Consider the following 201,870-nt stretch of genomic DNA (forward strand, 5'->3'; position numbering starts at 1 on the left):
TCCAAGGAGTTTCGATACCTATGTCAGGCATATGATCTAACCTGGCATGACTTACAGGTCATTTTGTCCTCCTCCCTTAACCCAGAGGAAAGAGAGCGTATTCTTGCAGCCGCCAAGCAACATGCAGATCAATGGCATTTAACTGACGCCACTGTCCCGTTAGGAGAGATGGCTGTCCCGTCCATAGAACCAGATTGGGATTACCAACCACAGCAGCCCGGCCGCCATAGGAGAGACATTATGGTTCAATGTCTCTTGGCCGGTATGCAGGCAGCCTCTAACAAAGTGGTCAATTTTGATAAACTAAAGGAAATCATCCAGCACCCAGATGAGAATCCGGCTTCCTTCCTAAATCGCCTTACAGAGGCACTAGCCCAATTTACTCGGCTAGACCCCACCTCCCCAGCCGGAGCAGCTGTCCTAGCCTCCTATTTTATCTCCCAGTCAGCCTCAGATATTCGAAAAAAGCTAAAAAAGGTTGAAGATGGGCCTCAAACCCCCATACAGGACTTAGTAAAATTGGCCTTTAAAGTTTTTAACTCCAGAGAAGAAGCAGCTGAGGCCGCAGAGCTAGACAAGGAGAAAAAAAGGGCTATGCTTCAGGCGCAAGCTCTAGTGGCTGCCCTCCAACCAGCATTGCCCATTCTGACGGCAGGGAAGACACAGGGCAAGTCTCCCAAGGGCTCCTGCTATAAATGCGGAGACCCAGGACACTGGGCAAACCAGTGTCCCCAGGCCAAGCCGGCCACTCCATCTCATCCATGCCTTAAGTGTGGCACAACTGGGCATTAGGCAACACAGTGTCCAAATCCTCGCCTGCCTACCACGCCGTGCCCAACTTGCCAACAGGAAGGACATTGGAAGTCTGATTGCCCCGCCAGCAGGGCAGGCATTGCGCCTCAACGTGGTGCCTCTCCTCAAAGGCCGGAAGGCTCCTTCCAGCTCCTACACCTGGACGACGACTGACGGTGCCCACACTTGGAGACCCCTGTCACCCTCTCCGAGCCTAGGGTAACTCTTCAGGTAGCGGGTAAGCCAATTTCTTTTCTCATCAATACGGAGGCTACCTATTCTGTTTTGTCAACCTATGGAGGTCCTAGCCAGCCATCCACTATCTCAGTAGTTAGGGTAGACGGTAAACCGTCTAACCCTCGCCAGACCCCAATGTTAAATTACTGCCTGGACTATGCATGCTTTGCCCACTCTTTCCTCATCATGCCCTCTTGTCCCACCCCCTCTTGGGATGAAACATCTTAACCTAACTCAAAACATCTATTCCCCTTCCCTTATCTCCAGGTGGCCAGGTTCTACTCAAGGATCAACACCCTCCTCAAATTTTCCCGCTTCCTCACTATTCTTCATCTTAACTTAACTGACTTTTCCCTCATAAACCCCATAGACACCCTCCTTCCCGACCCACCTCCCAACCAGTAGGTTTCCCAACTTTTTACTCTCATAGAAGACCTAGCTTGGCAGGGTGCCCTTTGTGATTTCGGCAATGTTGAACTTACCCTCTACACCTTTGTCATCATTATTATGGTTCACTCTAATTCCTCTAGTTACTCCTACTAATCCTAACTTTGTATGGAGATTCTAAACCTGGTCTACAGACAACCAGATACACTCAGTCATGCAGGGCACTGCAGATTGTCCCCCCCCACACCCAGGGTTGTCACTCTGCCCTCTCCCTAAATAAAATGTGGACTCATTAGGCCAGGATGAAGGACAGATACAGGGAAGGAGAGGCTATAACCAGAAGGCAGTAGAAAGCCCAGACCTCCCCAAGGGCCTCTGCTGCACTCAGTCCCTGTTGAGTCAGAGATAGGGAGAAGCCAGGAAGCCAGGAGGTAGGGGAGTTGGTGAGGGGAGCAGCCTTGGTGAGCGGGAGGTGGAGAGACGGAGACGGAAATGGAGATGGAGACAAAGAGAAAAACAGAGAGAGAGAGAGAGAGACAGAGGTGGAGAGAGACAAAGACAGAGATGGGGAGAGACAGAGATGGAGAGAGACAGAGAGAGAGACAGAGGTAAAGAGAGACAAAGACAGAGATGGGGAGAGACAGAGATGAGGAGAGACAGAGATGAAGAGAGACAGAGAGAGACAGAGATTCCTTTTTGCTACTCTACGCCAAACTCTTCACGGTGTAATTGCACATAAGCTCCCAGCAGGACCCAGACGGCCCCTGTTGGAGGCTACTTTTGGTGTAACCAAACTCTATCTAAAACTCTTAACCATACCTCCATCACCCAGTCCCTTTGCATTCCGGTATCTTTAGTGCCTAGCTTAACCCTATATAGCGAAGAAGAATTGTCTGAACTAGCTTCCCAGCTCAGCTCCAGCAATAACATCCAAAAGCGGGCTGTTTTTCTTCCCTTAATTATCGGAGTTTCCCTAACTTCAACAATTTAACTCCCCCTTAACCCCCGGACCACCGGTATGGCTACCGCCTGTAGTACAGCAGATGCTTCCATTCCTAATTCCCATACTAATCCTCTGCCTTATGTTATGTCTTGCTCCCATTCTAATAAAATTTTTCCGAGCCAAGGTCCAAGAGATCACCCGAGTCACCTTCAACCAAATGCTCCTGCATCCCTACACCCAACTGCCAACTTCAGACCCTAACTATGCCCCTTAACAGCAGGAAGCAGCCAGACAGACCACGGCGCCCTAAATTCTTTTTTTTTTTTTTTTTTTTGAGGCGGAGTCTCGCTCTGTTGCCCAGGCTGGAGTGCAGTGGCGTGATCTCAGCTCACTGCAAGCTCCGCCTCCCGGGTTCCTGCCATTCTCCTGCCTCAGCCTCCCGAGTAGCTGGGACTACAGGCGCCGCCACCACGCCCGGCTAATTTTTTTTTTGTATTTTTAGTGGAGACGGGGTTTCATTGTGTTAGCCAGGATGGTCTCGATCTTCTGACCTCGTGATCCGCCCGTCTCGGCCTCCCAAAGTGCTGGGATTACAGGCTTGAGCCACCGCGCCCGGCCAATTCTTATAATCAATAAGAGGTTGGACTGTTTGGGTGAAGGAAAAGGGACAAGATGGAGGAAGGTGAACAAGATGGAGCAGTCCCTGTTGTTTCTGGGTTCTTCATCACAGATTTTCCCACGCCCGGGAAAAGAACCAAATCAACTGAGCATGCGCAGAATGACGTCAAGCCGGGGACACCGAAATTCAAGAAGCCACTCCTACACACACGCCCCAAACTCCTCCCCTTCCAGCTCCCAGGCATAAAAGTCCACCGCTGGCAGGAGGCGGCGTGACTTCTTTGGCCCCCGCATTCGTGGACCGGAGAACATCACCCGAGAGTGCCGGCGCGTGACTTCCCTGGCCCCCCCACACCTGAGGACCAGAGAACCTCGTCCGAGAGTGTATGCATATTTGCAATAAAAGACTGACATTTTCTTATGTACTTTGGCCTCATGTTTAATTACTTAGCTCTCCTAAATTAAATTAAGTTAAATTAAATTGAAACAAAACAATTATTAAGCTGTTATTTTCCCAAAATTGTTCTATAAATCCAATACAATAAGCCTTTGTTGTAGACATTTATATGGAAATAACAAAAGTAATCTTGGTGGTGAGGGGCAGACAAAGTTGGAGGACCATACTACCTGATTTTAAAATTTATTCTGAAGCTACCATTGTGAAGACTGAATGGGGCTGGGCACAGTGGCTCACACCTATAATCTCAGCACTTTGGGAGGCCAAAGCAAGCAGATCACTTGAGACCAGGAGTTCGAGACCAGCCTGGCCAACATGGTGTAATCCCATCTCTACTAAAAATACAAAAATTAGCTGGGCGTGGTGGCATGTGCCTGTAATCCCAGCTACTTGGGAGGCTGAGGTATGAGAATCATTTGAACCCAGGAGGTGGAGGTTGCAGTGAGCCAAGATTGCACTAATGCACTACAGCCTGGGTGACAGAACACGACTCTCTGTCACACACACACAAAAAAAGACTGAATAGTACTAGTCTAAGGATAGGCAAATAGGTTAATGGGATGGAAATAGCCCCATAAGAATATGGTCAATTGTCGGTTGGGCACGGTGGCTCAAGCCTGTAATCTCAGCACTTTGGGAGGCAGAGGCGGGTGGATCACCTGAGGTCAGGAGTTCAAGACCAGCCTGACTAACATGGCGAAACCCCGTCTCTACTAAAAATACAACAATAATTAGCCAGGTGTAGTGGTGGGCACCTGTAATCCCAGCTACATGGGAGGCTGAGGCAGGACAATCACTTGAACCCCAGAGGCGGAGGTTGCAGTGAGCCAATATCACGCCATTGCACTCCAACCTGGGCAACAGAGCGAGACTCTGTCTCAAAAAAAAAAAAAAAAAAAATGTGATCAATTGCCAGCATCCCCTTTTGGATTGTAAGATTTATATCTGTGTATTTGCCTGGCTTTCAGCTGCACCCCCAGAGCCTAGAACAGAGCTGATTACTTAGTGAGTGTATTGTAACTGACTAATCAGAGCCTAGTACACAGTAGGTGCTCAATAAATATTCATTGAATAAATGCATTTTAAGAAATGGGATGGGCATAACAATCTGGTCCTCTATTTATTTTTGAGAATGAGTCTCACTCTGCCCCAGGCTGATGTGCAGTGGTGCAATCTTGGCTCGCTGCAACCTCTGCCTCCCACATTCAAGCAATTCTCCTGCCTCAATCTCCCAAGTAGCTGGGATTATAGGCACCCGCTACCACGCCCAGCTAATTTTTGTATTTTTAGTAGAGACAGGGGTTTCACCATGTTGGTCAGGCTGGTCTCAAACTCCTGACCTCAAGTGATCCACCCACTTTGGCCTCCAAAGTGCTGGGATTACAGGCATCAGCCACTGCACCCAGCCCAAACTGTATGCTTTTAGACATGCTAATTCTGGAGGATGAGAGATCACCCTACCTTACTGTATTCCCACTTCTCCTAGTTCCCATTGCTGGAGTCCTCTCTTTCCTTTCCTTTAACCATCCAGAAAATCAGCACTACTGGCTTCCTGATCTGCATTGTCCCCAACCCCGCGACTACTGTGGACCCTCCAAAATTCAGAAAGCAGATCATGCTAGGGGCTCTAGAGGTTCTCCTCCAGCAGATCCAAGATGGAGGAAGAATGAGAGGCTGGGCTGGAATTTCCCCCTTAGAAGGGTGACCAATTGCACAGGTTTCCCAGATGCGGGGGTTTCCTGGGCCATAGACTATGAGTTTTTAAACTAGGACGGTCCCAAGGAAACCAGGGATTACACCACACCTCCTGGGAATCCTCCAGTCTCTTTGATCAGAAAGGGATGGACTATACCTTTCCCATGGTGGGGACTGCCAACCCTAGGGTCAGCAGTCTTTTTGTAATGATTGGTTTAAATGTCCAGAGCAAAGTGCTCCATGTCCTCACCTCCAAAACAGGGTCTAAAGCTTAGGAAGCGCGCTAGGTAAATTGTTGGATGACGAGTGTGCTTAGGAGCAGAGGAAAGGGCCCTACCCTCTGGGACCCCCTGAATCCAAGGTGGGCTGTTTTCTACAGCTCCAACCTCTCCTTCCTGCACATTTTGCACCTCTCCCAAGCAGGGAAATGCCTTTCTTGCTCCATCCAGCCCCATCATATCCCTGCCCACCCTGCATGTTCTATCAAGTACCAGCATGTTTCTGCAGTCAATATTTATATACATTTTAATTATTTATATAAAAGCATTACATTTTTAAAAAGCTTCAATACAGAATGTTAGTAAGGGAGAAGTCAAAGCCCCACCCCACCTCATCCCGCGCTGCCCTCTTAAAAAACTTCATTTTTACCTTTTCTGCTTTTAGCTATGGTAGTTTATACCACAAATCCGATTGATATGCCTATACCTCAATTTCTTGATTTATCCTCTTGAATTAACATTGACTCTTCTCGTGAAGAAAGACCTTTGTTCATTTACTTTATGCTCATCTCCCAATCCTTTCTACGTTGTGTTTTAGTGTTAGTTTATTCTTCCATTGATTGATAATTGCTTAAAATCTTTATTTCCATTCCTATGAACTTTAGATAGTATTAGTCTTTTTTTTTTTTTTTTTTTTTTGTAATGGTGATGAGGTCTCAGCATATTGCCCAGGCTGGTCTCGAACTCCTGGGCTCAACTGATCCTCCTGCCTTGACCTCCCAAAGTACTGGGATTAAGGCTTGAGCCAGCATTCCTAGCCAAGATAGTATCTCTTGATTTATACTTGTAAAATGAGAAAGTTAGCATCTGTGCAGTGTTTGATCTCTCCTCCTCTACTTCAGCCTTCTGACACTGATAGTTATACTCTTATATTGCCAAGAGTTATAATATTTACATATATTCTGTAACTATAATTAAGTCTTCCATGCTTTATCTAGAGAGTTATTCTGCTCATTGAAATCCAATAAATAGCATTTTCAATATTATAATTAGAAACAAATTCTTTTTTTTTTTTTTTTTTGAGACGGAGTCTTGCTCTGCCGCCCAGGCTGGAGTGCAGTGGCCGGATCTCAGCTCACTGCAAGCTCCGCCTCCCGGGTTTACGCCATTCTCCTGCCTCAGCCTCCCCAGTAGCTGGGACTACAGGCGCCCGCCACCTCGCCCAGCTAGTTTTTTGTATTTTTTAGTAGAGACGGGGTTTCACCGTGTCAGCCAGGATGGTCTCGATCTCCTGACCTCGTGATCCGCCCGCCTCGGCCTCCCAAAGTGCTGGGATTACAGGCTTGAGCCACCGCGCCCAGCCATTAGAAACAAATTCTAATTTGATATTATATTGGATTCATTAAACAAGAAAGAACTGCTAATAAAGGGATCAATTAGACAACATGAAAGAGTCCTGGGAAATAAAAAACATGATTGTCCAGATTAAAAATACAATTAGGCCGGGCGCGGTGGCTCAAGCCTGTAATCCCAGCACTTTGGGAGGCCGAGATGGGCGGATCACAAGGTCAGGAGGTCAAGACCATCCTGGCTAACACGGTGAAACCCCGTCTCTACTAAAAAATACAAAAAACTAGCCAGGCAAGGTGGCGGGCACCTGTAGTCCCAGCTACTCGGGAGGCTGAGGCAGGAGAATGACGTAAACCCGGGAGGCGGAGCTTGCAGTGAGCTGAGATCTAGCCACTGCACTCCAGCCTGGGCCACAGAGCGAGACTCCGTCTCAAAAAAAAAAAAAAAAAAAAAAAAAAAAATACAATTAAAAAGTCTAGAGGCTAGTGACAGAAAATAAGGAAGTACCGAAAAAAAAAAGAACCTGAAAGAGCTCTCAACAGCCAAAATCGGAACAGTATGAGCAACAAAATAAATAATGTCATATTGGATTGTAACCCAAAGTATAAAATAAATAAACATGAGTCCGTAGTGATCTAAATAAATGGTTGAATAAATAAATACATGGTAGGAAAGGACAGATCTTCCTTACAGAAGAATACCAAATAATATATAGATATACTCTCCCCTTCAGATGGAGTTGAATTGGCCCTCCTGTCTTGAATGTGTGCTGGACTTAGTGACTCACTTCCAAAGAACAGTGTATGGATAGGAAAAAAATAGTAACTTTAAAGTGGAGAAATCTGGCAAACACTGCTTTAATCAAGTGATCAAGGTTATGTCACCTGCTGATATCATGTGATGAGTCAGACACTCCACCGTTGTGATATTCTCCCCCAAAATACCTAACTCCAGCCTAATCATGAGAAAAATTCCAAATTGAGGAATATTCTGCAGAATACCTGACCAGCCCTCTTAAAACTGTGAAAGTGATTTTAAAAACAAGGAAAGACTGAGAAATTGTCACAGAGGAGACGAAGGAGACATGAGGACTAAATGCGGTGGGAAATACTGGAGTGGGTCCTGGAACAGAAAAGGACATTAGCAGGAAAACTGGTGAAAATCTGGAGTTTCATTAATAGTAATATATGAATGTTAACTTCTTAGTTTTGATGGACCACAGTAATGTAACTCCAGGGACCCTGGTGGACTGAACAAAGGAGGATGAACGCGGGAATAAAAACAAAGACCACGGGCCAGGCGCGGTGGCTCAAGCCTGTAATCCCAGCACTTTGGGAGGCCGAGATGGGCAGATCACGGGGTCAGGAGATCGAGACCATCCTGGCTAACACGGTGAAACCCCGTCTCTACTAAAAAATACAAAAAACTAGCCGGGCGAGGTGGCAGGCGTCTGTAGTCCCAGCTACTCCGGAGGCTGAGGCAGGAGAATGGCGTAAACCCGGGAGGCGGAGCTTGCAGTGAGCTGTGATCCAGCCACTGCACTCCAGCCTGGGCGACAGAGCGAGACTCCGTCTCAAAAAAAAAAAAAAAAAAAGACCAAAGAGTGTATTTGGAAGAAGGGGTTAGGGGCTCCTTGCTTCTGGTGAACAAGGGCCCTGAGCTTCTAGAGCTGTTCATATTTATTAAGTAAAGGAGAAAAGGAGAAGGGGGTGCTTGTTGGTCAGCTGCTTGACTTAGTGCACAGCCTACATGACTGCATTCTTTGAACAGTAGGCTCCAGATGTCCCCATAGATAACCTCAAGGAGCATGGCACCAGGGAGTGACTGCCTTCAGCATACCTTCTGGTGGCAGGTGCGCATGTGAGTTTGCCCACATTCTGTATTCATGATAAACAGTTTGCTGTTTGATCATACAGACTCCAGTGGAATGCTGAGTTGGTCACAACCCTCAGGCTTTCGGCTCCCATCAATGTAAGATGCTCACATTAGAAGAAAGTGGGTGAGGCCGGGCGCGGTGGCTCATGCCTGTAATCCCAGCACTTTGGGAGGCTGAGGTGGGCGGATCATGAGGTCAGGAGATCGAGACCATTGTGAAACCCTGTCTCTACTAAAAATACAAAAAATTAGCCGGGCGCGGTGGCAGGCGCCTGTAGTCCCACCTGCTCGGGAGGCTGAGGCAGGAGAATGGTGTGAACCCGGGAGGCAGAGCTTGCAGTGAGCTGAGATCCGGCCACTGCACTCCAGCCTGGGCGACAGAGCCAGACTCTGTCTCAAAAAAAAAAAAAAAAGAAAAAGAAAAAAAAAGAAGAAGAAAGTGGGTGAAGGGTATATGGGAACTTTGTATATTATCTTTGCAACTTTTCTATAAACCTTTTTTTTTTTTTTTTTTGAGACAGAGCCTCACTCTATCACCCAGGCTAGAGTACAGTGGTGCAATCTCAGCTCACTGCAGCCTCTGCCTCCTGAGTAGCTGGGACAACAGGCACCTGCCACCACTCCCAGCTAATTTTTGTATTTTTAGTAGAGATGGGGTTTCACCATGTTGGCCAGGCTAGCTTCAAACTCCTAACCTCAAGTGATCCACCTGCTTTGGCCTCCCAAAGTGCTGGGATTACAAGCATGAGCCACTGCACCCAGCCTTCTACAAATCTAAAATTATTCCAAAATTAAAAATTTACTTAAAAAAGTGGCCGGGTACAGTGGTTCATACCTGTAATCCCAACACTTTGGGAGGCTGAGACAGACGGATCACCTGAGGTCAGGAGTTTGAGACCTGGGCCAACATGGAGAAACCCCATCTCTCCACTAAAAATACAAAAACTAGCTGGATGTAGTGGCGCATGCCTGTAATCCCAACTACTCAGGAGGCTGAGGTAGGAGGGAATTGTTTGAACCTGAGTGGTGGGTCGGGGCGGGGGGCAGGTTGCAGTGAGTCAAGATCACACCACTGCACTCCAGCCTGGGGCAACGGAACAAGGCTCTGACTCAAAAAACAAACAAACAAATGAAAAGTCATATAGTTCTCCAAAAATATAGAGACAAAAAACAATTTTTTATTTTACCTTTTTTTTTTTTTTTTAAGACAAGGTCTCACTCTGTTGCCCAGGCTGGAGGGCAGTGGCACTATCATGGCAGCCTTGACCACCTAGGCTCATATGATCTTTCCACCTCAGCCTCCCAAGTAGCTGGGACTACAGGTGCATGCCACCATACCTGGCTAATTTTTTACCTTTTATAGAGACAGGTTCTCACTATGTTGTCCAGGCTGGTCTTGAACTCCTGGGCTCAAGTAATCCCCTTGCCTCAGCCTCCCAAAGTGCTGGAATTACAAGTGTGAGCCACCCTGCCCAGACACAATTTTTTTTAATAGGGAGAAAAAAATCAAGTCATAAAGCGTCAGTTCAGGAGGTCTGATATCTGTTTAAGGAGAATTCCAGAGAGAAAAAAGAAAAAAGAGCCAGGCATGGTGGCTCATCCCTGTAATCCCAGCACTTTAGGAGGCCAAGGCAGGCGGATCATGAGGTCAGGAGTTCAAGACCAGCCTGACCAACATGGTGAAACCCCGTCTCTACTAAAAATACAACAATTAGCTGGGCATGGTGGCGCATGCCTGTAATCCCAACTACTCAGGAGGCTGAGGCAGGAGAATCGCTTTAACCTGGGAGGCAGGGGTTGCAGTGAGCCGAGATCACGCCATTGCACTCCAGTGACAGAGCGAGACTCCGTCTCAAAAAAAAAAAAAAAAAGAAAAAGAAAATAGAGGTAAGAAAATAATCAGAGAAATACTAGAAGAAAATTTCCCAGAGCAGTAACAACAACAAAATAAGTCTTTATTTTATTTTATTTTATTTTTATTTATTTATTTTTTTTTTTTGAGACAGAGTCTCGCTCTGCCGCCCAGGCTGGAGTGCAGTGGCGTGATCTTGGCTCACTGCAAGCTCCGCCTCCCGGGTTCACGCCATTCTCCTGCCTCAGCCTCCCCAGTAGCTGGGACTACAGGCGCCCGCCACCTCGCCCGGCTAGTTTTTTTGTATTTTTTAGTAGAGACGGGGTTTCACTGTGTCAGCCAGGATGGTCTCGATCTCCTGACCTCGTGATCCGCCCGTCTCGGCCTCCCAAAGTGCTGGGATTACAGGCTTGAGCCACCGCGCCCGGCCAAGTCTTTAGATTAAAAGTGTCCATTGAATACTGAGCAGAATCCTAGGGATTCATGAGGTTTCAGAAAGTCCAAGACCTTCTGGAAATTAGAAACAAACAAACATTATCTGTAAGGGAATAAAGATCAAATTAGCACTGGGCTTCACTGAAGCTAGAAGCTATAAAACAATGGTCTGTGTAGTTCTAAGGGGAAATGGTTTTGAACAGTTAAGCCACAAAACAAGCTTAGGGGCAAAATTCTGAGAACCAATAAAATTTACCTCCCACATATTCTTTTCTTTTCTTTTTTTTAGACTTGCCCTGTCGCCCAGGCTAGAATGCAGTGCAGCCTTGACCTCCTGGGCTCAACGGATCCTCCCACCTCAGCCTCCCAAGTAGCTGGGACTACAGGTGTATACCACCACACCTGGCTAATATTTGTATTTTTTGTAGAGTTGGGGTTTCTCCATGCTGCCCAGGCTGGTCTTGATCTCCTGAGGCTCAAGTGATCTTCCCATCCCGGCCTCCCAAAGTGTTGGGATTATAGGCGTGAGCCACCATACCACGTGCTTTTGCTGAAAAAATTACTTGAGATTGTAATCCAGAAAAAAACAAAAAATCGGATATAATGTAATGCTTTGATTCTCAATATAGAGTTCCAGAAGCAGCATCTGGGAACATGTTAAAAATGCAAATGTAGGGCCCATCCTGACCTGTTGAGTCAGAAACTCTGGGGTTTGAGGGCAGCAGTCTGTGTCTTTACCAGCCTTCCAAGTGATGTGGTGCACGCTCAAATTTGCAGACTCCAGAGTTGTGGATGGTGCTGTCAGTCCACTCAAATCCCCTTCACCAGGCTGCTGCACCCATTCCCAGCTTCCCATTTTCCCAGTACAAAATGCCCTATCCTGCTTCCCTCCCTCCTCTTCTCCTGAGATCACTCCCTCAGTTGGTCACTGTCACCAAAAACCCTGTCCCGCCGGGCGCGGTGGCTCACGCCTGTAATCCCAGCACTTTAGGAGGCCGAGGCGGGCGGATCACAAGGTCAGGAGATCGAGACCACGGTGAAACCCCGTCTCTACTAAAAATACAAAAAATTAGCCGGGCGTGGTTGTGGGCGCCTGTAGTCCCAGCTACTCGGGAGGCTGAGGCAGGAGAATGGCGTGAACCCGGGAGGCGGAGCTTGCAGTGAGCCGAGATCGCGCCACTGCACTCCAGCCTGGGCGACAGAGCGAGACTCCGTCTCAAAAAAAAAAAAAAAAAAAAAAAACCCTGTCCCAGCCTCTGCTTCCTAGGGGGACTGACCTAAGTCACATAGTAACCAAGAAACAACAGAACTAACTCACATGCACATTGAAAAAGAAGTCCCACAATGATAATTGCCAGGAAGTATTTGGTTTAAATTAGAACATGGAAACAGAAGGCTGTGATAACAATGTCTTTAAAATGTTGTTTTCTTTTCTTTTCTTTTTTTTGAGTTTTGCTCTTGTTGCCCAGGCTGGAGTGCAATGGTGCAATCTCGGCTCACAGCAACCTCCGCCTCCCGGGTTCAAGCCATTCTCCTGCCTCAGCCTCCAGAGTAGCTGGGACTACAGGCATGCACCACCACACCTGGCTAATTTCGTATTTTTAATAGAGACGGGGTTTCTCCGGTCAGGCTGGTCTCGAACTCCGGACCTCAGGTGATTCGCCTGCCTCGGCCTCCCAAAGTGCTGGGATTACAGGCGTGAGCCACCGCACCTGGCAGGTCTTTAAAATGTTTTTAAGAAAAAAGGGTATTTCAGTCCATAGACAGTACAATTAAGAAGCTAGAAGCTCTTAGTCATATGGTAAAGAAAGCACATAATTCTTCTCTCAAAAAGGAATAGGAAAAGTGTCAAGAAACTCCAGGAAAAACACAACATTATACCAGAAAATTGTGATTCAAATATGAAACTGTGGCATGATTTTAAGCAATTGATGATACGTAAAGAAAGAGAATAACTTGATCTGAACATTTGGAATATTTCATTTTTTTAATTGACCTTATTTTATTTTACTTTGAGAAAAATTTCAACATATGCCGAAGTAGAAAAAAATTGCAAAATGAACTTCATGTACCCATCATCACTCAACTTCAATGCTTATCAAGATCAAATCAGTCTCAAATATAAATATCTCATTTTTGTTTCTTTTTACAGTTGGTATGTTTAAATCTGGACCCAAAGTATATTTGTTGCATTTAGTTTATATGTGTCTCTCAAATCTCTCCCAGGCTACAGTGGAATACTCCCATTTGGACAGCCTCAGTTTAGGGACCTGGAATTACATTTCCTTCTCTACTGATCCAAACAGCATCCAAAATCTACAGTGACTGTTTTGTTCCTGCTTGAAGGCCAGATCCCTTGTCTTAATCACTATTGCCTCTTGAAATAACCATTTGGATTGCCTTCAAGTTCAGGCTGCTTCAACCTCTCTCAAATCTTCAGGTTTTTTTAGAATCAAAAGATTATCTCCAGTTTCTTTAGGTCTTAAAGGACTTTTTATTGGGGGTCCAGTCAATATAGAAATTTGGGATCCCCTGTTCCTGCATAAACACTGAGGCAGGTGTCCAGGGTCTAGAAATCTTCTGTATTTTTCTGTTTATCAAACTTTGTTAAGAGCTCCCCTGTTTACACAGGCTAGGGATACTTGAGTGCCAGATGGGATTAAAGATAGTCAAACAGTGCTCTAATTTATATCTGAACCTCTCAGAAAGTTCAGGAAGTTTAGGTTAGGAGCCAAAAGGTGTTTATAGCTACAGCCACAAAAGAGCCTCAGAAACAATCTTCAGCCGGGGACCCCAGGTTTTGCTATAAAGAGACCTTGACCATGAACATGAATGAGGTGGCTGGCTTTGGGCACACACTGCCTCATGGAAGCTCTGCCTCCTGCCCAGCGCTGAGTCCTGGGGTCAGGACTTTACCCCTTTCCTCTCTTTATTGGGGTGGTTCGTTATGAGGGGTGGGGAGCAGGTAGGGTAGATGGGGCTGGAAGCGATGTGAAGGGAGCTTTAGTCTCAGCTGCCCAAGACCTCCTAGCTAGTAAGTTGTCAGGCCAGGATTTGAACCCAGACTGGTCTGGTTTCAGATTTTAACCCCTTCTCCTGCCTCCTCACTGCCATGGAATCTGGAAGACCAGGAGGGAAAAGCCCTAATGCTGACTTAGATATTCACTCATTCAAGGACTCAGAGAGAAACGCCTAGAATCAGAACGGCCAAGTTCCTTGCAGTTAAACAGTTGACTCAGACAAATATCAACAGACACACTCAGATAGATGAAAGCAAAAGTCAACAAACCAGCTAACAAAAACGATCCTTTTGACAGATGAGGAAAAATCAAATAATTACTCAGGTCAACCTCTTCACTCTTGTTATAGATGCTTGGGGAACTTAAACCTTAACCAGCTAATTTTTTGTTGGGGGAGGAAAGGCGGGTAGACATTTGGAATGTTCCAGACACTTTGCTGAAAACTGGGACAGCAAGATGAGAAGACACAGTCCTTGCCCTCAAGGAAACTGTTCCTGGGTGCTTTATTCCTGAGCTCCCTTGACAGCAGGGACAGTTTTTCATCCTGTCTCCATCCTCATTGTCTGCATGGGGCTGGTCTGGCACAAAATTACCACTCACTCTGTGAATGAATTTCACTTTTGAAAATTATCCCATTTTCTCTGACACCTGATAATTCTTCAAGTATTTGGTGATTTTGTAAATTGTTAGACAAGAGGAAACTGGGCCAGGCGCAGCGGCTCACACCTGTAATCCCAGCACATTGGAAGGCCAAGGTTGCAGTGAGCCGAGATCACACCACTGCACTCCAGCCTGGGTGATAAGAGCAAAACTCCACCAAAAAAAAAAAAAAAAGAGGAAACTGTAGTCAAGAAAGGGAATTTAGAGGTGAAATGATGCATGCTGCTTGGTAGATATACTTTTTCTTTGTTGTTGTTGTTGCTGTTGTTTTTGAGACAACGTCTTGCTATGTTGCCCAGGCTGGTCTTGAACGCCTGGGCTCATGTGATCCTCCTGCCTCAGTCTCCCAAAGTCCTGAGATTACAGGTATCAGCCACCGTGCCAGCCAAGACATACTTTTTTCTTTTTTTTTTTTTTTTTTGAGATGGAGTCTGGCTCTGTCACCCAGGCTAGAGTGCAGTGGCATAATCTCAACTTACTACAGCCTCCGCCTCCCAGGTTCAAGTGATTCTCCTGCCTCAGCCTCCTGAGTAGCTGGGACTACGGGTGCACACCACCACGCCTGGCCAATTTTTGTAATTTTAGTAGAGACGGAGTTTCGCCATGTTGGCCAGGCTGGTCTCGAACTCCTGACCTAGGGTGATCCACCCGTCTCAGCCTCCCAAAGTGCTGAGATTCAAGGTGTGAGCCACCACAACTGGCCAAGACATATTTTTTTAATGCCTTCCTGAGTTAAGTAAGGGAAGCAGAGGGAGAAAACAGCCAGGCCTTAGAATGACACCCTGTATCTGCTGAGGAAAAAGCGCTGTGACTTCTGGAATAGGAGATGGGACCATCTGTTGCTTTCAAAGGTCTCTAAGGATCCACAGCCCTGTGGCTGTGAAGGAGACAGAGTTGGAAGTGGCTGTCAAAAGTAAATCTTCAAGCATCCAGGAGTGGGGCCATTCATTCATTCAACTTGTATTTATTTATTTATGTATTTACTTATTTATTATTTTTTGAGACAAAGCCTCGCTCTTGTCCCCCAGGCTGGAGGGCAATGGCTTGCTCTCAGCTCACTGTAACCTCCGCCTCCTGGGTTCAAGTGATTCTCCTGCCTCAGCCTCCTGAGTAGCTGGGATTACAGGCACCTGCCACCATGCCCAGCTAATTTTTTGTATTTTTAGTAGAGACAGGATTTCACCATTTTGGCCAGGCTGGTCTCAAGCTGCTGACCTCGGGTGATCCACAGGCCTCGGCCTCCCGAAGTGCTGGGATGACAGGCATGAGCCACCACGCCCGACGTCAACATGTATTTATTGAGTACCTACTCTGTGCCAGGTCTTTGTTCAAAGGACTAGAGACACAACAACGAGTAAAAGTTTAAGAACCCCTGCCCTCCTATGGAACTTGCATTCTATTCAGGGAGCAGGAAAAAATTAATACATACAATTCTAAATGCTCTTACTCCTTGACCTAGCAACCTCATTTCTGAGGCTTTAACCTAAAGCTTTATCGGCACAGTAAAAATAATACAAGCACAAGGTTATTCATTGCAGTACTGTTTGAAACAGCAAAAGACTGAGCATAGCTTTGAATTTTGAACCACAAAACATACTATCCATTCAAATCAAAAGGAAAGTTTAGAAAATTGTAGTATAGGTTTTGTTGGATGGCAATAAAGTATCATGGAGAAAAATTAAGTAGGGAAGGAGATTCGGTAATGATGAGAGGGGACATTGCTATTTGAAAGTGATTGTTAGGGAAGGCCTAAGTGGAGAAGGCCCGCAAGTGAGTAAATATCTGAAGGAGATGAGGATATACTCGGGCATCCTTCAGGCAGAGGGAACAGCAAGGGCCAAGGCCCTGAGGCCTTTCAATAGCTGAAGAAGAGCAAGGAGGCTAGAGTGAGCTGGAGTGGCCTAGTGGTGGGGAGAGGGGGTCCCAGCATTGTCCCCCAGCTGCTGGAGGCTGAAGGCCTGCAGCTGGGAGACTCATGGCCCAGGGGGACCACCACCACCTCCAGCTCCCCCGCCCACCCCCTAGTGCTGCCTGCAGTGACGGCTTCCTCCTGGAAATTCTCTTCTCCATTGGCCACCTGACACCAATCCTGAGGTCTCCCTCTAGCTGCCTCTTCTCTTCCTTTCTTTCCTTTCTTTCTTTCTTTTTTTTTCTTTTTTGAGACAGGGTCTCACTTTGTAACCCAGACTGGAGCGCAGTAGAACAAACACAGCTCACTGCAGCCTCAACCTTATGGGCTCAAGCGATCCTCTCGCCTCAGCCCCACAAGTAGCTGGGACTACAGGTGCGCAAGTCACCACTCCCGGTTAATTTTTGTATTTTGTAGAGACGAAGTTTCACCATGTTGCGCCAGGCTGGTCTCCTGGGCTCAAGTAATCCTCCAACCTCAGCCTCCCAAAGTGCTGGGACAACAGGCATGTGCCACCCCGCCCCTCTGGCTGCCTCTTCTAAGTCTCCCTCACTGCCCCGAAGCCCCAAGGCTCCCGGTTCTGCCCTTGCCCTCCTCGCTCTCTTGCCGGCTCTTACCATTCCACCCTCCTCCGGGGCTTCTGCCCAGAGTCCACTCCCAAGCCCAGACCCACAGTTCTCCTGGTCCCTGGACATCTGCCCCGGACGTCTCAAGCATCTTGGACTCCACATATGCCCAGAGCTGACCAAAGCACTCGCTGATCACTCCTCTGCCCCCCAGACCAGAAAGGCTCATCCTCTGGACTCCCACCTTGCATGCCTCCCCTCACAGACCGTGCTGATGGTACCCCCTGCCTGCCTCCTCCATCTGCCCTGAGCAGGGTCCGTTTGTTGGCTAAGGCCTCCCCAGCACCCAGCACAGGGTTGTCAAACTGTAGGGGGGCGTGGGGGTGCTAACTGGCATTTAGTGAGAGAAGGGAAGGATGCTACTAAACATCCTGTAGTGCATAGGTTACCCCCTGCCACAGCACATAATTCTCCAGACCAAAATGTCAATGGTGCTAAGGTTGAGAAACCCTGCCCTATAGGTACTAGAGCACCCAGAACTCTCCACTTCATACCCTTGACTCATCTGCCTTCCTACCCCCAAGCCATTGTGGCAAGAGACTCATAGACTTACCACAGATGTTGGCCGGGCACGGTGGCTCATGCCTGTAATCCCAGCACTTTGGGAGGCCAAGTTAGGAGGATCACTTGAGGTCAGGAGTTCGAGACCAGCCTGGCCAACATAATAAAACCCCATCTCAACTAAAAAATACCACAAAAAATTAGTTGGGCATGGTGATGGGTCCTTTCTGGACCAGCTCCTGCAGCCTGGTCCCCATGCCCATGCAGAAGTAGCTGCTGCTGCTGGGCTGATGTTGAGCATGGCAGAGACAGAGTTCTACCTTCTGCTTAGAACTGACACTGGAAAATGGGATCCTGTGGTCATGGGGTCAAGTGTATTCTACGAGATATTGCCAAGTTGCTTTAAAATTAGCTGTACTGGCTGGGCACGGTGGCTCATGCCTGTAATCCCAGAACTTTGGGAGGCCGAGGCCAGTGGGCCACGAGGTCAGGAGTTTAAGACCAGCCTGGCCAATATGGTGAAACCCCATCTCTACTGAAAATACAAAAATTAGCCAGGTGTGGTGGCGAGTGCCTATAGTCCCCACTACTTGGGAGGCTGAGGCAGAAGAATCGCCTGAATTCAGGAGGCAGAGGTTGCACTAAGCCGAGATCACACCACTGCGCTCCAGCCTGGGTGACAGAGCAAGATCCTGTCTCAAAAAAGAAAAAAATTAGCTGTACCATTATACTCTGCCACCAGCAAGGTATGGCAGGACTGACACCAGGCTTTCAAATGCTGGCCAGTCTAACAGGCGAAAAGTAGCATCTTATTGTTTTAATTTGCATTTCCCTTACAGTGGTAGAGATTGAATATCTTTGGAGGTTCATTTTTATTTTATTTTATTATTTTATTTTTGTGAGATGGAGATTTACTCTTGTTGCCCAGGCTGGAGTGCAACAGTGCAATCTTGGCTTACCATATCCTCTGCCTCCCAGGTTCAAGCGATTCTACTGCCTCAGCCTCCCAAGTAGCTGGGATTACAGGCATGTGCCACCACGCTGGGCTAATTTTGTATTTTCAGTAGAGACGGGGTGTCACCATGTTGCCCAGGCTGATCTTGAACTCCTGATCTCAGGTGATCTGCCCGCCTCGGCCTCCCAAAGTGCTGGGATTACAGGCGTGAGCCACCGTGCCTGGCCTTATTTTTTATTTTTTATGTTTTTAAAATTTATTAACTCATATACCTGCACATCATACAACAGTCAAAAAGCATCAGTGAGCCAGGGACAGTGGTTCACGCCTGTAATATCAGCACTCTGGGAGGCTGAGGCAGGAGGATTGCTTGAGCTCAGGAGTTCAAGACCAGCCTGGGCAACATAATAAGATCTCATCTTCACTTTAAAAATTTTTTTAGCCGGGCGCGGTGGCTCACGCCTGTAATCCCAGCACTTTGGGAGGCCAAGACGGGCGGATCACGAGGTCAGGAGATCGAGACCATCCTGGCTAACACGGTGAAACCCCGTCTCTACTAAAAAATACGAAAAACTAGCCAGGCGAGGTGGCGGGCGCCTATAGTCCCAGCTACTCGGGAGGCTGAGGCAGGAGAATGGCGTGAACCCGGGGGGCGGAGCTTGCAGTGAGCTGAGATCCGGCCACTGCACTCCAGCCTGGGCAACAGCGCGAGACTCCGTCTCAAAAAAAAAAAAAAAAAAAAATTTTTTTAAATTAGCCAAATGTGGTAGCACATGCCTGTAGTCCAGCTAATTGGGAGGCTGAGGTGGGAGGATCACTTGAGCCCAGGAGGTCAAGCCTGCAGTGATCTGTGATTGCACCAGTGCACTCTAGCCTGAGCAACAGAGCCAGACCCTGTCTCAAAAAAAAGAAAAAAAAAAGAGCCAGTAAAAAGTAAATCTCCAGGCCGGGCGCGGTGGCTCAAGCCTGTAATCCCAGCACTTTGGGAGGCCGAGGCGGGTGGATCACGAGGTCAGGAGATCGAGACCATCCTGGCGAACACGGTGAAACCCCGTCTCTACTAAAAAAATACAAAAAACTAGCCGGGTGAGTTGGCGGGCACCTGTAATCCCAGTTACTCGGGAGGCTGAGGCAGGAGAATGGCGTAAACCCGGGAGGCGGAGCTTGCAGTGAGCTGAGATCCGGCCACTGCACTCCAGCCTGGGCAACAGCGCGAGACTCCGTCTCAAAAAAAAAAAAAAAAAAAAAGTAAATCTCCTTTTCATAGATCTGAATCCAGCTCCCATTCAAAGACTGTGTCTGAAAGAAGTTTCTGGTGTTTCCTTCCAGAGATATTCAATGCATATATAAGCATTTGGATATACAGACTTCTACTTTTGGTTTTTAAACAAATTGTCGGCCAGGCATGGTGGCTCATGCCTGTAATCCCAGCATTTTGGGAGGCTGAGGCGGGTGGACCACTTGAGTTCAGGAGTTTAAGACCAGCCTGGCCAACATGTTGAAACCCTGTCTCTGTCTCTGCTAAAAATGCAAAAATTAGCCAGACATGGTGGTGGGCGCCTGTAATCCCAGCTACTCAGGAAGCTGAGGCATGAGAATCACTTGAACGTGGGAGGTAGAAGTTACAGTGAGCTGAGATCATGCCACTGCATTCCAGCCTGGGCAACAGAACAAGACTTTTGAGACTCTGTCTCAAAAAATAAAATAAAATAAACAAATTGTAACATTTTCCACACTGTTCTGCACTTTTCTTTTCTTTTTCTTTCTTTCTTTTTTCTTTTTTCTTTTCTTCTTCTTCTTTTTTTTTTTTTTTTTTTTTGAGACGGAGTCTCGCTCTGTCGCCCAGGCTGGAGTGCAGTGGGGCTATCTCGGCTCACTGCAAGCTCCGCCTCCCGGGTTTACGCCATTCTCCTGCCTCAGCCTCCCGAGTAGCTGGGACTACAGGCGCCCGCCACCTCGCCCGGCTAATTTTTTTTTTTTTTTTTGTATTTTTAGTAGAGACGGGGTTTCATTGTGTTAGCCAGGATGGTCTCGATCTTCTGACCTCGTGATCCGCCCGTCTCGGCCTCCCAAAGTGCTGGGATTACAGGCTTGAGCCACCGCGCCCGGCCCTTTTTTTTTTTTTTTTTAATGAGACAGGGTCTTGTTCCATCGTCCAGATTGGAATGCAGTGATCTTGGCTCACTGCAGCCACAACCTCCTGGGTTCAAGCGATCCTCCTACCTCAGCCCCCCAAGTAGCTGGAACTATAGGCACGCACCACCATACCTGGCTAATTTTTTTTTTTTCTTTTTGTAGTTTTTGTAGAGATGGGTTTTCGCCACAGTGCCCAGGCTGGTCTCGAACTCCTGGGCTCATATGATCCTCCTGAAAGTGCTAGCATTACAAGCATGAGCCACTGCACCTGGAGTTTTTTTAAATCTTGGAAAATGGTTTATCCCAATACACATAGAGGTATCTCATTATTGTACATGATTCATAGTATCCCATCTGATGGACACAGTACACTTTTGAACAGTTCCCTAGTGTTGGACATTTTGGTGGCCTCCAATATTTTGCTATAGTGAATACTTTTGTGCATATACAATATCTCTCACCTATAAGAATGTATTTGCAGCATAATTTCCTAGAAGCACTAGAAGCGCAACTGCTGGGTCAAAGGGCAAGCATATTTAAAATGTTTAAGGTTATTACCAAATTGCCTTTCACATCAATTAACTGTTTATGTCATTTTATGATCATACAGAAACTATCTTTTTTTAAATTCAGAGAAAAATATAACACAGTCATTGTCGCTGATAATAAGAAACCAGCATTTATGAAGCATCTACTGTGTGTCAGGAACTTTACACATATTGCCAAAAACACTCAGGACCCCTCTGAGGCACAATGAATTAAGTATTTTGTTCGAGGCACCCACCAAGGAGGTAGCAGAACCAGAAACCAAGCCATGGTCTGTTGGGATCCTCAGCTGGGGCCTGGACTTGCTCCTTGTCATCATGCAGAAGCTGACACCCTAGTATGAGGAACTGGATTCCAGCATAACTCACAGTAATGTCACATGACAGGTGTATGCATGGAGGCCTGAACCAAGAGCTGGAACACAGACCCAGAGTCAAGAACAGGTCAGGTGGCAGTGGGGTGGCTGAAAGAGCTTCACAGAGGCGAGAGCCTTGAAGGTGAGGCCTAAGGGTTCAGGGAACAGATTTTGCCAGTGAAAAGTAGACAAGGCTGCTCAGGGGAGAGGGATCCACAAAGACATAGAGGCCTGAAAGTCAACTAGGGAAAGAAGAGCTGGTGTGCACGGAGCAGTGGTTGGTCTGGGGCTGAGGCTGGAAAGGTGGTGTGCAGGTAGAGGGTGAAGAACCCCTCGCAGGCCACTCTATGGAGTTCGGGCCTTCCAGCGGGAGGCTGCTCATCTGGGAGGCTGGACCGGACACATGGCACGGGGTGGAGCTCAGACTCTGGAGCTAATCTTACCTCCACCTCTTCCTGGCTCTGGGCACTATCTCCTCCTCTGTGAAACAGAGAATCTAATTCATAACGTTGCAGGAATTAAATGTGTTAAAGCACATTTAAAAAATAAAAAACACCGGCCGTGCATAGTGGCTCACGCCTGTAATCCCAGCACTTTGGGAGGCCGAGGCAGGCGGATCACGAGGTCAGGAGATCAAGACCATTCTGGCTAACATGGTGAAACCCCGTCTCTACTAAAAATACCAAAAAAATTAGCCAGGTGTGGTGGTGGGCGCCTGTAGTCCCAGCTACTCAAGAGGCTGAGGCAAAAGAATGGCTTGAACCCGGGAGGCAGAGCTTGCAGTGAGCTGAGATTGCACCACTGCACTCCAGCCTGGGCAAGAGAGCAAGATTTTGTCTCTAAATAAATAAATAAATAAACACCTGACACTTCACAAGCACTCAAGAAGTGGTAGCCATTTATTAGGCAACAATTGAATTGTTTTAAAAAGTTTTTTTAAATGGATGACTTTTTTTTTTTTTTTTTTTTTTTTTTTTTTTTGAGACAGAGTCTCGCTTAGTCGCCCAGACTGGAGTGCAATGGCGCGATCTCGGCTCACTGCAAGATCTGCCTCCCGGGTTCACGCCATTCTCCTGCCTCAGCCTCCCGAGTAGCTGGGACTACAGGCGCCCGCCGCCTCGCCCGGCTAATTTTTTGCATTTTTAGTAGAGACGGGGTTTCACCGTGTTAGCCAGGATGGTCTCGATCAAATGGATGACTTTTTTTTAGATTGTTAAAAAAAAAACCTTAGTTGGCAGAGTATAGGTTTCATTTGGCAGGAGATGACAGGAGGTGATATCATAACGGCCCAGTCCAGGCACCACTGACAAGGGTTTTGATCAGAGTGACCTCAGGCCCATCCCCGGGCAGCACAGCTGCAGAGACAGCTCTCAGTAGTTTACATGTGTTGCCAAGCAATAATTGTTCTAAAGTTTTGAAATGCTGTTACACAAATGAAGATTTTAGAAAGTTAGCATTTATTTAGCTCTTACTATTATAATTAAAGTATCTAATCCTCACACCAACCTTATTGGACAAGTACTGTTATTATCCCCATTTTACAGATGACAAAACTGAGGTCCAAAGAGAGCTTTAGGCCATTTTCCCAAGGCCACACAACACAACTAAGGTCCACACCAGGCTTTTGAGTCCAGAGCTTGTTCTCATCTCTTTTTTTGTTTTTTGTTTTTTGGTTTTTATTAGAGACAAAGTCTCACTCTGTTTCCCAGGCTAGAGTGCAGTGGCACGATCTTGGCTCACTGCAACCTCCTGGGTTCAAGTGATTCTCCTGCCTCAGCCTCCCAAGCAACTGGGATTACAGGCGTACACCACCATGCCTGGCTAATTTTTGTATTTTTAGTAAAGATGGGGTTTCACCATGATGGCCAAGCTGGTCTTGAACTCCTGACCTCAAGTGATCCTCCCGCTTCGGCCTCCCAAAGTGCTGGGATTACAGGCATGAGCCCCTGTGCCAAGTGCTCTCACCTCTTTTTGGATCTGCCTTTCCAGTGGGAAACTGGATCAAGAATCCAGTTGGTGGTGGTGGTGGTGTTGCCGTCCCAACACTGTGGTCTTTGAAGTTGAGCTATCTAAACTCTCCAACCTCCTGAATCCTGAACAGCTCTGTTCTCAGACCAGAGGGGAACAGAGAGACAGGGGTAGCCACAAAAGTTTCCTAATCTGGGGCATGACAGGCTAAGCTGCATTTGTTATTTTATTATATGTTTTAATTTTTTTGAGACAGGGTCTTGCTATGTTGTCCAGGTTGGAGTGCAGTGGTGTGATCACAGCTCACTGTAACCTCAAACTCCTGGGTTCAAGTGATTTCCCTGCCTCAGCCTCCCCAGTAGGTGAGGCCGCAGGTGCTCTCTCTCTCTCTCCATATATATATATATAATTTTTAAAAAACATATAATTTAGAGACAAGGTGTCACCATGTTGCCCAGGCGTGTCTCAAATAATCCCCCCCGCCTCAGCCTCTCAAAATGTTAGGATTACAGGCATGAGCCACCATGCCAGGCCCATGCCTGGCTAATTTTCAAATTGTTTTGTAGAGACAGGGGTCTCACTATGTTGCACAGGCTGGTCTCAAACTGCTAGGCTCAAGTGATATTCTCACCTCAGCCTCTAGAGTAGCTGGGACTACAGACATGAGCCACCATGCCTGGCTGAAGTTTTGTTTTAGAAAGCAGCTCTGAGAGGCCGGGCGCGGTGGCTCAAGCCTGTAATCCCAGCACTTTGGGAGGCCGAGATGGGCGGATCATGAGGTCAGGAGATCAAGACCATCCTGCTAACACGGTGAAACCCCGTCTCTACTAAAAAATAAAAAAAAATTTAAAAAAACTAGCCGGGGCCGGGCGCGGTGGCTCAAGCCTGTAATCCCAGCACTTTGGGAGGCCGAGACGGGCGGATCACGAGGTCAGGAGATCGAGACCATCCTGGCTAGCACGGTGAAACCCCGTCTCTACTAAAAAATACAAAAAACTAGCCGGGCGAGGTGGCGGGCGCCTGTAGTCCCAGCTACTCGGGAGGCTGAGGCAGGAGAATGGCATGAACCCAGAAGGCGGAGCTTGCAGCGAGCTGAGATCCGGCCACTGCACTCCAGCCTGGGCGACAGAGCGAGACTCCGTCTCAAAAAAAAAAAAAAAACAAAAAACAAAAAACTAGCCGGGCGAAGTGGCGGGCGCCTGTAGTCCCAGCTATTCGGGAGGCTGAGGCAGGAGAATGGCGTGAACCCAGAAGGCGGAGCTTGCAGTGAGTTGAGATCTGGCCACTGCACTCCAGCCTGGGCGACAGAGCGAGACTCCATCTCAAAAAAAAAAAAAAAAAAAAAAGAAAGCAGCTCTGATGTAGCAAGGAGGAGGCCTGAGGGGTGAAGAGAGAGACAGCAAGCATCCAGGAAGTGTGTGGGGCAGGTATGGGCTGTCAGGACTGTGGGCAGGGCCAGGAGAAACCCTGAGCCTAGCCATCTCCCAGGGATGCTCTGAAATCCTCCTAAGCCCTTGTGCCGAAGCAGGTACTTACCTGACTAAAATTATCAGTAGCCACAAGTGGCTACTGAGCCCTTGAAATGTGACTAGTCCAAATTGAGAAGGGCAAGAAACAAAAACCATCAGATTTCAAAGACTTAGTATCAAAAAAAGAATGTAAGGTGTCTGTCTGAATGATATTTAGATTAATAGCATGTCAAAATGAGAACATTTTTGAATATATGGGGTTAGATTGAAATAGTATTGCAATTCAAGTCACCTGTTCCATTCATTTTTTTGAGACAGAGTTTTGCTCTTGTTGCCCAGGCTGGAGTGCAATGCACGATCTCAGCTCACTGCAACCTCCACTTCCCGGGTTCAAGTGATTCTCCTGCCTCAGCCTCCCAAGCAGCTGAGACTACAGGTGTCCACCACCACGCCCATCTAATTTTTGTATTTTTAGTAGAGAAGGGGTTTCACCATGTTGGTCAAGCTGGTCTCGAATTCCTGACCTCAGGTGATCCGCCCGCCTCGGCCTCCCAAAGTGCTGGGATTACAGCGTGAGCCACTGTGCCGGGGCCCTGTTTCATTCTTTTTTTCTTTTTATGGTTCTCTTTTTGAAATGGAGTCTCGCTCTGTTGCCCAGGCTGGAGTGCAGTGGTGCGATTTCGGCTCACTGCAACCTCCGCCTCCCGAGTTCAAGTGATTCTCCTGCCTCGACCTCCCAAGTAGCTGGGACTATGGGCGTGCACCACCACGCCTGGTTAATTTTTGTATTTTTAGTAGAGTCGGAGTTTCACTATGTTGCCCCGGCCAGTCTCGAACTCCTGACCTCAAGTGATCCTTCGCCTCGGCCTCCCAAAGTTCTGGGATTACAGGCGTGAGCCACAGGGCCCGGCCTACTTTATTTCATTTATTGATTTTTTTAAGCGGCTACTAGAAAACTTGAAATTACCCATATGGCTCACGTTGGACAGAGCCACACATCCCTCCTGAGAACCTGCCTTCTTTCCCTTTCACAGAAGCTGGGTGCTTAGCGGCGAGGGCTCGGCATCAGAGGCGTCCTCCTGGGGCCAGGCTCTTTCTGGGTTCGCTCCTGCTGCGGAACCACAGCGCGGCTCCTGCAACCCGCCGGCTCCTCTGTGCTCTGCCGCCCCCTAGCGGCGCCTCTTCCAAGCTGCCCTCCCGCTCTTCAGCGACATCCCACCTTGGTTGATGTGACTGGGCTGGCTCCAGCTACTCAGGAAGCTGAGGCAGGAGAGTCGCTTGAACCCGGAAGGCGGAGGTTACAGCTAGCTGAGATCACGCCACTGCACTCCAGCCTGGGCGACAGAGTGAGACGCTGTCTCAAAAATAAATAAATACATAATATAAACAATTGTTTGTAGGTTTGGGGAGTGTTACTTGCCCCTGCATGCATTCTAGGGTCCTAGCTCAGAACCTTTTTGACGAGTAAACAGAGGGGGTGGGAAGAAACTAAATTTCTTTTTTCTTTTTTTTTTTTTTTTGAGCTGGAGTCTCACTCCATTGCCCAGGCTGGAGTGCAGTGGCACAAGCTCAGCTCACTGCAACCTCTGCCTCCCGGGCTCAAGTGATTCTCCTCCTCAGCCTCCTGAGTAGCTGGGATTACAGGTGTATACCACCACACCTAGCTAATTTTGTATTTTTAGTAGAGACAGGGTTTCACCATGTTGGCCAGGTTGGTCTCGAACTTCTGACCTCATGTGACCCGCCCGCCTTGGCCTCCCAAAGTGCTGGGATTACAGGCATGAGCCATCGTGCCCGGCCAGGAAGTAAATTTCAGTGGGTCACTGGGCTGGGAAAACATCCCGCTGGACAGGCTTTTCCTGGAAAATTACCCAGTGAGACCAAACCGAAGTCAACTCTGCCACCCTGGGCAAGGGGAGCGAGTGGGGAAGAGGTCATGGATCAACTCCACAGAGAACTCTGGATTTCCAGGGTGCATGAAGACATTCCCAGGGTTGTGCGGAATGGAAATATAAGTTCGAGAAGGAAATGAAACAATAAAAAATGTTCAACTGTTCAAGAAAAGCTTATTTGTGGCCGGGCGCGGTGGCTCACGCCTGTAATCCCAGCACTTTGGGAGGCTGAGGCGGGCAGATCACGAGGCCAGGAGATCGAGACCATCCTGGCTAACACGGTGAAACTCTGTCTCTACTAAAAAAATACAAAAAATTAGCCGGGCGTGGTGGCGGGCGCCTGTAGTCCCAGCTACATGGGAGGCTGAGGCAGGAGAATGGCGTGAACCCGGGAAGCAGAGTTTGCAGTGAGCCGAGATGCCCCACTGCACTCCAGCCTGGGTGACAGAGCGAGACTCCGTCTCAAAAAAAAAGCTTATTTGTGTATTTTTTAAAGTGGATGATTATGGGTATCAAATCACGGTGACATTTATATTATTCCCTTGGATGCATTTTATTTTATTTATTTTATTTATTTATTTTTTTTCTTTGAGACGGAGTCTCCCTCTGTCGCCCAGGCTGGAGTGCAGTGGCCAGATCTCAGCTCACTGCAAGCTCTGCCTCCGGGGTTTACACCATTCTCCTGCCTCAGCCTCCCCAGTAGCTGGGACTACAGGCGCCCGCCACCTCGCCCGGCTAGTTTTTTTGTATTTTTTAGTAGAGACGGGGTTTCACCGAACCCGGTGGTCTCGATCTCCTGACCTCGTGATCCGCCCGTCTCGGCCGCCCAAAGTGCTGGGATTATAGGCTTGAGCCACCGCGCCCGGCCCCATGGATACATATTAACAAGAGACTAACTGCTTTAAAGTGTCAACATTAGAGTAGTGCTGGAAATGATAGATTTTGCAAGTTTATTTAAACTTACAGTGAAAAGTTCTACTTATGTCAAGGTTCTACATAACTTTTTAAAAATTTATTTATTTATTTTGAGGTGGGGTCTCACTTTGTCACCCAAGCCAGAGTGCAGTGGTGTTATCTTGGCTCACTGCAACCTCCGCCTCTCAGGTTCAAGCGATTCTCCTGCCTCAACTTCCTGAGTAGCTGGAATTACAGGCGCATGCCACCATGCCTGGCTACTTTTTGTATTTTTAGTAGAGATGGGGTTTCGCCATGTTGGCCAGGCTGGTCTGGAACTCCTGACTTCAAGTGATCCATGCACCTTGGCCTCCCAAAGTGCTGGGATTACAGGCATGAGCCACCGCACCCTACCCAAAGTTCTACATGACTTTAAACACACAGAAGAAAAACACATCCTTCAAATTCTTGGAGGGGGAATGTGAGCACACCCTGAATCCCAGGACTCAGGCTGTATACCTGGGAGTGGTTCGTCTGAGTTGTAGGACTGCAGGATCAACATTCCTTAAGGATATACCAGACTCCACAAAGCGTCTGTGCTGGTGTACTTCCCCCCGAGCAGGCTTGGCAAGATCCATTGTTCCACATCCCTGTGAACGGGTAAAAGACGCGCCATCCCGAAATATGCCAGATTGGTATATTGACTATTGCAAGATGAAAACACTGAGAAATTGTAGTTTCTGAAAGGGTGAACTGACCTGTCTCTTGCTACATGCAGCAAGCAATAAAGATTCCTATGGGAGGAGTCCCTTCTCCACACCATAGAGAGAAAATAGCCCTTATCACCGGAGACTGGGAATTAGAGGTCACAATGGACCTGAATAAACATACTTAACAGTAACCCTTATCTTCCACTTGGTTCACACCTCCCCACCACCATGTATCTCCTAAGTGACTTCCCCAGAAAATCTACTGCCCCACAGCCAGATTTTCTTGGTTCTGTCATTTCTTCTCACATGTATCACTCTAAAAAGTATAAAAGTGTCTTGCTTTGGCCACTTCTTCATGCTTCACCCTCTTATGAACATCCCCATGTGCATGTAAAATTAGTGAAATTTGTATACTTTTCTCTTGTTAATCTGCCTGTTGGTGATTTCATTTCTAGATCCAGGGGAAGAGCTCACTAAGAGTTAAAAGAAGGAGTTAGAGGTGATCTCTGGCTCCCTGACACTTCATAAACTTGATGACTGGGTGGGGGTCTGCAGCATTCATGAGGCAAACACATCCATCATCTCTCTGGGGAAGTTCAAACTAAGCAGAGGTTACTTGGAGCCAGGACCTCAGACTCCCAAGTCTGGTGAGTCAGGTTTTAGGGTTTTTGTATGTGTGTGTCTTGCTTTTTGTTTTTTTTTTTCAAGACAGGGTCTTGAAAAACAAACTTGGCTCACTGCATCCTCAAACTCCTGGGCTCAAGCAATCTCCCACCTCAGCCTCCTAAGTAGCTGGGACTACAGGCATGGGCCACAATGCCTGGCTGATTTTTATTGTATTTTTTTTTTTTTTTTTTTTTGAGACGGAGTCTCGCTCTGTCACCCAGGCTGGAGTGCAGTGGCTGGATCTCAGCTCACTGCAAGCTCCGCCTCCCAGGTTTATGCCATTCTCCTGCCTCAGCCTCCCAAGTAGCTGGGACTACAGGCACCCGCCACTTCAACCGGCTAGTTTTTTTTATTTTTTAGTAGAAACGCGGTTTCACCGTGTTAGCCAGGATGGTCTCGATCTCCTGACCTCGTGATCCGCCCGTCTCGGCCTCCCAAAGTGCTGGGATTACAAGCTTGAGCCACCGCACCCGGCCAATTTTTATTATTATTATTTTTTGCAGAGATAGAATCTCACCTATGTTGCCCAGGCTAGTCTTGAACTCCTGGCCTCAAGCTATCCTCCTACCTCGACCTCCCAAAGTTCTGGGATTATAGGTGTGAGCCACCGTGCCTGGCCAAGAGTCAAGGTCTGAACTAGATTAGATGGTTCTAATAGCTTCTCTTTACGAAAGCCCTCAGCACTCACCTCTAAGTTAAAGCTCTCTCTTCCCTGTCATACCTGGCTCCTGTCCCTCCCTGGTCAACTTGGCTGCTTGCCAGTCCTTGGCTCTTCCCCTCCCCACTTGCCTCCAAGCTAACCAGCTGCCTGTTCACACAGCCTTATTCTGCATAGGAAGCTGGGAAATTCCTGTCCTCCAGCTACCTTGGTGGAGTCACACAGTATATTCAGACCTATATGTGTGGATTTCACTAGTCAAATCCTGGGAAGTCAGCCTCCTGCCTGTGGTTTCTGTGAGGCATGCCCACCATCCGCTATGTACTGTTCTACGTGCTCAGGCCTTTGAATGGAGTTTGAATGGGATTACCAATGGTGTCCACTTGGTTGGGGGCCAGGTTTGTAATGGCGGTAGGATGCGGAGAGCAGCAGCCCCAACCCTTTCTGGGAAACAAATTGACCACGTTGCTGTAGTTGGTTGTTATGGCCACCAGAGGGCGCAGTATGCACAGTTTTGGGAGAGCCACTTTGGAAGGGTGGCTTTTTTTTTTTTTTTTTTTTTTTTTTGAGACGGAGTCTCGCTCTGTCGCCCAGACTGGAGTACGGTGGCGCGATCTCGGCTCACTGCAAGCTCCGCCTCCCGGGTTCACGCCATTCTTCTGCCTCAGCCTCCCAAGTAGCTGGGACTACAGGCGCCCACCACCACACCCGGGTACTTTTTTGTATTTTTAGTAGAGACGGGGTTTCGCCATGTTACCCAGGATGGTCTCGATCTCCTGACCTCGTGATCTGCCCGTCTCGGCCTCCCAAAGTGCTGGGATTACAGGCGTGAGCCCTAGGGTGGCATTTTAAATGTAAAATTAAGTGATAGCAAAGACGGAACTGATTATGAAGAAAAAAATGAAAATAAAATTAAACTGGATAAACCTACTGCCTCTGGGTATTCCAACTGTGTTCCCTGTCTTCAACCTGGGCTCAGTAACAGCCCGTCAAGAAGGATTCAGCTGGTCTTTCTTACCTGGCTGACCACTGAAACTGCCCTCCTGCTCCTGGCCCTTATTGGCCCTGGGAAGGCCCTTGATGCAGCTGCCCTTGGGCTCCATCTCTCTAGAACAGATGCTGGTCCCTTGCCCCTGCACAATACCTGATGGGGCTGGGACATCCTTGGCCTTTCTGTTCCAGCAGTCTGATCTCTGGCCAACTGCTTCCCACATTTTTCCTTCAAAGGAGCTTTCTCTGTCCTCTATGTCTTGGTAGTGTGGTCCTTTTGCCTGTAACGAAATAGTGCCTGGTGTGTGTGAGAATGAAAGGCACTGGTGTCTTGTGGTCTTCTGCTAAGAGCTGAGATGTGAACCACGTGTTCGTGTTGGATAGGGCATGTTGAAACTGACTCACTAAACAAAAACACTGAAGATTAATGTAAACCTAAATGCCAAATTGTTTGTCTGCATTAAAAGCAATGGTAATCCATTCCATCCTACAAGAATTTTCCATGTGCTAAGCACTAAGCTAAATGCTTTACAGATACCATTTAATTCAATCATAGAAATTCTATGAAATTAATGATAATTCCTCCACATTATGGATGAAGACTCTTAGACTCAGAAAGGTTAAGTGACTTGCCTGAGATCACAAAGCTTGCAAGTGGCAGTACTGGGGTAGCAAACAGACTGAGTTGGTTTCCAGTTTGCCCACTGTCTGCCTCCCCCTGAGCTGCCCACTCCCTTTCCACCCTCCAGGCACGGCGCCAGCGTCCCTCACCGGCCGGTGGGTGTATTGTGCGCCCCGTTCGTGTGATATTGCAGGTGCACATTGACTCCTCACAGTGGGTATCGACACCTAGGGAGAGATCTGGAAACGTGTGCCCCCGGAGTTTACACTGCCTTACCAGAACAGTGTCATTTTTATTTTCCCGGGTCTTTTTTCTTTTTTTGAAAAGGAGTCTCACTCTGTCGCCCAGACTGGAGTGCAGTGGCGCAATCTCAGCTCTCTGCAACCTCCACCTCCTGGGTTCAAGTGATTGTCCTGTCTCAGCCTCCTGAATAGCATGAGGTTTCGCCATGTTGGCCAGGCTGGTCTCAAACTCTTGACCTCAAGTGATCTGCCTGCCTCGGCCTCCCAAAATGCTGGAATTACAGGCGTGAGTCACCATCTCCAGCCTTTCCTGGGTCATTTTTATTTCCTTCTTTGCTCTTTTCAATATTTTTAAATGAAAGCATTTTATTGCTTAAATCAAAAAACTATTTTCATAACTCAGGGGTGTTCTCTTGCTCCCAAAGTGTTCAACCCATTTACGCTGCCTGGTGTGTCCACTACTCTGGTAAACACCTGAGCCTCTTGTGAACCTCCACTGAACTGGAACTCTGCGACATCTTTTCCAACACCCTGCCTTCCCCAACGCCTTCTCACTGTAATGCCCCTTATGATGCCTATCACACTCATTTATCTGTATCCCCACTCCCAGCTCTGAGCTCCTGGAAGGCAGGAGCAGAGTCAGATTCTTCAGTGACCCTAGGATCTGGCATTGGCACTCGTTCCAAGCAAGAATAGCTAATGCCAATTGAATACACTGCATCCCAGGTGCTTTACTATGTGCTAAGCACTTTGCCTGTATTAATTCATTTACTCTTACAACTATTCCAGGGGGTGAGTTTACTATTATTTTCATCCCATTTTAGAGATGAAGAAACTGATGCAGAGATAACGCACCTGAGGTCGCCTAGCTGGTAACTATAAAAACCCAGAGCAGGAATGCGAGACAGGCTGTCGGGCTCAAACATACGCCACACTGAAGAGGTGATTTGTAATGCTTCGCTAAATGAAAAAACCTAGAGTTTTTCCAAAGTATCATTCAATCTGAAAAGTGTTTTGAATACAGCTGGGAGCAGTGACCACACCTGTAATCACAACTATTTGGGAGGCTGAGGTATGAGGATGGCGTGAGGCTGGGAGTTTGAGAGCAGCCTGGGCAACATAGCAAAACCCTGTCTCCAAAATAAAGAAATAAAATTGGTCATGGGGAGTGTTGAATAGTCCCAAAGGCAGGAATTCAAATCCACATCCCAGCCCACTGTGCAGATCCAGTGGCTACACAGCCAGTTTGTTCAGGAAAACCTGAACAAGGTTAAGTGGTTGCACTCCCTGAGTTCACCTCTCCTCATTTACTAAACCATTTGGACCTCAGTTTATAGAAGAGAAAGAACACGTATATGTGGGCGAGGGGCTGTGGTGCTCTCACTTCCCTGGCTCCAAGGCTCCAGGCCTCCAGGAACAATCCTGGACTTCCCTTAATCTGCCTCTTCCATCCTTATAAAACTAATCTTCTAGGTCAGGGTGGGGTCCCAGAAACTCACCTGACTATGAAACTTAACTGTGAGTTTGCTATCAACTGTCTCTAAAAAAGAAAAAGGAATTGCCACAGTCACTCCAGCCTTCAACAACCACCACCCCGATCAGTCCGCAGCCATCAACATCAAGGCAAGACATTCCACCAGCAAAAAGATTACAACTCACTGAAGTCTCAGATTATCATTAGCATTTTTTATCAATAAAATATTTTTAATTAAGATATGTACATTTTTATTTTAGAAATGCTACTGCGCACTTAATAGACTACAGTTAAGTGTGCAATAGTGCAAATATAACTTTTACATGCACTATAGTATAAATATAACTTTGATATGCACTGGGAAACAAAGCAAATTCAGGTGACTCACTTTGTTGTGATGTGTCTGGAGCCAAACCTGCAACATCTCTGAGATATGCCTGTAATTCTAAATGTCCTAGTAGCAAAAAACAGATGAACTTAATTGTAATAGCATTTTATTTAACCCATTATATCTAAAGTGTTATTGTTTCAACATGTAATCAATATAAAAATATTAATGAGACATTATATTCCTTTTTATATTTCCAAATCTGATGTGTATTTTCCTCTTACAGCACTTTTCCATCCAGACTAGCCAGTTTTAAGTGCTCAAAAGCCCCATGAGGCCAGTGGCTATGGTATAAGATGGTACAAATTTATAGTCTGATTAAGAGACTCTGAGTTTTTTGTTTTGTTTTGTTTTGTTTCCAAGACAGAGTCTTGCTCTGCTGCCCAGGCTGTAGTGCAGTGGCGTGACCTCGGCTCACTGCGACCTCCGCCTCCCAGGTTCAAGCAGTTATCCTGCCTCAGCCTCCTGAGTAGCTGAGATTACAGGTGTGTGCCACCACACCCGGCTAATTTTGTTATTTTTAGTAGAGATGGGGTTTCACCATGTTGGCCAGGCTGGCCTTGAGCTCCTGACTTTTGGTGATCCACCTGCCTCAGCCTCCCAAAGTGCTGGCATTACAGGCATGAGCCACGGCTCCTGGCCCTAAGACTCTGAGTTTTCTATCATAGAACTCGTTGTAGGTGAAAAGAAAAATTAAAAAAAAAAGACTGAGTTTTCAGAGGAAAGGATTATGACATTTTGTGTTGTAGACAAAGACATCCCCATTGTTTCACAAGTGGCCACATTATCAGAAATCCATATATGTTCGTGTTTCCTTACATTTTTTCTTTGTTTTCATTTCACAAGTAACACGTGAATATACTTTTTTTTTCTTTTTTGTGTTTTGAGAGAGTCTCGCTCTGTCACCCAGACTGGAGTGCAGAGGCTCGATCTCGGCTCACTGCAACCTCCGCCTCCCAGGTTCAAGCCATCCTCCCACCTCGGTCTCCCGAGTAGCTGGGACTGCAGACCCACGCGCCCAGCTAATTTTTGTATCTTTTTGTAGAGATGGAGTTTCGCCCAGGCCCGTCTGGAACTCCTGAGTTCAAGCAATCTGCTCACCTCAGCCTCCCCAAGTGCAGGGATTACAGGCGTTAGCCACTGCACCCAGCCAATATATTTTAAGAAAAGTCAAGCCGGTCGGGCGCGGTGGCTCAAGCCTGTAATCCCAGCACTTTGGAAGGCCGAGACGGGCGGATCACGAGGTCTGGAGATAGAGACAATCCTGGCTAACACAGTGAAACCCTGTCTCTACTGAAAATACAAAAAAAAAAAAAAAATAGCCGGGCGTGGTGGCAGGCGCCTGTAGTCCCAGCTACTCGGGAGGCTGAGGCAGGAGAATGGCATGAACCCGGGAGGTAGACCTTGCAGCGAGCCGAGATGGCGCCACTGCACTCCAGCCTAGGCGACAGAGCGAGACTCTGTCTCAGACAAAAAAAAAAAAAAAAGAAAAGAAAATTCAAGCCATAATTGCTCCTTAACCTCCCCTAATACTGCTGCATTCCCCAGAGGTAACCTTAGTTCTCTGTTAGTTGAGTATAAATCCTTCCATTCATTTACATGCATAGATATGTTTTATTATATTTTACATACATATTATAGAGTAATATTGTTCTGCAACTTGCTTTTTTTCACATAGCAGTATCACTTGGTGCTTTTTTCGTGCAAATACATAGATCTATTTCTTTTTTTCTTTTCTTTTCTTTTTTTTAAAGAGTCTTGCTCTGTTGCCCAGGCTGGAGTGCAGTGGCGCCATCTCGGCTCATTGCAAGCTCCGCCTCCAGGCTTCACACCATTCTCCTGCCTCAGCCTCCGGAGTAGCTGGGACTACAGGCGCTCGCCGCCACACCTGGCTATTTTTTTTTTGTATTTTTAGTAGAGATGTGGTTTCACCGTGTTAGCCAGTATGGTCTTGATCTCCTAACCTCGTGATCCGCCCACCTCGGCCTCCCAAAGTGCTGGGATTACAGGCGTGAGCCACTGTAATTTTTCTTTCTTTTTTTTTTTTTTTTTAGTTATTACATAATATTCCACAACCATTTTCCTACTGCAGGGCTTTTTGGCTGTTTATAATTTAGTTTTTCACTATTACTAACAATGTTCTAATAAGCATTCTTGCAATCACCCCATGTACATTGTGTGAGTGTTTTTCTGAAGTAGATAAAAAGAAATATATTTTCTAGGCCAAAGGGAATCTACATCTTCAATTTTAGTGGATACTGCCAAGCTGCCCTCCAAAAAGGAAGAACCAGTTCACACCTCACCTACAGAGTGAGGATGCTTGTTTTAACACACCCTTCCATACACTGAATCTTATTTTTATTTTAAGTAGGGGTATTCAGAAGTGTGAGTCTTTTAAGCAATGATACAAAAGCAGTGAAAAAAGATCTGTTCAAATTTATTTGACAGCATTCTTCTATGAATATGCAGAGACTCAATTTGAGGCCCAGAGTGAGTCACCAATCTATTTTAACCAAATCACTGAGAATCCAATGACATCATTGTGTCTCTCTGGGGGTGTCAGACTCTAAAGTAAGTGACAACTGAATATGGTCGCTATTGCCCTAGAACAGCAATCCCTTAACAGGTGCCATAGTGGAGACCCATTTACCCTCTCTCTGTGAACAGAAGAAGCTCCTCTGTCCTCCCACCTCCCTCTGAGCCACTCTGGAGCAGCAAGGCAGGGACACCCACCCTTATTCCCACAACTTCAGTTCTCTCTCTGTCAAGCTCCTCAAGTGGGATTCAGGTAAGTTTTTCTTCCTCTTTCTTTTCTTTCTTTCTTTCTTTCTTTCTTTTCTTTCTTTCTTTCTTTCTTTCTTTCTTTCTTTCTTTCTTTCTTTCTTTCTTTCTTTCTTTCTTTCTTTCTTTCTTTCTTTCTTCTTTCTTTCTTTCTTTTCTTTCTTTCTTTCTTTCTTTTTCTTTCTTTCTTTCTCTCTCTCTCTCTCTCTTTTTTTTTTCCTGGGACAGTCTCACTCTGTTGCCCAGGTTGGAGTGCAGTGGCACAATCTTGGCTCAGTGCAACCTCTACCTCCTGGGCTCCAGCGAGTCTTGTGCCTCAGCCTCCTGAGTAGCTGGGACTATAGGCCTGCCACCATGCCCAAATAATTTTTGTATTTTTAGTAGAGATGGGGGTCTCACCATGTTGGCCAGGCTGGTCTCAAACTCCTGGCCTCAAGTGATCTGCCTTGGCCTCCCAAAGTGCTGGGATTACAGGCGTGAGCCACCGTGCCTAGCCTTTGGATTCAGGTAAATTCGGGTAAATTCAATGCTTTCTATGAGGTTCTACTGTTTTCAAACTGTTCCCAGAAACTGTGGGCTGTATTCATTTGACCAGGGCAAATCTCACCTTTGGTTTTCAGGAATTTCAGGAAAGTCCTTTGTGACGCTCCAAGGGCCCATGCATGGCCCAAGTGTGGCCACAAAGCCATATGTTTCTCAGACACTCACAGTCCTCTCTTCACAATCCAAGGGACAATTCTGTGACTCTGTGGGCTAAACAGATAGAGTTTTGCTTTCTTTTTGGATACCCAGGGAGAGATTAAGGCACTCTCACTGTCCTTGCTCTTAGTAACAACTCAATGTATTACAACTACTATTGTTTCCACAGCATTGAGTACTATATTGCCTTTTTCTTATAATAGTCTTAGACAGAGGAAGGGCAGTATGATCAAGACAAAGGCTTCCTTCATGGACGTTCTCCTGGGACTGGGGGGTGACACTCAGGCAGGCAGCCTCCTGGCATCCCTGGGGAAGGGCAGCAGATGAGCTACCACATCATCAAGAGGTGGCATTTACCTCAGAGAACTTGCCACTGTCTGATCCTCAGCTTTGAGCCTCCAGAATTTGGTTTTCTGAACATCCCAGATAAGATACAGCATGTGCAGGCAAATTCATATTAGTTCCGTGCTACAAGGAATTATCTAAAAACTAGAATCCATGCATTTATTTGTTTGCTCTTCAAACTTTGACTGACACTGGGCCTGAGCCTGTCCAGATCCAAGCTCTGAATAGAATGAATAAAATAGGTTCAGTCCAGGCTCTTACAGAACCTACAGTCTACTGAGAGAAACACATAGACCATTCCAACCCAGTGAGATGAGTGTTACAGGAGGGGATGCACAGAACACTACTGAAGCAATGAGAGGAGGCACAACCCTGAAGAAGTGGTGTATTTAACATGCGGGCAGCAGGGAAAGGAAAGAGTCAGTATGAAGCGAGATGACCATGAGCAAGGGGGAGAATGATTGCTAGAGCAAGGTCTCAAGGAAACAGAACTAAACTGGGACCAGAACACAATGGGAAGGCTGGCCTTGGGAAGAAAGATGGTCTCTTTCCTAAGCCGGGAAGGAAGGAGGAAAGGATAGCCAGGAATACACAGGATTATAGGATGGGCAGGAGGCAGTTTCTGGCTGTACAATCTATTAGGGGGCCAAGGGGCTAGGAGGGAGGTTGACTTCTGAAAGTGAGGAGGTTCTGGGGTTAAAGCTTTGTCAAATATTATAATAGGGACTGTGGGAGAATGTGAGGCATATGGGAATGAGGAAATAGAAGTGATTCACTGAGAGGGTCTAGGAGCCTGCTGTGATTTTACTCTCATCCCAGCACACAACGGCGGGTGCTCTCCTTCAGCGCCCACATCTCTAGTGAAGACATAGGGAAGTCAGGCAGGTGGATTTACCAGGCTCACGTTTTCAGCAACCTGGCACCACTCTATAGACAGACCAAGGAGCTGGATGAAGAGGCGCATGAAGAGCAGAGAGAGAGAACAGATGGACGGGGAGCGGGGTTGGGGGGGCAGTGGGAAGAAAAACAACCTATTCCTAGGTTCCTCATCTCGGTAAGGGTTGTCGCCAAGCATTCACGACTGAAGTCAGAAACTAGGGCATCTGCTGGGTGCAGTGGTTCATGTCTGTAATCCCAGCACTTTGGGAGGCCGAGGCGGGTGGATCATCCGAGGCCAGGAGTTCGAGACCAGCCTGGCCAACATAGTGAGACCCTGTCTCTACTAAAACCACAAAAATTAGCTAGTGGTGGTGCGTGCCTGTAATCCCACCTACTCGGGAGGTTGAGGCAGGAGAATCGCTTGAACTCAGGAGGCAGAGGTTGCAGTGAGTTGAGATTGCGCCACTGCACTCCAGCCTGGGCGACAGAGGGAAACTTTTTCCTAAAAAAAAAAAAAAAAGATAGATCCACAGCTACCATCTCTTTGGTTCTTTGGTTCGTCCACTTCTCTTTTCTTTTATTTTTTCTTTTCTTTTCTTTTTGATGGAGTCTCACTCTGTCACCCAGGCTGGAGGGCAGTGGTTTTGACCATGGCTTACTGCAATTCCACCTCCCGGGTTCAAGAGATTCTCATGCCTCAGCCTCCCAAGTAGCTGGGATTACAGGCATGCACCACCACACTTGGCTAATTTTTGTATTTTTAGTAGAGATGGGGTTTCACTATGTTGGCCAGGCTGGTCTCAAACTCATGACCTCAGGTGATCCACCCACCTCAGCCTCCCAAAGTGCTGGGATTACAGGCGTGAGCCAACGCACCCAGCCACTTTTTGTCGTCTTCCCTGGTCCTTCTGCTCAGCTCCTGTAGAACTCTGTTAATTCCATGATTATAGGACAGGTCACTTTACAGCAGAGTTGTTTTAGTGCTGGAGTTAAACACTCCAATGGCTTCTAGGACCAGAAAATAACTGAGTGATGCTGCCAGGGAGTGTGGCACATTGGAAAGCCTCTTTTGGTATAACGGGGAAGGAGAGCACTGCCCATGAAGAAATGTGGGTTCACTATTTTGCTAGATATTTCTATATTCTTTTTTTTTTTTTTTTTTGAGATGGAGTTTCGCTCTGTCACCCAGGCTGGAGCGCAGTGGCGCCATCTCACCTCACTGCAAGCTCCGCCTCCTGGGTTCATGCCATTATCCTGCCTCAGCCTCCCGAGTAGCTGGGACTATAGGTGCCCGCCACCACGCCCGGCTAATTTTTTTTTTTTTTTGTATTTTTAGTAGAGACGGGGTTTCATCGAGTTAACCCGGATGGTCTCCATCTCCTGACCTTGTGATCCGCCCACCTCAGCCTCCCAAAGTGCTGGGATTACAGGCGTAAGCCACCGCGCCCGGCGATCTTTCTATATTCTTAAGAAAAACCTGAAATAGTTTTAGAGAGAAATACCCTGACTTTTACGTGAAGAAAACTATTCAAACTTAAAACTGTTATTGAAGTGTTTAGGGGTAAAGTTTACCAATGTCTGCAACTTACTTTGAAATGCCTCAAAAGATATATTGGTGGGTGGCTACAGGGATGAGTAGATACATGATAAAGCAACAGCAAAATATTAGTTGTAGCATCATTCTCAATTCCCCCTCAGCTTGGTGATGCATACATGTACAGTTTTTCCAACTGTTCTGTAAGCTTCATAATAAAATGAACAGACATTTAAATTTTTTTTTTTTAGACTGAGTCTCACTCTGCTGTCCGGGCTGAGTGCAGTGGCACAATCGCGGTTCACTGCAGCCTAGACTTCCTGTACTCAAGCAGTCCTCTCACCTCTGCCTCCAGAGTAGCTGGGACTACAGGCACACACCACCACACCCGGCTAATTTTCTTTTTTCACTTTTTGTAGAGATGAGAGTGTCTCATTCTGTTGCCCAGGTTGGTTTCAAACTTCTGGCCTCAAGCAATCCACTTGCCTTGGCCTCCCAAAGTGCTGGGATTACAAGCCTGAGCCACTGCACCTGGCTAGAATTTTTTTTTAATTGAAAAAGAAGGCCGGGTGCATTGGCTCATGCCTGTAATCCCAGCACTCTGGGAGGGTGAGGCAGGTGGATCACTTGAGGTCAGGAGTTCAAGACCAGCCTGGCCAACGTGGTGAAACTTCATTTCTACTAAAAATACAAAAATTAGCCGGGTTTGGTGGTGTGCACCTGTAATCCCAGCTACTCAGGAGGCCAAGGCAGAAGAATCGCTTGAACCTGGGAGGTGGAGGTTGCAGGGAGCTGAGATCGTACTACTGCGCTCCAGCTTGGGCAACGGGAGAGAAAAGAAAGAAAGGAGAGAAAGAGAGAGAAAGGAGGGAAGGAGGGAAGGAAGGAGGGAAGGAAGGAAGGAAGAGAGGGAGGGTGGGCGGGCACACGAGCCACTCTCTGGGACTTCTGTTACAAATTGTAATGGACTTGATGAAAGTAAGGTGGAGTAAATGAAAACAACATAAAGGGCACAGAACACAGTCCCTAGGACACTTAGTAAATATCAGGTTTTATTATCATTTGGAATGGAGGAAATGGGCACAGACTGGGGACATTCTTTTTTTTTTTTTTTTTTTTTTTTTTTTTGAGACAGAGCCTCACTCTGTCGCCCAGGCTAGAGTGCAGTGGTGGGATCTCCGCCCACTGCAACCTCCACCTCCCGGGTCCAAGCAATCCTCCCACCTCAGCCTCCTGAGTAGCTGGGATTACAGGTGCCTGCCACCACGCCCAGCTACTTTTTCTATTTTTAGTAGAGACGGGGTTTCACCATGTTCGCCAGGCTAGTCTTTAACTCCTGACCTCAAGTAATCCGCCCGCCTTGGCCTCCCAAAGAGGAGTCTTAAATGAATTTCACTGAGGGATTTCAGCAGATTTTCATTACAATATCCACCCTGAAAGTGTAGGGGCCAGAGTTCCACGCTGGTTAAACTCTGTTGCTGTGTGAACTTATACCTGTAATTTCCACCTCTGCACCTCGCATTGCTTGTTTTTAAACTATGAGAATTGAACTCGCGGCCGGGCGCGGTGGCTCAAGCCTGTAATCCCAGCACTTTGGGAGGCCGAGACAAGCGGATCACGAGGTCGAGAAATCGAGACCATCCTGGCTAACACGGTGAAACCCTGTCTCTATTAAAAAATACAAAAAACTAGCCGGGAGAGGTGGCGGGCGCCTGTAGTCCCAGCTACTCCGAAGGCTGAGGCAGGAGAATGGCGTAAACCCGGGAGGCGGAGCTTGCAGTGAGCTGAGATCCGGCCACTGCACTCCAGCCTGGGCGACAGAGCAAGACTCCGTCTCAAAAAAAAAAAAAAAAGAGAATTGAACTCTAAGATCCTCTGAAGTCTAGCAGTCCTGCTGGTCGAACCCCCTTTACTGTTCCTGCCTACACTCTTCCTTCCCTTGACGCCTTCTTTACGTAAAAACTACATTTCCCATGAGCACCCATAGGCGTCCACGTAGCGCAGCCCTCCGCCGTCGCTCGCGCCCTTTATACTCACTTCCGCCCGCCCGCCACTTCTTTTTCTTTCGGCGGAGCGCGGCGGCAAGATGGCCGTGCAAATTTCCAAGAAGAGGAAGGTGAGCCTCTGGGGACTGGGTTCGGGGAACGACTGCGCCGCGAGGGTCAGGGGCTTCTCGGGTGCCACCGCGAGGCCTGCAGCTCCGTGCCCTGCCCTGGGAAGCGGCTTAGGCTTCCTGGCATTCCCACGGGCCGCGGATGGCGGTGGATTGAGTGAGAGGCCCGAGCCAGGCGGGCGCTGTGTGGCCGGGTAAGGGAGAGACAGGTTTTTCTCTGGTTCCGAGTGAAGCGCAGAGAGATGGGGACCAGGCGCCCCTTCTGTCCCGGAGAAGGCGTTTGTGAGCATTTTTTGGTCAATGGAATTAGTAAACGTGGTATTTTGAGGGCGTGTGTCATTTCCCTCATGTCTTATCCCATGGTTTTGGGAAGGGGAGGCAGCAGTGTATACTTGTCTTCTTACTGGTCGAGTCTGGGTACAGTCTGCTGGTCCCACGACCTCAACATGAAGGGTTACTGACGATTGCTTGCTCCGTCTGAGGACCCCGGGAGGAAGCTGCCTCGGATTTAACGCTTTGTTATTCCATGGGAAAGAACTGTGTAAAAATCATTAGCTTTAAAAATAGACAGTTTGTCATTTCGTATACCTACACTTCGATGTTAAAATTAAATCCACAACTCTTGTGAGTTAGGATTTTCCAGCTCTGTTTACAGTTAAAACCACAGGTACCGTAAGGCCAGATAACATGGCTGGGATTCTTTAGACGGTCCAGGTTGTGTCTGCAAGTGAGAGAGCTTATGTTAAGTCCACTATCTATTCTGTTCCTTCACAGTGACAAGTACAGTGTCTTTGCTGTGCTGAGTGAGGTGTAAATAGGCTATTTTAGAGCAGTTTCTTGTTTTGCATGTGGAACTGTTTTAAACCCTTCGATGAAGAGATGATGACGAGTCTGACTTGGGGGTGTTGCCTTCGCCCAGGTTGCCTACTCTGTGCTGCATTCTGTGGCACAGTTTAAAGGGCCCTGGTTGAAGTAACTTCCTAAAGATGACCTAGAGGCATTTGTCTGAGAAGGGTTGCTGCACTCCTGTTGGAACAAGGGTTTGGAACCATTGGTTGGAGGTATTTAGTTTTGGGGAGGGATGCATTGACTAATAAGACACTGGCTCAGGCGAAAGTGAGCCTACACCGATGTCCTAATTTTGAACTTCGCTTTTTTTGGATTAGTTTGTCGCTGATGGCATCTTCAAAGCTGAACTGAATGAGTTTCTTACTCGGGAGCTGGCTGAAGATGGCTACTCTGGAGTTGAGGTGCGAGTTACACCAACCAGGACAGAAATCATTATCTTAGCCACCAGGTAAAACTCACTTGACTGGCCATCACCTATAATTGTTGTAAATGCTAAGTTGGTTTATTCCTTTTTTTGTGTGTGTGAGACAGAGTCTTGCTCTGTCCCGAAGGCTGGAGTGCAGTGGTGAGATCTCTGCTCACTGCAAGCTCCGCCTCCCAGCTTCCTGCCATTCTCCTGCCTCAGCCTCCTGAGTAGCTGGGACTACAGGGGCCAACCACCATGCCCGGCTAATTTTTTGTATTTTTAGTAGATTCGGGGTTTCACTGTGTTAGCCAGGATGGTCTCAATCTCCTGACCTCGGGATCCGCCCACCTCAGCCTCCCAAAGTGCTGGGATTACAGGCATGAGCCACCGCGCCTGGCTGGTTTGTCCTTTGTGAACTTAAGGGGATAGACAGCCAGTGAGTCTGGGCTTAGTGAATGTAATTGCTTCTTAAAAGCTGGATTTTAAGGCCAGGCATAGGATCGCTTGAGCTCAGGAGTTCAAGACCAGCCTGGGCAACATGCGGAAACCCCCTCTCTAAAAAAGATAAGGTTGTGGTGGTGCACACCTGTGGTCCCAGCTATTCCAGAGGCTGAAGCAGGCGATGGCTTGAGCCCAAGAGGTCCAGGCTGCAGTGAGCCATTGGTGTGATCCAGCCTGGGTGACAGAGAGAGACCCTGTCTCAAAAAAAGCTGCATTTTGAAAATTTAACTTTAGTTTTTGTCAATGAAAATTATATGCTTTGTGGCAGAGATTTTGCTACCACATATATATTGCAAGATTTAAAGTTAAATCTAGCATTTGTGAGAGTCATGAATTGTCACTTTTTCCCCGCCCAGAACACAGAATGTTCTTGGTGAGAAGGGCCGGCGGATTCGGGAACTGACTGCTGTAGTTCAGAAGAGGTTTGGCTTTCCAGAGGGCAGTGTAGAGGTGAGTGATTCTGGCGTATGCCAGAGATAATGGCTCTTCAGAATGATAACTTCTAAAAACTGGGAGACTTTGTTCATTACAAATGGACTGATACAACTTTGTTGAAATTCTCTTAATGAATAATGGGCTTAACTTTGTAAGCCTGTTCTGCTAATGGTTGATAGTTAAAGGATTTTACATTCAACTTGGGTATAGAAATGATGCATATGATGGATTGACTGTCCCCATTGGTGTAGTTGGTATGGCCAAAGGAGCCAGGGTGGGAGGGCAAGGAACCTGCACTGTGTGTAGGTGGTAGAAGTGCTTTAGGAATTGAGGGATACTGAAATTATATGCTGTTTGTGATGGTGTTGTGCAGTCTTTTGGCCTCCGTAGGCCACGTTGGAAGAATTATCTTGGGCCACACTACTGGTAGTGCAAAAAATCACGATGTTCAATTTTTGTTGGGCCACAATCAAAGCCATCTCCTGGGCAGCATGCGACCTCTGGGTTGGGCAAGCTTGGTCTAGAAAGTGATGCTTGTGTGACATGCCAAATTTTCAACTTTCAGTTGAAAACAGTGGTGATGGTAACAGGATGTCCCTTCCTTCCTTTAAAGCTTTATGCTGAAAAGGTGGCCACTAGAGGTCTGTGTGCCATTGCCCAGGCAGAGTCTCTGCGTTACAAACTCCTAGGAGGGCTTGCTGTGCGGAGGTAAGTGTCCTGAGACCTAATAATGGTCATGACCTTTTGTGTGTATCAAAATATATGTCTCCTGTTTGTTGATTAGCAGATGAACTGTTATAAAGTGACAGGATCTGCTAGTCTCCCAGGATTATAGTAAGATACTAAACCATGCCCTCACTGAATTGGCAGACTAGCAAGACTATGAAAGCAGCGAGAACCATAAAGGGTGGTCAGTACTGTAATGGAGAAGTGTTCTGGGTGCTTTGGGAGTTCAACACAAATAGAACTGTCCAAGGAGGGGACCAACTCCTGTTGGTCTTCTCGAGGAGGCTTTACAAAGAGCCCTGTCGGGGAGTGCGGTGGGCAATGAAGAATAATTAGGCCTGTTACTGGGTGTGTGTTATGTATCCCTAGATAGAAGTGCCTTAGTACTTGTGGGATACCATGAAACTTCAGTAGGAATCATTTGGATCTACTTAATGTGTTCACTCTTAAAATGGTACTCTGAAGAGATAAGATAGACCTGATGTGAGAGAGCTTAAAATCTAGACACTTAACCTCTGAGTTGCATGCAGATAGTAATGTGAGGGTGTACTGGTAAGATTTCAACAGGAAGTTCTTTGTGCAGTTTGACTGTATGTAAAGGCATTGAAATGCCTTGCCTAGAGGAATGATAGGAAAACTGTGCTGTAGGAAGGTTGACTGGTAGGGATGGGTAGTGTAGACAAGGCCGTAGGTAAGGACCTAGAAAAGACTGCTTACCTGGTTCGAGTGCCCGCTAGGCGCTTAGAACAATGGTTCTCAGAAGATTAGTGCCAGTCCTAGACCCACCAAATAGGAAACTGGATGTGTGACTCAGCAGTCTGTCTTAGTAACCCCTCCACATGCTAGTTGCACCCATTGAAGCAAGTTAATGTACTTCTGAGCCTGGGATCTACTGTCTTCTAAGGTGGACCATCATACCACCTCTTAGTTGTGGAATGTTAAGTAAGATAATGTGAAAGGGCCTGGAGGTGGCTAGCTCTCCAGTTAGTATCTCGCAGAGTGTAAACTACTGAATGAGTTGGGGGGTAGGGCATATTTTAAAATGTTTTATCAGCATTCTAATAGCAAGGTAGCCAGGATCCTAGGTGGGTTAGCTTTCCTAGTGAATGAGACTTCGGAGGTTGCAGAGTATTACAAGGGACCACAAAGTGGGTAATTGGAGTTTAAAAATGTGGTTCTCAATTTTGATTATACGTGAGAATCACCCAGGGAGCATTTTTAAATACATGTGCCTGTACTTTGCCCATTTAATTGGCCTAGAGTAGGGCCTAGACATCAGGGTTTCTTTTGTTTTTTATTTTAGCCTTCCGAGGTGATTCCAGTATGCAGCCAGAGTTGGAAAGTACATGTTTAGGAGCTTGACATACTTGATGAATATTACCCTAAGATTCCGTGTGATAGGTGTGGAAGAGAATTGGTATCATTGGGGCCAGATTCTGGTCAAATTTATTCTCCATTAAAGGAACATTGAATACTAAGTTTTTGTTTTGTTTTTTAAACTTGGTGGAGGTCCTTGATAATAACACAAGTAGATCTCTTCTTTTCTTCTAAAGGGCCTGCTATGGTGTGCTGCGGTTCATCATGGAGAGCGGGGCCAAAGGCTGCGAGGTCGTGGTGTCTGGGAAACTCCGAGGACAGAGGGCTAAATCCATGAAGTTTGTGGATGGCCTGATGATCCACAGCGGAGACCCTGTTAACTACTACGTTGACACTGCTGTGCGCCATGTGTTGCTCAGACAGGGTGAGCAGCTGAGAGTGCTTGTCAAAGGGCATTTGTGGATAGATTTGGTTTTCCACAGACATCTAAAAATTTGGGGGAGTTTATCATGGAAGCAGCTGGGTATGTTCATATTCCTTGGTATATCGATTACCACATTGATCTGTAAGAATCAAATTGCTGAGACCTGTCAGATCCAAGAGTTGGTTTGTCTTTTTTAGCCATCTGTGTACCCTTCAGTGATGACATGATGACGAGTCAGAAAGGTCACCTCCTGCTCTTGGTCCTTGTCAGTACCATGTTCTGTGGTGCTGTGCGTGAGTTCCTTCTGCAGAAGTGTCCTATTCATTGATTGATTTAGAGGCATTTGTCTGAGAAGGGACCAGACCCAGGAGTGCTTGAGTAAACTGCTTGCTCTCTTTGGTGTTGTGTGATGGGGGCCGGTGAGATCCCAGCTGTGTGCTAACAACTGTGGTGTCCTCTAGGTGTGCTGGGCATCAAGGTGAAGATCATGCTGCCCTGGGACCCAACTGGTAAGATTGGCCCTAAGAAGCCCCTGCCTGACCATGTGAGCATCGTGGAACCCAAAGATGAAATACTGCCTACCACTCCCATCTCAGAACAGAAGGGTGGGAAGCCAGAGCCGCCTGCCATGCCCCAGCCAGTCCCCACAGCATAACAGGTATGTCTGCAGGGGCAGGGGCCTCTTGGGGCAGAATAGGGTCCTTCCTAGTCTTTCTGTTAATACTTGTATCCCACATTCTGGTAAGCATTTGGTGAATAAAAATTGCATTTATTTACTTTATGTGGGAGAATACAAGTTGAAACCTGGGGTCTATTTAACCCTCAGTTCCATTGGGACAGGTGTTTGCCTTTATTTTCAGAAGTTCCTGCTTTCACTCGTGTGTATGAAATGAAATAGTTTTCCCTTATCTTCCCTTATTTGCTCAAGATTTTTTTTTTTTTTTTTGAGACATAGTCTTGTTCTGTCACCCAGGCTAAAGTGCAGTGGCACGATATTGGCTCACTGCAACCTCTGCCTCCCGGGTTCAAGCAATTCTCCTGTCTCAGCCTCCCGAGTAGCTGGAATTATAGGCATCTGCCACCAAGCCCAGCTAATTTTTGTATTTTTAGTAGAGACAGGGTTTCACCATGTTGGCCAGGCTGGTCTCGAACTCCTGACCTCAGGTGAACCACTGTGCTCAGCAGCTATGGTCAACACCTGGGGTTTTTTTGTTTATAGGTGTTGTGTCTCTAGGTCCCTTGTATTTTTTTTTTTTTTTTTTTTTTGAGACGGAGTCTCGCTGTGTCGCAGGGGCTGGAGTGCAGTGGCTGGATCTCAGCTCACTGCAAGCTCCGCCTCCCGGGTTTACGCCATTCTCCTGCCTCAGCCTCCCGAGCAGCTGGGACTACAGGTGCCCGCCACCTCGCCCGGCTAATTTTTTGTATTTTTTAGTAGAGACGGGGTTTCACTGTGTTAGCCAGGATGGTCTCGATCTCCTCACCTCGTGATCCGCCCCTCTCGGCCTCCCAAAGTGCTGGAATTACAGGCTTGAGCCACCACGCCCGGCCGCCTTGTATTTTTTTTTATATATAAAAAAGGACAAACCCTTATGTATTTTGTTAATGTTGCTGCAAACCCTCAATGGGAGTGTGTATCCATTTGGTAAATAAGGAACTTAATAACTCTGGTAAAATTTCTTACTTTTGTGCTTTATTTGGTTTCAGGGTCTCCTTGGCAGCTGTATTCTGGAGTCTGGATGTTGCTCTGTAAAGATCTTTAATAAAATCTGGTACAAAGACACAAGGCCTGAATAGACTGTTTAGTATTCAGACTGAGGGGCACGTTGGCCTCTGGAGCATTACATATCTTCTTGGTACCATACTTGAAGTATTTGCAAGGGCCAGAACTGTAAGACCCAAGCAGAGCTAACCAGAGAGAGATCTTTGTGTGATAGTGAAGACTGATAGCAAGCAAGGCAGCACCTTGATTCGTTGTCCTGTAGTTCAGGGTTATAGGTTTAGAAGAGGGCTGTATTTGAGTTTTTCCTATGCATAAGGCGATCCACGTTGCATATAGAAAGTGAACATAAATGGTCATTATATTTTGTGTCATGCTGTGCTCTAAGTATTCTTTACATATGTACTCGTTAATCAACCTCTCTAAAGTGTAAAGGAAATTTGCTTGTGCCACTGAACTTAAGATTCAGAAGTAAATTTGCCTAAGCAGTATAAAGCTATCATTAGAATCCACATTCCTAAGTTGTGTTCTCTTAGGGGATCATGGAACCAGTCATTGGTACTACAGGCCATTATGTTCTAGAGACCTGTAAAGAACATTTAAATTGTCTCTGATTTTATCTGTCAGTATTTTGAAGTATTTTCTGCCAGTATCTGTATTTTACAAGAAATTGGGCACTATTTTCTCAGGCAAAACTAGTGAGGGACAGGTTGGCTTGAAAATCATACAAGACTGATGATAAATCACAGTCTGGTTGATCACAGAGGGGAATTCCAGGGACAGCTATTATAGTCCTGGAAGGCCAAATCCGGTGGCTGCTTCCTGGTGATGCAGCCTGGCGGGTGAGATAACCCTGGCTCCATAGACCGCTTAGCAGATGCTGTGATTATTTGGTTGTCTTCTCAATTAGACTGAGCTGCACATGGTAAGGGCTTAATATTTGAGGTAATTATGTAGGGCGCACACTCACAAGTTATCTGCCCCCTTCCCTTTCTGACTCATAAATGGGTCACCTTAACAATTTAAGTGTACACTTCTATAGTGATATCCCTCTGTCCGAGGGTTTTGCATCTGGATTCAACCAACTTTGGATCAAAAATAATCAAAGGATGGTTGTGTCTACTGAACGTGTAGACTTGTTTTCAAAATATTTTCTTATGTTGTCACTTTCTTGTACACTGCAGTGTAACAGCTGTCTGTAGCATGCACATTAGATATTAAAAGTAATCCAGTGAAGATTTAAAGTCTTAAGGATGTGCCTAGGTTATCTTAGGTGTAAATACTCTACCATTTTGTATAAGGAATTTGAGCATCTGGAGATTTTGGTATTTGAAGGGGGTCATGGAACCAATCATTGGTACTGCAGGAAGACTGCTGTATATTCTTATTCTGCATCAATCTCCAGAACTTCATCTTGCAGATGTGCTGCCCCTCCCTCACCTTGTTGAAAGAGACTTGGATGGTTATACAGATTCCTGTCTTTTTTTTTTTTTGAGGTGGAGTTTTTCTCGTCTACCAGGCTGGAATGCAGTGGTGCTATATCAGCTTACTGCAACCTCTGCCTCCCAGGTTCAAGTGATTCTCCAGCCTCAGCCTCCCGACTAGCTGGGATTACAGGCACCCGTCACCATGTCCAGCTAATTTTTGTATTTTTAGTAGAGATGGGGTTTCCCCATATTGGCCAGACTGGTCTCAACTCACCTCAAGTGAGGCCAAGCACCTCGGCCTTCCAGAGTGCTGGAATTATAGGCATGAGCCACTGCACAGCCAGTTGAACTTATTTGAACATCTGCAAATCATTAAGTACTGGAAACAGGTTAAGACTGTACTGCCCTGTACTTTAGATTAGGTGATCTTTTAAATTCCTCATGAGTTTTCTTGAGTCCACTTGGAAGTTCAGCCGGTAGGAGAAGGTAGTGCTGTTAATTCCCACTAGGTGTTGCTGTTAACAAAGGAAATGTGCAGTAAGAGTAATAGCTTAAGGAGAAAGAAAGAAACATAATGAATTGTGACAGAAAAGTATGTAGATTATTAGCATATAGATTACTGAATTTTTTTTTTTTTTTTTTTTTTTGAGACGGAGTCTCGCTCTGTCACCCAGGCTGGAGTGCAGTGGCCGGATCTCAGCTCACTGCAAGCTCCGCCTCCCGGGTTCACGCCATTCTCCTGCCTCAGCCTCCCGAGTAGCTGGGACTACAGGCGCCTGCCACCTCGCCCGGCTAAGTTTTTGTATTTTTAGTAGAGACGGGGTTTCACTGTGTTACCCAGGATGGTCTCGATCTCCTGACCTCGTGATCCGCCGGTCTCGGCCTCCCAAAGTGCTGGGATTACAGGCTTGAGCCACCGCGCCCGGCCAGATTACTGAATTATTTAGGAGAAAGTGCTGTTAATTACCACTAGGTGGTGCTGTGATAAAGGCAATGTGCAGTAGGAGTAACAGCTTAGAAATAAAAATTGTGACAAAAATATGAAGATTATTAGTGTATAGATTACTGAATTATCAAAGTGAACACCTCTGTGTAACCATTTAAAAATACCAAAATGTGTCTGGCTGTGGTGACTCACACCTGTAATCCCAGCACTTTGGGAGGCCACGGCAGGTGGATCACTTGAGCCCAGAAGTTCCAGGCCAGCCTGGACAACATGGTGAAACCCTGTCTCTATGAAGAGATTTTAAAAATTTGCCAGATATGGAGGCTGAGGTGAGAGGATGGCTTGATCCTGGGAGGTGGAGGTTGGCAGTGAGCCATAATTGTGCCACCACACTCCATCCCTGTCTAAAAAAAAAAAAAAAAGACCCCCAGATTTGCCCCCTTCCTTGTATCTAAGAAGGAGGCCAGGTGCAGTTGCTCATGCCTGTAATCTTTAGGAGGCTGAATGGGAGGGTTTTTTTTTTTTCTTTTTGAGACAGTCTTACTCTGTCACCCAGGCTGGAGTGCAGTGGCACAATCTCGGCTAACTACAGCCTCAGCCTCCCAAGTAGCTGTGATTATAGATGCCCGCCATCATGCCTGGCCAATTTTTGTATTTTTAGTAGAGGCGGGGTTTCACCATGTTGGCCAGGCTGGTCTCGAACTCCTGACCTCAAGTGATCCGCCTCCCAAAGTACTGGGATTACAGGCATGAGCCACTGTACCCAGCCTAGTCTTTTACATCTTTTTCAGAAAATGACATAAGACAAACGTAGAGCTCAGGTGAGCACTTGGTAACTAGAGTATTTGAGACAGGGTCTGGCTCTATTGCCCAGGCTGGAGTGCAGTGGCAGTGGCACAGTTTCACTGCAAACTACCTCCTGAGCTCAAGCCATCCTCCCACTTCAACCTCCCAGGTAGCTGGGACTATAGGCACGTGCCACCACCTCTGGCTAATTTATATTTTTTTTAGTAGAGATGGGGTTTCACCATGTTGCCCAGTCTGGTTTCAAACTCTTGACCTCGAGTGATCTGCCTGCCTTGGCCTCCCAAAGTGCTGGGAATACAGGTATGAGCCTCTGTGCTTGGCATTTACCTTGATTTTTAAAGTAATTGCCTCCCTAGACAGTATAATAAAAAGTACTAGCAAGTATTTTTATTTTATTTTTGAGTCTTGTTCTATCACCCAGGCTGGAGTGCAGCGGCGTGAGCTCAGCTCACTACAAGCTCCGCCTCCCGGTTCACGCCATTCTCCTGCCTCAGACTCCGGAGTAGCTGGGACTACAGGCGCCCGCCACCACGCCTGGCTAATTTTTTTGTATTTTTAGTAAAGACAGAGTTTCACTGTGTTAGCCAGGGTGGTCTCGATATCCTGACCTCGTGATCTGTCTCGGCCTCCTCCAAAGTGCTGGGATTACAGGCGTGAGCCACCGCGCCTGGCCTGTATTTTTAAAACTTAATACGTCTTGGCCGGGCGTGGTGGCTCATGCCTGTAATCCAGGAGTTTGAGACCAGCCTGGCCAACATGGTGAAACCCCATCTCTACTAAAAATATAAAAATTGGCCAGGCGTGGTGGCAGGCATCTGTAATCGCAGCTACTTGTGAGGCTGAGGTTGCAGTGAGCCGAGATTGTGCCACTACACATTATGCTTGAACTCAGGAGGCAGAGGTTGCAGTGAGCCAAGATCCTCCAGCTTGGAGGACAGAGTAAGACTCTCTCAAAAACAAAACAAAACTTGGTATATCTTCTTTTTTTTTTTTTTTTTTTTTTAAGACGGAGTCTCACTCTTGCCTAGGCTGGAGTGCAGTGGTGCGATCTCAGCTTACTGCAACCTCTGCCTCCTGGGTTCAAGCAATTCTCCTGCCTCAGCCACAGGAGTCCTGTTCAGTAGAGGAGTTTAGTGGTTCCCTGAACTTAGCTGCTATTGGAGAAGGTGGGAAGACCTCTGAGGTAATTCTTAAAGGCCTTGTGGCTCTTGGTGAAGCAGTCTGACATTGTCAGTGTCCTGTAGCAACAACCATTCAGCCTTAGGTGGTGCTGAACACAGCCAGAGATCTTAGCTTGTAATCTGTAGATACAAGTAGCAAGTAGTGAAAGTAGATAGAATCCTGCTGCAGTAGTGGTCATGGCCCCACCCTCAGGGCTGCAAAAGGCTTCCAGTTAAATATCCAGGTGAAGCCCATCTACAGCACCCTTGAAGGAAAGGCCAAACAAGGACTCACCTTTTCCTCTGTGCTTTTGTACCTGGCTGTTTTTTTTTTTTTTTTTTTTTTTTTTTTTTTTGAGACGGAGTCTCGCTCTGCCGCCCAGGCTGGAGTGCAGTGGCCGGATCTCAGCTCACTGCAAGCTCCGCCTCCCGGGTTCACGCCATTCTCCTGCCTCAGCCTCCCGAGTAGCTGGGACTACAAGCGCCCGCCACCACGCCTGGCTAGTTTTTTGTATTTTTTAGTAGAGACGGGGTTTCACCGTGTTAGACAGGATGGTCTCGATCTCCTGACCTCGTGATCCGCTTGTCTCGGCCTCCCAAAGTGCTGGGATTACAGGCTTGAGCCACCGCGCCCGGCCGTGTACCTGGCTGTTTACACTGCTTGCACCCTTGTGACTGACTCCAGTAGAACTCAGTTGAAATTTGCCTTTGTGAAGTCTTCCCTGATCTGGCTTTTGCTGTTATGGCCTGATTTATGTCCCCCCAAATTGTGATGTTGAAGCCCTAACCTCCAGCACGACTATTTGGAGATAGGGCCTTTAAGGAGGTATTGTGGCACTGGCTTGGCTCTTGTCATGGACTCTATTGCCTTTCCTGGCTGGACCTCTCTGCAACTCCATCTTTCCTACTTCCACAGTTGGGGCTTGATGAATGAGGAGAGATTTGCTTACTTATAGCTCTCCTGAATGTTCTTCAAGCCAAGGCTATCACTACTTCCCTCTGTTCCTTTCCAGTTGAAAATAGGGTTTGGAAGAAGAGGGCAAGAAGAGGCATTGAACATGCAGATGGGGGTACATACTGCCCTCAGGGACTCCTGCCACCACCCATCACACTGCCAGCTCTCCCATCCTCCACCCCATCAGTGATCCCAAAGTAATTGGATGTTCTCTGCAGGAGACTAGGAGGCTCAGACCAAAGGAGCCAAGGCTGAGGGCCAGGGGTCACAGGAAAGCTCGAGAGTCATTTTCTTTCTGTCAGGGCTTCAGATATAAAATCTGATTACCAGTGAAATAAAGATGACACTAGTCTATGTGTTTTTATTTTTATTTTATTTTTCCTGAGACAGAGTCTCACGCTATTGCCCAGGCTGGAGTGCAGTGGCGTGATCTCAGCTCACTGCAACCTCTGCCTCCCAGGCAAGTGATTCTTGTGCCTCAGCCTCAAGAGGCTGTATGAGGCACACGCCACCATACCCAGTTAGTTTTTGTAATTTTTTGTAGAGATGGGGTTTCACCATGTTAGCCAGGCTGGTCTTGAACTCCTGGCCTCAAGTGATCCGCCCGCCTCAGCCTCCCAGAGTGCTGGGATTACAGGCATGAGCCACCATGCCCATCCTGTTTTTATTTTAACTTGTGAAAATTACATGTGTTCCAAATAATATTTTAAAACAAGTTAGTCTATTCATAAACATGGTAAAAATTCTAGAGTACAGAAAAGAACCCCTCTCCCACTGCTGAGCTCACCCTCTGCAGAGGCGCTCTCCACTGTTTCTTGTATATATTTTTTTGAGACGGAGTCTCCCTCTGTCACCCAGGCAGGAGTGTAGTGGTGTGATCTCAGCTCACCGTAGGCTCCGCCTCCCGGCTTCACACCATTCTGCCTCAGCCTCCTGAGTAGCTGGGACTGCAGGTGCCCGCCACCAGGCCTGGCTAATTTTTTGTATTTTTAGTAGAGATGGGGTTTCACCATATTAGCCAGGATGGTCTCAATCTCCTGACCTTGTGATCTGCCCATCGGCCTTCCAAAGTGCTGTAAAGTGCTGGAATTAACAGGCGTGAGCCACCGCGCCCGGCCTTTCTTGTATATTCTTAAAGAGAGACACTCCATGTATACACAACTGAGTGTGTGTGTATTTTTATCTTTTCCCAGATGCTATTACCTTAAGTATGACAATACTGGCAGCTTAATGCATAATTTGTTCAGAAGCCATTTTAGAAAGAGGCCTGCCCCCTCAGGGTAACCTCATCACAACAGGATTTTAGAGAAGACTGCCACATTGGAGGCAAGAACCCTCTGAGCTGGATGCTGTCCACAGCACGTTAGGTATTGTATCTGCAAGCAAAAGGAGAAACTGGCTAACAAGCAGCACAGAACTTTATTGGAAGGATCTCAGGTAACTCAGAATCTATGAGAAGCCTGGAAAACTCAGCTCTGAAATGAGATCTAGGGAGGCTGACATGAGGGAACACAGCCAAGGTTATGACTGAAAAGCAGTCTGGTCTAGGATGTCATCACCAGACTCTCCCAGTGAATGATTTTTCACCTGTCCCTTTTTCTTTGTGTCACTGTGAGGTTTAAAGTTGTGGGTGAGAGCATCTGATTGGCCAAGCCTGGTGTCTGACCCAGCTGTTGAAAAAGATAGCTTTGGCTTCTACAGTGGAAATGAGGCCCAGCCCAGTGCCTTACTCCATGCACTTCTCCCCCAACTAGGTAAGGTGTTGATGCTTTGTGGCATTGTGAAATTGTCCTTGAAACCCACTGGTAGAAATATGGCTATTGGCAACATGGAGACAAGGGCTGACGCCTTTCATTGACTTCTCATCAAAGGTTACTGTTGGCTAGGCGCGGTGGCTCACGTCTGTAATCCCAGCACTTCAGGAGGCCGAGGTGGGCGGATCACGAGGTCAGGAAATCGAGACCATCCTGGCTGACAGGGTGAAACCCTTTCTCTACTAAAAATACAAAAAATTAGCCGGGTGTGGTGGTGGGCGCCTGTAGTCCCAGCTACTCCAGAGGCTGAAGCAGGAGAATGGCGTGAAGCCAGGAGATGGAGCTTGCAGTGAGCTGAGATGGCCGTCTCAAAAAAAAAAAAAAAAAGGTTACTGTCAGGCTCTGAGGAGTTAGGCTCTAGTCTTGAGGTTTCCTGGCAGCTGGTGACAGACTGGGAGCTGGGAGCTGCTTAACTGATGAGCTTGCCCATCAGTCAAAGAGAACACCTGCTAGTAATGTGAGCTCTTGGGGATAGACCCAAAGGGTGAGCCAGAGTCAGGGATGGAACCACCACCGTTAGCGTAGAGAACCAGGAGAAGCACAATGTATGTGAGAGGACAGTGGATAAAGGGTTTTTTGGGGGTCCACTCCCAGACAGAATCTGGGCTGGCAAGGCTGCTGAAGCCCACAGCGTAATGTGATACTCTGGAGCCTGCTACCTGCATCTGTGACCTCACCCCCAAGGGGAGGTCCAAGAAATTTCAGCCACAGACCCCACCCAGCTCACCACCTCCAGTCAGCCATGCTCCACACTGTTACCTGGGAAATGAAGCAAAGGCTATGAGTATCTCAGTGCTGCTGTGGTGGTGAGGCGAGTGGGAACACCTTCCTCTGCAGTGCTTTTACTAAGGAGACTTGAGATGTGGGGAGAAGCTGAGCATTGCAATCAGAGACCTGGGATCAAATTCTGGCACCAGCACTGATTCATTGAGTGGGTGACCTTGGACCTTTCTGATCCTCAGTTATCTCATAGGGCTGTTGTGGGAATTAAAGGAGATGTAACTATTAATACGTGTTTCTGTGTTTCTTCTCTAGTGTTTATCATCTAGTATATTACCTCTGTTTGGAGACGTTATAACAGCTAAGAGCCCAGCTATGGCGGAGTGTGGTGGCTCACACCAGCACTTTGAGAGGCCTAGGCTGGTGGATCAGTAGAGGCCAGAAGTTCGAAAACAGCCTGGCCAACATGGTGAAACCCCATCTCTACTAAAAATACAAAATTTAGCTGGGCACGGTGGCTCACGCCTGTAATCCAAGCACGTTGGGAGGCCGAGGCAGGTGGATCACGAGGTCAGGAGTTCAAGACCAGCCTGGCCAAGATGGTGAAACCCCATCTCTACTAAAAATACAAAAATTAGCCGGGTGTGGTGGTGGGCGCCTGTAATCCCAGCTACTCGGAAGGCTGAGGCAGGAGAATCTCTTGAACCCGGGAGGCGGAGCTTGTGGTGAGCCGATACTGTGCCACTGCACTCCAGCCTGGGCGACAGAGCGAGACTCCGTCTCAAAAAAAAACAAAAAAAAAGGAAAGCGGAATCTACACCTTGGCCAGCGGTAGCAACTGCAGAACTGCAGGAGACAATCTTTCTAGACAAGGCAGTTGAGGAGGAGGGAGTGCTTGAGGGGGACTGTCCTGGCGTGCACTCCGCACCTCGGGGACGTTATTGAGTGTGGAACGGCTGCTTTTGGAAGACTATTGCCCAGAGGAAAAGATGTTTAGTTTTCACAAGCCAAAGATGTACCGAAGTATAGAGGGCTGCTGTATTTGCAGAGCTAAGTCCTCCAGTTCTCAATTCACTGACAGTAAACACTATGAAAAGGACTTCCAGAGCTGTTTTGGATTGCATGAGACTCGTTCAGGAGACATCTGCAATGCCTGTGTCCTGCTTGTGAAAAGATGGAAGAAGTTGCCAGCAGGATCAAAAAAAAAACTGGAATCATGTGGTAGATGTAAGGGCTGGACCCAGTCTAAAGACTACATTGAAACCAAAGAAAGTGAAAACTCTATCTGGGAACAGGATAAAAAGCAACCAGATCAGTAAACTGCAGAAGGAATTTAAACGTCATAATTCTGATGCTCACAGTACCACCTCAAGTGCCTCCCCAGCTGAATCTCCTTGTTACAGTAACCAGTCAGATGACGGCTCAGATACAGAGATGGCTTCTGGTTCTAATAGAACACCAGTTTTTTCCTTTTTAGATCTCACATACTGGAAAAGACAGAAGATATGTTGTGGGATCATCTATAAAGGCCGTTTTGGGAAAGTCCTCATTGACACACATCTCTTCAAGCCTTGCTGCAGCAATAAGAAAGCAGCTGCCGAGAAGCCAGAGGAGCAGGGGCCAGAGCCCCTGCCCATCTCCACTCAGGAGTGGTGACAGGTTTTTATGTAGAAGGGGAACAAAAAAAAAAAAAAATCTAAATTTTGAAAAGACCACAAAGCAACAAACTGACCCTCTGTTTTGTTTTTGTTTTTTTTTTTTTTTTGAGATGGAGTCTTGCTCTTGTTGCCTAGGCTGGAGTGCAGTGGCGTGATCTTAGCTCACTGCAACTTCCGCCTCCCGGGTTCAAGTGATTCTCCTGCCTCAGCCTCCCAAGTAACTGGGTTTATAGGTGCCCACCACCAGACCCAGCTAATTTTTTAGTTTTTGTAGAGATGGGGTTTCACCACGTTGGCCAGGCTGGTCTCAAATGACCCTCCTAGTTTTAACTTGGATATCTGCTATTCTGCCAAAAGACAATTTCTAGAGTAGTTTTGAATGGGTTGATTTCCCCCAGTCCCACAAACTCTGAAGCCAATGTCTAGCTTACTAAAAAAAGAGTTGTACGTAATATTTAAGATGCTGAGTATTTCATAGGAAAGCTGAATGCTGCTGTAAAGTGCTCTTTAAGTCTTTTTTTTTTTCTTTTAATCCCCTTCTAATGAATGAAACTAGGGGAATTTCAGGGGACAGAGATGGGATTTGTTGTATGATAAACTGTATGTAGTTTTTAGTCTTTCTGTATTGAGAAGCAGTGGTTGGGGCATTTTTTAAGATGGCTGGCTACTCTTGTTTTCCCTCACGATAATACATTTGTCATAACTCAGTAACATGGACTTGCCCCTAGAGGTAGTTGTTGATAATTCTGAAATATTAAGGTCTTGCCAAGCTTCTGATGATTCAAACCTGTACTACTGATTATTAAGCAGGACAGATTGAGCTTTCTGTTGCAAATACCTTGGAGGAGAAAGTAATTTCTAAATATACAGAGGTAACTTGACTATATATGTTGCATCCTGTGCCTCCCTTCATATTAATATTTGATAAATATTTTAATTTATGTAAAACTTCTAAAGCAGAATCAAAAGCTCCTCTTTGGGAAATGGCAGGTCTTTAGGACAGGCGAGACCCCGTATGAATAGTACCAAAGCATTACCGCATGGTAGAGAGCACACTCTATTAAAAATGTTAAGCTATCTGAAAAATAAAATGTGCAAGTCTTCAGGATGGCACAAAACAAAGGTTAATGCTTCTTGGGGCACATTTCTTAGAGGGCTTGTTGAGTGTGTACATATAATTGACTTTTGTTTGTGTTACATGACTTTGATGACCATTGAAAATCTGCACAATTCAGTTTCAGCTCTGGATTACTTCCGTTGACCTTTGTGAAGGTTTTTATCTGTGTAGAATGGGTGTTTGACTTGTTTTAGCCTATTAAGTTTTTATTTTCTTTCACTCTGTATTAAAAGTAAAATTTACTAAAAGAAAAAAAAAAATTTAGCCGGGAGTGGTGTGGTGGCATATGCCTGTAATCCCAGCTACTCGGGAGGCTGAGGCATGAGAATTGCTTGAACCCAGGAGGCAGAGGTTGCAGTGAGTCGAGATCGTGCCACTGTACTCCAGCCTGGGTGACAGAGCGATACTTTGTCAAAAAAAAAAAAGACATCAACACTCATTGTGGAAAATTTGGACAACAAAGGAAAACATGGCTAAGAGAAAAATAAAAAAGAGCCCAGCTCTTCAAGCTGGACAGTTTGGATTCAGCACCAGGTATACAACTTAGCAGTATGGGCCCCAGCACATCAGTTACCTCCCTGTGCCTCCCTTTGGTCATCTGCATGTAGAGTGCTTAACACAATGCCTGACCTATCACAGCAAGTGCCCAATTAGTGCTAGCTGTTACTATTACCACTACTTAAGCATATCCTCTTGGATTTTAATAGCTAAATTCATGATATTGGATTCTCCCCATCCCAACTATATGTACCCTGACCACAGGTGCCATGCTTTCTGCTTCTACTGAAAGGTGGGCATAGCTGGGCAGATAATCATCCCCATTTTACAATGGTGAATTTGGCCTTTTACTGTGTGCCTTGTTCCATTTTCCATCTTGATTATTTCTAATTTTTTTTGTTTGTTTGAGGTGAAGTCTCATTCTGTCACCTAGGCTGGAGTGCAGTGGCATGATCTCGGCTCACTGCAACCTTCGCCTTCTGGGTTCAAGTGATTCTCATGCCTCAGCCTCCCGAGTAGCTGGGATTACAGGTATGCACTAGCACACCTGGCTAATTTTTGTATTTTTAGTAGAGACGGGGTTTCACCATGTTGGCCAGGCTTGTTTTGAACTCCCAACCTCTGGTGATCCGCCCACCTCGGGCTCCCAAAGTGCTGGGATTACAGGCATCCATCTAGTGATTATTTCTGATATCTGATGTTGCTGTGTATAAATGCAGCTGTTGTATTTCAAAGTAGGGCCTGCCAACATGAGACAGGAAAACATTGAAGTATCGTAGAGAGTTAATAGTTTCAACCTCAGAGATTGTTTTTCTTACTGTTCTCCTCAGGGACATTAGAGTTTGATAATGTTTTATCTACCAAACCATTCTCTCTTTTTTTTTTTTTTGTCCTTATAATACCCAGATTGGTATGACTCTCTGTTATTAACCAAAGCTACATTTATAGCGTAAGCATGACCATGGTGAGAAGATAATTGTTATATGCCCTGAGCTTTCTGTAAACATTTAATCTCCTGACATCCCTTATAGTGGACACATTTCATTACTAACTTCATTTTACAAGTTTAACCCATGCAGTACATCTTAGGGGGAGTTGTTGATTTTTCTTAGGCTTTAAGAAATATTGGCAGGGTATGGTGGCTCACATCTGTTATCCCAGCACTTTGGGGGGCCAAAACGGGAGAATCCTTTGAGCTCAGGGGTTCAAGATCAACCTGGGCAACATAGCCAGACTACATCTCTAAAAAAATTTAGGCCGGGCATGGTTGCTCACGCCTGTAATCCCTGTACTTTGGGAGGCTGAGCCAGGCAGATCACGAGGTCAGGAGATTGAGACCATCCTGGCTAACAAGGTGAAACCCTGTCTCTACTAAAAATACAAAAAAAAATAGCTGGGCATGGTGGCGGGCACCTGTAGTCCCAGCTAGTTGGGGGACTGAGGCAGGAGAATGGCGTGAACCCGGGAGGCAGAAGTTACAGTGGGCCGAGATCGCGCCACTGCACTCCAGCCTTGGCGACAGAGCGAGACTCCATCACATACACACACACACAAATTTAAAGACTAGTCAGACTTGGTGGCACATGCCTGTAGTCTCAGCTACTGGGAGGCTGAGGTGGGAGGATCACTTGAGCCTGGGAGGTGAGAAACATTGGCTGGTCTCCTGGCCCCTTCCCAGAGCCACAGCCCCAGGCCCTTGCTTTCTGAGGTGCTGCTTGTCCCAGGGGACTCAACTGCTGATGGTGTGCCCCAGCTGCTGATGGTGTGCCCCAGCTGCAGGATATTGCCACCGGAAAGTACACCTGTAAGGGGATGCTGGGGTCTTGGGAAGGAAGGTGACTGTTAACCTATGGAGATCAGCTTACTGTATGAGCATTGGCCAAAATGACCCTGCTGCCCAGCCTCGGCCCAGATCAAGATCTAGAGGCCAGGAAGGAAGTGGGCCTACCTCCCCACTGTGCCATGCAACTGGTCAGATATAAGAGGTGGAGATACGGGCTCCACCCCTCCAGGACCACCAGCAACCAGGGTGTTTGCAGCCTGGTTTTCCACAAGTCTGCCCCACCCCTAAGGCCACACAGCTGAAGCTTTGGCTCTGCTTTCTTGCTTTCATTCCAGGGATGGGCAGGCTGCCATTGGGCCACCTGCTGCCCCTGGCCCCAGACTCTCTGGGTAGGTGGCCATGTGATCCAGCTGGCAGGACCACCCCACCCATTTCAGTGTCCTAATTCTTACTTTGTTATGCCATTGTGGCAATCTGGTGGTAAATATAACCTTTTGACAGAGTTTTTGAACTGCCTGGAACCCAAGATCCTAAACATTTTTTAACCGTATTTGGGTTATCTTTTATTTTGGTTTTTATCCCCAATGGAGAAAAATCAATATGGAAAAAAGTTATTTTAAAATACACGATGAGTGGCAGCAGTGGTGGTAGGGGAAAAAAAGGTTAAAAAATTTTTTTAAATAAAAAATAAAATACAGGATGAAGTGAATTAAAAGATTTGTTTAATGTACTTCAAGGATAATATTTGTGTCTGCAAAATTTGAGAATAAATTGGTCTCGAATTAAAAAAAAAAATTTAGAATGTCAAGATCCTAACTTCCAATTTGAGAACAAGTAACATGAGTCTGTGGATTGGAATGACTTATGTGATCCCAAACCCTCATTTTCACAAAGAAGTAGATGGAGGCCCAGTAGCTTTGAAATTCAAATGAAGCCATGCCTCTGCTGCCTAGTCCAGTGCTTGTGCTAACTACTCAGCCTGCCCAGGTACAACTGGGTCTCTGTCCACAGAGCAGGGAGTCCACTGTGATGTATGCATCCTGCCCTCACTGGCAGGCCATTGACTACAACTGCAGCCAGCCAATTCTCAACAGCCCTTAGTGTGGTGAGCAGGAGAGCTCGGCGCTTTGAGCCCTCAGTTGCCTGGAGAGAAGGTAGAGCTGGCCTTTAATTAAGGACTTTTTTGCTTTTTAGAGGGAGCTTCCGGGGAAGCATAGCACAGCAATAGGGCCACTTTCCTGCCAGAGGGGGTGGGTGCCAAAGGAGGTGGATCTTTTGCTCACTGGTTTACCCTCAACATACCAGGAAGAATAGTCATCCTGATTCACTGTTTGGTTCAGGTTTTTATCACACAGTATTGTGTGATAAGTAACCACTGTTTGGTGATTACTCTGACTCGGTGTGGTGGCTTATGCCTGTAATTCCAGCACTTTGGGTGGGAGGCCAAGGCGGGTGGATCACCTGAGGTCAGGAGTTCGAGACTAGCCTGACCAACATGGTGAAACCCCATCTCTACTAAAAATACAAAAATTAGCTAGGCATGGTGGTGTGCACCTGTAATCCCAGCTACTAGGGAGGCCGAGGCGGAAGAATCGCTTGAACCCAGGAGGTGGAGGTTATGGTGAGCTGAGATTGCGCCACTGCACTCCAGCCTGGGCAACAGAGTGAGACTCTTTCTCAAAACAAACAAAAAATGAAAATCTAATATATCCATATGGTAATGAATGTTTCCTTTTATTTTGTTTTTATTTTTATTTTTTATTTTTGAGATCGAGTCTCACTCTTTGCCCAGGCTGGAGTACAGTGACACAACCTAGGCTCACTGCAACCTCCACCTCCTAGGTTCAAGCAATTCCTCTGCCTCAGTCTCCCCAGTAGCTGGGACTACAGGCATGCACCACCATGCCCAGCTAATTTCTGTATTTTTAGTAGAGATGAGGTTTTGCCTTGTTAGCCAGGCTAGTCTTGAACTCCTAATCTCAGGTGATGCACCCACCTCGGCCTCCCAAAGTGCTGGGTTTATATTGTTGTTTTATTTTATTTTTTAAATCTTGTTCTTTGGAAGAGCATTAAGAATAGTCATAAAATGACTAGTCTCCATGCTGGGGGAGGCAGCATGGAGAGAGCTGGCTTCAGAGATAGCTGGGCCCAGGTCTGAATCCTGGCTCTGCCGCCACTCTCCAGCCCAATGACTTTAGTCACTTCACCTCACAAGGCTGAGTCTCTGTTTCCTTATTTGTGAGGGGGCAGGTGGGCGGCAATAGTGCCTGCCTTACACTATTACACGATTTGGTGTAGTCAGTGGGAAGCCTTGTTCCAGGCACTGGAGGACACAGGTGAAACTGACACCTTTCCTGCCTCAAGGGCCATCCTATGGGTGTGTCAGGGGAGACTACACAGGTCACATAAAAGACCTGCCATGTGCCTGGTGATAGAGGAGGGCAACTCTGGGGTTGAGGTTATAAGGTGGGCCTGGGCAGACAAAGCAGGAGAAGGTATGTGCACGAAAGCGCACTGGAGGTATAGTCAGCTTGGGGGAAATGGGGCGCCCTGCCTGGCATGTGGAAAGGGTTCAGTCAGCTATGATGCCCATATGTTTGGGAGGAGTGTGCCCTGGATCTGCCCCTATTTTTTCCCTGGGTGGGCCAGTGATACGGTGCCTTCTTTGCTTTGTCCTGAGCATTCCCCTTGGGGTGGGCACAGGCAGACTCAGTGTCCCCACTCCCCTCCCTCTGCTGCCATTATCAGCTGTGTCCAGATGGTCACAGGCTCCCTAATCTGGGATAATCAGTGGGTCAGAGCTCAGCTGGGACCCGGGCCTTTATGCCTGCTGTGATGGGCCGGCCCCAGCTGGAGAGACCCTGTAGACAGGGCCCTGGGGCTTTGGAAGATGGGGTAGGATGTGGGGCTGGCTCTGTGCTGGAGGGAGATGCAAGAAGCAGATGATCGCTCTTCTTCCAAAGGCAATCTGAGTACAAATGAGAGGGAGCCCGCAGCTGGGGCCTGGCCAGCTCCTCCAGGCCTCACAGCGATACGCACAGAGCCTCACAGAATCTGCCTATTGCATCTTTTGTTCCCTTTCTCTCCCTCTCTGAGCTCACCCCTCCCTACCCAGCAGTTTGTTGCTGCCCCTAGAGCCCCAGGCTTATGACATCAGTGGCTTGTGCCCCCATTGACGTTGGACACCTAACAGGTTCAGGTGCAGAGCCAGGGTGACTGACTTCTCAGGGGCCCATGGCTATGATGCCCCCACCCTGGGCCTGCAGTTTGCTGTGAGCCTCCACTCCGTGGTTGTTCAGGGATCCATAACTGTTTTTGTTTTGTTTCAGCCTCTTCCATGAATGTGGGGGGGGCCTGCTTGTCTCCGGCTCCTAGCAGTGAGTGCTGATAATCTCAAATTTAAGGATGGTAACTTCGTCTCGGAGGAGCGTGGGAAAGGATGTGTTTAGGAACAGACACAGGCCTACAGAGTTGTTTGTAACCATCTCTTTCTAAGTGGTGGGAAACAGACATTTTATTATTCTTTAACTGTTTATATATATAGTGTGTTTTTTATGCATGAAATATAGTTTTTTAAAATGCTCACACTACTATTTTGAAAGTAAGTGAGGTAATGTATGTGTCAAAACCTAATACCCAAAGCGATCATAGTAAGAGGTGGGGCCTTTGGGAAGGCATTAAATTGCTTAGGGAATGAGGGTGGAACCCTCATGAATGGGATTAGAGCCTTATAGAAGAGGTCGGAAGGAGCTGCCTGGCCTCCCTCTCACATGTGGAGACTCAGCAAGAAAATATTATTTAGGAAGCAGAGAGCCCTCACCAAACACCAGATCTGCTGGCCACTTGATCTTGCACTTCCCAGCCTTGAGAAGTATGAGAGATAAATTTCTGTTGTCTATAAATCACCCAGTCTAAGGTGTTTTGTGATAATAGCCCAAACAGATATAAAAGTGCTTCATCAAGAGTAAACACAGGGAGCAAATATTGGACATTCCATCTCAGTCAGGGCAGACTGCAGCTGGAACACAGACCCAACAAGGTTTTATTTCTACAAGAAAAGAGACCGTTAAGTGAAGGGCTGTTTGTGTGGAGGTGCCACGAGGGAGCAGAGTGTGCGCCTAAGTTCCGCGTGCCTCTCCGCCTCCTGGCTCAGGCTGTCCAAATCTGAGTCACCTGCCCAAGCTCTGGATGATGGTGACACAGCCGTGGGAGCTGGTGCAGCGCTGCAGGGATGGCTGGGCCTCCACCTGCCCACTGCTGGGGTCAAAGGTGAAGACCTTATCGGTGCTTTCTCCGTGATCATCCCGCCCACCAAGGATGTGGACCTTCCCGTCACACACAGTGACTCCACAGCTTTCCTGAGTGGACAAACAGAAAGACAATTAACTATCAGGTTCAGCCTGGGGCTCCTTCTGTCCCTGCCTGGCCAGGCCAGATAATAGGACCTTGACCCACAGACTGTGAACAGGCAATCTGGATTGTAGAGAGGCAGGAAACTGGATGGATCTGAGTTCCAGCTCTAGCTTGATCCTTATTCAGTGAATGGCCTTAGGCAAGTCGCTTAACCTCTCTGGACCTCAGTTTCCTCATCTGCAAAGGGAGAAGAACCAGAGTGCCTTCTTCACAGGGTTCCCTTAACAGTTAATGGAAGTTAAGCATGTAAAGCATTTTATATAGAGCCTGGAATATGGTAAGCACGCCAATAACAATAATCTCGACTGCCGCCATCTTAGAATCGCAGACTCAGGGAAACCTGAATTCTCACCACTTAAGGTCACCAAAGGTCAGAACTGGCAGAGACCACCAGTCCAACCATACCTGTGTAATCTCTGGAGTTTCAGGGGATGGAGACGAAGGTAGGGGAGGCAAGGAACTGCAGGGGCCAGAGCTTCCAAGACTTGGGCCTCCCTGCTGTGATATCACTAGAGCAGAACTTAGCAACTCCCTTCCCCACCTCTTACCCCATGATTGGTTACTAGCAGTGGCCTTCAGGGCAGGAGAGACCACAGGGTCATTTGGACCAAATCCCCACTCAAAGCTATAGCACTTGGGACTGCACGGTTCTAGACTCTGCCTTAACAGGGCCTAGTTGGCCTGGGCCAGGTGCTGAACCTCTCTAAGGCCAGTCTTCTCATCTGTGAAATGCATGGTTCACTATCACTGTGAGGACAAAGCTAGAGAGCGATGTATAATAAAACCACCTAGCGTGGAGTCACACAAGATTCACAAGCTCCAAGATCCAGAGCCTTAGAAGTGGGTTCCGCTCTCCTGCCTTGAAGCCTCCACTTACCACAGGACTGGGGAGGACAGCTGCCTCCCCCCACACATCTGTGCCTGGATCATAGGTGAAGATTTTGCTCATGAGACCCCCCATGACATAGATGGTGTCCTCAAAGGAGATGGCCTCGAGACACCGCTGTGAGAAGGGTGCTGGTGACCGCAGGCTCCACTGGTCCTCCTTGGGGTCAAAGCACTGCACCTGAGGGGCAAGAGGAGCAGCGGTGATGAAGACTCACTGCCCCATCCCAAATGCCCCACTGCCCACATGCTGCCACCTGTCTCCCTGGGGGCACTCATTCAAAACGATGACACCTGGCCCGAGCAAGCATCTGGGAGGGAGGGGGAGATCCACTGTCCCTGTCCTCAAGGGCTCTTCATCTAGTTATATGTTCTGTCCTCTGCTTCTGGACTTCCTTTGTCAAAAGCCTCCCCATCTTTTAAGGTCCTGCTCAAATGCCACCCCATCCTTAAAGGCTTCCCTGGTGTTCCCCCTCCCCACCCCCCAAAACACACACACAGGAACAGTCTCTCCTTTGATGGAGAACACAGTTGCCTCATGTAAGATTAATCATAGAGCACATCATACCGAGCGAGAAGAGGTACCGTCTGCTTTAGGGTTACAGAGGGTTCTCATAGCAGACCCCCCACAGGGATGTGTTCCTGGCTGCATACACTGTCAACTCACTTTTTCCCTGGTGCTCTCAGGTCATACAATTCCAGCTGAGGTGTCTTGCAGCCCTATTTCTACAGCTGTCCACATGCCCATGGGTGTTTCTGATGCCCTTAACAGTTTCTGTACTTAGCTGCCTGCTCACCTCACTCTCTGTTTCCTCAACTGTTTCCTTGGAGACTCCCACCTTCCACCACAGCAGCCTATAACAAATCAGTGCTGCATGGATGGTGTTAAATGGGGCCTCCTACCATGAGTGCCCATCACTCAGCTCCAGGAGGGTTTGCTGAAAGAATGTGGTCAGGGAATAAGGAAGGGTGGGCACCCAAATTTGGGAAAGAGTCAAGTCCCAGGACCACAGGCTTATGAGGCCATCAGGGGAGGGAAGGAACTGCTATGATAAATATTTTTATTTGCAAAAAGCCTAAATGTCCAACAATAAAAGATGAGTAGACTCTAGTTCATCCACCAAGTGGAATAGTACAGGCATTGAAATGATGGCTGTAAAGTTGCTAATCACGTGGAAAGTGCTTATACCTAAATTAGAATAAAATGCAGGATGCAAAATTCTAACAGTGAGAAAACAGAACTATAAGAAAAACAAAAATCAATTCAGTGGAAGCCTGTAAGGCAATGCACCAAAATATAAATAGCAGCTCTGCCTGGATGGTGGGATTATGGTTTTTTTTTTCTATTTTTCTGTTTTCTAAATTTTCAGTAATGTATTATTTGTGGAATGTAACAAAAGCATTTTAACTATCTTGCCCTCAATTTTTAAACTGTATGAAACTTATGTGGTGCCAGCCCATACATTTGAGTCCCAGTGTGCTGCTGACTCACTGTGACCTTGGGGTCATTTTTATGCTCATTTCCTTCCCTGAAACATGGAGGTGACTGGTCTGGGCTGTTGATGGGATTAAGTGAAGAAATAGACAAGGGCACGGAAACGCCCAGCTCTCCGCCTGGCACACAGTGGTCGCCGCAGCCTTCAACGCCCTCTTGCACCCGAGGCCCACGCCCACCTTGTCCGTGTTGACACCGCCCTGCCTGGCGCCCCCGATCACGAAGAGCTGGCCCGCGCAGGATGCCACCGCCGCTGAGCTCACGGCCTCCGGGAGGGGCGCGGCGGCCGCCCAGGTGTTGGAGAAGGGGTCATAGCGCTCCACGCTGTGCAAGCGCCTCAGGCCGTCGAAACCACCCACTGCGAACAGCTGCAAGTGAGGACATGGGCCGGGGGGCCGGGTGTCAGGGCCTTAGGCCCCTCGGCCTCACCGCTTCAGTTTTACAGTCTTTGAGCTGCAAATTTTCCCTGTCCCCAACCCAGCTTCAAGACCAAACTGACCCCAGAGCCCAGTGCTGCCACCACCTGGGCGGCCTCCACCCAGTTGCTGTACCTCCCTGAGCTGGTTTCCTCTCATTTAGGGGGGATAATGCGACCTGTCTTTAGGATGGGTACTGAATGCGGGTTACAGCTGTAAAACACCTGGCACCAAGCTGATGCTTAATAATAATAGCTAGGCCGGGCGCGGTGGCTCACACCTGTAATCCCAGCACTTTGGGAGGCTGAGGTGGGCGGATCACGGGTCAGGAGATCGAGACCATCCTGGCTAACTCGGTGAAACCCCGTCTCTACCAAAAATACAAGAAAAATTAGCCAGCCTGGTGGCGGGTGCCTGTAGTCCTAGCTACTCTGAAGGCTGAGGCAGAAGAGTGGCATGAACCTGGGAGGCAGAGCTTGCAGTGAGCCAAGATTGCACCACTGCATTCCAGCCTGGGCCACAGAGAGAGACTCCGTCTCAGAAAAAAATTAAAAAAAAAAATAATAATAATAGCTATATAGCTAGTTTTGAGACTTTACCACCCCACTTAATTGATTCTAAGAAGCATTTTTGTTTCTGAATTCGGGATGTAGCTTACGAAGACAGTTGAGAGATTCTTTTTTTTTGATACGGAGTCTCGTCTCCCAGGCTGGAGTGCAGTAGCATGATCTCGGCTCACTGCAAGCTCTGCCTTCTGGGTTCACGCCATTCTCCTGCCTCAGCCTCCTGAGTAGCTGGGACTACAGGCACCTGCCACCACGCCCGGCTAATTTTTTGTAGTTTTAGTACAGACGGGGTTTCACCGTGTTAGCCAGGATGGTCTCGATCTCCTGACCCGTGATCCGCCCACCTCAGCCTCCCAAAGTGCTGGGATTACAGGTGTGAGCCACCGTGCCCGGCCGACAGATTCTTTTAGTCTTGAGTGGCACAATCAAGATTCAAACCTAGATTGTATGGCCCCAGAGCCCACACCCTTGACCATCAGGCTGTTACTATTACAGTAATTGCTATTATTATTAACATCAGCCATTATTATGTTACCTTGGACAAGTCTCTTTTTTGGGGGGCCTCAGACCCCTTCTTACAAAGAGGGTTTTAGATAACCTCCCTCCAGGACATCCATAGATCTGTACCTTGGGTCCCAGGGCAGCCGCTGCAGCTTGTGCCTACCTGCCCCTGCACAACTGCCATCTTGTGCCTCCACCTGCCCTTGTGCAGAGAGGCTACCTTGATCCAGGTGTGCAGATGGGAGCTAAACATCCACACATCATGACTGTTGATGTGGCCTCCTAGGGAGAGAGAAGCAGCTGTTGCCCACAGGCTCTCTTGCTATCCCAAGTACCCGCAAAGAGCTAGAAACTAGGGCCCCCAGATCCAAAGGAAAGGTTAAGGGAAGGCAGCAAGAGGACTTCTTGAGCTGGTGTAAGACTCTGGGCCTGTGACCCAGACAGTGTGCTTTGAATAAGTGGTGAGAATGTCTTGAGTTATGACCCTTGAGGGGAGAAGCCTGACAGATTCAGGAAGAAGTGGCTGGTTTTCACTGGGCACCTTATGGTGGTGCTGGTGGTGTGCCAGGCTCTGTGCTCAGGGAAGCAAAGAGGGGGCCGCTGTATGAAAGGTAAGAGTACAAAGGGTACCCAAGGCAAGCATCTGGAATGTACTAGGGACCCAGGAAAAGCAGAGTCAGCTGCACTAGGAGCCAGGAGGGGTAGAGGGTGACCCAATAACCCTCCCTCCCACCTTCACCCGCACAATTTCATTTCTGATCTCATCCCTCCATGAGGTGTTGGGAATATTACACCCAGTTTACATATAAGAAACTCAGATGAGGCTTAGAGACCAACAATGACCTGCTGAAGACTACATGGCCCAGCACTGGTGCTGCTGGAGGACATGGTATGCCCTATGGGGCCAGGCACTGGGGACGCAGGATGTGGGCTCTCCCTTCCCATGTCTGGCCACCCTGGGGATCTCGGCCGGGGATTCACCTCTCAATGGGAGCCTCTTTGGGGACAACCCTAACTGCACCCTTCAGCCTGAGCCTGTGACCAGAGCCACATCTGTTTGGTAGCCCCCATCTTTGTTTATTCCTAGTGGCACCCAACAGAGGCCCCACATGTTGCTCAGAACCATCAATGGCCTTGGATAAATTGTCCAGTGGTAATCTGTGGCCTGGATGATCTGTGAGGCCTCCCTGGCTTATTCTCCTGCTCCTTACCCTTTGCAGGCACCCATAGTTCTTTACAACGTTAAGGTCAATCCACCTAGCCCCAGACTCAAAGCCTCCGTGATCTGACTCCTGCCTCACCTGTGTTACTCAACCTGCACTTCAGAGCCCTGAGTCCCCAGTGTTCCTTTCTGCATGTCCCTGCCCTTGTGCCTTTGCCTATACTGTTCCCTCCAACTTTCAAGGTCCAACTGAAAAATCATCTCTTCTCTGAACCCTGGCTAGATTCCCTGAGTGGCATTCCAGATCATCTGGGGACTCTGAGAATTCCGATCACATTCTGCCTGGCGGTAAAAGTGAAGTCTGTCTCTCCTCTCCAGGACACTCCAGGGGAGCAAAGACTGTTTTATGCTTCTCTGAGTCTTCAAGGGCCTGAGCCTCAGGGAGGACACAGTTTGTTGCTATCAAACAGATGTGTGTTCCTCCTAGCTTTGCCATTTTTGAGACAATGGGGGAAATTCTGAGCCTCTCTGATCCTTTCTTATCTGTAAAACAGCATTGTAGGGGGATTTAATGATAACGAATGTAAGCTTCTTAGCATAATAATGTTCGGCACATAGTAGGCTAGATGAAGTGATTATTAATACTAATACGAATTGAATTCCCTAGGAAACCTGCTCAGAACAAAAAGTAATCATATGAATTGAAGTTAACATTGCTGAATAACTGGGGGCGGGGGGGGGGGGGTCACACCCGTAGTTAGCTCTGCTCACTTCAGCCAATAACTGTAGGTTATCAGAAAACATCCCACCCCCCTCTCCCAATTGGAGGAAAAAGCAAAGGGGGCGGAACGCGGAGGCTATTAGCCAATCCCGTGTGAGCTCCCGTTGCGGCTCCGCCCTCACCGGAGACGTAGACGTCATTGCGGAGAGCACAGGCGGCGAATTCTGAGCGAGTGTAGCCGGGCAGGCTGGGCAGTGGGGTCCACCGCTGGCTCTCTGGGTGGTAGGCATCGGCGAAGGGCAGCTTCAGGAGACCTTTGCGGTCGCAACCGCCGATGACTACGATCACTTCAGCTAGGTCCATGAATCTGGCGTGCGGATAAGCCCACTGCCTGTTGGGCCGCACCCAAGTTCGGCCCTCTCTTACCCTCTCGTCCCTTTCATGAGCTTTTGCCATCACCCCCGCCCACCCGACCCCCCGGCCCCACTCCCGCTAGACTCTGCCACTTCCAACTTTCCCTGTGGGTATTGGGAAGAGAATCGCTCATTCTTACCGCATTCTGCTGACCTCTAAACTACAGAAAAAAAAAAAACAACAAAATCTTTACAGAGCCCTTGCCCTCACCTAGAAAAATAACCTCGTTTAATCCGTATGGCAATTATATTAGTAGGGATTATTACCGCTTTCACACGGAGGAAACTGAGGCTCACATACCATGGCATGCTCAAAGTCATGCAGCCATTAAGCGTCATGACGAGCTGGAATTCAAGCCCAGGTTTGTCTGTCGCTAACTCATCTTCAACACTCTTTTCTCACCTCCAACCGCTGATTCTGCTGCCTCCCTCCTCCTATGACATCCCCTTATCCCTAATTCCATTAAGCCGGATAACTCGCCCTTTCAGCCAATCATTCTTTCCTCTCATTGACGCCTCAAGCATCTGACCCCACCAGAATTACCATACCCTTTAGCCACCGGTTTTCTAATTCCTTTGGCACATATTTGAGGATCTCTGTCCCAGGCCCTGTGCTTAGTGTTAGAGATAGTGTAGTCTCTGGGGGCATGATTAAGGGCTACTCTGCTCAGAGCCTCTCAGTCTGGCTTTCCAGGGGTGGGGCAGTCCGCTTTCACCCTTTCCCCATGCTCCTGCCTATTTCTATCCCTCATTAGACTGCGAGCTCCCAGAGGGCAAACTGTTTTCAAATCACTTCCACACCCAGGCACCCTGCACAGAACTTGCGTAGAGTAGTAAGTACTCGGAATTACGGTTGCATGGGCGAAAGAAACAGTGTGCGCAGGGGTGGGGTCTCTGCATCTCCCTCACTGGCTTGTTAACTCTTCAAGGGCAGAATTATGGGCACCGAGCCTCTAAAATGTTTAACGAATGTCTGTCTGCATATCATCAAGAGGCAGTACTAAAGGATGATGAAGGAATGAATGGGCGGTGGAAGAAGGTGAGAAGAACGGAGGGCGGGAGGCTAGGGGACGGCGGCCGTACCTCCGCGGCCGGGTCCTCAGCGCACCGGCCTCGCGGCCCAGGATGAAGCAGGCGCGGGCCTCCAGCAGCAGCGGGCGGCACTCGCCGCAGGCCTGCAGCAGCTCGTCCGCCTCCACCTTCTCCAGGAAGTAGGCGGGCGACAGTAGCGGCAGGCGCACGTGCTCCAGCAGGCGTCGCAGCTGCCCGCGGCGGGCCGGCGCGTCGTGGCGCACCCAGCGCATGGCCGCCTCAAACACGGCCTCCTCGCGCGCCACGCCCAGCGCAGGGTCCGCCAGCAGCGCCGCCACCTCGTCGGGCGCCAGCTCCAGGAAGTCGGCGTGGCGCGCCACCTCGGCGAAGGCCTGGCGCAGGACGCGGCCGCAGCGCTCGGCCAGCGGAGCCAGCGAGAAGGCGACGGCCACGCGGCGCAGCGCTAGGCTGTTGGCGGCGCGCAGGCTGCCCTCGAGGAAGCGCACGCAGGCCTCACGCAGGCCCGCCACGCCCAGCCGCTCCGCCAGCGCTAGCACTGCCGCCGCCTCGTCCTCCTCGCGCAGCCGCACGCCCGCTCCGTACACGTAGTCGAGCACCACGGCCAGCGCCGCCGCCGCCCCGGCCGGGCTTGTGCCTGGCGCCTCGGCAGCCACCGGCACCACTGCCGGGCCGCGCTCGGGCCGCCCGGCCGCGAACAAGTTGTGGAAGTAGGCGCTGGCCGCGCTGAGCGCCGCGCGGTGGCATGGAAAGTCGCGGCCGCCGGCGCGCAGCACCACGTCGGTGAGGGTACCGCTCCGCCGGTACGTGTTCAGGGTCTGCAGCACGCGCTGCGCGTGGCACCGGCCCGCGCACCGCGCCTCGCAGCCCGGCTCCGACTCCTCCGGCCCAGTGCCTTGCCGCATCCTGCTGGGGAGAGAACACAAACAGCATCGGGGAAGTCACCTGGCTGCGCCTGGGAGAGGCGACCGCCCTCATCCGTTTATTTCCTCCCTTGACCACTTGTTAAGCGACTGTCCCCTCCGTTCAGGTTCCTTATGGCTACAGTGCCTCAGCCCCGCCTCACCAGCACGACATTCTGCCCTGCCTACCCACTCAGACACTCAGTGCCCCTTTCGGTTCTTCAAACTCGCTGAGCGTTTTCCTATCGATATCTGCAGAAGACAGATGGCACGCTCTCAAATAGGATAATCGGAGGAGGGTCTAATAAAGGAACTATTTTCAACAGCGGAGTCGGCGTTAGGGACTCCGACAGGAGGAGGGCTGTTCCCCGGGCTACTAACAGCAAGGCGCCTTGGCCGCCCCGGGGTCTGAAGCGGGGGAGCAGGGAAGTTACTGGAACCTGGAAATGTATCTGTGTAAGGAGGGTCCCGTGACAGGAGTTGAAGCCCTGGGTCAAGGGACTAAGGCCGCCCCACAGAGACCCAGTGTGTGCGTGTGCAGGAGAGAAGGTACAATAATTCGACTGTCCTCTGCTCAATCCTGCCTGTCTCCTGCCGATCTCCGGTAGGTGCTGAGCACTGACCACACCCTGAGCACTCCCCTGATAGACAGCATCATACACACAGCATTCGCGCAAACAGATTCGACAAGTATTTATTGGGAGCCTTTTCTGTGCCAGGCAGTGAGCAAGACAACCATAGTTTCAGTGTGCCCGGAGGTCACAGTCTGGCGGCGGTGCCATGGGGAGGCACCGGGTGTTAGGGGAGTTCATAGAAGGGGCGCTGGACCCAGGTGGAGGGGAGTCAGGGAGGGCGTCCTTGAGGGGAACCTTCCAGCTGAGAAGGATGGGCGAATTCTCAGAGGGTGAAAGGTTAGAGCCCAGGCTGAGGGAAGCTGGCCCTCTCTCTAGTGAGTTCTCTTGGTGTTCTCCAGGTAGCACCGTCTGGAAGTGGAAAGAACTCTAGGGACAAACTAACCCAGTCCCTGCCACTGGCTCACGGTGTGGCCGGGGGCAAGTCACTCCTCTCACCTGCCGGTCCTGGCCTCAGTTATCTCATCTGAAATGGGATCCCTACCTCACAGGGCTGTGGCTTCATGACTATTACATGGGCTTTATGAAAAGTGCTGGTACACAGTACGAGCTACATGGGTGTTTCCCTGTATTGTTTTTACTCGAGAGGAAGGGAGGACACTGTGTGTGCCAGTTACTTTTATAGACATAATTTAATTTCATCCTCACAACCTGAGAAGTTTCTTTAGCCCACCCCTGCCCCTTTAGTTTGTCATAAGGGAAACAAGCACACACAGGACACCTGCCCTTCAGAGGTTTGCGGCGAGGCTCAGCAGAGGGGTGTTTGTGAAGGCGCTCTGCAGACTGAGGGGCTGGGCCATGCTGGTTATGATTTGGCCATTATGAACACACAGCCTCTGCTTGCACACCTCCAGGGACAGGGAGTTCCCTCCTTTCCATCAGCTTACTCTAGGGGGCTCAGGTCCACCCTCTGCGCCCTGCCTCTCCTTCCATCCTCCTGCTCCCAGCTGCTCTGCTGCTTCTGGAGGTCAGATCCTGCCCAGCGTTAGTCTGGCTTTCATGCCCTGGTCATTCCGGGCCATGGATCCCCTGGTCAGCATCGTGAGAAATGAACTCCCTGGTGGGCAAGAAAGTTAACTACTTTTGCCCAAGTGGAGAGACTGGATCCTGAATCCACCTGGCTCCAGGGTTTGCATGCCACACTTGCCAGGGTGGGGGTGTGTCCCAAGGAGCAGCCAGGAGGTGGAAGGAAGTGAGACCAGTCATCACAGCACGCTGCAACCAGTCTGTCCTCCACTAGCCCACAAAGCAACTACACTCTGAGTTGAAACCCAAGAGGGCCGGTCTCATTAGCATAAGGATGGACTTCTTGCAAAGGTGTCCCACAGCACAAGCAGCTCCCTGGGGGAGAAAGAGTTCCCTCCTAGGAAGTGTGTCAGTACTTTTTCATTTTACTGTCTACTGCACTGGGCGCTCTGGACACACAGTGACATCAGATCCAGCATTCACTCTGGGATCCCCAGTCTGGGGGCCGAAGGACACCCAGTTGGAACACGGAAGGTAAAAATTCCCAGGTAGGGCTCAATGAGTATCCTCCCTTCTCGGCTGAGTCTAGGCACTTCAAGCCATGGGTCATGATGCAGACTGAAGGGCCCAGCCTGTAGAAGCTGACTCGAACATGCCACCATCACTCTTTTTTACACCCACATCCACTTGAAGCCATTACCCAAGCACCTCCTCCGCATCCTCCCCATCTCAGACTTGTGGATACCACACAGCTGGGGCAGCCCTGCAGCCTAAGCCTTGCCCCATGCACCTGGCGCTTACCTGGCCACACCCTCTCCCAAGTGCTCCGCAGCTGCTGCTCTCACAGGTATCACTCCTGTCTGTGCCTGCTGCCCGCACCCCTGGCAGCCCAAGCTCCAATGTTCGTGCTGCTCTGCCAGACCCCCGTTCGCTGTTTGCTCGGGCTCAGCTGCGGGAGGACAAAGGGGCTGGACGCCAGGAGGGAGGGGGAGGGAGAGGAAGGGAGAAGCGAGTGGGGAGGGGATGCTGGGCTTTTGTTCTACTCTTGGACTAGCCCTGGGAGGGAGGGAAAGAAAGAAGGGGCGTAAGAGTGGATTGACTGTGTGCAACTCCAGGGTTTGGATTTGGATTCGTGCATGGGGTTGGGGGTGACCTGGTGCTGGCCTTGTCCCTGATTGAGGACAAGGGTTTGAAGATGTATGGTGCTGGAGTTGGGGTGTGGGAGGGGTGTCATCGTGCAGTTGTGGGCATGTAGGTTCCAGGGTGACTATGCGTGATTGTGGAAGTACATGGAATGCAGTGACTGTGTAGCACTGGGCTGCGTGTGGACATGTGGCTGTGTGACCATGTAGATGCCAATGTGACTAAGCATGTGTGGGGCAGGGGGCACAGTGGCTCTGAGTCTCACTCCCTTGAGCCCAGGGAGAGGCGGGAGCTGACCTCTGCCCCAAGAAGAGGAGCACTTGCCAGACATTCAGTAGCAGGGGCAGGAGGGCCGCTCCTCGAGGCTACTGTGGGGGCCCAGTGGAGCTTCCAATATTTGCATGCCAGAATCTCCTAGACCCCAAGAATTCTATCCAGAAGATTCCTGTTTGGAAGACACACGTCCCTTGGCTCCCAGGAAGCATGGAGTTAATTTGATGCAGGCTGGAGCTGGGGCTCAGCTTCCCCCTTTTCCCTAAGGACACACCCATGACCGGGCAGACTCTCAGAACAAAGAGGGGAGTTACAGGCCTGCTCTGACGCCACCACTGACTCCTGCTCATAGACAGCAGAGGTCCCAAGGATTGGAAGGAAAGGACACCTGTGGTCCCAGGGCTGTACTTTGGCTTTCAGCCCAGGTGCCCCCAGTCCTGGGCATGGGCATGGGCCCTCCTCAGGCAGGTCCAAAGCTCGGAGAAGTCAAAGCCAAACTCCTCACATGGGGAAGAGGCCTCCCTGTGCTGAAGGCCTGTCCCAACACAGCCGGGAGGCTCAGAATGCCTTCGTGTGGCTGTGAGGGCACCTGCCAGTCCCACTCCCAGCCCCACATTGGACCCAGGAGCCCTCCCGCTCTGTGTGTCATTCCTAGCTTACGGGAGACATAACATATGCGCTGGGGTCAGACTCTGGGTGGGATTCTGGCTTGGCCTGTTCTAAGCTGTGTGGCCTTTGGAGGTCACTTTTACCTCTCCAAGACTGTCTCCCCATCCACCATGTGAGGATACTGGCTCCCAGCCACTGGCACCGTGGTGGACCCAGAGAAGGGGAGGCACCATCCTGCCGTTTTCCCATTCATTCCTGAGAATGGTTCCTCCTCAAATCATAGGGTCAGAACTGAAACCTAGACCCAGTGCACTTGTCCCCACCCTCCTGCTGGCAATTCAGAGACAACACACATCAAGATGGCAGCTTTAATCACATTGGCCGAGCCCCTTGGGTTCCCTCTGTGCAGGCCTACTTAGCCACACACCCACCCTGACCATGTCCAGAACACTTTTACCAGGTGGGCCCTGCCCTGTGGCCACTGATGTGGGAACCTGAGGTTAAATCAGTCTGTGGACTCCTGGGTTAGGGGACTCTTCTGCCCTGAGGTCTGCTGGACACTTCGGCATAGGATCCAGTAGCCCTGAGCTCACTCTTCTGGCCATCTCCAGCTGCTCCTGGGGAATGTGGCTCAGGTCTGCTCCTGGGACAGGGGGTTGGTGGTGGCATGAGGTGGACTGGGGAGGAGGACGTGTCTCCACACTGCAGCTGGCTTCCTCCTGGGCCGAACCTCCTTGTGCTTTGAGACTGACAGGAAGAGCAGAGTTGCTTCGGGTAGAGGCCCGGCCCAGGCCCTTGGGGCAGGATAAAAACAGAGAATTCAAGTGCCTCGGGGCACAGATAGGAGGACAGACGGCACAGGTGAGCATCCGCACCCTCCATTGCCACAGGGGGCATGGCATGGCCCATGACCCATCAAAGCTTCCAAGTCAGGATATAGGAGAGGGCCTCAGAAGAGGGGCCCAAGCCCTAGGCCCCGCACCACCCAGAAGGAGCCCCAGGCCTGCAGGGGCATCTGAGAGGCTGGAGTCCTGGTCCAGCTGGGCCTCAGGGGGACACGGGAGTCCCCCTCAAGAGAGGCTGTGGCTGACAAGGGGCTGGAGCCCACAAGGAGGCTGTGGAGCCAGCTTCCAGAGCACTCCGAGTTCAGACACGCTTCCATCAGCTCTCCTAGGCTCCCCTGGCTTCTGTGTCAGGTACAGGTGGATGAGACATGTCTTCAGCTAACGCCCACTCCGCTCTGTGAGGGTCTTGGCGCGGCTGCCACCCCCTCGGGGGCCCACAGGGGTGGCGGTGCTGTTGGCATATGTGTCATAACTGTTGTCTGAACATACGGAGAGCACATCGGAGACCTCTACACCATCGCTGATTTCTGCGGGGCCAGAGGGAGACAGAATGTGAGTCAGGGAGGAGGCAGTCATAAGGATGGGTGACAGATGGGGCGGGAAGGCTGTACCACCCAGCTGGGCACTTGGAGGCTGATGAAACCACTGGGCTCAGGTCGACATTGAGCCTGGCACTCAAGGCCCCTTTGGTATCTGCCGAGCACTCTAGCTTCACCTTCATCTGCTGTCCCCTGGGACTTCACTTTGCAGTCACAGAAAACCACCTGTGTCCCTGAGCTTGGCACCCATGTGTCCACTCTCCTCAGGGCCTTTGCATGTGTTGGCCCCTCTCTTAGGAGTGGCTGCCCCAACACCACCTCCTTTTCCTACCATCTGGCTCAAGTCTTCTCATCTGTCACTCAGCCTCCTGGGAGCCTCATCAGAGCCCTGGGCCGGGTTGGGGCCTCCTCATGGCAACCCCAGCCCCTGCTTCCCTCTGCCCTGGCCACATTCTGTATGGTTGCCCAGGGTGGGTTCTGGGCATCTATGTCCCCAGGGCCTGGTAGAGTGCTGGGCACGGATCTGAGGCTCAAGAAAGCTCTGCTGAGTGGAGTTCGGCCCAATAGAGGGACTCTTCATTCTTGGTGCCCAGGCAAGCAGTGCTCCCTTGCCGCCTCTGCGCACATGCCGTGCCCACCTGGAATGCCCTTCCTTCCCTCAGCTCGCTCGACCCTCAACTTGAAGCCATTACCCAGGCACCTCCTCTGCATCCTCCCCATCTCAGTGTATCAGGCACCCAAAGCATTCCTCACTGCCCAAGCAGCTCTGACCACGCCCTCCCCCACAGCACTGCCATCGCAGGAACTCGACTTTCCATGCCTCTGTTTACGTAGCTGCTGCTTCCATCAGACTGGGAATGTTGACAGGGACTGGCAAAGAGCAATGGTGAGGCCAATATTGTAGGATCCAAGTATGAATCAGGCAAAGGGGGCGGGCCTTCCAAACAGACTCCTCTCCCTACCCCACCCCTGCCCACCAACCATGGCACTGACACCGAGCCATGGTGGATGACAGAGTGGATGACTGTGTGTGGGGGTGTGTGTTTTCACACATGTACTTATGCCTTTGTATGTGTGTGGGTATAATCCCGGTGGGTTTATGTATATCTGTGCCCTTGTCCCTACCCGTATGTGCCGCACGTGAATGTGTGCGCATACACATCTGTTTGCATGTGGGGGTGCAGAAAGCTGGGCCCAGGGCCTGCCTCCACCTGTCTGCAGGGCTGTGTACCTGAGAAAATGAGCTTCTCCTTCATGATGCTGACGTCCCGGCTGGTCCGGCGCACTGCAGCGCTCAGCATGATCTGCTCAGGGTTGTAGCTTCGTATGCCACCCAGGCGCCACCTGCAGAGATGGCCCCGTGGGCATCAGGTCCCTCCTCACTCCTGCCTTGGAGCAGGGACCCTGCCTACTTCCAGAGCCTCTCTGGATGTGGCCTGAGAGACCAGCAGGACTCTTGTCCCACTGTACAAGGGGGAAATAAGCCCAGAGAGAGAGCAGAGTTGGGGCTCAAATCAGAGCCTACTGACTCTCGGCCAGGGCTCCCCGGCCTCCCTTTTACCTCCAGAGCCGTCAGTCAGCAGCCCTGGCCCAGGACTAGAGTTGGTTAGTTCTGTCTCAGGTGTCCCCAGTAATGCACCTGGCTTTCTTTGAATGGGACAGATTTGGGAGCAGGAAGAGCTTAGTAGGCATGACTCTGCTGACCTAAGCTGGGGCACACACCAATCTCAGGGAGTCCAGCTGATGTCTCTTGCAACTCTACCACCATGACCAGGCTAAGCGAAGCTACTGGGGAGACCCCCTGAGAGGGAGGGAAGGAAAGCAGGGGGGTGGGGCCAGGTGGTAGGGGGCTTTGCCCAGAGCTGGTCTGCACAGGTTCCCAAGGCAAGGGGGTTAGAGTGACTTGGAGTGGGGCCAGCTGCTGCTCTGTCCTGACAGTCCTACTGGGGAGGGAGGTCAGAGCATGAATCCCCCTGATGGCTGAGACAGGTGCAAGGTAAAATTACTCAAGAGTGGGCTGGGAGGTGGAGCATGCACAGGGCATACAGGGACCAGGCACTAAGTGGAAAGGACTCATGTTTCTGAGCCCAGCCCAGGCCACTGTCTTCACTATTGTCATTCCTCTGAACTAGCCCCAGTTTCCTGACCTCTGAACTTAGACCTTTCCTGGGATCTAGGCAGAAGGATCACTGAACTCTCACCCCTGTCCCCACCAAGAGGAGTGGGTGATCAGCTTGGGAACAAGAACCCAGCTGTCTCAGGGACTGAACCCTGCTTGGGGGATGGAGGGAGTCAAGACTCCACAAGAAACCAATTGTGAGTTACTAGATGGGGTCAGCGCAGCAGAAGCGGACAGACAGATGGACAGGTGGATGGATGGATGAACAGAGCAGGCAGACAAGGGGAAAGCAGGAGGCGGGGGGTAGCACAGACACCCTGGCGAGGCTGGCTGCCCTATGAATCGTTGAGGGCAGTGAGCAAATCTCTCTCTGTTCATCGCTGTGCCCCAGCACCATCAACGCCTGCCGTGTCCTGGCCACCTGACCTGTACTTGTTGAGCGAATGAATGGAAGAATAAGGTCCGCAGGGAAATGGTATCCTCCCCTGGCCTTGTTCCCCAGGGTCCCTTCCTCCATCAGGCCTCTCCTGATCCCCAGGAGACAATGACACTGCCCTGGCTGTGTCTGAGCAAACCCAGCATGTCTGTGCCAGCGGCTGAATCACCATGGGGCAGCCTCCCTGACACGCTCGGCTCTGCGTGAGAAGGCCCAACTCCTGCTGCAGACACAGCACCAGCACCAGCTGCCGGTATGTGTGGATGCTGGTCAACTGGGCGGACAGAGGAATGACTCAGGGAGTGTCCCATAGCCAGATACAGCGTCTCCTCCTAGAAGCTGGTTGGTGAAGCTGCCTGACCCAGGAGGGGCTAAGGCACTAGACGAAGGGAGACTTGGGTCCCTGAGTCTAGGTCTCATCCTGGAAATTCACGTCAAAACCCAGGACGGTGTCAGGCCAGGGTCTCTTGGCTAGGCACATCCAGAACAGGAAGCTCAGCCACTGTGAGGTCCTCTCGGGGGAACAAGGAAAAGGCTGTGTGTGGGGGGAGCAAAGCAGGGATGGGTGTCACAGATAGAATGTAAAGAAGAGAGAGAAAGAGATGGGAGAGGCAGAGAAAGGTAAACAGGAAGAGTGAACAGCGGGAGAGGCAGAGCCAGGGAGGGAGAAGATGGGAAGAGAGAGGCAGAAACTTGGTAGGGTCTGCCCTGGACAAGTGGTGAAGACCCCAGTGAGTGGGCCAGAGGCAAGGGGATGCCGGTGCCCAGGTAGGGTCCCCTCCTCCAGAGGGAGACACTTTGGTGCACAGAGAGGCCAGGTCAGGAAGCTGTCAAGGAAACACTGGTCCCCACCTGCAGAAACGGCCGTAGGAACAGGGAGCAGAGGGACACACACGGCAGTGGGACGGCAGGAGCAGAAAAGAGGATTGCAGGGGTAAGGGAGGCTTCAGGCAAGGGCGGTGTCTGCGAGGTGACCCAGGCACAGGGTTTGGTGCACGGCGGGTTTTTAGACAGAACTGGAGAAGGGGATGGCAAGAGGGAGAAAGAGGAACAGGAGGAGGAGGAGGAAGACCACACCAGAATTACCTGATCAAGTGATAGCTGTGAGATGCCAGAGTGCAGCAGAGAGAGGGGGAGGGGGAGAGAGGAGGGACATGCGCCGATCAGAGCAGGATGGGACAGAGAGAGAACGTCAGTAAAGAACAAAATCCCAGCCCCTTGGTTCCTGGCTGGGTGGGGGCCCCCGGCTGGCCCTAGACCCTCCCTGGGACCAACCACACCTCCCCACTTCGAGCACACCCCAGCTATCTTGCTGAGGGCTGGTGGGAACCCATGCCCTGGCTAACGGATGAGCAGGCCAGCCTGGAGAGGAACTGAAATTCACCTAAGCCCACACAGCCACTCAAGGCGGAGCTTGGCTCTGCGCTCCCAGCTGCAAGTTCATTCCAGAAGCCACCCAGCCTCTGTCTGAGGCAGGATGGGGCCACCAGGGTCCTTCCTTCTCCCCTGGTCAGGCCCGCTCCTGGCTGAGGGCCCAGGGCTCAGGAGCAGGTTCCCCTGGCTGGGGTAGGGGCTGGGCCTGCTGTAGGGTAGGGATGGCCACGGAAGTGGTCAGATCCTACTCACTTCTGGAGCACGAAGATGCCCACGATGAGGGTGAAGGAGACCAGGTCGGCAGTGACCCACATGAGACAGTACTCGTCCGGGGGCTGTGGACAGACGGCCCGAGGCCAACTTCCAGTCACGGCCAGTCCAGACTGAGGTTCCAGACTGAGGGTCCGTGGACCAGAGGACCCCACATGGCCACTGGCGAAGGGCAAGGGAGGACTCTGAGGGGGTCTGGGGGCTGAAGATTACATTTTGCAGGTGTGGGCTCCGGGCTCTATGGGCCTGGGGGCCGGGACGTGTATGTGTACATGTGTGCACTCTCAGGGTAGGAGGGGATTGTATGGTGCTAAGGACAGAGGGGGCATGTGCTAGGCCTGCAGGGTCTGTGTGTCCAGCGGCCTCAAAGCAGGAGCCAGATACTAAAAGACAGTGACCCTGCTCCTCCCTCCCTCCTGACTCTCATCCCATCGGTCTTGCCCCTTTCCCCAGGCTGCCTTCCCTTCACCCTCCTCTCCCACAGAACCATCCACATCTTAGGTCTGATTCATTGGCACTGCATTCTCTCAGCCATAAGGATACCCTCCATCTGCCTTCTGCATGCTCAGGGAGGTGGCAGTGGAGCCACCACCTATCTGCAGGTGTGCAGTCAACCAGCTAAAATAATGTTTTACTTGCTGTTCTCTGAGCAAATTTTAATGTTTCCTATTCTTTTTTATTTTTATTTTTTGAGACAGGGTCTCACTTTGTCACCCAGGCTGGAGTGATCATAGCTCACTGCAGCCTCGACCTCCTGGGCTCAAGCAATCCTCCCACTGCAGCCTACCAAGTAGCTAGGACTACAGGTGTGTGCCACCATGGCCAGCAAATTATTATTATTATTTTGTAGAGACAGGGTCTCACTATGTTGCCCAGGCTAGTCTTGTACTCCCGGGCTCCAGTCATCATCCTGCCTCTGCTTCCCAAAATGCTGGGATTATAGGCGTGAGCCCCGTGCCCAGTCAATGCTTCCTATTCCGGTCCTGTTGTTATCCTCCAAACCAAAGAAACCCAAGCAGCTCTTTACTTCTCTAGAGCCCTTAGTGATGCTTTTCTCCCTGTGGATCAGGCCCAGGGTCCTCCCAATACCTTAGTGCAGATCCCAGATGCCATGAAATCCTCATGCCTCAAGCCTGCACCCCCACCACAGACTTCCCACCATGCCAGAGACCTCCCAGGGACAGCCCCAAGCACAGAGCTTGCTGAGTGGTCAGGGCAGGCCATAGGCAGCTCCAGCACTGCCCCCCAGGTGCCCTCTGCCCCCCAACTCACCATGATCCAGAGGGGGGAAGGCACCTGGGACAGGGTGTGGGAGTTGTCAGAGGTGACGGATGGGACCCCCGCACACCACAGCAGGGAGAAGAGCCACGGTGCATTGACTGTGTAGAGGTTCACACTCAGGTTCCAGGACGCATAGTCCCTGTGAGGCAGGGGAGAGGCGGGTCAGCATGTGGACTCTGGCAGCTCCGGGCCCAGTGTGAGGGCTGGTAAAGCATGTCCTCTTCACCACTTCACAGCCATGCCCGGGGGACGGAACGTCGGCTCCAGAGGGCCAAGCTTGGGGACAAGCCCGGGTCTGCCTGACATACCCTGTCGTCTTTGAACCATGTGTGCCCGATTCCTCTGTGTGCCCATCCCTCTGCCCAACTGTGTGTGTGTTTTGTGGGGCGGTGGTGGCAGGACTGAGAGAGACTCAGTCCCACCCTCTCCTGGAGGAGCCTGGGTCAGGGCAGGCACCTGAGCTCCTGGCGGGACACCTGAGTGTAGCGCAAGTTCAGCCGTTGGATGTGGCCTCTCCGCAGGCTGGTGACCGCCTCCTTGGAGCCCGATGTCTGCTGGAAGCCGGGAGCCACCTTCCGCACCAGGGGCCTCTGCCTGCTAGGCAGCCACATGACCTGCAGGCAGGAGAGAAGCAGCCTCGGACTTCTCTTCTGCACAATGGGTAAGAGTAGCTACCCCTCCTAGAGCACCCGTGGGGTTGAGAGACGGGACCTGGCAGGCAGTGAAAGCTTAGATGCAGTCATTAGCAGGGCAGGACTCAGTCCCAGCCAAGGCTGCAAAGCGCACTGGGAGCAACTCAGGAAGCTTCCCTTCTGACCCGCTGCTAGTACGGGAGGGAAAACCCAAACAGCCACTACTCTGCACATGGCCACTAGCACTTAGTGTGCTGTCCTAAACTGATGTCAGATTTCTCTGGTCCCAAATTATTACACCACACAACAGGGCAACACTTCACTGAAATAACTTGACAGCCTGGACCTTTATACATTTTAAGGTGTTTTCTTGTTTTCCTCTTGTCCCATGATGACCCTGCCAGGGAAGTAAGGGGTGTGTGATCCCCATTTTACAAACGAGAAAGCTGAAGTCCGGAGTGCAACAGGGAGAGGCTATGCAGCAGCAGGGCTCTAGCCAGGCCAGAGCTCCCGGGAGCAGAGCTGCGCTGCAGGGCCTCACCTGGTGCTGGGGGAAGCCAGAGTGCAGCACGGCCTCCAGAGTCACGTTGAGGAAACTGTTGCGGTACGGGTGCTCCCGGGGCGGGTCACGCAGGTTGAGCAGCAGTGTGGCATTGCCCTTGGCCAGCTCCAGGAGCTCTGCCAGGCTGCAGATGGACTGGTTCTGGGCCTCTCTGTGATCGGAGGGTGACAGGGAGCTGGCTGTCCAGAAGGGGTCAGTCTGGCAGGGATAGGGACACACACATGGCTGCATCATCAGCCCTTTGGGGGCCCCCACATACCCTTCTGGCAACTGAGCGTGGAGACCCCTGGGCTGCCAGAGGCTGCTGGGGTCGGCAGATTGATGGCTGTGGCCATGTGGAGGCTGTAGGAGGCCCCAGCCCTCACCTTTCTTTCCCACACCCTGCTTAGCAAGAGGACGGAGGACAGCTTACTTGGAATCGTGCCCAGACCCACGGCATTTCTCCTTCTAGAGCATTTCAGACCAGAAAGCCAACCCCTCTCTAGAGTTTTACAGAGTTAACAATTCTATTTATTGCTCTCGTCCCTGTCAACCTTTTATAGTAAGGGAAACGGACCCAGAACAAGCAGTGACAACCACGAGATCTGGCAGCAGTGGCAGGAGCCCAGGAGGCCACTAAGCAGCTTGGGTGGAGGTCGGGAAAGCCCTGTGAGTGGGGGTCTCGGAGCTGATGGCCACCCTTGCATCTCACTCCTTGCAGTCCCTGCTGGTGTTTTCCATGCCTAAGATTGGGGTCAGGTGCAGCCAGACCTTCAGGAACCACTGGCCAGCATTGAGTCTCTGCAGGGTGGTCCAGTTGAGCATGGAGGCAGGCCTGCGGGCCAGCTCTGGGAACTCCTCCTCCACGTTGGTGGTGCGCCGCAGGGTGGCGTCGTGCATGAGGAAGGGCACACCGTCCAGGCTGCAGGGAGGGTGGGGCCGTCGAGTCACTGACCCCCCAGATCCCTCACCTGCCCACCAATGATCGTCACCCCACACAGTCCTCCCCATCCAGCACAGGATCCCGGCTGGGCTGCCGCTCTCTGGGCCTCAGTCTCCCCATCTGCACAGGGAAGACAGTGGGCTGGTGGGTGACCCTGAAGGGCCAACGCCTTCTGGCTCTCTGTGAGGGTCAGATGGGGGTGGGGACTGCCAAGGAGGGAGGGCTGGGAAAAAAGCTGGACCTACTCTCTTAGCAGCCTTGGAAGGTAGGTGCTGCCTCATTTAATAATGGAGAAACTGAGGCTAAGAGAGGGAAGTGTCTAGCTCAAGGTCCACAGCCTGTAAGTGGTGGAACCTGGTTTGGAACCAAATCCCTGTGATGCTATGATGGGAACAGTGCAAATGTAGACCTCTTTGGCAAATTCCATCCGACCCCAATCCTTGTCTACTCTACCAGGGTTGCCAATAGCTCATATGGTGCCTTAGTGTGAAAAAGTAAAAGGCACCCGTGCCCTCTGTTCCTCAAGGCATTTTACCACCATCTGCTAGAAAGTTGTGATAAATACACAATTCTATGTCTATACTGGGAACAATGTCCTCATATATGTGATGCCCTTGTTCAGAACACAACCTGTACAACTATATATGACAGTCCTGCCCGTCTTCTCTTCTCAGATAACCTGTTATGAGATTAGTATGGATTCTTCCTGCCATTTATACTAGTATCTACTTATATATGTACAGGGAGAAAGTGTATATGTCACTTTTCTGTGGTCTTTTAAAATGTAACTGGGGTTACAGTGACTGTATCACTCTGCAACTTGCTTTGTTTCCCTCATGAGAGTGTTGGAGCTCTATCATACACAGCCATATAGATCTATTTTTCCCTTCAAGTGGCTCTGTGGCAGGGCTCCTGCTTGCACCAAGAGCATTTGTTCTTTCCTCTATTTTACATCCTGGAGTCTGCAGGAACGGGGTGCCTGCCCTGCTGTGGATAATCTAAGCCCCCCTCCTCCCATCTCAGAGGCTCTGAGACCAGAGGTTCCCCCAGCAGAGACCCAGGTGGATGCTGATGTGTGTGGGAGGGGTTAGAGGAGCTATATCCCCTCCGCTACACCTACCTGATGGTAATGTCAGCCTGGAGCCCATACAACTTCTGCTCGAGGGCCTTCCGGAAGGACATGAGCGTGTGCTCTGGAGCCAGCTGGGGAAGAAGGGGTGGTGAAGGGACAGCCAAGATTCAGCTGATGTACTCTCCCCAGCCAATGGGAAGTCTTCCATGTTAGGAGGCTGGGCAAGGCCTGGTTCTAATTCTGGTTCCTCCACAGAGTAGCTATGTGACCCTGGGCACCCACTCAGCTTCTCTGAAGTTCAGCTTCCTCAACCCGGCTCTGGTTCTAGCCTTGACTCTGCCTTTAGCTATTGTTCTGACTTTGGGTATATTTCTCTGTGGATCTCAGTTTCCCTATGTGCCCTTAGAGATGTGTATTCATGAGGGTCCTTATGCCTAATTAGGACAGTTGGGGCTCTAAGCCTCCCTAATTCCATCTCATCTGAGGACTCTGTCATACCCTTTGCTGCCACTGGGGGTCAGCACCAAATCAAGGATTGGGCTAAGCCCAGGCCCATGAGGGATGGTCCCAGGGAAGAAGGGAGGGAGGACACCCCACCCCCCATCCCCGCCCCTGTCAGTGAAGGGGTGAGGTGGGAAGGATTCCCATGGCTGATCTCAGTCATTCCCACTGAAGACAATCCTATTCCTACCTTCTCTCCCTCTGGCCACGATGTTCCCCAGCCACTCCCCTCTTCTGTGACACAGCCTAGCACTGGGGAGCCAGGGAGTGGTGAGGGCTTTGGAACAGACTGAAAAGGTGCAATTCCACTTCCCAGACACAGAGCCGAGGCATCAGTTTCTTTAGCTATAAAATGGGCTAACACTATCAACCTCATAGGTGAGATAACAAATGTCAGAGACCCTAGTCCAGGACCGGGCACACAGCAGGGTCTCTGTAATGAGTTTCTTTCTTCCCCTGTCCCTGGCACACAGCACTCTTGGAGGACATGTTACCTGTCTCCCAGACCAGTGGGCTGTGTGAGGCACTCCCAGGGGGAGCAGGACTAGAAAGGCATGAAGACAGAGGCACAGACTCAGTGGAATCCCACCCATCTCTAAATATCCTGTGGCCGGGCCTTCCACCAGTGACCACTTGACAGGGGTCCATGCTCCCTGCTGCATGGGCTGGGGCTGCAGAAAGCAGAAGCTTGGGAGGGGTTACGAAGACCCTCAGGGCAGAGGAAGTGTTTGGGAAGGGGAAAATCTCTTTTGGAAGCTTTTAGACACAGTTAAGGTCTCTCTGGCTTAGGTGCTGGCCTCCTGGAGAAAGATGTGGAAACCTGGCCCTCCCTGGCCAGACTCAGGACTCCAGGAAGGCCCCAGAAGCATACATGTTGCTGGGGTGAATTCTTAGTCTCCATCTCAGAGCTTGCACCTGCCTCAGGCCTGTCCAAGTGGGGTTCTGTTGTCAGGAGGCTGTGCATGGGGGTGGGGGGTAGTTACTCAGGTGGGCAGGACACTATGGTTAAGAGACCTGGATTTATAAAACAGCAACTCAAAGTACTATTAAAAAAGAGTCCTAGCTTCAGAGTTAGTGCAATAGAATATTAAAGTACATGTACACCTACGCACAGACGGACAGGCCGCGTCTGCATAGGAACAACACGTCCGGGGCACACAGTCTCCAAGACAGAGATGTTGGCCGGGCACGGTGGCTCAAGCCTGTAATCCCAGCACTTTGGGAGGCCGAGACGGGCAGATCACGAGGTCAGGAGATCGAGACCATCCTGGCTAACACGGTGAAACCCCGTCTCTACTAAAAAAATACAAAAAACTAGCCGGGCGAGGTGGCGGGCACCTGTAGTCCCAGCTACTCGGGAGGCTGAGGCAGGAGAATGGCGGGAACCCGGGAGGCGGAGCTTGCAGTGAGCTGAGACCTGGCCACAGCACTCCAGCCTGGGCGACAGAGCGAGACTCCGTCTCAAAAAAAAAAAAAAAAAAAAAAAAAAAAAAAAAAAAGACAGAGATGTACACTTGGGCCCACCACACACAGACATGTGGACCCAGAGTCAGAGACCCCCAAGGCAATGCACAGGGACACACAGAGAGGACCCTTGCCAGCCCCTCAAAAACTACCTCCAGGGCATGATCACCCAGTTGCAGAATGTGAAAAATCCCACAGGACAAATGACTCAGTTTCTCAGGACAAATAAACAGCCTAAGGGAAAAAAGGGAGGGGGATTTTTTTTTATTTACTTATTTTTGAGACAGAGTTTCACTCTTGTTGCCCAGGCTGGAGTGCAATGGTGCAATCTCAGCTCAGTGCAACCTCTGCTTCCCAGGTTCAAGTGATTCTCCTGTCTCAGTCTCCTAAGTAGCTGGGATTACAGGCATGTGCCACCACACCAGCTAATGTTCTATTTTTAGTAGAGATGGGGTTTTTCCATGTTGGTCAGGCTGGTCTGGAACTCCTGACCTCAGGGGATCTGCCTGCCTTGGCCTCCCAAAGTGCTGGGATTATAGGCATGAGCCACCGAGCCCAGCGGGGGTATTGTTACAGACCAAAAGGCACTCCAGAGACACACCAACCAGATGCATGCTGTGGACCGCATTTGGATCCTGATTTTTAACAACTAAACTGTAAAAAGATATTTTTGAGACAATAAAGGGAAATTGAACATGGATTCTATTTTAGATAATATTAAGGAATCATTATCCTTAATATTGGCTGGGTGTAATAACAGCATTGTGGTTATGTATCTTTCTAAAGTCCTCATGTGTACAGATATATCCTGAAGTGCCTATGGGTAAGACGATGCGATGCCTAAGATTTGCTTTACTACCCCAGAAAAAAAAGTAGCAGACAGATGAAGCAAGAATGGCCAAATGTTGGTAAGTATGGGACTGGATTCATTACATCCTTCTTCATTATGTGAGTTGTTATACGCTTTTCTCCACTTCTACATATATTTGACCTTTTTCTACTAAAGAAAACCATCTTCACTGGGGCCCCCTCACACACCCACCTTCCTGCTTCAGCATACCACTTGTGTCCCCTGGCCGCTGGAGGGAGCCCAGGAGATGGTAATCTGAGTCATGGAGACAGGAGAGGCCGTCATTCTGAGCCCCTCAGAAGAGTTCCCCTGTCCCTGCTGGGAAGGCTGGGCTCCAACTGATCCTCACAATAACCAGCAGCAGGGGCATCCATACCTTTGAGGCATAGAGTGGACTGGTGACCCCCTCCAAGATGCACAGGCAGCATGTGGCCAAACTGGACCTGAGATCCAGATCCCCACTGGCTGCCTCTGGGAGGGGCTGGGGTCAGCACGGGAGTCTGGCTCAGGGGCTGGAGTCTTATTGAGAAAATAACACCCACCACACGCAGGGGGCCAGACTTCCAGAGTGAGTGGCAGCCTGGCAGACCCAGCACCTCCTTCTAAAGCAGTTATGTGAGGCCCCCTTACTACCCTGAGGTCCCACAACAGCCTGAAACACTGGGAAGCCAAGCCCTCAGGAAGTGCCCACACCCCCACCTCCTCAGCAGGGTGGGAGTGGTACTGCCTCTGTTGAGAAGCCCAGGGTTCAAGGCTTTCATGGAGGAAGAGGCCCTGGTCCAGACAGATGGCCCTGCCCAAGGTAACAGCAGTGTCTACCTCTTACTTTCTGTGCGCCACATGCATATCTGGGCACTGCACACAGGCTACCTCCTGCTCCTCATAGTCCCACGGCAGGTGCTCTCTCTAATCCTATGGTACAAGACGAGGGAACCAGGCACAGAGATGGAAACTGTTGGGCCTCCCACAGCTGGTGAGGGGCTGTGCCGGGATGCTAACTCAGGCAGCACGGCTCTGGAGCCTGCCCTCTCACCGAAGCTCTCCTGCAGGGCCATGGGGTGCCCCAGTGGCAGAATGCGGCACTGACTTTGACCCCTTCCTCTCTCTCCAACTCAAGCCGGTTCAGCCATACTCACTGTCACAGTGGGCTCTGAGCTGCCTCCCAGCTCTCCTGGAGGGTTCTCCTGATGCCTGGTGGCAGCCCCCAGGCCCCACACTCAGCATCCGTCTCCTGGGCCTTCCTAACCTGCACCTGGGTCTAGCCTGGGCCTAAAACCCTCCTGCATCTTTGCAGGGCACTTAAGACAAAAGTGAAATCTTTTTAGGAAGACGCCTTCAGGATGCTTCAAGATGTGCTTCCATCCCAGCACTCCCGGCCTTTTTACCAATCCTTCCCATGCACCTCCCCTCAAAAAGCTACAGATGGTTGCTACTGTTACATATATCAATTTCCCAAGAAGGTCTCCCCCATCGCACCCCACCCCATGGGGCTGTTAGGACCCTGAGATGGCACTCACCATGGGGGCCCCACGGTGGCCAATGAGGGCGGGCTTGGGGCCAAGGTCCTTCTTCTCCATGATGCAGGGAGAAGAGATGGTGAGAGGGGCCAGGTAGAGGGCAAACACCACGGTGAAGAAGGTACAGAGAATGGTCACCTGGGAGGCTGCAGGTAAGGGGCCGTTAGTGCTGCCTGGTGAGCCCCGGGCAGGTTGGGGTGCAATGCTGGACCCCTCTACCCCCGGCCTGTCAGGATCCAGGTGCTCTTGGAGGCAGCCTTTATTCTTGCTGGGAAGGTGAACCCCGCCTCTAACTCACACAGATACACATGCATGCAGGCAGAGAGAGACATGGAGGAGGAATACAGTGTGAGGCCGACCGAAGCTGCGACGCTCCATGGACTCTGTGGGCCACTCTGAGGCAGGATCCCCCTCACTGAGTGCAGGGACCCCACCCGATCCCCAGGCCACCCAGGGAAAGCCCAGGTCATGGCAGCGCCAGCTGGTCTTGGCACCTGCAGGGATTGGAGGGGCAGGCCCTTCACAGTTCTACTCACAGGTCCGCTCTGCGCGGGCAAACTGTCCTGCCACAATCCAGGAGAGCACGGTGACTGCTGCCAGGGCCCCCACATGCAGGAATGGCGCTGTGCCCTGCGTGCAGGGAGAGGGAAGGGAGACCAATGACGCCCAGCTCTGCCCAGACCCTGTGTCACCAGCCTCCTACTTCTACCCATGGGCAGGCAACCCTGTCTCCATCTGCCAACTGAGGACACTGGGAGCCTCAGGACCCTGGCATCCTCCCTAGTTCTGACCTGCTCTGTGACTCTGGGCCCCTCCCTGCCCCTCTTTGGGCCTTGGTCTAGAGGAAGGGAAATGACAGAAAGGCTGTTGTTGTGAGGGTCCTGGGGGAGCAGCCACCCAGGCCCCCTCCCCACTCACCTGCAGGGAGATCAGCAGCACCTCCCACTCGTCCTCCCACAGCTGGGCCACGGCCGACATGGCCACCACTGTGGACGCCAGGATGACTACCAGCCCGATCTGGAGGGGGAAGAGACACCAGACAGACTCAGAGTGGGTGGGAGGGTTCCCAGTGTGTCTGAGAGAGGCACCAAAGGGAGAGACAGGGAGAGCAGGAGAGGCCAATGGAGCAGGGCAGAGGGGAGGGAGGAAAGAGACAGGCATGGGCTGCCAGGAAACCAGAGACCGGCAGACAGACATGGCAGGGAGAGACTGAGGCAGGAGGAGGCCGGCAGACCCAATGAGGAAGGGACAGTGAGAAATGAAAGGGAGGATGGGGACAGGAGGAGGAGGGAGCTGTGAGGAGGGAGAACATTCAGTAGGGATACCTCCCTGGGCCTGGCAGATTAGTCCCACCCAAGGCAGATTAGTCACACCCTGCCCAGCCTCCCTGTACTCTCAGCTTGGCACAGCAGAGGAGGAAACCCACTTGCCAAGGCCATGCCCAGGCCTTAGGGGAAGGAGGCTGAGGACCTGGGTCCACTGCAGGAGCCTGGAGTGTAGCCCAGCCTGGCACTCTGGGCTGGGCTCACAGTGGCACTTCAGGCAGGGGTGGGTGGTGAAACACAGCTCCACTTGCCCCATCTCCACGGTCTGCCCTCTCCCAGACTCCCAGCATCCAGGTCCACCGTGATGGGGGCCACCCTCCTTGCAGCCTCCAGAAGAAAGCAAAGCACAGCTCTCATGGAGGATGAGGTGGCACCTCCAAGGGACAGAGATCTCTAGGGACAGGGGAGACCTGAAATCTTCAACCACGCGAAGCTCAGCAGAGGTTTTCGGCTCCTTGGCCCCCAGCCCCTCGCCCCTGGCCGTGGATCTCACTCCACCCACCACCCTCCCCATCCCGAGGCCTGTCTCTCTAAAGCCCAGGTTGTGGCTCTCCTCCAAAGTCTCCCGCAGCTCCCAGTCTCTGCAAGGGTCAAAGCCGCCACCTCCGTCTCCCTGGTTTCTCTAGACTCGTCTCCCACCTCCCTCCAAAGGCCTGTCCTCCCACAGCACTGCCGGCTGCCCTGCCTCCCTGGAGCCATTCTCACTGCTGGCAGGGCCCTCACTCCCTTTCTCCCGAGGCAACTTTTCCCAGAGGCAGTAGCGGCCAAGAACCCTCTGACGCTGAGCAGGGACAGTGGCATTTCTAGACGATGAGCGTGGGGCGGTGGCCAGCATCTCCGCTCCCTGCCCAGGGACCTTCACTCGCTGGCGGGGAAGGCTGAGTCTCGCCTGGGATGAAGTTTCCCTTTGGGGGCTTTTCATTCCAGCCCATCAGCCTGGAAACTGATGGCTGTTCCCCCAAGAGACGCGAGTGAGGCCGAGACAGGTGAGCAGCTGGAGGGGCTGCGACATGCGGGCTCAGGGCTCAGGGCTCAGGGCTCAGGGCTCAGGGCGGGAAGAGGCACAAGCGTGCCTGGGCCTGTGGGGGTGCTTCGCGTGGTCCCCAGGTTGGTTCAGCGGAGGTATGGGTATCCTCATCTCACACACGGGAAGCGAAGTTCGGGGAGCGGAACAGCTGGCTGCGGAGCTTCGAAGGGGCAGAACCAGAAGCGAACACCTTCTGCCCATCTCAGGGGGTGAGGGGGTGTGCGCTTTCTCTGACAGCACGCTGGGCTGTGCAGTCTCAGGGAGGCCCAGCCGCGCCTCCGAACTCCTGAGAACCCCGCCCTCGGCACTCAGGCCCCTCCTCCCGGCTGACCCCGGCGCGCAGCTGCCCCCTTGTGGCCATCGTGGGAGGAGGCCCTACACACAGCGAGTTAAGGGCGGTTTCTGGGAGCGTCTCATCACAATACCTAACTGTTAATGGAAATGACTTGCAATAAAACTGATTCCCCAAACCCTAATACAATTAAAAATGTTATTATCTCTGGGTTCCACAGGTGCTTTGGCGGTAATCATCACGCTCGGCAACATCACTGCATGTTCAGTGTCTGTGGGACTCCCCCTACCTTGCATCATTAAGTCACAGCAATAGCACTGACACCCAACAATGCAACCACCGTCGCTCCTGAAATCTGACTGAGAAGGATGAATCCCACCCTAGAGGCCTAGAGACAGACCACCGTCCTCCTCTGAGAAAGTGGCCTTGAGTTCTCTGTCCTCGTGGGACTATGGCTTGTGATGGCAATGGTGGGAACAGGGGATACAATAGAGTCTTTCATTCACTCGATGAGTCTGGCCAGGGTGCTGGGACCCGAGAGAAGGTGGAATCCTGCCTTGCAGAGGTGCAACGGCTGGCCTCTTAGGGGTATCTGACCTCTGGGATTTGCAGTCCAAATGGCAGACAGTTGGCCCAGGGTTAAGAGCCTCACTTGAGTCACGGTCTTCAGTCAAATCCTGGCTCTGCTACCTATTGGGGATCTTTCCACATCCTCTCCAGGAACCTTTCCAGAGCTGTGAAATAGGGATAGTGAGTACCTACCTGGAAGGCGGTTGGGGAAGATCAATGAGGAAATGCAAGTGAAATGATTAGTACAATGGCTGGTCAGAAGAAAATGCTTACTAAGTATCAGTGGTATCATTTAAAAAAGTAAGCATATCATGGGAAAAGGGTTGTCGTAAGGAGTGAAATGATTGTGATTTTCTGAGTGAAAGGTGCCCGACACATGTGGTCAGCACCCGATAAATGATGGTTACTGCTGTTATGGTGAACACAGTGCCTGGCACACGCAGGAGGCGCTCAGCGAATGTGCCTGCCTTATGCTGCTGCTGGAGGGACAGAGGCTGGACACCAGCAAAAACCATAAAGCTTGGGCCAGTGCATGGAGAGAAGTCTGAATTCACCAGGAGAGATGATGAAGTAGACACAGCAGATGGCAGGTAGAGGCTGATGGAGGCTTGGTAGGAGGCAGAAGCCCCAGCCCCAGCCCAGCTAGTAACTTGCCTTGGGGCCGTGTGGTACCCAGTGCTCCTCTCTGGGGTTCAGGTTGGGTCCCTGACAGACACCTCCTCTGTGCAGGTCCTGGGTTGGGGGCTGTTGCCACTGAGACAGGGGAGTCAGGCGAGGACACAAGAGCGGTGCAGTGTGCTCAGGGCAGGCTGGGGAGGTGTGAGCTGTAACCAAAGCACCTCACAGAGGGTGGTAGGTGGGACAGGAAGCAGGGCATCTCAGTGAAAGGGCCTCCTGTTTACTGTAAAGCTCCCGAGAACCCTTCAGCCTGCTCCCTCACCTCCTGGGTACATCAATTTCTCTTGAACACTCACCTGGGAGAGATTTCTGGGAAACAGGAGATTTTGGCAGACTAGGGAGGAGGAGGCAGGAGATCTGGTCCCCATATGGGCACCAGATCTACTCAGCACCTAGCCTGCTGTGAATGGCTCCCTCTTACCCTGTCCTGAGCATCTCTGTCCTCCCCTCCTCAGGACCCAGGGGAACCAGAGACTCTCAAAATAAAGTTCATGATTAAAACATACTATAAAACTGTGGTCTTTAGAGTGCTGTGACACTGATATAAGACCAGATAGATAAATGAAAATAAGCAAAAAGTTCAGAAACAGATCTGAATACATAAAGAAAATTTAGTATATGATAAAAATAGCATCTCAAATGAGTAAAGGACAAATTCTCAGTAGAGAGAGTTGGGAACATTGGGAAGCCATCTAAAAAGAACAGAGTAAGATCACACTATACCCCAAAATAGCTTCCAAAAAGAGAAAAAATTAAATGTTAAAAACGTGGAAATATATAATTACCAAGTGACACCATAGAGAAATTTTTATAATCTTGGAGTGGGAAAGACCTTTCTGAGTCTGACACAAAACCAAGGAGTTATCAAGAGATGACAGATTCAAGTGTGTAACAATAAAAAAAATATATATCCCCATGGTAAAAACACAATGAACAAAGTCAAAGGATGAATGACAAACTAGGAAGAATTATTTGCAGTTTGTTAGCCAAATGGCTAATTTCCCACATCTATAAAGAGTTCCTGCAAATGAATAAGCAAAAAGCAATGGCAAAAATGGCAAAAGATATGAAGAGACAGTTTTATAGAAAAGAAAACACAAGTTACTCAAACCAAACATGTGAAAAATGCTGAATCTAACTCACCCGAAGGGAAATGCAAATGAAAACTACAGCAAGATACCATTTTTCACCCATCAGGCTGACAAAAGCCAATAAGTCAGCTGATGCTTTATGGGCAAGGGTGTTTTTATAGAACAACCATCCATTGCTAAGAGAGCATGAATCGGTGGCACTTGGCAAGGAGGCCATTTGGCAAGATCAAAATGATGAAAGTACACATTCTTCACCCAGAAATTCCTCTCCCAGGTCACCGCCACATCGTCCTGGCAAAAGACAGAAAGCAGCTAGGATGTTGATCTGGTCTATCAACAGGGAACTGGCTAGATGCCTAGGGAATCAGGGAATATCCAGACCAGGGAGCAGGAGAAAGGGATGGACACCAACAGGGATGCTTTAATGCAGGGAAGAACAAGCTTCAAGAATTCTGTTAAGGTGCAGAACAGAGGGTGGAGTAGGCGACTGTTTGTGTTCAAAGAAAAAAGAAATGCATATGTACATGTGCATGTGCTTACAATCTGTCTGGAAAGATAGTGAGGAGACTTTCTTTGCATACTTTTTTGTGCTTTTTGTATTTTGAATCATGTCGATGTATTACATGGTCAAAAATTAATTAAAACAAAACAAGCAAAAAAGAATAAACTGTCCTTAGAATTTTAGAATCAAATCACAGCATCTTGGAAACAGAATTTCCAGGCCCTGCTGGAACACTCTGAGCTCTGGGGAACTCCCTCCTGGTGGGGCGGGCCTAGCTCTGGGTCAGCTCCACCTGGAAGGACCCTGCTCATGCTGCGATCACACAGAGGGGCAGAGGGCAGAGGAAGGCACCTTGGCAGCTGGCACCAGCATGGACAATGGGATCTGCTTCCCTACATTGATCTGCCAGCTCCAGCTGGCTCAGCGGCTCTATAGGTCTCTCCACTAGAATCAAGCAGGTGTGACCTTACCTGCTGAGAGCCAGGCATGGCCCCAGAAGGTGACCACAGCATGTGCCAGCTGCACCTAGGGTGCCAGCTGGTGCAGTTCTTTCAAATGCCAGCTTTGTGGCCAGGAGAAGAAAGTCCCTCACAGAGGGGACAGTGGAAGCCCAGAGGAGGCCTGTGAGTAGAGTGAGGGGCAGGAGGAAGGTGGAGGGACCAGGGGCTGCTCATGGCTCCTACCACTCTAAGACTTCAGTCTCTGGGGTCTGACTCCCAAGCTCCAGGCCTGTGTAACAAACCAACCTCAGTGCCTTCCTGGATGCTCACAGGCACCTCCCACTCCACACAGCCCAACCCAGGCTCATGCCATCCCCTCTTCCTTTCCTGTTCCACATCCGTCTTCCAGCTAGAAGTGAGCCCCTACCCTTGGAGTCACTCTGGCCCCATCTCATGGGCTCATGGCAGTTTCTGAACATTTCTGCCCTTTCCTAAATGGCAGGCCCACAGGAAGCCAGGCTCTGGGGAAAGGGAGATGATCCAAATGTTCCTGAGAGGGAGGGGCTCTGTCTTGTTAAGCTGGGTACCACTCTGTGCCCACCAGGGCCTCAAGAAGGCCAGGCATCAGAAACACACTTCAGCACTATGCCTGCAACGGACGTAAGGCAGAGAGTTAAGGCTCCAGAATTGTGTGAAGCCTGTCTGCTTTGGGCCCAGCCCTGAGGGGGTTACTGGGAACAGGGAGATGGAGGTTAACTCTGGCCTGCAAGGAGCACCTCGACTGGATGGGTCGGGGTCAGGAGCCAGACGAATACTAAAAACACAAAAACACAGCTCTTCAGACATGTAGCAGTGGGGGCTGCAGGGGCTGAGGAAGTCCCGGGAGAGAAGCCTGTGTATGTAGGAGAGGTACTGAGGAAGGGGTCTGAGAGAGAAAGGGAGGACAAGAGCAAAGTGCTAAACAGGGGAGGGAGGCAGACATGCTGGGAGAGCATGGGATGTCTCATGTAGCAGAAGCTGAGGGTGACTGTCCCATGACGGGTTGGGAGATGAGCAGGGGCCAGATCATGCCAGGTAGAGAAGTTTGGGTCATCCTGGGAGTGGTGAAAAGGCTTTAAGTTGGGGAATGCCATCACCAGATCACAGTTTTCAAAAGAGCTCACCAAAGAAGGAAGAGGCAGGTGAGACCCGAGGCAGGGCCCCCGAGGGTGGGTGCTACGGTATGAGCTGTGGAGCTCTGCTGGTTAATCGCATGACTACGGGACCAGGAACCTGGATCTTCCATGTTTAAACTGGGAACCTTAGGCAAGTTAATTAATCTCTTTGTACTTCAGTTTCCCCAACCACAAAATGGAATGATAGCAGTACCTACATCACAAGGTTGCCGTGAGCGTTAAGTGAGTGAAGACGGGCGAGGTTGTGAGAAACGTGCTTGGCGCATAGTGAGTGCTCAGTATTAGCTATGAGAACAATTCTAACAGTGATCCGGGGAGGGATACGGTGGCCAGGCCCTTCCTCTGCTGCTGCCACCTCCAGCTTCCCCTGCCCTCTCCCCGCCCCAGCTGAGGCGGCCCTTACCTTGTGCAGCCAGTGCAGGTTCATCTGCTGCCCCACGGCAATGTGACATAGTGCCAGGACCTGAGAAGGGGCCCACAGGGTGATTGTCAGACCCGTGTGGGCAGGAAGACTTTGCCACTTTCTCAAACACCCTGCTCCCCACTGCTGCTCTGGGTCTGAGCCTGGGCAGAGGTAGCAAACCTCCCTCCAGGCGATGGGAATGCCCTGCCCTCCCCAGCCCAGCCCAGACTAGCCAGCCTGAGCCTGGCCTCCTCCCAGATGATTCCAGGCCTCTAGGTTCTTCCTTTGTGGGATTCCCCATTAAGAGGTCACTGGGAGCTGCTGTACTTGGACTATGCAACTTCATTCATCAAACATTTTGGGAGTTCCAGTCCCTGGGATTCTGAAACAGACTTGAGCATGTCCCCAAGGAGCCCCCAGTCCAGCATGGAGGATCCACCTGCATCTCAGTGAGTGGAATATTGGGAGCAAGAATCCAAAGCAGAGGCTCCTGTAAGAGGAAGCCTGCAGTGGGCCCTCTCAGCCAGAACAGCTCTCACTGGGTCCAGGGCAAACATTCCAGGAAGGGGCAGCCTAGAGAGATGGGCAAAAGCAAGAGGACTTCCTCCCCTGGGGGACCCAGGCCTCAGAGGTGCAGCAGCCCTAGAGGCCCTGGGCAAAATCTGAATTCATGTGCCATATGTAGCCAACTTCCTACTAGTGGCATGAAATAGCTTCTGATTAGTTGCTATTACAAATTAACATAAAAATAAAAATTTTATACATATCTTTCTGTATTTTTGATTACTTCCTTAGGATAGATTCCTATAAATACAACATTCCTACAATACAACTTTCCCCTTTATACTAGGGTGGCACCCTCCATCAGCCTAGCACAGGCCCAGTCTCCCTTCCCCTGGGAGCAGGGCCACCTGCCCTCCGAAACAGCCCCACGTACCAGGAGGCCAGCAATGTACGCAAAGGCAGCAGCTGTGGTCACAAGGATGGGCACGGGCCAGTCGCTCCAGTAGCCCATGCGGTTGTAGAGGTACCTGCCAGGAGGAGAGGGGGCAGGGGTCAGACCTCCACCAGGCCACTGCCTGGCCCAGGAATCAAGATGGTCTGAGCCTCCACACAGACCACAGGCTGGGCTCAATGACCAGGCCCTGCCCACCCAGCAACGAGACTCAGCATTTGCCTGATGCTGTACCATGCCTGCTCATGGCAGCCAGCCGGGGACCAAGAAATGTAAAGGAGAAAATAATGCCCCATAATCCTATTGGCCAGAAGTAATCATTCCCAAGACTGTGCTGGATCTTCCTCCTGTGGGTTCCCCCGCCCCTGTGCCTATATGTTTGTATAAACAGCAAAGCCAGGACCCCATTGCACAAAGCAACACAGTCAGGAGCACAGGCTTTGAAGTGAGGCACGCAGGCTGGATTCAAACCCCCTGTCTTCTCTGCTTTTCACTGTCTTGCGGGACCTTGTGGAGGACAGGCTTCACTGAGTCTAAGATGCCATCACTTGTGACTGTCATCTCAACTTCAATGTTAAAATGTGAAAATTGGGGGTCTTAGAATTGACCGAATGTAATACTTGACTTCTCTGAGACTTAGTTTCCTCACCTATAGGATGGGGATAAGAAAGTGCCTTTTATGGGGTCTCATGAGGATAAAGTGAGGTGAGACGCATGGTAAGTACTCTAAACTCTCCTGGTTTTTGTTTGTTTGAGACAGGGTCTCTGTCACTGAGGCTGGAATGTAGGGATGTGGACATGGCTCACTGAAGCTTTGACCTCCTGGGCTCAAGCAATCCTCCTACCTCAGCTGGAACCACAGGCACCCACCACCACATCTGGCTAATTTTTTTTTTTTTTTTGTATTTTTTGTTGAGGCAGGGTCTTGCCATGTTGCCCAGGCTGATCTCAAACTCCTGAGCTCAAGTGATCCTCCTACCTCAGCCTCTCAAAGTGCTGGGATTATAGGTGTGAGACACTATGCCTGGCCAACTGTCTTCTCAACACAAGCATTTACTTATGCCAGTAAAAATCCTGAGAAAATGTGATTTTTAAAACAGCCACATGGTTTTCCACTGAATTAATGTACCATATGTAACCAGCTCCCTACTAGTGGCATGAAATACTTTCTAATTCTTCACTATTATAAATTAACATAAAAATGAAATTTTTATACATATCTTTCTGTATTTTTGATTACTTCCTGAGGATAGATTCCTACAGATACAATTATAGGGTCAAAGAGAATGAATTTCTTTTTGAGACAGGGTCTTGCTCTGTTGCCCAGGGTGAACTTGAATTCCTGGGCTCAAGCGATCCTCCTGTCTCAGCCTCCCTGGTGCCTGGGACTATAGGCACACACCACTGTGCCTGGTGGGAATGAACTTTTTAAGGGGCCTGATAGATAGTGCTTAGATGCTCTCCGCAAAGAATGAACCACCTACATCCTCCTTGTACAAAGGGGGAAACTGAGGCTTGAAAGAGGCAGCAACTTGTTCAAGGTCATTAGAAAATCCGAGTCAGCACCAGGCAGCTTCAGCCTGCTGTCATCTGGGACCTTGCCAGAGAGCTGGGAAGGGACACCAGGAAGACCCCATGGGGCATTTGCCCTCCCTGGCCCTCACCCTCAGAGTCCAGGGGAAAATCTACTGCCTGGCAGATCACTGAAGGCACTCACCTTATCATACAGTTGGGAAACTGAGGCCTGAAGAGGGGCAAGACTTGCTCCTGATAACTATTCCTGAAAGATGTTCTGGTCCCATTTGTCTCTCAAGTGTGACCCCTTTTGGCAGGGAGGTCCTTCAGGACAGCAACAGCCCAGACGGCCCTCCCTGGCCTTCCTGTCTAGTGCTGATCCCTGGCTGTCACTCACACCCTCTTACTATATGAATTGAATTATTCTCAGAGATTTTTTTTTCTTTCTTTTTTTTTTTTTGAGACAGAGTATCACTCTGTTGCCCAGCCTGGAGTGCAGTGGTCTCCCAGCTACAGATGTGGTGTCCCAGGAAGCAGCCCTCATGTTTAGGTAGAGCTTTGAGTCTTCTCATGTTCATCATCTCATTTCATCCTCAGAGAGATCTGATGAGGTCAGCGTTACTCCCATTTTACAGAATGGGGTAAAATGAGATCTCGGCTCACTGCACTGCAACCTCCACCTCCCAGGCTCAAGCAATCCTCCCACCTCAGCCTCCTGAGTAGCTGGGACCACAGGCATATGCCACCACACCTGGCTAATTTTTTGTAGTTTTTGTAGAGGTGGGGTTTTTTCACGTTGCCCAGGCTGATCTTGAACACCTTGGACTCATGTGATCTGCCTGCCGGGCCTCCCAACGTGCTGAGATTACAGGCATGAGTCATTGTGCCTGGTTCCCAGAGACTCTTGAGACCATCAGGACTGGGCCAGGGCATCCTGAACCCCAGCACTGACTCCAAGAAACTGAGGTGACAGGCTGAAGAAGCTGCAGGTCTCCAGGCATCCCTAAGTGCCAGGCAGGCCTCCCCTTGCCACCTCCCCGACAGAGCAGGAACCCATCCTCCGCCTAAATCTCCCAGTGACAGGGAGTTCACTTTCTGGGTAGAGTGGGTGGCTCCATGGACATGATACAGTCAGGCAGGCTGAAGTTCCTGTCCCAGATCTGTCTGCTTCTTGCTGTGTGACATTGGAAAGGCTACTTAACCTCTCTAAGCCTTAGTCTCTTCAGTCTGTCCTCAATTCATGTTTTTGGCACTAACTGGTTGTGTGACCATGAATGAGTCTTGCCCCTCTCTGGGCCTCCATTTCCCCATCTGTACATGATGGGGGTAGACTTGATGATCTTCTAGGCAGCAGACTTCCAGTTTGGAAGAACTATCCGGGTCTGCAGTTGAGGACCAATAGGGAACGTTCCCATTTACTCATGATGGTGCCCATGCTTTGGACATCTGCAAAGATGAATAATTGATTTATGGCATTTAATAAAGGCCAGAGGCCACCTCTGGGACTCTGCCGGGGCTCTGGCTCATCTTGCTTGGCTGCCGCAGAGCAGGGGTGGGACCGCAGCATATTCTTGATTACGTTCATTAATAACAGAGGCACAGCCTGGTGCCATGCGGGGAAAAGTGGACACCCAGCTCCATGAACAGAGTCCCAGGATCATCACAGAATCCTAAACCACAGCCTGTCAGAAGCCCAGGGTCCTGAAAATCCCAAATACTAACATCATGCTGCCTCCCAGCTAGAGATGTGGTCTCCCAGGAAGCAGCCCTCATGTTTAGGTAGAGCTTTGAGCTCTGTTGTGTCCATCATCTCAGTTCATCCTCAGAAAGACCTGATGAGGTCGGAGTTATCCCATTTACAGAAGGAGAGGCTCAGAGAGCACCGGGGACTTGCTCACGGCCACGCTGACCTGAACATCTGATCAAAAGGAAGGAATAGGCCAGGCGCGGTGGCTCACACCTGTAATCCCAGCACTTTGAAAGGCCGAGGCAGGCGGATCACGAGGTCAGGAGATTGAGACAATCCTGGCTAACACGGTGAACCCCGTCTCTACTAAAAATACAAAAACTTAGCTGGGCGTGGTGGCGGGCACCTGTAGTTCCAGCAACTCGGGAGGCTGAGGCAGGAGAATGGCATGAACCCGGAATGCGGAGCTTGCAGTGAGCTGAGATTGTGCCACTGCACTCCAGCCTGGGCAACAGAGCAAGACTCCGTCTCCAAAAAAAAAAAAAAAAGGAAAGAACAGCAATGGATGGGGAGTGAGGAGCCAGGCTTCCAAGCCCCAGCTCTGTCCCCAACTGGCTGTGTGACCTGGGCCTGTTTCCTTATCTGTCAATGGAACCCTGGGTCCTTGCCCTCCTCCCATGACCTCCCACTGCTTAACAAAAGGCAGGCGATGGAATAGGGAAGAGGAAAAAAACAGGTGCCCCTCCTGTACCCAGGAAAGTGGCTCAGACAGCCCTGCCTTTGGATCTGAGGTACCCACAAAGGACCTTGAGCTGTCCCCAAGCTCATCTGCCAGCCCTGCCCAGGGCCTGGCTAAGGGAGTTAGGAGGCCTAGGCTCTGGGGCTATCTCCTCTGCAGAGACCTCTGAGCTGTAGATTTCTTGTCTACAAAGGGGGTGACCAGAGGCCCCAGCCCCGGCTGAGCCCTGGCCCAGCCTTATGTCCCTATTTTCCATGGTCACAGCACCGGGAAGGAGCGTCCTGTGTCTCCCCAGTGGGCTTTGGCTCCTGTAAGCCTTTGTTCTTTTAGGCTCCCCTCCACCTCTTCAGGAGGCCAGGAATGCAGGCTGAATCATCAATGCAAGCACCAAGGAGTCTCCAAGACCAGCCCCTAAAGTTCCCCAGGTTTCAATCCCAGCCATTCTTTAAGGCCCAGTTCCCATGCCTCTTCCTCCAGGAAGCCTTCCCTAAATACCCAGGGACTCCCCTCAGGGCATGGATCTCTCTTTGTGTCCTCCTCTTCTTTCTTGCCAGTCTGTGATACAATCCCCACCCACACCTCAGGCACTTCCCACTACAGTCCCACAGCAGCCTCCTCACCAAAGCCCTGGAGGCGGGCAGGACAGAGGCTCCCAGGGAGTAGGCCCTGCCCAGGGCCACACAGAGAGCTGGTGGCAGAGCTCAGAGGGCCAGCCTGGGAGACAGGCTCTAACTCCAGCCCCCAGGTCCCAGCTACTGGCTACCCGGCTCTAGGCCCTTCCTCCCCCGCCCACTGCCCCCACTCACCAGTTGAATTCATCATAGTCATTGTGGACTTCCCACCAGAAGTAGAGCCAGGTGAGCGTGAGGCCGAAGGTGAAGGTGAGGAGCAGGAACCAGAGGCGCTCCCACTGGAAGAGCAGAGGAGGAGGGGGTTAAGCGGGTCAGGGGCCAGCCCCTTAGGCTGCCTCCCAACAGAATGTGTCCCCCTCCCTCCCACTTTGTAGCCAAATCTGCCAGGCAGAAATTCCTGCCCTCTTTACCCTGGGAGAAACTGAGGTTCAGAGAGGGGAAGTGACCTGTCCACCATCACCAAGCCCAAAGTCACAGAGTGGTGGAGAGCCAGGGGCAGTCAGGGCCTCCCCGTCGGGGCTGTGCTCTTTTCACTGTGGCCTGCAGCCTTTCCATCATGTACTGCTCTCCCTGTTCTGGGGATGGCTCCCTTGGTGCAGGCACAGTGATCGGCAGTCTGTGAAGTCACATCCCTCACACACATGCCTACAAAGAAGGCACTGTTCTTCTCCACCTCTACCCCCTGCTACCGAGAAAAACACTGAGGCCCAGAGAGGCCAAGTGACTTGCCCAGGTCACACAGCAAGTTAGCAGAGGATTCAGGACCAGCACCCTGGTCTCTGGACTGGAAGAAGTACAGAAGTGCTGTGTTCTGCTGCCTCCACTGGGCCAGATACCCGTCTCCAGCCAGGTGGAAGTGGGGTGGCGGGGGACACTGACACCACCACTGCTGTTTCCTGAGGGGCCAGCTCAGGCGTCTGCAGGCACTTCCTCCTGGACCTCTGGTTTCTCCCTGCTTTCATCCGTCCCCTTATCTTGGAAGCACAAAAAGCTTGGAATATCCTGCATCCCGGGAAACTGCTGAGATCATCAGAACAAGTCAACAGCCCTTGAGGAGAGGTCAGTGTGAGGAAGAACCAAGACTACCTTTCTTTTGAGGGTGTGAAGTCCCGGAGGCAGCCCTACCTCTGGGCTCCCTGCTATGTTTCTAAACCATCCCAGTTTAACCTCTTCATGGCTCCTTACTGATAGCCGACCTGGAGTGTGGCCCCCTGATCTCTCCAGCTTCAACGTCCACAACCAGTTCCTACAACCTGGAAGGGCCACTGTCTGTGGGCTTGTTCCCTGAACATTCCCACTCACCTTTCAAGTCAGCTCAAATATCACTGCCTCTGTGAAGCCTCCCTGGATCCACCCTGCCACTCTCATGCCTGCTGCACTGCTCCCACAGCATCAGCATCCCTCTGTCTAAACTCACGCTCTGCACACCATGACCTGCTCACTGTGTCCCCCAGACAAGTGTGGGTTCTGCAAGGATGGAGACTGAGCCGACTTCCACTCCACTAGTACTTTATGACCACATGCAGGATTGGGCAGGAAGGAGGGAAAGTCCTCTCACTGTCCAGAATCCCTCCATCCCCACACCATGCAGACACCATCAGTCTACCTGGGAACCTCAGATCCCTGTCACCACTTACAAGCTGTGAAACCTTGGGCAAAGTACTCATCCTTTCTGTAACTCAGTTTTCACCTCTGTGAAATGAGGGCAATACTAGTACTTATGCCATGGGATTGATGGAGAATTAAATGAGATAATATAAGTCAGGTGGCTTGGCAAGCACTCAGCACACTACCAGCGTATCTGTGACATCCTCTGCTTCTCCAGAATGTAGGAAAGGCCTTCACACCCTAATGGTCCATGACTCCATACCCACTAAGGGCCTGCTCCATGCCTCACCTTCGGCAAGAGGGCTGGTGCCTGGGTGACCCTCCTGCCCAGGTGGGTCACTCCAGTTGGGCGACTTGTGCTTGGGTGAGCAGCTGCCACCACTCCTTGTTATGTGCAGAGCCAGACTGCCTTGCTTAGCCTCACTTTGTACAGAAACAGAGAGGCAAAGGTGACGACACCCTGAGGCCCAGTATTTCTAGCAGGTTTAGGTTTGGGGAGGTGGCTTCTCAGAGAGTAGGCCACTTGTGTCTGCCCCAGCTGGATACAAGAATGGCACAAGCTCCAGTTCCAGGCACAGCAAAGCCCAGCCTTGGTCAAGAATAGGGAAACCCTGGCTAGGAGCAGGGCAGGACTTGTGCCCTTCTAGATCAATCGAACCGTAGGAGCCACCACCCAGAGAATGACCGAGTCCCTAGACTCAGTCCTGCCTCCCATGGAGGCAGTCTGGGTCTGCACATGACCGTCCCTCCACCATCCTCCAGCCAGCACCCCAGGACTAGTCTTTCTCAGAATCCCTCTTGCCACCTCAAATTCTTTTTTGCTCATAACAGCCTTCATTTCCTGCGGAGTGCAGCTGGTGAGTCCCACGCCAGCTTAAACATCTGAGTCTCGCAAAGGGTGAACCATGTCTTTAGACTGACACCCATCTGGTCATGTCATGCCCCAGCTTGAGTCTCCCACTGGCCAGAGCTTCTCAGTAGATATCAGGGCCTACTCTGTCTGGCCCAGGCCAGCTCTGTGCTTTATGCCCCATGCACAGAATTACATATGGTTCCCCAAACAGGCTCTCCAGACCCCAAGCCTTCACACAGCCGGAGCCTCCATCTAGAAAGCAACCTGTCTCTGCTCCATTAGGCAAACCCCTACTCCTTCCAGAGTGCTTCCTCCCTGAAGACTGCCCTGTCTCGCAGGGTGAATCCCATCTCCGCAGAGCTCTGTAACCCATGCAGCCATCTCTCTTATGGCTCAGACCCCACAGTTCTAGAACTCTATACATGTCAGTCTCCCTGCTGTACATAAGTGCCTTGAGATCTAGGCAGTCTTTGTGTTCCAGGTGGCACAGGAACTTGAGAAAGATTTGATAATGAAATGATAGGTGAGGAAACACCCTTTCTCCTACCCTGGCATTTCACCAGGGTAAGAGATTTCCCTCAGGCTTAACACCCAATCCCCACAAAGAAGTGCCTAGTCTTCTACAGAGCCCACGCTGGCAGTGCTAGATGGCTGTCTGTCCACAGACACCACTTTGCCTCCTCAGGGGCAAGGCCTGTGTGCCTCTGACCAGCAGAGAAGGTTCTGAGAGGGACCTAAGTGAGGGGTGAGCCTCGGCCTAGGATGGGTGTGGTCCCAGGCAAGTACCCTAGAGGTGGGAAGGTAGAGAACCTGCCATAGGCGCTGGGAAGACGTCCTGTGGCCGGGATGATGCAGGGCCCAGAGGCAAGGCTGACAGGGGGCCGGGAAGACCACAGGGGCTGGGAGGGCCCATGGCAGCCAGGGTCCTATGCCCCAAAGGCCATTGTCCTCACGTGTCCAAATCCTTACAGTGGAGCAAGGCAGGGCAAGAATGAGGGGCTGCACCTCCCACTCCTGGGAACCAGCCAAAACTAGAGCTGGCGGTGGTGGGGGGTGAGGCATCCAGGCATGGAAGGAATGCAGGCAGGGCCCAAGCAACAAGGCGTCAGGAACCCCATGATCAGAACTAGGGCATGAGCTGGGGTTGGGTCAACCTAGGGATTAAAGCCCTGGGAGCTGAAGCCGGAGGCCACAGGGAGCCTGTAGATGGGGACGAAGAGGCCCTAGCACAGAGGGAGGCAGGCAGCGGGGGTCACTCTAAGAACAATCAGAGGAAAACACTGAATGGCAGGGGCTGGAAGGAAGGGAAGGGGAAGTGAGGAAGTAGCTGGAGGAAGTGGCCTGGGGAGCAGCTTCACTGATAAAGAGGCCCCAATGGCACTAATGGTCCTTGTCAGGGCACATTACAGCAGAGAGAGGCCTGCCCGCTCCACCCATTAGCAAGCCAATCTGGCCCTGCTCCCAGAGACACGGAGCAGTGATTGCTGCCTCAATGCCCCGGCCACGGCCTCCTTCATCTCTCATAGTCTGCATAACACTAGGGATTGTTTATTTAGGGGTATCTACCCCCATTGCACAGAGGCTCAGAGAAGGGCCACCACATATGGCTGAGCAAGTTTTGCACTGCCCCCTAAGAAGTGCCACTCACATCATGGTGACCATCAATGTGCATATTTATTATGATGATTTGCTGGCACATGGCAGTCGTGTCCTAAGAAAGGGGCGCTTTTTGCTAATTTGCATAAAGGCTCAACACGGGTGAGTGGAGGGGAGTCAGAGGGGTCAGCAGGTAGGGGAGGAGTGGGGATAAGATTTGAACCCAGGCATACTGACTGGACTCTACAGGCCCCCCTTGGGAGGCAGCCTGAACAGCTCCCCTCAAAACCCACCTTGCCCTCTGGGACCCAGTATGGTGATCCCAGGTCCAGCCTGGTTCCCTGGATTTCTCTCCTCCATCTCTCTGACCCCTAGGCCAGACCTGATGCTCCTTCAGGAAGCCTTTCCATCCCTCCAGGCCTCAAAGGCCTCCCCTCCCTGACCATCCTGCACAGACTCTTGGCACCCACCACCGTGACCCTCAATCAAATTGTAAATTGTGGAGATGGAAAGAGCACGGGCTCTAAAGAGCTGGCTCTGCCACTCAACATGTCACTTGGCCCCTCTGAGCCTTGGTCTCCTTGCTGTAAATGGGAATAACAGCCCTTCCCTCGGAGGGAGGCTGTTAAATGAGCCGAAGGGCTTCAAGTGGCACACAGTAGGCGCATAATGAGGGCTGGCTCACTGGGCTGTGGGCTCCCTCAGGGCAGGAATAGCCTGAGCTGTCTCTATGTCCCCTGGTCCTAGCATCACGCTGGCCACAAGGTGGTGGTCACCTATGGCGTGAGGGACAGAAGGAGGTATGGATGTGAGACAGGGCGACAGAGGGGTGCTCAGGGCCACCAGTGGGCAGGACCATCGTGTAAGCCCCAGACTTACCCTCAGGGAGCAGGAGAAAAGCTGAGTGGGCTGGGGCTTGGGGAGCAGCTGGCTCCTAGGGTAGGCATCAGGAGGAGTGTGCTGGAGGCTGCCCAAGGAGGGACCAGACAGGGCGAGCAGCTGGGGCAGGAGTGGCCCCTGGCTGTGGATGGGGTAGGATGCTGATTCCTGCCCCAGGGGATGGAGGCTGAGGTCGGAACTGCTGCGATGGAGAATCCTGGAGGCTCCATCCCAGAGGTTGCTGCATCTCCTTCCATTCTTACCCTAACCCTCCAGGAACAGGAGCCCCTCTGTAGCAATCTGGGCAATTGTGGGTCAATTTCCCTGAAGGCCAGTCCTTCTCTTCACTGTCTCCTGAGGATGGTCATGTCTTCTCTTCACCCCTCCTTGTCTCTGTCCTGTCCCACCCACCCCAGAGCCCTCCATGTTCAGAGAAGAACACAGAGAAAGACCTCATTAGCAGCGGGAGCTCGTAGAGTCACAGAGCACAACTGCAGCCGCAACCCTGGCCCCACAGAGGACACATGGACATGGCCGCTGGGGTGGGATGGCTCTGCTGCTGCCTTTTGCCACGGTTACAGGCCCCTGCCACTGTAGACTGCAGCCCCAGGCCAAAATGCACACAGCTGCCCCTCCCACTACTAGGGACCCTGAAGGTTATGGAGCACCTCCCCTGGGTCTCTTAACAGAACCTGGGGTCTAAAGTCTACACACATCTCTCTGAACGTTATAGACTTTCAGAATCCCAGAGCTCCCCTGCCTGTCCCCTTGCCCTGGGGCAGAGAGAGTGTCTGCAGCCTCCAGGACAGGAGCTTACCCTGCTCTACTCCACTGGCTCCTGGGAAGTGGTCTCTCCTTCCAGATGCTGCCTGGTCCTTCTGTGGACTCAAAATTCTTCCTTCCAAGACATGGAGCCTGACAATGGGAGGCTGGGTTGAGGGAGTCTAGCAATATTGGGTTTGAATCCCAGACTGGCCACGACTGAGTGACCTTGGGGAAGACATTTACCTTCTCTGTGTCCCAGCTTCCTGCTCTGTAAAATGGGGACAGTATCGGCATGCTGCACAGACCACTGAAGCCTCCCGTGCACAGTGTCTGGTGATACTGACCTTCTGGGCAGGGGAGTTATTGCCCTCCCCCCGCTCCCCGGGAGGTGGAGCTGAAATCTGCCTCCTCCACTGCTCCCCTGCAGCTGGTTCTCTGATACCACACAAAACAAGGCCAACCAAAGGGTAAGAAATATTGGGGTCAAATGACTACAGAGTGGAGAATACACAAAAGAGCTGGATTTTCACACGGGCCCTTCTCCCCACTGGCTGTGTGGCTGTAGGTCAATCGCTCAGGACCTCTGACCTCAGATTCCTCCTCTGTTCACAGAATGACATCACCACCACCTCACAGGAGGACTGCCAGGCCCCAGCACGATTACAGATGTAAGCTGTAAGTCGCCAAATCCAGGATCGTTCCTGTAATTATCATTTCGCATCTGACAGACCTTTAATTATGTGAAGACAGTGATCAAGCCTTTCCTCCCTGCTCTACACCACATCTCTCCAGCTGCTGAGGACAGCCAGGTTGATTGCCTGCCCCCAACCCAGAGTGGGTGCCATGGTCAGCCAGATGCAAAGGCCAGGCCTGGCTCTGTAGGCTGTGGCCCTGGGAGCCAGCACCAATGGAGGAAGAAGACCCTGGCACGACAGCTGCCTGATCTCACTCACAGGCTGCATCCTGGGCTGTCGGGAACAGAGCCCTGTGTGAGCTCACCATGGCACTGGGGGACTGGGGCTGGGTGGGGATGGTACTCCTAAGAGCCCTTTACTTGCTGCATCTCATCATCCCCACAGTTCTTCGAAGCAGAGGAAACCAAGTCTCAGAGGAGGGAAGAGACTTGCCAAGGTTACAAAGGGCACACATAATGGTGGAACCACAATTCACAACCAGGTCTGTGTACCTCCAGTGTCCCCAGCCATCTCGGGGCAACAAGGGGCAGGACATGTAAATTATCCTTGCCTGACCAAGGAGGAAACAGGCTCAGAGGAACAGGGCCTTGGCCAAGGTCACACTTTGAGTCACAGGCAGCGCCAGAGCAGGGACCCTAGGATTTCAGAGTTAACTAAGATGTCAGAGATTATCTCGCCTCATCTCCTAAAGATCCAACTAAGAAATGGAGAAACCACGATCTAAAGAAGGAGAATGGCCTGGAAATGTGGGCAAGAGATTAGGACATTAGTATATTAGTGCAAAAATCATGGGGAATTCAACTTACGGTGTTGGGACATCTGGATATTCATTTGGTAACAACTATAATTAGACCCCCACCTCACACCCCGTACCAAACTAAATCTCAGTGTCTCTCCTCCACATCCTTACCACCCTTCTCTTCCAGTCATCTACATACATGTATTGAGCCCTTAGACACTCAGAGATAAATCAGGCCACCCTGAGCCAAGACTGGCAGCAAACAGCTCCAATCCTGGGAATTGGTGTGGTGAGCAGTGAAAACACAGGTTGCTTAGGAGCTCAGAGCCCAGATCCTTAACACTGTTAGTTATAGGAGGAGGGGTGAGCTAGAAGCCTTCCTGGAGGAGGAGACACCTGCAGCAAAGTGGAAGGAAAGGGTTTGTTGAGAGGACAACGTTGGGGAGCCTCAATCCAGACAGAGAAAAGGAGCAGAGGGCCTGAAGGCACAGGGCAAAGCAGGCTTTGTTTTGGGGAACTGGTTCTTTATGGGCTTATAAAAGCTTTCCCTATATAAAAGAATCAGCCTTCACACACGCTGTATATTTTTTCTCATATATCATTTGAATTAATTTTATTTATCATGCTTTCTGCACAGAAATTTAAATTTTTATATAGTCAAATCTATCCCTCTTTTCCTTTATACATTTTGCCTCTGGTATTGTATTTAAGAAGGGTGGCCCAAAATTATATATTTAAGTAATATTTTACACCCACGATTTCTCAGCTTCATTGTTTACATTTCAATCTGCAATCCACCCATCGGACATCCATCTATATATAGTTCCATATGGATATCACGTGTGCGGAAAGAGGTTTAAAAGCCTTATCTCTAAAGCATGAAGACTAGAATTTCTTTTACATCTTTCCAAGTTGTTTAAATTTTTTCAACAAATGTATGCCTTCAAAATGGGAAAAAAGTTTAAAAATAGAAAAAAATACATCTTAATCCATCTGCAATTTATTTTGGTGTGAAGTAAGAGGCAGGGATCTAATTTTACTTTCACCAAATGGATGCTTCAGCTGTCCCTACATCGTTTGTGATACTGGTAGTAATTTCTACATTCGTTCACCACACAGTGAGTTCTCAAATGCCTGTGGTTGTGTTTCCAGGTTTTCCAACCTGGCCCAAGGCAGCCCCTTGCCCCTTGTGTGGGCTCTGCCTGGCACAGCTCCTTTTTGCTTGGCTAAGCCCTCTCCCCAGTGGTTCCAGCTCTTCTTTGAGGTCCCAGAGCCCAGCTGCGCCCTCAGCATGTGGTCCTACAGAGACCAAGAGGGAGAGATGGAGGAGTGCCTACCCCTGAATCTGCCACCTGCAAGCCAAATCTTGGGCATCTCAGCTCTTCCAATGGTCAGCCTTTTCCACCTTCACCAAGTTCCAAATGGGGGGACTGATGCATGGGAAAGCCTAAAAAATGTCAGCTGGAAAGGGTGCAGGGAGCTCCCAAAAGGGAGAGATGGGCAAGCTATGCAGGATTACCCTGGCCCTGATCCGGGAGATTTGGGGGAGGTGGCGGCCTGGGGAGGTTGGAGAGATATTGCAGCATTAGGGCCAAGCAGGGAAAGGGATTAGAATCCCCACCCCCAGCTAGCTCCTGACAGCCTAAGAGGCTGGATTTATTTTTCTGGACTACAGAGAGCTGGGCAATCAGGCCTCTGTCCTTGCTTCTGCTGGGGTGCACTCAGAGTGGTTCATTAGGCAGGAGAATGCAATTAAGTCCTGCCTGGAGCACCCTGTCTCTCCCAGCCTATCCCTTCACTGGCATCAGCCCCTTGGGGAGACATGAGCAGAAAGGCTGAGGAGCCCTTAGGAAGGACCATCCCAGATCCCTTCTCAGGGATGGGTGGCCATAGTCCCCTGGTAATGCCCCATCTCCTGCCCCACCCTTGCTCCATAACCCAACACTCAAGGTGTTCACAGAGTGTCATCAACAAGACTTAGCCACTTCCCCTGGAGTGTGGCATGGTCATGCCAGGTGCCCTTGGTGCTATTCTGCGAGGAGCTAGGCAGGGTGTGGAGGTTTCCGAAGGCAAGAGACTGGATGGCTTTATCGCAGCGATAAATCCCCACCTCCTTGTGCTGCAACAAACCAGCCCCTCCTCTTTCTCTCTCGTGGATGTAATAATATCATCTCCTAGTTTCTTATCCTTATAGGAATCCTGCAATTTCAGAAGTGGGAAAAATAAAGCTCAGAGGGCCTCTCTCTCACCCCTGCCGGGCCTGTTTTCCTCAAAGCACTGGAGGAGAGAAAGCCATCACTTTGAAAGTTTGTAGGGAGGGCACGTTTTCTGCAGGGTTGGAACAATGGTCTCTTCGGTACAAGGCAGGAGGCACATTCCTATCCACGATCTAATTGTATCTGCAGGACATAGATTCATACCTCCACTTAACCCACAAGCAAGCTCAGGCCCAGAGAGGGTCTGGGCCTGACCTGACATCACACACTCAGTCACTGGAAGGCAGGGTCAAGTTCAGACTGCAGCTCCCTTGCCAGGAATGCCCAGTGGCATCTGGCTCTATCCAGCCACACCCTGGAGCCCATCTCAAAGGCTGCTTCATCCCTGAAGCCTGCACTGATTTCCTGAGTGGGATCCATTCTTTCCAGCTCCATATCCTGGACACAAATCCACATGGCTGACAGGACAAAAAGTGGGGACCAGCTGGGAACCTCATCTCTTCTTCCCTCTTGTGCACTGGCAGAGCCCAATTCCAGCTCCAAGGGTGATCTGGGAGGTCCCTCTGGCCGAGGCAGCACCCTCCACTGCCAACCACCGCCAGGAGCACAGGAGGCAGCACCAAGAACGCAGCACGCACCCGTCCACACATGTACGCCTACATTCTCCACCAGCTCTCTAGGGGTTCAGCCGCCCCACCTGGTCAGCAAGATGGCAGTCACATCCCCTAACTACTTCCTCACTCGCTTATGAACACATACGCTCAATCCTCCTTCCAGTCATTCATTCAGCAAATCTTGTCCGAGGACCTCCTCTGAGTCAGGTCCCTGGAGTGTGCAGGCCCAGGCCCTTTCCTAAAGAGTTCAGTGGGAAACAAAAAATCACAATCCACATGGCCAGCACAGGTCAACGTGCTGTCGGACCCCAGGGGAGCGAGGAAGGCGGGGAGAGAGAGCAGTGAGGAGAGAAAGGAAGAGGAGGGCTATTTTTTGGCAGAAGTTGGGGGCATGGAGGGGGATTTGCAATGAGTCTTAAGGGGCAGAGAGGAGAAAGGGTATTCCAAGCAGAGGGAATGGCAGGAGCAAAGGCCCAGTGCTATGAAGGGTGAGGTTATCCTGGGGATGCGGAGAAGCTCAGGGTGGCTGGCATGGACGAGCATGGAGGGGAAGGGGCAGAGGAGCTGGGGATGGATTTGCCTAGAGCGAGTGTCTTCCTGCCAAGGCAGGGTGATGGGGGGTTCTCATCATATCCCATCATAGGAGACAGGCAACTGGGGTTGGGGAGGCTTATTTGTCTGTTCTACCCACCCCTCCTGTGCTATTCCTGGACTCTACCGAGACCGCTCTTCTCTCACTTGCTCCTGTGGCACAGCATGGGTTCCCATCTCCAGGACCGGCCTCCATCCACCCACGCTGGGCATCACAGAAGGATGAGATTCACTGTCAGACACTCCTTCCTCTGCAGCTCAGTCCACAGCCAGTCCACGGATGATAACTTCTAGGTGTCTCTGGAATGCCTCCCCTGGCCTGCATCCCTGTGTATACCTCCTCACTCCCCACACAGACACCTGAGGCCTCACTGGCCCTCCCACCTCCACCTGAGGCCCTCAGAGCATTCTCCACAATTTGACCACAGTGCTCCTCACACAGCCTGAGCCTGGCTCAGGCCCCCACTTGCCCAGGATGAAGCCCAGGCTCTTCAGTACAGCTTCAGGCTCAGGCCTACTGAGCAGCACCCTTCCCCCTCCCTGCACCTGAGCCGGTGGACTGAATTCCTTTCAGTTCCTGAACACAAGACACTTGTGCACACGGTTCCCCCTACCCTGAACATTTCCCCGGTATGGGGAGATGGGGCTGATCCTCCCAGAGGCCAGCTCAGGCAAGCCTTCCCTGCCCCCAGGGTTTCCCCAGGCCCCCAAAATGATCACCCTGGGTGGTCCAGGTGTGTCTGTTCTTGTCTGTTCCGCCACAAGCCTGGGGGCCCTTCAAGGGAGGGGAGAACCAGGTCTGATACACTTATGACCCCAGAGCAGGTAGCAGGACAGATTTGTTGATTAAATAAGTAATCAGGGCACCCCAGACAAGACTGTTTGGTGTGGAACAGATGAGAGGGCACAGGCCTGAGGGTGTGAGCGGCGTCAGTGCAGGCTGTGCCCTCAGCCGCTTGGCCTGAGTAACTCCCTTGCTCTTCCTGGAGGAAATCAATTAAGATTATAGCAGCCTTCAAAAGGTAAATGTACTACGGAAGTGCAAGAATTGGCTATCATGGTCTGTCTCTTTCAATGTCTCTGGCTGGGAAGTTCCTCCAGGCATCTGACCTATATCCATCTCTAAAGAGAAGCTGGTTTTGACACTGCCTTTTGCAGACACAGTCTTCAGGGGACCCTGTGGGGATGGCCTGAGAACAGTCTTCTGTCCTACCAAGTCCTTAATTGGCAGTATTAGAGTAATGAGTCACAGACAACAACCAATTAATTATCCCCAGTTATAAAAAGCTCTGCTTCCCCTTCCTGGCTGTTGAGTGAGCCCGGCCTCCTGCTGCCAGGCTCCTCCACTCCTCAGAACTGGGGGCAAGAGAAGAGGCCATTTCACCTCTCTGGTCCTTGGTTTCCTGCTTCTTTATTTGTTAAGTGTGTGTCCTGGGGGGCTGGGGGGCAAAGGCTTGGAAGAGGTGGGAATGTGTCAGGCTGGGGGCAGGAAGGAGGGAGAGGAAGGGGCCCTTCCCAGGCTCTCTCCATGCACACTCTCCACTTCCCAGGATCCACTTCAGGGCCCAGGGTTGGATCCTAACCAGGGAAACACTGAGGCTTCCAAGCCTGGCATTCAAGGCTACTCCCTATCTTGTCCCAAATGCTCCTGGTGCAGTGCTCTTTCTCCTCCATCAGGCAACTTCCCAAGTCCCCCTGCCTTTCTTCTTCCAGCAAACTGTCACTTAAACCCACATCTTCAACACACGCTATCTTCCCTAGTCTCCAGCAGTTTAGGCTGCAAATCTATCGTCAGCCTGTGTGGCTGATTTCTCCATGTGTAAAATGGGTACACAATTAAACATGGCCCATGCAGATGTTACAACAATGACCAGGACAATGCATGTAAACTGTTTGCTCCCTGCATACAGTAGGTACTCAATAAATGTTAACAGATACTATTACTTTCATACTTCATTTTCCAGCCTAAGAATGAGAATAAAATGCCTTGTGACTCTCCCACCTTTCAGCCCATTTCGCAGATGAGACCCAGGGAGATCTGGTTTCACAAGAGTTGAACCCAGGCTTCTCTGAGTTGGGAGATACAGGAGAATTCCCCCTGCGGCGGCAATGGTGAGAATAAGGAGAGACACCAGGCTCACTGGCAGAGCCCTCTCCACCACCCCTCAGCCCAGGCAGCTCTCCTCTCCCTGCCAGCCCCCATGGAGCTCACGCAAGGCCTCTATTTGTTCAGCAAAATTTCTGGAGCCCCTACCCTGCACCAGCCATGTCTTTGAGAAACCAGACTGCTATTCCTTCGTTGCGAGAGTCCAGCCCCATTGCTGCCCTCACCCAGTTGCCTCAGGGAGGAATAGGGACAGAAAAGAGAAACAGGGAGAGAGAGAAAGGATGAGGGGTAGAGGCTTGGAACCAGGAAATAGGAGGAGACAGGGGGTGGAGCAAAGTGAGCAACTGCAGGGAGAAAGGGGCGGGTGAGCAGAGGATGCTCATCTTCAGCTATGAGTTTGGGGTCACCTGAGGTGAGCTCAGCCCTTTCTGCAGAGGCGCTGCCACCCAGAGCCGCTGCAAAACCTATACCCTCTCCTTGCCTAGCTCATGGCCCCCTGCTGCCCCTCCAGCCTTGGCCCCAGACCCCTGCCCCAGATTGGTGACCCAGACCCTAGCCTTGCAGAGCACGTTCTGTTCTGGTTCTCAGTCAGCTCAAAACCAGCCTCGGCCCACCTCCTCCACTCTGGGCCCTGTGCTGGCCGCAGCCAAGACCATCACTTCCTGACTCCATGCCTATGACTGGCCAGCCTTGGTCCCACCAAGGGGATGAGACTCCTGGGAGATACGCCTTCCCCGGTGTCTGCCCCTATGGCCAAGGCGCTTCCTGCCTGGGAGCTCAGCCATCTTTCTTCTCCCCTTAGCCTCAGCTGTCTCCCCACCCCATTCACACCAGTGGCTGCTGGACCTCCATTGCCTAGGTCCAGATCCAGAACAGAGTGTGGAGCACGGCAGAGTGTCCACGGGATTCTGAAGCCATGATCACAACCTATCTCCCATTTCAGAGATGGAGAGGCTGAGGCTTGGGCATCTGGAATGACCTGTCTCAATGGCTAGTCATAGCTGGCACTGTGCTGGTCACATCACAGCCCTCATCACATGTCATGGCCCAGTGGCTCCTTGAGAGGGGTGTGTCTCCCCTCTAGTTCACAGGTGAGGGAGCTCACAGGCAACTAGATTCAAGTAGAGGATGCACCACCAAAACCTGAATCCATCTGACTCCAGAGCCCACGGCCTGTGCCCCTCCACGTAAGAGGGAAAGCTGTGACATATGGTATCTCAGAGGGCTTCCCAGCAGGGGCCTGGAGTGGAGAGACCGGGGCTCTAGTATTGACGTTGCCAGGGGCCTGCTTTGGGCAGGTCCTTCCCTCTCCTTTGCCTCAGTTTGGCCACTTGACTCCTCTGTGGCCGGGAGTGGGGAGATGGCAGTGAATCAGGCCTGGTGCCCACCCTGGCAGTTCCTGCTTTTTACTGTTTGGGGGTCATGAACCCAGGCTCCTCAGTCTAGGGCTCTATTCCTCATCAGCACAGGCAGAGGAGGGCAGACAGGTGGATAAGCTTCACCAACCTCCCCAGAGACACAGCCAGGCCTACTGGGCCTCTGACATCAGTGGGAGCCAACACCCCCCCCACCCCCCACCTCCCCCGCCGCCCACACCCTGCCACCCCCTGGCCACTCCAGCCTCTTCTGGGGCTGGCTGAATTTAGAGGCTGGCTTCTTTGTTCAGACAAGCAGGAAGGAGGAGGAAAGTTGTTCTCCAGACAGTAAAGCTTTTAGATAAACACTACACAGGAATTGGGTTCCTTCAGAGAAGAAACTAGATCCACTGGCTGACAGCGCCCCAGGGACAAGAGTGCAGCTTAGGTCTGGCCTGGGGAGCCCAGCACTGAAGGAGGCTTTCTTTATCTGGCTGTGCACCTGCTGCCAGCTCTGGCAAGCCTGTGGCTCAGGTGACTGAGCCCCGGTGCCAGACCGTGGCCCTGCCAGCTCTCAGGCTCCAGGATGGCCGGGCCCACCTCCTCACTCTCTCCTCCAGCACCCACCTGTTTGCCTGTTTGCCTGCCTGCCTGCCTGTCAGGGTCTGCCAGAAAGCTGAGGACTTCTGCCTACCTTGGGGTGACTCTTCCCTTCTGGAGCAGCCTAACCTCAACAATGTCAGAGGAGAGTTAACAACATGTCAACGGGACGAACTCCTTCTGGCTCTCCTGGTCAGCAGATTCAGGAATTACTATCAGCCCATTTTACAGAGGGAGAAACTGAAACCCAGAAAGGCCATTGGCCTGTCCAGAGCGAGTCAGCAGAGACAGAGGTAAGACCCCTCCCCCAGCCCCTCAGGCTTGCTGGGGCTCACTGGGTCCCTCTGACCCTGTTCCAGGGTGGCTCACCGGCGTGGTATCATCATGGGAGCGCTGGTAGCGCTTCCAACGGCAGCCGTAGATGCCCGTGAGGCAAGAGAGGCACAGCTGTGGCTCGTAGTACTGCAGGGGCTGGTGTCTCACCATACTCGTGCCTGCAGCCCTGGCGCCTGGCCCTCAGGCGCCCATGGAGGCCCCCAGCTGGTCCTGCAGGAGGAAGCACAGGGCGGTGAGGCAGGGGAAGGGTGAAGAGTCAGGCACCACATAGCAAGTCATTGTAGCCTAGGTCAGGGAGGGTCACCCCTGCTCAAAGCACTGCAGTGGGGCTCCGTCTCACTTGGAGTCACAGGCCCACCCTTGCAGGTCCCCAAGGACCTGTCCTCTGCCTCCCACCCAGGCCCTCCTCCTCCCTACTCCTTCTCCTCCAGTCATTCCTGACCTCTTCCACGTTCTTCACTGGCCTGGCATGCTGCTGTCCCCTCTGTCTGGAATGCTCTTCCCTTAGAAACCTGCACGGCTTCCTCCTCTTTCCCCTCCTCTCTTCAGGTCTTCAAATGTCCTTTTCTTTTCTTTTCTTTTTGAGATAGAGTCTTGCTCTGTCACCCAGGCTGGAGTGCAGTGGCGTGATCTCAGCTCACTGCAACCTCTGCCTCCCAGGTTCAAGCAATTCTCTTGCCTCAGACTCCCAAGTAACTGGGATTACAGGTGCCCACCACATCTGGCTAATTTTCATATTTTTGTAGAGATGGGGTTCTGCCATGTAGGCCAGGCTGTTCTCGAACTCCTGACCTCAGGTGATCTGCCTGCCTCGGCCTCCCAAAGTGCTGAGATGACAGGCATGAGCCATGGCACCAGGTCACATGTCCTTTTCTCAATGACACTGTCCCAGATCACCTTCTGTAAAACTGTAGCCCCTTCCCACGTTCCCTAAGCTCCTTCCCACATTCTCAGCTTTGTTTTCTCAATCATGTCCTTAAATATAACTTGTTTATTTTTCTTGTCTATCTACCCTACTATAATGCAGTTTTCATGAAGGCAAGGATTTTTGTCTGTTGTATTTTCTGCTGTATTCCCAGTAACTGGAACAGTGTCTAGCACATAGCAGACTTTCAAAATAAACATTTTAGAAGAAATTATCATACAAGCTGAGATGTGTTGAGCACTTAAAATACACCAGGAACCGTGTAACGACTTTACATTCATTGTTCCATCTCAGCACAACCATATGAAATGGCAGGTTCTGTGTCCTAAACCCATTTGACAGCTCAACAAACTGAGGCTCAGAGAACAAGGAGCAATGCCTGGCTGCTGTCCCATAACTGGACCGTAGTCAATCTAGGAACTGCTCTAGTGCCCCAAAGTATTCATTCTCCAGACACAGGGAGCCTCCTAGCCAGGTGGGCCTCCTAGCCCATGGGAAGATGGTATAGCAGCAAGAGGTGTCTTAAGGGTTGAAGTGTGGCTGCCAGGAGCTACTGCCTCAGCCCTGCTTGGCACCCTGGAAATATCTGTGGGAGCCACAGCCTCCGGGGGCCAGTGTTGGTCAAGTGTGACCACGTGGCAATGAGCTTGGGGCACCTCACACACCCTGAGTATCAGGTGTCATCCAGTCCTCCACATCACTGTGAGTTATTCTTATTCCATTTTGCTGATGACAAACCCGGGACTCAGAACAGAGAAACTATTTGCCCAGAGGTACACAGCTATACTGAGGTGTCAGGACTCCAACCCTGGCCTGTGGGACTACAGAAACTCAGTCATATGTTCTGTACCAGGCCCTATCCAAGGCCCTGGAGACAATGTGAGCAGGACACACAAAGACTCCTAGGGCCCTGAGAGGGCCAGAGAGGGGAACAGCTAGGCATTGTTCCAAATGCTTTCCATGCAGAAACTCTAACAGCAGCCCTAGGAAGGAAGGAAGTATTCGCATTTAAAAAATGGAGATATAATTCACATACCATAAAATTTACCCTTTTAAAGTATACAATTCAGTATTTAATATACAGTATTCAGTTTTTGGTATATTCATAAGTTGTACAACCATCACCACTATCTAATCCCAAAACAGTTTCACCATCCTAACAACCCTCACCCCGCCCCCGCACCCTTCTCATGCACTGTCACTCCCTATTTACCCCGGCCTCACTCCTCTGGCCCTGGCAACTGCTCATCCACTTTCTGTCTCTATGGACTTGCCTATTCTAGAGACTTCATATAAATGGAATTATACAATATGTGGCCTTTTGTGTCTTGCTTCTTTCACGCAGCATAATGTTTTCAAGGCTCATCCATGTTGTAGCACGGATCAGCATGTCATTCCTTTTTATGTCTAACATTCCATTGTACGGATCTACCACATTTTGTTTACCCATTGATCAGCTGAAGGACATATGGGTTGTTATCACTTTTGGGTTGTTATACATAATGCTTCTGTGAATGAGTTTTTTGTGTGAACGTTTGTTTTCATTTTTTTGGGGTACACATTTCTTTTGGGATAGAATTGCTGGTCACAGCACTTTGGGAGGCTGAGGCGGGCGGATCACCTTAGGTCAGGAGTTTGAGACCAGCCTGGCCAACATGGTGAAATCCCATCTCTACTAAAAATGCAAAAATTAGCTGGGCGTAGTGGTGGGCGCCTGTAATCCCAGCTACTCGGGAGGCTGAGGCAGGAAAATCACTTAAGGAGCGATTTTAAGGAGACAGAGGTTGTCAAGATCGCACCACTGCACTCCAGCCAGGGTGACAGGGCGAATCTCCATCTCAAAAAAAAAAAAAAGGAATTGCTGTGCTATATGTTAACTTTTGTTTTTGAGATAAGGTCTTGCTCTGTTGCCCAAGCTGGTGTGCAGTAGTGCGATCATAGCTCATGGAAACCTCAGACTTCAGGGCTCAAGTGATCCACCTGAGTTGCTGGGACTACAGGGGTGTGCCACCACATCTGGATCATATGGTAACTTTTATGTTTAACCTTTTGAGGAAATGCCAAACTGTTTTCCAATGTGACTGCACCATGTTACATCCCCAAAGTATCATCATCATCATCTCCATTTTATAGATGAGAACTCTGAAGCACAGAAAGGTTGAGCCACTCACCAAAGGTCACTCAGCAGAGCCAGGATTCATACCCAGGCAGGCTGGCTCCAGGGACCTTGCTCTAACCCATGGGCCTGCCAAATCTGATCCGCCGCCTATTTTTGTACAGCCCAAAAGCTAAGAATAGTCTTTATATTTTTAAATGGTTGTGAGAGTCAAAACAAAAATATCTTGTGACACATGAAAATTACATGAAAGTCAAATTTCAGTGTCCATAAATAAAGTTTCATTGGACGCAGCCATGCTCATTCATTTATGTATTGTCTATGGCTGTTTTAACTGTAACTGCAGTGTTGAGTAGTTGCCACAGAGACCATATGGCTTGCAAAGCCTAAAATACTGACTGTCTGGCCCTTCAGAGGGAAAGTTTGCAGACTCCTGAAGTCACTGGACTCTAATGGCCCACCAGCCGTATGGTAAGTGCAGTGTATGATGAAGGGAGGGAAGGGAGCCTGTGGGCACTGACCATGGTGCAGGGAGGGTCAGAGTATGCTCCCTGGAGTCAGCACTGAGCTGAGGCCTGGAACATGAGCTCCTAAGATGCCACTCTCCAAAGCCCCAGCGGCTGCACTGTAGGAGCACACTGGGCTTCAGTCCCACTCATTACTTCCACCACCAGGCCTCACTCAGGGCCTCTGCCTATCCCTCCAACACCAACACCCAATGCTGACCTCACCTCAGTGATGACATTACAGCCTGCAGTCTGAGGGGGAAGATGCATTAGGGGCTTGCTGGGAATACTGAATGACCTGGAGTCTCCTGAGTGCTGGGAATGGACTGCTGCAGCCTCTGTCTGGGGGAGCCCTGGGGAGGCATGTGGACTATGGTGCAGCTGCTGGGGCTTCCCTGAGCCAGGGCCTGGGGCAGGCTGGGGTGGGGATACAGCTTGGCTCCCATGGGGCTGGGGAGACCATGGGTGGGGGCTGGTGTGGGGTGCTCTCAGCTTTACTATACTCCAGAAGATTTGGGGAGTGTTGTGTGCCCACATAGGCACTCCCACATTCCCAGCCTTCCCGCAGGGGTGGTAGGCCAGGGTCCACAGCCAGGGGAGCCAGATCTCACCCTGTGCACTCCCCAGACGGGAGTCTCTACTGTCATGTCAGCCACTACATCTGCCCCCGCCTCCCCAGGAAGGGAGGAGGCAGGTGCAATGTGGAAAGAAGCCTAGCTTTATGCTGCCTCGCACTGACTTGCTCTGTGGCTGAGGCCACTCAGGCTCTTCCCTGAGCCTTGGTTTCTGAATCTGTAAAAGCGAGTAACAGCTTCTGCCTTGACTTCTATAGGACACACAATTGGGGGCAGTGTGAGGGAAAGGTGCCAGCAGGTACTGCAACGCTGAGGTACAACAGGTGGACATCCTGCAATGCATGTGGGATCCCACCCCAGGTTCCCCTGCCTTCACACTCCTTTCCCAGGACTCCCCTGCCCCAGGACTAATTCCCACATGTCCTCTGCCTGCCCCTCCCCTGTCCCCACGCCTGCACATTACAACCCATCCAGGAATGGAAATTCCACTTCAAACCTGGAAAAGAGGGAAGTAGAAGTGTGTGCGTCATGCCTCGGCCCAGAACTTCACTGATTCTGGCTCTCAGAGTCTCCTCTCCCCAAGGTGCATTTTCATCCTGTTCATAACTGTAGGGGATTCTCTGGGAGGCAAACCTCTTCTCCGTCTTCTGTATGCTCTCCTGGCTACGGCCATCTTGTTCACTCCCACGGCTTCAGTTACCAGGTGCTGCCAAGGCCACCCAGGCTCTGCCTCTGATCGAGACAGCCAGCAGCTCCTGGATGTCTCCAGGGTTGTCACCCAGGCCTTGCAAACCCAGTTCAGCCACACTGCCCTCTACCACCCTTTTTTAAGGCCCTTTTCTCGCCATCCCCACAGCCACTCCCCCTGTCCAAGGCTTCATCTCCCCTGGCTGGGGACTCCTCCAGATTCCTTGCTGTCAGCCCCATCCCTCCAATCCAAGCTCTCACCTGCAGCTGGACTGAACTTCTTAACAGGCAGTGACCAGGATCTGACCCCTACTGCTCTTCCAGCCTTGCCTCCCTTCACCTGGTGAACTCTTCCTGATCCTTCAAGTGTCAGATGTTCCCTCCTCCATGGAGGCCCAGTTTGGTTAGAGGTCTCCCCAGCCTCCCATATCCCTGGCATGTCCCTCCCTCTTAACTGGGCACACTGTGAGAGCACTGTGGACATGCCTGCCTCCCCCATGGGATGGTCTGCGTTAACCCCATGTCCCCAGGGAGCAACACAGGGCAGCAAGAGCAGGAAGCACTAGGGACTTCTTGGACCATACTTCAGACAAGTGCCCGGAAGTTCTGCTAACGGAGGCATGCTGCTCACACCACACTTGGCAGCAGGGACAAGCTCTGAGACGGGACTCTCTCCGCCATCCCTCACCAGCCCATCACCTTCCCTCCCTTTCCTGCCAGGGATAATGGCATTACTTAGGTCCAATCAATTTCTCCAAGCTACCTCCCAGGGTTGCTGATACCAGCCAAGTTCCCAAGAAATCCCTTGCTGAGAGCTACTGCTGGCTCTGGGACAAGAGAACGCTCTCACCTCTGAGCCTAATGTCCAAGGCCCCTCCCCAGCCCAAAGTCCTGTTTTCTGTCAGAATCCCTGAACTTGCACAGCCTCCTGCTTGCACAGGGAAAAGCCTTCCAAGAGTCCATGCCTGAGATAGAGTAAACACCCACTATGGAGCAGAGACAGGATGCTGGGGATGGGCGTGCACCTCCGGCGTCCTGTCCCATCCTCACATCTCGGGACGCACCTGCCTGCTCCCCTACCCTTTCTCCCTTCCATAACTGCCAGGCCCACGCTGTGCCCCCCAGACTACACTGCACTGCTCCCAGCCCCTTTCTGATCATGAAGTGCCTGGATTCTAGCCTGATCACCCTCAACTGACTTGCTATATGACCTTGGACAGGTCACTACCTCTCCCTGAGCCTTACTTTACTCATCTGGGGAATGGGGACTAAATGGGGTAATACATGGAAGTGCTCAGGTCTGCAATAAAAAGGAATTGAGGCATGCGACAACATGAATCCTGAAGACGTCATGCCAAGTTCACAAAAGGCCACATATCGTATGATTCCATGTATAAGAAATGACCAAAATGGGCAAATACCGAGACAGAAAGCAGCTCAGTGAATGCCAGGGGCTGGGAGGATTGGGGAGGAAAGGCAGAGTGACTGCTAGTAAGTGTGGAGTTTCTTTTTGGGCTGGTGAAAATGTCCCTGGCCGGGCGCGGTGGCTCATGCCTATAATCCCAGCACTTTGGGAGGCCGAGGCGGGTGGATCACTTGAGGTCAGGAGTTCAAGACCAGCCTGGCCAACATGGTGAAACCCCATCTCTACTAAAAATACAAAAATTAGCTGGGCGGTAGTGGCACGCGCCTGTACTCTCAGCTACTTGGGAGGCTGAGGCAGGAGAATCACTTGAACTTGGGAGGTGGTGGTTGCAGCGAGCTGAGATGGTGCCATACACTCCAGCCTGGGCAACAGAGTGAGACCCTGCACGCCACCACCCAACCCAAAAAAAAAGAAAGAAAATGTCCTGGAATTAGTGGTGATGGTTGGGAACTTTATCTCAATAAAACTTTTTTTTGTTTAAGTGCTCAGGTCTGGAAGTCACATGAATGTCTGCACTAGTTGTGAGGTGCTGCGAGGTCAGCGGCAGCTGCACCAGAGGGGACGACAGCCTGGAAACCTTGGCTGTACCTGGGCCCCCTCCACTCCTACCCAGGCATGGGTCTCCAGACCCCTCAGATTCTGGAAACAACTCTAGTTCCTTCCAAGGAACTCTTCTGCCAAATTAACCTGAATTGTTTCTGTTGTTTGCAATTCCAAACCTTGATTGGTATGAGGATATTCACTGTGTTGCCAGCTTTTAACAGGTTTTAAGCACTCAATAAATGTGTTCAAGAACTGAATGAGGTCAGGTGCAATCGCTCATGCCTGTAATCCCAGCACTTTGAGGAAGCCGAGGCAGAAGGATCACTTGAGGCCAGGAGTTCAAGACCAGCATGGGCAACATGGTGAGACCTCTATCTCTAAAAAAAATAATAATAATAATAATAAAAAGAATTGGCTGAGCTAACATATGTACAGTGTGAGGACTACCAGCCACAATGGTTACTGTTTGATGTGCTAGCACTTGCTGCTGGGTGGTGTGGGCACTCCAGGTCATTGCTGGGTACCGTGCTGAGCACTGCATAGGCATCCCCTCCCCTTGACAACCTTTCTGAGCGAAGACCAATGGTCTTACCTAACAGATTGCAAACGTGGGCCTGAAAGAATGGGCAAACCAACTGCAGTGCATTCCACACAATGAGGAATATTATTCGGCAATAAAAAGGAGTCAGCTACCCAGCCACAAAAAGCAATGGAGAGACCTTGAAAGCATATTGCTAAGTGACAGAAACCAATCTGGAAAGCTATATACTGCATGATTCCAACTAAGCGACGTTCTAGAAAAGGCAAAACTGTGGAGGCAGTACAGAGATCAGTGGCTGTCAGGGACTCGGGGGAAGGGAAAAATAAGTGGTGCTCAAGGAATTTTGAGGCCACAAAGCCCTTCTGTATGATACAGTAATGATGGACATGTGTCAAACCCCATACAGTGTGCAACACAAGGAGTGAACCATAGCGCAAACTATGAACTTTAGTCAATCATAATTAACCAATATTAGTTCATCAATTGTAATAAATGTACCTTATTAACATAAGATGTAAAAGAATAAGCCAGACTGTGGGGAGGGAGAATGTGGAGGAGGGTACATGGAAACTCTATGTACTTTCCAATCAATTTTACTGCAAACCTAAAACTGCTTTTGAAAAAGTGTATTAAATACACAGACACACACATACACACACACGCGCGCGCACACACGTGCACCCAAGAGGTTAGGTAATTCACCCAAGGCCAAACAGCTAATCACAGAGGAGGGAGGATTTGAACCCGGGGCTGTTGACTCTAAAGTCCAGACTCTCCATAGTTGCAGCCTCACAGTGCCGGCCTGTTCATGTTTCTATCACCTTCCACGTCAATGCCAGCTGCAGCACCTGTATAACTGAAAATTGTACCTCAAAGGACCAAGCTCAATATTTTGGTTGGTATCAGGAAAGCATAGGCAGAATGAGTCTAGGAACATTGGGGAGGAAAGGAAAAACCCCCAACAGTGCCAGGATGGGTGGGGATGGGAGGCCGACCTTTGGCATTGTGCTAGGGCCCTGGGGAAGGGGGCAAGCAAGCAGATGGAGAGAAACCCCCCTTCTCCTCGGCCATGGCTGTCCTCACTGGGCCGCAACCCCAGCCCAGCCCTGGGATGATGGTCTGAGGCTTAGCTCGAACACCAGTGGGCTGAGTGACCGCCCCAAGCCTCTGGCCTCAGTTTTCCCATCTGTATCATGGGAGGGTTTGAGCACCCTCGGCTGATCTCCAAGGGCCTTTCCAGCACTCAACTTCTAAAACCCTTTATCTACCCACTCTTTCCTCACCCCCAGTAGCAAAGCAGAGAGGGGGTTGCTTGAGGAAAAGGGAAGGCCAACCCCTGATCCCTCCCTGGTCTGACTGGGGAAGAGCTCCCCTCTGCTCCCATGGCTAATCACTGGGCATCCTGACAGTCACCCTCCTAGGACGCAGTTCAAAACTTGGATGAAAGTGGCAGGAAGGCCCATAACAAAGTTAGGCACCTGGTCATCCTGAGCACCAGGGCAGAGCTCTGGCCCTGCCCAAGAGCCTCCACCATCTTTGATAGGGATCAAGGTGTAGGTACATTGTGGCCTAGATGACTCACAAATAGTGATGACCCCAAGCTTCCCTTACAGTGAAATGCCAGGCATGAAAGGTGCAGGGCCATGGTGACTTGTTTCCATAGGGCTCCAGGATCATGGCCTTGGAGCAGGACCAGGGCCTTTCTGCGGTCCTTCCTTACCACTTCATCCATCCCTGCTCCCAACCCAGCTGTGCCTGTGAAACCACCTTAGCCGTGGAGCCCCTCTGCCTATCCTCAATGCCTGGCGAACTCCTGCTCATCTCAGTTCAGGTAGCCCCTCCTCCGGGAAGCCCTTCCTGACTGGGTCACGATCTCTTCTGGATGCCACAACTCTGTGTTTCCTGACCACTGTGTAGGGGCTTCCGGGAGATGGTGAGATCTATGCAGAATTCAGCAATGAGAAAAGATTTGCAGCACAAAGGGGAGAAGGAAGGGCATTTTAGGTACGGAGACAGCACAGCAGAAGCCTAGGTGGCAGGGAGGGCAGTGATTGGGGCTTCTCCCAGGGCAGAGGGCACCCCAAACAGCTCACCGAGTGGACCGTTTCCCAAAACAAAACAACCAAACCCAAACCTACAAAATGAATTTCTGGCCCCAGGACGAGGGCTGGAGGTGGGGGAGACAGGAAAGATTCCGGAAAGAGCCCAACCAGTGAAATGTGGAACCCACTCATCCCCGGCCCTGCCCTATGCTCTACAGCCCCAGCCTCCTGCAGGCAGCTCACGACTCAGTCTATTTTCCATTGCATAGCCTCATTTGATGGCTTGAACAGAGAGATCCCAGCTGCCACCATCTCACTGTACAGCCTTGGGGAAGTCGCTCTACCTCTCTGGGCCTCGGAGAAGCCCTAGATTCTAACGGCATCTGCAGAGAAGGTAACCAGACCTAGGGGCAGGAAGGAAGTCTAAGTCACAGGGGCAGCTTCCAGTTGGGAGAGGCTTGGGGAAGAGGTGCCTGGAAGGAGGCAGGGAGAGAGGCCTTGAGGTGAAGAGGCAGGTGGGGTCTGTGCCACCCAGGCCCTGCAAGCCTGCTCATTCTGGGGAAATGTTACTCAGTGGCCAAGGCTGGGGCTCAGCCGGAGCCTCCAAGAATCAATCATGCCATAATTAGGGTCACTATTAATCTCTTTCCACGGTGATGCCAGGGCCTCCTGTTTACCCAACACTTCTGTCCCAAGAGACCTCTGATTGTCATTCCTCTCGCGAGGAGGCTGGCAGGGCCCAGAGGTGAAGGTAGACTAGTTCTTCCCCAGCTCAGGAGCCTGCCCGGGGGCCTTGGGTTCTCTTGGTACAGAAAGGACTTCTCTTTCCCAGGTCAGGGCTATGAGCTTGGGCTGAGTAGTCACCAAAAGTGACCTGGCCTTTCCCAGAGGGCACAGCTTAGCATCTCAGAACTCAAAATCTCAGGCTCCAAATGCCCCAAATTGGAGCTCTAGAATCACTTCACCCAAGACTCACAGTGTCATGGAATCCTCATTGAACAATTCAACTGGCATCTTCAAACTATCCCTGGATTTCAGACTGCTAAGTCACACAGTATCAGCGCCAAAGTCCCGGAGGTACTCCATCCAGCCTCCCCTTCCATTCAGAAATCCCCTGTGCTGCTCCTGCTGGTGGTTCTCCAGTCTCTCCAGACCGGCCGGTGGCTTCCCGAGGCTCGCATACTCCTAGTGACAGGCCCCTCCCTCCCTGGAGGGCTGAGTAGTTTTCTCCAAGCCAACAGGACTGTAGGAAGGCCATCCTAAGAAGAGATCCTGCCCCCACCCCCTTCTCCCCCAGTGACACTGACAGGTTCTCTGGGGAGCAGGCAGAGAGAGTGAAGGGCCCCGGGACAACTACTCGGGGGCAGTAGAGACTTTCAGCATCCCCCACCCTCAGTTTGACTTGTGCAAGCCCCTTCCAGGAGCCCAGTGGCTCAGCTGCAGGAGCCAGGCTGGCTTTTTCTGATGGCTCTTCCTCAGTCCCAGGGAAGGGGGAGTGGGAAAGTGGGGCACACCAAGTAAATGAAAGGGCGGGGGAGGAGGAGGAGGAGCGTGAGTACAGTGGAGACTTGTACAGAGCAATCTTGTCTCTGTCCTCTCCTGCCCCTCCTTGTACCACTGTGCTCCAAAGACAACACCTACCCAGCTTTCCCACCTCCATGCCTCACTCAGGTTGGGCCCTCTGCCAGGAAAGCCCTCCCCAAATCCCAATCCAAATCCCATCCATCTTAACAAACAGACCCCGTGCAAAGCTTGGGCTAATTCCCCCCAACAAAAGTCCACTGCCTCCTCCTTTTTGTGCTCACATCATCTGGCAGAGCTCCTGAGAATGATCACAGGCCTCAGTGTGCTGTAATTATCTGCTTCCGTGGCTGCCTCGCCCGCCAGACTGAGAGCTTCCCCAGGTTCAGACTTCTGATCCACTTGGCCAAGCTTTTCTGAAGACCTATAGTGTCTGCAGCCCCACACCTGGTGATGGGGACATAAGATATGCCAGGCCCTGTCCTTACCAGAAGAGTCACTGTATAGGGGACCTATGTCCCCTGCACTGGGCCTGGCACCAAGGAGGTACCTAATTAGTTGTCAGTCAAAAAGCTGGTTAAATGCAAGACGGAAGGAAAAAAAGAACCAATCAAAGCATCTTACACCACACAACTGCAGAGCCACTTCTGAAAGCCTGAATTCTGCCTCTGAATAATAATTAGCCTTTTCCCAATTTACAGAAAAAAATTAAGTTACTAAAAAAAAAAAAAAGAAAAAAAAGAAAACTAAATTAGGTACTTTTCTCTCACAAATTTTTCTTAAACCTCTGATATCCATTTGCACATTTCTATACCATATCTAGTGTAAGATGACCCCAGATCTAGCACAGGATACTAATTTCATAACTGTCATGAACACTGCTACTCTTCACAGTCTTCTGCAAAGAGCAGCAGTCTCCCTGCTTCCAGGCATGTCGGAGAACCTGGGGCCTAAACTTTTCCTCTCTTCCTTCAAATGGCCAGGTTTCACCTTGGTGACCAATGAAAACCGAGCTTGCTTGAATGCTGAGGAAGAAAGTCCCAGGAGTTGGCTGGCCCACCTTGAAGGTTCATGCCAGTTCCATGATATAAGGCCTCCAAATCCACTATTTGTCATTCATTCCTTTGGAGGAAGCATCACTTTCTCTAGGATTCTCTTTTAAAATATAAATCTTCTCTGGAGTTGGGAGCCCATTCAACCCTCAGATTGGAGGTCAAGGAAACTTAGTTTAATGCTGGGCTCTTGAGGGGCAGTAAATCACAGGGTTTGTGAAGAGGTCAGCCTGCCTGGGTTTTTATTTATTTTAATTTTTTTTTTAGAGACAGTCTCACTCTGTCACTCAGGCTGGAGTGTAGTGGCACAATCATAGCTCACTGGAACTTGAACTCCTGGGCTCAAGCGATCTTCCTGCCTCAGCTTCCCAAGTAGTTGGGACTACAGGTACGTGCCACCATGCCTGGCGACCTGGCTGGGTTTGAAACCCAGCTCTACCATGTATTTAATGGAGCAAGTTTCTAAATGCCTTTATACCTCAGCTTCCTTAACTATAAAGTGGGGATAACCATGGTATCAGCCTCATGGGCTCTCAGACAAGTACCTGGAACGCTGTACTAAGCAAGAGACAAGTCTACTCAGAGCTTCAGTTTTTCCTGTCCATAAAATGGGACAATAATCCCATTTATGCCTTTTCATAAACCGTAGAGTGCTGCCCCCATGGGGGAGGTGGACATTGTGAAAGAACCCAGACAGCTGCCCTCTGCAGCCTGTCTTGAACTCCTTTCTCCCTCCCTCCTTTTCTCTTTACCTGGAAGAAGGTACCAGTGGCTGTGAGCTGGGCTCCTGGGGGTGTCCTGTCCACAGAGGCAGTGATATCACTTCACTGGGAGAGCTGAGAGGAAAAGGGGATAAACCCAGTGAGTTCATTCATCAGTTCATCCTGCCTTCTACTGTCCCACTTGACCCTTAGTGAGTGCCCATCCCATGCTGAGTGTGGGGCCCAGTGATGGGTGACACCAAGTCCCTGCCCTGGGGAAGCCACAAAGCTGGTGGGAGGGCTGAAAGGACATACGTGATCTAATCCCCAGCCATGAAACCCGGCACATGCAATCCACCTCCACGCATGCTGCCCACAAACCAGCCCTAGGCCCAACCCATACAACCTGTTCCCTGAACCACTCCTGTCCCTCCAGGACCCACGGACCCAGGATCCAAAGCTCAGCCACCCTGGGGGCAGAGGCCCTTTCACGCTGCCCAGGGACCTGTTTCTCTGAGGTAGCTGCCAAACCAGCTGTTCTTCTAAAGCAGCCGCTAAGGGAAGGACGGTAGCCCGGAGGTGGGATCTGGGGCACCACAATTACGTGCCTGAGCTCTGACTCATGCACCACCTCCCCCATCACCAGCTCCTGCAGCCAGCAGGGCAACCCCCCGCCCAGGAACTGGGAAAAGAGATGGTATCGACAGGCCACGGGAAGCAGAGGGGCCAGGAGAGGTGAGGAGGAGACTGCAGGTCAGCATTGCAGGCTTCAGAGGATGCTAGCACCTTGTCTACTAGGGACACTGAGGCTGCAGGGACGGAGGCCTACCTACATCACACAGAGGCAGAGCCAGGGCTGGGACCTGAGCCTCCTGGTGCCAATATGACAACTCTCCCCAACCCAACTGGACTCTAGAGCCACACACTGGCAAGAAACATACAGTCAAACACACGTCTCTGTGTGTGAACCAGAGGTGGACAGAGCTGGACTCAGAGACAGCTGGGAAATGACAGCCACTGAGAGATCAGCACTTGGGACACTACCAGGCCTGCCCCTCTCCACCTCCAGTCCCCAGGTTTCTCACAGTGCCCTGAATGTACAGCACTTTACAGTTTATAAAACATACTTATTTCCTCTACCCCCTACAATGATCCTAAGGCCTAAGTGGCAGAGGAAATAAAAATAGACCAGTGGCTTCTCCTCTAAACTTTAATGTTTGAGAAGCCATGGTCTATTTATATTTCCTGGGGCCTTGGACCTCAGAAACCTAGGGAACTTGTTAAAATGCAGTCTGACTCAGTAAGTCTAGGCTGGGGCCTGAGATTCTGCATTTCTGATAAGCTCCCAGGTGATGCTGATGCTGCAGGTCCCTGGGCCACAATTTGAGGAGCAAGGCCAGAATGAGTCAAGAGCATGGGACCTGGAGTCAAACTACACAAGTTAGAATCTTGGCTCTTACTGTGTGACCTTGGGCAAATTACTTAACCTTTCTGTGCCTCAATCTCCTTAGGTATAAAATACTACGAATAATAAAACCTACCCCATAGGGTCAGTGTGGGGATTAAATTAGTTACTATACATAAAACACTTAAAGTGACTATTATTTCAGATTTTGAAATGGAGGTTCTGAGAAGTGAACACACCCAGCAAGGCAGCAGAGCCAGAATTCAAGCTCAAACCTATAAGCTGCACAAAACGTCACAGCCATCAGACCGCTCCCCCATCAGACAGACATGGATATTGAGGCCCAGATAGGGTCAGAAAACTGAAATGACCACCAGAAAGTTGGTGTGAGAAATACAAGTCCGTGACTCCGTCCCAGTGCTCCTTCCACCACACTTTATGGCCTGTCAGAAAAGAAAGTACCGCAGAGTCTCCTCAGGGCTCTCAGCTCTGCTGTCAGCCTTACCTGGTCCCACAGCTGCCCTGGAAACTACCTGTGGGGTTGGCTGGACGTGGAGGCCGTCCCCATCCCCACTCTGTCTTCTCTCCATCCTGCCCACCAGGCTGGGTGAGGCAGAATGGTCTCACATCCTCCTGCCATTCCCCTCCTCCTCCCTCCAGCCTGTGCCCACTATCCTGTGTCAGGTCACCCAGCTGGGGTCTCAGGCTGAGGGTGACACGCCCGGGTCTGGCTCCACTCCCACCTTGCCTTCCCAGCACGGGGCCAATGGGAGGCTGTGAGTCACTGAAGGAAGCGCTCGGCCCCAAACAGGAAGAGGCTCTTCAAGCAGAAACTCCCTGCAGGATCCCCCAGTGCCCTGGGGCAGATGGCTTAGTAGTGGAAGCTGGTGAAGGAAGGGAAGCTGATTGGGACACAGCAACATCTGCTCAGATTTTACCTGACATTCAAACTTGGCACTCACCCTCCACTTTTTGCTGCCTGGCCTGAGGACTTTTCTGCTGTGGACTGGCTGTGCGTCTTAGGTACATCAGTATCAGTACCCTCTCTGATCCTCATTCATAGGATCATGGACTGCACTAAAAGACTGCTATAGCCTGGTAATCTACATGAAATGAAGGGTTGGAGCAAGTGAATACAGGGTTTTATTTTATTTCTGAGACAGACTTTCGCTCTTGTTGCCCAGGTTAGAATGCAATGGTGCAATCTCGGCTCACTGCAACCTCTGCCTCTCGGGTTCAAGTGATTCTCTTGCCTCAGCCTGCTGAATAGCTGCGATTACAGGCACACACCACACCCAGCTAATTTTTGTATCTTTACTAGAGACAGGGTTTCACCATGTTGGCCAGGCTGGTCTTGAACTTCTGACCTCAGGTGATCCACCCGCCTTGGCCTCCCAAAGTGCTGGGATTATAGGCGTGAGTCACTGCACCTTGCAAATATAGGGTTTTAAGTGAATGAACAAATGCACATGAGTGAAATGAATGAGTGAATTAAGATACCTAGATGGGGCCGGGCGCGGTGGCTCAAGCCTGTAATCCCAGCACTTTGGGAGGGCGAGATGGGTGGATCACGAGGTCAGGAGATCGAGACCATCCTGTCTAACATGGTGAAACCCCATCTCTACTAAAAAATACAAAAAAAAAACTAGCCGGGCGAGGTGGCGGGCACCAGTAGTCCCAGCTACTCGGGAGGCTGAGGCAGGAGAATGGCGTGAACCCAGGAGGCGGAGCTTGCAGTGAGCTGAGATCCGGCCACTGCACTCCAGCCTGGGCGACAGAGCGAGACTCTGTCTCGGGAAAAAAAAAAAAAAAAAGATACCTAGATGTAAAACTGTAGCTATAGCATAAGATCTATCATTTGTCTATTGTTCACTGTATGATAGAGAACTCTTTATTGGCAAGAAGATTCACCCCCCGAACACCCTTACACAGGGAAAAGGGGGCCCCACACATCACACACACACACACACTCACACACTCACAAATAAATTCATTAGAGTACACAGGAGCCTCTGTCACATTACACTCATGTGACCTGTAATCCTAAACATTCGCTCCTGATTAACACCTGTAAGGCTCCGGTTAAACTCTTCTCTGTTTCTTTTCTTTTTTTTTTTTTTAAAGGCATGAGTTGGGGACTGGGTCTTACTATGCTGCCCAGGCTGGAGTGCAGTGGCTATTCTCAGGCACAGTCATAACACACTACAGGCTTGAACTCCCAGGCTCAAGCAACCCTCTGGCCTCAGCCTCCCGAGTAGCTGGGACTACAGGCACGCTACCATGCCAGGCCTTTCCATTTCTTGAACTTGAAGAACAAAAGGTGATTCTGTTAAGATGCTGTAAAGGTCTACGGGTCGTGTTGCTGCTGAGGGGGGAGATGGATGCTGCTTGGGGGAGGGGTGCAGCGGGGGGGGGGCCTGAATGGCAAAAATATACAAGGGAGACACAAGTTAGCTTGTCAAAGCCTTCCTCCCAGACAGCAGCGAGCACGAGTTTCTTGCATAAGCAAGCATCTCTATTCCAGCCCTGCTGTGCATCCTTTATTTTGGCATTTCTTCCTGCTCCAATTTGTGGTTCTAAAAGTACTCATGAATTAGTGTGATATTCACAAAAATGCACATGGTGGCTGAGGAACATCTTATAATATTCTGCAACTCACATTAATGTAACACGAAGTCTGGTATTCTTTAAATTTGCAACTAGATGGACATTGAATACTAGAACTGTGAATAGTTTCATTTCTATAAAATTTTCAAAAATTGAATTAATATTTCATGTCTATTTAAAGATTTTATTTAAAAATCTGATCTTCATTCGTTGTGATGGGTATTGTTTTCATTTTAATAGATCATTTTATGGAATAAAAACCCTCTTGAAAACATAAAGTAAATTTGCCTATGTTTATATTTACATTCGTTTACTTTTTATTTATTTATTTATTTATTTATTTTGAGACAGAATCTCGCTCTGTCACCCAGGCTAGAAGGCTGGAGTGCAGAGGTAAGATCTTGGTTCACTGCAACCTCCGCCTCCCAGGTTCAAGTTATTTTCCTGCCTCAGCCTCTCAAGTGGCTGGGATTACAGGCATGTGTCACCATGCCCAACTAATTTTTATATTTTTAGAAGAGATGGGTTTTTACCATGTTGGCCAGGCTGGTCTTGAACTCCTGACCTCAGTGATCTGCTTGCCTCAGCCTCAGTGCTGAGATTACAGGTGTGAGCCACTGCAACTGGCCACAGCTTATTTTTATTTATTTCATAAAATCTTTATTTTAGCAAGATCACTAATTATATTGTTATAATCAAGATTTTCGGCCGGGCGCGGTGGCTCACGCCTGTAATCCCAGCACTTTGGGAGGCCGAGGCGGGCGGATCACAAGGTCAGGAGATCGAGACCACGGTGAAACCCCGTCTCTACTAAAAATACAAAAAATTAGCCGGGCGCGGTGGCGGGCGCCTGTAGTCCCAGCTACTCAGGAGGCTGAGGCAGGAGAATGGCGTAAACCCAGGAGGCGGAGCTTGCAGTGAGCCGAGATCGCGCCACTGCACTCCAGCCTGGGCGACAGAGCGAGACTCCGTCTCAAAAAACAAAACAAAAAACAAACAAACAAACAAACAAACAAAAAAAAAGATTTTCATCACTTGTGTTCTGTTGATGGCAATAATCTAAAGTACTAAAAATAAAATGTGTTTGTATTTAAAGTATACAAAATTTGATGGCCACATGCTGTGGCTCACGCTTATAATCCCAGCACTCTGAGGGCCTAGGCAGGCAGATCACCTGAGGTCAGGAGTTCAAAACCAGCCTGGCCAACATGGTGAAATCCCGTCTCTACTAAACAAAAAAAAATTAGCCGGGTGTGGTGGCACACGCCTGTAGTCCCAGCCATTCAGGAGGCTGAGGCAGGAGAATCACTTGAATCAGGGAGGCAGAGGTTGCAGTGCACTACCATCATGCCACTGCACTCCAGCCTGGGCAACAGAGTGAGACTCCATCTCAACAACAATAACAAAATACATATAAAGGCTGGGCACAGTGGCTCACGTCTGTAATCCCAGCACTTTGGGAGGCCGAGGCGGGCAGATCACAAGGTCAGGAGATCAAGACCATCCTGGCTAACATGGTGAAACCCTGTCTTTACTAAAAATACAAAAAATTAGCTGGGTATGGTGGCACGTGCCTGTAGTCTCAGCTACTCGGGAGGCTGAGCCAGGAGCGTCGCTTGAACCCGGAAGACAGAGGTTGCAGTGAACCAAGATCATGCCCACTGCACTCCAGCCTGAGCAACAGAGTGAGCCTGTCACACACACACATACACTATATGTATATATAATTCAAATATATATTCAATATAATCCCAGCTACTCAGGAGGCTGAGGCAGGAGAATCACTTGAACCTGGGAAGCAGAGGTTGCAGTGAGCTGAGATCACACCACACTGCACTCCAGCGTGGGTGACAGAGTGAGACTCTCTCAAAAAAAGAAAAAAAAGAATTGTTAAGTCTTATTTTTTATATCTGAACATCATCAGCTTAACAACAATATACCCGAGATGTGCAATAATTAAATTCAGACATTCTTGATATTTTATCACTCTCAAATAAAACTAAACTTTACACAATGTAAATAAGTACACAATGTACGTATTTCAATGTACATTGTGAAGGTATATTTGTCAAGGTGGGAAAATCAAATCTATTTTATTTAACAGTCTCCTGGCTTGCTTTACAACCTTCAAATATCTGACAAAGATACATGGATCTCTATTTGTATTTTTGCTCTCAGTTCTCCAAATTTAGGAGGCGCCCGTCCACTCCTCACCCACCACCTCTTATGTTGCGGGGCCCAGGTCACCCATGCTGGTGACCTCACATCTGTGAGCAACTGCATGTCTGCCAGCCAGCCCTGCCTTCCCCAGTCCGCCTTTCACAAGTGCTTTCCACATGGAAGGTCCTTATGCTTACGCCTTGTGCGTGGGGCTGTATTTCCAGGGCAGTAAGCACTCAAATTTCCTCAGGGGCAGTGACCACAACTTGACTGGCCTCTCCCACAGACCCTGTACTCCTTAAAGTCCCTTCAGCTCCAACACCACCTTGCAGGGGAGCCAGGGTGCCCAGGGTCTTCCATCCCCAGTTCTTGTTACACCATCCCCCTGGAAAGGGAGCCGGCTAGGCTGGGAGGGCCCAGAAGCCTCTGCTGCACCAGGCTAGTAGCCCCCTGCCATCCAGCTGGGCAGTGGTCCTGGTGACCTATAGCCCACAGCTATTTTCCTCCTCCTCTGCATCCCCACTCAGTCCCCCTCCCTCACCTCTCCTCTTGCCCCCTTACTCTGGACCTACTAGCCACAGTAACCTACTTTGGGCTAAAGCCACCACAATGTACCCTCAGCCCCCAACACCTGGGCTGGCAAATCTCCACATTCCTTGCCCACTGCCCTGCCTAGCATCTTTCACAAGGAGCTTCCGGAGAGCAGGAAGCAAGTTCGGGAGGTGGGGGAGCAGAGGAGTGAGCAGGAGACTGAGAGCCAGGAGACCTGGCTTTTCATCTTGGCTTAGCCACTGGAAGGCAGGTCAACATCTTCCTGTGTCATATGGGGATACTGGCACCTGCCCAGATCCCATCTTGGGATGACAGGGAGAACCAGTGAGCAGGACGTAACAGGGCTGTGTAAACTGTACAGTGTGTAGTAGCTGTAACAGGGGCCAGACCCCATCTCCCTCATGTTTTCTGCTCAGTCTGGCACAGTGCCGAGGGCCCATCTATTGTTTTTTTTTTTTTGAGACGGAGTCTCGCTCTGTCGCCCGGGCTGGAGTGCAGCGGCCGGATCTCAGCTCACTGCAAGCTCCACCTCCCGGGTTTACGCCATTCTCCTGCCTCAGCCTCCCAAGTAGCTGGGACCACAGGCGCCCGCCAACTCGCCCGGCTAGTTTTTTGTATTTTTTTTTAGTAGAGATGGGGTTTCATCATGTTAGCCAGGATGGTCTCTATCTCCTGACCTCGTGATCCGCCCGTCTCGGCCTCCCAAAGTGCTGGGATTACAGGCTTGAGCCACCGCGCCCGGCCCCACCTATTGTTAATACTGCCCAACATTTACAAGGGCTGGACATACTCTCTGTACAAGGCCAAGGTTTCTATGTGTGCTATCTTACTCCTCTTAGCCTCCCACTGCAGACTTTTTTTTTTTTTTCTGGAGATGGAGTCTCACTCTGTTATTCAGGCTGGAGTGCAGTGGTGCAATCACGGCTCACTGCAACCTCTACATCCCAGGCTCAAACAATCCTCCTGCCTCAGCCTCCTGAGTCTCTAGGACTATAGGTATGTGCCATCACACCCGGCTAATTTTTGTATTTTTTTGTAGAGAGGGGGTTTTGCCATGTTGCCCAGGCTGGTCTTGAACTCCTGAGCTCAAGTGATCTGCCCACCTCGGCCTCCCAAAGTGCTAGGATTACAGGAATGAGCCACCACGCCTGGCTGCAGTAGATACTTTTTATAGATGGTAAACAGAGGCTCGAGGGGATTTAGGGTCTCCTGGATTCATACTGTTACTACCAAGCCAGTCTAGACACCAAAAATCTAGTCACCAACACACATTTCCTAAGCTCTCCTGTAGGCCCAGCAGACAGACGGAGCTCCTGCTGGATGAGCCCACGAGCTAATGGTGTAGACAAACACACCAAGCGCATCGTGTGAACAAAGGCGGCAGGACGCGTAAGGGGTGGAGGCCTTGACGGTGAATCAAAGCTGTCTCCCAGCCTCACCCCCAGCCTGACACAGTGCTGGACCCACCACAGGCAGCAGTGAATACCCAGGAGTGAACAAACTTGTTTCCCTGACATCCACCTCCCCAACCTAGCCACTCCCTGCCTGCCTCCTGGACAGTGAGGGGGCTCTAGACTTTCTAGACCACTTTCTCCTCTGGGACCACCACCCTAAGGGCACCCTCACTCTTGGCACTTGCAGGTGCTCAAGCCTTTGCAGTGGATTCTATGTTAAACCTGGTGAAAGTTAAACTGTGCTTATCTGAGCACAGAACCCCTTATACAATAGGTACCCAATACATGGGAATCAAATGAGTTAATGAGTTTGCAGCAGTGACTGACCACTTCGGTGCCTGCTCAGTTCATCCTGACCACTAGGGGCTTAATTCAAGTTCTGAATCAAAGAGGGGCTGCGGGGCCAGAGCAGAGCTGATAAAAGAGTAGGATGCTCACTTAACTGGCCGTGGGGTTGGAAGCAGGTCCTAGCCCTCTCTGCCCTTTTGCTGTGTGATCACCGGCAAATCACTTCACCTTTCTGGGCATCCACTGCGTCAAGCAGGGATTAACACCATGTTACAATCGCCTGATTTCTAGGTGAGCACATACAAAACTGGTTACAAACATAGGGTACCTCATGAGGCTCAGAGATGGGAGGTGACTTGGCTAAGGTCACACAGCAGGTGACAGAGTGTAGACTAGCACCCAGGCCTGTCATGGTCTGTTGGGGGTGGGGGGAGTGGAGGGGGAGGTTGACTCCCAGAGGCCTGAGTGGGGAGGCCAGATCATGGGTAACATCTCTTGTGATATCACAGCGGACAGGAGAAGGGTAAGAGTGGGTCCCATGAGGGCTAACCCAGCCCGATATCACCAGTGAAAGTGAGAGTCACATAGTCGGAGTCTTAGGATTTAGTCAGTACAGCCAGGAAGGGCAACCTGTTTATTTGTTCCTGGAATGTGCTGACCCACGCAAGTTCCCCCAAGCGATCCCTGAGTACCTTCTATGGAAACACAGAGTGGGTGGGCTGCGAAGAAAAGTCAAATCCAAATTCGACTCAGGCGGGGATGGGCCACAATGGCCTCGATTTCCTCTATGGGCATTTGGTGCTTCCATGGCCTTGAACTAATCTCTGTCCTTAAGCCTTGTCCCACCTCGTAATCATCACTGATGCCCTCCAGGCTGGGTGGGTGGGCTGGAAGGGAGAACTACAGCAGGGCACCAGGGCCGGCCTCTAGGGCTGGGAGGGACCTGGACTGACTGGAGAGATTGCCCAAAGCCAAGTCATCCGGGACAACAATGGGGGCGGGAGCTCTGTGGGATTTTGCCTCTAAAAGCTGACAGACAAAGACCTGGGGCTACAGGAGCAGTGGAGCACAGGCAGGCTCTCAGAAGGCACTGCCCCTTGCTGACCACACAGCCTGGGATTTCCCCTTCTGCACACCCCTTTCTCATAGCTGTCACTTGCTGGTGCCAGGTCCTGGGCAATCAGCACCTTACATGCTTTATCTCATATAATCCGTTGACTCAGGAGGGAGAGGTATGAATTCTCCAGCATCTTTGCCCCTGGAGGGCCAGCCCTAGGGTATGACCTACAGTGTCCCCATGAGAGTTCCTCTGGAAGACAAAGCCAAAGTTCTTCTATGGAGCTTGGCTGGAAATAGCCTCTTGCTTCTCCTCTTTCTCTTTCTGCTTCTACATTTCCTATTCCCTTAGCAGGTTTCCCTTAGCAGGGAAGCTTCCTAATGAATCACTGTCACACGAATCCTTGCCTCAGGGTCTGCTTCTAGGTCTGCTTCAGGTGTCTGAGGTGGGTGCCATCAATGTTTCCATTTCAGAGATGAGGAAACCGAAGTTCAGAGACATGAAGAGTATCCTGTGAAAGATCCCCATCTTACAAGCAGCAGAACATGCACTTGAATTGACGTCTGCCAGGTGCAAAGCCAAGCACTGACCCCTCAGGCCCCACCCCTTCATCCATGGCCAGCATCATCTGAGTTTGTTTACATCCCCAAATACCGCTGTCCCTTCCTGGTCATCTAGGCTAACTTTCCTTCTTTCTTCTTCTTTTCCTTTTTTTTTTTTTTTTAACTGGAAGGAAAGGAATGTGCAGATGATCCAAGGGGTATGACTAAGTCCTCAGATTCCTCTGGTTGGCTCAGACCCTGTTTTGGTCAATCCTTGTGAATCAGGGCGGGTCTGACATTCTGGGAATGCAAGGAGACTTCAAATAATCTTCATGAAAACAAGTTGTAAAAACACTGGCCAACACTCCAAGTGGTCGGCTGATAGGCTTGGCTCCATGGAGTAGGGTTGAACAAGTTCACCAGAAGGGAATGCACAGTGGGAAAAACTTAGGCTAGACCCAAAGGAAGAACTTCCCTGTAATTGGGAGCTGGGCCCAGAGATGGGGTTGGGTGTGGCCTCTTTGGAAGCAGGCCATCCACATCCTGACCTTCCCAGGCCTTTCTTGTTTGCAGTGTCTACGAAACAGCTTTGGTGAGCACTGAAGATGCAAAAACCACCAGAGAGGCCAACCCCGCCCAGCCCTGAGCTTCAACTCCTGACCTGAACCTGGTTTATGAGGATGCTCTGAGCTAGTGGGGCTTCTGCCTCCTGGGATCCTCCCCACGCCCCAGGGTGGCTGCTACCACCCTACTCTGCAGATGCGAAGACTGGCAGAGGTCAGGGCAGGACTGAAGGCTACCCGCCCAGCACTGCACCTCCTCCACCCTCAGCCCTCCACAACCATTCCTCCAGAAAGCACCACCCCCTCCAGGCACCCTCCCTGCCGCGGGCAGAGGACTAGGCGGGTGTCTACAGATGACCAGTTTACCCTCTCTCCTCCCTCTGGTCTCTCCTCTCTCCTCTTCTGGCTCCTTCCAGTCAGCAATGAGCAGCCTGGGGCTCATGCAGTTCATCCCCGGCACCCCTTCCCAGCTCTCCTCCCTTTCTCTCCTTCCTTCTCATTCAAACTTGAGAGTTGTCTACACCCATATCTCCACTTCCTCCCACCCACTGCAAAACCCATTATACCCTCTGCTGCCACCAAGTTCAACAATGGCTTCTGTGTGGGTAAATCCACGGGGCACTTCTCCATCCTCAGCTGACACTGCAGAACTCGCCCTCCTAAAACCAGTCTCCTTCCTTGGATTCCGGGACATTAATTGCCTAGTTGTTCGTCCCCCTTTCTGGCCCCACCTCACCAGCCCCTTGCTGGCTTGTCTCTCTGCCCACACCTGAATGCTGCTGCTCTCAATCCTAAGCCCCCTTTCCCTCCCTTGCCCACCATATCCTTCTTGGCAGTATCATCCACCCCATGGCTTCAACCACCCGTCTCTGCCTGGACCAAGCTCAAGACTCAAGTATCCTGCAACCCTCTGGTCACCTGCACCTGGACACCCCACAGGAAGCTCACACCCACAGTGGCCAAATGGGAACTCCTCTCCCTTTCCACGCATTTCAAGGCACCTCCATTCCCTCCAACCTCCAGGCCTGGAAGATGAGACTCACCCTCCCCATCTCCCTCTTCACACCCTCCAGTGCCATCTGACGCCAAGCCCAGCTCTGCTCTCCATCTCCTTCCTCTCATCCCCCAAACAGCCCTGGAGTCGCCACTCAAACTCCTCCTGCAGGAAGCCCTCCCTGACTCTCCAGCAGGCCCAGGTATGCCTTCACCTGTTTTCATGTGCCCTGTACAGCCATCCATTCAGCAGCCACGCTAGTGTCCAACTGCACAGCTGCCTGCCTGAGCTGGCTCTGGAAGGTAGGGGCAGGGTCTGTCTAACCCTGGGTGCCCAACATCCAGGCCAAGTGCAGCATGAGGGCTCCCAAAGAGGTTTCTCAAATCTGGAAATTTGTATTTTTCTGCTGAGTGTGCCACATTGGTGAGGTCTGGATTTCCCCTCAGACCACAGGCCCCCAGGGGCAAGGGCTATCCCCTGGCTCAGCCCCTCCTCGCACTTAGCCCCCTTCAGAGCACCCTAACCTGCCTGCCATTTATGAGGAAATACCATGGGGGCCCTGGAGAGAGCCTAAGAGGCCCACCTCATACTTGTGCAAACACACGCGAACACACAGAGACATCCAAACAGACAGAGGGCACATATTCACGGACAGACACGGGTGACACGAGTGGGCACACTGTCGTGAGCACACAGGCTCCCGGAAGTACATGGAGCCGTGCAAAGACAGGTCCACAGGAATGTAAACATCCTGGAAACACAGACCCGGGCCATGGCCTCGCTCAGAGTTACCTGCTCCAGGGGTGACGCCTTTGGCTCAGCCAGGGTTCCAGGCTGGTGCTCGGGGCACCAGAGCAGGGGCTCAGGGAGACGTGGCAACAGTCCCCTGAACAGTCTGGCTGGTTTCATTTGGACTCGAGGCTGTGATCAGAGTGGGGAGGGGTGCTGGGAGAGGAGAGGGTGAGGGAGCAGGAGCCACTCTCCACAGACGGGCCTGGGGGCAGAGGAAGAGGCCACTGGCCCTGCCAGGCTCCTCCAGACCCCTCTGCCAAGGGAGTTACACTTCTGCCCTCCCCTACCAAAGAGCCAATCTCAGCAGAGAACAATCACGAAGTTTCTAATATACTGGAAAAGGAGGGAAAGCAAGCCAGGCTAGGTATGCACATCACATTCAAAACCGATGTAAATGACCCGTGCCAAACACCGGGGAGTGGGCCCCATCAGTCCTGACCTCTCCCTACACGCCCAAGTCCAGTATCTCCCAAGATCCTGTTGATTCGGTCTCAGAAATGGCTTCCTCATGATGGTACTCAAGCCTCTCATATTGCTGCCTGAGAAACAGACGGACATCCTGGAACCTTCAGGATTAAGTACAAAACCTACATGCAAAACTCTTCTCAACCTGGGCTTTCCAGTCACTTCCTTCACTCCTCACCTCAGGCCAGCCCTGCCACCTGGAGCTAAGTTCCTGCTCCAGGGACTCCTCTCTCCAGCTCGACACCTTTGCAAAGTTAATTTCTCTGTGTAGAATGCCTTTCTGCTTGCCTCAGTCTGGTGAACTCCTATAGATCCCTCAATACCCAAATGGGAAATGCTGCTATTCAGTGGATTGGCTTCCATAGTGGCAGTCACATCCTACAGTCAGCACATCATGAATAAGTTGCATATGGTCAAAATCACCCTTGGTTTTATCTAGCTACCATTTATATACGATGCCTAGGCATTGTTCTAGGCATTTCCTGTGTTTACTCATCTAACTCTCACAATTGTAACAGATTGTATTTCCAAAGACATCTGCAGCAATGTCTCCCATCCTACACCGTCTTCTTACAAAGTGATGCTGACACCAGTCCCATGGAGAGAGGTGGGGTCTCTGTCACCCCCACTTGAATCTGAGAGGGCTTGGGAGTAATGGCTGAGGTGACACTATGGCACTTTCAGGGACCGGTCATCCAGTGTGAAGCAGCTTCTGCCTCCTTCACTGGGACACTCCTGCTAAAGTCCTGCACCACCATGTAGACACCGTGATTGCTCTGAGGCTGCCTTGCTGTGGGAAAGCTCAAACAAGCCCGCAGAGAGAGAAAGGAAGGCCTGAGACTATGCAAAGAGCAAGAGAAGCCGGGTCAACCTCTGAGTGCCCCAGCTCCTCCTCACTCTAGACGCCATCTGACAGAAACCATGTGAGACCCTGAGCCAGAGCCACTGGGCTTAGACCAAGGCTGAGTCCAACTTAAATTCCTGGCCTATAGAAACTGTGAGATAATGATTGCTTTTTTTTTTTTTTTCCTGAGACAGAGTCTCGCTCTATCGCCCAGGTAGGAGTGCAGTGGGACATCTCAGCTCACTGCAACCTCTGCTTCCCAGGTTCAAGCGATTCTCCTGCCTCAGACTCGTGAGTAGCTGGGATTACAGGTGCGCTCCACCATGCCCAGCTAATGTTTGTATTTCTAATAGAGATGGGGTTTCATCATGTTGGCCAGGCTGGTCTCAAACTCCTGGTCACAGGTGATCCACCTGCCTCAGCCTCCCAAAGTGCTGGGATTACAGGCATGAGCCACCACGCCTGGCCATAACTGTTCTTATATAAAGTCACTAAGTTTTGGGGTGATTTGTTATGTGACAACAATAACTAACAAATATAAATTATGAACTATCATTCTCCCCACTTCAGAGAAGGATCTGAGGCAGAGAGGCTAAGCAACTTGTCCAAGGTCACAGAGGTAGTAACTGGCAGAACTGGGATTTGAACCCAGGCAGTTTAGCCTCAGAATCCACACCATTCACTGCTATGCCATACTGAGTGCCTGCAAGGTCTGATTGGTCTCCCAGCCCACAGCAGGCCTCAGGGAGTGGTTGCTGAACAAATGAGCGAAGGAAGGAATAGGCAAATGAATGAATGAAAGTGAGCAAAAGCAGATGAACTCCCAGGTGCGAGGCAAGGACCTTAGAGAGCCTGTACCATGCAAATGAGTCTGAAGTGAGCCCCCTTGTTGCTGAAGCAGTTTCGCTGTCCACAGCCCTGGGGAAAGTCAGGTGATCAGAGGAGACTAGCAGGTGCCATTGGCCTCCGCCCACTACGGATGCTCATCTCTTGAGCCTCCTGAGATGTTCATCTCCCAGCCCCCTGCCTCGCCCAGCCCTGAATGCTGCAGGATTAGACACAGGCCCCTAGGGAGCTGATCCCGCCTAAGGACAAGGCTTGCGGACCTCAGGGACTGCAGAGGGAAGGTCCCCAGGCTGGAGAGCCAAGTTGAATCCTGGCATGGCCATTGACTGGCTGTGTGAACTTGGATGAGTCCAGTCCATGCCCCTCTCTGTGTTCAGGTGCTCTCCAGCTCCAATATTCTGAGACTCACCAGGTGCTCAGCTGGCCTCATGGATGGGGTGCAGGTGAGCTGTGGGTCCTATAGCCATGGGCAAAAGGGACCTGTCCCTAGAGGGAAAGTGGATAACAAGAATGAATCCCACCTACTATTCACTGCAAACCTGCTGCGTGCCAAGTGTTTCAACATGAACAATTTCTACTCCTTGCAGCAATCCCACTGGGCACAGTGGCAGGTGAGGATGGCCTTAGACCTAGCTAAAGGGAGGCTAAAAGCCAGGGTCCAACCCAGGCCCATCCAACTTCAAAACTCCCCACTCTTGTCACAAGAGCCAAGAAGCAGAAGCAACCCAAAGGTCCATCGACAGGTGAACGGACAGAAAAATGTGGTCTAGCCACACAATGGAGCAGCGCTCTGCCGAACAAAGAAGGGGATCCCACCACATGCTACAGCATGGACGAACCATGAGGACACTGTGCTAGGTGAAATAAGCCAAATACTGTATGTTTCCACTTATATGTGGTATCTAAAATAGTCAAACTCAGAAACAGAAAGTGGAATGGTGGGTGCCAGGGGCCAGAGAAAGAGGGGGAAATGGGGAGTAGTTGTGTAATAGGTAGAGTCTCAGTTTTGCAAGATGAAAAAGCCCTGGAGATCTGTTGCACAAGAATGTGAATATAGTTAACATATGGAACTGTATTTAACATGGTTACTATGGTACATTTTATGTTTGTTAACATAAAATAATACAATTTTAAAAAATACTCTCACTCTCGAGGTAGATAGGGAGATTAGAAAGGGTATTAGGAAGGGGAGTCCAGGAAGGCTTCACAGAAGAGGGGGCATTTGAGCTGGGCAGGATTTGGGCAAGCACAGATGGGCCTGGGGCACTACAGATAGAGGCTTGGACCTTTGGCCCCTGCCTCCCTCTCAGGATCCAGCTGCCTCAGCCCCCCGCCCCACCCCTGGCTCTCCAGATCACTACCGAAAAGCAGTGCCCCAGAGGAGAGTAGGCATTGGCTTGGAAGAAGGGATCTCCTGAATACCTACTATGTGCTCTGAGGCCCACTCACTGCATGACCTTGGGCCAGTCCTTGTCCTTGTGGGGCCCCTGTTTTCCTGTCCGTACCATCAGAGAGTGACCTGCGATTCCTAGGTGTCCTTCCAATTCTCACACTGGGAATAATCTCTCAAGGGGAGGCAAGAGGCACCAGAGACCTGCAGAGAGCAGGGAACAGGACACTCTCTGGTCAAAAGACCGGGAATCTGGAGCTGCAGCCTCATGATCCTGCCCCAGGCAGCCTCTACTCACTTCACAGAAGGGAAATCTGAGACCGACGTGGATTTGGTTTAATTCAAACCTAACCAACGTGTGCCTGCACCTACTATATTTGTGATAGCGCCGTAATTCCTCCTCCAGTCCAGCACCGTTTCTCCTATTCCATGCTGCCAAAAGTGGAAAAGACTCTAACATAAGGTAAAGCATGAATCACTGCAGTCAGAGAGACAAAATCCTCCATGCCTAGGGCTCTCTCCAAGAATTCTGACTCTTGCCTCTTTCCCCTAGCTCTCAGGAACTCCGTTTCTCCCCCAGAAGGAACCGGGCAGGGCAGTCCTTGATTCCAATATCAGTTCCACCAAGTACCAGCTGGGCCTTTGTGTTCTCATCTGCATCATGGGGATAAGGACCCTTTCCAGAGCCTCTTGGGAGGGTCAGATACAGCAACAGCACAAAATGCTGAGCCAAGGGCTTGGCACACAGTAGGCACTCAATAAAAGGTCGCCATAATCTGTTCTCTCCCTTCCAAAGACATTTTCATCGATCTGTTTGTTCCTCTCAGGGACGCTCTGTTTTGTTTGAGCTCTTCCCAGAAGACACTCCCCCCAGAACACTGGGTGATGCTCCTCAGCCAGCCCCAGGGAGGAGGAAGGAGGAGGGATGAACTTACTTGATGGGAAAAGGAAAATTCATCATCAGGTAAACACAAGACAGCAACCCTGGGGAAGTCCAGTGGCTTTCCCCTCCACCTAGGAGGACCCAGGGTGGCCCCAGATCCCGCTTAATAAGCTCCCCGGGGCCTGGCTGGGAGGCCTGATACGATCTGGCTGCTACTTAAATCACACAAAGCCTTCTATTCTTAGCTGAGCAGGCGCCTGGTTCCATCCCAGCTGTCCATTAGCACTAACCAGCCCCAGGCACGCATCACAGTGGCCAGTCAAGACCACAAGGAAGGGCAGGGGCAGCTCTGTGATCTGACTGAAGTCCAAGACCTACCTGAGGGGACTACAGATGACTCCCCAGTTGCCAGAGTGTTCACGGAGCCTGCAGAGGGGCTGCCTGGGCTGGATGAAGGTTTGGATTGTGACCACTAAGGCCACCTCCAAGTCTGGATTTCATATCACCAAGATTCTATGGTTCCATGATCCAGTGCTTCCAAGATTTGGGAACTGAAAGAGTCCACGGTTCTAAGGACCAAGGTTCCAAGATGCCAACAAAGACAGGATGCTGGGCTCTAGAGTGGGCACCCTGCCCCTGCCCCCCTCCCCTTCTCCGTCCAGCCCTTAAGAGGCAGAGGATGGCCAGCTCTAACCCAATCCTGGGGTTCCTAGGCAGGGGAGTGGCACAGACAGCATGGTGGACTCAGCACTGAGGTCAGCAACACTTGTTTTATGCCACCCTCATCCACTGGGGCAAGACTCCCGGGGGAACTTCTGGTTACTGCAGAGACCAACAGGGAAAGAAAGAGGGGAAGGGTCAAAGCTGCCCTGGGGCCCACCAATGCCAGATACTGCTGGGCAGGGTGTTCAGTGTCTGCTCTGTGCCAGCAGGGCCAGCATACCCTTGTCAGGCAGGCATGGAGAGGCTGGGTGGGCTACCCAGGGTCACAGGCCGGAAAGTGCAGGAGCCGGGCTGAGAACCCCAGGCTGGGCTGGCTTCACAGATCACTGCTCCCCTCACCCTGCTATGCTGTAGGCCGCAGCTTCCTGGGACCACTTCTTCCAACATCATTTAGAGGGGAAAACAGGCCCAGAGGGAGAAAGGGCCTATGATCAAGGTCACACAGAGAATTGGTGGCAGAGCCAGGCAGAATTGTTCCCAGGCTGGGGGGCACTGGCTGCCTCCAAGCCCCACTGGGTCACAGCCACCGAGCCTTTTCTGCATTCCTCCTTTTCAGCCCAGACCGGGATTCTTAAGGCAGGGCTGTCTCCTGTTCCCTTAGTCCCCAACACAGTGGCTGCCCCATGAGGCCATCTGAGTGACAAGCCAAGAATCAGAGGATGGGACAGTGGGTCAATGCCTCACACCCAAGGCTGGCCAGCTCAGCACACACATGGTCTGGAGAGAGTTGACCCTGTTAGATGCTGGGGACAATCACAGGGACACTTGTCAGGAACACTCAGAGGCTAATTAAACAGCTGTCCCATTAAGGAAAGCAAATCAGGCTCCATACACACATTGACCATCACAGAGCCTGCCAGTCCTTAGGACGGGACACTCAGCCTCGGCTGCCTGAGCCCTTGACCTGCACTCTGGGCCGTCATCCCCCAACACCCACTATCTATCAGTAGCTTTTTTTTTTTTTTTCTCCAATAGGATTTTATAGATTATTTCTCATCTGAAGCTCACAATGATCCTGAGAATTAGGTACTTGTTCCCTCCATTTTATAGGACAGGGAGGACAAGGGACTCGCCCAGGTCACCTGGCTAATATGACAGACTCAGGACTCACACCCAGTGACTTTACCTGGTCCCAGAGGAAAGGTCAACAAATACCTGGGTGATTTTCAAGCCCTTTTGGTGGAGCCACAAGGTACAAAAATGTGCCTAAGCTGCACTGACCATTTTGAGGAAGTCGACAAAAATCTCCTCTCTCCTGCTTAGAGAGACCACAGATCAAGTATCTAAAAACATCCAATTACTTTGCTCTGGCCTAGCATTAGATCTGCCCTGCAAACTGGTGGCCTGCCATGCATCCGGTGCCCTCTTGGGTATGCCACCCACTGGGTTGATTTGATCTCGCACCAGCCTTGTGACGTTGGCCTTATCATCGGCATCTTAAAATGAGGCCAGCTAAGGCTAAGAGAGGCCCAGGCACAAATTCAAGGTTGCACAGGCGCAGGGATGGAACCACGACAGGAAGCCAGGTGTGTTCCTGCTCCGTCTTCTTAAGACTGGGGGAGAGTTGGAGGAGGGGTAAATTGATGTTTGTTCACTGGGATCTTCTAAAAATAATCCGCTTAGGTTTACATCAATATCCCAGTATATCTTTCTCCCTGCCTGCCACTCTGCCTCCCCCACTGTGGCCCCCACGCCAGTCTAAGCAGAGGGAGGATCTGTGATGCCTCTGGGTGCCAGCCTCACCAGCTGTCTGCCCCTGCTCCCCCCACATAGGGCCAGGACCATCTGGAGCTGCTCAGGAACAAGGGCACTGAGAGGGACCCCCAGAATTCCAGGAGAAGGGATGCTGGGCACAACCTAGCCTTGTCCCTCCAGCACCTACCCTGGGCAGGTGGCTTTGACTCAGCATTTTGTGACAGGCTGTAGGCCTCCCAGAGAGGGTACCCGAGGCCCTGCTGAAATAAAGCAGTGTCCACATTGAAGATCTTGGTCATCCCGACTTGGTCATCCCGACACCTCCTGGCACGAACAGGGAAGTGAAAGGGATGTGGAATGACTGTCTTGTTTTGCCCCTCGAGCGCTATGCCCACCAGCCACCCAGGGATGCAGGACACAGAGAGGCTCCTGCATGTGGGCAGGCCATGTCAGACCCAGACTGTAAACAGGACAGACAAGTTGGGTGTGGGGGGTGTTCTTGACATGTGCCCCCAGCCTGCCCCAGAGACCAAGACCCCTGGGTTGCAGCCAGGGAAGGGGCGGGATCTGGCCCCTGGGCCCAGCAGATAGGAAGGACAGCACCATCTTTCTCTCTGTTCAAACACAGACAGGGCTGCAGACACACAGTTCTGGCCTGTGTGTGCGACTTGTACATAATTCAGAGGCTCCTATTGCTCTGGCCTGGATAAAATGTACCAGCAGGGGCAGCTTGCACAGAGAACAGTGAGCTGATGCCAGGGAGCACTTCTTGAAAAGAGGTGAGTGGTCCAAAGGTTTGGGGGATTAATAGAAATTGGACAAATGAGTATTGTTAATGGCAAGAACTGTTTACTTGTTTGTGGAGTAAGTCAGTTTACAATCCATGTTCATAAACTTTATCCCGTTGAACCTTCATAAAAGTCCAGTGTGGAAGTTACTAACAGACAAGAAGGCGGAGGCTCAGAGGCTGAGTCACTTGCCCATTTTCTCTTTCTTTTTTGAGATGGAGTCTCGCTCTGTCACCCAGGCTGGAGTGCAGTGGCATGATCTCAGCTCGCTGCAACCTCTGCCTCCCGGGTTCAAGCGATTATGCTGCCTCAGCCTCCCGAGGAGCTGGGAGTACAGGCACACACCACCACGCCCAGCTAATTTTTGTATTTTCAGTAGAGACAGGGTTTCACCATGTTGGCCAGGCTGGTCTCGAACTCCTGACCTCAAGTGATCTGCCCGCCTCAGCCTCCCAAAATGTTGGGATTACAGGTGTGAGCTACCGCGCCTGGCTGCCCATTTTCACATAGATGGAAGCAGAGCTTCCTCCCTGTGCTAAGCTGCAGCATGCGCTCAACTCCACCGCCACTCCCAGTCACAGGATGTGTCCTTCTGGGCTCAGGGGGTCAACTGCTGAAGGCAGAAAGCACGAGGGGCAAAGTTCCCTGGCAGCAGGAGGGCTGTGCCCCACTGAGGGCACCATGGTCCCTGCCTGGCTGGGGCAACCCAGAGGACCCTGAGGCAGGGGACAGGGGGAGTGGTCAGGCCTTCCCCTGCACAAGCATCCAGAACTCCTGAGAGCTCTTCAGGGTAGGAAGGGAGGTGCCAGGTGACCTCGCTTGACCACTAGTGTGAAGAATCCGAGGCCTACAGAGGGAGAGTCCAGCCAGTCCACAAACACCCACTGGGAACCAGCCAGGTGCGGGGGACACTGGGATGAATGTGACCAGCTCTGAAGAGGCTCGTCAGGTGAGTACCCACTTAGCTGGAGCTCAGACCCTCACAATCCTCCCCAGGAACTTCTTCAGCCCCATCTGACCTACTTTTCCTCCCTCTGCTCCCACAGCCACGGGCTCCTTACAGGGTCCTCATGACGCAGTGTCATGTGCTGCCTCCTTTCAACTCTGCTCCAGCTGTTGGAAGAGCGCCCTTCCCAGCCACTTGGAGCACGTCCATCCCCACTCCCCAATCTCTTCTTCGCAGAGCCTCACTTAAGTGCCCCCCAACCCCAAGCTGAAACTGATGGACTCCAGGAGGAAGCTCACTCACTTTTTCCCCTCCCCGTCCCCTCCTCCTCCCGGCCTCCCCATGCTCTTGACCTCCCTTGCAACATCTGTGCACTCTGCCCAGGGTAATGGGTCCTGGAATTGCCTCACTCTCTGCCCCTCAGGACCTGGGACTAAGAAGGTGCAGCTCCACTGAATTGAGTAAATGTGTCACCCACCCAAAGTAATGACCCAGAGCAATTAACAAATCACTTCCTCCTTTTAAAGCATTTAAGGCTTATCTGTCTTTAAAAATCCTTGGTGGGCACAGGAAAATGAAATGGAAGAGTCTTAGTCAGATTGTCTTGGCATTTCCAAGTGCTGGCTCTGTTCCTGGCACACAGTAGATGTCTGAGATATGTTCGTTTAGTGGATGAAAGAATAAAAATATCTCCACCTGCCACTTGCCCCTGCTGCCTGAAGTTCCAGCATTACCACTGAACCTTTTCTGGGGCTAAAGAGTATGCCCTGTGATGCTCTCTCAAAATGCAGTCCTGGGCCAGGAAACTAGCTCTAGCTGGAGCCTTCCTTGTACAAAACAGCAAGGTCAGGGTTTGCCCATGAGATCTTCTCACAGTACTTTCTCAAGATGATGTGTCCAGACCCTGCTCTTTGACCAAGGAGTTGCATGTTCAAATGAGCTTAGGAAAGGGTGGCTGCACACTGTGCCACCCATTGGGGTCCCCAATTCATATTAATACATTAAAGACCCTGAGAAGGCCTGTTTAGATTTATGTGACCTAGTGTTTCCCAAATCTGTATGCTCATGCATCCTCAAATCCATTCCCATGCCATGGGACTAGGGTTCCTCAGGGGACAGTTTGGGAAGTGTGGACTAGATAGTGTGCCTGGGTCCAGGTGGGACAAGGTCTGCAGGTTGAAGTGTCTTCCTTCACTTCCCTGCACTGACCATTTGACAAAGGCAGAAGGTTCAACCTCAGCCACCACTACTAATAGCTCATGCCATGAACATGGCATCAGACAGCTTCCAAATGCAGCACGAAGGAGAGAGAAAGTAACAGGGTGGGCCAGAGACCTGAGTGAGTTCCAGCTGTCATTTTGTGCTCACTGCTGGCCATTGGGCGGGGGACCCCATCCTGCTAAGCTTTGCATTCATCATCTGCAAAATGGGGATAATGCTATTCTCAGGGCTGTTGTGAAGATTCAGCGTGGTAATGCCAGCAGAGGCAGATTATAAACCGTCAAGTCCGGTGCCAGCATTTGCTATGTGCATCATTATTTCACTGCATACATGGCCAGGAGGGTGTGGTAATGTCTTGATTGATCACAAGCCACTGCAGAGGTCCTCAATCAGGACAGATGGATGGATGGATACATGGATGCATGGAAGAATGGACAGACAGAATCCCCAGTGTGACCCAGGCTTACCAATGGCTGGCTGGTTGAATAGGTATGAATGAATACATGAACCAATTCTAATAAGGTCAACTGTTCCACTTCTTAGTCCCCAACTGGTAGAAGCAGCAAATTGGGAAGGACACACACACACACACACACACACACACACACACACACACACACACGCATGAGGGGAGAGGAAAGAGCCACAGCACTCTGGAGGCAAGTCTGTGGGCAGCAGAATAAAGGAACCGACAGGGTGGGAAGAGCCAGAAACCAGAGTTGAACACGTGCAGCAGCCCACAGTCATCTGGCACAGGGGTCAAGCCTGTCGGCATTCTCAGCAAGGCAGTTGGGGTTCCTAAGGCCTGTCCCTCGAGCCATCCATGTTGCCATTGTTCAGGGGAAGAAAGTGATCAATCTCTTTCGCAAAGGTTTCCAACCAAAACTGTTAAGAGTTGTTCTTAATGGGATAGAGAGCACAAAGAAGTCTTTAGGGCTGGTTGTGCTGCCTCACGCCTGTAATCCCAGCACTTTGGGAGGCCAAGGCGGGTGGATCACCTGAGGTCAGGAGTTCGAGACCAGCCTGACCAACATGGTGAAACCCTGTCTCTACTAAAAATACAAAATTAGCCGGGCATGGTGGTGGGCATCTGTAATCCCAGCTATGTGGGAGGCTGAGGCAGGAGAATCACTTGAACCTGGGAGGCAGAGGTTGCAGCCTGGGCAACAAGAGCAAAACTCTGTCTCAAAAAGGAAGGAAGGAAGGAAGGAAGGGAGGAAGGGAGGAAGGGAGGGAGGGAGGGAGGGAGGAAGGAAGGAAGTCTTTAAGGCAAGACACAGGTCTTAGCTGCTGCTTCTGGAAAAATGTTTCTTACAGTTTATATGAATTCATCAACACATGTAAGCACAGGACATACTGTGTACCAGGCAAGTGCTGTTGGGCACTGGGGACACAACGCCACATCCAGACAGCATCACATATGGAAGGTTCTGGATAAATGAGGTATTGGGTCACTTGAGGATAGAGAGGGAGGTTTTGTAGAAAAAAAAATTCACAGCTAAGAAGTCTGGAGGACTGATTTAAATCATTACATGACCTCAGACAAGTCACCTTCCTTCTCTGAGCCTCCATCTTCCCATCTATAAAGTGGGTATGATAAAAATCATGAAAAATATTACATGGCACTAGACACTAACCCAGCAGTTACAGATGTTCTCTTAATGCACACAGTCAGCAAGGCAGGTGTTGCTAACAATTTGTTGTGGGGTAAATTGTCCCTTTCACAAACTGAGACCAACTTGCCTGAGGTCAGAGAGTTGATGGGAGTCAGGGTGTAAGCTCTGGTGTGTCTGATTCCAGAGCCCACACTCTCCCACCCTCCCAAACAAGACCCACGCTTCCTTCTCACAGACTGCTGTGAGGATGCAATAGATGTTAGAGTGCTTCATAAAGTTAAACTGTTATGTGTCCAAAGGCAACAAGTAGTCAGTCTTGACTCTCCGTGAAACTAAACACTGAAGTTCACAGGGGCACTCAGAACTGGCCACAGCCTAGAACTCCTGGGCTCCTCACTCTCAACCTCTGGCATTCCTTGGCTAACTTCCTCCCAGGGAAAGAGATCCGGCAATCCCAGGAGCCCCAGATGACCCCTCAAGGCCCACAGAGCAGGGTTCCCCTGGAACCCATGGGGCCCCCTCCTAGACCAGGAGACCACCTGGCTAGTAGCCTCCTGACTCTCCTGTGCTCCACTCCTGCCAAGGACCTAGAGGGCACGGCCTGGCCCAGGTGCCATGGGAGCTGCCCCAGGGACCCTCACCACTCCCCACCGACAGGCTGTGGGACCTCAGGCCAGTCACCTCACCCCTCTGAGCCTGAGGTTTCTCACCTGCAAAATGAGGGATGAAAGTGGGTCTCATGTGGGAGAGGATCCACTCCAAGGAAAGACTCAAACATGACTGCCCTTGAGCTGGGTGAGTTCAGCTGAGTGGCAGGAAGGGGAGCACCAGGCTCTCAAAATCCCTGTTTTGGAGGGAGGCACAACCCTACCTACCAGGAATCACCCATCTAACCTTGAATTCTCAGCCTGCCCTTGGCAGTCCTGGTCTGAGAGGTGGACTCAGCTGTTACCACTGCCAGCCACCAGCAGGACCCTATTTGCTGTCTTCCCAGGTTGGCTAGGGTCCCAGCAGGGGAGAGGCAGGAGAAGGGACTTCAGTCAGAACTACATATGTCTTCACTGGAGGGACCTGGGCCCCAGAGCACAGACATTCTTGCAGGCCCACGGTGGCCCGAAATGGTTGCTAACTAGCCTCGGGCCACACAGTGAGACAGAGGTGCCAGGACCCAGGCTCTGGCCCAGCCCAGGGCTCTCTGCACTGGCCCAAAGTCACCCCTTTTGGAGCATGGATTAAGCACAGAGAGGAAGAACAGTGTGAAGAGTTAGGATGATGCACCCCCTACCCTGCCCTGGTCAAGAGGCTCTGGCCATTGACGGCTGGGCCCACAAGCCCCAAGGTGAAAATCAACACCTGGTCACCCAATTCCCTGCTTCGCTCACTGCAGGCACTGACAGGGCACATCTGGATGGAGGAGGGGCTCAGTCTGCCTCTGCAGAGTCCCCAGCAAGAGGAAGAAGGCTCCAATAGCAGCAAAATGGACTTCAATTAGTCTCAAGAAAGAACTTCCTGCAGAGGCATTAAGCATGAACACAGAGAAGAGGGGCACGATGAGGGCAACTGTAACATCTCCTCTGAAATACAGGATGCTGTCTCATTCATTATGTCATTTTACTTTCTTTTTTTTTTTTTTGAGACGGAGTCTCGCTTTGTCGCCCAGGCTGGAGTGCAGTGGCTGGATCTCGGCTCACTGCAAGCTCCGCCTCCCGGGTTCACACCATTCTCCTGCCTCAGCCTCCCGAGTAGCTGGGACTACAGGCGCCCGCCACCTCGCCCGGCTAGTTTTTTTTTGTATTTTTTAGTAGAGACGGGGTTTCACCATGTTAGCCAGGATGGTCTCGATCTCCTGACCTCGTGATCCGCCCGTCTCGGCCTCCCAAAGTGCTGGAATTACAGGCTTGAGCCACCGCGCCCGGCCATCATTTTACTTTCAAACCAGCCTGGAAGGTAAGTGTTGCTGCTCTAATTTTGTAAGTGAGCAACTGAGGCTCAGAGAGGCTAAGTTACTTGCCCATGTCTTCTAAGTTCCACTCAAGAGAGGCAGAGCCAGGATTTAAAGCCAGAACTCTGACTCCACATACCTCCCTTCTCAGGAAGTCTCTGAGGATCCAGGTGTTACCACACCTGCCATGGGCATCTCACTGTGCCACCTCAGATGCCCAGGTGTGAGCTAGGAGATGCCAGAGGTGTTCCTTTCAGGAAGGAGAGGGAGTGCTCACTGGTGGCCAGCTGTAAAGGGCTCTGTGTCCTAGGACTGCCAGCTGTGCCTCTGCAGACAACACCCCGTGGGGGCCTCCCACGTGGTTTCCGTGCAAAGTGCCATATCTTCTGTCCTTTCCCTGACCATGCCTCCTCTTGGGCAAGGATTAGTCTCTGGCACCATTATGCCTCCTGCTCCCTACTTGGCAGGAACCCCAACCCCCACCCAACTCTACACCCAGACTCCCCATCACAGGGCCCGGCAGCATTTGGTGGCACTTGCTGCATGGCCTGTCCCAGGCCTGTTCAGCCCCACACTCCACTTACCTGACATTCACAGGCTCCTGGGAGACCCTCTGAACTCAGAGTGGTGTGGTTCATGGCACCCGGGACATGGGCAACATGTTCTGGGTTCAGGACTATCCCCAGAACTGTGGCAATAACTACCCAGCTCTAAGGAAGGTGTATAAAGTGGCCACATTGGGGCCAGCTCCAGGCTGGGCGAGTTGCAGCAGGGCTGGGGCTGCTGCTCTGTACACCTGAGCTTGCCTGACACTAGCCTACCTGTGACTTCTGCTCCACTCCAGAGGATCCCCTGTCCCTGGCAGGGTCACCCCAGAAGCCACCTGTAACTTGCTTTGGGGGAGGAGGCAGAGATGGAGAGATGGGTAACTCCAAAACTCCTCTCGCCAAAGTGTCTGTGGCAGCTGGGCTGCTGATTCATCTTTGGGGTGAGAGCTGAGAGCTCCTTCATTAAGGGGCATGGTAAAAACAGATGATCTTTAAACTGTGTCCTAAGGACAGTGTATTCAGTGGACTCCCGGGCTTTCGAGGGACAGATTGATGAAGTGTCTTTAGTTTGCCTCTCCAGAGCCACTCTCCACCTTGTCTGGGGCCCTGGGAACTGACCTCTGTGGACTGTAGTGGGCTCCGTGCTGCTGGCTTCCAGAGAGGTTCACCCAACAGGAAGCACAGATGGGGGACTGAAGGAAAGAGAAAAGACAGTTGAGGTTTATCCCCTGTGAGGTCTCGTGGGTTGACTGGGTCCCTGTACTGATGGCCCACAGCCCCTGTCCCTATAGCTGCCCACTTCCCTTGCTCCTTCAGCCCTGAGTGGTAACTGCTCCCAGCCACTACTAGTCCCTCAGTGCTGCACTATCCTGTGTTGATTTGTTACACGCCTAATGCCTGAGCCAGTCACTCCGGGTTGATGCACCCTCTCTGGCTGTGCCAAGGCAAGGAGACCAAGCACTGCCACCAATGGCCCCTTTTATAGTCTTCCTCTGTCCAGCCCTCAGAGCCTCCTCTGCTCTTAAAGAAGAGCAGTTTGAAGGGATGCCCATGATTACACGTGCAGGCCTCCTCTGTCCTCTGTCTCAGCCTGGGCCTGGTGGGGCAAGGGGAGCAGGTTGGGAGATAGGGAGCATGGACCAGCCAGTGAAGGAAGGGGCAGGAGGCAGGGGTCAGCTCCCCAGTTAGTGCATGCACCAACAGCTTTTGAGTGCTTAGTGTACGGTAGGCACTGCGCTCCACATACCAAGAATTTTATTTGCTTCTCAGGCAATCCCAGGAATTCCTTCCTACTAATGCATTTTACAGGAGAGACAACTCGTGCTCAAAGAGATAAATATGATTCTTCCAGGGTCATCCTGCCAGTAAGTGACAAAGCCAGGATCAACGTAAGTTTTCTGTCTTCTGTATGGTAGACATATTGGACAGAGATAACTAGACTTGAGCAAGTCCTGAGAATGACCTTGTATGGCAGATGCACCTGAATGCAGTCTGGTTCTAAGCTAAGGGATCTGGGAGTAGCCAACCCGGAGATCCATTCCTTATCTATGAGGAACATCTGAGCTCCCGGCCCATCCTATGGAACCTGCGGGCCAAACAGGATTGAGGCCTGTTGTTTTGGGGTAAATGCAGGTTGCTAGGTGGAAGTTGTTGGGGGAGGTGCTAAGTGAAAATGCTATAGAAATTGCATGCTTTTAGGCCAGTGGGGCTGTGACTCACGGCTGCAATCCCAGCACTTTGAGAGGCGGAGGTGGGCAGATCACCTGAAGTCAGGAGTTTGAGACCAGCCTGACCAACATAGTGGAACTCCATCTCTACTAAAAATACAAAATCAGCTGAGTGTGGTGGCACATGCAATCGCAGCTACTCGAGAGGCTGAGGCAGGAGAATCGCTTGAACCTGGGAGGCACAGGGGTGCAGTGAGTGAAGATCGTGCCATTGCACTCCAGCCTGGACAATAAGAGCGAAACTCCATCTCAACAAAAACAAAAACAAAAACAAAAAAAACTGCACACTTCCTGCAAGTGGTTGTGGTTCTTCGGTCCAGTCAGCAGCCACTGGACTCTCTCCCCTGTGTGTGAGCCCCTAGTAAAACTCCATGTTTCATTCGCTGGCTCTGGGTCTCCTCTTTGGTCTCTTGAGCCTGGTGCCATCCTCACTGGCACTGATAGGGGTTTGGCACAACACCTAGTAACTGCCTTGAAATAATTTTAGTGAACTGGCTCACAATCACAGCAGAGTTGGATGACTTAAGTGCGGTCAGTTATTGGCGAGAATTTGCCCAGAGGCCTCTAATTTTCCCTGGACACCCCCTCCTAGGTTAAAAAAAAAAAAATCCTCTGACATTCTGCAGTTCTCCCAGGTGGGACAGGGGCCCCAAGCGGGTGGTGCAGTTGGGTGTCCGGGTTGGAAAAACAAGCAGATTCAGACAAGGCTTCATTGTTAAGGAGAGTCTGACACTTTGACCATTAAAGCAAAACTGAGCAAAACAAAATGCTCACTGCCTTGTCTTATCTCTTAGAGACAAAGGGAACAGTGGGAAGGGCCCCAGGGCTGGGTGTTGATCCCACCCCAACCAGTACCAATCTCAGAGACCTGGCCTCAGGTGGCTGGGGCAGGGAGTTCAGGGTCTCAGTCCAGCCCGGTGTCAGGTTACGTTTGCCATGTGTGGCCTCGTCTGGCCTCTGTGGCACTTTCAGAGAGATTGTTATTGTCATTTTTCAGATGAGGAAACCAAGGCTCTGAGAAGACATGCAGGGAGCAGCTGGAACCCAGGTTAACTGGATTACCAAGTCTTTCCACTCCCCTCATCTCTCCAGGTAGGGAGGTCCTGCGGGGAGGAAGTAGCCTCAGAAGGATGAGCTCCTTGTCCTGGGGATGTGCAAGTATTGTCTTGGGACACTGTGGGAGGCAGGCTGCAGAGGGCAGCCAGGTGGCTCTCAAACTGAAATCACCAGGGGAGCTTCAACAACTACTGACGCCTGGGTCTTGCCCCAGAGATTGTAGGGCCTGCAGGACTTTCAAAAGTTTCCCAGATGATTCTAATGTGAAACAAAGTTTGAAAGGCATGGGCTTGGATGCCCACTGCTGCCCTTCCCACCTCTGAAACTCCCCTACCCCACACCTCTCTAAGGAAAGAAGGGATTTATTACCCTGACCCCATTTTACAAAACGGGCAGAAGCCACGCAAAATATAAGGGTGTCCTCAAGGCCCCCCAGCCAGCAACAAATCGAGGCAGCATGAGGGGTCCCCTGATATCTGACTGCCCCTGGGGTGAGCTTCTTTAAGACACTTGGGGGGTCCTGGCTCCCTTGTCAGTGGGAGAGAAGTTTCTCTTTGAGGCTTCTGGGTGAGAGAGTGAGACACATTCTTCGTGGCATTTTTTTAAAGAGTCCACTCGTTCAAAAGCTAAACAGCTGCAGGATTAATGCTGGAAGACCCCCTCTGCTTGCTGGCGTGCCTTGGGAGCAGGAAGATAAAAGAACTCAAAGCAGGCCTGTTTATCCTTTTCTGTAGGAGATTTGGTCACAAGCCTGGGAAGAGCTGGGCCTGTCAGACCAGCAGCCCACACTTCCTCCCCACCTGCCTGTTTGCCTTCCTCATGCCCTGAAAGCAGAATGTCACAGATGGAGAGACAGTGTGGGGTGGTGGGAAGTGAGAGGCCTGTGGAGTCCACTGGTCCTGGGGTCTGCCCAAGCACTCCCCCTTGCCAGCTACCTTTGGAGAGGAGCTACTTCTCTCTCAGCTCGTTCAGTGCTGACCTCACAGAGGTCCAAAGTCTGCAACACGGGCACCACCTCCAGGAAGCCTTCCCTGACTCCCCTCCCCACCCAGCGCTGGGCAACCCCAGGCCCCTGGACTTCCCTGTCACATTCTGTGTTGTCACTGCTTCTGTGTCCTCCCATCCCTAGCAGGCTGTTCATTCATTCATTCCACAGAGCAGCTGCCCTTTGCCTGGGATTCACTCCAAACGCCTTTCCTGAGCACCTGTTTTCTCTAAGATCCTCTGTGAGGTGCTGGAGATACAGATCATAACAGCTAACCTGCACTGAGTGCTCATAATGCGCTGGGTATTTTTCTGAGTGCTTTACATGTATAATTCATTTCACCCTCACAACTATGATGAAGATGCTATAATTATCCCCACTTTACATATGGGGAAACTAAAACCCAAAGAGGTTAAATCACTTGCCCAAGTCATTTAGCCCTACCCTGTGCCACCAGCCACAGATACAGATGGGACGGGCCCCTGCCTCAGGAGCCCGCTTCTCACAATTTGGAAGTTTTGCATCTGTGTATTTCTTTGTCTAATGTTGTTTCCCCCACAGATCAGAATCTCCAACCGTGTTACATTTTGGTTGGATGCATGCGTGAGCAGCACCAAATAAATGTTGCTTCCCTTTAAGGAAGAACTCACACTCTCCGCCCAGTATGTGCTAGCTGGACACCAGACGGCTTCTCCCACCTGGGTCATTTCTTCTGCGTAGGCCTGAGAAGAAAACCCAAGTCCCCAGATATCCCAGTCCTTCTCCCTGCCCTGAACCTAGCTCGGGACCCTTCCAGGCCAACAGCACCTGCTTACACACCAGTGTTTACATGGAAGGTGGTAGGAACTGTGTCTCTGCAAACCCCAGCTAAATCCCCCTAAGAGAAGGCCTCCCTGCTACCTGGCATGCCCTCCCTCCTGCCATCTCTCACTGGACTCTTCCATCAATTTCTTACTGAGTTGCCAAAGCCATTGAGGGGATGGGCAAGAGGACTCATGCTGATGGAGTACCCACCTGTGTGCCAGGCCTGGACAGGCACCCCACTTCCTTCATCTCATTTAATAACAGTTATTATCAGCCCCAATTTACAGGGAAAAAACAGAGGTGCAAAAGTTGAGCAAGCTGTCCACAGGGCAGCTTGCACTGCCTCCCCTGGTCCGGAGGGTGTGGTTCTGTGCCAGGCACACTTCTAGGCACTCAGAGGGAGGGGAGGATGGGGGGGGCACATAGAATCTAGTTTTGACAAGCCAGCAAGGGAAGCAGACCAAGCAGAACCCCAATCCACAGACCACAGTCAGTGTGCAGATGGCCATGAATCAGCAGCAGAGGAGGCTTGGATCCCACCTGCATGGGAGGAGTCCTGGAAGCTTATAGGAGGCAGCATCTTTGGGCCTGGTTGAACTCCTTACTGCTCTTTCCCATGGTCCCAGCAGGAGAAAGGGTAAGCCTTGGCCTACAAAGCTCTGGTGCCCAGTGTGGGTTTGCCACCACCCCAAAGGGGGCAAAGGGAGGAGAAGTTGGCTGCCCTGCCAGTGACCCCACTGTGGCCCGGCCAGCCTGCCTCCAGTCCTGCCAGCCTGGCCTGGCCTGGCCCAGCCAGCTCCCAATCACAGGGTCTCCTCTGCCAGCTAATGACCATGCTGCCTGCAGCTCAGGCCACCACCCTCCTTTGGGCGAGGCAGCTACCCACAGAGCCTGCTGGCCCAGACAGTGGCCAGGCCAAAAATCACAGCTGCCTGTCACACCACATCCTCTGGCTCTGGTGCTGTAGTCTCCTCCTCCTCCTTCCAGGGTCACGAAAGACACTGTAGAAAGCTGGAGCTACGGCCGGGCGCGGTGGCTCAAGCCTGTAATCCCAGCACTTTGGGAGGCCGAGACGGGCGGATCACGAGGTCAGGAGATTGAGACCATCCTGGCTAACACGGTGAAACCCCGTCTCTACTAAAAAAATACAAAAAACTAGCCGGGCGAGGTGGCGGGCGCCTGTAGTCCCAGCTACTCGGGAGGCTGAGGCAGGAGAATGGCGTGAACCCGGGAGGCGGAGCTTGCAGTGAGCTGAGATCCGGCCACTGCACTCCAGCCTGGGCGACAGAGCGAGACTCCGTCTCAACAAAAAAAAAAAAAAAGAAAGCTGGAGCTACAGGGGAGCTCAGACCCCACCCTGCTCCCCATAGACATGGACACACAGGACCCCAGGGAGGGGCCGACTCACGCCAGCCAGCCAGCCAGCCAGCCTGCACACAGCCTAGGGCCCAGGTCCTTCCTGGGTGCCATGCTCAGTCCAACACTGCCCTTCCATAGCCTTGAGAAAAAGCCTTGTCCAGGCTGTTTACATACAAAGTATGCTTTCGAGGTACTTGGGTGGAGGTGAGGAGACAGTACTTCTTCTAAGCACAGATTTACAATTCAAACAGATGCAGCTTGGCTCCCTGCTCCCCACCTTCAAGCTGTGTGACCTTGGAAAAGATAAGGTACCTCTCTGAGCCCGTTTCTAGGGGATAACAGTAGCTACCTCGGGGAGTTTGGGTGAACAAGAGTGTCTATAAAGCATTTAGCACATTGTCTGGCTCATAGTAAGTACTCAAGAGTATCAGCTGTTGTTGATATCATCACTGTAGTATTGTGTGGATATATTTTACAAACTGCAAAATGTTATGGATGGTAGGTATTATTTTTTACTATTACTGTTGAACGTTAAAGATTCAGAGGGGGCATGACCAGAGGGTTGGGTAATCCAGGAATGTTTCTGAGGGAATTTATGACCTGAGTCAGGTCTTGACAGGTGGGGAGATAAGTGGAGAAGAGGCAGAGATGGCAGTTGTGATGGGAGGAACAAGCAAAGGGGCTGCGATGGGGCCACATGTGGTGTGTTTAGGAGACAGTGTAGAGCAATGAGCCAGAGGGCCAGGCAGAGGCTACGGCGACCAAGGACCTGAATGCCATAACTAGGGCCTGGTCTTCATCTTACAGGCTGTAAGGAGCCACAGAGGCTTCTAAATGGGGGCTCCATTAAGCTTTCTGAAATGTGAGTTCTGTCCAACATTCAAGGCCCTCTCCCATATGGGCATTCATCCCTCACTAACCCCACCAAGCCAGGCTCCTCGCCCCAAGTTCTCCCCATCTCTCGGCTTACCACACTATGCCACCTGCCCCGCCACTAGCCCACCCATGGTTCACACTCATGATGAGGCACCCCCTTGTTGAGTGCCTATAGTGCCGTGTGTTTCACACATGGGACCTCAAGATCATCTGTAACAGCCTTGAGAAGTGGACATCACGACCCTCATTTCACAGAAGAGGAAATGGAGACCTGGTGGGATCATGTGTCTTGCCCATGCTCTCAGTGAGATGGTGGCACAGCCAGGATTCATTCTTGGAGGGATGTCAGGATCCCCCATCTCTGCAGCAAGTTGCCTCTAGCTCCTGCCCAGACAGCCACCTCCCTGACAAAGCCTTTCTGGTTACCCCAGTCCTCAAGGGCCTCCCCTCCACCCTCTTTCTGCCCTGTACCCTCCCCCTTACTCCTCCCCTTCACCACCTCTCTGGAATCAGAGGCCCACTTGATCCTAGCTCAGCTAGCTTGGTTCCCAGTGTTGCCTATGGGACCATCTAGCCCCCAACAGGAGAGACAGGACATCATCAACCCCAGCTCTCTTCTGTTGGGGGCCAGATGATACTTTCTCCCTGTCCTATCCTGCCTGCCCCTCCATATCCAAGACTGCTAACAGCACAGACAGGAGCCCCCACCTCCTCTGGTAGGGTTCAGAAGCTTACTGAGCATAGAGCTATTTCCCTGAGTCTGCCCCCAGCTGAGGGGAGTAATACATTATTCACCGCACCTAGGTGCCTAGGGAGGTCAGACAATGGACCTGAGGGAATGGACACCAGCTCCAGGCACCACAGCCCTGCCAGCAGGAAGCCAAGGGAGGAGGTAAGAATCCAGAGCCCCTTGCCAGTGTCCCCAAGCAGACTGATTCTAGAGGCTATGAGACTAGCAGCCTGAGCTGAGCAAATTCAGGTCTCTGAGCCTGCAACAATATCCTGCGTTCTAATCTAAAACAAGTCTGATAATTTCCCTAGACTTCCTGGTCAAACTTCAAGCTTTCTTTTCTTCATAGGGATAGAAACAGATATTTGGCCAGGCACTACATCTTTGTAGCTCATTTAATCCTCACAACAACCTGCTAAAGGAGGTATTCTAATTTTATAGGCTCAGAGGGATGAAGTGATTTGCTCAGTGCCACTCAGCTAGTGGGAGGCAGAGTAGACTCACGCCCACCTGGTCTGTCTGATTCACCACTATCTAGGGCTCACCAGTTACTGTGGCTCGAGGCAGCCGCTTAGCCCGTCTGGGTAACTTCCAGGGCACCTGGTATGCAGTTGGCACTTAAACAGTTCTACAAGCAAACTCAAAGGCCCTGGGGAAGTGGTTTTACCTATCTGAGCTTCAGTTTCCCACACAAGACTGGGCCGTTAATAACTACCCCAGTCTTGGCAAGTACGACATACCCCTTAGCACTTAACTGTTGGATGTGATGGCCCCACTAACTGAGCAGGTAACACACAGCCTGCCATAATCAATTTTAAGGTGGCACTTGGAACCATGGATGCATCAAGAGGTCTCAGGTGACTCCGCAACCCTCTTCTGCTTCACTCCAGGTTCCAGGCTCTCTCCACATCATGAAAGGAGATCACAGGTGTGAAATTATTTCCTCTAAGAGCTTTGTTTAGATGTAGAGATTATTGTGAGGGAGGATTTGAATCCCTGGATGGAGGTAGGGGGTAGAGGGAATCCCAAGCCCCTCAGTCACCTTTTCTTTTGGGTTCCTCTAACCCTTCCACCCCCAGGGATTGAGCTTCAGACTTCCACTGACCTCTCACCACCCTCCTCCACCTTCCAGGGGCTTTCCAAGGAGGTTTCCCCTTGACTCCAGGGAGTTGAGCACATCTAGGGTTAACCAGTCCTAGCCAAGGCCACAGGGCCCAGACCAGGGCCAGATCCCCTCCCCTTCCCCACACAGAACAAGAGCCCACAGAGTCAGGGCAAGGGCTCTTTCACAACGCCCCTCTCCCTACCTGCCTCGGGGGCAGCAGAAGCATCCCCTGCCTGGGAATCAAGACACCTGGGACTGTGCCCCAGCCCTGGGAGCCCCCAGCCTTGAGACCTTGAGCAGGTCCCTTCCTTCCTGGGCAGAGGTGTCCTGCAGGTTCCCCTTCCCAGAAGAGAATTAGGTTGGACCTTCCATTTGGGCCAAAGGCTATGGGGTTGCGGGCACTCCTCGGGGCCCCTGCACCAACCACACTGATTCCCACCACAGCCTCATACATGGTCGCCCAGATCTCACATCAGGGATAGGGAAAGCCCCAGCCACCTATCCGGAAGATCCTAACTGGGGAGGAGTGTGGATACTTTGAAGGATGCTCACGAAGGTTTTCTCAAGTCTACTTCTGGATCAAGGATTCATTGTCTTTAGGACCGGATAACTGACACTCCCTTCGGGTGGGCCTCAGTGGCCCCATTAGTAATGTGAGGGAGGTGAGCCACGTGAGCCACGTCTCCAGCCACCCCAGAGGGGTCACATCTCCAGCTCTGATGGACCCTTACTTGGGGATCTCTGCAGTGAATTCACCAACAGATAAGCACATCTCAGGATCTCCAGAGTGTCTAAGAGACCCTGGAGTCTGACACACAACGGCCAGGAGCTGCTGCTCTCACATCCTGGGCCCACAGGGAGAGAAGCTTTGGAACTAGGAAGCTTCTCACCTCTGCCCTCAACTCTGAGTCACCTTTCCTGGGGGGTGACATGGCCAGGGAGCGGGAGGCAAGAAAAAAAAAGCCACTTCCTCAGCTTTAGGATCAGCACTCAGGTGCTCTGCTTCTTCCCCTTCTATCCTCTCCCGCTTCCCCAGTCTCCTCCCCGCAGTGAAAGATCACTCAGCCCCGTTAAGCCTCAGTTTCTCCATCTGCAAGCGCCGATAATAATACACAACACCTATTTCAGGAGTAGCAGTGAGCCTTAGGCGCGGGGCGTGGCGGGGCGCGGACCCGCACACAATGGGCGCTCAATAAGAGCCCGTTTTCTTTCTTTCCCCTCCCCTTCCCGCGCCCCCTCCCAGCCAGTTCCAGCCTCTGCTTGTTCCCCCCGAGACTCCCTCCGCTGGCCCCCGCGCTGCTGCGATGGGGTCGGGGACCGCTTCTGCCCCGCATCCGGGGCTCTCACCTGCAGCCTTGGCTCTCGCGGGCCGACGGGACAGAAGGGGACCCCTGTGTTATCTTCGGGGCAGGCACTGAGCCCCTCGCCTGAGGCGGGAGGAAGGTGGCAGCCTGGGTTCGTGGCACCAGCCTGGCCGTTCGGTCCGACTGTCCTGCCTGCCTAGGACCCCTCACGGAGCGCACGACCCGGCCGGAGCTTCCTGGGCACTCGCGCTGTTCCAAGTCCGAAGCACTCGGGTGGAGGCAACTGAAGGTTGGGGTCTCGTGGAGCCAGAGGCTGGGGGCGTCCGGGGTCCCGTGCACCGGAGTCGAGAGCCTGGGGCCACAATGCGCTAGCTCCGGAGTAGGGGCTCCGACCCTCACTGATGGAAAGGCGCGGAGCTACCCTGCAACCACGGACCCGTACTGCTGGGTTAGGAGCGTGCCGCCCCGGCGCAGCGGGTCAGGGCCGGGACTCCGCGCGTCCCGGCCGCGCGCCCCGGACCGCGGGGCTGGGACGGGCAGGGCAGGGCAGGGCAGTGCAGGCGCCGGCGGGGAGGTGCGGCGGCCGGAGCCCCGCGGGGAAGTCTTTCCAGGTCCCGACTCAGCTCGCTCTGTAAAACGGGGCGGACCTCGGCGCGGCAGCCGACTCCCGAGCTCCCGGCTGCGGCTCCACTTCCTCCTCTTCCCCCGCTCGCTCACCGCTCGCTCAGCGCCGCGCCGCTGCCACCTCCGCTGTCATCCCCGCCGCCCACCCCCACCGGAGCCGCAGCCCGATCTCAGCCGAGGCAGCGCCGCCCAGCGCCGGAGCGCCAGCCAGCGCGGCCCCGCCCGGACGGGGCGGAGGCAGCAGGGACCCCGCCCCCGGCCGGCAGCGGGCAGGGGCGGGGCGCGCGTCGGCTCCCCTTCCCGGGCCCCGCGCATGGGGCCGCAGGAGCCAATCCGAGGGTGGGAGCGGAGCGGCGCCCTGCGGAACGCGGACTCTACCTCGGAGAGGGCGGGGCGGACAATGAAGAGGTGCGGCTACAAAAGGACAATGGCGGGGCTGGGAGTTCAGAAAGGGCCGAGTCGGGGAGGGGGTTGGTCTCGGGACCCGGATGGAGGGAGAGGCGAGAGGGCTGGCTTGTTTGGGACAGGGGCATGGGGACTGCTGTGCGGGGATTGCGGGGTTCACGGGGAAGCAGCAGGGGCCAGGGTAGGAAAAGAAGCCGGGACGAGGCAAGGTGGAGGCGTGGGGGGATATCCGGGGTCAGGGATCCCAGGGACGCTGGAGCGAACCCTCCTGGGTGGTGGGATGCCGCCGACAGCTTGCTCCTGCCCAGCTTCTAGTGCTCGGCACTCAGAGGTGAGAGTTGGTCTGGGAAGTGTTCAGATTTCACGAAATGGTGAAAAACAAGTTTTTGGAAATAAGGAACGAATTTGTCTTCCACAAGCCTCCCTTCCCTGCGCCCATCCCCGAGGAGGAGAGCGTCGTGGTCAATTTTTAAAAATACGAACTCAAGAGGAGAGTTGTGTGAGGACACACACTTCGAATCGTAATACATCTGCAGTGTGCTCCCGCCCCATCCCACCCTGCACATTGGGTGCAAGAGCCATCTTTCATTTTATGTTATGTTATGTTATGTTATGTTATGTTATGTTATGTTATGTTATGTTATGTTATTTTGAGACAGGGTCCCGCTCTGTGGCCCAGGGTGGAGTGCAGTGGCACTATCACGGCTCACTGCAGCCTCGAACTTCCGGGCTCAGGAGATCCTCCCACCCTGTGCCTCCGGGATAGCTGTGACTACAGGCGTGCACCACCACATCCGGCTAATTTTTAAATTTTTTTGTAGAGACAGAGTCTCACAGTGTTTTCTAGGCTGGTCTCCATCTCCTGTGTTCCAGCGATCCTCCTGCCTCGGACTCCCAAAGTGCTGAGATTACAGGTGTGAGCCTGGTGCTTGGCCACGGAGCGGTCTTCAGTGTGTCTGCACAGGGACAGGCGCAGAGAAGGCGTTGGAGGGAATTGATGTATGAATGAAAGTTGAATGTGTGCCCCGGGGGAGTGGGGTAGGGGCCAAGTGAAAGCAGCTAACTGCCCTGGGGAGCTAAGGGATGTTGGTGGCACAGGACAGCCTCTTTGTAAGCCTCACACCAACCTTATGTTGTGATAGGTACTCCATTTCACAGATGAGGACTCAGCACAGAGAGGCTAAGTGACGTTCCCAAGACCACACAGCTGGCACAGAGTTGTATCCACCCATCACTATCAAATTCTAGGGTAAAGCTCTGTGACTTTAACAGATTATTCTCCCTCTCTGAGCCTCTGTTTCCTCATCTATAAAAGAAGAATAAAGGTGCTACCTGGCAGGGAACCAGGTGAGGCACTGGGCAGGCAGCAGGCTTCAGTGGGTGAAGCATGGGCATTCCCTGCAAAAGAAATGGCATCAAACTATGGCTGAGAGACTGGTTGGAAGAACAAGGAAGAGGGTGAGCTGGAGGCTGAAGTTTAGGCTGCGGACTTGAGGGTGCCCTCTCTTCTCCAGGCCCAGGGATTGGGAGTAGGCAAGTTGGCTCCAGGAAGCTGGGACTGGTCTCTCCAACCTGAGGGCTGGGAGAAGGCAGTTTTGCCTTTATCTGTTGAACTTGACGCTAAGAAACCTTGTGGCTCTTCCCTCTATCCAGAGCCTTCTCTGGCTCCCGATTGCCAGCATGACCAAGCCCTACATCCCTAGCCTGGCATTCCAGCCCCTTTGTTATTGCTGTCTGCCTGCTGACCCCACCAACCTCATCTCCCCATTGCTTACTTCCCTCTCTGCTTGTGCCAACTTCTCTCAGCTCCATTAGCAAGCAGAATGCTTCCTGTCTCCATGCAGTTGTCTCCTCCATGTGTTGCCCTGCTGTTCCCCTTCTCTCTGGAGTTAATTCCCATTTCTCTGCTGGGCTGAAGGTGGCCAAATGCCCACCTGTTCTCTTCACTGCTGTATCCCTAGAGCCTAACATGGAGCCTGGCACATAGTAGGTGCCAAATAAATAATTGTTGAATAAATGCCCCATCTCTCATGAGAGGTGGGACATGAGATGGGTCATTTATTCAACAATTATTTACTTGGCACCTACTCCAAGATTTATCACCACCTCCGAGAAGCCTTCCTGAACTCCCCCAGGCTGCCTGCCTTTGGTCTGGGCTCCCTCAGCTTGAAGGTTCTGTAATGATTGATCCATGTCTGATTTCCCTCCCACCCACCACCACCCAGCCTGGTACATGGCCCGCCCGTGTGAGATCTCAGCGCTGGGAGATGAATGAGGCTCTCAGAGAGTTCTCTGGCTGCCCCTGCTGCGAGAGCCTCCTCAGCCAGGTCAGATGAGCAGGATGTCAGAATGAAAAGGAGCTTTTCAGAATAGACCTCCATGACCTCTGAGGCGCTGGGGGTGTGTGGGGGGAGACATGCCCAAGGTCATCAGGAGGTGACCAGCAAACAGGTCTCAGACACCCACATTTGCCGTCTGGCCACTCTTCCAAAGGGAAGGGAGTCTTGTGAGCTGGGGAATCTGGCCTTTTGGTGGCAAATGAGTTCCACGAAGCACGACAGAGGTGGTCATGGTGGCTGGTCTGGGCGGTGGTGGAGGGCAAGGCTGCACGGAAACATTAGTCTTTTCTGCCTGATGCCCTACTGTTTCCAAGAACCTTCTACCTTCCTTACACAGAGGCAGCAGCTTCAGCTTCAGGCCCCAGGGCTGTTAAACACAGCTCCTCCCATTCTTATGGCAGACAGACATTCACTTTCTTTTTTTTTTTTTTTTTTGGAGACGGAGTCTCGCTCTGTCGCCCAGGCTGGAGTGCAGTGGCCGGATCTCAGCTCACTGCAAGCTCCGCCTCCCGGGTCTACGCCATTCTCCTGCCTCAGCCTCCCGAGTAGCTGGTACTACAGGCGCCCGCCACCTCGCCCGGCTAGTTTTTTGTATTTTTTAGTAGAGACGGGGTTTCACTGTGTTAGCCAGGATGGTCTCGATCTCCTGACCCTGTGATCCGCCCGTCTCGGCCTCCCAAAGTGCTGGGATTACAGGCTTGAGCCACCGTGCCCGGCCCAGACATTCACTTTCACACCTACATTTATATTAGTAATTTTTCAGTTTTTCTTAGATAGAATTGTATGAGGCTCCACACCCCTGGAGATCTGCTTCCAGCAAATCCTTACACTGCATCCATATATGCAGGTCCTGTGTGAGGCAATGGCAGGGACGCTCTGCCCTCCTGCAGCTCCCTGTCTGGTGGGGTGGTTGGGCTCTATTGAGCTCATTGAGCCCTTAAAATGCTTCGTGCCTTCCTACTCCTCTGTCTCCATCCCTGCCAGCCTGGAGTCCTTTCCCTGTCTCTCCTTCCTGCATGTGTCCTGCTTGCCTAGTGAGGATTTTCTCCATCCTTCAAGGCCCTTCTCACAAGCTGATGCCTCTGAGAACCCTGCCCACTTCTCCCAGTTGCAAGCACAGCCTCTTCCTTTGGAGCCTGTGGCACTGAAGGCCCTTTGTGCCTCCTTGGAACTCTAATGCCTTTGGATCTGGGCTGCTGTTGATGGGTCAATTTTCCCACCAGATTATGAGCTTTTGGAGGGCAAGGGGTGGAGTCTGATTTCTCTCTGCCCCAGTCCCTCATTCACCAACGTTTCCTGAGTTGGACCAAGTCCTATACCAAACATTGGGTATCTAGGGGTGGGACAATCAGATGAGAACCTGCCCTCATCATCGAGGGGCCTCCAGTCCCAGAGCTGTCTGCATGGAAATGTGTACCAAGTACTTTGTGAACAGAGGAGGCTGCCTGATTCAGCTGGAGGAGGGCAAGCTGGGCCAAGGGCAGCTTCATAGGGAGGGTGATGCTTGGGTATCTAAGAAGCAGAACTTGTCAAGATAAGGAGGGAAGCGTCTTCTAGGCAGAGGGAACACTGAGCGCAAAGGCATGAAAGTGGGAATGGGCGGGTGGGGGGTGAGAAGTTAGGTGCATTTAAGGCAACAGAAATGACAGAGGGAGGGAGAAGTGAGTTGCACAACAGAGCAGTTAGAGCACAGACTCTGGAGCTGCATGGCCTAGATTCAAATCCTGACACTACCAAGTACTAGCTCTGTTGTTACTCGGTGCCTCATTTTCCTTATCTGTAGAGTGGGGATAATCCCAGTACTTACCTTGTAGGATATTTATAAGGATTAAGTGAGTTAATTTTCGTAAGAAACCTAGGGTAGTGCTGATGACACGCATAAGTTCCCACTGAGTGTCAGGTAAATGAGGGGGAGCCAGAGAGGCCATGTTAGATGGGGTTCGTGTTTGGAATTTATTGGGAGGATGCTGGAGTATTAGCAAGGAGAGAGTGTGAAGGGGAGTGGGAGGCTTGGCTTGGACCCAGCCTGCTCTACCCACTCATGCACATCCAGAGGGCATCCCTGGGACCCCACCTGCCTGTCCCTCCTCCTCTCTGGCCTTCCACTGCCCTCAGTGACCCTGTGGCCCCAACTGACTTCAACTGATGTATAACAGTGCTATAGGAGCTGGGGCCACACCTACCCCAGTACACCTGGGGGAAACTTTATGTTCCAGATTATTGCCAAAGGAGGTCAACTAGGGGTCCCAAGGGGATCCAGGACACCTGTGCAGGGTGAGCATCTGAGCTGTAGCCTGACTTAACGTGTGGTGGATTTGGTAGGAGTGTGTATGTGGAATGGGGAGTGGCGAGGGGCTGGAGGCACTTGTCTGGCCCGGAGAGCTGGTTGGATGTAGGGCACTGTGGGTTGTGACGCTGTGGGCTTGGGAGCCAGGTGCACATCCTGGCCCAGTCACCTTCCCTCTTTGTGCCTGAGATTCCTGTGGGTAAAAGGGAGATGAAAATAGTAACTCCTTCAGGCTGTTTAGCTCAGTTGGGAAAAAAAAAGAAAAATAAAATAGTGGCTCCTTCAAAGGTGGTGAGGATGAAAAGATCAAATGTTCAGTGAGGCCTGAGGTACAAGATGTATATCTGGGAGACCAAAATCAATTCTGTAGTACCAAGGCCGAAAGGTTAAGAGAGCCCGTGGCTGGAGAGCTAGGCGGGGGGCGGGGCGGGGCGGGGGGGAGGCGCGCCACACAAGATCTTAGTCAAGAGTTGGCCTCTGTGCTGAGGGTGAGGGGAGCCGTGGGAGGGTTTCATAGGGACAACAAGGTCGTATGTGCGTCTCAGAGATCACTGAGTCAGAGAGACAGAATGGGGCCTGTTTTAACAGTCAAGGTGACAAGGAGAGGTGCGGGTCTGAGCCTGGGCCCCGGCTGTGGCCCAAGTGGGTGGGAGGCATCCAAGAACATTTACAGGGAAAGAGGCACGAGCTACTGATTTGTGTCCACGTAGGGCAATAGGGAGCTAGAAATGCCTGGGTGACTCCAGGGGCCCAGCTGGTGGTACCATTTGCTGTGGCGGGGATCCTGGAGATGCAAGTATGAGGAAAGGTTATGATGTGTTTTGGGGACACAGTGAGTTTGAGGGACCATTGGGAGATACATGGGATATGCTGTGGTAGAGCTCTGGGGGTGGGCCAGGCTTGAGCCCACCTCTTGGGAGTGGACAGCCTTTGGGAGGAGAGGGGGAGTGGCCCCTGGGAGGGAAGTGTGGCTCACCATGGAGAGGATAGGCAGGGGCTGGGGCCTGAGGAGGAGCCCTCTGAGGGCTTCCTCTTTCCCTCTTCCTCTGAGGAGAAGAGGACAGTGGGGAGCAGACACTGAGAAGAGAGTACAGGGAGAGGTTAGCCAGGGCCGGGAGGGCCAGGACAGAGGTGTCCTCTGGGGTGGGCCGTTGGGACTGTGGGTGACTTGGAAAGAGTGGTGTGGGTGGGGTGGGAGGCAGGAGCAGGGGCTTACTTGGTGACATGGTGGACAGCCCCTTCCAGGGCAGCTGACAGGGCAACATGGTTGGATGGCAGCTGGCCGGGAAGGCAGAGGCAGAGGAGGGTTTTGGTTTTGGTGTTGGTTTCTGGAAGACGGCTTCAGTTAAAGCTTTGTGAATAAGGGAGGGGCAGGAGGCTGACCTGGGATTGAAGAGAGGCTGTACTTGGGGGTTGGGGGTGAGGACCACAGTGGGGACAGGAAAGAAAGATCTGAAGCAGCCCCTTCTCACTTGGTAGAGGGGGCTTTGGGAAATGTCTGTGTCAAGTTAATAAAAAAATGATATCATGGCTGGGCAAGGTAGCTCATGCCTATAATCCCAGCACTTTGAGAGGCCAAGGCGGATAGATCACTTGAGGCCAGGAGTTCAAGACCAGCCTGGGCAACATAGTGAAACCCTGTCTCTACTAAAACGACGAAAATTAGCCATGTGTGGTGGCGCATGCCTATAGTCCCAGCTACTCGGTAAGCATGAGGCTTGAGGTGGAGGCTGCAGTGAGCTGAGATCGTGCCATTGCACTCCAGCCTGGGAGACCCTATCTAAAAAAAAAAAAAAAAAAAAAAAAAAAAAAAGATACATGACCCCCTTTCTCAATCTCCTGGGTCACTGCTCAGGCTCCAGTCTTGCAAAGCCGGGGAGCTTCACATTCCTTTCTGATCCCAGATCCTGGAAGCTTCCTCTCCCCACCAGGTCTTGTCGCCAGCCAGTGGGAATAACTGAGGTCACCATAACGCCATGCTGACCCTTCCCCAGAGCCTTTGGATGCTCACTAGAGGAGCTATCTACCTTGTCCCCACCATTGTCAGTTGCCAGGGTCTGCTTCCCTCCAACCCCCACCATGAACTTGCCAGATTGATTTCTGTGTCCCAGCACAGGGTGTGGCCACACCCAGTAGGCACTCAATACCTTTAACTGTGGAAATGCAGAGGGGATGCCTTCATTTGGTTGCTTCTGCTGCCGCCTGCTGTCTAACACTGGTTGGTACAACGTTAGAGGGCTTGTTCTGGAACTTAATGGTTTCAGGACCCCTTTTCTTGCCTAAAAGTTATTGAGGACCCCAAAGAACATCTGTTTGTATGTCTTATGCCTATTAGTGTTTACATTAATATAAATTTAAATTGATGTGTTTTAAAAATGTTCATATTATATAATTAAAATAATAAATGTAGTGTAATAACATTTTTAGAAAAAATATATTTACCAAAATAAAAAATTAATGAGAAGACTGGCACTATTTTATATGCTTACAAATTTCTTTAATGTCTTGATAGAAGACAGCTGGATTTTCAAACACACTTCTGCATTTAATCTGATGCAATATGTTGGGGTTGTTTTTGTTTTTTTTTTGAGATGGAGTCTCGCTCAATCACCAAGGCTGGAGTGCAGTGGTGCGATCTGGGCTCACTGCAAGCTCCACCTCCCGGGTTCACACCATTCTCCTGCCTCAGCCTCCCAAGTAGCTGGGACTACAGGCGCCCACCGCCACGCCCAGCTAATTTTTGGCATTTTTAGTAGAGACGGGGTTTCACCGTGTTAGCCAGGATGGTCTCGATCTCCTGACCTTGTGATCCGCCCGCCTCGGCCTCCCAAAGTGCTGGGATTACAGGCGTGAGCCACCGCGCCCAGCCAATATGTTGTTTTAAGTGAAGTTTATGAAGAAAATACAGGCTTATGCAAATACATAGTTGGAAAAGGGGTATGTTAACAACCCTTTCAAATAATTGTGGCTATTCTTTTTTTTTATTTTGTAGAGGCAGGATCTTGCTCCGTCGCCCAGGCTGGAGTGCAGTAGCATGATCATAGCTCACTGTAACCTCAAACTCTTGGGCTCAAGTGATCCTTTCACCTCAGCCTCCCAAGTAGCTGGTACTAGAGGTACTTACCACCACACTCAGCTAATTTTTCTTTTTTTTTTTCTTTTTTTGGTACAGATGGGCTCTCACTATGTTGCCCAGGTTGGTGTTTTCCTGGCCTCAAGCAATCTTCCTGCCTCAGCTTCCCTAAGTGTTGGGATTACAGGTGTGAACTACTGAGCCTGGCTATTCTTTTTTGATAATAGCCAAAACTTGACAAGTGCTGTTTTTTTTTTGAAGGTTAGTTGTGATTAGAATCTGAAATCCTGCCGGGCGCAGTGTCTCATGCCTGTAATCCCAGCACTTTGGGAGGCCGGGGTGGGTAGATCACGAGGTCAGCAGTTCGAGACCAGCCTGGTCAATACGGTGAAACCCCATCTCTACTAAAAATGCAAAAATTAGCTGGGCATGGTGGTGCCTGCCTGTAGTCCCAGCTGTTCAGGCGGTTGAGGCAGGAGAATCACTTGAACCCGGGAGGCAGAGGTTGCAGTAAGCCAAGATTCCACCACGGCACTCCATCTCAAAAAAAAAAAATAATCTGAAATCCTATCAAAGAAATTTTTATGTTCAGTTACATTAAAATACATTAGACTCTTTTGCATTTTGGATGTATCTTTTGTCCAAGCATGCTGTTATAATTTAGTGCACTGGCTGTTTGGAAAAAAATGGTTCACCAAGTTATGCAGGTCTTCCAAATATTGACAGATATTAGTATACTATGTTTTAAAAATCACATTAGTTAATATCAGTACCGATCTCATCAGAGAAGTCTTTGAGTATTGGGAAGCTGCCAAGGTCACAGTGGTGAACACAAGGTTTCTAAAATTCTAATTTTCACTAGAGCTTGGATTTCATCATTAGCAGTAAATACTGTCAGTTTGCCATGAAATGACAGATTCATTTTATTCATTCTTGAGAAAATGTCTGCCAGAGACCCAAGTCTGCATAAGCATAATTTATCTGTCAGTATGTCTTTCAAGTCAAAATGGTGTTCCATAAAAAAAAGTGGCTAGTTAAGCTCACAGTTCAAACAAGTGCAAATGCTTTTCCTGGAGACAACCATTGTGCTGCATCGGATATGGCAGAAGTGCTCTATGTTGCTTCCCAGAATATTAAAAAGATGTATATTCAAGGACCAATATATTGTGAATGGGATCATTTTTATTGCTGCGTCAAAGACTTTCCTGGTCGATGTTGGCAGTGTTTCCCTGCGAGGGCGTGGCAGTGAAAAACGCGATGACTTCCTGTACATCGCACTGGAGGCCGCCGCCGAGGCTTTTGCACAATCAGGGAAATGTCAACCCAGCAAAAAAGGCAAATGATGCCTTAGTCTCATTACGAAAAGAGTTTTGACCTTGCAGACTTCCCTAGCAGGGTCTGTACTCGGCATTCATTTTTAAATTTAACGTTCTCATACCAGAAGCAGGGCTCAGTCACCCTTGACACAGTTTCCAATCAATACTATGCCCCACCCGAATAGCTCCAGCTGGTGGCTGGTGATAAAACTTAGAGGCTTCTCTCCCACCTAGCAGGCTGGTTCCTGGCTTTCCTGCTGCCTCCTTTAAATGGACCATTCGGACATGGTCTTGTAAACTGGAAGTGACCACCTCTCAGTCACAGTGTGACCAACTGGAACTAGTGCCTGCTTGCTTTAAACCTAACAGTTAAAGCTCCCTGAGGGAAAACTGGACACTCTCGACCCAATATAGGCGGTGGCCCATGAGTCTCATCTCTTTCTGGCTGTACTCCCTGACCTGTGTGTGCGTGTGTATGTGTGTGTGTGTTCCTGTGTGTGTGACAGAGACAGAGAGACCTCTGGTGTGCCCTCCAGGGTCTGTAAGTACTAGACGCTCTTACACTTTCACACGGTGGTTTTGTCCCCTGAAAGTGAGGCCACTGAAGGACCCATGCAGGTGGGTCCCCTCCCTGCTGGTGCTCTTTTTTTCTGGGCCCCTCCGCTGCTGGGAAGAGTAGCTACCAGTTAAGTTGATAGAGTTTCCTTCAAAACATAGCCCTATGACACCCTCTCAGAACAGAGGGGCCTCCTTATCTCCAGGAGCAGCAGGGGAGGGGGAAGGAAGAGGAGAGTTGAGAGAAGACACCTGTCTCATCACGTGCTTAAGAGGCACCCATGGGCACTGTTCAGGGCCAAAACTTAGCAATACCCCAACCAGCCAGTACCATGGGGTGGTGATAGGAACCCTGGCTTCCTAGAATAACTCAGTTCCAGGAAAGTGTGCTGAGGGCCAAGTCCATGCCAGACCTGAAGCTGGCACTAGAGATGCAAAATGCAATCAGACCCTGCCCTCTGCCCTTGAGGAGGGTTCAGTTTAGTGGGGGAGAGAGGGGTGCCACATTAGTAACAAAAACAGACCCCTTTATTTGTGTTAACTTTACCAAAGGAAATTTCATAAATTCAGAATGCCATCTACTGCTTCCTCCCAGGTTCTCTTCTTTCCCCCAGCACCTCTGCCCCCCAACACCAGGTTCTCTTCTGATTCTGTTTAGTCAGTTCTCTTTGGTTGGTGGTAGAAACCTGAGTTGAATGAGTTTCAGCATAAAGCGGAAGTGACTGCAAGGATATGAGGGAGTCTCCCAAGTTCCAAGGACAGGGATGAACAACCTTGAGATGAGAACAAAACAGTGTCATCAAACAGGACCAAGATGAATATTATTTATTTATTTATTTATTTAAGATGGAGTCTTGCTGTCTCCCATGCTGGAGTGCAGTGGCATGATCTCGATTCACTGAAACCTTCACGTCCTGGGTTCAAGCAGTTCTCCCTGCCTCAGCCTCCTGAGTAGCTGGGATTATAGGCACCCGCCACCACACCTGGCTAATTTTTGTATTTTTAGTAGAGATGGGGTTTCGTCATGTTGGCCAGGCCGGTCTTGAACTCCTGACCTCAGGTGATCCACCCACCCCGGCCTCCCAAAGTGCCGGGATTACAGATGTGAGCCACTGCGTCTGGCCAAGATGAATATTATTATGGCTCACCTACCCCAAGAGAAACAGCTTCCCATCTCTGTCCTGCTTCCCAATTCCTAGGAAGAAGGTGGTTGGCCCAGGTTGGCTATGGTCCTCATCCACCCTCACAGGGGCCAAGAAGGAAGTCCGTGCTACCTGTATCTGCAGACATAGGGAGGGAGGGGCAGAGGCGATCCCTCGGAGAGCTGCTTGCAGACAGTCTACCCAGTGTCCTCCCCTCTGATCAGTGCACACACATGCCTTCTGTATAGTCGTAACGAGGTTTGTTTGTAATATTGTAGACTTTCCTTATTTTACTCAACATTATTTCATACGTATTTCCAAGCAATACACGTTCACTTACTTATGACTTAACGTGACCTTCTGTGATTACATCCCCTACCTTGGTGTATTGGTTAGCTGCAATGATAATGCTGTCTAACAACTCAAAAATCTAGGTGGCTAATAAATAATATATACATTTTTTCTTGTCACATGCTTGCAGGCAGGCTGGAGTGGCAGGGGAAGCTCTGCTTCCGGCTGCTTCTTGGGTTCAGGGCTGCCCCACGTGTGTCTCATTCTGGGATCAGTGGCTCCCCAGAGCATGCTTTTCTCCTGGTGACAGCAGAAACTCAGGAACTGCAAGCAGAAACTCATGACACCTCTTAAGGCCTGGGCTCAGCACAGTTATACTATCTCTTTTTGCCCATGTTCCATTGGCCAAAGCAAGCCACAAACCCATTTCCAATCTCAGTAGGGCAAGGAAATACACTGCACCCTCCCACTATGGACCGTGGCAGTGGTGGAAGGAAGAGCTGAGGAATAATACAGCCCACCACACTTGGTCATAGTTTCCTCAACTACAAACATCAAAAATTGTGAATAGTCATTAGGTCTCATGGGTGCCACCCTCTACTGCCATAACTTTAATTTCTCTCTTTCTCCAGCCCAGACCTCCCCGCTAAGGCCCAGACCCACATTTCCTGCTTCCTTCTGATGATCCACAGGCCTCTCAAACTTACTGTGTCTGTTCTGCAGTGAGCAGCCCTGTGCAAACCTACCTCCAGAGGCCGGGACACTGAGAGGCCGAAGAAAGAGGGGGGCAAATCCAGTTTCTCAGAAAGCAACATTTAGTAGGGACGCACAAACAGAGTGATGTCTCTGGCAGCTGTGAGATGCTGGATCCCTGCACTGGCCCTACCACAAGCTATTCTTTTTGTTGTTGTTGTTGTTGTTGTTGAGACGGAGTCTCGCTCTGTCACCCAGGCTGAAGTGCAGTGGTGCAATCTCAGCTCACTGCAAGCTCCGCCTCCCGGGTTCACGCAATTCTCCTGCTTCAGCCTCCTGAGTAGCTGGGACTACAGGTGCCCGCCACCACGCCCAGCTAATTTTTTGTATTTTTTGTAGAGATGGGGTTTCACCTTGTTAGCCAGGATGGTCTCAAACTCCTGACCTCATGATCCACCCACCTCGGCCTCCCAAAGTGCTGGGATTACAGGCGTGAGCCACCGCGCCTAGCCAAACTATTCTTTATATAGCAAGCTTTTGGGGTAAAATGTGCAGCTGGTCCTGTCTCAGACCCTGCAGAACCTGAGGCCACGTGGCCACTGGGGAAGTTAGATAAGCATTTTTGTAAGGGGTTGTCTATGCTGCCGGCATTGTTTCTTCACCTTGGTGCTGAATGCCTTGGTATAGGAATGCCTTGGCCTAGAGCATCTCTTAAAGCAAAACATTGGTCATTATGGTAGTTTAACTTCAAGATGGTGTCACTCTTACACAACACGTTGTTTTTCTACGCTGTCCAAAACTGCATCATTGATTCCCCCTAAAGCCGCTCCTGTATTCTCCATCTCTGTGACAGATCCCAACATCCTAGACATCATCCCTTATAGCCAGTCAGTCACAGAGATGCAGGGAAGGGAATTCTTTTTTTATTTTTTATTTTATATATATATATATATATATATATATATATATATATTTTTTTTAGACGGAGTCTCGCTCTGTTGCCCAGGCTGGAGTGCAGTGGTGCAATCTTGGCTCACTGCAAGCCCCACCTCCCGGTTCACGCCATTCTCCTGCCTCAGCCTCCTGAGTAGCTGGGACTATAGGCGCCCACCACCACGCCCAGCTAATTTTTTTTGTATTTTTTAGTAGAGACGGGGTTTCACCGTGTTAGCCAGGACGGTCTTGATCTCCTGGCCTTGTGATCCACCCGCCTCGGCCTGCCAAAGTGCTGGGATTACAGGCGTGAGCCACCGCACCTGGCCAAGGAAGGGAATTGTAAAGCTATTGGAGTCCGGGCATGGTGGCTCACGCCTATAATCCCAGCACTTTGGGAGGCCGAGGTGGGTGGATCACTTGAGGTCAAGAGTTCAAGACCAGTCTGACCAACATGGTGAAACCCCATCTCTACTAAAAATACAAAAATTAGCTGGGCCTGGTGGTGGCACATACCTGTAATTCCAGCCACTCGGGAGGCTGAGGTATGAGAATCACTTGAATCCAAGGGCAGAGGTTGAGGTGAGCTGCGATTGTACCACAGCACTCCAGCCTATGTGATGGAGTGAGGAAGGAAAGAAAGAAGGAAGGAAGGAAGGAAGGAAGGAAGGAAGGAAGGAGGGAGGGAGGGAGGAAGGGAGGGAAGGAGAAGGAAAGGAAGGAAGGAAGGAAGGAGAAGGAAAGGAAGGAAGGAAGGAAGGAGAAGGAAAGAAAGAAAAGAAGGAAGGAAAGAAGGAAAGGGAAGTAGGGAAGGAAGGAAGGGAGAGAGAGAGAGAGAGAAAGAAAGAAAGAAGAAAAGCAAAACAAAGAAAAAGCAAGCTAGCTACTGGAGTGTCCATGCTCCCAACTCTGGAGTTTCTATCTCCTGAACATCTAAACATTTTTCCATCCACTCCTTGACCCTGTGGCTCCCATAATCACCTCCGAGGCCAGGGCCCATCATGTCAGCCTCCTCAGTGCTCTCCCTGCCTCCTCTCTTGCCCTCTCCTGTCCACTTCCCACTATTTCAGATCTGAGCACAACATTCTCTTGATTGAAGCTCCTCAGGGGCTCTCCTCTCCTGGCTCTCGGCAGCACATGCTGGGCCCTCTACACCCAAGTCAACCTGGAAGGCACAGCTCCCATGTCTCCTCCTCCGGGAAGCTTCCCTCTGACCATGAGGTGGGCCTGCCATCTGGGAAAGGAGGAAGGGAAGGAGAGATTAAGTAGAAAGAGCCTCAGACTGCACTGCAGCTCCGAGAAAGCCTCAGCCAGCCCAGTGGGGAGGCCCAGAGCACAAATTAGCTGTTAGAGGCTGGGCGTGGTGGCTCACACCTGTAGTCCCAGCTACTCAGGAGGCTGAGGCAGAAGGATCGCTTGAGCCTGAGAGGCGGAGGTTGCAGTGAGCTGAGATCGTGCCATTGTACTCCAGCCTGGGCAACAGAGTGATACCGTGGCTCAAAAAAAAAATAAAATAAAATAAAAACCAGTTAGAGGAGACATCTGCTGGGCAGAAATGGCCAGGCCTCCTTCTCCCACTGAGCTGAGTCATTGGCTAGGGCTGCCCAAGGAGAAAGTGGCCTTGTCAGGAACGCAGCAGTAGATCCCGGGATGTCGCTGCTGGGATCTGTTGCTAACGACACTCCTGCTCTACACTCTCTTAAAGGAAGATCTGAGTGGGAAACCTCCATGGCTTAATGGATGTTAAAGTTGGAAGGAATTTAAGAGATGCTCTAGGCCAGCCACTGTCACATTTTACAGATGAGAAAACTGAGGTTGGCCAGAGGAAGTGACTTGCCCAAAGCCACCCAGCATGTAAACCAATACGCAAACCCAGGTTCTGACTCCCAAGTCTGCGCTCTTCTGAATCATTGCTGACTCAGAGTCACAGTGGGGCTAGAGGGCAGCCAGAGGAGAGTGGCAAGGTATGACTTCAGGACGCGGCTTAGGTGTCACTTCCTCACAGAAGCCCTGCCTGGACCTCAAGCTCTTCTCTGGGCTCCCCGAGGCCTCTGTCCACTCCTTTACCAGTCAGTTCTGTGAATGTCAGCTTGTGTGTCTGCTTCCATGCGGCCATGTCCCCAGCAGCCAGCATGGGACCCAGAGCATCATGCTACATGCGAAGGTACACGCCTCTGGTTTCTACTGCCCTCTCCGGCAGCTCAGCCCTCCAGGACAGAAGAGCAATTGGTTCCGCTATTCGTTGCTTCCTTCCTTTCTTCCTGCTTTAAATAAATGTATACTGAGTGATTACTTCATACAGTTCTGGGGACACAGCAGTGAAAAATTTTGCCTTCATGAAATTTACTTTCTAGTAGAGGGAGGTAGACAATAAGCAAAACAAATACCGGGGAGTGGTGTATTAGATGGGATACATGCTATGGGCAAAAGAAAGAGCCTCATAGACAGAGGAGACCAGGAGGCGTCAGCGAGGGCACTTGCCACTTAAATAGAGGAGTCAAGGAAGGTGACGTTTGAGTAAAAACCTGAAGCAGACTACAGGTGCGAAGGCCCCTGGTGTGTTCACACTAGGAAGCCAATGTGGCTGGAATGGAGGGAGTGATTGATGGGCTTGCGAGAGATAAAAGATGAGCCTACAAGGTCACAGAGATTCAATCACAGAGGGCCTAGAGCCTGCAGTAGGAATTTGACTTTTACTCCAGTTGAAATGGGAAGGCATTGTAGAGTTCTAAGTAAAGGGGTGTCATTGTTTGACTTATAAGTTAGACCCGGGGGATACGGTAAAGGCATGGGGAGAATGCCGCAATCCGAGGAGAGGTAATGGCGGGTTAGATCACAGTGACAGCAGGAGCCGTGTAACAGGTAGTCCGATTCTGGGGTGTCTTTTGGAGGTAGAGCCACAGGATTTTCTGATGAATTACATGTAGGTAGTGAGACAAAGAGATGAGTCAAGGATGACCCCCAGGTTTTGGCTTGATCACCTAGAAGGATGACATTGCCCTTGTCTGACATGAGGAAGATGAGAGGGGTAGGTTTTGGGGAGCAGACCAGAATTCAGAATTGGACATATTCATTTTCAGATGTCTTAGGCATCCAAGTAAAGATGTCAGGCACACCGTTGGATACACAAGTCTAAGGTCTGGTAGAGGTCCGGAAATGTAGGAGTTACAGGCATAGAGAAGGTATCTGAAGCCTTGAACTTGGATGACATTGTCAAGGAAATGGTGGTTGAGGGAGAAGCAAGAGGACCAAGGACTGAGCTCTGGGGCTCCCATATCAGGGCAGGAGGATCCTCCAGGAAGGTGGGAGGAAGAGCACAGTTGTGTGGTGTCCTGGAAGGCAGGTGAGGAAAGTGAAACCAAGGAGGGGCTGTCGGCAGGTTCCCTGCTGCTGCTGCTGGTAAGGGAGAGCAGGATTGAGGACTGGCTATTGGATTTAGCAATGTGGAGGTCTTGGTAAGCTTGAAGAGTTTCAGTGGAGTGATAAACGTGGGATGCTGGTTCATGTGGGCTTGAGAGAGAACAGGAGGAAGGAACTGGAGACAGAGATATGGACCACTCTTTTTATTTTGAGACAGGGTCTTGCTGTCACTCAGACTGGAGTGCAGCAGCACAATCACGGCTCACTGCAGCCTCAACCTCCTGGGCTCAGGTGATTCTCCCACCTCAGGCCCTCTGGATACCTGGGATCACAGGCACATGCCACCACGCCCAGCTAATTTTTTAAAAATTATTTTTAGACATGGGGGTCTCACCATGTTGCCCAGGGTGGTCTCGAACTCCTGGGCTCAAGTGATCCTCCCACCTCGCCCTCCCAAAGTGCTGGGATTACAAGCGTGAGCTACCATGCCTGGCCTAGACCACCTTTTTTAGGAGTTCTGATGGAAAGGGAAGGAAGGAAAGGGGATGAAGAGAAAAATCGAGAATGTTTTTATGAGATAGAATGTGTGTATGCTGATGGGAAAGGTCTAGATGAGAGAACAGTGGAAGATATGGGGGAGATGGAGGGACTGCCGCAGCCATGGCCTTGAGTAGCTGAGGGGTTGGAATTCAGCCACACGAGCAGGGGCCGACCTTCTGAGGAGCGCGTGGCTTTATCCATTGAGAGAAGGCAGATGCAGGGAGGTTGGCTGGTGTGGTCGTGGAGCCTCTGGAGTTCATTGCTGATCGCGTCCACTCTCTCAGTGAATCAGGAAGCAAGGCCGTCAGCCGCAGTGAGAGTGGCAAAGAGGTCTGGGAGATTGGAGGGCAGGGGGCAGCAGGAGAGCAGATGATTAGGGGTGTCTGGGATGACTGCGTGGAAAAGTGCAGGGTTCAAGCGATTCTTCTGTCTCGCCCTCCTGAGTAGCTGGGACTACAGGCGCGTGCCACCACACCTGGCTGATTTTTTTTTTATTTTTAGTAGAGACGGGGTTTCACCATGTTAGCCAGGATAGTCTAGATCTAGTAGCATGAGCCGAGATCATGCTACTGCACTCCAGCTTGGGCGACAGAGCGAGACTCAGTCTTAAAAAAAAAAAAAAAAGAAAAGAGAAAATTCAGGGCTCCTATTAGAAAAGATTACTAAGAATTTCAAGGCCGGGCGCGGTGGCTCAAGCCTGTAATCCCAGCACTTTGGGAGGCCGAGACGGGTGGATCACGAGGTCAGGAGATCGAGACCATCCTGGCTAACACGGTGAAACCCCGTCTCTACTAAAAAATACAAAAAAAACTAGCCGGGCGAGGTGGCGGGCGCCTGTAGTCCCAGCTACTCGGGAGGCTGAGGCAGGAGAATGGCGTCAACCCGGGAGGTGGAGCTTGCAGTGAGCTGAGATCCGGCCACTGCACTCCAGCCTGGGCAACAGAGCGAGACTCCGTCTCAAAAAAAAAAAAAAAAAAAAAAAAAAAAAAAAAAAAAAGAATTTCAAGATGGCGACAGCAGCGAACTGAAATAAGAACAAGGTCCTTTGCATAGGGCTGCTGATACAGAAAGAGAACATAGGACATCCAGTTGAAGTTGAATTTCACATAAACAATGATTTTTTTTTTTTTTTTAGTTTGTATGTCTTGTGCAATACTTGCAATAACGTGTTTCTGTTTATCTGAAATTCAAATTTAACTGGGAATCCTGTATTGTACCTGGCAACTCCACCAGGTGGGTCCTGTCTCCTCCCTTACCTGGAGCTCCTGGGAGTGGCTCAGGCTTAGGGTTCTTCCAGGAGAATGGTTTTCAAACTTTAGCCTGCATCAGAAACATCTGGAGGGCTTGGTAAAATCCAGATTGCTTCCCCCCAGCCAGAGTTTCTGATTCATGCCCAGAGTACAGCCCAAGAATTTTCTGACAGGTACCAAGGTGATGCTGATACCATTGGTCCTGGGACCACACTCTGAGAACCACTGTTGGGGTACATCACCCTAGGAAGCCCCTGAAAGAGATAGAAAAGCGTAGTGACCCAAAATGGACACCAGAGGGCAGAAGCGCCCACTCGTCAGGCTATGGGACCCGCCCACTGGCCTGGGGCTGGGCTTACACCTTTGCTGAACATTTGTTCTGTGCCTGACCTCGTCCAGGGCCCTGGATCGGACAAAGAAAGATATGGGTCAGCATTAGTCTCTGCCCTGAGGGGCTCAGGGTGTGGAAAGGGAGACAGATGTACTAACTGAGAATTACAATTGGTGCTGAGATGGGGGAAGCACGGGCTGTGGGAGCCCAGGGGAGGCCGGGGGTGGTCCGGGCCGCTTCCTGGGGGAGCCTGAACCGAGGGTAGGAGCCATCCATACCGGGAGAAGGGGAGGAGGGGCTTTCTGGGCATAAAATACACAAGTACAAGGGCGCACACTGGACAGCGCCGGGGACTGCTTGAGGAGGAGTGCAGAGGTAGAGGACAGAATCGGTGGGCAGGTAGCCTGGTGACGCTGGGGCTTGGCAGATCCTGGGGGTCTCAGGGAGCCCCAGGAGGGTTTTAACTAGATGGTGTGTTAAAATGAAGAGTGTCTGGGAAGAGAGACCAGAGGCAGGGAGGCCTAGTGAGCAGGAGGGTGCAGTGGTCAATGGAGGAGGTGACCAGGGGAAGCAAGGGTGGCCCAGTCTCTCTCATCCATTTCTCCATTCCTCCGTTCATTGCACGCGTGTATGGAGCAACTTCTCTGAGCCAGGCCCTGGGTTGGGTGCTGGCTGCTGGCTGCTGGGACTTGGTGGTGATGAAGACAGTTCCTGGCTTATGTGGAGAGCTCACATTTTAACTGAGAAGACCACCATCTGACAGCCAACCTTACAGTGAGCCAGCCAGTTACAGCTGTGGTCCCTGAGGGGTGGGTACCAGAGATGTCAAGGGAGCCACATGGCAGGGTCTGGACAGAGTTGGGGTTAGGAGGCATCTCCCAAGAGAGACCCTGACCTAGGCGTCCTGACCTAGCAAACAGATGCCTCATTCAGCCCTACCCTGGTGCCTCCATGCCGCAGCCCAGAGCTAACAATATGGCCATTGACAGCTCCTGCCACTGCCTGAGGTCTAGCTTTCCTGCCCCCATCCATCCTTAGCCACACAATCCTGGCCTTCAGTGGGGAAGAAAGAGCAGAATTATACTCAGGTACTGGGGGCTGGGCCCACCCCTCCACCAGAGTCGGCCTGGCACCAGCCCAGGTGAGTGCCCAGGCAGGCACCTTCCTCAAGTGTCCAGGGCTCTTGCTCTAAGTATGTGAAGAGTCTGGCAGCTAGAAGCAGAAGGATGCAGGAGATGACCTGAAATGCCAAGGGGATGCCCTGGACTTGCAGGGCTCCTGGACGCACACTGTAGAACATTTGTCAGTAGAGATGGGATTGGTCTCACGAATGTTGTTGATGCAAATCAAGCTAACTGGAGCATTACTTTCTAGAAGGCTGACCTTCTTGCTATTCCTAGAGCATGCCTAGTTCATTCTAACTGTGGGGCCTTTGCCCATGCAGCTCCCTCTGCTTGGGATCCCCCGCTCCCACCATAAAGGTCTCCCTTCTCCTTTGGTTGGAGGAAGAATGGCTCCCCGAAGACATCCATGTCTGACTCCCTGGAACCTGTGAGTGCATTACCTTGCATGGTACAAGGGACTTTGCACGTGAGATTAAATTATGGATCTTGAAATAGGGAGACTTTACTGGTGGCCCAGTGTCATCAGGGAGGTCCATCTCAAGAGGGAGGCAAGGGGGCTGGAGTCAGAGAAACAGATGTGATAAGGGAAGGAGAAATCGGAGAGAGAGGGAGACTGGCAACTGCCATGCTGCTGGCTTTGAAGGTAGAGGCAGGGGCCACAAGTCAAGGAATGTGGGTGGCTTCTAGAAGCTGGAAAGGGCAAGGAAGCAGATTCATCCCAAGTCTTTAGAAGGAGTTGCTAGCCCATTTAAGTCTTCTGACCTCAAAACCATAAAAGAATAAATTTGTATCATTTGAAGCCACTAAGTGTGTGGTACTAGATACAGAAGCCACAGGAAATGATTACAGCTTCTTATTCAGATTTCAGGCTGCCTGGTGTAAAGTAGTCTTACCCACAACAACTGTTTCCGTTTCTTACTGGCCCTCATTATTATCGGAAATGATCACATTTCTTTCTTAGTTTATTGCCTGTCTCCACTCGCCGGCACACCAGGCTCCTGGAGGGCAAAGGTCTGGTTTTGCCCACTTTTTTATCCCAGTACCTAGAACAGTGCCTGGTAAATTGTGGGTTCTCAATAAATCTTTGCTACATGAGGCTAGGAATGGTAGCTCACGCCTGTAATCCCAGCACTTTGGGAGACTGAGGCAGGCAGATCACCTGAGGTCAGGAGTTTGAGACCAGCCTGACCAACATGGTGAAACCTTGTCTCTACTAAAAATACAAAAATTAGCCGGGCGTGGTGGTGCGTACCTGTAATGCCAGCTACTCAGGAGGCTGAGGCAGGAGAATCACTTGAGCCCAGGAGCCAGAGGTTGCAGTGAGCCAAGATCCCACCGCTGCACTACAGAGTGAGACTCCGTCTCAACAACAACATCTCTGCTGGGCGCGGTGGCTCACGCCTGTAATCCCAGCACTTTGGGAGGCCGAGGTGGGTGGATCACGAGGTCAGGAGTTCAAGACCAGCCTGGCCAATATGGTGAAACCCCGTCTCTACTAAAAACACAAAAATTAGCTGGGCGTGGTGGTGGGCACTTGTAATCCCAGCTACTCAGGAGGCTGAGGCAGAGAATTGCTTGAACCTGGGAGGCAGAGGTTGCAGTGAGCCTAGATCATGCCACGGCACTCCAGCCTGGGCGACAGAGGGAAACTCTATCTCAAAAAAAAAAAAAAAAAATCTTTGTTGCATAAAAGGAAGAGTGAAGGAGTAAAGGCTCCTGAAGGAGAAAGGCTCCTTCCTCTGACTTTCTCTTATGTGCACTGAGGGCAGGGAAGGGGGTGCCTTGGCTGGTGGAGGGAGGCCTCAGAATCGTGAGAATGGAGTGAGGCCTGGAGGGCTGCAGAGATCTGTGGGAACTGCTGTGACACCTGGCACAGAATTTGGGCACATGCTGTCCACTTTACAGGCCACTTCCAACCCACAGTCTTTTTGTTGTCGTTGTTCCTCGGAACTACCTGGAAGAGGAAGATAGGCTTGAAAGGAACCATGGATCTCACTTTGCAGATGGGCATCGAGGTTCTGGATGGTGATTTGAGGGGCAGGGAGACACTGCCTCTCCAGCAAGTGTCAGTGGGACCTGAGAGGGGCCTGAAGGCCCTGCCTGCTCCCCAGAGCCTTCCTGGCACCTCACGTGCCAGTTCTCCTTGGCACTTGGGCTGCCAGCCTTTGCCCTGCTCTTCCCCCTGCCACGGCGTCTTTCCTCTCCTCGCCTTCTTCCAGGGCTGGAACTAGGGTGAGACAAGTGCAAACTAAAAGGAGCACCAGAAATCTCAGTAATCAGGATTAATCATATTTTCATGTAATTTTTTTTTTTTTTTTTTTGAGACGGAGCCTTGCTCTGTTGCCCAGGCTGGAGTACAGTGGCATGATCTTGGCTCACTGTAAGCTCCGCCTCCCGGGTTCATGCCATTCTCATGCCTCAGCCTCCCAAGTAGCTGGGACTACAAGCGCCCGCCAGCATGCCCGGCTAATTTTTTGTATTTTTAGTAGAGACGGAGTTTCACCATATTAGCCAGGCTGGTCTTGAACTCCTGACCTCGTGATCCGCCCTCCTTGGCCTCCCAAAGTGCTGGGATTACAGGCATGAGCCACCGTGCCCGGCCTCACTTAATATTTTTAAAAAATCAAAACGAATGCAAAAAATCCATGATGAACAAAATACCACATTTTAAATAAGGACTTTTTTATTTTTCCTTTTGTCTCCGGCTCCAATATGGCTTGACATCGTCCATGCTACTAATCCTGTCTGAAACTGGCAATGTAATTTGTGAGGCCCCTTCTTCAAAAATTATTATTATTATTATTATTTGTTGCCCAGGCTGGATTATAGTGGTATGACCTCGGCTCACTGCAACCTCCACTTCTTGGGTTCAAGCAATTCTCCTGCCTCAGCCTCTCAAATAGCTGAGATTACAGGCACGTGCCACCACACCCAGCTAACTTTTGTATTTTAAGTAGAGATGGGGTTTCACCATGTTGGCCAGGCTGGTCTCGAACTCCTGACCTCAAATGATCCACCTGCCTTGGCCTCCCAAAGTGCTGGGATTATAGGCATGAACCACCGTGCCCAGCCTCAAAAATTATTAAGAATTGCAGCGACAATTAGCTGGGTGTGGTGGCGGGCTCCTGTAATCCCAGCTACTCTGGGAAGTAGCTGAGGAAGTAGCTGGGAAGGCTGAGGCAGGAGAATCACTTGAACCCAGGAGTTGGAGGTTGCAGCGTGCACTCCAGCCTGGGCAACACAGTGAGACTCTGTCTCAAAAAAAAAAAAAATTGCAGCGGCTGGGTAGCGGCTCAGGTCTGTAACCCTGGCACTTAGAGAGGCCGACGTGGAAGGATAACTTGAGCCCAAAGGATCTCTTGAGCCCAGGAGTTCAAGACCAGCCTGGGCAATAGAGAGACCCCATCTCTACAAAAAAATACAAAAAGAAAAAAAAGAATTGCAGGATGACAATAGTAAAACGTCGAACCACGTGGGAGGGTCTGTGAGACTGCATAGGCTGAACACCCATGAGGTTGGCCCTGATCCTGTCTTTATTTAAAATTGTGATATTTTAGGCTGGGTGCGGTGGTTCACGCCTGTAATACCAGCACTTGGGGAGGCTGAGGCGGGCGGATCATGAGGTCAGGAGATCGAGACCATCCTGGCGAACACGGTGAAACCCCATCTCTACTAAAAATACAAAAAAATTAGCCGGGCGTGGTGGCGGGCGCCTGTAATCCCAGCTTCTAGGGAGGCTGAGGCAGGAGAATGGCGTGAACCCGGGAGCGGAGATCGCGCCACTGCACTCCAACCTGGGCGACAGAGCGAGACTCTGTCTCAAAAAAAAAAAAAAAAATTGTGATATTTTGTTACTCATAGAATTTTTGCATTGATTTAGATTTTTTGAAATATTGCATGAAAAGTGATTTACTTTGATGACTGAGGTTTTTGGTGCTCTCATTAATTGCACCCCCAAGGCAGGTGCCTCACTTGCCTCACCCTATTCCCAGTCTTCTCTGCTTGGTGTGCACTTCTCAACCTTAGGCAGCCTCCTCCAGGAAGTCTTCCCTGACCCCTGTTCCCACATTGGATTGGGTACTTCTGGGCTTCTTCTGGCTGGGCTACAGTCCAGAGCTCTTCTGCTTCCTCCCCTCCGTCACATTCCTGAGCACCTGGTGTGAGTGAGTCCCGTTGTTTAAGGAAGTAGATTCGGTTTTGCTTCTGTGTTCCAGAATAGGGCCTGGCTCGGAACAGTTGCTCAGGAAAAGTGGGTTTTGAGAGAAAATGAGTGGTCTCCCAGTGCTTGGAATTTTATGTCAACACGATGTCTTTGGGTCAAGCCCTTCTGTCTCCAGAAGTTCCTTGGTAAAACTTCTATGGGGTAATCCTTGGGCAAGACTCCATCTCGGAAAATGCCCAGCGGTGGCAGAGCCAGCTCTGTAGGCACTAGACATCCTCATCCCCCATCCCACCACCCATGGGCACCATGGCAGAGCCAGCCTCACCCTAGGTGGCAGGGCAGACACCTGGCATTGGCGTGGGGCTGGGCCAGTCCTGTGGACCTGTGATGCTGGCCTGTTGTTGACCTGCTTGCTCCTGCACAAACCGTGCCAAGCTCCATCTTCAGGCCAAGCTCTGTAGTTCCTCACCTCAGGGACTCATAGCCTTGCTCCAATAACCTCGCTCCCTGAATTGTTTGGGGGACCAGACTTGGTGTCTAGATTTGCGTCTGGGACAGACCCTTTGTAGCACTCAGCACCACCATCATTAGTCTTCTAGGGACCCTGTGTCAGGGAGCTGGAGGAAGCTGCCTATGAATTCCTGAACCTTAGCCTATGCTCTGATGAGTCCTTTACCCCAATTATGTCCCAGGACTCCCTCAACCCTGGCCAGTGTTTATCCAGCTCTCCCTTCTTCATTGTTCTAACAATTTAAAGCCTCTGCCTGGGGCCTGGGGAAGGTTAACAAAGTAATCAACTTTAAGCAGTGCCCAAAATCTGGGTGGCTCCTGGAGTCCTTGGCGACACTGACGCCAGCACAAACCTTCTGACACCCTTGCAGGTATGGCCCAGTGGCTGCTGTGCACAGAATCCCAGACCCCAGCAAGGAGAGCTAGCTTCAAACCCACCTCTATAATTTCTGCTTGTTTGGGGCTCAGTTTCATCATCTGCAGAACGGGGAGAAAATGCCTACCTCATAGCAGGGTGATGGGAATTAATAGAAAACGCAGGAGCTCCTGGCACACCGCGGGCATTAGGAAACGCTCGTTCCCTTTCTCCTGTGCTTGCTTTTGGTGTGAAGACCAGGCAGCTGTGCTCCCTGGGGACTCCCTTCCCACTCTAGCTCCCAGCCTCTGAGTTCTTTTTCACAACTCTGTGCCAACTCAAGAGGTGGGGAAACTGAGGCTCAGAGGGATCAGGGACTTGCTGAATGTCAGGTGTAGAGTCAGAGGCTGAGCACAGACTGGAATCCAGGAGCTGGGGCTCAGCCAGAGGCCTGGGCTTGGCAGGTGGCCAGCTGCTCCCCTCCCCTGTTTCCCCATCTGGCCCTGGGAATGCTGAGCCTGTGAAGCACAGCTGTGTATATAGCATCAGCTATGGGCTCCTCCCCCATCACACACACATGGGCACACAGACACACACAGACCCAGCCAACAGCGCTGGGTGCTTCCATGAAAGGCGTGTTTCCCTCCTGAGTCAGAGCAGACCCAGAACAGACAGCCTTTGGGCCTGGCTGGGCTGCAGTCCCAGAGCTCTAGGCGGCCCTGAGAGCCAGCCCCCTCCCTGCTGGAACCTCTGGGCAGCAGCCAGCACAGCTGCATCCCCTCAGCAAGGCCTGCAACGATAGGCCCACGTTGCATCAGCTCGGCCTGTCCCTGGGCCTGCTCTGGTCCCAACAGCCAATGGGGCCCGGCCGAGTGTACAGACCCCAGCACTGGTCCAGCCCACCCCACTACCATCACCCTGCAGCCGCCTGGTCCTCCCTCAGTTCTCAGCTAGCAGGAGGGGACTGCTGCTCCATCGCCCGGGGCATGGCCCTCCCTCTGTGCCTCTGCCCCCACTAGTGGCTCTGCCAGCTCAGCCTTGGTTTCCCTTCTGGGAGGTGGCAGGGTCACCCCTTGGCCTGGCGTGGGCCCATTTCTCCACAGCCTCTCTTCTCCTCAGGCTCTCTGTGCTTGCTCTGATCCGCATCTTTCACCTGTGGCATCTTTCAGTTACTCCCCTATAACCATGATTTGCAAATTGTCATCTCCGGACGGGCCTTCTCTCCCAAGTACCAGACTCACAGACACTATAGCCTCCTGATGTCTCCAGTCTATGGAGCCCACCAGCTTCCCCCAGAACTCACTGCCTTCCCCCAGAGTCTTCACTGCAGGAAAGGGACCATTTGCCACTTGTTCTCCAGGCCAGGCACCAGAGAGTCCTCCTTCCCCCTTCTCCCAGGCCCTCCGTGCCCAACCCACCACCACTGGGCCCTCTCCAGCCCGAGTCCCCTGCCTGGTCCGGGCACCAGCATCTCTCTCCAGGTTACCGAGCCATTCTCTCGTCTGGCCTCCTTCTTTCACTCTCCATGCAGCAGCAGAGAAGCAAAAACGCAGGATGACCTGTCACCAACTTCCACAGCTTTACTCACACGTACCCCCTCCCATGGTGGCCTCTGTGGGATCTCATGCCTACCCTCCCCTGGCTGCATCCCATGAAATCTTACCATGATTTGGCTCTTTAACCTGAGGCCTAAAGCCAGCAGGTCTGGGCTGGTGGGAAATGCCAGACCTGGCCAGAGGAGCCACAGCCCCAGCCTCCCACCTTCCCCAGGGTTGCAGTGCAGTAGCTCTGAGCCCCCGGCTCAGCACCACCACTTCCCCAGCCACCCTCGGACAAGCCCCCTTCAGGCTGGAGCTTGATACCCTTCTGTGTGTTTCAAGTTGGTTGATTTTTTTTTTTTGGCTAACTATAAAAGTAATATATGCTATTGAAAACAGTTCAGAGAAGCAGATAAAAGAAAATAAAGATGATATATATTTCTATCTCCAAAGATAAACACTATTAAACCATGTAAGAGTACTTCTTTGTAGCCTTTCTCTATGAATATTTTGTATACCTATATATTTTGTATTAATTACATATAATACACATTCATTCAATAAAAATCCAATGCCGGGTGCAGTGGCTCACACCTGTCATCCTAGCACTTTGGGAGGCCAAGGCGGGAGGATTGCTTCAGCCTTTGGAGTTCAAGACCAGCCTGGGCAACATGATGAGACCCTGTCTCTACAAAATCAAAACATTAGCCAGGCTTGGTGGCATACACCTGTGGTCCCAGCTACTTGGGAGTCTGAGGTGGGAGGATCGCTTGAGCCCATGACATCTAGGCTGCAGTGAGCTGTGTTTGCACCACTGCACTCCAGCCTGGGCAACAGAGTGAGATTCTGTTTCTAAATAAATAACCCCAAATCTTTTAATAGCAGAAACGTTTAAAAAATTAAGTGAAAATCACCCCAAAACCAGCATTAACTTTTTGGTGAAATGTGAACATTCTTCCAGATATCTGCAGCTCTCCCATGGAATTTTCGTAAACAGGTTGTTTCATAAACGGCTTTATTTTTTATCCAACAATCCACCAAGCGATCTTTCTGTGCCTGGGGATTACAACAAGCTTTCCCCTTTTTGACATCTGCAAATACTTCATCCCTTATTGACCTTCTCTCTAATTTTTTGTTATTACACACAAGGTTCTGAAGAACATTCTTCTACATACATCTATGCTCATATTTTTAAACATCATTTCCTTTAGTGAAGTTTCTAAAAATTGATTTTTTTTCCAAAAGAACATGAATAATTTTAAATTGTGAAAATGTGTGAATAGGTAACGTATGCTCTGCACACTGCTTTTCCAGTCTAACACCAAATTCAGTATCAGGACATAAAGAACTTCCTGGCGTTTTTTTTTTTTTCCGGCTTCATGGTATTCCCACCCCCTATGGTTGGACAATTAGGTTGCTTCCAACTTTTGCTGTTATAAACAATGTTGCAGGGAATTATTCAATAACATATTTTTATTTAAAAGTGCCAACTACCTTCTAGAAAGCATGTACCAATTTCTACTCCTGCCAGGCGTGTGTACACATCTTTTTCCTGTTTAAAATGGAATCCTTCAAACTCTTCCAGACCCTGCTCATATCCCATGTTACAGATGAGGAAACTGAGGTGCAGAGAGGTGCAGTGACTTTCCAAGGTCACCGATGAACAGTGGCAGGGACAGATCCCAACACAGACTTCCTGACTCCCAGGCTGGGCTTCTCCTGCTTTGCCAGACTACTATCCTCTGCCTGTTCCTCCTCAGAGAAGTCCCCACTCCAGTCACAGCCCTTTGTTAGCGTCGTGTGTATGTGCAAGGTGAGGTGTGAGAGGAACTGATGGGATAGCGCTTAGAGGACAGAGCAGGAATGGTCAGAGGACAGGGCAGGAATGGTCAGAGGACAGGGCAGGAATGGTCAGAGGACAGGGCAGGAATGGTCAGAGCTCGCGTCTACGGGTTGTGTAAGAGTTGACCAGTTGGTGAAGATGTGAGCAGAGGTGCGGAGTGGAGATCCTAACATCACTTAGTGTTCATAACATCCCCTCCTATTCATTATTTTATCTGTGTGTCTCATCATCCTGCAGAGTATCAGTCCTATTTTACAAAGGGGGAACTTAAATCATGGGCGCATAGCCAAGGAGTGGCAGACCTGGGGCAGGGTCTCCTAACCCCCAAGTGAGGGCATTTTGCACTCCATAGCACAGCAGGGCTGCACTGGGCTGAAGCAGATTATAGCTGGTTTGGCAGATTATAGCTGGTTTGGCAGGGGGGTGGTCAGAGCTCAGGAGTCCCTCTTCTGAGTGTCAGGGATGCTAAGACAAGGGAGGACAGCCCTGCAGCCCACCTGGGCATCGCTATTATTACAGGCTCAGCAGCACCTAAGGGACAGGAGAACAAGAAAGGAAGGGAAAGGCAGGACTGTACTTAACACACATCCTCCATCCCACCAGCCCTTCAGGCCTGGTCTTGCAGGCACTGGAGCTGGTTGCATGGGTTGCCAGAGGAAGCCTGAGAGAGGGAGGCTGGGAGAGGGGGCAGGGAACATGAGCCTGTGCATATGTCAATACCCAGCAAACACCTGTGTAGGCGGGTGGGGTGCATTTGGGTTACTGGAGTTACACAGACATGTGTGTACATGGATTGTGTGAAGAGACTGCTTAAGTGCCATGTGTGTGCAACATGTGTGTGGGTGCACACACGCCTGTGTATATATAGCGTGTCAGTGGGATTGTGTCTGCTGGGTATTGTGCCAGGCATGTGGGTGAAGGCGCTGGAGTTCCTATGTGGCTTTGCTCAGCACCAGGATTGCAGAGGGGTGGGGGCGGGCCTGCCCTGGGAGGAGGAGGAGGGGAGGAATCATGTGCCCACCCATCCCCACATGGACCGGCTGCCCACCCTCCAACGTGGCAGCACGCAGGACAGCCCTTTTTGGATGGAAGGCCCCACGCTCCGAGAGAGAGAATCCGAGATTACAGAAATCGTGTTTTCCTGACTCATGCCTTGGGCTGAGAGCACATTCTTGGCTCCTGGACAGCATCTCAAAGAAGAGCTGCCTACAGCAGCCTGGCTCCCTGAGGGAGGGGGCTGACCCTGGACTGGCAGTTGGAGCTTTCTGGGCTCCAGTTTTATACCAATGTAAAAAGAAGGGGATTAAACTTCCTTCTGATTAACGTTCTATAATTAAAAGTGAGACACAGTTGATGGTGCCCAGCACAGGGCCTGGCAGTGGCAAAATAGCCCATAAATGTCACTTCCTTCTCGTCCACTCCCTGCCTTCCCATGGATATGGCATAAACAGACCTGATTCAAAACCCAGCTCTGACTCTGGCTTGTTGTGTGCCCTTGACGCTATTGCTTAGTCTCCCTGATCCTCAGTTTCTTCATGCTGAAAATGGGAACATTCTTCCTTACCTGAAAGGAATAAATATGATAATAAATGTGAATATGTTGCACACTTAAAGGACATGCTAGTTTTTCTCCTAGGATTCTATGGGGTGAAGACTGAGTGAATCTAGCCACTAGGGCCAAAGAAAGCTGTTTCCGCAGCACCTGGCAGAACTGGGCCTACATACCCCCTGGGTCATTAGAGGGTACTGTGGGAGAAAGAGGGCTGGGAGTCCAGCTCCACCTCTGATTTGCTGTGTGACCTTGGGTAAATTTCTGCCTTCTCTGGGCCTCCGTTTTCCTCTCTGTATAGTGTGGATGCCGCTGGATTTGATGGTTTTCTACTTCCTGCTCTCCACACCTCCCGGGACCTAGGGACCCAGAGGATTTCCAGCCAGCCTCCACGTGCCAGGCACCAGGACCACTTCCTGCAGGTAAGCGAGGCACTGGAGGAGTCCAGAGACAAAATGCTTGAGAGTTTCTCTGCTTATCAGACTCTTCTCCCCCATCGGCTAAAAGAGTGCTTTTTCCAGAAAGCTCTGCCTGGAATGTGGGGGAAGGGCCACAGTCAGTCTGGGCTGGGCTCAGAGCTAAGAATATTGTGGCAAAGGCTCTTGACTTTTTTTTTTTTTTTTTTTTTTTTTTTTGCTGATCTTTGAAATTTAAAGGAGCCGGTTGCTTTTCCTTCTTCAGGGAGGCTGTGCTAGGGGCACAGCAGACTCAGAGCAGCCACTTCTCATCCCCTGGCCGGCTGTGCTTACCCAGTGCCTCTTCCATACTGTCCTTTTGCTGGAGTTGGGGACTCAGAGTGACAAGGAAAAGACCCTGCCCTTCCAAAGTCTCCAGTGACGGTTCACTGACAATACAGGGTGATAACAGAGATAGTGCAGCAGCGGGATGGGCCACAGAGGAGGCTTCTGGGAGGTTAGTGGGGGTTGGGCCTTCAGACCCAGCCCACCTTAGGCCTCAGCTTTGCTGTCTGTAAAGGCAGATCCTCTCTCCTGTGACCTCTCGTGATACTGGGTCTATTTAACAGTATGAGCCTTGGTTTATCCCTCAAAATGGGACAGTCACAGCACTCTCAGCCTCCCCCTCAGGTGTTGGTGAAGCTTAAAAGAGCTAAGAGATGTAAGAATGTAGAGGAAGGAAGTCTTGTCGGGATTTTGACGTCTGAACCTGCTGAAAACCCAGGCGACCCTCTGTTCTGCCAGCATTGATGGGCACTCTTTGTTTCTGCCCTGCCCTCAGCTTCCTGACCAAGTCACAAGGAAGCCTGAGGGCCAATGTGAGGGTGAGAGTAGAGAGTGGGGTCTGGCCTGGGACCCGGGAGTTCTCCTTGGATAAACAAGAATTTATCTTTTTTTTTTGAGATGGAGTCTCCGTCTGTCACCCATGCTGGAGTGCAGTGGCAACATCTCAGCTCACTACAACCTCCACCTCCCAAGTTCAAGCGATTCTTCCACCTCAGCTTCCTGAGTAGCTGGGATTACAGGCACATGACACCACAGCTGGCTAATTTTCATACTTTTTATTAGAGAGATGGGGTTTCACTATTTTGGCCAGGCTAATCTTGAACTCCTGACCTCAGGTGATCCACCTGCCTCAGCCTCCCAAAGTGCTGGATTACAGGTGGAAGGTTTTGTTAATAATCAGACCTGTCCTAAAAAAGAATGTGGGGCTGCCTCTGAAGGAGGTAAGCTCTCTCTTCTTAGAGGTGCTGGGTGCTTGCCTTTTTGGGATGCCTTGCAGCTCTGAGTCTTTAATACATTTATTCCAGAATCCTTCGACTCTGAGATTTTGATATGTTAAGATTCCTTAGCTGGATTCAAAGACTCCTTGGGGGCTTTGAGTGAAAGTAATCTCTGATTCCTTGACCCTGAACCACAGAGTCTGAAGCTTTTGGGATCTGAGATTTCCCACAGTCTTTGTACTCAAAAGACTCTGAGCAGCAGAAGCCTACCCAGACAGAGAGGTGTGTCACCACCAGCAGGCTTCCCCACAACCATAATGGAGGGCAGGGACCCAGGTGATTGACTCCTTTGCTGGGTGCTGGTATTTTTTTGCTCCTCAGGATCCAGGCAGGCACCTAGAAGAAAGAAGACGCTCAACACAGTTTGTTGAATGAATGAATGAATGAATGAATGAATGAATGAATGACTGAAGAGTCCCTACCCTGTCCCTTTCTCTCCATACTGTGTCCATCCAATAGGTATCATTAAACTACTAAAGAGGACTTTTCGGAGGGTAGGGAGGAGCCTCGCTGCCAAGTCTTTCCTTTGGCTGCCATCATCTAGGCTGCAAGCTGCTGACCAGAAATTGAGCCACCATCGCCCAGATTATTTAGGGTTTCCTAAACAATCTGCCTCACTGAATTCCCTACTAACATGCGCATACCCCTCAGATGGACATTGCACAGGGCAAGGACTTTGTTCAGCTCTCAGCTGTGTCCTCAGCACCTAGAACAGTAATGAATACCCTAGCTTAACTCGGAGGTCAAGGAGCTATCAGTTTTCGAGGGTGGGGTAGGAATTGACAGTGAGACCTGAGGCCTGTGGAAGGGGACCCAGACAGGGAGGGGATGCAATAGGAAGAGGGTCTGGGGTGACAAGGATTGAGAAAGGGAGAGAGAGGGGAGAAAAAGCAAGGGATGCCTTAGCACCACACTTCACAGCCAAGGGAACAGAGGCCCAGAAAGGGAAAGTAATCTGCTTAGGGTCACACAGCACCTTGCTCAGTGGAGAGCCAGGTTTTCCTTCCTCTGCACTCCTCCAAGCCCAGCCAGACCACCTGAAGTTCCCCAGGCATCTCTGCTTCTATTACTCCAAGACTTGAACCTTCCGGGTGCCAGGCAGGTACTGGGTCCGGTCGGCTCCCTCTCCCTCTGGCCATCGCTGAGGTTGAGGTTTTTTGAATGAACAAGCATGGAGAAGGGCACTGCCTTCAGAAGCGTGACCGTCTCCCCTGAGAGGGAGAGGGGTGCATAGGGCTCAATTATGTTTCAGCTTGAAAATGGGGGAGAGCGGGGAGAAGGGGAGATGGCTCTGCTTGGAGCAGAGCCCCTGAGGGGAAAAGGGTGCCTGAAGGAATGTGCAA

The 201,870-nt window shown here is 51.0% G+C and overlaps 3 protein-coding genes, 4 long non-coding RNA genes, 2 other non-coding genes and 1 pseudogene across 56 annotated transcripts; 8 read left to right on the forward strand and 2 right to left on the reverse strand.

The window, feature by feature from the left end:
• The first annotated feature begins 41,834 nt into the window (after positions 1 to 41,834).
• Positions 41,835 to 65,053, forward strand: RPS3 (ribosomal protein S3). 3 transcript variants are annotated; one of them, NM_001266290.1, is given in 7 exon segments: positions 41,835 to 41,894; positions 43,058 to 43,188; positions 44,004 to 44,097; positions 44,696 to 44,790; positions 46,362 to 46,549; positions 47,011 to 47,207; positions 48,254 to 48,329. In NM_001266290.1, coding segments are annotated over 6 exon segments (732 nt in total). In that variant the 5' UTR covers positions 41,835 to 41,864; the 3' UTR covers positions 47,205 to 47,207; positions 48,254 to 48,329.
• Positions 42,758 to 42,905, forward strand: LOC114672509 (small nucleolar RNA SNORD15). Its single transcript, XR_003722915.1, has one exon. It is a non-coding gene; the product is annotated as a small nucleolar RNA SNORD15 (small nucleolar RNA).
• On the forward strand, positions 46,760 to 46,905 carry LOC114672508 (small nucleolar RNA SNORD15). The gene has a single exon (XR_003722914.1). It is a non-coding gene; the product is annotated as a small nucleolar RNA SNORD15 (small nucleolar RNA).
• On the forward strand, positions 56,951 to 58,869 carry LOC695854 (SIN3-HDAC complex-associated factor pseudogene; annotated as a pseudogene). The gene has a single exon (XR_010320.5). The product of XR_010320.5 is annotated as an SIN3-HDAC complex-associated factor pseudogene (transcript).
• An 80-nt stretch (positions 65,054 to 65,133) lies between the features above and the next one.
• KLHL35 (kelch like family member 35) lies at positions 65,134 to 76,234 on the reverse strand. Of its 3 annotated transcripts, none has more exons than XM_077963847.1 (7): positions 76,075 to 76,234; positions 72,807 to 73,679; positions 71,493 to 71,677; positions 69,591 to 69,709; positions 68,124 to 68,312; positions 66,442 to 66,630; positions 65,134 to 65,509 (listed from the first exon to the last, which is right to left on the reverse strand). In XM_077963847.1, the coding sequence occupies exons 2-7, from the start codon at positions 73,676 to 73,678 to the stop codon at positions 65,321 to 65,323; spliced, it is 1,743 nt and encodes a 580-aa protein (XP_077819973.1). In that variant the 5' UTR covers position 73,679; positions 76,075 to 76,234; the 3' UTR covers positions 65,134 to 65,320. The 3 variants fall into 3 exon arrangements, with proteins under 3 accessions (XP_077819973.1, XP_077819971.1, XP_077819972.1); XM_077963845.1 differs by lacking the exon at positions 76,075 to 76,234 and adding an exon at positions 73,865 to 74,052 and having other exon boundaries at positions 71,493 to 71,701; positions 72,807 to 73,682; XM_077963846.1 differs by lacking the exon at positions 76,075 to 76,234 and adding an exon at positions 73,865 to 74,050 and having other exon boundaries at positions 72,807 to 73,682.
• A 1,418-nt stretch (positions 76,235 to 77,652) lies between these two features.
• Positions 77,653 to 169,482, reverse strand: GDPD5 (glycerophosphodiester phosphodiesterase domain containing 5). Of its 43 annotated transcripts, none has more exons than XR_013404139.1 (19): positions 168,613 to 169,451; positions 159,242 to 159,315; positions 132,354 to 132,437; positions 119,701 to 119,877; positions 104,888 to 104,991; positions 100,123 to 100,216; positions 99,186 to 99,245; positions 92,601 to 92,699; positions 92,219 to 92,312; positions 91,683 to 91,828; positions 87,399 to 87,481; positions 86,107 to 86,257; positions 85,336 to 85,554; positions 84,619 to 84,776; positions 84,154 to 84,301; positions 82,864 to 82,946; positions 79,914 to 80,026; positions 78,092 to 78,670; positions 77,653 to 78,017 (listed from the first exon to the last, which is right to left on the reverse strand). XR_013404139.1 is itself a non-coding variant. In XM_028833826.2 (19 exons), the coding sequence occupies exons 4-19, from the start codon at positions 119,815 to 119,817 to the stop codon at positions 78,522 to 78,524; spliced, it is 1,833 nt and encodes a 610-aa protein (XP_028689659.2). In that variant the 5' UTR covers positions 119,818 to 119,877; positions 132,354 to 132,437; positions 159,242 to 159,315; positions 168,613 to 169,451; the 3' UTR covers positions 77,653 to 78,521. The 43 variants fall into 43 exon arrangements, 23 of the variants coding, with proteins under 23 accessions (XP_028689659.2, XP_028689658.2, XP_077819954.1 ...); XR_013404152.1 differs by having other exon boundaries at positions 82,841 to 82,946; XM_028833826.2 differs by adding an exon at positions 82,324 to 82,338 and having other exon boundaries at positions 77,653 to 78,670.
• LOC144334378 (uncharacterized) lies at positions 93,802 to 96,079 on the forward strand. Its single transcript, XR_013404165.1, has 2 exons — positions 93,802 to 93,993; positions 94,547 to 96,079. It is a non-coding gene; the product is annotated as an uncharacterized LOC144334378 (long non-coding RNA).
• Positions 102,083 to 105,585, forward strand: LOC144334380 (uncharacterized). The gene is made up of 2 exons (XR_013404167.1): positions 102,083 to 103,617; positions 104,507 to 105,585. It is a non-coding gene; the product is annotated as an uncharacterized LOC144334380 (long non-coding RNA).
• Positions 119,123 to 126,702, forward strand: LOC144334376 (uncharacterized). The gene is made up of 2 exons (XR_013404163.1): positions 119,123 to 119,624; positions 126,385 to 126,702. It is a non-coding gene; the product is annotated as an uncharacterized LOC144334376 (long non-coding RNA).
• On the forward strand, positions 129,297 to 134,040 carry LOC144334385 (uncharacterized). The gene is made up of 3 exons (XR_013404172.1): positions 129,297 to 129,422; positions 131,869 to 131,989; positions 133,913 to 134,040. It is a non-coding gene; the product is annotated as an uncharacterized LOC144334385 (long non-coding RNA).
• Positions 169,483 to 201,870: the final 32,388 nt, after the last annotated feature.

This window comes from Macaca mulatta, chromosome 14 (genome assembly GCF_049350105.2).
Source record: "Macaca mulatta isolate MMU2019108-1 chromosome 14, T2T-MMU8v2.0, whole genome shotgun sequence".
In the NCBI taxonomy this organism is placed as follows: Eukaryota; Metazoa; Chordata; class Mammalia; order Primates; family Cercopithecidae; genus Macaca; species Macaca mulatta.

What these genes read in the sequence shown, in the direction of transcription:
- GDPD5 (XM_077963825.1), bottom strand. Translation starts at nt 119,817, where the DNA reads ATGGTGAGACACCAGCCCCTGCAGTACTACGAGCCACAGCTGTGCCTC. An exon ending in CCCATGATGATACCACGCCG is followed by an intron (nt 104,992 to 119,700) that starts GTGAGCCACCCT and finishes CTGCTCTTCCAG; the next exon opens with TGGGAGCGCCTCTGGTTCCT. An exon ending in ACCTGCACTGGCTGCACAAG is followed by an intron (nt 92,700 to 99,185) that starts GTAAGGGCCGCC and finishes TTCCCCCTCCAG; the next exon opens with ATCGGGCTGGTAGTCATCCT.
- RPS3 (XM_077960387.1), top strand. Translation starts at nt 41,865, where the DNA reads ATGGCCGTGCAAATTTCCAAGAAGAGGAAG. An exon ending in AAATTTCCAAGAAGAGGAAG is followed by an intron (nt 41,895 to 43,057) that starts GTGAGCCTCTGG and finishes TTTTTGGATTAG; the next exon opens with TTTGTCGCTGATGGCATCTT. An exon ending in ATCATTATCTTAGCCACCAG is followed by an intron (nt 43,189 to 44,003) that starts GTAAAACTCACT and finishes TTCCCCGCCCAG; the next exon opens with AACACAGAATGTTCTTGGTG.
- KLHL35 (XM_077963845.1), bottom strand. Translation starts at nt 73,678, where the DNA reads ATGCGGCAAGGCACTGGGCCGGAGGAGTCGGAGCCGGGCTGCGAGGCG. An exon ending in CTGAGGACCCGGCCGCGGAG is followed by an intron (nt 71,702 to 72,806) that starts GTACGGCCGCCG and finishes GCGGCCCAACAG; the next exon opens with GCAGTGGGCTTATCCGCACG. An exon ending in CAATGACGTCTACGTCTCCG is followed by an intron (nt 69,710 to 71,492) that starts GTGAGGGCGGAG and finishes CTCTCTCCCTAG; the next exon opens with GAGGCCACATCAACAGTCAT.